General features: G+C 35.3%; 1 protein-coding gene and 1 pseudogene across 3 annotated transcripts; one reads left to right on the top strand and one right to left on the bottom strand.

Moving 5' to 3' along the window:
• Positions 1 to 5,261: 5,261 nt before the first annotated feature.
• Positions 5,262 to 228,093, top strand: SLC4A10 (solute carrier family 4 member 10). Of its 3 annotated transcripts, none has more exons than XM_060106607.1 (26): positions 5,262 to 5,342; positions 41,128 to 41,209; positions 66,165 to 66,311; positions 86,612 to 86,750; positions 100,264 to 100,424; positions 107,359 to 107,547; positions 117,496 to 117,587; positions 118,575 to 118,664; positions 123,598 to 123,755; positions 126,792 to 126,879; positions 131,049 to 131,195; positions 139,258 to 139,358; positions 142,330 to 142,504; positions 143,083 to 143,216; positions 143,618 to 143,863; positions 188,105 to 188,210; positions 193,468 to 193,629; positions 195,178 to 195,291; positions 196,313 to 196,474; positions 203,563 to 203,814; positions 205,230 to 205,298; positions 210,508 to 210,681; positions 211,462 to 211,584; positions 219,620 to 219,687; positions 222,207 to 222,323; positions 228,018 to 228,093. In XM_060106607.1, the coding sequence occupies exons 1-26, from the start codon at positions 5,262 to 5,264 to the stop codon at positions 228,082 to 228,084; spliced, it is 3,444 nt and encodes a 1,147-aa protein (XP_059962590.1). In that variant the 3' UTR covers positions 228,085 to 228,093. The 3 variants fall into 3 exon arrangements, with proteins under 3 accessions (XP_059962590.1, XP_059962591.1, XP_059962592.1); XM_060106608.1 differs by having other exon boundaries at positions 117,499 to 117,587; XM_060106609.1 differs by lacking the exon at positions 118,575 to 118,664.
• LOC132495393 (ribulose-phosphate 3-epimerase-like) lies at positions 167,637 to 168,306 on the bottom strand (annotated as a pseudogene).
• Positions 228,094 to 233,168: the final 5,075 nt, after the last annotated feature.

Raw genomic sequence — 233,168 nt, forward strand, 5'->3', positions numbered from 1 at the left:
GTTTTTGTGGGTTTTCCCATTTTTTTTCTTTATGATTGATTTCTAGTTTCATACCATTGTGATCAGAGAAGATGCTTGATATGATTTCAGTCTTCTTGAATTTATTGAGACTTATTCTGTGACCTAATATGTGATCTATCCTGGAGAATATTTCATGTGCACTTGAGAAGAATGTGTTTTGTGCTGCTTTTGGATAGAAAGTCTATTAAGTCTGTCTGGTCTAATGTGTTATTTAAGTCCAATATTTCCTTATTGATTTTCTACCCAGATGACCTATCCATTGATGTAGGTAAGATGTTAGAATTCCCTATTATTGTTGTATTGCTTTAAATTTCTCCCTTAAAGTCTGTTAATATTTGCTTTATATATCTTGGTCCTCCTCCATTGGGTGCATATATACTTATAAGTGTTATATCTTCTTGCTGGATTGACCCCTTTATCATTATGTAATGCCTTTCTTGTCTTTTATTTTTCTGTTTTAAAGTCTATTTTTCTGATATGAGGATAAATACTTCAGCTTTCTTTTCATTTCCATTTGCATGAAATATCTTTTTCCATTCCTTCACTTTCAGTCTCTGTGTGTCCTTTCTTCTGAAGTGAGTCTCTTGTAGGCAGCATATAGGGAATTTTGTTTTTTTATCTATTCAGCCACTCTATGTGGTGAAGTTTGATTGATGAATTTAGTCTATTTACACTTAAAGTAATTATTAATAGGTATGTACTTATTGCCATTTTGTTATTTGCTTTCTGGCTGTTTTGTAGTTCCTCTTTGTTTCTTACTTCTCTTTTTCTTGTCCCTTGTGTTTTGGTGGTTTTCTTTAGTGCTATGTTTAGATTCCTTTTGCAATTTCTTTTGTGTATTTACTGTAGGCTTTTCTTTGGTTACTGTGAGGTTCACATATAACATCTTATGTAAATAGTGACCTCTTTTAAGTTGGTAGTAACTTAAATTTGAACACATTCCAAAGCTTTATCTTTTTACTTACTCCCCCACTCAATATTTTATACTCTTTTTTTTTTTTTTTTCTTTTTGCGTTATGCGGGTCTCTCACTGTTGTGGCCTCTCCCGTTGCGGAGCACAGGCTCTGGATGAGCAGGCCTAGAGGCCATGGCTCACGGGCCCAGCCGCTCCGCGGCATATGGGATCCTCCCAGACCGGGGCATGAACCCGTATCCCCTGCATCGGCAGGCGGACTCTCAACCACTGTGCCACCAGGGAGGCCCAATATTTTATACTCTTGATGACACAGTTTACATCTTTTTTTTAATGCATGCTTTGACTAATTATTGTAACTTTAGTTAATTTTAATACTTTTACCTTTTAACCTTCATACTTGCTTTATACTTGACTCATCCACCACCTTTATTATATATTTACTTTTTCCAGTGGGATTTTTACTTTTATATGTTCTCTTATTATTAATTAATGCCATTTCTTTTCAGCTTATAGAAGTCCTTTTACCATTTCTTATAGAGCTGGTTTAGTGCTGATGAACTCCTTTAGCTTTTGGTTATCGGGAAAACTCTTGGTCTCTCCTTGAATTCTGAATGATAACCTTGCTGGGTAGAAATTCTTGTTTGGAAATTCTTTTTGTGCAGGTGCTGTGGCTACTGCTGCAGCACACTGGTGGGCAAGGCTTGTCTCGAGACCTGCTGTGGGGCCTGGCCATGTGATATAAGTTATCTTTAAATAAATATGAAAACAGAATGCTTTATGATAAAAACTATAATAAACAACTTTTGATTCTTATGGATATTTTTCTGAAATATTTACTATGTTTTTCAATCTAGCAAAAACATATGAAACTGTTAAAATGAAAGTTTTTTAATTACTGAAGAAAAAATATATTGTTACAAAGACAAAAGACATAGTGATTTATTATTTTTTCATTAAAAAATTTTTTTGGAGTATAGTTGATTTACAATATTGTGTTAGTTTCAGGTGTACAGAAAAGTGAATCAGTTATACATATACATATATCCATCCTTTTGTAGATTCCTTTGCCATATAGGCCATTACAGAGTACTGAGTAGAGTTGCCTGTGCTATACAGTAGGTCCTTATTAGTTATATATTTTATACATAGTAGTGTGTATATGTCAATCCCAATCTCCTAATTTATCTCTTCCCCACCCCCCACCTTACCCACTGGTAACCATAAGTTTGTTTTCTACATCTGTAACTCTATTTCTGTTTTGTAGATAAGTTCATTTGTACCCTTTTAAAATTCATTTATTTATTTTTTTATTGGAGTATAGTTGCTTTACAATGTTGTGTTAGTTTCTGCTGTGCAGCAAAGTGAATCAGTTATATGTATACGTATATCCACTCTTTTTTAGATTTCTTTCCCAATTAGGTCACCACAAAGCACTCAGTAGAGTTCTCTGTGAGTACCCTTTTTTTAGATTCCACACGTAGGTGATATCATATATTTGTCTTTCTCTGTCTGACTTACTTCACTCAGTGACATAGTGATTTATATTGGGGAAAACCTTGAAACTAGGAGACAAGAATTTTGAATTCTGGCCTTGGCTCTGCTACTAGCTGGTCTTAGACAAATCATTTAACTTCTCTAAATTTCAGTTACCTCATCTGTAAAATGAGGGCATTGGATTGCATAGTCCCTGAGACATAAAAAGTAAGCTAAATATGTGATAATTATTATAAAGCTCTTACTGTTTTTAAGATGCTGATACTTTATTATTCAGGATGGTCTGATGTTCAGCAAATAATTGAATAGACAGAGTTTTTCAAATTATTTGACCCTTTTAGTTATTTCCTCATTCAAACCAAAGGGTTCTTTTGCTATATTCTGGTTGTTCTTCATTGCTTTTAATCAAACCTTTGTTAGATAGACTTGTTAGGGAAAATGTAGAGGCATTGTGCCTTCCTCTTATGAGAGTACCTTAATAACATTGCTATGTGTAAGCATACTCTATGAATAAATACTTATTTTCATAGAGCAATAGTTTTCTAAAAAATAGGTGTCTATTAGTTTTAACTGGTTAGCCCAGGTTAAATTACTATTAATTGTTTATATATATATATATATATATATATTTGTGTGTGTGTGTGTGTGTGTGGTACACGGGCCTCTCACTGCTGTGGCCTCTCCCGTTGTGGAGCACAGGCTCTGGACGCACAGGCTCAGCAGCCATGGCTCACGGGCCTAGCCGCTCCGCGGCATGTGGGATCTTCCCAGACCGGGGCACAAACCTGTGTCCCCTACATCGGCAGGGAGACTCTCAACCACTGCGCCACCGGGGAAGCCCATGATGGCATATCTTATGTTGTCACAGATTTTCTAGCACATTATCTGACACATAGAAGATGTTTAATATTTTCTACATGAAGAAATAAATATAGAAAGGGAGATAGATGTTAAGATAGCTCTTTAAGAATGAGTACCTATTTTGTTTACAATAAGAGAGTAAATATTGCATATATAAATCATATTTGCCTACATATGATTTTCCATTCAGGTCTGTCATTGTATACATACAGCCAAAATACCAAACCCTTTGAACATGTGCAGTTAGAGGCAATAATTTCTCTAAGAGCATAAAGTGGATCAGGCTACTAAAGAAGACTAATTTCTTTCTACAAATAAAGATTGGATATGTTTAAAGTATACTAATTTCCCCTAGATTTATTGAGATATAATTGACATATACCATTGTGTAAGTTTAAGGTGTACAACATGTTAATTTGATACACTTATATATTGCAAAATAATTACCACCATCGTGTAACTTTTAAGTATATAATACAATATTATTAACTGTAATCACTATCCTGTTTAGATCTCTAGAACGTACTCATCTTATAACTGGAAGTTTGTACTTTTGACCAACATCTCCCTTATGCCCCTACCCCTCAGCCTCTAAAAGAAGCCCAATTTTTAAGACCCATTTTGACTAGTCTCCATGATAATACAAATTATGCTCATATGCTCATCAAATGTTGTGAGTGGAAATTTATACTGGTTCGTAATTAGTCTACACTTACCTGAAACATTTTCTGTATAGCACTTTAGCTATCATTAAATTTCATTTAGTTTATATCACAGGTATATAAATAAAGCATTCATAGGTATATAAAGAAACTATCCATTAATTCAGGCTATACATAATGTGAAGAGTGTTTTAGGGTAATATATTGTACTTGGTGTTCCAATTTTGCATTCAATTAAATATATTATAATTTTAGTCTTTGTTTTATTTCTAAAACATAATCTTTTATCACATGGTAAAGAGAAAGTATTTACATTTATAATTTTAGAGGATATTGGTTTTCTATTATCAGACTACTTTATTAATCTTAAAATTCCTTGATTCTACTCTTTTGTGGAAAAGAAAGCATTACAAGAACCTTGATGAACACAAATAAGATGCAATGAAAAATCACAATAAAAATGCCAATAATGTAGGTTTAATTCCTAGATTTAGATTTAACCATGCAGTTTTGGAATTTGATAATAGCATGTTTTCTTTTGCATATTAAACTCTGTAGGATATATTATACCTTTTATAATAGTGTAAAAGTTATTTTGATTTGAAGCATGTTCTGAAGAATATAAAATAAAAATCAAGTTCATGAGAATTAAAAAGGTGAATATGCATTTACCTATTTATCTATCTACTGTTATACACAATTATCAACGATTGCCAGAATAAAAACTCATCAATTTTAGGGACTTCTAATTTTGATGGGTTGGATGAGTGACGATACACATGGTTTGGAGGGAAGAGTCCTTTTTTAGAGTACAATTTTGCTTGTTAAATCATTAAAGCTTAGTTATATATGGAGAAAACTGCCTAATAATTATGAACTAACATTTTAACATGGCATTTGCAACAGATACATTAGACACTTAATTAAATAGAATGTTACTTATTTTTAAATGAATGACAAAAAAATCAAACTTTCCTTGGCATGTGAAATCTTTATATTATCAGAAGTGGGAAATCTGAAAGACGTGGTTCATTCTCTGTTTGGTTGATGCAGAATTGCTCTAAGCTGTAAGCTTACTGTTTTCAGACAGCATTAGCAGCTTCAGCAAATACAACTGTGTCATCCTCCCTTAATATGCAGTGCTTGTAACTGAAAAGGGAAGATGATAAACAGCATATGAGGTCTGATATCTTCATGATGACCTAAACAGATACTGATGGACAGATCTGCTGTTTGATGTTTTCTTCAGTAGCCCTGAAGATGCTGAGACATAGAGATGGCTGTGATTATCTTTTGTAAGACAGGAAATGCAATCTTTAGGGGTCTCTGGAAATAGAAAGGTTATGCAGTCTGGAACCTGTGAGCCTTTTCAATCTCTAAGTCATCAGGTATGATGTCATGAATTATGATTATACCATTAGATTGTAGAGTTATTGCTTTTTCTGGCTCTTAGGCATTTACAACATATTAATCAATATAATTGTTTATTATTAGATTTTCCTTAGGATATTTGAACAAGTAATATTTATAGTACTAGACACCAATTAAACAATATGAATTTTAGAAATGTGTGTGTGTTTAAGTTTGTGTTTACTGTAGCTTTTTATGGGGAAGTGGGAAGTAAGGAAATAGATTCTTTGTATGTGATTAAGGGCAAGGTTTAGGGCTCTACAGATTTTTCCAGATTAAACCTGAATACAGTCAAATTGCATCTTTTATTTCAAATGATGAAAATAGCATAAGTTGTTCAAACTTATAAGGATACACCATAGCTAGCTGCTTGTATATAGTGACATATTAAAAATGTTTATCTGGGATTACTTAAGCATAGAAATAGATGTTGCTACCATTGTACTGTGCAACCACACAGCAACCCAAGTGTGATGAGTAGAATCATGTTTATCAGCATCTGAGCTATTTTCCTGAAATTTGTATTTCAGTATCTAAACTGTTTTAGAAGGCATTACTTTTAATCATTTCTCAGATCTATTGAAATAATTATGCTCTTTGTCCTCCTAATGTAGAGATCTTCTAAGGTATTGTTTATAGATTAAAGTAGATGATAAATCTGTTTTTTGTTTTGTTTGGTTTTTTACACAGAAATCTGGTGACATATAAGCCTGTTTAATGTTTTTGACCCAGAGATATTCTATATTTGTTTACTTTCATTTTCACAATGAAAAGACTTGACTACATTAAACATGTTAACTACAAAGAGTAGAAAATCATCACAGCAAAGAATTTGGATTTATATATCTATTTCATGCTGAAACTCTGCTATTTATTTTAAACAATTTTTCCCTATCACGTTTAATTTTGTTTGTTATAGCATGTCCTCAGAATTACATGCTTGAGTAAGAAACTGTGCCTCTGTTTAACATTCAGATTTTACAGGAAATTTATTGTATGTTTTTATGTTATAATATTTCTGCCTCAGTATTAGGGGACTTGGCAGATACTTGACAAGGCATTCCATATTAAATGAGCAAAAAGAGAGAAAATGTTGCAGCATTTCTCAGCAGAAAGATAGTTTTGTCTCCGTGATTCCATAGCTTGATTAGAATTTAATGGCTCATCAGGGTAAAATGATGTATTAAATATGAATATGTTTATCAAAAGACTGAAGTGGAAGTCTGAAACAGTGATCTGATTCAGTTAAGGGGTCAGTTTCTCCTTTTTAATTAAAAACACACTAAAAATTATACCTACTGATATTGGCTATAATTTATATGTTATTCAGGCTACTTAGTCAGCTTAGATTCTTATTAGCAGGGAAGACTGCCATATTCTTAAGCTTGATTAGTTTGGGAATGATTTGAATATACCTTTTAGTTGCTACAAAACCTGTTTAATCTGTTAGAATTTATTTCCAGTATTTGCATGTATTAGTCACTATGAGTACATTCTGTTTCTTGGCATTGTTTTGGGATTCCTCTAGGTATTGGTTTCACAACATTCTGCTAGATTTTTCACTGTATTTGTGACCTTTCAAGAGAACCAAACCATAAAAATTCTTAGTTACCTTCTTCAGTGGCACTTAAATGAGGATATCTCAATAATTCTGTAAGGTGGAAAAAAATCACTGTCTTAGTTATTTCTTTTACAGAGTGGAGAAAAATTTCTCTCTGTTGCTATGTCAAAATATATAACATTAAAAAGTTAAGATTGATTAAAATGTCACAGACATTTAATGTAATGTCAACCTTTTTCCTGTACAGCAAGATGATCTTGACCTTTTGAATGGTGAAATTGATTGTACTTCTGCTCAGTAACAATTGGTCATCTTTTTGCAATGGTTGCCTCTATCTGTACCATTTTATACAAGCATTTCATTATATATTGTAAAGGTTTCTGAAGGTAAGCTGTCTGTAAACAAGTATTTGAATAATTGTTCAATTGTAAACAACTATTTGAGTAATTTGAGTAATTGTGAAATATGATCATTTGCACATGTATTTGGTGTGAGGAGAATACAGAAAAGAAATAGTTGTTGCCTGCTTTCAAGATTATGAGAAAAAGTACATAATGAGCTATGTTCACATTTTGAATGACTTTTCAAAAGTGGTATGCTACAGTCAGTTTTAATTTAATTTATAAATTGGTGACTCTTAGGATGAGTTACATATAATTCTTTTTTTCCTCATGTAAATCTCTTGATATTAGAGAAATAAAAGATTGGGTCAAACTGTATAATCAAGCATTTTGTAATTTTGATAACTGCATTAACTTCTTTTATAACACATTAAATTCTTTTTATTAGGGCATTGTAAACTGTGAATAAATAAAATAACATTATAAGTTTTATAAGCCATAGTTTTCAATTTGAGAGTGAAGGGAGATCTAGCCCATTGGCAGGAGGCAGAAGCAGGGACCCCAAGAATCAGCTCAATACAGGGATGTGACCAATCCAGTATAATTCCAGGCTAGGCATAGGTCATTATGTATTATGGAAGGGGGTTTTGATTTAGTAGGGATTAAACTTTGGAAATAAGGAGTAACTAGTTTTGAGTGTTTAATGCTAGGTAGGTCATTTATGGAGTACTTTGAATAAACTGGGGAGGATAGATTTCACCTTAGGCTCTGAGGAAGAGGACTGGGAGGAACTAGTGAGGAAGTAGACCTTAACCAGCTGGCTGTTAGACATCCAAGCACTACTCTCTTCTCTTTTGTATCAGTGTGCTGGCTGAAAGTAGCAGGGAGGTGGGTAGAGCAAATGCAAAAACCTTGTTTCCCTAGAATCCTAGACTGGCGCATGCTGCTCAATAGTGCCTGTTTTCTTGGATTAGAGCAATAGAAAATTGATTTACAAATTCTTCTGGTTTGTATAGTATGGTAGTTAAGCATCCAGACTGCCGTGTTCAGTAGGTTCAAATCTTAGCTACACCACTTACCAGCTGTATGATCATGGACAAGTTATTTAACCTTTCTGGGTATCAGTTTCCTCAGATGTGATATAGGGATAGTAAGGGTGCCTACCTCAAAGAGTTGTGAAGATCAAGCAAGTTAATGTATATAAAGTACCTCTAAGAGTACTGGTATATACTAAGCACATTACTGCCAACATCATTTATTGGCAGACATTATTATATACACTCGTAGAGCTAGGATGGGCTATTGGTAATTGTCGTCAGGAGTTTAATTTTGATCTGTCTCCCTCACTCTTCTTATCAAGTAATAAATTCAGTCAAAAACACGTGGTACACTGAAATAAAGATGGTTATAAAAATGCAAACAAGAAAAACATGCTACATCTGACTAAATTCTAACTGACTGATTATAAGAATTGTAACTTGATGAAAAATTTTGTTTAAAGTTTTTTTGCACCTGCTTACTAGCCTGATTTAAACTTCTATTAAGATCCTATGTGTATAGATCCTTTGCTTTCCTATATTTTACCAACTACTTCATTAGAGGAAAATTACTGGGTCTTTGGAAAAACTTAATGGCAATGTCAGGTCTTCTTTAGTAACAGTTGGAGATTAAAATTAAGGAGTAAAATCAAGGTTTAAATAAAATAATAAACAAGTTATGTAGCTTAGGTTTAATGATCTGAGTTATTTTTTAAATCATAAAAAATGTCTTCGACAGAAACTTCACTGAAAATTATACTCAGCTTGTTTTAGTAATTTTAAAAAATTATTTATTTATTTATTTATTTATGGCTGCGTTGGGTCTTCATTGCTGCACGTGGGCTTTTTCTAGTTGCCGTGAGCAGGGGCTACTCTTCGTTGCACTGCGCGGGCTTCTCATTGAGGTGGCTTCTCTTGTTGTGGAGCGCGGGCTCTAGAGCGCAGGCTCAGTAGTTGTGGCGCATGGGCTTAGTTGCTCCGTGGCACGTGGAATCTTCCCTGACCAGGGCTCAAATCCATGTCCCCTGCATTGGCAGGCAGATTCTTAACCACTGTGCCACCAGGAAAGTCCTTACTAGCTTTATTTGTTAATGAAAATTTTTATTCTAGATGAAAGACTAAAATGAAATATGCTATAAATACAATGCTGTATATGAATAAGACAATTCAAGTTCCTATTTGATAGAGTATAGTATTTTGAATTGCTGGTGTTATTTAATGTAAAAACATCAGTTTGCTTAAAAATTGCCAAGCTCCTAAGTACAAGTGTGTAATTTGATATTTGGATGAAATCTAAATCTAAATCTTAAAAAATCTTAAGTGTTACATTTTGTGACATTTTTGCATTTTAGTTCTCTTCTCTTGAGCAATTTTCTCAACGTGCAGCTATTTCCCCAAATTGGCACACAGTCAATCAAATCTCAGCACAATGCAATTTGTTAAAACAAACAAAAACCCAAACATACAAAACCCTACAGTGTTCCAGTAAACACAGTACTGGGCAAGGATATAAAGACCAATGGGTCCCTGCCTTCAGGAATTCATAGGTAATGAATTGTAAACACTAAATACAAGTAACTATAACAGAATGTGGAAAGCAGTGAGTGCCACAGAGATTCAAAAGAGATATGAAAGAAGCATAAATTATTCTGCTATGAGTTCAGTGGGCAGAATATTTCAAGCTAAGTGGGGAGAGAAGAAGAGAAGCTAGATGGGGAGTTGGGGAAGTATGGTAAGGTAGCATCTGAGTTAGACCTTGAAGAGTGGCCAAGATAGGGAAAAGGTCATTTTGGGCAGAGGAAACAACGAGTAAAAGTTGCGAGACAGAAAGCAAATAATATGTTTGAGTAGTACGGAACAGTTCATTTTGGCTTATAACCTGTTGGGACCGGATAATGCAGAATCTTGAGTGTTAGATTATGATTACTAAACTGAGAACATTTCTGTGCTGAACTACGTATTCTTGGGAGAAAATAAAATAAAAAACAAAAGAACAGTACCTATATTTTGCAGTCATTTTCAGAGCTCTAACTCTCTTGAGACTTTGAAAATGAAAATTACATTCCTGAGTAGATTTAGTAGTTAGTAGACAAGGTAGGGGGTAGAAGCAAAATGAAGGATTTTAATAAAATTCTCTATCAAAGTTGCACGTGAGGGCATTTCTCAGTCTATCCACAACCACTCAAAAGTCCTACATTTCAGATCCTAAGAGACCTCCTGCTTGTCCCTGATGTAAACTCTATTTTATTGGTAGGTAATCAGATTTAGCTTTGGCTTTATTTTTGACATTTCCTAGACCAAGGACAATCTAGAGGGATCATTTTAATACAATGAATATGCATGTCACTATGGTGAATATTTGGATAATAAGGACTTTGTCTCAGGAAAAATTGGAAGGAGAAATTGCTATTTATAACCATGGAAGTTAAAGGGATATTTAAGCTTTGCTCTTTGTTAATATAGCAATGATAAAGTAAACTGTCATTGCTAATACCTTTAATATCACCTTTAAATCTCCTACTCCACATACCAGAATTTAGTCAGTATTGTGTGAGGTTAGTAAAAAAGCTGGGTAACTTCCAAGAGCAGATTTCCTTTAGGTGTGACATCTGGGATGTGACTTTTGTTATCAGGAGGACGATATTTGTGCATGGGAATTGTGAAAAAATTGGAATTGAATCCTCTCATTTAGTACATCATCCATATAAAGTATGTCAGAAATAAACTAATGGAATTCCACAAGTGTGAGTAAAAATGAAACCAGACAGAATTGCTCTTCTGACCCTTTATTTAGAGCAATAGCAGATCCATATAATTGAGAGTACTCTGTTTCTTTCTGTAGAAGTCTGCATTATTTGAAAAACCCATTTTTCTAGAAGTTCTTGTGAAGTTGTTTTTATTAATCCTGTGACTTCACATTGCCTGGGAAATAGCCATACATATGGTAGGGGCCCAATAAGTTTACAATACTTATTTTAGAATCATAGATCCATTTCTGGGAGAAACTTTGGAGAACGTTGGGCTTTGGGTTGCTTTAAAACTTTTAAACACTTTTTACCTTAGAAGACAGATAAAAGACATTTACTGAAATGATCCTTTCCTTATCCCAATCCTTTTTTAAAAATGAATATAAGTAAGGAATATAAGTAAGTTTAAAAGGTAATTGAATATTCTTTTATCAAACTTCTCTTTATAAAAGGCAACAGAACCTAGTTTCAATGAAGTACATTGCAAAATGTGCTGCATATAAATGGATACCATCTATTTCTAGCCATTCCTTTCTTTCATATTTTATTCAAACTCATAATAATTTATTGAGTCTATTGTGTAGTACGGAGGGAGGCAGTAGAGCGCAGTAGTTAAGAGCTCAAGTTAATAGAGCTGGAATTGCTTCTTTAGACCCCATATCCTCCACTTACAGACAGTATTTATCTTAGTAATGTTACCTCACCTCTCTTTCGCAATACTGTCATCTGTAAAATGAGGGTACTAATATGCTAATCTCTAGGCTTGTAATGAAAATCAATTGAATTAATGAATTAATGTAAGTAAATTGCTTCAAACAGTGACTAGCTTAACAAATATTAGTTATTATAATTACTCCCCACTGGACTAGGTAAAGTTGAGGAGAAAGCTACAAAAGATAAACAAGATATAAAACAAATCCACCCCTTCAAGGAATTTATGTTATAGTATATGTAAAGTATCAACCGTATATGTATATAAATGTAAAATACATACACACACAAACACATACATATGTAGTACACACGTATGTATACATACACAAACATTATACTTTAATCATATATAGTATACTAAAAAGAAACTAAACAACTTGCCTAAGATCAAAATTGCCAGCAAAGGATAGGATGATATTGGGTTCAAACCAGGAGGTCTAGCTCTACAGCTCTTGCTCTTAACCACTGTGTTATACTGCTTAAGGTTATATACATTCAAATTAGATACTAGATAGCCTCGTATAAATTAGTATATTCTAAATACCAAATTGAGATGAGAGATGTCACGGTAAACTGAAAGTGCTGTGGAAGACTTCATGTAAGAGACGTGATGACTTTCATCTGACACATTCTTTTTGATTTCTCTTCCACTACAAATGACATGTATAAAGTCTTTAGCACAGTTTCTACCATAGGTAATAAATTATAGTTGTTGTTATTATTATCACAGTCTTTCTGATAATTGCTTCTAAATCTCCCCTAATTGGTGCAATGTACTGTTTGAAAGCCATAAATCTAATCTATGCTCATGACTTAAACTACGCATCAGTGCTTCTTAATTGTAATTATGCATCAAAATCAAATGTTTAGCTTTTTAAAAACATTGATGCCCCAGGCTTATTTCAGAAGTACTAAATAAAGTCTATGGATTTTTAGCCCAGGCTTCTATATTTACAAAAAGCTTTCCAAGTGAATCTGATGGGCTGCCAAAATTGAGAAATGCTGCTTTACATGGTGGTGAATTGCAAATCTATAGCTTAAATCTACATCTTAACCTCTATCTAGTGCTCCAGACTGCATCTCTGCTCATTTATCTCATCAATATCTCAAAGTTGGTATGCCCCAGGCAAAACATTATTTTATCTTCAAAACCTCTTTGTCTTTCCTAGCATGATGACCTAGTAATAATTTTCAACTTTTTAATCCAACCATAGGTCCAATTACTCACTAAGTTATGTAGATTCTTTCTTCCAAGTAATCCAAAATTTACCTTTTCTTTCCATTCCCCATTGTCTTGATCTCAATGGAAGTTCATGTTCATTTCTCACCTGGACTACTGTAGTCATTTCTTAATTGGTATTTCTTCTTTCTTCCCATTGCTCATTTCCAAAGCAACCTATTCCCTCCTCACCTACCAGAGTATTCTTTCTAAAATGGAAACCAAGAACAGGCATTTGCCTACTTAAACTCATTCTAAGGCTCCCCATTGCCTTCATGATAATTTTCAGAGATCAGATAAGTGAGAACATACAATATTTATCTTTCCCTGTGTGACATTTCATTTAGCATAATGTCCTCAAGGTCCATCCATGTTGTTGCAAATGGCAGGATTTTCTTCTTTCTCATGGCTAAATAATATTCCACTACATTTATTTTATTCATTCATCTATTGATGTACACTTAGGTCATTTCCATATTTTGGATATCGTCAATAATATGGCAATGAACATGGGGATGCAGACTTCTCTTTGAGATAGTTATTTTACTTCCTTCAAATACTTACCCAGAAGCGGTACTGCTAGATCATATGGTAGCTCTATTTTTAATTTTTTGAGGAATGAGGAAGTGACATTTAAACTTAGCCATTTTTAGTTAAACTTAGTCTAAATTCTACTAGTTAGAGAGAGACAGCCTCTCTCAAATCTTTTAAAATGCTGTTCTCTTTGCCTATAATGCCTTTGGTCCCTCATTTCTCTTGTTTTTGCCTGGCTCACTCTCTCTTATATCTCAAGATTTATTTAGATTAAGCATTACCTCCTTTTGAAACATCCCCTCATCTCTTCAGAGTGAATTAGGTGTTTTTTCTATATCTTCTTCTGGATCCTAGTATTTACCTTAAATGAAGCACAATACATGCTGTACTGAAGTCATTGATTTTCCTGTCTTGACTGTGAACTGCTTAAAGGCAAAGTTAGTGTCTTTTACTTTTTTCAAGCCAGCACTAATATTGTTCCTGGCACATTGTAACTACTTAATAAATTTTTGTTGAATATTAAAATGGGTAATGAGTATGAAATGTTCATGGAAACATATGGCCTAGGTCACTTTGGACATCATTAGGAATTCATAGTAGCTGAGGTGTATAAGCAGGGTTGGACCAGACTGTGAAGTGTTTAAAAGTTAAATTAAGGAATTTTAGATTTTATACTTAACTAATATAATATCGTTGCAGTATAACATATTGATTAAGAGTATTAACCTGCTGGGACTTCCCTGGTGACAGAGTGGTTAAGAATCACTTGCCAGTGCAGGGAACACGGGTTCGATCCCTGGTCTGGGAAGATCCCACATGCCGTGGAGCAACTAAGCCCGTGCGCCACCACTACTGAGCCTGTGCTCTAGAGCCCACAGGCCACAACTACTGAGTCTGTGTGCCACAACTACTGAAGCCCGTGCGCCTAGAGCCTGTGCTCGGCAACAAGAGAAGCCACCACAATGAGAAGCCCGCGCACCACAACGAAGAGTAGCCCCCGCTCGCCCCAACTAGAGAAAGCCCCCGCACAGCAACGAAGACCCAGTGCAGCCAAATATAAATAAATAAATAAATAAATACATACATAAATACATACATAAATATATATTTTTTAAATTTATTTATTTATTTATTTATTTATGGCTGTGTTGGGTCTTCGTTTCTGTGCAAGGGCTTTCTCTAGTTGCGGCAAGTGGGGGCCACCCTTCATCACGGTGCGCGGGCCTCTCACTATCGAAGCCTCTCTTGTTGCGGAGCACAGGCTCCAGACGCGCAGGCTCAGTAATCGTGGCTCACGGACTTAGCTGCTCCGCGGCACGTGGGATCTTCCCAGACCAGGGCTCGAGCTCGTGTCCCCTGCATTGGCAGGCAGATTCTCAACCACTGCGCCACCAGGGAAGCCCATACATAAATATTAAAAAAAGTATTGACCTGCCTTCAAACCCTGCCTCTGCCTCTTAATAGCTAAGGGTTCCTGGGAAAGTTTCTTAGCCTCTTTAAGTCTCAGAATACTCAACCGTTTTGAAGATTTTTAATGAGTAACAGTATGTAAAGTTCTAGCACTGTACCTGGCAGGTTGTAAGCCTTACAATGTTACTTATTATTATTATTGCAATTGTATGCAACATTGAGAAAAATCAGACAGCTAAGGGACTAACAGTTTCAGAATGTAGAGTTAAAATTATCCAATGATTGACCATTTAGCTGGCAATCAGAAAACCAAAATTTTAGTTCTCGTTCTATCTATGCTATTGGCTTACTCTAAAGCTTGAATGTATCTCAGTTTCCTCATACAGAAAAGTATGTGAATGCTTTTAATGTATGTTAATGCAAAAATAGTAGTGTTAATGCTTTCCTCACCAGGATGTTGTAAACATTTGAGATGTCTAAAGAAAATAAACTTAAATTATAAAGAGTGGGAACCTATATTCTTTGAAGTCGCTGATATCATCATGCTTTTGTACAAGCTGTGCCATCATTTGCCTGGAATGCTCTTCTTATTCACCTTGATAATCCTATTTTTCCTTTAAGACTCAGTTTAAGCATCAGTTATTGGGATTAGGTGGTCATTTATTGGGATTAGGTGCTATCCCTTAGAATGCTAAGCCTACTTCTGGTATAATATTTACCATGTATAACATTTGAAAAAACACCTACTTGTATGTCTTCTCCCATAGAATGTAAAATTCTAGAAGGCAAGTGTGTCTTATAATTCGGTATTCCCACTGCTAGTACAGACTCTGGCACATGTTAAATTATTAGTAAATATTAACTCAAAGAAAGGATTATGTTATATAAATTTAAGAATACTGAAGTATGTTTTAAAGCAGCACAAATGTTTCTGAAGCTCATTCAGAGGTTGTTTGCTGTGAACTGGAGAGTAGAAAATGTGGTAATAGTTACAATCAACTATAATAATAGCAGAATAAATATTAACAGTAGAATAATAGCAAGAGGAACATATTACCCTGGTAGATATTTTCTGAAAATATAGCAAAGATGAAGGAAAATCAGGAGACTTTAGGTATAACTACCAGGTAGAACACACCCAGCTACATTTCCTTTCTCACAAAATCCTATTAAAGAGACAATTAATGGTATTTCTAACCTTTTCTCTGTACCAAAACTAAATTAGGGTGGGGAAAATGGGAGAGGAAAAAAAACAGTGACAAAATTTTGTGAGCAAAAACGCAGAAGGAAAATGTCAAGTGACTTGGCTAACTGAGAAAACAGAATTGTAAACTAGCATTGGCAAAAGCTGAGTACCAACACAATTTATACTGAAGCATCCTGAAAGGCACCAGATACCTCTGAAAGAGAGAATCAAGCTACTAAAGTAAAAAGTATTGAATTAAAATTCAGCCACATTTCTGGATCATCTTTCTCCTTTACTTCAGTCAACTAGGCAAATATCCCACCTCTACTCCAGCAGTAGACTGGAGAGGGGAAGATAGAATCTCTTTGGACTGAGTAAGCCAGGAACAGATAAGTTCATAAAGCACCATATTAAAAACAACTTCAGTAAGAATACTGTGATCCCAACTCTCTTCCTCTATTTTGCTCCTAGAAAACTGGCAGCCAGGCGTTCATCTGCCATGCAGGATAATGGAAGATCCAACTGGACTCAACACGCTCAGGAGGAAGGTCCCAGACATATTGACATCAGGGTTTCCCAAAGAAACAGCCAAATCAAATCACTTTACAATATGCTCAAAGTTGACAAGCCCTATCCAAATACTCAGGGCTTCCAATTAGCTTTTTGGTTTCATACTTTTAAATATGAGCACAAAACCAAAAACCATAAAACCTCTGAGGAAATCTTCTAACATAAAAGATAGAGGCCAGGGTCTTCCCTGGTGGCGCAGTGGTTGGGAGTCCGCCTGCCGATGCAGGGGACGCGGGTTCGTGCCCCAGTCCAGGAAGATCCCACATGCCGCAGAGTGGCTGGGCCCGTGAGCCATGGCCACTGAGCCTGCATGTCCAGAGCCTGTGCTCCGCAACGGGAGAGGCCACAACAGTGAGAGGCCCGCGTACCGAGAAAAAAAAAAAAAAAGATAGAGGCCAATGTTTCTTTGGATTTGAAATCAAAAACAAAGGTAACAAAAGCAAAAATAAACAAGTGGAAGTACATCAAATTAAAAGGCTGCTTCATAGCAAAGGAAACCATCAACAAAATGAAGAGGCAACCTACTGAATGGGAGAAAATATTTGCATATCATATATCTGATAAGGGGTTAATATCTAAAATATGTAAAGAACTCATACAACTCAATAGCAAAAAGGCAATCCTATTAAAAAGTGGGCAGAGCACCTGAATAGACATTTTTTCCAAAGAAAATATGTGAACAGCCAACACGTACATAAAAAGATGCTCACTAATTATCAGGGAAATGCAGATGAAAACCACAATGAGACATCACATCACACCTGTTAGAATGGCTGATATCAAAAAGCCAAGAAATGACAAGCGTTTGAGAGGGTGTGGAGAAAAGGGAACCCCTATGCGCTGTTGGTGGGAATGTAAATTGGGACAGCCACTATGGAGACTCCTCAAAAAGAGAACTACCAAGTGATCCAGCAGTTACACTTCTGGGTATTTATCCAAAGAAAACAAAAGCACTAACTCAAAAATCTATCTATCTATCTATCTATCTCCATCCTAATGTTCATTGCAGTGTTATTTACAATAGCCAAGATATGGAAACAACCTAAGTGTTCACTGACAGATGAACAGATAAAGAAAATGTGGTGTATGTATTGTATAGGCAGTGGAATATTATTCAACCATAAAAAAAGAATGAAATGAACTCTTGCCATTTGCAATAACATGGGTGGAACTTGAAGGCATTATGCTAAGTGAAATAAGTCAGACAGAAAGACAAATACCATATGATTCAATAATGAATTAATTTTACATATATAATTATTTTTATTTACAATCCCTATTTTGCATATGAGGCACAAAGAACTTGCGCAAAGTCACGTGGCTAAGTAAGTAGTAAGTGCCATAACTGGATATGAACCCTGGAGGTCTGGTTTTAGAGATTTTCTTAGGCTCCACTCTGCTTCCTCTTATCTTAGTGCCTATTGGTAGCATGAATTTAATAAACGAGAGCTGTTTATAGTATAAGCCTAACTATAAATTAGTTTTGGCTGTTTCTTTTAGATACTAAGTAGAGGAGGAGATTAATCACATATATTTCTTTTTTTTAAATTGTGATACAACTTTTACATACTATTTTCAAACTTGCAAAATAATACACCATGTTTTCGTGGATTTTACATATGTGGTAAAAGTGTAAACACATACATGGAGATAACGTGCATACTGGCTATTTTTTTATGCATCTTTATTGGAATATAATTGCTTTACAATGTTGTGTTCATTTCTGCTGTACAACAAAGTGAATCAGCTATATGCATACATATATCCCCACATCCCCTCCCTCTTGAGCCTCGCTCCCACCCCCTCCTCCTTATCCCACCCCTCTAGGTTGTCACAGACACCAAGCTGATCTCCCTGTGCTATACAGCAGCTTCCCACTATCTATTTTACATTTGGTAGTGTATATATGTCAGTGCTACTCTCTCACTACGTCCCAGCCTCCGCTTCCTGCCCTGTGTCCTCAAGTCCGTTCTCAACACTGTCATCTTTATTCCTGCCTTACCACTAGGTTCATCAGTACCGTTTTTCTAGATTCCATATATATGCATTAGCATACGGTATTTGTTTTCCTCTTTCTGAATTATTTCACTCTGTATGACAGACTCTAGGTCCATCCACCTCACTACAAATAATTTCGTTCCCTTTTATGGCTGAGTAATATGCCATTGTATACATGTGCCACATCTTCTTTATCCATTCATCTGTCGATGGACATTTAGTTTGTTTCCATGTTCTGGCTATTGTAAATAGTGCTGCAATGAATATTGTGGTAAATGTATCTTTTTGAATTATGGTTTTCTTAGGGTATATGCCTGAGTAGTGGTATTGCTAGGTCATATGGTAGTTCTATTTTTAGTTTTTTAAGGAACCTCCATACTGTTCTCCATAGTGACTGTATCAATTTACATTCCCACCAACAGTGCAAGAGGGTTCCCTTTTCTTCACACCCTCTCCAGCATTTATTGTTTCTAGATTTTTTTTTTTTTTTTTTTTTGTGGTACGTGGGCCTCTCACTGTAGTGGCCTCTCCCATTGTGGAGCACAGGCTCTGGAAGCGCAGGCTCAATGGCCATGGCTCATGGTCCTAGCCACTCTGCGGCATGTGGGATCTTCCCAGACTGGGGCACAAACCTGTGTCCCCTGCATCAGCAGGTGGACTCTCAACCACTGCACCACCAGGGAAGCCCTGTTTCTAGATTTTTTGATGATGGCCATTCTGACCAGTGTGGGGTGATAGCTCAGAGTGGTTTTGATTTGTATTTCTCTGATGATTAATGTTGAGCATCTTTTTATGTGTCTGTTGGCCATCTGTATGCCTTCTTTGGAGAAATGTCTATTTAGGTCTTCCACACGTTTTTGGATTGGGTTGTTTGATTTTTTGATATTGAGCTGCATGAGTTGCTTGTATATTTTGGAGATTAATCCTTTGTCAGTTGCTTCATTTGCAAATATTTTCTCCCATTCTGAGTGTTGTCTTTTCGTCTTGTTTATGCTTACCTTTGCTGGGCAAAAGCCTTTAAGTTTCATTAGGTCCCATTTACTTAGTTTTGTTTTTATTTCCATTACTTTAGCAGGTGGGTCAAAAAGGATCTTGCTGTGATTTATGTCATAGAGTGTTCTGCCTATGTTTTCCTCTAAGAGTTTTATAATGTCTGGCCTTACATTTAGGTCTTTAACCCATATTGAGTTTATTTTTGTTTTGTATGGTGTTAGGTAGTGTTCTTTAATCCATATTGAGTTTATTTTTGTTTTGTATGGTGTTAGGAAGTGTTCTAATTTCATTCTTTTACATGTAGCTGTCCAGTTTTCTCAGCACCACTTTTTTTTTTTTTTTTTTTTGGTACACGGGCCTCTCACTGTTGTGGCCTCTCCAGTTGTGGAGCACAGGCTCTGGATGCACAAGCTCAGTGGCCATGGCTCATGGGCCCAGCTGCTCTGCGGCATGTGGGATCTTCCTGGACTGGGGCACGAACACATGTCCCCTGCATCAGCAGGCGGATTCTCAACCACTGCGCCACCAGGGAAGCCCAGCACCACTTATTGAAGAGGCTGTCTTTTCTCCATTGTATATTCTTGCCTCCTTTATCAAAGATAAGGTGACCATATGTGCATGGGTTTATTTCTGGGCTTTCTATCCTGTTCCATTGATCTATATTTCTATTTTTGTGCCATTACCATACTGTCGTGATTATTGCAGCTTTGTAGTATAGTCTGAAGTCCGGGAGCCTGATTCCTCCAGCTCCGTTTTTCTTTCTCAAGATTGCTTTGGCTATTTGGGGTCTTTTGTGTTTCCATACAGATTGTAAAATTTTTTGTTCTAGTTCTGTGGAAAATGCCATTGGTAATTTGATAGGGATTGCATTGAATCTGTAGATTGCTTTGGGGGACCTCATCATTTTCACAATGTTGATTCTTCCAATCCAAGAACATGGTATATCTCTCCATCTGTTTGTATAATCTGTAATTTCTTTCATCAGTGTCTTATAGTTTTCTGCATACAGGTCTTTTGCCTCCTTAGGCATGTTTATTCCTGGATATTTTTTCTTTTTGTTGCAATGGTATATGGGAGTGTTTCCTTAATTTCACTTTCTGATCTTTTGTTCTTAGTGTATAAGAAAGCAAGAGATTTCTGTGCATTCCTTTTATATCCTGCTACTTTACCAAATTCATTGATTAGCTCTAGTAGTTTTCTGGTGGCATCTTTAGGATTTTCTACATATAGTAAGTATCATGTTATCTGCAAACGGTGATAGTTTTACTTCTTCTTTTCCGATGTGGATTGCTTTTATTTCTTTTTCTTTGCTGATTGCCATGGCTAAAACTTCCAAAACTATGTTGAATAATAGTGGTGAGAATGGGCAACCTTGTCTTGTTCCTGATCTTAGAGGAAATGCTTTCAGTGTTTTACCATTCAGCATGATGTTGGCTGTGGGTTTGTCATATATGGCCTTTATTATGTTGAGGTAGGTTCCCTCCATGCCCACTTTCTGGAGAGTTTTTTTCATAAATGCATGTTAAGTTTTGTTAAAAGCTTTTTCTGCATCTATTGAAATTATCATATGGTTTTTATCCTTCAGTTTGTTAATATGGTGTATCACATTGATGGATTTGCATAAATTGAAGAATCCTTGCATTCCTGGGGTAAACCCCACTTGATCATAGTGTATGATCCTTTTAATATGCTGTTGGATTCTGTTTGCTCGTATTTTGTTCAGGACTTTTGCATCTATGTTCATCAGTGATATTGGCCTGTAATTTTCTTTTTTGTGACATCTTTGTCTGGTTTTGGTATCAGGGTGATGGCGGCCTCATAGAATGAGTTTGGGAGTGTTCCTCCCTCTGCTGTATTTTGGAAGAGTTTGAGAAGGATAAGTGTTAGTTCTTCTCTAAATTTCTGTTAAAATTCGCCTGTGAAGCCATCTGGCCCTGTGCTTTTGTTAGGTGGAAGATTTTAAATCAGAGCTTCAATTTCAGTCCTTCTGATTGGTCTGTTCATATTTTCTATTTCTTCCTGGTTCATCTTGGAAGGTTGTACTTTTCTAAGAATTTGTCCATTTCTTCCAGGTTGTCCATTTTATTGTCATATAGTTGCTTGTAGTAGTCTCTCATGATCCTTTGTATTTCTTAGGTATCAGTTGTTACTTCTCCTTTTGCTTTTCTAATTCTGTTGATTTGAGTCTTCTCCCTTTTTTTCTGCTGTGTCTGCCTAATGGTTTATCAATTTTGTTTATCTTCAAAAAGAACCAGCTTTTAGTTTTTTTGATATTTGCTATTTTTTCCTTCATTTCATTTTCATTTATTTCTCATCTGACCTTTATGATTTCTTTCCTTCTGCTAACTTTGGGGTGTTTTTTGTTGTTCTTCTTCTTTCTCTAATTGCTTTAGGTGTAAGGTTATGCTGTTTATTTGAGATTTTTCTTGTTTCTTGAGGTAGGATTGTATTGCTATAAACTTCCCTCTTCGAACTGCTTTTGCTGCATCCCAAAGGTTTGGGGTCTATGTGTTTTCATTGTCATTTGTTTCTAGGTATTTTTTGATTTCCTCTTTGATTTTTTCAGTGATCTCTTGGTTATTTAGTAGCATGTTGTTTAGCCTTCATGTGTTTGTAGTTTTTCCAGTTTTTTTTTTCTGTAATTGATATCTAGTCTCATAGCATTTTGGTCAGAAAAGATGCTTGATACAATTTCAGTTTACCTACGCGTAGTATGTGACCCAAGATGTGATCTATCCTGGAGAATGTTCCTCAAGAATGAGCACTTGAGAAGAAAGTGTATTCTGTTGTTCTTGGATGGAACGTCCTATAATTATCAATTAAGTCCATCTGGTCTACTGTGTCATTTAAAGCTTGTGTTTCCTTACTTATTTTGTTTGGATGTTCTGTCAATTTGTGTAAGTGGGGTGTTAAAGTCTCCTAATATTATTGTGTTACTGTCAATCTCCCCTTTTATTCCTGTTAGCATTTGCCTTATGTATAGTGGTGCTTGTATGTTGGATGCCTAAATATTTACAAGTGTTATATATTCTTCTTGGATTGATCCTTTGATCATTATGTAGTGTCCTTCCTTGTCTCTTATAAGAGTCTTTAATTTAAAGTCTATTTTGTCTGATATGAGTATTGCTACTCCAGCTTTCTTTTGATTTCCATTTGCATGGAGCATCTTTTTCCATCCCCTCACTTTCAGTCTGTATGTGTCCCTAGTTCTGAAGTGGGTCTCTTGTAGATAGCATATATAGGGGTCTTGTTTTTGTATCCATTCCGCCAGTTTGTGTCTTTTGTTTGGAGCATTTAGTCCATTCACGTTTAAGGTAATTATCAATATGTATGTTCCTGTTACCATTTTCTTAACTGCTTTGGGTTTGTTTTAATAGGTCCTTTGTTTCTCTTGTGTTTCCTGCCTAGAGAAGTTCCTTTAGCATGTGTTGTAGAGCTGGTTTCATGGTGCTGAATTCTCTTAACTTTTGCCTGTCTGTAATGCTTTTGATTTCTCTGTCAAATCTGAATGAGATCCTGCTGGGTAGAGTAATCTTGGTTGTAGGTTTTTTCCTTTCATCATTTTAAATATATCCTTCCACTCCCTTCTGGCCTGCCGAGTTTCTCCTGAAAAATCAGGTGATAAATTTATGGGCATTCCCTTGTATATTATCTGTTGCTTTTCCCTTGCTGCTTTTAATATTTTTTCTTTGTATTTAATTTTTGATAGTTTGATTAACATGTGTTTCAGTGTGTTTCTCCTTGGGTTTATCCTGTATGGGACTCTCTGCGCTTCCTGGACTTGATTGACTATTTCCTTTCCCATGTTATTGAAGTTTTCAACTATAATCTCTTCAAATATTTTCTCAGACCTTTTCTCTTTCTCTTCCTCTTCTGGGACGCCTATAATTCAACTGTTGGTGTGTTTAATTTTGTCCCAGAGGTCTCTGAGACTGTCTTCAATTCTTTTCTGTCTTTTTTCTTTATTCTTCTCCTTGGCAGTTATTTCCACCATTCTATCTCCCAGGTCATTTATTCGTTCTTCTGCCTCAGTTATTCTGCTATTGATTCCTTCTTGAGTATTTTTAATTTCAGTTATTGTGTTGTTCATCACTATTTGTTTGTTCTTTAGTTCATCTAGGCCCTTGTTAATTGCTTCTTGTATTTTCTCCATTCTATTTCTGAGATTTTGGATCACCTTTACTGTCATTACTCTGAATTCTTTTAATGGTAGACTGCCTATTTTCTCTTCATTTGTTTGGTCTAGTGGGTTTTTACCTTGCTCCTTCATCTGCTGCATATTTCTCTGTCTTCTCATTTTGTTTAACTTACTGTGTTTGGGGTCTCCTTTCTGCAGGCTGCAGGGTCATAGTTCCTCTACTTCTGTTGTGTGTCCCCAGTGGGTGAGGTTAGTCCAGTGGCTTGTGTAGGCTTCCTGGTGGAGGTGACTGATGCCTGTGTTCTGGCAGGTGGATTTGGATCTTGTCCCTCTGATGGGCAGGAATGCATCTGGTGGTGTATTTTGGAGTGTCTGTGAGCTTAGTATGACTTTAGGCAGCCTATCTGCTAATGGGTGGCATTGTGTTCCTGTCTTGCTAATTGTTTGGCATGAAACGTCTAGCACTTTAGCTTGCTGGCTGCTGGGTGGAGCCAAGTCTTAGTGTTGAGACAAAGACCTCTAGGAGAGCACTCACCAATTAATTTTCCACGGGGCCAGGAGTTCTTTGGTGGCCTGATGTCCTGGACTCGGCTCTCCCACCTTGGAGGCTCAGGCCGAACCCCCGGGCAGAGCACCAAGACCCTGCAAGCCACATGTCACAGAAAAAAAGGAAGCAGAAAAAACAAAACAAAAAACCCAAACAAATGAACAGACAAAACCCCAAGACAAATGGAAAAAGCAAAAATAAACAGACAAAATCACACAAAGAAACATACACACACGCACTCACAAAAAGAAAAGAAAAAAGAGAGAGAGAAAACAAAGAAGAAGAGAGCAGCCATACCAATAAACAAAGCTCAAAATGAAAACAAACACTAAACACTAAACTAACAGAAACAAATCAAATGCAGAATCACATATATTTCTAATAATTGGCATTTGGTTCTTCTAAGGAGTGGAAAAATTCTCACGTCTCAATTATACACAAATTTAATTCATATAATAGATAGCTTTTGGTTTTGTGAAGGGAATAAATAATTGAGGAAATTTAAGAAGTTATCCATCGAAAGTTTTATATATATTTTTACTCATTTTTCTTTTTTCCTCATTTTCCATTTCAAATCTAATTCCATTTTTCCATGTTTAAGATTTTTAATTTTCTTTCTCTATGTCCCTTGAATTTTGACATAATTAGAAAATTTAAGAGCACAGATTTTTTTTTTGGTTTGGTTTTGTCCTTTTTTAGATTTAAAGGGGAAAGTAAATAAAGTGGCCCTTCTCCTTTCCCTCTCCACATTTTTGACATGTGTATAATTAGGAAAATTGCTTTGCTTAGAGTTACTATTAAATGTAATAGAAGTTAATTTTTTTAGTAAATTGCATGACTACTCAGATTTCTACGACTTTACTAATGATATGATAAAATATATCACTAATAAACAATCACTGAGGCTAAAGAAAAATATTATAGAACTGCTTAGATTTGCTTACTTTACTTTTTATATTATTTAAACACTATACTTTTTGTAGCTTAAGCATGTACCTGAAGTATCTATTTTCACTGCTTGTTATCATTGAAGTTCATCTTCTAATGTTTTATTACTTACTCCTCAGAACAATTTTAGTTATGTAAAAATATCTTGAAATTTCCTTGTTTATTTAATCCATAATGCTTTACAAATATCATTTTATTATTCCTACTCTCTGACTTGATTTGTTTGATTTACTTATATTAGAAAACTCCTTTCTTTCTTAAGTTTGCAAATTATTGAATATTCAAGTCCAATTCACCTATAAATCATTAAAATACAGACATTTTGGGCTTATTTCAGTTTAAATAACTCATATAATTGACTATTGTGTATGTAGGCCAACTCAGAACTGTCCTAATTTGTGATGGGAAGGTTAAATACTTGTGCAGTACTCTAATTTTGTAGATTCTTACAAAGTTGAAAAGAACAAGCCTTTATTCACAATGGAAAGGTTAGAAATTGATAATTTTACTTAAAAATGTATCTGTATACATTTATCCCCTTCCTATAATTGATACTTATGTCTCCTACAAGTGCATAGTATCTCCGTAAAAATATCAGGAATGGAAAAGTGTATTAATATATGGAAGGATTATAAATGTTATTATAATTCATTTTTATAATGTAAGCTGAAGTACAGATAGGTATTTAATACAGACAAAAATGACCCTTACACTGAAGTAGAAAACAATTGAATATAAAAAAATTCAAGTATTGTACAACTGGAAAGGATCTTAGATATCATGAAGTAATGTTTAAATTCATCTTATTTTTTATTTTATTTTTATGTGTTTATGCCCTTCAGTTTCTTAGCTCAGGATTCCTTCTTGCATCCCATACATTGTTTCTGGGATCATTTTATTTCTTTCTGAAATATATACTTAGAAGATCCTTTAGAAAGGATGGCTTAGTGATAAATTCTCTCAGTTTCTGTTTGTCTGAAGTGCCTTTCTTGAATGATAGTTAGCTGGGTATCTACCTCTATATTAACAATTATTTTTTCTTAGTATCCTGAAGATATTATTTTACTGTCTTCTGGCTTCTATTTTTGTTAGTTTGTCATTCCTTTGTAGGTAATCTCTTTCTTTTTCTTTGCTGCTTTAAAAATGTGTCATTCTGCAGTTTCACATGATATGTCTATGTGTGAATTGTCTTTTAATTATACTGTTCGTGATTACTGAATCTGAGGATTCATGTCTTCTATCAATTCTGGAAAATTTTTCACCTATTATTTTCAAACAGTACTTCTCCCTCATTTTCTCTATTCTCATCTTCTAGAACTCCAATTATGTACATGTTAGACTTTATCATATTATCCTTCATTTAAAAATTATCTATTTCATATTTTTCACATTGTTATTCTGTGATATATTCTGTATAATTTTTCAGCTATTTTCCCCAGTTCCTTAATTCTTGTCTTTCCAGCCCACTGTTTTATCTGTTCATGTTCATGGAGTTTTAAATTTTAAGAATATTATCTATATAATTATTATTTCTCCACTTTCTAGAAATTCTACTTTTTGCACATCAGGATTTTTTATCCTGTCCCAGGTTTTAGGAGACGTTTTCTTTCTAGGCATTTGCATTGTAATGAGAACCAAATCAGTAGTCCTACTCTGGTCCTACTAATGTCTTTCTCCCTTATTCAGATAAATAGAGTTTTTTTCTTGATATTTATGCCCAAACTACCTCTTTGTCCCCTTGTCTGCCTTGAAAAGATACATTGATCTTTTAAAAATCAACTGAAGTGTCTCTTTTTTTTTTTTTTTTTTTGCGGTATGCGGGCCTCTCACTGTTGTGGCCTCCCCCGCTGCGGAGCACAGGCTCCGGACGCGCAGGCTCCGGACGCGCAGGCTCAGCGGCCATGGCTCACGGGCCCAGCCGCTCCGTGGCACATGGGATCCTCCCAGACCGGGGCACGAACCCGTATCCCCTGCATCGGCAGGCGGACTCTCAACCTCTTGCGCCACCAGGGAGGCCCTGAAGTGTCTCTTTTAATGGAGTTTTTACTGACTTTCTTGGAGAAAAATAATAATCTTTATGATTGAGTTTCACCTGTATGAATTTCTTTCATGATACCATTGTGCATTGTACCTAACATGAAGCCTATAAACTCTTTGAGGGAAGGAGCTTGGTCTTATTGATTTTTGTGGCTCTGATAGTACAAGTAATAATATAAATAACAATGTTATAATTAACATTTATTGAGAACTTAATACATGCTTGGAAAACTCAAGAATTTTACATGTATTAATAAATCACTCAAGATGCAGAGAAATTACATAAAATGATGAAGTCACACAGCTAGGAATTAATTGAAACAGGACTTAAATCCAGGAGGTATGTGGCCCCACATATGACCCCTCAGTGTTTATCCAATACTGCCTTTATGTTGACCTCCTAAAGGGAGCATCAGCAGTAGAGGGACAGGTTATACCACCAAAACTTGTACTTGAGCTCCAAACAAGATCATGGGGATGTGGCAGATGCTTAGGGAAGGACACAGCAGGACAAATAAGGAAAGCCTACAAAGACAGGTGGAGCCTTGTAGGGCATTTTACATGCAAGCAATGTGAACAGAGTAGAGACAGCATGAAGCATCAGTAGGAAATTTAGCAGCAGTTAGCATCATTTTTCTGGGTACAGAATTGGGTTTATCTGCAGAAATGAGGCTGTAAGAGGGCTCAACAACAAGGCAGGAGTCAAGTCCAGAATTCAAAACAAACAAATCTGGAGGGTAAGGTGGGCAAACAAGGCAGGAACTCAATTATGAAGGTATCACTGCCCATTAAAATATTTTTGGCTAATTGAAATTGTTCTTAACTTCTCAAACACTTTTTGTCCTTAAACCATCAGATGTTAGGCCCCCTCGAAGGCCTGACAGGAGAGACAATATTCTTGGATCACAGTGGCAGTAATAAGTATAGTACTATATGTTGTGATGAAATTAATCCTGAGCCAGAAATAGCTTAACATTGGAAGATTTTCACCACTGAGCTTTTCAGCATTTCAACATTTCACTATTTCAACCTGACTTTGGAGTACTTCATTTCAACAGATTAACACACCTGACATAAATGTGTAGCCCCCAACAGGTCTTTAATGTTTGCATGGGTGGAGTTTTCCAAGTAAATGAGATGAGAAAAATCTTAAAATTTTTACATGATGACTTAGTTTATGCCTTCTTATCCTTATTCCTATGACAGAGGGTTTTACTCTCCAATTCTTATTTTCAGTTCTATTTTTTCTTGTATGTGTAAAGATGAAATAACACATTTACTTTCCATAAGCAAATGAAACCTAATTGCCACCTCCCCAATTAGACACTTTAGAAGCAGACTCACTTCTTTTTTATGTACAAAAACACCAGAAAGGAGAAAGAGTGATTTATTGGACTACTTTAAATATGTTTCATATGAGTTAATTAATACAGTGTATAAAATAGATGGATTGAACTTGTATTACCATGAAATGGTATAGTCTATATTTTAAAGTAGATGTAAGATTTTCAATACCTAATTTCAAAATAATATGCTAGTAAAAATATATGGGTTCATTTATTGTATTAAACTATAATATACTAAGTGACACTCAAAGTTAGGCCTGACATATGCTTAGATTTCAGTTCAGCTAGTATGTATTGAACTCCTATGAAATGTTAATCTCTGAGCTGATGCTTTCACATCTATTGCCCTATGTAATACAGTATAATGCAATTACAAGTTAAACAGCCGACCTTTTTATATTTGTAAAATACTTTAGCTTACATGGAAAAATGAAAAAATAGGAGGCCTCCAGAGAAAATATAGATGCATATGATGAATATTAACATTGAATCCAAGTGTTAATGTTTAATTTTCTTATTTTCATTATTTAAAATAAAAAGTAATGAGGAGATGGGTACAACGAGTTAAAGTTCTGCATCTTTAATGAAACAGTAGCAACATATTATTAAAGAAAAGTATGAAAATAATGTGGTATGTGAGATGTTACCAGTTATTAACAGCATGTTTTAACATTACTGAAGTGAGTAAAATCAACCTTAATTTTCTGTGAAGTATTTTAACATTAATGAGAATTGACAAGTATGGAGCCTTTGGAAATAAACACTTAAGAAATGAACTCTCAGGTCATGTTTATAAAATACATGTGTCTATATGTTTCTACTACTTCTTAAGTCAATACTGGAAAATGTTTCATTAATGTTAAACAAGATATTAATCCATAGGTTGAGAGAGACCCTGTAAACTGAATAAAAGGTAATTTCTACATGGATCCTCATGGGTAGAAATATATACATATATTCCTTCAATTACAGGGAACATTCTTCACAAGAGTTTAATACTTATGTTTGATTAGTTACTCTTTTTCACTCTCTTATTACACATCCAGAAGTTTACTCTACACTCTACTTTTCATTTCTTTCAGAAATTAAACATTCTTTTTTAAAAAATAAATTTATTTTATTCATTTGTTTTTGGCTGCATTGGGTCTTCATTGCTGTGTGCGGGCTTTCTCTATTTGTGGTGAGCAGGGGCTACTCATCGTTGCGGTGCATGGGCTTCTCATTGTGGTGGCTTTTCTTGTTGTGGAGCACAGCCTCTAGGCATGTGGGCTTCAGTAGTTGTGGCATGCAGGCTCAGTAGTTGTGGCTCATGGGCTCTAGAGCACAGGCTCAGTAGTTGTGGTGCATGGGCTTAGTTGCTTGTGGCATGTGGGATCTTCTTGGACCAGGGCTCGAACCTGTGACCCCTGCATTGACAGGTGGATTGGTAAACTCTGTGCCACCAGGGAAGCCCAGAAATTAAGCAGTCTTGAGTTATTTATGCTATTGAGAACTCTTTGATGATTCAGTCTCTTTCCCACCATTTTGTCTTCTACTCTTTATTCAACAGTATCTTTTTTTGTTAATCATAACATTTTTGAATTGTATTTTATTCTTACAGATTGTATAGAGACTATATTTGTAAAAATACAGAGGTGGCTGTATTTATTTATTTAGGTTTTTTTTACTGAATTATACTTGATTTACAAAGTTACATTAGTTTCATGTGTACACAATGGTGATTCAACATTTTTATAGATAATACTCCTTCTAAAGTTATAACAAAATAATGGCTACATATCCCTGTGTTGTATAGTATATCCTTGTTTCTGATCTATTTTATTAAGTGAACTTGCTGTGTTTTTTTTTTTAATTTTTAAACATCTTTATTGGCCTATAATTGCTTTACAATGGAGTGCTACTTTCTGCTTTTTTTTTTTACATCTTTATTGGAGTATAATTGCTTTACAATGGTGTGTTAGTTTCTGCTTTATAACAGAGTGAACCAGTTATACATATACATATGTTCCCATATCTCTTCCCTCTTGCGTCTCCCTCCCTCCCACCCTCCCTATCCCAACCCTCTAAGTGGTCACAAAGCACTGAGCTGATCTCCCTGTGCTATGTGGCTGCTTCCCATTAGCTATCTTTTTTACGTTTGGTAGTCTATATATGTCCATGCCACTCTCCCACTTTGTCAAAGCTTATGCTTCCCCCTCCCCATATCCTCAAGTCCATTCTCTACTAGGTCTATGCCTTTATTCCTGTCTTACCCCTAGGTTCTTCATGACATTTTTTTTCTTAAATTACATATATATGTGTAGCATACGGTATTTGTCTTTCTGTTTCTGACTTACTTCACTCTGTATGACAGACTCTAGGTCCATCCACCTCATTACAAATAGCTCAATTTCATTTCTTTTCATGGCTAAGTAATATTCCATTGTATATATGTGCCACATCTTCTTTATCTATTCATCTGTAGAAGGACACTTAGGTTGTTTCCATCTCCTGGCTATTGTAAATAGAGCTGCAATGAACATTTTGGTACATGACTCTTTTTGAATTATAGTTTTCTCAGGGTATATGCCCAGTAGTGGGACTACTGGGTCATATGGTAGATCTATTTGTAGTATTTTAAGGAACCTCCATGCTGTTCTCCATAGTGGCCGTACCAATTCACATTCCCACCAGCAATACAAGAGGGTTCCCTTTTCTCCACAGCCTCTCCAGCATTTATTGTTTCTAGATGTTTTGATTATGGCCATTCTGACTGGTGTGAGATCATGTCTCATTGTAGTTTTGATTTGCATTTCTCTAATGATTAATGATGTTGAGCATTCTTTCATGTGTTTGTTGGCAGTCTGTATATCTTCTTTGGAGAAATGTCTATTAGGTCTTCTGCCCATTTTTGGATTGGGTTGTTTGTTTTTTTTTTGTTATTGAGCTGCATGAGCTGGTGGTAAATTTTGGAGATTAACCCTTTGTCAGTTGCTTCATTTGCAAATATTTTCTCCCATTCTGAGGGTTGTCTTTTCGTCTTGTTTATGGTTTTCTTTGCTGTGCAAAAGCTTTGCAGTTTCATTAGGTCCCATTTGATTATTTTTGTCTTTATTTCCATTCTCTAGGAGGTGGGTCAAAAAGTATCTTGCTGTGATTTATGTCATAGAGTGTTCTGCCTATGTTTTCCTCTAAGAGTTTGATAGTTTCTGGCCTTACATTTAGGTCTTTAATCCATTTTGAGCTTATTTTTGTGTATGGTTAGGGAGTGATCTAATCTCATACTTTTACATGTACCTGTCCAGTTTTCCCAGCACCACTTATTGAAAAGGCTGTCCTTTCTCCACTGTACATTCCTGCCTCCTTTATCAAAGATAAGGTGACCATATGTGCATGGGTTCATCTCTGGGCTTTCTATCCTGTTCTGTTGATCTATCTTTCTGTTTTTGTGCCAGTACCATACTGTCTTGATTACTGTAGCTTTGTAGCATAGCCTGAAGTCAGGGAGCCTGATTCCTCCAACTCCGTTTCTCGTTCTCAAGATTGCTTTGGCTATTCGTGGTCTTTTGTGTTTCTATACAAATTGTGAAATTTTTTGTTCTAGTTCTGTGAAAAATGCCATTGGTAGTTTGATAGGGATTGCAATGAATCTGTAGATTGCTTTGGGTACAATAGTCATTTTCACAATGTGGATTCATCCTATGCAACACCATGGTATATCTCTCCATCTCTTTGTACCATCTTTAATTTTTTCATCAGTGCCTTATAGTTTTCTGCATACAGTTCTTTTGTCGCCTTAGGTAGGTTTATTCCTAGGTATTTATTCTTTTTGTTGCAATGGTAAATGGGAGTGTTTCCTTAATTTCTCTTTCAGATTTTTCATCATTAGTGTATAGGAATGCCAGAGATTACTGTGCATTAATTTTGGATCCTGCTACATTACCAAATTCATTGATTAGCTCTAGTAGTTTTCTGGTAGCATCTTTAGGATTCTCTATGTATAGTATCATGTCATCTGCAAGCAGTGACAGCTTTACTTCTTCTTTTCTGATTAGGATTCCTTTTATTTCCTTTTCTTCTCTGATTGCTATGGCTAAAATTTCCAAAACTATGTTGAATAATAGTGGTGAGAGTGGGCAACCTTGTCTTGTTCCTGATTTTAGTGGAAATGATTTCAGTTTTTCACCATTGAGGACGATGTTGGCTGTGGGTTTGTCATATATGGTTTTATTATGTTGAGGAAAGTTCCCTCTATGCCTACTTTCTGGAAGGTTTTTATCATAAATGGGTGTTGAATTTTGTCAAAAGCTTTCTCTGCATCTATTGAGATGACCATATGGTTTTTCTCCTTCCATTTGTTAATATGGTGTATCACGTTGATTGATTTGCGTATATTGAAGACTCCTTGCATTCCTGGAATAAACCCCACTTGATCATGCTGTATGATCCTTTTAATGTGCTACTGCATTCTGTTTGCTAGTATTTTGTTGAGGATTTTTGCATCTATGTTCATCAGGGATATTGGCCTGTAGATTTCTTTCTTTGTGACATCCTTGTCTTGTTTGGTATCAGGGTGATGGTGGCCTCATAGAATGAGTTTGGGAGTGTTCCTTCCTCTGTTTTATTTTGGAAGAGTTTGAGAAGGATAGGTGTTAGCTCTTCTCTAAATGTTTGATAGAATTCCCCTGTGAAGCCATCTGATCCTGGGCTTTTGTTGTTGGAAGATTTTTAATCAATCACAGTTTGAGTTTCAGTGCTTGTGATTGGCCTGTTCATATTTTCTATTTCTTCCTGATTCATTCTTGGCACATTGTGCATTTCTAAGAATTTGTCCATTTCTTCCAGGTTGTCCATTTTATTGGCATAGAGTTGTCTGTATTAATCTCTCATGATCTTTTGTATTTCTGCAGTGTCAGTTGTTACTTCTCCTTTTTCATTTCTAATTCTGTTGATTTGAGTCTTCTCCCTTTTTTTCTTGATGAGTCTGGCTAATGGTTTATCAATTTTGTTTATCTCCTCAAAGAATCAACTTTTAGTTTTATTGATCTTTGCTATTGTTTCCTTCATTTCCTTTTCATTTATTTCTGATCTGATTTTTATGATTTCTTTCCTTCTGCTAACTTTGGGGGCTTTTTGTTCTTCTTTCTCTAATTGCTTTAGGTGCAAGGTCAGGTTGTTTACTTGAGATATTTTTTTAATTTTTTAAAAACTTAAAAATACCTTTAAAAAGGGTATTTTTTAATTTCCTCTTTGATTTCTTCAGTGATCACTTCGTTATTAAGTAGTGTATTGTTTAGCCTCCATGTGTTTGTATTTTTTACAGATCTTTTCCTGTAATTGATATCTAATCTCATAGCGTTGTGGTTGGAAAAGATACGTGGTACAATTTCAATTTTCTTAAATTTACCAAGGCTTGATTTGTGACCCAAGATATGATCTAACCTGGAGAATGTTCCATGAGCACTTGAGAAAAATTTGTATTCTGTTGTTTTTGGATGGAATGTTCTTTAAATATCAATTAAGTCCATCTTGTTTAATGTATCATTTAAACTTGTGTTTCCTTATTTATTTTCATTTTGGATGATCTGTCCATTGGTGAAAGTGGGGTGTTAAAGTCCCCTACTAGGATTGTGTTACTGTCGATTTCCTTTTTTATGGCTGTTAGTATTTGCTTTATGTATTGAGGTGCTCCTATGTTGGGTGCATAAATATTTCCAATTGTTATATCTTCTTTTTGGATCGATCCCTTGATCATTATGTAGTGTCCTTCTTTGTCTCTTCTAATAGTCTTTATTTTAAAGTCTATTTTGTCTAATATGAGAATTGCTACTCCAGCTTTCTTTTGATTTCCATTTGCATGGAATATCTTTTTCCATCCCCTTACTTTCAGTCTGTATGTGTCTCTAGGTCTGAAGTGGGTCTCTTGTAGACAGCATATATATGAGTCTTATTTTTGTATCCATTCAGCCAATCTGTGTCTTTTGCTGGGAGCATTTAGTCCATTTACATTTAAGGTAATTATTGATATGTATGTTCCTATTCCCATTTTCTTAATTATTTTGGGTTCGTTATTGTAGGTCTTTTCCTTCTGTTGTGTTTCTTTCCTAGAGAAGATCCTTTAGCATTTGTTGTAAAGCTGGTTTGGTGGTGCTGAACTCTCTCAGCTTTTGCTTGTCTGTAAACGTTTTAATTTCTCCATCAAATATGAATGAGATCCTTGCTGGGTAGAGTAATCTTGGTTGCAGGTTTTTCTCCTTCATCACTTTAAATATGTCCTGCGAGTCCCTTCTGGCTTGCAGAGTTTCTGCTGTAAGATCAGCTGTTAACCTTATGGGGATTCCCTTGTGTGTTATTTGTTGTTTTTCTCTTGCTGCTTTTAGTATGTTTTCTTTGTGTTTAATTTTTGACAGTTTGATTAATATGTGTCTTGGTGTATTTCTCCTTGGATTTATTCTGTATGGGACTCTCTGTGCCTCCTGGACTTGATTAACTATTTCCTTTCCCATATTAGGGAAGTTTTCAACTATAATCTCTTCAAATATTTTCTCAGTCCCTTTCTTTTTCTCTTCTTCTTCTGGAACCCCTATAATTCGAATGTTGGTGCATTTAATGTTGTCCCAGAGGTCTCTGAGACTGTCCTCAGTTCTTTTCATTCTTTTTTCTTTATTCTGCTCTGCAGCAGTTATTTCCACTATTTTATCTTCCAGGTCACTTATCCGTTCTTCTGCCTCAGTTATTCTCCTATTGATGCCATCTAGAGAATTTTTTTTTTTTCTGGTACGTGGGCCTGTCACTGTTGTGGCCTCTCCCGTTGCAGGGCACAGGCTCCGGACGCGCAGGCTCAGTGGCCATGGCTCATGGGCGTAGCCGCTCCGTGGCATGTGGGATCTTCCTGGACCGGGGCACAAACCTGTGTCCCCTGCATCAGCAGGAGGCCTCTCAACCACTGTGCCACCAGGGAAGCCCCCATCTAGAGTATTTTAAATTTCATTTATTCTGTTGCTCATCATTGCTTGATTCATCTTTAGTTCTTCTAGGTCCTTGTTAAATGTTTCTTGCATTTTGTCTATTCTCTTTCCAAGATTTTGGATCATCTTTACTATCATTATTCTGAATTCTTTTTCAGGTAGACTGCCTATTTCCTCTCATTTGTTAGGTCTAGTGGGTTTTTATCTTGCTCCTTCACCTGCTGTGTGTTTTTCTGTCTTCTCATTTTGCTTATCTTACTGTGTTTGTAGTCTCCTTTTTGCAGGTGCACATTCTTAGTTCCCATTGTTTTTGGTGTCTGTTCCCAGTGGCTAAGGTTGGTTCAGTGGGTTGTGTAGAATTCCTGGTGGAGGGGACTAGTGCGTGTGTTCTGGTGGATGAGGCTGGATCTTGTCTTTCTGGTGGGCAGGTCCACGTCTGGTGGTGTGTTTTGGGGTATCTGTGGACTTATTATGATTTTAGGCAGCCTCTCTGCTAATGGGTGGGGTTGTGTTCCTGTCTTGCTAGTTGTTTGGCACAGGGTGTCCTGCACTGTAGCTTGCTGGTCGTTGAGTGAAGCTGGGTGCTGGTGTTGAGATGGAGATCTCTGGGAGATTTTCGCCATTTGATATTATGTGGAGCTGGGAGGTCTCTTGTGGACCAGTGTCCTGAAGTTGGCTCTCCCACCTCAGAGGCACAGCACTGACTCCTGGCTGCAGCACCAAGAGCCTTTCATCCACACAGTTCAGAATAAAAGGGAGAAAAAGTAGAAAGAAAGAATTAGTAGAAGTAGAAAGAAAGAAAGAAGGAAAGAAAGGGAGGGAGGAAGGAGGGAAGATAGGAAAAAAGAAAGAGAGAAGATAGAGTAAAGTAGAATAAAGTATGATAAAACATAATAAAGTTATTAAAATAAAAAAGTATTAAGAAAAAAATTTAAAAAATAAAAACAAAGACAACAACAAAAAAACGGGCGGATAGAACCCTGGGACAAATGGTGGAAGCAAAGCTATACAGACAAAATCTCACACAGAAGCATACACATACACACTCACAAAAAGAGCAAAAGGGGAAAAAATCATAAATCTTGTTCTCAAAGTCCACCTCCTCAATTTGGGATGATTTGTTGTCTATTCATGTATTCCACAGATGCAGGGCTCATCAAGTTGATTGTGGAGCTTTAATCCGCTGCTTCTGAGGCTGCTGGGAGAGATTTCCCTTTCTCTTCTTTATTCTCACAGCTCCCGGGTCTCAGCTTTGGATTTGGCCCCGCTTCTGCGTGTAGATCGCCAGAGGGCGTCTGTTCTTCGCTCAGACAGGACGGGGTTAAAGGAGCAGCCGCTTCGGGGACTCTGGCTCACTCAGGCCGGGGGTAGGGAGGAGTGCGGGGCGGGGCGAGCCTGCGGCGGCAGAGGCCGGCGTGACGTTGCACCAGCGCGAGGCGCGCAGTGCGTTCTCCCAGGGAAGCCATCCCTGGATCTCGGGACCCTGGCAGTGGCGGGCTGCACAGGCTCCCCGGAAAGGGGCCGTGGATAGGGACCTGCGCTCGCACACAGGTCTCTTGGCGGTGGCAGCAGCAGCCCCAGCGTCCCACGCCCGTCTCTGGGGTCCGCCGTTTTAGCCGCGGCTCGCTCCCGTCTCTGGAGCTCCTTTAAGCAGTGCTCTTAATCCCCTCTCCTCGCACAGCATGAAACAAAGAGGCAAGAAAAAGTCTCTTGCCTCTTCGGCAGGTCCAGACTTCTTCCCGGACTCCCTCCCGGCCAGCTGTGGCACACTAACCCCTTCAGGCTGTGTTCACGCCGCCAAATAGTCCTCTCCCTGCGCTCCGACCGAAGCCCGAGCCTCAGCTCCCAGTCCCGCCTGCCCCGGCGGCTGAGCAGACAAACCTCTTGGGCTGGTGAGTGCCGGTCGGCACCGATCCTCTGTGCGTGATTCTCCCCGCTTTGCCCTCCGCACCCCTGTTGCTGTGCTCTCCTCCGCTACTCCGAAGCTTTCCCCCTCCGCCACCCGCAGTCTCTGCCCGCAAAGGGGCTTCCTAGTGTGTGGAAACCTTTCCTCCTTCACGGATCCCTCTCACTGGTGCAGGTCCCATCTCTTATCATTTTGTCTCTGTTTATTTTTTTTCCTTTTGCCCTACCCAGGTACGTGGGGAGTTTCTTGCCTTTTGGGAGGTCTGAGGTCTTCTGCCAGTGTTCAGTAGATGTTCTGTAGGAGTTGTTCCACGTGTAGATGAATTTATGGTATACCTGTGGGGAGGAAGGTGATCTCCGCGTCTTACTCTTCTGCCATCTTCCTATTTTCCCCTGCTAAAGCAATCTTGAGAAAAAAGAATAAAGAGAGTATACAGCACACAATACTACATACTAGACACACAATACTGTATACTATACAGCACACAATACTATACAGCACACAATACTATTCTAGTATCTAATACCTTAAAAAAAGGCAGAAAAAGTGGTTACTTTTTAAAAATGATATGATAAATAGTTCTAAGGAAGAAAGAATTCTGAATTGAAAATGAACTGCTTTTCCTCTATTCATTTTCAAACGAGATGAGAATTAAAAGGATATGAAAAAGTTTGAATTTTCTGCTCACAAGATTACTGTTAGATTTTGGTTTGTAAAACTAGAAAAGTTTATTTCATTGATGGCTGTGCTCAAGAGCTACGGTAAATCAGAGAAAGGTGATTTTTACATATTCATAGAGCTAATGATATTTACAAACATGTCTAGAAGAAATTTCTGTGTGAATTAGTTACTGTTAGTCTGTCCCAGGGCCATAGTCTATACCAATGTTTTTCAAATTGCATGTCACAAGCTATTTTTCGGTCCTGAAATAAATTTAATGGGAAGTGACTAGGACTTCTAAATGAAATAGTATACCATGTAACAGAAAATATCAGAGTGCATTTTTTATACTAAGAGTAAATACTGGTTTGTGAAACTTTTGATTACATATATATGAATATGTGACTGTGTTGGGATATATATTTCTCAATATGGGCAATGTTTTAAATTTGGGGGGCACGTTGCCCATATTGAGAAATATATATCCCAACACAATACTATTTACTGAACTCAATCATCTTATAAACATTTACCCAACAGTGTAGTAAGGGTGAATTGTATTGAAAGGCAATGTAATATATTTATGTGTTCTCTCCCTATACAGTGCTAAAATTTGTTCCTAGGTGAGTAAATACATATGGAAATTAGGGTGCATTAATATATTTGGTGTTCACCAATTCTAAATATAGTAACAGTTCAAAATGAAGTGAAAATGTATCTTATTGCTCTATTACTGCATAGACTGGCACCCAGTGCCATAAGTCCCTCTGCATTCCCATCATCACACCTCATATTTACTTGCTCTTGGTAATAAGGGGGAAGGGAAATATTCTGCTACAAAGTCTTGAATAATATTGAAGTGATCTTTTGAGCTATAGCCAAAGTAGAGGAATTTCAGTATATGTATTAACATTAATCTGTATCTTGGGAATTTTCAGCTGAAAATATGGAACATCCAGAGAGTATTTAAAGAGGATAATATGAAACTACAAAATGGGTCACTTACATTGAGTTATATTCATATTCTAGCTTCTAGTTCTTTTTCTTTTAAAGAAAAATTAAAATTAGGTCACTTTTCTTGTAACCTGCATAGTAATTAAATAATCAGCTGTTTCCTATTTAGATTCCATTTCTACTTCTGCTGCAAAATTTCATTTTCTCTCAATATCTCAACATTAGCGATTCAACAGAATTATCTTTTGTACGTGGAGAGTATACATGCTTTATATAAATAGGGGAAAAACATTTTGTATAAGCTGAAAATTATTTCAGGTCCTTGAAATCAAAATCAAATATTTATTGTATAGGGGGAAACATCTTGATGTATTCTATATAAGCTTTCCATTTTGCAGTTGTTTTCAGAGACTGCCATTTTGAGTTATATTGGAATAGTGTTCCTTCTGACCTTTGAACAAGGATGCATGACTTAGTTTTTGGCATTCTTCCTAACAACACCCCAGAGGGCAGAATTGTATTCTAGTGTGACATATATTTGAAAATGTCTTGTACAGAGGGTAAATTTGATTTGTAAATGTATCAAGAACAGATTCAAAATAGGCTGAAACTTGCATTTATCTGGTTCAGGAAAATTATAAAAGTCTCAACTTTAGTTTTTCTATTGCTATTATTGGTTGAACCAACAGATTTTCTTAAACTTTGCCAAACAGAAGAGCAATGGGTTCTGAAATCTATCTTCATTTTATTTTTTTCTCTCATTTTCTCTCATTTATAGTATAAGTTTATCTAACTCTGATTTCAAAGACTTTACCCTGACTTGTGTCAGTACAAGTTGTCAGAAAGACAACAGGACTATAGGCTATAAAACATGTCCTTCTGCTGCATATTGTGCTGCATTTGAAGCATATGAGAGCTGATCTTTTTAGGCTGAAATATGTCTATACTCCTGCAGTTGAAAGTACTGATTTGTCAAACATGGAGGACAAATCTTTATTAAGATTATGTTCAGGAATTAAAAAGCTTTCAAAGAAGAAACAAAAACCTTTTACTTTTCTGATAGTAATAAACTAGAATAGGCTTAGAAATAGATCTTGAAAGGTTTCATTCAACTTTAGTCTACCTTTTCATTTTTCCTTTTGTACTCGGTATTCACTTTTAAGGTAATTTTTACCTGGGTGTTCACAGATAAAAGTTGTAAATAATTTGTGTTTCACTTCATTCAGTATTTCATATTTTGTCCATTCCTGCATGGTCAAAATGGATTATGCTCACACCTCCCCCATTATTTTATTGAGTACCAAATCACTGAGTATACTATTTTGAGTTATGTGTACAGTGTTCAGAAGACAAAGCCTGTGCCCAGCCCTTCTAAATAGGTAAAAAAATTTATAGAAACTGAATGAAGGTTTAATGCACATGATTGTAATTTACAGTTTAGTTTGAATAAAACGCATTATACTGAAACAAAGTCATTAGAGTTTTAGTTTACCTAGTAATTGATACTAATTGCTTTCAAGAGATTAGTTCCCCCCAACCCCATTTATAATGGCAATGGAATTATTTCTCCCTGACATAGCATTAATGATTTTCATATTTTCCTTGTATAGTTCAAAATGTCATCTTGTTAACAAGAATTCTTTATCAGAGATAAAAATACATGTTACTAAATTGACAGGATAACTGTTTGTTTTCTAGTTTTCATCTCACTAACAAATGATGCCAACTGGAACGTTTGACTGCCTTCAATTTCATGGAAAATCAAATGACATTCCTTCTCTGAATGTGTGGTCAAATTAATCTTAGTCTTTTGTAAACTAACATTTGATAATCAAATAGAATAGTCATGTACAAGTAGGTTTATGTTACTGAATTAAACCCCTAAATTATTAGATCACATTAAAGTTTATTTGCTGAAATTAAGAGAATCTATGTACTATCATTTAATCTTATTTCTCTCTATTCTACAGAGAAATGATGAAGAGGCAGTTGTGGATAGAGGTGGAACTCGTTCTATTCTCAAAACACACTTTGAAAAAGAAGATTTAGAAGGTAAGACTATTTTGGTGGGGGGGATACCTATTGGTGTTTCAAAGAGAAATGTGAAGTTTGTTGCAATGTGGAGAACTGCAAAAGTTGATATCAGAGTAATAATGGTGGTGGTGGTGGGGTGGATATGACTGTTTTGGTGTACTCTGGAGTGCCAATAGTCAGTCCTGCAAACAATGAGAAGCATTAGTTCATTCAACAGACCTTTACTGAACCTCTCCTATATTCCTGTACTGTGTTGTGTGCCAGTCTTTCAATAATCCTTCCTTCAAGGAATTACAATTAATTGGGGAATGAAAAGAAAAAAATTATGACAGACCAGCATATTGGGTGTTATGTGACAGTGGAGGACAGGAGGGGCATCTAATTCACCCTATGTTATCAGAGTAGGCTGTCACTGGAAGGGAGTTAAGGACAATTGGTATTCTAGTTTTACTGAGATATATATGAGAGAGGGCTGGAGGCATTTGTGTGTGTTCTCTTCAGTAGGAAGAAGGTCAGATAATTCAACAGGGAGGTAGTATGGTCTAGCAGCTGGTAAAGTATAGAGGCTCTGAAACCAGACTGTACTGGATTCAAATATCACTTCTGTCCCTTATTTGTTATGGAAGCTTTAGCTAATTAGTTAACTTCTCTGCACCTGTTTTCTCTGTTGTTAAAATAAGGATAACAGTGGAATATATTTCCTAAATTTTTATGAGAAATAAGGGAGAAATACTTAGAATAGTACCTGGCCTAAGAGTTACATATGTATTGACAATTATTATTCCACTGCAATTTAATGTATACACGCCATTAGTTCATTTTAATTTTTAACAAGAAATTATTACTAGTGAGATACAAGGTATGTGGTGTTTTTCATCTTTTTGTTGAAAAGTGAAACCCAAATCATCTTAAGTAAAACTAATCAGAGATAGCTCCTAATAATCTACAGCAGCTGAAAAGTAAGTGTTCATTCCCCTTAAGAATTGTAGCCACTTAAATTATGGTTAAATTCATTATTATTGGGTCTTATATTTAGTTACAACAATTAAATAGCAGAAGAGTTAACATACTATTTAGAGACAACTTTCAACAACTATACCCACTCTGTGTTTGACATTTTGCTTGATGCACAGAAAGCACCCAAGGTCTGGAAAGGTTATACTTACTGGGCAGGCGTAGTATTTACATGCTATCCATATTCATTATACAAATTGAAGGAAGCAGAAACTTGAAAAATCTAACCCAGTAATGTCTAATATAAAGCAAATTTTTCTTTAGATTTGAAAAGCAGCATATTTACTGTTCTACTTATGTCATAACATGACTTAAGCTATGATTATATTCACTAAACTCACCCAAGAAAACCTAATAAATCAAGAATTTAGTGTAAAAATATACTCAATTCCAGTGAAACATCATCTTGGATTTAAAGATTGTGATTGATAATCCACACACAGATAATGAGCAGTTAACAGTAATTTATAAATAATTACAGTAAAATACTAAACGGTCCCTTTGAATGGAAAATACATAATACAAAAATAAGATTTAATAAAGTTACTTTAATTGTTGTATCAACATGTATTACATACGTTTCTTTTTACTGGGAATACACATAACAGTGTACAATGCTTCTTAGAACAGATTTCTGGTTGGCAAAACACAGTTGGATAAATCAGATTTTGTTCTGTTTGCTGATGTCTATAGTGGGCATTTTAATCCCAGAAGTGAATAACTGTGACTTAGTCACTGGTGATTGAAGTTAACATCATAGAATGCAAAGGCAACATTTTAGAATTTTGAAAGAAAATAAGAACCTTATTTATGTTGACTTTCTTAATCTTTGTCCTGCTCCCAGATCATATTAAGTAGATAAACGTTCCAGCATTTGAGGATGCCGTGGAGGATTCTGTTGTGATACATACAAAGAATTAATGGATCTATTAGTGGTTCCCAGATTGATTACCCTGAATCGGAAATGAGGGGCAATGAGGTGGATGTCATGGTTCAGGAAAAAATCAACTGGTAGCATATGATATAATATAACATGGGTAAGTGGGAGAGCACCAGAGAGAAAGGTGGCATTACTGAGGATAAGGGTGGTGGTAGCTTCTCCTTCTGTGTAATTAAAGAAAAAGACCAGGGCACCACTGTTTTTTTTTTCTTTCATAATTTCCAAAACTTGAAAGCAACCTTTAATGGATAAGTAAACTATGTGGTATGCCAATACAATGGAATATTATTCAGTGATAAAAAGAATTGAACTATTGACATTTCTCTAAGGAAGATACACAAATGGACAGCACTGTCATGAAAAGATATTCAACATCACAAACTATTAAGGAAATGCAAATCAAATCTGTAATGAGATATCACTTTGAACCCATTAGGATGGTTACTATTTAAAAAAAAAAAAACAGAAAATAACAGGTGTTGGTGAAGATGTGAAGAAATTGGAACCCTTGTGCCCTACTGGTGAGAAAGTAAAATAGTGCAACTGTTATGGAAAGCAGTGTGGAAGTTCCTCAAGAAATTAAAAATAAAATTACCATAAGGTACCACTTTTTAAGAGCTTCTTTAGTAACAGATAAAATATACCAATAGATATTTATTTTAAATGAACTAGAATTTGGAATTGCTACCCCAGAAATTACCTTCAGCTAAAGGGAGCTGCCTCTCCTGTGGCATCTGAATTCAATAAGTTATCAGAGAAGGAGTATAAAGGCCCAGAGTCTTGCCTCAATTTGGTACAATTCTGAAAGGCTGTCTCAGCTTCAGAGCCTCCTGTGGAGTCAACTGAGACCTTTATTGCAAATGTACCATAATTCAACTTCTTCTACCAAATGCTGCAGCCCACATTTCCTCACAGGTGTTACTGCTGATAGCTCTCTTCAACAAACCCCCTGAACACAAATTTCTGTCTCAGTGTCTGTTTCCCGAGGAATCTGAACCACTCATTGATCATTTTCCTGTTCCCTGAACCATGCCAATAGACCTACTTGGTAATTGATAGGACCATCACATTGGTTTCTTAGCCTGTGGGATTAAGAACTATTGTAGTGGGTGAGAAGGCTCTGAAAGTACTTGCCTTGGCGATGATATTAAATGAAAATCAGTATTGTATATGACAGGAAATAGCAGAGATTAGTGCCATCTTTAAAGATCTAAAGTATGTCCCAGTCTGGCCACTACAGAAACTTGTCAAAGTCTGGACAATGGTGGTGGACTACTGCAAACTCGGCCAAGTGGCAGCATCAATTGCAGCTACTGTTTCAGATGTAGAATCTTTTTAGAGCAGGTTAACATGACCACAGGTACATGGTATGCAGCTGTTGATTTGGCAAATGCATTTTTTTTCTATTACTACCAAGAAGGTGTACCAGAAGTAAACATTCTCTTGGTCTTATGGTCTTGCTCCGCGGCTGTGTTAACTCTCCTACCCTGTATTATAATAGATTCCAAAAGGGATTTGGACTGAGTGGGTGTTCTGCAGAGCATCATTTTTGTTCACTGTGTTGGCCAAATGAACATGAAGTGGCAAGTATGCAGAAGCCTTGATAAGACAGATGCATTCCAGAGTCTGCTTCTCAGTGAATCTGACTAAAGGATAACATTATAGAGTGTGCACACTGTACTGAGCCTGAAACTCCAGGGTGGATGGATGGATAGACGGGGTCAGTTTCCACATGGGCCTAATAAAAATAACCAAGTGCCTCTTCAGCTCTTTTTTTAAAAATTTTTTATTGAGCAGAGTTCCCTGTGCTATACAGTAGGTCCTTGTTGATTATCCATTTTAAATATAGCAGTGTGTACATGTCAATCCCAAACTCCCTTATCACTTATATGTGGGGAACCTAAAAAAATGATACAAATGAACTTATTTATAAAACAGAAACAGACTCACAGACTTAGGGAATGAATTTATGGTTACCAGGGCGAAGGGTGGGGGGCAGGGATAGTTAGGGAGTTCAGTTATACTTAAACACCTCCATTCTCTCTTCATTGTTCAGCCGTGTCCAGCTTTTCTCAGAATGCATGCCTGAACTTTTAAAAAATTTAATGAATATTTTATTTTTTCAGATATGACGATTGTTATATTTTCTGCAGGCATAAGAGCAAATTAATAAGTTGCTAAAAATAGTATGTCATTAATAATTAGATGATAACAAAGAGAAGAAAATTCAATAGCTGAAGACGATATTTTAGCCATTTTGACTGAACGGGTCGATTTCCAGTCAAGGCAATTCTGTCAAACAACTGGATTGCTTTTTTAAAAAAACTAAAAAAAATTCTTTTGTGGTAAAAAATTCATAACAAAATTTATCATCACAGCCAATTCTAAGTGTACAGTGCAATAGTGTTAAATATATTTACAATGTTGTGTAAGCAGTGTCAGAACTTTTTCATCTTGGAAAAAAACTGAAACTCTATAACAGCAACTCCCCATTTCCTTCTCCCCCTGGCAAACACCATTCTACCTTCTGTTTCTATGAATTTGACTATGCTAGATACCTCACAGAAGTGAAATCATGCAGTGTTTGTCCTTTTGTGACTGACTTATTTCACTTAGCATAATGTCATGAAGGTGTATCCATGCTGTAGTGTTAGAAATTACTTTCCTTTTTAAGGCTGAATGATATCCATTGTACGTATATACTACATTTTGTTTATCCATTCATCTATTGATGGACATGATTGCTTCCATCTTTTGGCTATTATGAAATAGTGCTGTGCTGTTTGGCTAGTGCTGTTATGAGCATGAGTGTGCAAATATTGCTTCAAGACCCTGCTTTCAATTCTTTTGAGTATATACCCATAAGTGGGATTGCTGGATCATAGGGTCATTCTATTTTAATTTTTAGAGAAACTGCCATACTGTTTTTCATAGAAGATGCACAATTTTACATTCCTACCAACACTGCTCAAGGGTTCCAATTTCTTTACATCCTCACTAACACTTGCAGTTTTCCAGGTTTTCTTGATAGTAGCCATCCTAATGGGTGTCAGGTTTTGATTTGCATTTTCCTAATAATTAGTGATATTGAACATTTTCTCATATGCATGTTGGCCATTTGTGTATCATCTTTGGAGAAATGTCTATTCAAGTCCTTTGTCATTGTTTAACTGGATTTTTTTATGTGTTGTTCAGTTGTAGGAGTTCTTTATGTATTCTAGATATTAACTCCTTATCAGGTATATGTGATTTGCAAATATTTTCTCCCATTCTGTAGGTTGCCTTTTTGCTCTGTTGACTGTGGTGTTTGATATGCAGAAAATTTTAATTTTTTGATATAGTCCAATTTGTCTAGTTTTACTTTTGTTGCCTAAGCTTTTGGTGTTATTTCCAGGAAATCCTTGCCAAATCCAATGTCATAAAGCTTTTCCCTATTTTTCTTTCTAATTTATAGTTTTGGGCCTTACATTTAGGTATCTGACCCATTTTGAGTTAATTTCTGTATATGGTGTAGAATGCCTGCAATTTTATCCTTCATATTCCTTTGTTGTCTAACTTTACACTTGTTGTAGCTTGCATTACTCCTTACAGGTTAAATTTTCCACCAAATCACTGATATATAAAGAACTTCTTTAGTGAGAGAGAGACTGTTTGTTTTGCATGCTTTTAGCACATATTTCTAAAATAATACCTGCTATTTTTCTACAGTCTGAGAACATGGAAGATGCAATAAAACCTCAAGAATATTATTAAAAATTTTGTGTTCAAAGCCTTTTTGTTGCTCCATACCAAACTGGTGCCTTCTCATCTTCTCCACAAAGAATAGAATGTCCATTCTGCCCATCCATTAGCGTTACCTGATCCCTCCTGGCAGAATAATTATCTTCCTCCTCCAGATCTCTCTTTCTGAATTTACATCATTTCTTATATTATTATTATTATGTATATATTTCTTATCATTCTTATTTGATTATAAGCTTGTTGAGGGACAAATCTTTGTCTTATACATATTTGCATTCTACCATGGTATCGGTCCAGCAGTTTTTCTTAAACTAGATAGGTACTAAAAAATGTGTTGCATTGAATCTCATTTATATATAATTCAATAATATATCACTAATCATGTAAGAAGTTAAGTTTATATACTGTAATTATGTGCATAATTAACACTTATCAAATATTGAATTAGCTTTCAAATATTTAACATGTAAATACAGGAGTTTTAAATTATGTTGCACTGTACTAAGATAAATAACTCTAGTTACATTTTAATCTGATATTCAGGAATTCATAAATTTAAAACTTTAATGGAAAAGTTAAACTAATATTTAAATCTTGGCTATGAATTAAATTAAAAAGACATTTTCTTTATTCTGTATTGCTTTTAGCAGAGAGTAAAATACTTTTAAGTCAGGAATTTAATAGAGAGAATTATACCTCTGTCTTGATATTTTTGCTCATTTTATTTGAGATAAAAAATTTTGGTTTACTAGTTTATTTCTTTTGGGGACCACTTAATATATCGTGGACCTAAAGTCCAGAGATACTGTAAGTAAAATACCTAGCACAAAGCTATCATATAACATAATTTTATTAATGATAATACCCTCCCACTTTCTTCATTTCACCCAATGCATTCCTGAGCTCTTAAGATTACTAAAATGCTTTTCTGATCATAATCATTGTAATGTCAAAAGTGTTTTTCACTAAAAAACAGAAGATAGTAAGTGCTGATCCTATAATTATGATGCACTATTTTGAAACCAAAGTAGAAAATAATTTGAAAAAATAAAGAAAAAGCCAAAAATTAGGCTTAGATCTTTTTTTTTCTGATCTTTTATCTCCAAAAATTGCCATTAGAAGGAAAAAATGAATTCTGCTGAGAGAAACAAAAGTTGGCTTCACAGAGACAGAGATGGACTTAGAAGGATGAATGAGAGTTCTGAAGGCAAAGAAGGAAGGATCCATTATATTCTGGGAATGGCAAATATGGTGTGGCTAACACATTGGGATTGTGTGCATGGGGGTAAAGAGTGACTAGAGATGAAGTTTAAACATTTACATGAAGTAGGTCAAATAATGGAGAATGAATTAATTTTTGAAGTTACTCAGTGAGGTAAGTACTATTATCATCTCCATCTTACAGATAAGGAAACTAAAGCACAAAAGATTGACTTGCCCAGGCCATGACTAGCAAGTGTAAGAGCAGGGATTCAAACCCACAAGGGTCTGGGCTTTTAACAACTATGTTATAGAAGTAAGCATAATGTGGAGCCTTGTTTTTTTAGGTGACTGAATGGGGCAAGATGTTTATTAACTGGAAGACTGGGGCATATTTACTCACTTAATCATGACTATTTTTAAAAAGTTGAGACTATCCTATGAAGCAATAATGAATTCGATAATTAGTACCCCTATTACAATAGTTTTCCAAATAATTTTGCAAAAATTTGAAATATTTTATAGTTAGTAAATTCCCATTAGACAGATTCATTTCCACAAAAGGAAAGGCCTGTCCCACTGGAGACTAGTTTTTTTTTTTTTTTTTTTTTTTTTTTTTTTTTTTTTTTTGCAGTACGCGGGCCTCTCACTGTTGTGGCCTCTCCCGTTGCGGAGCACAGGCTCCAGATGCGCAGGCTCAGCGGCCATGGCTCACGGGCCCAGCCGCTCCGCGGCACGTGGGATCCTCCCGAACCGGGGCACGAACCTGCGTCCCCTGCATCGGCAGGCGGACTCTCAACCAATGCGCCACCAGGGAAGCCCTGGAGACTAGTTTTAATAATAACCTCATGTTCTCTTATTTTAAATTCTTGTCTCTGCTGCACCACAGAATGAATAATCTTATTGTTTCCGTGTTCCAAATGTCTTTTTTTTTTTTTTTTTTCGGTATGCGGGCCTCCCACTGCCGTGGCCTCCCCCGTTGCGGAGCACAGGCTCCGGACGCGCAGGCTCCGGACGCGCAGGCCCAGCGGCCATGGCTCACAGGCCCAGCCGCTCCGCGGCATATGGGATCCTCCCAGACCGGGGCACGAACCCGTATCCCCTGCACCGGCAGGCGGACTCCCAACCACTTGCGCCACCAGGGAGGCCCCCAAATGTCTTTTATTTGAAAAAGAGAAGAACTGTTTTTCCTGCAATTTAGTATTGTTGATACGGGCTCAATGTCACTTGATACAGCAATTCTTTGGTAATAATTAGTGAAGTTAATTAATTACTTAGGATCCATTTAAAATTGTACGTTCTGCCTGCCAAATATTTTGGATATATTTGAGGATGGGAATTAGGCAGATAAACTAATACTGAAGATTCCAGAAAAAAATAGCCAGTAGTAAATTTTATTCCCTAATTGACTATCTTTGCCACCTATGCACATTTCATAATGAATTGTTCTATTTTTCTCCAGGGTATCCTAAAAATAAGAACCAAATAAGAGAATGTTTTTTAACAGTCTGTAATAATGGAATTACTTTTATTCCTAAAATTAACTCTCAGGTGAGCTATATATCATGTTCCATGTTTCTTCATATTAATTGTTTCACATGATTTTTGTATGTGACCCACATCAATTTATTTTGATATATAAATTTATTCATGATATTTTGTCTATTTAAAGTGAGTGGTAACTTGCTAGTTATTTACAGTCTGCTTTTAGAGTGTATTGTAAATTTAAAAGATCTAAAGTATTCTAAATTTGGTTTATTAGACCATTTGCAAGTAGTTATAGACATGTGTTTGCATGAGTATAGTAACAAATATTCTAATGTGTATATGTGGCTAAGAAATCCTGCAATGTATGGTTTCTTAATTTAGGGGTCCTCATTATATATTTTCCATCCCTAGTTTAGGATGTCTGTTTTTAGGCAGATGATTTTAGAATAAGAGCCCACATTCTTAATCTCCCTCATTGTTCCTTATAAATCTGGCTCTATTTACTACTACACTCTACCTATCAAAGGCACAGTACAGTATTTGAGGTATTTGCTATGTAATGTGACCTAAGACATATCCTTTGTGAATAAGGAGAACTTTATATTTGTGTGTATATGTAACATTTTCAATCAATTGTTATTTTAGAGACGTATTAGATGAAAAGAAATTCCTTTTCATTACATTAAATATAATCCTATAAATATTAAAAGAGGGTATTTTACAGCAAAGAATTTATTCCTTTAATCCTTCTATATTTTTCTTCAAAAATATTTAATACTTTGAAGACAAACCACAAATGGCCAAAGCTTCTTAATATGTACTCTGTAGGTTTATATTAACACTATACTTTTGTTTTGAGTTTTCTGGATGTCTGAGACTTAAGTGCGTTGATTATTTAGTTATACAGTTTAGTAGTATGGGAATCATACTATGAAGGTGACATTGTGAAGGAGATCAACTTAGTCTACTTCTTGATTAAATTCTTAAATCTCTATTTCAGCTGCTAATCTTTTCCCTAGAGGTATCCTACTTTAAAGCTCCTCGGCTGCATGTGATCATAGCCTCCACAGGTTATCTCCTCACGATAGAAGCAGGGGTGGGCTACCAGTCAATTAGAGCTTTTCTTGTGAAGTCATCATCATTCACCAATATTAATTAAGTGCTAATGTTGTATAAGCACTGAACAAAATTTGTTTTATATTCTTTATTCTCCAAAGTGGTTTACATACTGGTGCTGTCAATAGGGCACTTGAGTTCTAGACCTCCTTGGGAAAAAATAACAGTGGCCACCCAGCACATAAATGTTTATATTTAAATATCAATTGAGATAAATACTGATAATACTGAACAAGTTTTAAATAGTAGTTGAAAGAGGTGATATTCTTGATTTTCTGGATTACACACACCTATAATTTTATCAGTACTAGCATCACTGGAACCTTAATAGAACTAAGTCGATTTGGTGTACCGGTATTCTGAGGTTACTTTTTGGAATGCTCTCTTTTATATTTTCTCCCAGTGACATTGTTCACTACCCCATTCTATCCTCCCTCTTTCCTGGCTGCCTAGTCATCCCTACTGCTCTTAGTTTGTCAGAACTGCTGAAAGCACAATGAAAAAATCTAATTATTTTCCTTTCTTTCTCTATCATTTCTACCCCTAATGAGAGTTTCAGGTGGGAAGATGATATAGAAAAACAAAATGATTGAAATCATGATTAAAAGAAAGTAAATTTTTAATTTTCTGCTGGTAAATTAAGCTTTTGTCTTGTCTCTGCAGAAGGAACATTATGAATATCCTTTTTAAATTGAAGTATAGTTGGTTTACAGTATTAGTTTCAGGTGTATAAAACATATTGACTCAATATTTTTATAGATTATACTCCATTTAATGTTCTTACGAAATTGTGGCTATATTTCCCTGGGGTGTACAATGTATCATTCTTGTTTATCTATTTTATACATAGTGTTTGTATCTCTTAATCCTGTACCCCTATCTTGCCCCTCCCCTCTTCCCTCTCCTTGCTGGTAACCACTAGTTTGTCCTCTATACCTGTGAGTCTGCTTCTGTTTTGTTATATATATCCATTTGTTTTATTTTTTAGATTCCACACATAAGTGATAACATAGAGTGTTTGTCTTTCTCTCACTTATTTCATTAAGCAAAATGCTCTCTAGTTTCATCCATCCATGTTGCTACAGATGGCAGAACTTCATTCTTTTTTATGGCTGAGTAATATTTCATTATATATATTATACATTATATATATGTATATACATATATATATATACACACCATGTGTTCTTTATCCATTCATCTGTTGACGGACATTTAGATTGCTTCCATATCTTGACTATGAATATTCTTTTTTGACTACTTTCAAAACTGCTTCTAAATTACCTTTGGAACATCTGTGAAAAAAGTATTACAGTCTTATTAGAAAAAGGATTTCTAATATCTAGCTAAATTATTTAAAATTGTACCTATTCTTTCCTTTGTATAACTCAATTTTTTTCATGTAATGATAAATTGCTGTTTTGTAATTAGATGACAATATGGCAGAAAAGCATTTTATGATATCACAGTGATTAATACAAAAGTATAGTGTCTGCAACACCAATGCACTTAACAGTACTGATCATGAAAATGAAAGTCATGTTTACTAAGTTGAAATACTATTTCTCTCATGCTATCTAACTTTAATATTCTCTTAAGGTTTATTAATATGCATTCTATTTAAAAAGTGCTCTTAGGGCCTCCCTGGTGGCGCAGTGGTTGAGAGTCCGCCTGCCGATGCAGGGGATACGGGTTCGTGCCCCGGTCTGGGAGGATCCCATATGCCGCGGAGCGGCTGGGCCCGTGAGCCATGGCCGCTGGGCCTGCGCGTCCGGAGCCTGCGCGTCCGGAGCCTGTGCTCCGCAACGGGAGAGGCCACAGCAGTGAGAGGCCCGCATACCGAAAAAAAAAAAAAAAAAAAAAAAAAAGTGCTCTTAATTGCCTAGTGATCCCCTGTTGTCAGCCCTTTTGAAGTCTCAGTTGCTTTTAAAACTTTTGACTATACCTTTGTTTTTAGGTCTTCCTTCTCTTCTCTCATACCTCTCCCTTGGCTTCTCTTCTCAGGTAGTCTTCCTTGGTATTTTTTTTCTATTTTATCCACTGGCCCTTCCTACTCTGCCTGACATTTCTATGTTTTTTCCCAAAATTAAAATCATTTTATTGTTTTAAAACTATTTTAAAACAAAAAATTATTTTGAGTTAGAAAAATCCAAGAAATATAAAAAAGTATAAAGTGTAAAGAAAGCAAACAAAACAACCACCAAAACCTACTGTTTAGAAGAAATACAATTAATATTTCTGAACAGAATTACAGAATTAATATTATAAAAGAATATAATTTAATTATATATCATAAACAGATGTAATTATAACTAAATTACATATAAGTAAAATTATGGTACAATTTGTAATCTTTTCAACTACTCTCTTTTCATTAAAAAAATCAATATCATTCCACGTTGATATTGATATTGTCCATTTTAATTATACTTAGTATTTCATTGCATGATTGTACCGTGCTTTATTTAACCAATCCCTTATCAATGGACATTTTATTTCTCATTTATCTTTTAAACAAAGCTGCTATGAATTATCGTATATGTATTCTTGTGCACTTTACTGATATAATTCTCAGGAGGATTGCTGGGTCAAAAAGTTATAGAGTTAAAAATTTTGATCTATGTTTTATACTCCCATTGACATAATATGAGAAGTTCCATCTATTTCTTCAAATCTTTGACAATTCTCATCTATCTTTTAACTGTCGGTTTCTCTCTATATCTATCCTTGATTTATTTTTCCTCTTATTCTTCATTCTCTCTCTGGATGATTCACTTCCTGGAATGGTATTTCCACCTGTGAGTGCTGTAGGAGTCCATATGGATGTATCCAAAATGTTCCATATGTGTCTTGTGGACTTTCACACAATGAATAAACCTAAGGTAGACACACTGAAGAAGATGAATATGACTAAAGTAGAGGTCATCCTATACAAATATTAGTTGAGGAAAATGCTAAGGGAATATGTAGAAAGAACATGACTGCTAACTTAAGAGTATGTGAAAGATGGTTATATGGAAGATGAAATATACCATCATTTTATGTTATACAGAAATAGTAGAGTTTTGTATGAGGAAAATAAACTAAGTTGTTAAAATTTCCCTATTGGATATGACTACTTAGAAATGTTTAGTTTTAGAAATATTGGGATAACTTCTTCAACTACTGTTTATTTCACATGTGAAAATGAGAGGTCTCAATCAAGTGCTCTGTGAAGAATTTTCCAACTCTAAATTCTGTGATCTTTAAGTGAACTTCCAGAGTATGTTTTAAAATTTAAATTTCTTGTTAACTTTGCTTAATATTTAAATACCTTTAAGTTTTTCAGTTCTCTGACAAGAAAAGTTCATTAGTTTTGAATTTGAAAAGGACTGCTCGCTCTGTATAAATGGTTTAAAAAATGTCCTATTAATGATTCATGCCTCTTGAAAAGCACAGAAACTTATTCTTTACCTTTCTTGAGGAAGAAAGAAATTTGAAGTAGAGTAGGTGTGGCAAAAAAATATCACCAGATATAAATTTCTTAATGGAAAGGGTATGTCTGGCTTTATCATCTTGAGATATAAAGTTAAGTCATATTTGGTTAACATTGACAATATAATAACCCAGAGGAACCACCTGCCTGGATATTCTGAAAGTATGGCATTTCTCCTGGGGTTCTTCCTTCCAAGGTTCCATAGGGTTACTTAGACTAAATGGTTTAATCAGTCCTTAATATCTCTAACCTGTTGCCACCCTCAGTGAGAATTAACGGGACTTCAGATTCCTTAATTCATTCATTCCTCCAACTCTATTTAATGCCTATTATTAAATGTCAGACACTAACTCCAGGTACTAGTAATACTGCAGTGAAAAAAAAATGAGACAAAAATATGGACCTTACAAACTAGATATACCCCCTCATGGTTGATTTCAACAAGTGTTTAACCCTGGAGAGCTTAGCCTATTAGTTTCAGTATCTTCTACCACCAGTTAGAAGTCTGGTGGCATCCAGGGAGTTGGGATGATGCAAGTTGCACTGGAGTTTGTGACTACCCACTATCATTTGGTGCAAGGCCCTGTCCATTAAAGCTGTTGATCCTTCCTGGTTTATCTGTACACGTTTATCCAGTCAGCTACACAACCTCCTCCTCCACATACATACATACCAAAACCTGCCTTGAACCTTAAGTGTTATACTTCAAGTTTTTTATTTCCCTTATTGTAAGGGCACACATGCATCTCCTTTCCCCACTCAGAGTAAGCTCCTTAGTACCAAAGTGACTTTGTCAGAAAGGCCTTTAGCATAAGTCACATAATGGGCCATTAAAATCAGACACACACACAGACACACGCAGTAATCTAGTGGCTGCTGTTGAGTTTGGAAAAGGGTCCAGACCCTCCTCCCATCAATGGTGTTTCTTCTTAATGGGGAGTGGAAGTGGGGGGCTGTTATCCATTCCTGCTTGTCTTCATTTAGGGCACTATACTCCTTCAGAAATGATTTAATGGTTTTAAATCTCAAAGCAAAGGGATTTGAGTTCAGCTTCCCTTTTTCCTAAGAGGCTCTTAGGATTCTATGTAAATGAGAGGATGAAAATGGATGCCCCTTAATTTCACTTTTCAACATCATCTTAGCTCTGTGGTTTTGCATTGCCCCAAATAATTATTTTATCCTCTTTACTCAGAAGTGGGTACTTACTAAATATCCACGTAATTACAGAACTGCACAAGTGGATCTTTCTAGAAAGTGAAGTCAGGCTTATTAAGGTAAATTGGTCAGATTACTTATGGGTATATAAAATTGTCAACAACTTAAAAAAATAGGAAGTTCCATCTTTATGTACCCACCAGGCACCAGGCAGTGGTGTTCTGATAACCCTCCTTCCCTCTCTCCTCCCTGCTGCCTCCGTAGCCTTAATTTGTAGCATTTGCCAATTTTCATGGCTGCGTTCACACCGCTGAAGTGTTTTCACTGTACACAGAGTTAGGAAGAGATGTGCACAACTAACTCTGGCGAACTGATGTAAGCCAGTTCCAGCACACCACTGCTGTCAGGTAAAGTCATTGTCTTCGTCTAAAATTTCCTGTAAAATGTAAAAAGAATAAGAAAATTTCCTGTAAAATGTAAAAAAAAAAAAGAAACATTGTTTCTATAGCAGTCTAAATGCATGTTTATTCATGAGCAATGAATAAAGCATTGAATGAATAAAGCATTCATTAAACAATGGGTGTTTAAGGAAATAAAAATTCTGTTTACTTCCTGATAAAAACAAGGTACATATATCTCTGGACCCTCTGTGTGCCTGTGCCTCCCTGCACAAGGCATGCTATCTATTTTTCACTTGCCAGTACAAATCCTATCTTCCTCAAAGTTCTCTCTCCTTCTCTGAGCCAGTTTTTAAATTTTCCAGCCTACTCCAGCATAAAATGAGTAAAAAAGAGTTTGGATTTGTTGTCATTCATTTATTTATTCAACACTTATTGAGCTTTTAATATGCCAGGTACTGGGAATGTGAACATGATTAGACAGACCATATTACTGCCTATAGAGCCTATCATAGGCATTATTACCTGATTATACAATTAGCTATTTAATCACAATTTTGAAAAATTTTATAAGGAAATGTAAGGTGCTGAGAGAATATATACTGGCAATTGTATATGATAAAATTAGATAGATTTGATACATTTGATTACATGGTGGCACGAAAGTCCTGAGAAGCAGTAGAGGGGAGAACCAGGGCACAAGCTGTCTCTGCGTCTTTGTATCACATGAGCTAATGTCCCAAAGATCAAGCCGGGGTTCAAGGGTTAGAAGAATAGTTTCTACCATTTGATGGGAGAAGCTGCTAAAATTTTGTGGCCATTAAAAAAATCTGCAGCACTATTTATTATTTGTAAACATCTATGCAGAAATGCCGAGTATTTTCCATCTTCGCTTTCAGATGTTTTAATTGTTTCATTCCTTCAGTTTCACAGTTGAATTCCATCAACTGTCTTCATGGAAATCTGTTTTTCTCCTCAACAAGTCTTCAGCTTTTCCAAGCAACCCTTCTGTCCTTAATTACCAGTTCCCAGAATGAGCCACTTTCTATATGTGTCTTTCAGATTAATACAAGGCAAAACTAAATCTGGAAAATTTTACAGTTTAAAATTTTTGCTTATTTTCTACCTATTTCCCTGAAGCAAAGTGGCGGGGCTGTTCAGAAATCATAATTTAATTAAAATGAGGTTGAGGAGATGGGGAGTACCACGTTGTCTTTTGCATTCATTTTTTTAATAGTATCCCAGAACATATGTTGATGTCTTTTCTCCCTCTTCCTTGTAAAAACAACAAAACATAAATGTTTTAAAATAATAGTGAAATTGCAAGCTTTTGTGATTATAAAAATACATGCTCTATCTCACCTTATTTTTTCCCCTGCTCTAACATGCACCTCAGATTATCACCCAGAATTGTTCCTCTGTTTTTGTGCACGTTATCTTCTTTTTCTAGATTTCCCACTCCTCTGCTAATCCAAAACCTAATTGTTTAAGACTCAAGTCCTTCTCCCTGAAACCTTCCTTAATTGCCCAGGTTATCTTTGATTTCACTCTATTTATGAACTCCTACAGCATTTAATGCCTGATACAACACAAGAACATTAGCTTTAATGCAGATTGTTATTGTGTTCTGCTTCTCATTTGTATCATTTCGTGCTGTTTTCTTTGTTGAACTTGATTTTTGAGCAATTGAATGGCCATCTTAAGTGCAGGGATCATATCCTATAAGCATTTCTTATTATCCTGTTTCTTGACTAATTTGTATTAGCCTCCCTTTGAGCAGTGTAAACATCCAACATCGAGCTGTCTTACAGCCTATAAAAATGGGGAATTCTCCTGTCTTTTCTTTTTTTTCTTAGAAGATATATATTATTAGGATTCATTCATTTAATCAAGAAATGTTGAGGCTTATTGTGCTCTAAGATGAAAAATAACACTGCTATTGCAAGATACACAGTAATTTAGTTACTATGTTTTGCTCAAGATAGTGTTATAAACTTATAAGAAATAGTATTTTTTAAAATATGCCACAGTATCTTCTAAACTAGTAAATCTCAGAACTATGGTTCCTTTGATGAACAACTTTAGTACTTTTAAGACTTTTATTTTCCGTAAAGAATAGTCACAGTCATGTGGCCCTTTGTTTTGTAATAATTAAAAATGCGGCCCTAGGGTCAGGTGACTATGACCGCATTGGTGTGACTTTTTTATTCTTTCAGCAAAATAACACAAGAGACAACAGTGCAGTAAGTAGCCTAATAGTATCTCTTTGCAATGCACACATACGCTCACTTACACCCTCTAGGTCTCTTTTCTTTCTCTCCACTGCTGTCCCTCAGCAGAGAATTTCTCTTGGACTTAGAGTTCTTTGATATGTTATGATAAATGATGCCTTGTTGTGTTTTCTGACTCTGTTAGAGTCTCCATGGAATTAAAGATCACATGCTTATTTGGCTTAATGTACTTGACCTTTTCCCATGATTGACACGTCTAAATAAATGGCTGTAGCAACTCAGTAATTATGCACCAGCTGTGTATATTCATTTCACAGAAAAAACACACAGTTCTCTTCAAGAGTAGATAGCTTGACCCCTTCCCTGCCAGCTAAATAAAGGAGAGTAGTTAATTACTATTATTATTAATCATAGTAAGATTCCTTTCCATCCCCAAATGCATCTCTTTCCTCACTGAATTTTGTAAACAGTATATACTATGACCACAGCTACATGAAGTGTTGTTTCAGTACTGGTATTTCTTATACAATAAAAATATTTACAATAATTCTGGACCTACTCGCCAAGATAGTTCCACACAATTTGTGTCAAAAAATCCAGGATTTGTTAGCAAGATTTGTGTTCAGAAAGCAGTATTACCTTCAATGAACCCTTTGTTTTTCTAATGGGGAAACTGTATTTTCCTTCAACTGACATACAGGTAAATTCTGAATAAATTCTAGGGCTCCATGCTTATTTCAAAAAAATCTTTTCTCTTAACAGCACATTGTTCCATTCTCACTTATTCAAAATATGTTCATATCTAAATTATCTGTATTTTTATTAATTTGGGGTTTTTAAAAATATGATATAAAGTTAATTCTTGTTGACCACTTTGACTAATATAAGAAATGCTCATTTGAAAAGATTCCTTCTTTAAACTAAATTTTCGGTGTTTATTTACTATAAAATAAAAATTGTTCCCTATACAATCTGGAAAAATAATTCCAATTAGGTTTAATAATTGTCAATTCATTTCAGAACCATGACATTTATCATTGTTTCTTGAATTCTTTATGTTCTTAAGTGGTGTCTATTAAATTTTGGATATAATATTGTAGGTAAATTTTATGATAACCTTAACCTGGAAATGTTATTTGTATACTGTTTTCCACAGGATCTAAGGTGATTCTCTAATTCCTTAGGCCAGGGTTATTATAGTTGGGCTTAGAAAAGTTGGCAATGTATAGAAAAGCAGGAAGACAATGAAATAGGACAGGAAATTTTATTTTGCCTTCATTCTTCTTTAAGCCTGTGAAGGTGCGCAGCATGAAGGGGAAGGGAACTAACACAAGCGCGAGTGTCTATCATGTGACAGGCGCCATGTTCAATATTTTATACCAGTTATATTATCTCATATAATCTTTGTAGAAAATCTCCTAAACATATTGATAAATTTTAATACATATATTTATTTAATTTGTCCTAAAAGCAAGGATGAGGTTTCTGGATCAAAGGAGAACTGTTATTATTTCTTACGGCAATAACCACATTGCTTCTCCATGCCCCATTCCTCCCCTTCAGGGTAATGTGATGAGAACTAGGAGGTTATATGCACAGGAAGGGAGCCCCAGAATTATGAATCTGGGAATTTATATAGGAACTGCTATATAGCTGTCTCCTTTCCACCTTGAGAGGCAGGGAAATCTTTTCTCCCTTATGTAAACAAATAGCAGGGAAGACAAGGGGAAGGTCCCCAGTTAAACACTTTGGAATACAAACCGGTAGCTCTGGGGCTTTATTATCTTTTGAAATGTAAATGTATAATCTGGGTGGTAAGTATCTGTATCTCTTTGAAGGTCTCTATCTATTCAGTCAACCTTTAACTTCCAAAGCTTGTCCTTTAACCCAGGTTCCAGTTTTCTTTGCTTTATAAGTCTCTACCCGAACAGAAACATGAAAATATTTTCTCTGTAGTTTCATAGCCCTAAATTGTGGCAATTTCAGTATTGTTGCTATGAAATTTGTGGCCATTAGCTTTGTTTCCATTCTTAAGTCTCTTAGTGTATTTAGTAGCATAATGCATCATTACGTCTATTGTCTATGTATTTTACTTAAAGTATCATCTCTGTGTGAAAATTTATATGCACAATAAAAATTTATTAAGCACCAAGAACTATCAAGTACTGTTCTAGATACTTGGGATACATTGGTGAACAAGTTAAAAATCGCTGCTGTTCTGAAATTTAAAAACTTTTGGGAGAAGCTAGAAATTAAACACTAAGCATAATAAGTAAAAAAAAAACTTATTATGGGAAGTTCCTGAGTGGCAGTGGGAATGCCAAGGAAGCCAGTATGGCTAGAGTGCAGTGGAGTGATGGGGAGACCAGCAGGAGAGGAGATGGAAGAGATGACAGGAATGAGACATGCAGATCGCAGAGGACTTCATAGAGCATTAGGGAAACCTTGGCCTTTTCTTTGAGTGAAATAGGGTAACATTAGAAGGTTTAGCTGAGGAATGACATAATCTGATTTGTCTTTTCAGAGGGCCACACTGGCTGCTGTGTTTAGGACAGATTGTAGGGACTAAAGTAGACTCAAGAAGAACTGTCTGGAGGCTAATGCAGTAGTAATTCAGGTTGGGTGTCATATGGCCCTGACCAGAGAGGTGAAGTGAAATAATAAGCAGACAAATTTTGGATATATTTTGAAAGTTGTTCCAACAGAGTTTCTGATGGATTGGTTGTAGGCTTAAGAGAAAAAGAGAAGTCTAAAGTGATTCCAAGGTTTTTGTTCTGAGCAACTAGAAAAATGTTTTATCATCAATTGAGATGGACAAGATTGGGAGGGAGCAGTTTATTGGGGGGGGTTGGGCTGGGGAAGATTAGGAGTTTAGTCCTGAACTTGTTGATTTTGAGATGTCTTTTAGACATGCAGTGGAGGTGTCAGGTAAGCAGATGGGTATGCCAGTTCGGAGTTTGGGAAAGAGGTTTGAGCTGGAGATAGAAAACTGGGAGCTGCCCACACATAGGTCATATTAGGGACAGATTTAGGCTCTGTGGGGCCTGAAGCTTATGCAATTTTGAGGGTTCTCTAAGAGAAAGAATTCAAAATTTGAATTCAAATTATGTACAAAGGTGAATATTTATTTATAATGAGAAAAACCAAAACAAATACTTATTTGGAAACTGATAAATAGCACAAAATCATAACATTTGGAGAAATAGCATAATATTTTAAATAACTTCCTGACATACCTCTGTAATATAACTTTCTGACATACCTCTGTAATATTTCCCCCCTACATTATTGACCTTTAATGTCAAGGATTTTAAAATATTATTTTCTGTTGAGAATATGAAAAATTAATTCTGTATTTATCATGATTAATTAAATTATTTTTATTAATGATAGTCTAGAAAGTTTTTTTTCACCTTTACAACTTATTTACAACTTCATGAAAATTTTCAGAGTTGTCTTAAAATTTAAAACTTCTATCAAGCTTCTTGCATACACTACCTGAAAGATTTGGAAGAATTTTCCAAAGACTAACTCTGGCCCTATGCAATTGAAACCTTGCTTCTTTTCCACTGTCCACATATTTCCAATACTAGGCAAATTGTGATTCCTTTGCATATTGTCACACCGCTTCAGCCCTGAACATTTATGTCACAATGTCAGGTGACTTTATCACAGCGGGTACTAGACCACTGGAAACTATTTCTACTTTAGGATAGTCAGGATAGCTAACAATAATATACTCATATATGGAAGTGATTGTGAATCACATAAATATGTTCCTTTAAACCCAACCTAAATATATCTCCAACTCTGTTTCCTCTTAGTTTCCCAAAAATGTACACAGACACACAAGTGCCCCCACCACCATGAAGGTATCTTATATTTACAAATTTTCCTAAAATATATGACCATGAAAACACAGTTTTTTAAAAAATTAAAAGACTTTACTTTTTAGAGCAGTTTTAGGTTTGGGGAGATTGCACCGAAAGTACAGAGTTCCCATATGCTCCTTTTCCCCCCTGCACGTAGTTTCCCTATTATAAACATTTTGCATTAGTGTAGTACATTTGTTACCATTGATGAAACAATATTGATAGATTATTATTACTAAACTCCATAGTTGACATTTGGATTTACTCTTTGTTTTGTATTTCTATGGGTTTTGACAAATGTATAATATTTCATATCTACCATTACAGTATCATACAGCGTAGTGTCACTTCTCTTAAAATGCCCTGTGCTCCACCTATTCATCCCTAACCCCACTCCTTGAACCCTTAGAATCTCTGATATTTTTAATCGTCTCTATAGTTCTAACCTTTCCAGAATGTCATATACTGGTTAACATCTTAGAGTATGTAGCTTTTTTATTGACTTCTTTCACTTATCGATATGCATTTAAGGTTCCTCCATGTCTTTTTCGTTGTTGTTGATTAATACTCCATTGTATGGATGTACCACAGTTTGTTTATTCATTCACCTATTAAAGGACATCTTGGTCATTTCCCATTTTTTGACAATTATGAATAAAGCTGCTACAAACATCTGTATGCAGGTTTTTTGTGTGGGCATTAGTTTTCAACTCACTGGGACAAATGCCTAGTGAGGAAATTAATATTTAGATTAGGATCTAGACACAGATCTTACACCTTTCACAAAAATTAACTGAAAAGTAATCATTTACCTAAATGTAAAACAAAATTATACAACTTCTAGAAGATAACATAGGAGAAAATCTAGGTGACCTTGAGTTTGATGATGACTTTTTATATACAGCATCATACAGCACAATCCATGAAAGAAAAATTGATAAATTGGACTTCTTTAAAATTAAAACTTCTGCTCTGTGAAAGACACTGTTATAGGATTGAAAAGATAAGCCACAGACTGGGAGAATACTCTTGCAAAATATACCTAATGAAGGGCTGTTATCCAAAATACGCAAAGAACTCTTAAAATTCAACAAAAGAAAACAAATAATCCAATTACAAAATAGGAAAAGATCTGAACAGACATCGCAGCAAAGAAGATATACAGGTGGTAAATAAGCATATGAAAAGATGCTCAACATCATGTGTCATTAGGAAATTGCAAATAAAAACAATGAGATACCATTACACATCTATTAGAATGGCTAAAATCCAAAACATTGACATCACCAAATGTTGGCAAGGATGTGGTACAACAGGAACTCTCATTCTTCGCTCCTGGAATGCAAAATGGTGCAGCCACTTTGGAAGATAGTCTGATAGTTTCTAACAAAGGTAAGCATAATCTTACCATATAATCCAGCAATTATACTCATAGTATTTACCCAAATGAGTCTTTACTTTTTAAGCAGCTCTGCAAGTTTCTGCCTCAGGAAACTCCTTCAGGCTAGTCTTCGTTGCATTTAATGTTCTCAAGACATGAGTTCAGCTGTGTTGCTTGGCATCCTCTTCCTATCTGAATATATTTGGATATAGTTTCAGATTGTTTATTTTAACCTTGACTTGGCAACTTCTTAGGATGTTACTTCTGGCAATTGCCCATCAGATTCACATTCCACAAACAAAGGCAATATTCACTATTCCCAAGCAGACCCTCTGGACTTGCCAGCCTGGTGCATGGTGCTCCTTACCTTTGTCTGTCCAGGAATGGTTATCTTAATTAGTAATTGTTAGAAACCTCTGCAATCTTTAAAGTTTAGCTCTAGGAAATAGTCACTGTCTAAACTTCCTCAATTTTTATCCATTTCCTTATCCATTGAAACTGATCTCAAAAAGTTACAGATAAACATTAATTTATAACTGTAATGGCAAATGTTTAGTATTAATCTTGTCTGACTCCTTTATAGCATATAAACTGGTAACTGAACCCGTCTTAAAACTCTTTTCCTTTGGTTTCTTTAAAAAATTTTTAAATTATGAAATGAAGCATACATCCAGAAAAGTGCAGAAAGCTTATGTACAAAGTTTAATAAACATTTTTAAAGCAAAAATTTGTATTATGAAACAGAACATTTTTAGCACCCCAGAAGCTCCTCATGTGCCTCTCCCCAGTCACAACGCCTATTCTTCTTTGTGCTAGAAATAACAAATATTCTGACTTTTGTATTGAGTATGCATGCTGTGCATGCATCCTTGAACAACGTATTTTAGTTATTCTATTTTAAAATCTTTATAAAGGGAATTATATATTTTTTCTCAATATTATGTTTGTGAATATGTATGTATGTATGTGTATATATATATATATATATATATATATATATATGTATGTATCACATCTTTAGCCATTCATCTGTTTATGGACACTTAGGTTGCTTCCATATCTTGGCAATTGTCAATAATGCTGGTTATTTTTCTTTCAAGTTTTTCTGTATATATTTTAGATTTTCCAAGTTCTGTTAAAATAATGATGTTGGAAATTTGCAATTTTGTCGAATATATAGATTAATGTATGTCTGTTTGGGGAGAAAGGTTCACATCTTCTCGCTGATTCTAATACATATGTCTAGAGGACACCCAGAGCAATATATCACACTGTGAATGCCACTTTTTACATAAGTTGGAAAGGCTGAAACCTGCTGATTTTTAAGAATAAAATAATGTCTGATTCATATCTGTATCCCTGATACCCAGCACAGTACCACTCAATAAGTTGTTCATTTCAGTAAACATTTGTTAGGCATCTGCTGTATGCCAGACACTATGCAAAGTGCTAAAGATACAAAATGACTAACACATGGGCCTTCCCTAAGGAAGATTCATAAGAAGACTACTTGTAAGCAAACAACTACAATCAAGAGTTATTGTGCTTTGGTGTATATGATTAAGCACTAGAGGATCCTAAGCAGGAAAATGCTCATCTGTATTTAGACTGAGGAGGTATGCAAAATTTCATAGATTGCATAATCCTTGAACTGAGACTTGGGAGGTGAGTTAGGTATGCATCAGATAATCAGGAAAGTCAAAGATATTTCATACAGTTGGAAGAATAAGAGCAGCATTAAGTAAAAGAGAGACTTGAGAACACCTGGCAATTCAGGAATGAAAGGGCACACACTGGCTTATAGTATGTGTGGCAGAGTGGATTTAGAAGCCTGCCTGGAGAAATAGGTAGATGTCAGATATTGTTTGGCTTTATAGAGTAAAAAACTTTATCCTATAGGCAACAGAAAGCAATGAATGAGTTTAAAGCAGGGAAGTAATGTAGGCAGATTTGCATTTTGGAAAAAAAAGCCATCAATATTCAGGATGGATTAAGTGGGACAAGAATGGAATTAGAAAAGATAATGCTAGGGAGAATGTTCTAATAGTCCTGGTGAGACATGAGGGTCCAAATTAAGACAGCAGCACTAGGGATATTGAAGAGAGCATGGATTCAAGAGACTTAAAAGAGGACCTAGTGACAAATTGGATGTGCTTTGAGATGACTGGATAGATGATGCATTTACTGGGATAGATGATAGTTACTTGGGGGACAAAAAAAAGGATGAGTTCCATGGACATGTTGACTTTGATATGCCTGTGGGAAGGATGTTTAGGTAAATATGTCTAATAGGTGGATGGATGGATATATAAGTCTGTAGTCTAAGAAAAAGATCTAGTGTCAAGTCCTAGGGATCCCAATCTTGAATGAATAAATAGAAGAAAAGCCAGAAAAAGAAACAAATATGAGAAGAAAAAAAAAGGAGGAGGAGGAGGACCAAGAGAAATTTAAATCATAGAGAAAAGAATGGTCAATGGTATCAAGTGCCACAGAAAGAAACAATAGAGCTGAAAAAAACTCCCACGGGATTTGGCATTACTAGGACCTTAGTGAAATCTGTTTTATTAGAGATAGTGATTGTTTCACAGAGTTAACCGTGAAGGGAAGGGAACTGGTGAGATAACTAGTTAGTTGAGTGTAGGGAGAAAATAGAACAAAAAAAATGTTAATGAAAAAAGTATAATTATAAACTATGGGGAATAGACACAGAGAAATTATTATGATAGCTAATAAATTAATGGTGGTTGTAAAATATAGTATAACCAAATAATTAGTATTGTAGATGTTTATGATAGACCTGTGTACCAAAGTACAGTGCCAAGCCCCAAGTTTATCACATTATAAATACTCAAAAACTATTCCCTGAATTGAATTGGATTGGGTTTCCATTAACATGTAAATAATCATCTTTTGTGCCTTAGAATAATTTAGAGTTTAATTTGTGTATTTACTTCTGATGAAGGTCATCGGACACTATTTATTGGAGTTCACGTGCCCCTGGGAGGAAGAAAAAGCCATCGACGTCACAGGCATCGTGGTCATAAACACAGAAAGAGAGACAGAGAGAGAGATTCGGGACTAGAGGATGGCAGGGAGTCACCTTCCTTTGGTAAGAATGTCTCTTTGTTTTACTTAAATTTATGATTGTAATATTATACTTGCTTGTACAATGCATAATCAGCAGTAATACCTCACTCATGAAGTTGTTTATACCTTTGTAAAAGATTTGGGCAGATACCTCACTCATAAAGTTGTTTATAACTTTATAAAAGATTTGGGAAGATTGGGGAGAAGTGGGAGAGAGAATGTTTAATCTTTATTTTTCTCTTGTGCATCTGCTTTGTGAAGGTGAGGACTGGCTTAGTTTTGTGATGGAGGAAATACACTTAAGTAGTAGAACTTAGTTGTATTAACTCTTGATAATTTGTACAAATAATAGTCATTGCTCTAAGTAGTTTCAAAATCCAAGGGGAAATGCCTTTATTAAGTTCCCAGTTACACTATTGTTGATGCTCTCCAAATTTCACTCTTAGGATGTGAACTTTCTACTGTTTTGAATATTCTTCCTTTAAAAGTATACAATTGACCCTTGGACAACACAGGTTTGAGCTGGGAGGGTCTACTTATACATGAATTTTTTCAATAGTAAATACTACAGCACTACATTATCCGTGGTTGGTTGAATCCATGGATGTGAAACCAGATACAACGGACTATAAATTATACGTGGATTTTCAACTGTGAGGAGGGTCAGTGCCCCTATCCCCACATTGTTCAAGGGTCAACTATATATAGAATATCAAAGTATAGTGATAAGGAAGTTGTTAACAATTCCTGAGTGCCGTGAGAGCCTATGTACATGACATAATTAAGAACCTGACTTTCAGTTTCCTGACCTTCCCACGTCCTATGACCTCCTTCACTGCACCTTGTTTACTTATTCATTTTGCTCTCTGACCACAGCTTAACTCCTTAGTTGCTTGTTCAACAACTTGACCTCTCTACTTTTTTTTCTATCTATGTTATCTTTATTTCCTGATCCTAATCTGATTTCAAAGCCTGTAATCTTAGTAGTACTTTTGCTAATATTCTAAATACCTTAATTTCCCTGTTTTAGTTTTATTCATACCTTCACCCCCATTTTAAAAACCAGGTTTATGTTAGGTTCTTCCATGTCCCTACTTTCTCCCTGCCTTCCCAAGTAGGCATGCTCTGCAGGACATAGTCATTCAACAGGGAAGGTTGTAACCATTTAAATTCATTACTCAAGTAGGAATTCCCTGGTGGTCCAGTGGTTAGGACTCGGCATTTTCACTCCCAGGGCCGGGTTCGATCACTGGTCAGGGAACGAATATCCCTCAAGCCTCACGTTGTGGCCAAGAAAGAAAAAACAAAAGAACCCAAAAAGTAAATAAATAAATTCATTACTCAAGTGGACCTTCAGAACCTCCTCCCAGTTCTATTGAATGTTTCAATTTTTGAAATAAGTATTTTTCAATCTTCTTCACCATTCTCCAACACCCCCCTTTTCACAGTCACTTAGCAGATGCTTTCTACTTCAAAAGGAAAATATGTCACCAGAAAGAATTCACTCAACTTCCCTCCTGTTAAACATACAAACATAAACATATGCCTACATCTGCAACTGTTTTTTCTTCATAATGCAATAAGGAAGTTTGCTTTTCAATTATGTTTATCTCCTATTCCCTCCCACCTTGAAATGTACACAATTTGTAATCTAGTTGACTTCTTCTTCTCAACTGGATTATTCTCATCATCTCTCCTTCCAACTGCCTCAAACCCACATTTCCCCATTCAGTTGTATTCAGATATAAGGTAAGTTAACATATGAAGTTCGAGGGAACAATTTTACTTTTAATACTCTATAGACATTGCTTTATTTAATATCTGGTTTTGCTAAGTATTGAAGAGAAATTTGTAGTCTCTCTGTTTTTTCATTTTTTAAGGTTATGTCTTTTAAGCTTGAATGCTTATAGACAATTTTTTGTGTCCCTTTATTTAAGAAAACTTGCTACGATAGGCCTAATGGTAAGTATGTTAAAAAGCATTTCCAGTCTGCATACACTGATATTTTTCTGCTGAGAGAATATTTTCCTGTCTTATCTGATTCTGTTCCACTTACTTTGGTCTCTTCTTTGTGAATTATATCTGCATGTTGGGTTGATGATATCTGCTTGTTGTCCTTTTTTTGGTAGCTTAAAATTAGTCTCTCATTATTCATTTCATTATCTGTAGTATCGGTTCTGCATTTTACTACTTCTATTAGGGGTTTTGATTTTGCTGTTGCATCTTTAGTTTTAAGTTTCTTTCTTATCTCATCTGATTTTCTTTACATTTCCTCCTGTCCTTTCCTAATTAGTATTTGTTTTTCCTGCTTGATAGAGTCTTTGTTTTTAGTCTATTGATGATCCCCACTATTTCTGGACATTTTCTTTTGATTCTGAAGTAGATAATTTTCAGAGGTATCATCTTCTTTTGGGCCATCAAGATTATTTTAACTTTCCTTTGATTTATAGTATTTTTACAGGCTGCCAGTTTTTTTCTTTTTACTCACCGTTTTCCAAGGCAAAATATCTCCATACTATGTATGTCCAGCTATATCCTAAGGTGGCTTAGAGAGGCACTGCCATTAGTGTGCTCTTTGTCTCCATCGCTGTGTATAGTTATGGGCATCAAACTTCCCCAAATACCATGTACTTCTTCCAGAAGTAGAATGATTGATGGGAGTGTGTAAAGAAAAGTATCCTGGGTATCCTGCACCAGCATGATAGAAGGATGATCATCTCTGAGTCAGTGGGCAGAAGCGGAGGTGGGAAAGTGTCCCCCACGTTTTCAGGGTTTTTTGTTTCATGAAGTGGAGTCTGGGAGTATAAAAAAGATACAACTGGGTAGACTTCTCTTACTCCAGCTTCATCTGTTTATAGTTAGGAGAGACCCCCTCTTAGACTCTGGGAATGGAATATCTGTTGGAATAAGCTTTAATGGTTACTTTGAGTTTCTTAAATACTTCTAATATTTGACAAAATAAGCGGCATTCACATTAACTTAGAAATATTTAGTAAACAAACATAAGCTTGTTCCCCCTGCCTCTGTCATGTTATTCTTTTTTTCCATAGCTGGATACATTATGTCAATTTTTCTAGAACTGTGGTTCTCAACCTTGGCTGCACTGGGGGGGTTTAAAAAACATTTTAATGGCCAAATCCCATACCAGTCAAAATCTCTGTGGGTGGGACCCAAGCATAGGTATTTTAAAAAAATACCCCAGGTGATTCAAATGTGAAACCAAGGTTGAGATCCAGTGTTCTAGAAACTTTGCTATTAAAAGTGTGGACCATCACAATGCTATGAGACTAGGTATCTATTACAGGAAAAAAAAACTGTAAAAAATACAAACACATAGAGTCTAAACAATATGCTGCTAAATAGCCAAGAGATCACTGAAGAAATCAAAGAGGAAATAAAAAAAAAAACCTAGAAACAAATGACAATGAAAACACGATGACCCAAAACCTATGGGATGCAGCAAAAGCAGTTTAAGAGGGAAGTTTATAGCAATACAATCCTACCTCAAGAAACAAGAAACAAGATACATGAAACATCCCAAATAAACAACCTAACTGTACATCTAAAGCAGTTAGAGAAAGAACAACAAAAAACCCTAAAGTTAGCAGAAGGAAAGAAATCATAAAGATCAGATCAGAAATAAATGAAAAATATATGAAGGAATCAATAGCAAAGAACAATAAAAACTAAAAGCTGGGTCTTTGAGAAGATAAACAAAATCGATAAACCATTAGCCAGACTCATCAAGAAAAAAAGGGAGAAGACTCAAATCAACAGAATTAGAAAAGAAAAAGGAGAAGTAACAACTGACACTACAGAAATACAAAGGATCATGTGAGATTACTATAAGCAACTGTACACCAATAAAATGGACAACCTGGAAGAAACGGACAAATTCTTAGAAAAGTGCAACCTCCTGAGTCTGAAACAGGAGAAAATAGAAAATATAAACAGACCAATCACTAGCACTGAAATTGAAACTGTGATTGATTAAAAATCTTCCAACAAACAAAAGCCCAGGACCAGATGGCTTCACAGGCGAATTCTATCAAAAATTTACAGAAGAGCTAACACCTATCCTTCACAAACTCTTCCAAAGTATAGCAGAGGAAGGAACACTCCCAAACTCATTCTATGAGGCTACCGTCACCCTGATACCAAAACCAGACAAAAGAAAATTACAGGCCAATATCACTGATGAACACAGATGCAAAAATCCTCAACAAAATACTAGCAAACAGAATGCAACAGCACATTAAAAGGATCATACACCATGATCAAGTAGGGTTTACCCCAGGAATGCAAGGATTCTTCAATATATGCAAATCAATCAGTGTGATACACCATATTAACAAATTGAAGGATAAAAACCATATGATAATCTCAATAGATGCAGAAAAAGCTTTTGACAAAATTCAACACCCATTTATGGTAAAAACTCTCCAGGCATACAGGGAACCTACCTCAATATAATAAAGGCCATATATGACAAACCCACAGACAACGTTGTTCTCTATGGCGAAAAACTGAAACCATTTCCTCTAAGATCAGGAAAAAGACAAGGTTGCCCACTCTCACCACGATTATTCAACATAGTTTTGGAAGTTTTAGCCACAGCAGTCAGAGAAGAAAAAGAAACAAAAGGAATCCAAATCAGAAAAGAAGAAGTAAAGCTGTCACTGTTTGCAGATGACAAGATACTATACATAGAGAATCCTAAAGATGCTACCAGAAAACTACTAGAGCTAATCAATGAATTTGGTAAAGTAGCAGGATACAAAATTGATGCACAGAAATCTCTTGCATTCTTATACACTAATGACAAAAACTCTGAAAGAAAAATTAAGGAAACATTTCCCATTTACCACTACAACAAAAATAATAAAATACCTAGGAATAAACCTACCTAAGGAGGAAAAAGAACTGTATGCAGAAAACTATAAGACACTGATGAAAGAAATTAAAGGTGATACAAACAGATGGATAGATATACCATGTTCTTGGATTAGAAGAATGAACATTGTGAAAATGACGATACTACCCAAAGCAATCTACAGATTCAATACAATCCCTATCAAACTACCAATGGCATTTTTCACAGAACTAGAACAAAAATTTCACAATTTGTTTGGAAACACAAAAGACCCTGAATAGCCAAAGCAATCTTGAGAAAGAAAAACAGAGCAGGAGGAATCAGGCTCCCTGACTTCAGACTATACTATAAAGCTACAGTGATCAAGACAGTATGTTGATTTTGTGCCAGTAGGCACAAAACAGAAATATAGATCAATGGAACAGGGTAGAAAGCCCAGAGATAAACCCACACACATATGGTCACCTTATTTTTGATAAAGGGGACAAGAATATACAATGGAGAAAAGACAGCCTCTTCCATAAGTGGTGCTGGGAAAACTGGGCAGCTACATGTAAAAGAATGAAATTAGAACACTCCCTAACACCATACAGAAAAATAAACTCAAAATGGATTAAAGACCTAAATGTAAGGCCAGACACTATAAAACTCTTAGAGGAAAACGTAGCAAGAACGCTCTTTGACTAAATCACAGCAAGATCTTTTTTGATCCACCTCCTAGAGTAATGGAAATAAAAATGAAAATAGACAAATGGGACCTAGTGAAACTTAAAAGCTTTTGTACAGCAAAGGAAACCATAAACAAGATGAAAAGACAACCCTCAGAATGGGAGAAAATATTTGCAAACGAAGCAAATGACAAAGGATTAATATCCAAAATATACAAGCAGCTCATGCAGCTCAATATCAAAAAAACAAACAACCCAATCCAAAAATGAGCAGAAGACCTAAATAGACATTTCTCCAAAGAAGATATACAGATTGCCAACAAACACATGAAAGGATTCTCAACATCACTAATCATTAGAGAAATGCAAATCAAAACTGCAATGAGGTATCACCTCACACTAATCAGAATGGCCTTCATCAAAAAATCTACAAACAATAAATTGCTGGCAAGGGTGTGGAGAAAAGGGAACCCTCTTGTACTGTTGGTAGGAATGTAAATTGATACAGCCACTATGGAGAGCAGTATGGAGGTTCCTTAAAAAACTAAAAATAGAACTACCGTACGACCCAGCAATCCCACTACTCGGCATATACCCTGCGAAAACCATAATTCAAAAAGAGTCATGTACCACAATGTTCATTGCAGCTCTATTTACAATAGCCAGGACATGGAAGCAACCTATGCGTCCATCTACAGATGAATAGATAAAGAAGATGTGGCACATATATACAATGGAATATTACTAAGTCATTAAAAGAAACGAAATTGAGTTATTTGTAGTGAGGTGGATGGACCTAGAATCTGTTATACAAAGGGAAGTGAAAGAGAAAAACAAATACTGTATGCTAACATATATATGGATTCTAAAAAAAAAAGTGGTTCTGATGAACCTAGGGGCAGGACAGGAATAAAGATGCAGAAGTATAGAATGGACTTGAGGGCACGGGGAGGGGTTAGGGTAAGCTGGGATGAAGTGAGAGAATAGCATTGACATATATACACTACAAAATGTAAACTAGATAGCTAGTGGGAAGCAGCTGTATAGCACAGGGAGATCAGCTCGGTGCTCTGTGACCACCTAGAGGGGTGGGATAGGGAGCGTGGGAGGGAGACGCAAGAGTGTGGGGATATGGGGATATATATATACATATAGCTGATTCACTTTGTTATAAAGCAGAAGCTAACACAACATTGTAAGGCAATGATACTCCAATAAAGATGCTTAAAAAAAATGAAAGACACTGGAGCAGGAATAGCACAAATACCTATTATGGTTGGACTCAAGTAGCAGAGGTGGGAGAACTGACTGGACTAAAACAAAAGGGAGTGGTAAGGATGTGATGAATGAGGGTGCAAACTATGTAATGGCATTCATGGTCAAAAACATTTATACTACTGCTCTTTATAAAGAAAATAGGTCAGAGTCAGCTGAAAGGCTGGGACTCAATAACAAGGGATTAAGTAGAAGAAAAGAGAATTTTAAAATGTCCTTATCGAATAAAGAATGTTAAATATTAAAAAGAAAAGAAGTGTGGTCCATGAGCCAGCAATATTAGCATCACATTTGAGCTTGTTAGAAATGCAGAATCTCAGGCCCCATCCCAGACCTCTTGAATCAGAATCTGTGTATTAGCAATAACTTTTGGTAACTTATATGCACATTAAAATTGGACAAACTCTAGAATATTGCTTGTCAAATCTTGTTGCATGTTAGACTCATCTGAGGAGCTTTTAAAAAATATTGATGCTCAAAGGCTTTTATTTAATTAATCTTGGGTGTTTTCCTAGGTCATGGTTTTTTTTTGTTTTTTTACATCTTTATTGGAGTATAATTGCTTTACAATGGTGTGCTATTTTCTGCTTTATAACAAAGTGAATCAGTTATACATATACATATGTTCCCATATCTCTTCCCTCTTGTGTCTCCCTCCCTCCCACCCTCCCTATCCCACCCCTCCAGGTGGTCACAAAGCACCAAGCTGATCTCCTTGTGCTATGCGGCTGCTTCCCACTAGCTATCTATTTTACGTTTGGTAGAGTATATATGTCCATGCCACTTTCTCACTTCGTCCCAGCTTACCCTTCCCCCTCCCCATATCCTCAAGTCCATTCTCAAGTAGGTCTGTGTCTTTATTCCTGTCTTACCCCTAGGTTCTTCATGATATTTTTTTTTCTTAAATTACATATATATGTGTTAGCATACGGTATTTGTCTTTCTCTTTCTGTAGGTCACGGTATTTTTATTTTTTATTTTATTTTATTTTATTTTATTTTTATTTTATTTTATTTATTTATTTATTTATTTATTTATTTATTGCGTTACACGGGCCTCTCACTGTTGTGGCCTCTTCCGTTGCAGAGCACAGGCTCCGGACGCGCAGGCTCAGCGGCCATGGCCCACGGGCCCAGCCACTCCGCGGCATGTGGGATCCTCCCAGACCGGGGCACGAACCCGCGTCCCCTGCATCGGCAGGCAGACTCCCAACCACTGCGCCACCAGGGAGGCCCGGTCATGGTATTTTTAAAAAGTATCCCAGGTGATTTAATATCCAGCTAGGATCAAGAGCCATTGATCTATCTTAAGAAAGTCCTGCCTCTTTATTTGGGAAACTTGGCAATAAGCCAGGTAGCCCAGATTCTGCCACTGATGTGTCAGCCACTATTTTTGGATGCCACCTATTCCTTCCTCCACCAACCATCTGAGTATCTTTATTACCATTTAGACCTAAGATCTGTTTTATCAGGGACAAAGGTGTGGCACCCTAGTAGTTGCTAAGCAGTAGAACCTCCTACATTTCACTTTTTAAAGTTTCTTCAGGACTAATAATCTGCCTATGTTCCTATTCCACAGTCAGTTTAAGTGCCTTGATAATCAAGTACTCAGTTACATGCTGAGACTGAAACCATGTTATGAACACCATCCCACTTGATTTGGACTTTGATACTCAGCATAGTGTGAATATATGAGATTACTATGCTGAAGCCTTCGAAGAAAATTTCTGACTACTTAAGAAATACTTATTTTACTTGGAAAGATTTCAAAGAAAATCTTTGGAAGACATTCCTACAGGTGCTTTAAAATTATAAAGAATTCAACTTCAAAGAGGTATGAGATAGAGGAGATGATATGCAAGGAAGCATCAGTTTCCTCTGCTGGGATCCTGGGGCTTTTATATTGTAAATTGGAGTATGGGTTTATGAAGGCACGGAATAATTTGGACCCATATTTCTGGAGCAAGGATCAATTTAACAAAAAGATTTTAGTGTAAATGTTTGAATACTGGCACTCAAAAATGTTGTCATTCCAATATATTAGAAACATCCACAGAATCCCACTTTATTATATAACCCAATCACGTAAGGCGGTGTTGTTAGGAACCTGGTTGTATCAGTGCTGCATCCAGGGAAAACTGAACAGGCCTTACTGTAGCAGAGACATTATGCTCATGTCACAGGCCTGCAATGGCTGGGTCTAGTCCACCAGATCCCATGGTTGGAATGTGATTTCTAGGTGAGTCCAAAGACAGACCCAGCTTTTTTTTTTTTTTTTTTTTTTTTTGCGGTACGCGGGCCTCTCACTGCTGTGGCCTCTCCCGCTGCGGAACACAGGCTCCGGACGCGCAGGCTCAGCGGCCATGGCTCACGGGCCCAGCCGCTCCACGCATGCGGGACCCTCCCGGGCTGGGGCACGAACCCACGTCCCCCACATCGGCAGGCGGACTCTCAACCACTGCGCCACCAGGGAAGCCCAGACCCAGCTTTTTGACTGTGTCGTTATGGTGGTGGTGTTACTTTGATTATACAAAACTTTTGATGACTGCAAATAAGTTCAATCTACTTTTGTTACTGCACTTAACAAATTGTTTGTATAAGATTGTGATGATTAATTTTTCTTCCTACTGTAATCAATTCCCTGACAACAGAATACTGCTAAAACTTTTCATCTTGTTATTTTTAATATTGTCTTTCATTCACCTTATATAATTTAAAATTATATTTTCAACCAGGAACATGGTTGAGTTGTTTAAAAATAAGTTGGAAGCATTAGCTTGAAGTCAGTGAAAATATAAAAGATAATGAGAGAAATTCAGAACACTTTAATGTTACTTTGCTCCTCAGCGTCCCAACAAAGAATGTAACAGGAGAGATGACAACAGTATATAAATTATAATTAATCTATAAGCACTAGAAATAAAACTTAAAGACATCTACTTTACTAAATGCTTATTTAAAATATGGTACTCAAAGGTACTATATAAATTAGCACAACCCTTGAATTAGACCTGGTATTTTTCCATTCTTAGATGATAAATTGTGCACACATTTTAGGAAAAATGAAGCAAATACAGAAAACATAACTTCAAATCTGTTTATTGATGGCAATAGCTTCCTGTTCCTATTTAACTCCCAATTGGCTGATATATAAGAATATCAATGAGTTTTTTAAAAAATTATTTTATGTAAAGTGTAACACAGGTATTTATGAATGTTAAAACTTAGAAACATAAACGTACAACTCAATGATTTATGACAAAGAAACATCTGTGTAAATATTGTCTTGGCTAGCACTCCAGAAAGCCCCTTTGTCCTCCCTCCCAGTCGCTACTCTCTCCCTTCTCCCCAAAAGGATCTCTAGTCTGTCTTCTTACATTGGGTGTTTTGCCTGTTTTTGAACTTTTTATAAACGAAGTCATACAGGAGGTATTTGTGTCTCTGTTGTTCAACATTGTGTGTTTAGTGGGATTCACCAACGTTTTTAGCTGTAGCTTTGGTTTATTCATTTTCGTTATTGTACAGTGCTCATTTGTTTGTATATACCATGCATTCTACTATTAATGAAAATTTAGGTTATTTAATTTTTGGAGATACTATGAAGAACAGTGCTGTGAACATTTTTGTATATGTCTCTTGGTGCACATATGCATTTCTCATACCTAGGAATGAAATTATTTGTTGCTGAGTCACAGGATATGTGTATTTCAACTTTAGTAGGTAATGCCAAACAGTTTCCAAAATAGGGTATGTATTAACACTTTCACCAGCAACGTGTGAGAGCATATGTTGTTTTACATTCTAAGTACCACTTGACAATTTCATTCTATTAACATTAACTATCTAATGAGGGGCATAATGGTATGTCATTATCTTAATTTGCATTTCTTGATTACCAGTGAGGTTGTGTAACTTTGCATGTGCTTTTTTGGCCATTTGGATAGCGTCTTCTATGAGGTGCCTATTCAGATCTTATGCTTGTTTTTTTTTTTAATTGGATCATTTATTCTTTTTGATTTGTAGAAGTTCTTTATATATTATGGACATAAGTCTTTTGTTGGTTTTTCATGTTTCAATTATCTCACATTTGTGGCTTATCTTTTCACTCTTTTAATGGTGTCTTTTGATGTATCTACAAATTCCAGAAGAGGACACGAAGAGGCTGAGACCCTTATTCCCTAGTGCAGCTTTCTCCATGCTGTAATTTATTTCCATTATATATTTTACTAAATACATAAACAGAACCTTATCTTAATCTATCATAGTCTTAGCTACAGTTTGTATTACAATGATCTATGTTTTCAGTGGCTATCTTAAAAATAAATAAAATACCTATCAACATAGGAGAAATATTTATGCGTAGAAAAATTCTTTCTGATTGTGATATTACTATAATTTACATGATTTATGTCATACAATTTTAAGTTGCATAGATATTTAAAAAGTCATTGAATAACACATTTTGAATATTTGCTGTATTGAAACATAATTTGAGCCTTTCTTTAAGACATTAAAAGTACGTTGATGGGATGATCATAAAAAGACTTTTGTGAGCATAACCTAATAGCTATAAAATCATTTCTACTCTAAAGAATGAAAAGCCAGATACACAGAGTCATATGTTGTTTAAAACCCAAATAAAATACCTCTTGTCCATGAATAGATTATCCTATGTTAATAAATTATTATTTCCTATGCTGTTATCATTGTGTCTTCGAGAAGTCTTTTAAACCTATGATGCCCTACCTCAGACTTTCAAATCCTCTTTATTCATAACTATGAGGGTCTTATTTCCTCATGTTTATTTAATGACTATGTTGTGATGAGTGATCCTCATGCTTTATTAGGGGAAATACTATTAAGTCTTAAATGCAAGCTTCCTGCACATAGTACTTGAGTTTGGGGGGTTGGATGCAAGGTAAGTGTTATAGATACCCAGATTACTGATGCAGAGTAAACTGAAATAAGTCATTGAAAACAGTGATGAGAGAAATTGTTTCAAAAGCATGAGAAACATAATACCAATGTTGAGGCATGGCTACTCTGGGATTTGGTTTCTGACAAGTGAGTGAGTAGTTAGAATAGGCTGTCATGAAACACAAAACTGCTATGTCTGGTCACACTGAGTAGGTCTAATAGAAAAATTTAATTGATTTCTTAGTGTAACTCTAAAATTACAACTTAAGCTCTTTTTTACAGCTGTTTGAAGCACTGACTTTATTTAATTTTTAATTTTTTTTTTTTTTGGTCCAGAGAACCAGCCACAGAGGTAACAGGCTGTCAAGAAGCATTTCATTTGACTCTGATGTGATTGGGTTTAGTATATATTACTATCACCCAGATAGTATACTTTTAGGAAGAATATAATACTAGCTTCTTATTTCAGATAAATTAAATCATAAATGTATATGCCGCACTGTGATTTCCTTAAGTATATTTGATATTTATGGAAATCCATCAGTCTCATTTCAAAATCAACATTCATGTTACATCTAGGAAACTGGCATATTCTTTTGAAGAGGTTGTTAAGCAGGAGACTTGGCTATTGACTCAATTCTTATTCATTTTGCTATAAAATTTAGTTTGACAAATTTCTTAAAATATTTGGCAATAAACCATATCTCATATATTAACATTTTAAAAAGGAAATGCTTTACTAATGCCTGCAGCAAATATGCTATATAAAAGTAGTTTCTTTTTCCTTTCTTATAATTTCTTAAATATATGTAATCATATATAAGATATAGTACGGCACATTGGTGGGAACAATTTAACAATTTAAAAACTGAGATGCCCTGTATTTTAAGACTTTATATTTTGGCCCAGAGATAAACCCACGCACATGTGGTCAGCTTATCTTTGATAAAGGAGGCAAGAATATACAATGGAGAAAAGACAGCCTCTTCAATAAGTGGTGCTGGGAAAATTGGACAGCTACATGTAAAAGAATGAAATTAGAACACTCCCTAACACCATACACAAAAATAAACTCAAAGTGAATTAAAGACCTAAATGTTAAGGCCAGACACTATAAACCTCATAGAGGAAAACATAGGCAGAACACTCTATGACATAAATCACAGCAAGAGCCTTTTCCACCCACCTCCTAGAGAAATGGAAATAAAAACAAAAATAAACAAATGGGACCTAATGAAACTTAAAAGCTTTTACACAGCAAAAGAAATCATAAACAAGACGAAAAGACAACCCTCAGAATGGGAGAAAATATTTGCAAATGAAGCAACTGACAAAGGATTAATCCCCAAAATATACAAGCAGTTCATGCAGCTCAATATCAAAAAAACAAACAACCCAGTCCAAAAATGGGCAGAACACCTAAATAGACTTTTCTCCAAAGAAGATATACAGGTTGCCAACAAACACATTAAAGGATGCTCAACAACAGTACTCATTAGAGAAATGCAAACCGAAACTACAATGAGGTATTACCTCACACTGGTCAGAGTGGCCATCATCAAAAAATCTACAAACAAGAAATTCTGGTGGGGAGAAAAGGGAACCTTCTTGCACTGTTGGTAGGAATGCAAATTGATACAGCCAATATGGAGAACAGTATGGAGGTTCCTTAAAAAAGTAAAAATAGAACTAACATACAACCCAGCAATCCCACTACTGGGCATATACCCTGAGAAACCATAATTCAAAAAGAGTCATGTACCACAATGTTCATTGCAACTCTGTTTACAATAAGCAGGCCATGGAAGCAACCTAAGTGTCCATCATCAGATGAATGGATAAAGAAGATGTGGTACATATATACAATGGAATATCACTCAGCCATAAAAAGAAATGAAATTGAGTTATTTGTAGTGAGGCGGATGGACCTAGAGTCTGTCATACAGAGTGAAGTAAGTCAGAAGGAGAAAAACAAATACTGTATGCTAACACATATATATGGAATCTAAAAAAAGTGGTTCTGAAGAACCTAGGGGCAGGACAGGAATAAAGACACAGACCTACTAGAGAATGGACTTGAGGACACGGAGAGGGGGAAGGGTAAGCTGAGACAAAGTGAGAGAGTGGCATGGACATACATACACTACCAAATGTAAAATAGATAGCTAGTGGGAAGCAGCCGCATAGCACAGGGAGATCAGCTCGGTGCTCTGTGACCACCTAGAGGGGTGGGATAGGGAGGGTGGGAGGGAGATGCAAGAGGGAGGGGATATGGGGATATATGTATACGTATAGCTGATTCACTTTGTTATACAACAGAAACTAACACACCATTGTAAAGGAATTATACTCCAATAAAGATGTTAAAAAAAAGCCTTTATTTTTTAGAAGAGTTTTAGGTTTACATGAAAATTGACAGGAAAGTACAGAGGTTTCCCATATACTCCTTGGCTCTACACAGGTATAGCCACCCCCATTATTAACATCACTCAGAGTGGTACATTTTTTTTACCAAGGATGAACTTAAATGGACACATCATAATCATGCACAAAACCATATTTTACCTTAGGGCTCACTCTTGGTGTTGTATGTTCTATGGGTTTGGACAAATGTATAATGACATATCTGTCATTATAATATCATACAGAGTATTTAAAATCCTTTGTTCTCAGCCTATTCATTCCACTCCCACCCCCAGCAACCACTGATCTTTTTACTCTCTCCATAGTTCTCCAGAATGTCATATAGTTGAAATCATACAGTATGTAGCCCTTTTAAATCAGCTCCTTTCACTTACTAATATACATTTAAGATTTCTCCATGTCTTTTCATGGCTTACTATCTCATTTCTTTTTAGCATTGAATAATATTTTATTGTCTGTGTGAATCATAATAGATTTATCCATTCACCTACTGAAGGACATCTTGGCTTCTTCCAAGTTTTGGCAACTATGAATAAAGCTGCTATAAACATCTGTGTGCAGGGTCTTTTGGTGGGCATAAGTTTCAACTCCTTTTGGTAAATACCAAGGAGTGTAATGCTCTACCATAGAGTAAAAGTATGTTTAGTTTTGTAAGAGACTGCTAAGCTGTCTTCCAACGGAGTTATACCCTTTTGCATTCCCAACAGCAGTGAAAGAGAGTTCCTGTTGTTTCACATCCTTGCCAGCATTTGGTGTAGTTAGTGTTCTGGATTTGGGGCATTCTAATAGGTGCATAATGGTATCTCATTGTCTTAATCTGCATTTCCCTGGTAATATATGATGTGGAGCATCTTTTCATGTACTTATTTGTCATTCTCTGGTGAGTTGCCTGTTAAAATCTTTGGCCCAGTTTTTGATCAGGTTGTTAGTTTTGAGTTTGAAGGACTCATTTATGAATATGAAAGAACTATGATCATTTCTAGGATTCTTGTAACTTTTATATTGACTGAACACTACTTGTGGGGTTTAATTATAAAGTAACTCTATTCTGGCTTGTACCATCCCTTTGTATTTACTCAGTGGATCTAATTGTTATTCTGCTCCTGAATGAAAACTCTGATGGGTTCTCCAGCCTTTCTAGTCACTTGTAGGTAACTTGAAGGCCTCTAATAAGTAACTAAAATATGTAGTCTCATGTAATAGTGAAAACTTTGAACTTGCTTTAACTGTAAGGTCTTTTGCCTCCCTCTCTTGCCCAGGTGTGCTCCAGTTGAGAACAGAGAGTGTAGTTGCTTTTTTCCCCTCCTACCTTGAACTTCTCCTTCTTCCAGATGCTCCATCATCTTTCTAACACTAGTTTCTGATCCATTCAGATCTGGAACATAGGAAATGAAAAGAACTAAGTGGAATGGGGCAGGAAAGCTCTTACTTAGCTGGTAGTCTTACAAGCTGATGTCATACTCTCTAGGCTTAGCAAGAATTTAAATGGACTCATTTTTTTTTACCTGCACTCTTTTCTGCCTTATTACTTATTCTTCCTTATCCCCCAGATATTCGGCTATAGTGATAGATTCCCCCTGCTAAAGTCTTGTAATTGCTCCATGGCAGCCTCTTGGACAGCATCTAAGATGACCCCACATTCCACATTCTCTCTATCTTGCATATTCTCTCTCTCTGTCTGTCTCTCTGCTTCTCTCCGACTCTCTCTGTCTCATAGGTGCAGCCCATATATGATTCACAGAAAACATGCACACACTCATTGCCCTGGTAAATTCTGGAGTGCATGTTATTCACAGCAACAATCTCAGCCATCAGCAGCTAGGCAGACTTTGTTTCTCAGGGAGGAATCATACCCCAGTCCACTGTGGGGAGACATGTTAAATTCATGATGCCCTAGAGCACTACTCAGTTGTCTTGAGGGAGAGGCAGACAACCTACTCCCCTGCTTTTGTAAGGGAGTAAGGAAACTTGGGACTCACGTTACAGCTTTCTTTGAAGAAATTCTTTCCAGAATGTGTCTGCTATTTTCAACTTATGATCTTTTTATAGCCTTAGCATGGGTAAAGAGTTAGAGTTAAGTAACTAGGTTTTTAGGAACATAGTTTGTAAGTTCTGCATGTAGTTTCACGTCCCCTTTGGAGAGAAATGCCTGTTGGCTCTTGATGCTTCAGCTGAAATGTTCTTTTTATCAATCCATAACAAAATGAACTAATTAGCATTAATAGTAAATATATTATTTCAATTATGAAATGAATTAAAATAAAGGAATCCAAACGAATAGATTATATAGTACATTCAAATAATATGAGCAAAATTTTAAAGTTCAAATGAAGATGGAAAATAATACTGAGCTTCAAAGAGACTGGAGACATCAATTTGGAACAGAACCATTAAACTTGTCATCATTTCATGATTTCAGAAGATTATCTAAATATTGATTTATCTGAAATATAACAAGGATAAAGAAGAAGAAAAACACCTATAATTCAGAAATGCAAAATGGTAAACATCTAGTGAATCTGCTTTCTTGATCTAAATGTCATTGTGTATGAGGCCTGTGGTTTTCATGACAGTAAGATCATATATGTAAAAGGGAATTTTCCAATTCACTTCTGTCATTATGCTTGTTCTGTTTTTATAAGAAGTATATTTCTCAACATATTTTTGACCGTTCTCCAGAAAGGGCCTGAAAAATAGAGAACTTTTGGACAGGGCCTACAGAAAGGAGAGTGTTTTCACTGATTATTAGGAAAAATGTATTTAAGACCCTGGTTAATTAATATGTGAGTAATTAAAGCAGTAGGAGTAACATAGCTAACAATGAAAAGATGAAAGTTTGCAAAGGAACTTGCTTATTTCCAGTTATGATTCTATTAGTCGCTTTCCTCAGATAACTTTGTATGTTTGATTTTAACCATTTGTTGAAAATATGGTCTGTATGCCAAAAGAAATATTGATAGTTTGTTTATTTTTCTGATTGTAAAAGCAATATATGGTCTTTGGCATTCCAGTGCTATTGAACATTAAGCTGTCCAAATCCTGTTACACCTAGTTCTCCTCATTGATTCTACAGCATCTGACATTATTGACTTCTTATTCTTCTTGAAATCCTTTTCTACCTTGACCACTGTTGTACTACTTTCTCTATCAGATTTATAAGGGCAGAGGGTTTTTTTCTGTTTATATCTGTCTAATTCACCTGACCAATGGAAGGTGCTCATTATATATTTGTTTAATGTATAAATTCTTTTACATATCTACCTAATCCTCTTCTGATTTTTTTTTTTTTTTTTTTTTTTTTTTTTTTTTGTGGTACGTGGGCCTCTCACTGTTCTGGCCTCTCCCGTTGAGGAGCACAGGCTCCGGATGCTCAGGCTCAGCGGCCATGGCTCACAGGCCCAGCCGCTCCGCGGCCATGTGGGATCTTCCCGGACCGGGGCACGAACCTGTGTCCCCTGCATCGGCAGGCGGACTCTCAACCACTGCGCCACCAGGGAAGCCCCTCTTCTGATTTTTTTAAACTCTTCCTCATCCTAAATCTTAAACCTTATTATTCCCCTGATGCTGAGTCTTCTCTCTCTATTCTTTCATTTCTGAGTCCTCATCCATTGTAATCAAATGACTTCTCTAGTTAAATGCAACCCATGTCTTTACCTCTGACCCTGTCGGCTTTTCCAGAATCAAATATCCACCTTTCCTGTGACCATCTTTATATGTTTGAACCATAATCACCTGAAACTCAGCATATCTAAAAGATGCCTCTTGTGCTCTCAGCCTACAATACTGGCTCCTCATTCTGACAAGCCTTTTTTTTCCCGAGTTTTATTGAAAAATAATTGACATACCTCACTGTATAAGTTTAAGGTGTATGGCGTGATGGTTTGCTTTACATATGTTGTGAAATGACTACCATGATAGGTTTAGTTAACATCCATCATCTCATATAGATACAGTAAAAAGAAAAGAAAAAAATGTCTCCTTGAGATGAGTACTCTTAGGATCTACTCACAACTTTCCTATATATCATACAGCAGTGTTAACTATAGTCATCATGTTGTACATTACATCCCTAGTACTTACTTATCTTGTAACTGGAAGTTTATACGTTTTGACCATTTTCCTCCAGTTCCCCCACACCCCCAAAGCTGGTAAGCACAAATCTGATCCCTTTTTCCATGAGTTTGGTGTTTTTGTTTTGTTTTATTGTTTTGTTTCATCTTGTCTTTTTTTTTTTTTTTTAAGATTCCACATGTAAGTGAGGTCATATAGTAATTACCTTTTGCTGTCTTATTTCACTTAGTGCCTTCAAGGCTTACCCGTGTTACAACCCTCTTTTAATTAACGGCACTGTTATCTTCTCATTCTCCGCGCTTTAATTCTAAACCTCTCTATTTTGACAGGCCTATATTTTCGTTGTAACCATCCCCACTACCACTAGCTTCAGCATCAGTCATCATTAATAATATTTATATAATGCTTTATAATTTGAAAAGTATTTTTGAATGCATAATTTCTTCTTTAGGGACTAGATCCTATCTCCTTCTAAGAGACTAATTCTGGCAGCTGGAAATATTTTCTATTTAAAGTGTTTAATTTGTTATTGAACAGTAAATTTTAAATGACAATTGAGGTAAGTATAGCAAGGAGAAGTATAGAGTGCTATGAGTTAACAGGTGCCTGACTTAATTATTGCATATGAGTGTGCTTATATGTGTGTTTGTGTTTTATAAGGCTGATTAGGTAGGCTTGCTGAAGCATATTACAGTGAGGTAGATGCTGAAAGATATATGGGAGATCTAGAGGAAACAGTATGTGCGATGGCCCTGAAGTGGGAAGGAGCATGGTATTTTTAAAAATCTGAAAGGAGGCTAAGGTACCCAGAATGGAATTGCAAGGGAAAGAGAGGCAGAAGGTAAGGCTAATAATATAGGCAGAGGCTAGGGCCCCATCACAAACATGTATTGAACAGAAAGTATGACACTATATTATGTTTTATGTAATATGTATATTTTTCACTTTTGACTTCTGAAATCCTCAGTCATGACTTAATTATAACCTAATCCTTTAAGTTACTGATTAATTGGTTTATTTTCACAAAGTATTTAATATTATAGATTTCAGTAATCACTGTTGCTTGTTACTGATTTACTCATTCTTTAAAAAATGTTTGAAAATACCAGGTGTTTTACTGGAATAACATTGAATTTTTAAGATGGTTTTCCACTATTGGACTTTCCCATTAATATAAACTTACTCATTATTTAGGTCTACTTTTACATCATTCAATAAAGTTTTATAATTTTCACCACAAATGTATTGATTGAACAACACATTTACCAGGTAACCCAGCAATCCTACTCGTAGGTATTTGCCCTAGAGAATAAAAACTTATGTTCACACAAAAACCTGTACAAGAATACTTATAGCAATTCTATTCATAATTGAAAAAATTGTAAACTAAATACCTTTCAGTAAGTGAATGGATAAGAAAACTATGGTACATTCCTGCAATGGACTATTATTTAGCAATAAAAAGAAGGAATTACTGATACATTCAGTGACACAGATAAATCTCAAAGGCATTATGATAAGTGAATAACAACAGTCTCAAAAAACTATACATTGTATGTTTCCATTTATATGGCATTGTGGAAAAGGCAAAACTATAGCAGTAGGGACCAGATTAGTGGTTGCCAGGGGTTAGGAGACGGATAAGGTTGTGACTACAAAGAAGCATCACAAGGGAGTTCTTTGGTGAATTATATTCAGCACAGTTTTAGTATAAGTGAATTTTATCATAGTCTCCTCTTATGAATATTACCATAAAATGTAGCATATGTGATGAAAGAAAATGTGTGTGTGTATAAGAGAGATGTAGAAATAGTTTCCATGATGTTATATGTAATCCAAAATAATCATCACATTTGATTTTAACTTTGATAATATAGATACATTACATATTTACATTTTACATATTTATGATCCCGCATTACACTAGACTAAATATAATGCCAAATTTAGTCTTAATTTCCCAAGTCTACCCTGGCTGCGTGCTGCAGTGTGAGGGGCAGGGGAGATGTGAGTTTGGAGTGGTGTGAAGTCGGTGACCGGGATATTTCAAGCTCCAAGTCATGATAATGCATGTTCATGTCTCTGATTTAAATAGACACCCCATCACAGCGGGTACAGTTTATTCTTGGAACTGAGGATGATGATGAGGAACACATTCCTCATGACCTTTTTACGGAACTGGATGAGATTTGCTGGCGTGAAGGTGAGGATGCTGAATGGCGAGAAACAGCCAGGTGAGAATTTTTTTGTTGAAGGATGAAGGTATACTAAGGAATTTTTATGCTATTAGAAAGAGAGATATCTAATGCCACAATTTTGCAAACATCCATCAGTGCTGCTGATTTCTAAAATTGCTCATCTGGCCTGGGCATATCCTATAATGGTATATGGGTCAGGATGAAACCTGAAGGCTGTAATTATAGTAAACAGTGATGCAGAACCAGCAGCAGCCACAGTCTTAAACAGTAGCATAATTTGTGTGTCTTCAGGAAGACAGTAGATATCTAACAGTAATTTATTTCTATCTTTTCAACTGCTAGGTTGTGCCCCAACTGGTGATATTTTATGGGACTTTTTAAAAGAAAGGGCAAACATTATAAGAGACTTTAGTTGGAGTCCTGAATTTATGTACTATTTGTTGAGGGTAAAAAATATTTTGTAATGTGTTTCTAGGATATATATATATATATATATATATATATATATATATATATATATATATGTACATTTAAACAGTGTTTTTTAAAAATAATTTTTAAGAAATTACTTTTTCTGTCATTTGTAATTAATAATTCCATATTGCCATGTAATTGATGAATTGCTGTCATCCTTTCCTGCTTATTTACTCATTTATTTAACAAACACTTTTGGTCTATTGTGTGCCAGGTGCAATGCATATAGAACAACAACAAAAGTCTTAGGGAATTCCCTGGCAGTCCAGTGGCTAGGACTGTGCTTTCACTGTTGAGGGCCCGAGTTCAATCCCTGATTGAGGAACTAAGATCCCACAAGCCACACCAAAAACAAGAAAAAAAGAAAAAGAAAAAAAACACCTTAGATCTTGCTTTTAACAACCTCACCTCTAATGCAGGATTTAGATAAGTAAACAAAGTTGTAAGTACTGTGTAATGAATGCTGTGATACAGGTGTGCACTAGGAACTGCGGGCATGCCTAGGGTTGTCTTTTGCCTTCTGCTTCCGAAATTTTAATGTGAATACATATCACCAGGGATCTTGTTGAAATGTAGATTCAGTACACCTTAGGAATAGAGTCTCAGGTCTTGTATTTAATCATTGCCTTAACTCTAGCCAGAGGTAGTTGGAATTAAATGTTCCATCATGATAATATCATAAATAATACTGGCCTGGTTAATTCTTGTTTGATATAGTCTAAGTGGTCTTTGTAGCTCTCTTTTATTTAAAATATACTAATACTAACAGCCATAAAAGGGGAAATCGACAGTAACACAATCATAGTAGGGGACTTTAACACCCCACTTTCACCAATGGACAGATCATCCAAAATGAAAATAAATAAGGAAACACAAACTTTAAATGATACATTAAACAAGATGGACTTAGTTGATATTTATAGGACATTTCATCCAAAAACAACAGAATACACATTTTTCTCAAGTGCTCATGGAACATTTTCCAGGATAGATCATATCTTGGGTCACAAATCAAGCCTTGGTAAATTTAAGAAAATTGAAATTGTATCAAGTATCTTTTCCGACCACAATGCTATGAGACTAGACATCAATTACAGGAAAAGATCTGTAAACAATACAAACACATGGAGGCTAAACAATACACTACTCAATAACGAAGTGATCACTGAAGAATTCAAGAAGAAATTTAAAAATACCTAGAAACAAATGACAATGGAGACACGACGACCCAAAACCTATGGGAAGCAGCAAAAGCAGTTCTAAGGGGGAAGTTTATAGCAATACAATCCCACCTTAAGAAACAGGAAACATTTCGAGTAAACAACCTGACCATGCACCTAAAGCAATTAGAGAAAGAAGAACAAAAAACCCCCAAAGTTAGCAGAAGGAAAGAAATCATAAAGATCAGATCAGAAATAAATGAAAAAGAAATGAAGGAAATGATAGCAAAGATCAACCAAACTAAAAGCTGGTTCTTTGAGAAGATAAACAAAATTGACAAACCATTAGCCAGACTCATCAAGAAAAGAAGGGAGAAGACTCAAATCAATAGAATTAGAAATGAAAAAGGAGAAGTAACAACGGACACTGCAGAAATACAAAAGATCATGAGAGGTTACTATAAGCAACTCTATGCCAATAAAATGGACAACCTGGAAGAAATGGACAAATTCTTAGAAATGCACAACCTGCCAAGACTGACTCAGGAAGAAATAGAAAATATGAATAGACCAATCACAAGCACTGAAATTGAAACTGTGATTAAAAATCTTCCATCAAACAAAAGCCCAGGACCAGATGGCTTCACAGGCAAATTCTATCAAACATTTAGAGAAGAGCTAACACCCATCCTTCTCAAACTCTTCCAAACAATATCAGAGGAAGGAACACTCCCAAACTCATTCTACGAGGCCACCATCACCTTGATACCAAAACCAGGCAAGGATGTCACAAAGAAAGAAAACTACAGGCCAATATCACTGATGAACATAGATGCAAAAATCCTCAACAAAATACTAGCAAACAGAATCCAACAGCACATTAAAAGGATCATACACCATGATCAAGTGGGGTTTATCCCAGGAATGCAAGGATTCTTCAATATACGCAAGTCAATCAATGTGATACACCATATTAACAAGTTGAAGTAGAAAAACCATCTGATCATCTCAATGGATGCAGAGAAAGCTTTCGACAAAATTCAACACCCATTTATGATAAAAACCCTGCAGAAAGTAGGCATACAGGGAACTTTCCTCAACATGATAAAGGCCATATATGACAAACCCACAGCCAACATCGTCCTCAATGGTGAAAAACTGAAACCATTTCCACTAAGATCAGGAACAAGACAAGGTTGCCCACTCTCACCACTCTTATTCAACATAGTTTTGGAAGTTTTAGCCACAGCAATCAGAGAAGAAAAGGAAATAAAAGGAATCCAAATCGGAAAAGAAGAAGTAAAGCTGTCACTGTTTGCAGATGACATGATACTATACATAGAGAATCCTAAAGATGCTACCGAAAAACTACTAGAGCTAATCAATGAATTTGGTAAAGTAGCAGGATACAAAATTAATGTACAGAAATCTCTGGCATTCCTGTACACTAATGATGAAAAATCTGAAAATGAAATCAAGAAAACACTCCCATTTACCATTGCAACAAAAAGAATAAAATATCTAGGAATAAACCTACCTAAGGAGACAAAAGACCTGTATGCAGAAAATTATAAGACACTGATGAAAGAAATTAAAGATGATACAAATAGACGGAGAGATATACCATGCTCCTGGATTGGAAGAATCAATATTGTGAAAATGACTCTACTACCCAAAGCAATCTACAGATTCAATGCAATCCCTATCAAACTACCACTGGCATTTTTCACAGAACTAGAACAAAAAATTTCAAAATTTGTTTGGAAAAACAAAAGACCCCGAATAGCCAAAGCAATCTTGAGAACGAAAAACGGAGCTGGAGGAATCAGGCTCCCTGACTTCAGACTATACTACAAAGCTACAGTAATTAAGACAGTGTGGTACTGGCATAAAAACAGAAAGATAGATCAGTGGATCAGGATAGAAAGCCCAGAGATAAACCCACGCACATATGGCCAACTTATCTTTGATAAAGGAGGCAGTAATGTACAGTGGAGAAAGGACAGCCTCTTCAATAAGTGGTGCTGGGAAAACTGGACAGGGACATGTAAAAGTTTGAGATTAGATCATTCCCTAACACCATACACAAAAATAAGCTCAAAATGGATTAAACACTTAAATGTAAGGCCAGAAACTATCAAACTCTTAGAGGAAAACATAGGCAGAACACTCTATGACATAAATCACAGCAAGATCCTTTTGGACCCACCTCCTAGAGAAATGGAAATAAAAACAAAGATAAACAAATGGGACCTAATGAAACTTCAAAGCTTTTGCACAGCAAAGGAAACCATAAACAAGACCAAAAGACAACCCTCAGAATGGGAGAAAATATTTGCAAATGAAGCAACTGACAAAGGATTAATCTCCAAAATTTATAAACAGCTCATGCAGCTCAATAGCAAAAAAACAAACAACCCAATTCAAAAATGGGCAGAAGACTTAAATAGGCATTTCTCCAAAGAAGATATACAGACTGCCAACAAACACATGAAAGAATGCTCAACATCATTAATCATTAGAGAAATGCAAATCAAAACTACAATGAGATATCATCTCACACCAGTCAGAATGGCCATCATCAAGAAATCTAGAAACAATAAATGCTGGAGAGGGTGTGGAGAAAAGGGAACACTCTTGCACTGCTGGTGGGAATGTGAATTGGTACAGCCACTATGGAGAACAGTATGGAGGTTCCTTAAAAAACTAAAAATAGAACTACCATATGACCCAGCAATCCCACTACTAGGCATATACCCTGAGAAAACCATAATTCAAAAAGAGACATGTACCAAAATGTTCATTGCAGCTCTATTCACAATAGCCCAGAGCTGGAAGCAACCTAAGTGTCCATCATCAAATGAATGGATAAAGAAGATGTGGCACATATATACAATGGAATATTACTCAGCCATAAAAAGAAACGAAACTGAGCTATTTGTAATGAGGTGGATAGACCTAGAGTCTGTCATACAGAGTGAAATAAGAAAGAGAAAGACAAATACCGTATGCTAACACATATATACGGAATTAAAAAAAAATGTCATGAAGAACCTAGGGGTAAAACGGGAATAAAGACACAGACCTACTTGAGAATGGACTTGAGGATATGGGAAGGGGGAAGGGTAAGCTGTGACAAAGCGAAAGAGACACATGGACATATATACACTACCAAACGTAAGGTAGATAGATAGTGGGAAGCAGCCGCAGAGCACAGGGAGATCAGCTCGGTGCTTTGTGACCGCCTGGAGGGGTGGGATGGGGAGGGTGGGAGGGAGGGAGATGCATGAGGGAAGGGATGTGGGAACAGATGTATATGTATGACTGATTCTCTTTGTTATAAAGCAGAAACTAATAAAAAAAAAAAATAAAATAAAATAAAATATACTAAAAGTAAATAGAAGAAGATAAAAATGGCTTTCACCTAGTTCATCTCTGTTAACATTAATAAAATAAAACTAACTGCTAATATTTAAAATTCAAAAGTCATAGAAAGGTAAAAAAGCAAGAACATTGCTCTACTCTTGTTCATAGTACTTCTCCTCAAAGGTAATCACTATTAATTGCTTCTTGTACATCTTTTCATAAAAATTTTAATGCCTAGATATGCATGTAAATGTATGCCCTTTTTATATTACATAAGAGGTATTATATACTGCATTCATGCCTTGCTTTTTTCACTTAATATATTTGGATCATTTTCCATATTATCAATACAGATTACTCAATCTTTTTAATCTCTTTAATGACTGCATCACATTTAGTTATGGATGAACTTTCATTTATTTAGCCAGTCTTGATAGAGATTTAGGTTGCTTTTTTTTTTTTTGCTGTAAACATTGCTGCAATAATCATTTACACATATATTTTGGGATTATTTTGTAGATATTCATGTAGGGTGAGTTTTTAGCAGTGGAATTTATGTGTCAAAGAGAGCAGACTTTTTTTTACTTTTATAGATATTGCAAAATTGCCTTCATAAAATGTTTTGGTAATTTATACTTCCCTCAGCAATGTATGAGAATGCTTATTTCCCCCAAACCTTTGCCACACAAAATCATCAAACTTGTAAAAATTTTGGCTAATTTTATAGATGCAAAATAAATCTCAGTGTTTTAATTTGTATTTCTCTAATTATTAGTGAGATTGAACATTTTTTCATATGTTTTAATTTTTTTCCTGAGAACTAACTGTTCATTTCCTTTATCTGTTTTATTTCAAGTCATCCATTTTTTTACTTGTGTTTTTTAATGCCTTAAACTGGTGGCATGTTATTCTGTGTGAATTACCTTTTTTAATGAAAAAACTACATAAATTAAATTATTTCTGCTGCTATTATAATATTTTAAATATAGAACTAAGTTTGAAACCGTTTTTATATGACCTGGCAAATTTTGAGATTAAGAACCATCTACCTAATTTTTTTCTTCCAACTGCATCATAAAACTAAGTATTATTTTCAAGGACATAATATGTGTGCTCATCTTCTTTGATGACAGAAAAACAATATATGATAATATTCTCCACCAATTAGTGTTATACATTTTGCTCTTTCATGATTAAAGAGTTGTTGATAAGGAATTTGAAGTGCAAACCTCCCTGTTTAAGGCTAGAGGCATCCGTCTTCAGCTGGTTCTAAGAAACAGGTGTTCCTGGCTGACTTGAAGGAAGGAGATCTGGTGGTTATGATGACTATACAGCTCTGGTTAGAATCTCTTTAATCAATTGCTGAGAAGTACTTTTTGGAAGCATTTCTTTTATATTTCTTTCTTCACTCTCATCCCTCAGAATAGAGCTGAGAAGTAAGATTGGAATATGCGTTTTGACAGGAGTAACTCCCTTATTATTAAAATGGTTGGTGATTTTTCACCTTCCAGATCAAATGGTGATCTATTCCTTTTAAGCAGTAACTTTCTTGTAACTTTCCCACTCTCATCAAGCTGGGAGATAGCAGAGCAATGCTAGAATCTAACTCTTTTCTTGTCACAATTGAGCAGGTAGGATTTTATCATACTCTAATGGAGTAACTGGAACAACATGTTTATTCTAAGCCATCAAAATATGTTGCTGTTTATTTATAAAGAATGAGAGAGGTGACCCAGTTACTTATTAATATTCTCTGATGTTGTTAGATAGGACCTGTGTTCTTAGCCCTGCTTCTGGAACCTTATGCACAGTGCAGGTATTTGAGGTTTGGGAGACATCTGATGAACAATCAAAATAGTAACAGACATTGAAGAGGAGAGTAGATGAATTTTGGCTGAGACACAACACGTCAGGGAAGAACAGAACGTGTTTACTGAGGACTTAGAAATGGAGTAGGTTTTAAAGTGGTGGAAGTAATTTTGTTCTTGATGCCCTAGTTCATCTAACAAAACTAAATTTAGTTAATTCATGACTCCATCTGATTTTTCAAATGCAATTTAATTCTAATAAGTCATTACCATAACCATTTGAAGTACTTCTTTCTTTGATTAGTGTTCCAGGGGGATTAATAATTTTCTACCCTAATAGTAGAAATAAATAATTTTATCAGCACATTGCACCTGCCACATATCACATCTTGAATAATTCATGCCCACTGTTGTTGCCAAGTAAAACTTAAGCAAAGTTTTAGGTTTTGAAGCTAAATTTTTGAATAATAATTATTTAATAAATGTTTGTGAAAACCAGCTGTTCACTTTTAAAAAACCCTAGAGGAAGCCATCTGACAGAGCTAATGAAATCAACACAATTACAATGTCCTGCTTATAAATAACATATAATGTTATTAATAGAAAAATACCCAAAGATACCACAGCTGTGCAGTTGTGGAGACAACATGCTTGACTCACTGTGGTTGCCCTTGAAAAATGTTTCCCACAAATGAGCTCAGCAGAGGCAAAGAAAGGGATAGCATTTAGGCCTCTGATACATACATGGTGATGTGGGAAAAGATTATTACATCAAAACAATTTTATTGATGATGTGAAGGTATTTGATATTTAAAATTGGTAAAGGGTCAAGTCATCAGGATTTTTCAGTGCAATGTGAGGTGTGAAAATAATTTGAATTAAGAACAGCTAATGTCAATAAACTCTAAGTTTCGATATATTTTAATACCCCTTTCCTCTTGAAATAGGTACTTTATGATTACATATGTTAATCTCCAACCCCTACTCTAACCATGTTCCCCCTTCACCTTCCATATCCTTAACTCCACCCAAAAAGGATGTTTTCTCTTGAGAATTCATGACTTCCCCCAAGACGATCATTTTGGATGATATGGTAACTCCTTTACTCCCTTTTTGGGTAGAATCAGAGAATAAAAATTATTAGAAAAGTTAAACTAAATTAGTGAGAATAAAATAAACAGAAAGAGTTAAATTCTATAGAAATCATCTATCTCTAATTTGCAGAAGAATTTTATTTTGTAGATTTCTAATATGAGTATTGTAGAGGAGATTATCATCAACTTAATCCTCAAAGAATTCAGGAGACACCTATTTTATGTTGTTGCTGCTTAGTAGAAAGAGATTCCAGTGTGTTAATTATGGATGAAAACAGACACAGACATACTGAAGGAAATGAAAATAATCTCAACAGAGTTTAAATCCACCCCTCCCCCATAGAAAATGTCATGCAGTTGGCCTACAATTTCTTTTTTTTTTCATTGTCCGTCACATCTCATTCATGCCTGTGAGACTCTTGTTTGCTTTGGCTTGCTATTCAAACAAATGTTAGCTGAGTTTATTTGAAAACTGGAATAAATTGCAGCACTTTAGGTCATTAACTGCAACCAGGCATTTTGTAACTGACAGTATATTCAGTGACTACAAATCTTAAAACAGGATTTGGTGTGTTCTTAGACCTGCTAATTTCTATCTTTGGAGTATGAAATGGAATGAAAAACAGAAAAGAGAGATATACTTATGTATCTTTAAAATATATTCATTTAAATATCTTTTAAAGCTTTTGGCATCATTCTGGAGTTGGCATAAAACACTGAATCTTGAAATGTTTAGTAACTTGATATTTGTAACTTGTGGGTTCCTTTTTATGGAAAGTATCTTATGTTTCCTCCTGTAATACTCATAAAACCTATGCTTATATCAAACCATCCATGCATATAACTTATATTTGGCCATCCAAACTGCTTGGAACTCACAAGAGTCTCCATTCTTGGTCTAAAAGATCAAACCCCCAGTTTGAAAGAAATTATTCTAAAGGAAGGAGTTTTTGTTTTTAAAATGTCTTCTCAGATAGACATGTAGTTCAATGGAACAGAATAGAGAACTAAGAAAAACTAACCCAAGTACAGCTAACTGATTTTTGACAAAGGTGAAGGAAGAATTGTCTTTTCAACAAATGGTACTGAAACAATTAGAGATCTACATAGAGGTAAAAAATATTAACTTCAATCTAAACTTCACAGTGTATACAAAAATTAATTCAAAATTAATCATAAATCTAAATGTAAAACATAAAGCTATACAAATGTTAGAGAAAACATAAGAGAAAATCTTCAGGACCTAGGGCTAGAAGATGAGTTTTTAGGTATACCAAAAGCACAATCTTTTGAATAAAAGAAGAAAAGAAAATATTCTTAAATTGGACTTCACCAGAATTAAAAACTTTTTGCTGTGAAAAATCCTGTTAGAGGATGAAAACAAACTACAGACAGGGAGAAAATATTTGGAAATCATATATTTGACAAAAATATTATATCTAGAATATGTAAAGAACTCTAAATGTTCAACAGTATGAAAACAAATCAATTGGAAAAATGGGCAAAAAAACAGGCCTTTCAAAGAAGAGATACACATGGCACATAAACACATAAAATGGTGTTCAACATTAGTCATTAGGGAAATGTAAATTAAAACCACTATGAGATATCACTGCACACCTAATAGAATAAAGTAAAAAAAAAAGTCATAATAGCAAATGCTGGTGAAGATATAGAGACACTGGATCTCTCAGCTATTGCTGGTGTGAATGTAAAACGGTAGCACTGCTCTAGAAAACAGTTTGATAGTTTCTTATAAAACTAAACATGCATTAGTAAATGTGACTCAGCAATCACAGTCTTGGGCATTTATCCTAGAGAAATGAAAACTTATGTTCACACAAAACCTCTACATGAATGTTCATAGCAGCTTCATTTGTAATCCCAAAAACCTATAAACAACTCAAATATCCTTCAGTGGGTGAATGGTTAAGTAAACTTTTGTACATCCATACAGTGGAATACTTTTCAACAATAAAAAGGAACAAACTATTGATATATACAACAACTTGGATGGATCTCAAGGGCATTGTGTTTTAGTGAAAAAATATCTATCTCAAAAAGTTGCAAACTATATGATTCCATTTACATAACATCCTCAAAATGACAAAACTATAATGATGAAGAACAGATTAATGATTACCAGGGGAAAGAAACAGGGTGAAGATTGGGAATATAAAGGAAGCTCATTCGTGGTGATGGACATGAATCTTGAACACGAATTTTGTATCTTGATTATGCTGGTGGTTTTTACACACACACAAACACACGTACACCCCCCCCCATATTTTCTTAAGATTATTAATCTAAATATTCCCTTTCAAAGGAACCAAGATAAAATGATGTAGATGCTTCGTTACTTATTTAATTATTTTCACTGTTATCTGGAAGTAAAATTTAACTATAAATTCCCTTAGAAGAAGGGGTTGGATCATTTTGCATAGATCAAAAAGCCAGTGGATATTTAAAAATGAATTTATTATTAGCGTTATTATAACTTACAAACAATATTATTGTATGGATCAGTCTATAGATTTATACTTAAGTAATTAAGAAACAATATGGGTTTTTAGTAATGTATCAACACTCTTTTCAGGATTTCTTGAGTGAAAATTTTAAATACAACATTTTAGTAACAATTCTATATAGAAAGATGACAGAAAGTACCAGAGCTCCAGAAATGAGAAATCTATAGTCCCCCAAACAAAATTACACCCTTTTATTACCCTAATTCTTCTTTACTACACAACAGACTGGAAACTAGCTTTCAAATCTAACAAGGTTCTTCAGTCAAAATAACACCAGCATAAGTGATGCTGTAAAGACTCCCTTCTTTTATTCTTTTTGTCTGAAAAACCGTGTCATATGTGAGTAGTATATAAGGTGACAGAAGATTTAATAAAAGTTGTATCCACTCTCTTGGTACACCTTCTGTGGATAACAAAAGATGAGAGGGAGAGAACACAGAACATTTTTCAATTTGAGATTTGTTCCAGACAAGAACGAAAATTAAATGTTAAATCTGTTGTTTTCACTATAGGCTTTAACATAAGATATCTTAGCTAAAAAAGTCCATAAATCCAACTGAAGTAATTGTATTATGGTAGAAAATGGGCACAGACTCTGGAGAAAAATAAGAACAGTTGGAGTTGATCTGGTTTGACAAGGTTAGTGACTAGGTGATCCTGGAGAAGTTTTGAATGTGTTGACTTTGTCTCATCATTTTACAGATGAGAAAACTGTGGCCCAGAGAAGTTGAAAGACTTTCCCTTGGTCACACAGCAATTTAGATATAGAGTAGGGCCCAAAACCTAGATTTCTTTTTATTCCCAACTAGTCCAATACACTTTCCACAGTACTATCCCATTTCAAAATGTCTGTCAAGAGGTTGATCCTTGGAGATACTGACATTCACAATGTTACCATGTCTTTACTTTTATACCTGGCAAGAAATACTAGATTATTATATTTATCAAAAGTATATTCACTCTCACCATTAATTCTAATTAGGAACTTGATGCTGGTATGAATTGCTAAAATTTGTATCAGTTAGGATAGGCTAAATTATGCTAGAAAAAATATCCTGTAATTTCAAAAGCTTAAAATCACAAAGGGTTTATTTATGGTTCATGATACATGTCCATCATGAATCAGTGGAGACTCTGCACCACTGCACTAGTCGTTACTCAGAGACTCTGGATGATAGAACCGCCTACATCTTGAACATAGCTGGTGGCCACAGAGAGAAAAAGAGCTCCAGAGGGTCTCATCCTAGCAATGAAAAACTCCAGTCTGGTAGTGGCACAGATAATTTCTGCTCACAATTCTTTGTCAACGGTGGCCTCACCCAGTTCAGAGAAAGCCAGGTAGTGATATCCTACTCCTTACTAAGAAGAGAGGGAGAACTAGTTATAGTTGGTGAGCAGTATTAATGACCATCCCATGATCTGTGATGCATTATGGCCCTGTAAAGGGGTGAAAATCGTTAAGATTCACTAATATGAAAAAATTCCCTACTGTGTAGACAAAAAGACTCTATAAAATTGTCACCATTTGAAGAGATACTGTCAGCGATTTGTGCTTAAATATAAGTTTTTTCAACCTTCAAGCATTCTCTAAACTTATGATAGGCATAAATATATGCCTGTAAATTTTTGGCAGGCATAACTGTTCTTCCCTACTAGTTTCCTTTTTACTTTCTGACGTTTTCGTCCTTGAACTCTGAGGACAGATCCATAGCTGTCTTTATCTTTCTTGGAACTCTACACACTAATCTTTCTGACTAGCCCTTTTGGTTAGATTTTTTAGCTGACCGATACACTGGTTCTTAACTATACAAGATGTCCTCTGTCAGAGTTGGAGTTGGATCATCTGATTACACAAAACAGCGATAAAATATCGTATAGATAGGAAGTTTGAGTGATATTGCATGGAGAGAGGAAGTTAGTGCAAAAGTGACAAGGAGAGAAAAAATGAAGAAAATGGTGGGGGATGGAGAGAGGAGGGGCATTTAGGCTAGGCTTCATTAGAAATGGTGGAATTAATTTGGTTATCTACTAAGATTAAAAAGCAAGTCCCTAAAAGAATAAGAGATTTAGTGCTAGTGCCAGAGCAGTAAAATCATCGATTTCTCTTTATCCCTTCCATTTATCTTAGTGAGAAACAATCTCAGATATTACTACTCATTTCACTCCAAGAAGGCAGTGGTCTCCCATTTGGCACCATGTTATCAAGGTTCTTCTATTCTCTGGCCCTGGCAGGAACACTCAGGGAATGGGGGCTGAGCTCAGTTCTCATAGATTTAGTCCCTAGGAAGTGACTACAATCACTAGATTTCATTCAAACAGGCCTAATAAGTATTTTTACTACAGAATAGTCCCCCAATTATACTAGCTTCCCTAAAAATCAAAGGGCAAAGTTGTCAAGAGATTCAAATATTGTTTTAAGACCTCCCACTAAAAGAAGAATGAGTAGTATTTCATTTTCTTTTGCATTTTTTCAACCACCGTTATCTTTCCATGAAGTATACTCTCTTTATTAGTTCTACAACAGATTCCCTGTGACCACTGACTAAACATTTATATTGATATATTTTTTCAGTGCTAGAAAGATTAATTTAAAAAACTGAGTTTTTGTTTGTTTTAAACATATCTTTCAATGACAGAAAAAATGTTTGTTAAATGGAATTAAAATGAAATAAACCAGATGACTTGGGCTGGGTTTTACTTACTTCTGAAATCCTTGAAACCAAGAAGTAATGTGAATAGCTTTATACTTCTACCTTTTATTGTTGGAATAAAGGTTCATTCATCTACAATGTAATATTCAATGTGCTGATAATAATATTTATTTGTAACTTGGGAAAACTTCAAAATTAGGTTATTTAATGCCTGAAGGGAGATCTCTTAAAGTGAATGCAATGCATGTTTTATGGAAATATTTGTGCCATAAATATCAGTGTCTTTATGGTAGTAAAATCATTTGTTTTATGCTTATGGCTAAAATTCACCCCCCTTTCTTTTTTTTTCATCTTGGAATGACCCTCTTTTAATGTGCTTTGTTTTAAGAATAATTTTAAAGCAGGGTAATGGTTAAATAAAATCATGTTACAAATTTAAAAAAATTATAATAATATTTATTTGTATAGGTGGTTGAAGTTTGAAGAAGATGTGGAAGATGGAGGGGAAAGGTGGAGCAAGCCTTATGTGGCTACTCTTTCACTGCACAGCTTGTTTGAGTTGAGAAGTTGTATTCTGAATGGAACTGTGTTACTGGACATGCATGCCAACACTTTAGAAGAAATTGCAGGTACATCCTTTTTTCTCCTTAGTCTATTTCACACTTATGGGTACAGCTGATTTTTGTAATTCCCTTTTTCTTATAATTCTATACACGTGTGACTTTTAGGAAATTAATTCTCATGATCAGTGTATGAGACCTGAAAAATAACTTTGTTTTACCACCTCATTTAAGATAAAAGAAGTTGAATCTCAAAGAAATATGGTCTAACACGCCAGTGGCAAGTCTAGAACAAGACTCTATATACCTTGGTTTCCATTTGGCATATATCGTTTTTTACCATCATATGTAATTAGTCTGTCACCATTAGAAAATTGAAGGAAAAATCCATAAAGCTAGAGATTGATGTTTTTCAATACTCAAATACATGAAATAGCCAAATGAAAAAGTTTCAGTAATTAGGAAAAATGTTAGCTTAGAATAGAACAGAAAGGTATGGCCATTTATTTTAAACTGAATTAAAAATCTTGAATTCCAGAGGAAGCCAAGTGATGCAGTTTAGATTAGTTTATAATTGAAACTATGGCTTGCATCTGGGATGAATGATTTGTACTAGAAGTCTATTATGGCTATATCACACAAGCAGTTATATTTAGGAAGCATCTTATTGTTACTCTGCAAATAAGAGCAAAGAACTCCTATATCTTTTCAGCTGGAAGACAAACATTTTAGTAAAAACAAAATAATACAAAAAGACACAGAAATTAATTTTGAAAGAGTATAAATGAAATGGTTAATGGAGGTTTTTAAAAATAAAAACAAAGCTAGGACTCAGGCAGTTTTAAAAATTCCTAGTTCAGAAAAAAATAAAAGCAGTTCCATGTGGAATTTATTTGTGGAGTAGAAAGACTTCAGAGAAACTTCAGTGTCTTAATTATATTGTAGAGATGGGAAAAAAACCCAAAACACTCTGTGTGTTTTTGGATCACATAAATGAGAAAATATTGTATTAGAAAAATAATGTATCTAATTTAATCTTCAGAATAACCTCATAAAGTAAGTGCATTCCCATATTTCAATAAGAAAATAGAAATTCTGAAACTTTCATGGTTCAAGTTCCATTTAAGGGCCTCTGACTTTAAGCTCCATGTTCCTTCTATTACACTACAACTACTGTCTGAAGAAAGAGATGGCTTGAAATGGTTGTTGTTAATTCCTTTAAAATTATTTATTTGGTTGTTGGTGCTGATAGGCATACATACATTGCAATATGTGTGAAAAAAAAGTAAGCATGGAGAGAAATTTTGGCTCACAATATTAAGCACAAACAAAAATACACACACAAAAAACAGGAAAGATGAGCTTTCCTCCCCTCAGTTTCATACAACATCTATAAAGAGATTACACTTTAAAATACAGAACTAGAGGCTAAACGACGATATAAAGTTAAATCCAGTATACTTTTTGGAAGAACACAGGATACAGTAACAGGTCACACTAAATCAAGACTTAAAGAAATGACTAACATGGAAATTAGCAAACTTCCTGAGAATGCTGGTATAGTAGCCATCAAATTCAATCTCCTATCTTTACATTATGGGGTATTGCTGATACCCAATAAAAATTTTTATGTTTTAATTGTGAATGAAATGGCTGGGTTTTTCCTAGTACTTTGCAGTTTAGGAAGCTCTTTTTAGTAATTCTACAACTATCTTTTTGATATTCAAAACAAACTTGGGGCTTAGTATTATTATTGTTATCCTTCATAAATAAAGTGACTCAGAAGGTTAAAGGTCTTGCCCAAAGTAAGGAGTTTATTTCTGCTACTTATGTCAGTGATGGCATTACCTTTGAAAATGGATTAATTCAAATGAGTTTTGGATTGGCTGTATGTAATGAAGCTGTCAAATTCCTCAACCAGGCAAAATTAGCCTCAGAAAATTCTCTTCATAGTTTTACCAGGCTTTAAATTTCTTAAAACATGTAATTTCTAATGCTTTCTTTAGGAATTTATTTCTACCAGGAAATATTCTCCTGTTATAATTTGACTAAAACTCTGTTGTTTACCACCTTAGCTTGGTTTTGTTGTCTAAACTTATACTTCCTTTCCCTAAACCTGCCCTCTTCCCCAAGCTCAACTCTGTAGAATATGTAAAGGTTGTTACATTTTCTAAGTCTATTCTTACAAATGAAAGTAGTTCAGTGGAAGTCTCAATATCCCAAATAGGTTTTTAGTATTCTTTCTTCTCTTCTAATTAGTCTGTATTTTTCTGCCTCCAAAGTAGACCAACTTTTTTAATGTCCCATTTTCAGTGTACAACAGTATAAACTGCCATTCAGAAAAGGTCAGTAGTTTAGAGTTAACACCATGTAGAAAAATAGGATTACAAGTACCTGTGTTGATCGTTGTTTCCTTAGGTTCCTTTTCAATCATTAATGAGAAGAGATTCTCTCTCTTTGAGTAATTTTAATTTGGTGTATTTAATCCAAAAGTATTTATTTCTGCCCTCAATAAAATCTCATTAATACATTTTCTCTGATAGCTTGTAATTATTATTATTATTATTATTATTATTATTATTTTTTTTTTTTTTTTTTTGCCGTATGCGGGCCTCTCACTGCTGTGGCCTCCCCCGTTGCGGAGCACAGGCTCCGGACGCGCAGGCTCCGGACGCGCAGGCTCAGCGGCCATGGCTCACGGGCCCAGCCGCTCCGCGGCATATGGGATCCTCCCAGACCGGGGCACGAACCCGTATCCCCTGCATCGGCAGGCGGACTCTCAACCACTTGCGCCACCAGGGAGGCCCTGTTTGTAATTATTTTTATTGTTTACTTATTGATATTTTTACTTTGTGACAATTTAGCTGTGTAGTAAATGTTTTACATTTTGAAGACTTCTAACTTTGTATTTTCACATCCATTACTATATTTTATTATCACAGAAACCTTATGAGGTAGGGAGGAGACTTTCCTCCATTTTATAAACAGATAAATAGAAAGTGATACATTACAGTAACACTTGCAGAAATGGGAATAATTTCTTTTGATTAATCTATAATCATAAATTTTGTTTTATTCTATTTCATGATAATTTGGGACCATAGTGATTAACTTTAAGATTTGGAACTTTTTCTTCACCTCTTATTTATCATACTTTTCTATATGTTAGGCAGTTGCTAATGTATTAGTCACTAGTTTCTGTTTTGCAAAAGCTAGATATAATAGTTTATCTTTAAGGGCTCTAAGCCCTAGTACTTTGCAAATGCACAGGCTCTGCATCTTAGTGTTTTCTAGACATTTCCTAGTAGAGGAATATGACCCAGATATTGTTTTAGAATGGTCAAGGATTTTTATATCAATGTTCTGATATGTTTTTAATCGACTCAAATAATTCTTTAAAGAGATTTTTTGTAGACTTAGCAGGAGAAAATCCCATTTGTATCTGGCAGGTCTGTCAAGAATTTCTGGTGTAATTAAAGTAGGATTTTCTTTTGGATAAAGTTAATTTAAAACTGTCTATTTCCCAATGCTTTAAGGAACTCAGAATAAATTTAAACTTCTTCCTTCAAAATATTACTTAACTCTTCAAATCCAAAATTCTCCAGATATATTTCCTTATCCTGATTTATTCTGATATGGAGATTAATTGTATTAAAAATGCTTCTCAATTATATTCATATAAATTATAGGAAATTTTACGGTTTATGTTAATCTCTTTTAAATTCAGCACTGTAAGATTAATAATGGAAACATTACCTCTGTAGTGTGTCTACTTTAACCTATTGCTGTCAATGAGGGTAAGATATTAAAACCAAACCAAAGTTAGTACCATGGACAGATTAACAATCATAGTTCTCAACTCATTAAAACAACTCTTGCTGTTTAAAATCTTTCATCAAAGGAAAAATCCATAGTTTGCTCCACTGAATATAATCTGCAGATTTGGGAGTATGTTAATAGCCATATATATTTTTTTTAATGCCTATGCTATTACCATTCTTGGTCTGGAAAGTAAGTTTTCTTATGGTAGTTTACATTTTTATTACATACACTCCTGTTAGTAGTGTCAACCAAACTGTAAAATTTAGAACCCCCTATTGCCCACTTCTCCCCCAGCATCTTTGAAGACAATGGATTTTTAAGACAAAGCAATTATATGATCATCTTTAAAGAGGCAGAGATTTATATAGAGACTGTAAAATCTCATGGTCTCTAGAGGCTTTCATTCAATAGTCAAATGGATTGATCATGATAAAATAATTGCCTGATTAAGATGAAAAGTATTTTTTCACTTTCTGAGGTTTTTCTACACAAATGCTGCTAGTTTTCCTGGAGCCTGTTTAGTGCTAGAAGACTGTGACCGATTTATCCCTTTTCTTCTTGCTTCTTCTCTTATCATCCAGATCCTGGCATTGAGGTTTGGCAGGCTGGACTGTATTATTTAGGCATCATAGCCTGCTGAGATTGTTGGTCTTGACTCTGGGCCTAAAGCCATTATGGCCCATTATCCTTTCTTACGTTATCTCTGAAAAACTTTGAAGCTAGTGACTTATTTTTCATAGTGCTTAGGCCTGGAAAGATTGTGCTTTGGTAAGAATGAAAAACTGTAACCATGTGCATGTTTTATTGCATGATTAATTTTTATTCTGATTAGAATATTGAACTGGGGATACATATCATGGTTTACAGATGAAACTGCTGTATGATGATATCCTTTTGGTGTCTGAATAATCTACTTTACAACTCCTATTATGAAGGATATAATGCATATTTTATATACATTTTTCCATCTTAGCAAGGTTGCAGTGTAAAGTCATGTATGTTGACAATTTATCATTTCCTTTAGTTCAAATTAATCCAAGGGTTTCATAACTACTGATCTCAAAAAAACTGAGATATAAGTTTAAATATTCTATACTATCATACATTTTCAGAACTGGAAGAGACTTTGGAAGTAATTATAGTGGACATTATGGCTGATTCCCAGACATGCATTCTACCTCTTTCCATTGTAAACAGCCAAGTGATAGAACAAAGTTGGCAAATTATGCTCTATATGCAAATATGGCCACTGCCTGATTTTGTTAGGCATGTGAGCTAAGAATGGTTATTATATTTTATATGACTGAAAAATAATAAAAAGAAAATCAATATTTTGCAACATGAACATTATATGAAATTCAAAGTTTAGTATACATAAAAGTTTTATTGAAACACAATTATGGTAATTTGTGTACGTGTTGTCTATGGCTACTTTCATGCTATAAAAATGGAGTTGAGTAGTTGTGACAGAGAGACTGTGACAGAGGCCTGCAAAGCCTAAAATATTTATTATCTGGCCCATTACAGAAAAGGTTTGTCTACCTCTGGTTTAGGGAAATGACTCCACAGTGAAGGACAGTTCTTGATTAGTCTAAGCCAACTGGGGATCCCATCTTCTTTGTCAGTGATTGGCTCAGCATAGACAGGATTATGTCAGTTGAGCTTAGAATTGTTCCTGGGTAGGGGGAAAAGGACTTTTCTTTTAAGAAAAAGTCACAAAAAGGCAAAGAATCTCTGATATGAACAAGATGTGTATCTCCTTGTTGCTGCTGGCAGCCACCTTATGACCATAAGGAAAATAGCCTGAGGTTAAAGCTCACACCTCGAGGAGGGGGAAGCTGACAAAATCACAGAGAAATGGAGTTAAATCCAACCTAACTTTGATTTTTCTGTTATGTAAGCCAGTGAAATTTATTGTTTTAGATAGTTTGATTTGGGTTTTCTGTTATTGATAAATCCAACTTTGCCTCTGCTTGATATACTATTATAAAATACAGATAAATGATTTAAAACCAGCAAAAAATTTAAACCATGAACCCATAACCTACTTAAAGGAAATTGGAAAGAAAATCTTGTACTGGGAAATATTTACTGAGGGCCTCAATATTCCAATCAGTGCATTAGGTGCCTTATGTCCTGGCAACAATGCTCTTATGAGATAGCTATTACCTCTGTCTTAAAAATAAGGACACTGCGACTATTCAACTTTACAAGGCCACACAGCTGGAATGTGGGACAGTGATCCAAGTCTGTTTCCTCAGTCATTTCCTTTTCACACTGAAGGAAAACATTGTTTGGAAAGGAGGATTCTGCTAATTTTCAAATCTTCAGTGTACTCAGTGGGGCAGCGGGAGGCAATGCATTGTAATCTGCTTTACATAAGGATTTAGCACCTCAGAAAATAAAATAGAGTTAATATTTGATCATATGAAAGCAGATTAATTACATTGAGGTTTATTGAGGTGATCTTTGTATTACCAAGAACTCACCTACTCATTTTATATGCATTTCTGACACATATGGTAAATATCAATCTGCTTAGTTATAGCCTTCTGAAATCTCACCTTTTATTCTTTGTTTTATGGGTATAGAAGGTTTTCTAAAATATAAACACATTATCAAGGAAGGTTTGAGAGGACTGACTTTATATTAATGTGAAAGAATTGTTTACTCTCCAAATGCAACCAGCTAGGTAGTTGCCTAAGCCACCTTGCATCAGATTTTAACCGATGGACTTAAGGAAGAAACATGGAAATTATTCTCTACTAGAAAAAGGGAGGAAAACCATATTAAAATATATGTATGAGACTTTTTAATTTTAAACATGCTAATTATATTTATATTACTCCTGATACTATTCCCTCTCGTCAGTGTGAATAATGGAGAACATAAAGCACTTTGTTCTAGATACAACTATTCCAGTTTGAAAAATAAAACTCCATAACATCATTACATATTTAAAAATGAATGGTTTATTTCCCCAAATCTTTCTTGTGTAGCATTTCTACAAAGAAAGACAAACTTCTGTTTCTAAGACCATAATTAGAGAGTTTTTAAAGGAATTCATTCCTATTTTAAGAGGAATAATATTATCTAGGGTATGCATATTTGGACTCAGTGGTTCACTACTGGAACATTACAGGAAAGCTGTGCTCATTTTCTTTCTGCCTTCACTCTTCAGATATGGTCCTTGATCAACAAGTGAGCTCAGGTCAGCTCAATGATGATGTACGCCACAGGGTCCATGAGGCACTGATGAAACAGCATCACCACCAGAATCAGAAAAAACTCACCAATAGGATTCCCATTGTTCGTTCCTTTGCTGATATTGGCAAGAAACAATCAGAACCAAATTCCATGGATAAAAATGGTAAATATTTCTTTATGGTACTCTTATCATTTATTATAGTTGTCTGAAATATCAAAGTCCTTTAAAATATATCTTACTTGAAAATGATCTGTTGAAATTCAGATTGCTGTGGTAGAATTGTTTCTTTTCATATTCGTGTATTGTTTTATTATCAGGCATCAAATTGTAGAAATTTTATTAACAAAGATTTAAAGTTTCCTGAAAGGCTCATGAAAGAAAGCAAAGGAAATTTTATCTAATAAGAAGTTATACACTCAAATGTAGCAAACATAAACTGAGTGTCAATTGCATCACAAATAAGGCTCTAGTCTTTGTCTCATAGCTTGAGAATGTAATGCAATGCTTTGACGTAAGGTCTTTTAGTTAAAATGAATAATGATCAACATTTAGTGACTGTGGAAAAAAAGATATTGGCTTCATGTTGCTCATGGTCAACAAATCCCTTTCTAGATTACAGCTGAAAAGAGCAGCTAGTGCATTACTTGTGTCTCTACATATATTAAGCCTGATTTCTAGTTCATGGGCTCATTGCTCTTTGCAGTACTACATCATCAATGTCCATGGAGCCACCACACTTACCATCTTGGCTCACCAACATAGATGAGCCATAATGGTTGATAGTAAACAACCATTGATAGGAATTGACAGAAAACAACCATTGTTTTCTAGCAGTCATTCATGACTTACTTCTTGGCAATCATGAAGCAAAAACAGTGTTTCTGATTGTTTTATCCTTTCTTCTGTATTTTGTTCTCTCTTTGCATCCATTTGACCCTTCATCTTTTACATTAAGGAAGTTGCTTAGAAATCTCTTATCATTCATCCTTTCCATCAGTCTTGTGAAGGAAAATGAAGTTATCATGAGGATGATATGAATTGGTTAAACTTCCACTAGCTATAAAAGTTCCCAGTTTTAAAAGATACAAATTAATGAAAAGTAATTTCAAATGTTTTACTAGAAAGACTCCGATTTCCACAAATAGACTAAGCATGTGTATTGACAGCGTGGACTTTATGTAATTTCAGTCCTATTTTCAAAAGCTTCAGAGATGCTTTATATACAAATGCATGAAAATGAGGTTTTTTTCAGATTCTGCTTTATATGGGAATTTTTACCAGTTTTCATACTACTGAATCAAATATATACAAGTAGAAGAAATACTTTAATAAATCAATAAAGATGGTTAGATGTACTGTTGTTTCAGAACATAGAACTAGTTCTAAATGGCAAAATAATTTTTGAAATACTCATTTGATTTTTTAAAAAACCCTTCAATGACTGAATGTGTAAATCATTGTTATATTGAAGACTCTGTAGTTGTGCATATATTAAGCTCAATAAAAGTGTTATGAGTGCTTTATGGTATATACCAACTTGTATTTGTAGATCCCACAGATATTTTGAGGATTTATAACTTGCTTTAAATTACATCATATATTTAAAATATATTCATATTCTAAATCACAATTTGCTTTAAAATATGTTATATATGAAAATGATAAAATGAAGCTTTTATTTTCTGAAACTTATTATAAATATAGTACTTTTATTATGCTTACAATACTAGCATTTATTTGATATGATGATATTAAGAAAACAGATTAAGATATTTACTAATTTTTACTATGGACTTATGTCTATGTGATTCTAAAGACTTTATTAAAATATTCTCATTAACTAAATCTCTATGAATGCAAGCACATTTTATAAAAATAAACTTCTGCCTTTATTTCATTACCTTTACTGGAAATCAGACCATAAGATATATGTCTATGAGAATGTTATGTGTTTATTCAAAGAAGCAAGGATTTTCGGTTGTGAACTAGCTGTATATCTCAAATTTCACTGGGGATAACGTTTACTATCAAATGATTTTATTGCATTATGTTTTTGGAGGGAAGGGGGTACTGAATTCACTGGATGAATTATTTTTTGTAATGTCATATAGACCTGGACACACTGCTTGTTACAGCTCTAAACTTTCGTTAAACATAAGAAGAGGTGACAGAATTATAGCTTTAAATCGTAAAGTCCACATATAGATACATATAGATACAGAGTTTTTCTTTTTTTTTTTAATTTATTTATTTAATTTATTTTTGGCTGCACTGGGTCTTCGTTGCTGCGCGCGGGCTTTCTCTAGTTGTGGTGAGTGGGGGCTACTCTTCCTTGCGGTGCACGTGCTTCTCATTGCGGTGGCTTCTCCTGTTGCAGAGCACGGGCTCTAGGCGCGCGGGCCTCAGTAGTCGTGGCATGGGGCTCAGTAGTTGTGGCTTGCGGGCTCTAGAGCACAGGCTCAGTAGTTTTGGTGCACGGGCTTAGCTGCTCCACAGCATGTGGGATCTTCCCAGACCAGGGATTGAACCCGTGTACTCTGCATTGGCAGGCAGATTCTTAACCACTGCACTACCAGGGAAGTCCCCAGAGTCTTTCTGAGAGCCTACTTTTTGTCTTATTCAGGCAATTGCTTAGTTTTTCTGAAAACTAGAATATGAGTAGTTCTGAAGTGATTCTGTCACCATCTGTACAATCAGCCTTTATCTGAACACATACAGATCCTTTTGAGGCATACATTAGGGTAATAAAAACTTGGAAACATTTCTAATAAGAATCATATATCCAATTAAGTATTGTTGTACAGTATGCTGTCAGAAGTGGTTTCCTAAGCCTAGGCTTATAACACCTCCTTGTGACTCTGTTTTGCTTCCTCACACAGTTTGCATAATTATGTGTGTTAAGAATTCTGAAAATGTAAATAGACTTCACCAATTTAGAAATAAATCTCCTATCCAGAAGTGAAAAGAAGTGTGAAAGACGTTTATTACTAAGGTTCTCAATCTACTTATGAACTCTAACAACTGATAAACTCTAGATAAACAAACAAATCAAAATTCATAGCTGTAAATATAGATTTGACATTCTGCTTCAAAATGCAGTAGAGATTTAATTTTTTTGTGCAGTAGTACAGACAGATACAGAAGAATTTCAATACATCAAAAATGGTAAAAATAATATTCTCATTATTAAAAAAAAACTCTTCAGTAGAGTGTATCAGGCAAAAACTGACCTGTTTTTAAAATTAAGATTATAGGCTAGGAATTAAATAGAGTGAGTATCTTCTAGAGACTCGAAAACAGAAAACATTTTCCTTGCCAAGCATAAGGATGGAAATAAGCCCCCTCTTGTTTAATATACCTTTTACTTTAGAAATGAAACGATTGAAATTCCCTCAGAAAGCAAACTGATGCTTATATACAGAACTCTAAAAGAGTCATATAGAATAAAGTTTCTACTTCCTTAGTTGACCTGTTCCTTGAACATGCTACCTTGGTAGTAGTCCCAAGGGTTAAACATTCAGATATTTCAATCTGAAGACCAAATGGGGTTCTTTCCCATTTTATAGATTAGATTTACAAGATAGTGATTTTCTTGCTTCTCTCCTCCATCTGCACTATTTTGTTCATTACATTTTTAGTGATTTGTGATAATTTGTCAATCACTCCTCCAAATACGCTAGCTTAACTATTTTGTATAATTTTTTTCTTGGTGTACTGCACATTCTCTTAAGGGCTAAGATGCCGGGTGCTGTGGATTCACCAGGCATTTTTAATGCCACCATGCTGTGTTTAACTTTCACGTTTCATTAAGCATCAAAACTGTGAGAATTAAGTGTCTGATTCTGATGTTTTAATAAAAAGTGATAGCTACATTTGGCAAAGCAACAGAAAAAAATAATAGAAAAATCATATCTTCTTTAACATTAGAACTCTGAAAAGGATGTTGTGGAAACTACTTAAATATATCAAGAATATTTGAATAATTTCTTGAAACTAGAAGGACTTTCTAAAATAAAAATAAGACTTTTGTTTTTAATTATCTAGAAAGCAAAATATACCAGTATTTGTATTCATCATTTAGGTCATACATTCAATTGTATTTGAGACTTTGGCTTACAAGTCTACTCTAAAATATTATTATACTTTTGATAACCTTTACACTAAAAAAAATAACTTAAGACTCAGTTTCCTTAGGTGTAGGGTGTCTTCATTCCACTGTTTCCTTTACTAATAATTCTAACTCTATTTCTTTTCCTTCACATATCTTTTCTCTAACCTATTCTGAGTACTTTCCAGTTGTCCCTTTTATTTAGGATCTTCAAAGGAGTTACAGAGCAGGTCTCTGACTTACTTTCAAAACTATAGGTTACTGGAGAACATTTAGATTTGGAAGGATGGGATGACTTGACTCTTTAGGCCTGCATAGATTTTAACCCTTAAAGTAATGTACACTTCTGTATTGTGAATGATTTTTATTTATGGCTTTTGAAAATCAGTTTTATGGCTTAATAATTGCATCTTTTTACATATGCGGTACATTTTTATTTTCAGATGTACAATGTTTTATGTGTGTTTAGATATTTATATCCTGTCTTATTTTTTAAATACTGTGGTCTCATAAATAAGATATCAAGAGTTTAAAAAGTATTCCTTATAATGTTTTATCTTGAAGAAAAAAGTTCAAATAATAATTCTTAGAATTACTTGAAAGAAAACATTTTAAAACACATGTAGATGATAGAATTAAACATTATATAATAAAGGTGTTTTCCATTGTTCCAAAAAAAAATCAGGATGACATTGTTGACACAGCTGGTGGGTCTGTTAAGAGACTGTATTGTTGCTACTGAGTTTTGGAATCTCAAGACTAAGTCATAACAGCAAAAATATTTCTAGTATGATGTGTTTAAATTTGTTATTTCTTATCTTACATTAATTATTTTCAGGCATACCAGTTTTTCTCCAACTTTAATTGTGTGCATACTTTCATGTTTTTGAAGTATAGCTGACCTAATCAACATTTTCTAAATATTTAGCCTTTCTTTCTTCTTGTTTTCTATTCCCATGAATAAATGTATTGTTACACATGTATGTAACTTTGTCATTCATTTTTATATTTCTTTATTTTGCTCTGTCTTGTGTCTGTCTCTAACAGGCTCATCTCATCTCTGTACCTCCCTCATCTCCTACCCTTTGGGTACTCTAAATGCGTTGAAGGTTTCTGAGGTAGTGTAAACCAGCTTGGTCTTTAGGTTAATAGTAATGTAGCTCCATGTCTTCATCCCAGTTTCCTTCTATTACACATGATTTTCAGTGGATTAAGCAGTAGCAAATACTGATATACTTCAGTGGTATCTTATTCTCCTATTGATTTGAATTTGGCTAAATAGAAATTTAAAAGCTGCTGTTTTATAATACTTATATATGTAATTTATTTAAAGAGGAAGAAAACTATAAGTAAGGACTTGAACTAATGTAATTTTAATACATTTTTTGAGAACATATTTATGGTTGTCTTTCAATACTGAGATGCTTTAACGATACTGACACTACTTAAAGTAGAAAACAGTAATTCTGACATAGTCTCATGCTCTCCCCACAACTTTATGATGAGGGAAATGACTCTGCCAGTTTCGCAGTGGACTCAGTGAAAAATTTTTTGTGTAACAAGCGGAAAAGCAGAGCTTCCATTTTCTAGTTAGAGGTTGCTTGAATTACTCTCAGTTTTCTCCTGTGCTTGCCCAAATCTTTTATGATTTGCCTTGGAAAAGTACATGGCCTATAATAACTTTTTATCTAACTTATATATGATTCCTACATGGAGGTCCAGAGGAAAAAATGAATTCATGACTCAAAGGAAAATTAACTCAAGCAGTTGCTGATATGAATACTATATAATATGCACTTTAATTGATAAGATGTATAACAAATATTGGAATTTTGGATTTAAGATGATAAACTCTTTGAGTTTAAAAGGTTGGAAAAATTAAAATATATGGTAAATATATAAGGATGATGTTAGGTTTCTCAAATGTTTACATTCAAATAGTCATGAACATGTCTCAATTAATAATAGTGTCCAATTTTCATTAGTTTTTGAATAATTTACCCTGAATATAATAAAGCTTTAAGTTAATAAATGTCTCTTTTTGGATAATCATCTTAATGTCTCAAAGTTATTTAGATATTAACAGATGTGATTAAAAATTGCAATGACATTTACTTATAGAATATATTAGTATGGACAGTGATGAGTGGGCATAGTGAAGGTAATATAAAGAAATAGGCAAAAATATGTATGTTCAAAAGCATTGTGGCATATTGATTAGAAAAATTATCATAAAAAATAGCATTCATAAAACTTCCACACATATATGGGAATTCTAAATCCTAACTTTATACTATTTTGTCCTGGAGAGGGGAAAATCCTAGCAAATTCTTTGTTATCCTTTTAAGACACATATTCACTTTCTGGCTGAATGTAAAGTCCTGTACCTGAAAATTGTCTTCTATGAACTAGTATTGTTTTAGATATCAATGAGAAAATAAGAGATGCCCTTTCAAAACCTAAATTTACTGATTCTTCTTATGTAATAGTATTTGAGTTAATGTAAGTCATTTAGAAATCTAAGCCCGTCACCTTCTTCTGAAAGGCAGTGATAACTGGACTAAACTAAAGAAATCAGTGTTTAGACAGAAAAAGATTATAGTTGATAACAGAATTATAAAAATTATTTAATTAATGAAATTTCCAATAGTTAGACTATAATTCATGCACAGGCTTTAGATGGATAGGTAGGTAGGTAGGTAGGTAGGTAGGTAGATGGAGCAAATAAAATTTTAAGCTTTGTTTAAAGGCTTCAAGTTATTCAAAATAACCCAAACCGAACCTCTCAGTTTAATTTTTAAATAATAATACCTATGCATTTTTCAGGTTTTCAGTTACTGCCTTGGAAGTATACACATTTAATATGTGTTGTTTCATTTTAACAAATTAACATATGCATTGAGAAATAAGATTTGGAGTACTGGGCTTCCCTGGTGGCGCAGTGGTTGAGAGTCCACCTGCCGATGCGGGGGACGCGGGTTCGTGCCCCGGTCCGGAAAGATCCCACATGCCGCAGAGCGGCTGGGCCTGTGAGCCATGGCCGCTGAGCCTGTGCGCCCGGAGCCTGTGCTCCACAACGGGAGAGGCCACAACAGTGAGAGGCCCAATTAGCTAAAAAAAAAAAAAAAAAAAAAAAAAGATTTGGAGTACTTTTTAAACTTTGATGAGATTAAATGTATTTAACTACTAATATTTACTAATATTTAACTATTATCTCTGAAATATAAGAGATACCAAACTTGTGGTTTATATTCCTATGTCATAGGCTGGTAGTTTTTATGCTTTTTTCCTGCATTAGCATACATTCTATGCACATACCTAGAATCTAGAACTAGCAAGGAAATTTCTGTCATCTCGTATATCTCCTGCTAGTTAAATACTCTCCATTAGGTCATTATCCATGTCACTTAAAATAGTCATAGAAAATATTTTTCAAATCCATTCCTGATTATCAACTTTATGAGGTAATATTTTGTAAAATTTTCAGAACAAGAATAGGATTGAACAATAAATCTCAAATATATTAATACTTACAAGAGGAAATACAAGTGCCAATGTTTTAAACATATTTCATGAGCTGAAGGTAATTTATGAAATATTCTGCTTTTAAAGTATATATGTGAAAACATAGGCTATCCAATTTCTTCAAATCTTAAGTTACAGCATATTCTCTATCCAATGAAATCTCTTCAAAGTTGATGAGTTTGTACTGGGTTGACTATTTTTGTATGTTTGCTGATTGAGTTAAATAATTGTTCTTCCATGTAGTTTTATATCACTTGAAATAAGTTATTATAAGAAAGCAGATATATGTTTATTTAATTTAACCATGCCTTGAATTTCACTGTTCAATTTTACAGAACATTCAGTAAATTTAGGTTTAAATATATCTAATGTTCTAACTCATGAAAATATGGAGAAATGATGTGAAACTGGTGATTGAAGACATCTGTTAGTAGCACAAATGCACTATGTAAAAGGTTTTTTTTAAACTACAGTTATTATTTTGAGAATGATCAATTAAATGGCTGCTAATGAACAGTTCACAGTCGTAGCTGCACGCTGCAGTTAGAAATGGGAGAATGCAAATAACTGGTGCAGCTTAAGTCTGTCCCTTCTCTAAAGTTAATATATTTTTTGGAAATTCGCTGTAATCAGAATTTGTGTTGCAATTATACTCCAATAAAGATGTTAAAAAATTATAACTTTTATATACTTATAAAATTATACTTTATATTGATAGATGTGTCACTTTAGAAATTGTTTAGGATTGTATTACTCTCAGATGTTTATGTTCTAAATCTATGTCATTTATAGAAGTGCTGTATAATGTAGGGTCAATGATTAATTCTACTGAACTGAACTCCCTCTCATAGTCTAAGGTAAGACACCTCCCCTATAGGTCACAAAAGAGCAGAATATCCTAAAAAAAAAAAAAAAAAAAAAAAATTGTGTACATGATTTAAGGTGAATTTGCTTTTAAAATCATTTGAAAAATCTTCACCAAATGTATTACTTTACTTTGTTTAGTGAAAGCAATGAAATATTTAAATTTTAGAAGAATCTTAAGCCCATTACTCTCTGGCAATATAACAATTTTAAACCATAAAAAATTGTACCTATTAATAAATGACCCCTGCCTGAGAGTCTTAATAGTTCAAAAAACCAAATTATAGTAATATTTGAAAGTAAATTATCAGTGTTTTAAGTCACACTTAAATTCTAGTTAACAAAGAATAAGTGGATTTCAAGAGAATTTAAAGAATTTAAAGAAGAGGTATTTGTATATACACTAGCAGTTTAGAGAAATTCAGTAATTAGAGAAGATGAAACTAAAGGTAAACTTGGAATAAAGTTGGGATTCAGGCAGGTAGAGGGAAGAGCTAGGCAGAGAGAAGAGAAAATATTCCCATCTAAGACAGATGAGAATAAGAGCAGTATTTTTGAGTCACTGAGTTATGGTTATAAAATATGGTCAAGGCTTCAAAGCTGGGTTGTCATTACTTGTATCACAGTAAAAGTAACAAGTGAGGTTGGAGAGAGGTTAGGGAAAAGAGAGATACATGTGAAGTTAAGGAAGCATCGTTAATTTTTATAATTTAATTGCTAAATATGGACAGATTTCATATAAGTTGTGATTGAAAAGACTGTTTCATATTTAGTGAATAATGGCATGTAATTACCCTTGGTTAGCTGTTGTCACATTCTCAGCTCTACTGTCCACTTAACTAATATCATAATCTTTCTTATAATGGGGAAAAGACTACAAAATAATTAAGTTGCTGGTTAGTGCTAATGGAAAACAAATACAATTCAAATTTATTGATCTCTTGTCATGCAGACCAATATCAGTATGCTTACACAATTGAATAGTGAGAAGCATAATATCATATTCACAGTATTCATAGTGTGTGAGGTAAAGGTATTTCTAACTGAACCTCTCATATAGAAATCTCTAAAAGTTGTTGTCAAAGAATTTTTTCTCTTTGGTTTGTTTTTTCAGATGCAGTAGAAGCTATAAATATGCTATGTACTTTTCACATAAATATTCAGCCTTTAAAAAACAACATTACATTTAAAATTCTCCAGTCTGAGCTTAAATCAGAAGAGATGTCTATCTTGTCATATATACACATATGCATATACATATACATATACATATATATCCCAATAGTTTTAGATAAAATTTAGAAATCACTGATGTTTCAAAACCATGATTAGATTAAAATCTTTTTGTAGATGTTCTTTCTTCATAAAGAATAACTATTGAGTTATAGAGTCTTAATCTGAGAATTAGTTTACATTTTCTTGACTGAATTCTCCCGTTTCTATCTGTAACTGATAAATAAGAATATTTGTATTTATATATATCTATTTATATTGACCCTTCATGCTTACTTCATTAAGAAACCTGTGTTGGTTTAGTTTAATTCATATTTCACTCAATATGTCTAGAATTATGTAAGTAATTGTTTGTATTCTGTAATAACAATCTCTTTTAGCAGGTCAGGTTGTTTCTCCTCAGTCGGCTCCAGCCTGTGTTGAGAATAAGAATGATGTGAGCAGGGAAAACAGCACTGTTGACTTTAGCAAGGTAAGCTTTTCTCCCTTTCATTTAAGGAGGCCTCTGAATTATTACTAGAAATTATCAACCATTTTAAGAGGTGTTGACACAATTTTTTTTGCATGCACATTTGTTTTGTTTCTTATCCAAAGCTTGATATTGTTACAGGTAATGTTAGCATTTAAGTTCACATGTAATGTTCTGCCTATTCACAAAACCAAACGTTTAAGTTTTATGCATAGTCTTCAGGTTTCAGCCACTTGGTGTGATGCATCTCTTCCAGTAAAAAGGATAACTGGACTTCACAGAGAATTTAACAGAAATTTATTGTTTAAAATTTTTGCTAGGTTTTTTTTTTTCGAAATAATTTTTCCTCTATTTGTGGAAAAGCAAATCACACAACTTAAGGCTTCACTGTCGTGATTCAGAGAAAAGCATTAGTGTTAAGAAACACTAGAACATAGTAAGACTGAGCAGAGTTTTGAATAAAAACATAATAAAGACTGACTGTTGAGGGATCCATCTAATTGGAGACAATTCAGATGAAATCATTTATTTGAATGTATTCTACGAAAATAATGCATGTGAAAATAATGTGCTTTTCTCAGCAAATTCCTGACATCCTATATGTGCTATTGCATGCAGTGGCAAGCTAACACTTGATCAGGAAAGAAGAGTTTTAATATTGACCAAAAATAAAGAGAGTCAACACCTTTCTTTATCTGAGTGGCTGAAACAGTAATCACTCCGAGTAATTGGTTTTTCACAAGGTCCTTAGCACTCCCAAGGATTGTAACAGTGGGAGGAGGTGGGAATGGGAGGCAGTGTATAGGAAGTTGCCTGCATCAAGCTTCTGAAAAGATTAATAGCGATCAGCTCCTTGCTGCTGTTTCAGAATCCCTCTGCCAGTGCCAAAATGGTCTAGGTCCAGTCCTGTGCATGCTCTCCCTCTGGTGCCTGGTGGAGTCTCTGTGGGAGCATGGTGTACCAGCTTAAGTCTGTTAATTATGCGTGCAGGGGCTGGGAGGCCAACAAAAGGGGCATGCTAGTCCATGTGGGATGAAACAAAGGCACGAAAAAGGACCTCCACACCAGCAAGAGAGAGAGGTGAGGGCACACTCGGGCTCTGTTTCTACAGTGGTTCAAAGCTCATCTCACTGTATGGAGGCATGTGATTCAAATATTAAGCCTGTTCAAATGTATTCCATTTCCTCTCCAAAAAATATCTTTTTAAAGCATTACATCTTCATTCATCTGCAAGTTGGAATAAAATTGTTGCAAACTGCCATACATTTAATTTCTGATGTTCTTCATTTGAAATAGGATCTTGAAAGCAATGACATAAGTTTCTTACTTATTTGCGCAGGCATTAACAGTATAACAAGGGCACAGTGAACATTCTCAAAAACAGTGATAATAAATCACATCCTTTCAAATAATTAGCTTTTACCTTTTTTAAAGGATATAACCCTTTGACACTGAATTTTATATCTCTATATCATTTTGCTTTTAGTTGTCTGACCTAGTTTTGCAGCCTTCAAAAATACTTCAATACATTTGAGAGAAAATGAATATAGCCAATTGGAGACTAGTCTTATTTTCAGGGCCCTTAGAACAATTTGAACTATAGAAGAATGAAAAATAGATTTTCTTTTCTTTAATCCTTTTCATTCTTATTGCATTTCAAATCACTGGACTGCTCCAGTTTTTAATGAGAAAGTTAAATTTCTACAGCCCTCTACACAGTGCCAACCATCTATATTTCTTAGTCTCCTGTCCATAGCATGGCACGTTGGAAAGAACATGCTTTTGAGAAAGAGCATGGGATCCTAACTCTAGCATTTGTAAGCTATCTAATCTTGGAGGAGTTCTCTGACTTCATCTTTCTCATTTGTAAAATCAGAATAATATCTATTTATAATTTTGGGGGGAAGATTAAGTGAGAAAATAGAGAGAGAGAGCCTGGCAGAGTGTTGGGCTTATAGCAGGTGTTCAATAAAATGTGGCTACTATTATTATTGCTGTTGTTGTTGATATCAGTGGGAACAGCAGTGTCAGAAGTAAACACTAGACCAGGATTTAATACGTTTTGGCCCCCATTGGCTCTCCAGTGCCTTGAACAGTGTTTGGGATGTACATGTTGAAAGAATCCTATGAGGTTCAATATAATTTAAGCCTTCAGCTCTGGATTTTTGGGTTTTTTTTTTGAAAAACAAAGTAATACTTCTTACCTTGTACCCTGGAAGGACAGAGTAGTAGGATTTGGAAAGAACAAATGTAATGCATCATTATGGAAACAAACTTTAGTGCTAGATTTTGCAGGTACATGAGTTAAGGGTTTTTAGCCTAATGATTTCAGTTTGGTAGTAAATTTATCAAAGTGAATCTATCAGTTAGTCTACAGATTACTTTGTTTATTTAAATGTTTTAAGTTTTAATATGTAGATTCCAAACCCCAGTAGAATTTTGAGATGTTAAGGGAAAAAAGTCCTTTTTCATTTCATGTGACTTGATCCTGTGTTCTGTCTACATTCAAACTATATATTTTTAACCCTTCCAGTGGTTAGGCCCATCAAACTTATTCGTTTAAGGAATGTTTGAAAACATGATCTGAACTGTCAGGTTTTTTGATTCCTATAATGCTTTTGAAAAGCAGATGTGTTATGTTTTTAAACTGACAGGTAGAAGATGGCTATTTTATTATTTCCCAAAAGTTGGCGATTTCTTTTATTTCAAATGACTTAAAGAAACTTCCACATTATTTTCTGTGTAGAAAGAACTCTCTTCTGCATCAATCTTTAGTATGTGAAATATGAAGAGTTGCATTATTAAATCCTAGAATTGTAGGAAACCTTAGAAATCTCATTTAGAAAGTGAGAAAGCGGGCTTCCCTGGTGGCGCAGTGGTTGAGAGTCCGCCTGCTGATGCAAGGGACACGGGTTCGTGCCCTGGTCCGGGAAGATCCCACATGCCGCGGAGCGGCTGGGCCCGTGAGCCATGGCCGCTGAGCCTGCACGTCTGGAGCCTGTGCTCCGCAACGGGAGAGGCCACAACAGTGAGAGGCCCGCGTACCACACACACACACAAAATAAATAAATAAATAAATAAAGTAAAGGTGTAGAAAGTGAGAAAGCTGAATCCCAGATTAAGAGAGCTGCTCAAGATCACTGGTTGGTTAGTGTCACAAGACCATTTCTCCCCAGGGAATTTCTATTACTTTTCTTGTACTTTCTATAATGAGCTTAAGACTTAAGCTTTCTGCCTAAAGACCCATCTGTATTTCTTTCACATCTCAGCGTGTAGCTTGTCCAGACACTTCCAGTTCCACCATGATCTTCTGTCTAAACTTGTTCCCTAGAATATAATTGTTTCTCATCCACAACTTAAGTATCAAATAACCAGAATAAAGCATCTTTTCCTCCTTAGCATAAAGGTCTGGAGACCCCAGAAGCATGAGTATACATCCAGATCCATAAGAGTATAGCTTGATTTCTTCAAGATTCTGTTCAGAGGACCAGAAAAATTTCCTTATGTTTATTCCATATTTGAGTCCGCCTGAAGACTGTCTTAAGGCCATAGGTCAACCTAATTCCTCAGAGCTGTTTTTGATACTTGTAGTTTTATAAAAGGTTAAACTGTGGTCCTTAAATGTGATCTTTTGTTATATTAAAAGTTAGGTTGCCAAATAAGGTTCTTTATGAATCGTATGTTAACACAAATACAAATATACAAGGCTATCCCAGGAATAATGTAACATATAATTGTATAATATAATAATATAATTAGATAATATGTTATATAATCTATTACCCCCAAATATATGACTACTCCAAGAATAATATAATGTAATGAGTATAATATAATGACTACTCTAGATATATATTATTTAACTATAATTTATTACATTTTAAATCAAGATAAATTTGCTAATCCTGAAATTAAATTCAGTATATTTAAAGCATTTTTTCAGTAACAGATATCAATCAATGATATATTAGGTATTGTATAATGCAAAAAATAATATGTAAGGACCATGTATTTTCTTTTATAAAATTAAGCTATTTTAGCATACTGGTACTCCTTGATTTAATTAAATTGAATCTTAAAGCAGTCATGTGTACAATTGCCACCTGCCTGAGGTACAGACGCTAATAGTTAAGCATTTGTGGCATTTGTCAGAATATGGCATTTGTCAGAAATAAATGAATTCACAGAAAGTTTTCCAGGTTGAAGTTAAACTTCTCATTAGAGTTATGACAAGTGTTACCAATATGACTCACACTGATTATCAATTATAGGTTTTCTTAAAAAACTATTTTCTCATTTTAAATTTTGTTCCAGCGTATTAACATTGTATAATTGTTATTTCTATTGGGAGGAAAAAATAGTTTACTTTTTTAGACTCTGAGAGACTTATCTCCATAAGTCTTTATTATGTTTTTCTCACAGGGCTAATAGTGTATAGGTATTACGAGCTTACAGATTTGTATTTGGAAGCAAAGTTTTAGGTTAAAAACTTCGGAACTTATAATATTTTTCTTTTTCTTTAAATAGAACATTGCTTCTATTTGATATTTTTAGTGAAGTACTGTGGATTATTTTTATATTTAATCCTTGTGGTAGAATGTATACTTCATATAATGGGTTTCATGTTTTGTGGCTCCCTTATCTTACAGAAAATTAAGTAGTTATAAACCTTCTAAATATCTGTGCTGTGGTCTTGATTTCAGAAAACAACAAATTTAATGTAGTCTCTAAAGTCTGGCTATGGACATTCTAAGGTATTCCTCCTAAAAGTTTTAATTTTTCTGTCATTTTAAACTGCTTGGAAAAATATTCTCAAATCATTAAATTTGCAGAAGAAATATCTGACCGAAAAAAAAGTCTTGTTGGCCTCATTGTATTTGCCAGAGCTCTTCTCTCTCTCCCTCTCTCCTCTTCTTCCTCCTGTTAATTTTCCTCTCCCTTCCCCTCCACTTCCTCCTCATCCCCTCATCCCCCTCTCTCTCCCTCTTTCTCCTTCTCCTTCTTTTCCTTCTCTCTGTCTCTCTCTCCTCTTCCCACTTTGATGTTTGGTCCCCATTTCATTAACATGAGAGCATAAAAACAATTATTACAGCAGTTAAACTATTATTCTCCCTGCAAACAGGTTTCCATTAAAAGCAACTCAAATGAATTAGAAATAAGAAATAGCCCTTGTAAAATTGACTTTAAAATCACTGCTTGCTTTTCACTGAGGCTCTCTGTATGAAAATTGATATTTATGCTTAAGAATATTTTACATTCATTTTCAGACTTCACCCTTTACTCCAAGCATTTCTTTTTGTTAATGATGCTTTTGTTTTGTGTGCATTCATTTCAGTCACAGACATTTCATATCAGAAATTCAACAATGGCTCTTCAGCAACTCCAAATGTTAATATTTTTATTCTTGTTTCCTTTGCTCTGCCATATCTAAATTCTCTGATGAGAAATTACAATTGAAGATTGATCAAGCCAAGTACAGAATGTGAAGGATATAGAACAATTAAAGTTGAAGACTAAAGTCATAATTTATACTATAAGGAGAATCATGATTATATTTCTTTTGAAATAGGCATATTTTGAATATCAATTAATTGAAATGTGCACAAAATTAAGATAATGTACTATGCAGATATTTAAATCTATTGACAAATGCTAGTTAAATTAAGATTAAAGTATATTCATTTAATTGAACATATACTCCTTTCTCCCTGAAAATTTCAAGATTACTGATGCTGAAAAAGAATCTTTTAAAAATATTGAATAGAGAAACTAGAGTATTCAACGTATTAATGACAAATTAGAAAAATACGAGGTAAAAGAAAAAAGTTTTTTTTTAAAGGGCAAGTAAGATGTTTAACTATTTTTAAATTTATTTAAACTATATTTGTATAAGCAATATTTATTTAAACTATATTTATTGATGGATTACCATGTGTGAAATACTGTGCTAGGATATGATTTAACAAATTTTTCCAATTTTGATTTACCTTATTTTACTTTGTGGTGATCTCAGGTTGATCTGCATTTTATGAAGAAGATTCCTCCAGGTGCTGAAGCTTCAAACATCTTAGTTGGGGAATTGGAGTTTTTGGATCGAACTGTAGTTGCGTTTGTCAGGTTGTCTCCAGCTGTATTGCTTCAAGGACTGGCTGAAGTCCCAATCCCAACCAGGTACAAAGTATAAGAGCACCTTTTGCACTTTTCTTAAGTCATTTATTTGTGGGTAAAAAAGGTGTAAATATAGTTTCCTCTGAGAGTTTTTTCTAGAAACTAAAGTGTAATCGACAAAACTATTGTTTCTTCTTGTTTGTGGAGGAGGGCAAAAAGTTTTTAAAAAATTATTCAGTCCTTTCCTCCTTCCTCTCAAATTTCTATGTTTTCTTTTAGGCATGCTCCTCATCTCTGACTACCCTGGTCTATATCACCATATAAATCCTTTCTTACAATTTTGGTGAAAAGTGATAAAGTATTAGGCTTTTCTCAAAGATTGCATTAGACTGTGGGATCCTGTATATGAGTGTGATCGTACTTAAAAAGATCAAAGTTTTCAAGGCCTGCCTTATGCTTGACTGAGTAGGCCCTCAGAGTACATGTAAGTGCCATCATTAGGATACTACCTGCTGTATCTAATGTACTATAAGATTCAATCTTAGGCATAGTATACTTCACATACATAGAGTCTTAAGAATCATTGGTAGTAGCATCATGGTACTGTGGTTGAATCTGAATCAAAAGTACAAATTTAATTTGATTACCTGAACTTGTTTTTCATTCAGCTGTACATAAAAACTAACAACTTTACCACAATACAAACTGAATTTTGTTGTTTATTATTTATCTCTATGTTATAGAGATAAGACTGTCCATGGGCAAATTGAAAAAAGAATATTGTCTACAGAACATTAGGTTCCTAGCAATTCCTCCAGGGGACCTTGTTTTCTTTCCTTCTCCCTCCATCAAATGCGATTCCTGTATATAGACAGCCTTTCACTCTGATCCTGTTCCCATAGCAAAACATATCTATGTAGGGCCCCATTTCCTACGTGACTGCTGCCCTTTGTTTGATGCTATAATTATTTCAGATGCTGTTAATATGCCTCCTCGTCCAAACACTGAATGCCTTAGCCAAGTTAAATTGATGAAAAGTTCAGGTGCTGTGGAAACTGGGTTTGTAGAATGTTTCTTCTATGGACCTTTGGCCTTAAAACATAGCAGATTACATCACTCTGTGTTTTGATTGTGCTTAAGATATTCCAAAAATATGGAATAGTTTAGTCAGGAGAGGCCTCATTTTATTAGAGCTCAGCTGACTGGAAGGGGATTCAGTGTTTGAGTGCCTCTTCCTGAATCTGTGGAAGAACAGATTTGAGGCAGGTAGCTAGTTACCAGTTCAGGTTATAGAGAGAAGTGTCTGTTCATCCTGTTGGAGGGCTACTGAGACTTCTGATACATACCAACTTTTATTAAAAAAGGGGAAGGATGAACTGGGCACATTAAGGTGGCCTCTGACTGTATGATTAAGGCTGCATTTTTCTATTTACACCCTGTAATCTATTCAGAGTTTCTGGGTATTTGGGATTCAGATTTAAGATGTGAAACTTACTAACCATAGAGGTATTACTTTAGTAGATTAAAATTTTTTTGCATCTTCCAAGCAGTGCATTCTTGTTCTACCACTTAGGAAGGTATCCGATGAACTCTGAGTAAATGATGGATATTTATGACAATGATAGCTCTTGTGTTTCAAAGGAAAGAAAAGGAAAATTCCCAGGAGTAGAGAAAAGCCATAATGGGGTTATATACCCTCACTTTGAAAAGTGTAAAGGTTTAGGTGACCTCGTTTCATACTGACATAGCAAAATGCGTCTACAGAACAATGGAGGAAAAATTAGGAGCACAGTAGAGCCACTGTATGAGGAGAGATTTAAGACTAGACTAGTTTGGAAAGGTGAAAAATAGAAGAAGATTAGTTAGACAAATAAAATAAACAAAGCCATTCGAGGTTCCTAATTATCCTTTCTTAGGAAGTCAAAAGGGCACACCGTGTATATAACAGTAACACATAGTAAAAATGTCAGAAAATAATTTTAGGACTTTATAAATAGCCCATGGAATAGAAACCTGAAAAGTAGCAGGATGTACATAGGTTAGGAAATTTCTTGAAAGTACTATACTTGATAAAGCATCTGCCACCACACTAAATTATTCCTGTTTTAAATGTATAGTAGACATTTCTGTATAGCAGAAGTTGACTTGGATTCAGTAACATCTGACACAAAAAATTAATGTCACATCCTCTAAGACTGTGTAATATATGCATCATGTAAAACATGTACAATCTCTAAAGTTTATAACTAAATGAAAGGTAGAATTGTAGTACTTATTTTAGCACACTTTAAAAAGCCATTAGTTTTCACACTTAAGAGCAAGAACCATTTAACAAATGAATACTGTAGAGTTATATTACAGAATATAGGTCATCTTAAAATTCTCACAATTTCCCTGTAGCATTGACCTTTTCAGAGATAAGACGATTACTGGTCCTCCAAAGTTAAAACACATGTTGATTTCTTCAAAAGTTCCAGTTGTGATGATGTATTTGCTAGACTTTCAACCTAATTGAGATGGAATATCACAGTTCAGCTGCTACTTTTATTCCTGCAGCATTGGAATTAATAGTTTTTTTTATCCTAACTGATCTTTGATTCCTAGCAATCATTTTTCCTATTTAATGTAAATTTACGTACACCTACTGTTTTTTTGACCCTATGTTCTTTCATTGTTTATACTACTGTATTACTTTTTTCCCCTTCTACCTAATTCTACAATTTACATATCAGTGAGTTCTCTTTCTTACAATTCAGAAAGGTTTAATCAGATTTTACTTTTCTCAACTTTCTCCTCTAAGGATTATAGAATCCTAAAAATTCACACTAACAACTGTGTGGGCACAATAGGTAACTAAATGAAGGAAACAGAGCAAAATAACCACGATTCCAATTGTACAAGGATCTCAAGCATGAGTCATTTTGAAACATCATAAAAAAATTTCAATACCTGTAATAATAACCTGTGGAAAAATATGGAACTATTTTACATCAAAATCCCTATCTTCAGTAATTCCTTTGAGATGAGTGATTCTGTACTACTAAAATTATTTTTTATTTCTACCTTGAAACATTTGTGTTTTTTTCTTCTTAATTACAGATTTTTGTTCATTCTTCTGGGACCCCTGGGAAAGGGGCAACAGTACCATGAGATTGGCAGATCCATTGCAACCCTAATGACAGATGAGGTATTTATTCAAGTTCATTGCGAACATTTCCCTTTACTAGGTACACCTAACTTTTGGAGTTCTGTATTCATGACAGTTTGCTGTGAATCAGATTTCTCTGTATTGAATTCCCCTTCTTTTAAATGCTTGTACTATAAAATTTCCTTTGGAAAAATTTGTTCAAAAGGGATAATAAATTCACACACATGAACATTTTAAAACCTCATACTCTAAAGAAAATTTGTTATTTAGTGACATTTAGAATGTATTCATTAATATTCCCCTTGTAGCATATGTGTTGCCAAAGTGATCACCATTGTAAATATCACTGCAGGTCTTGTTTGGGGCAAAATAATTTTAAGGTCTCAAAAAAAAAACAAACACAAAAACAATGTCAGTTTATCTGAATAGTATACATGACACCAAAAGCCATGCAACGTCTATCAACTCTCTTTATAATTGCCTAAATGTAGATGTTTTTAACCTGGGAGTTTTTTAACCATTAGAGGAACTGAAGATTTCTAGAGGCCTGTGATCTCTGATACAGCCCACAAATTTTTCTATGTACAAAAATTTGTGTGTAGTTTTCTTGGACTGGAAAAAGCTTTCATCAGCTTCTCAAATAGATATATGTCTCAAAAATGTAAGATCATAAAAATAAACATAAAAAGTAGTATATAACTGGTTTCTTGGATTCTACAGCACGTTATGAAAACCTGTTTTTATTATTTTATTGTTTTTATTGTAAAAGAAGAGCATATGCAAAAATCACAGACGGGACATAAATTCAAAAGTCAGTAGTAAATAACAAAGAGATTATGCATTTCTAGAATATCATCCAAATAATTTAATAATTTATTTATTGAAATACATGGCTTCTGATACTTGAAATCTTTGAAAAGAGTTCATTAGTATTACATATAACTTTTCCTAGTTTTATGAAATCTGAAAATTTGAACTTGTGTTTGGGGTTCAATATAAATTCTTCTATTATATCTGTTCAAATTATGTTTATTGGTTTTATATGAATTAGTTATTGATATTTACACATAGGAAACCAAAAGCTAGAAGAAAAACATTTTTTTCATCTGTTTCAGAAAGAACCAACTTAATGAGTGTATTAGTTTCCTATGCATAAAAAATTACCACAAACTGGGTAATTAAAACAAAAGTAATTTATTTTTTCATATTTTGGGGGGCCAGAAGTCTGAAGTCAAAATGTCAGCAGGGCTACATTCTCTCTGGAGCCTCTAGGGGAAAGTCTTTCCCTGTCTCTCCAGCTTCTGGTGGCTCCTGTCATTCCATGGCTTGTGGCAGCAAAATTCCCGTCTCTGCCTTTGTCTTCACATGGCCTTCTCCCCTGTGTTTCTGTATGTCTTCTCCTTTTCTGTCTCTTATGTCTCTTATAAGGACACATGTCATTAGATGTAGGGCCCACCCTAATCCAGGATGACCTCATCTTGAGATCCTTAATTACATCTGCGAAGACGCTTATTCCAAAGAAGATCACTTTCTGAAGTTCAGGTGGACATATATTTTGAGAAGACACTACTTAGCCTACTATAAAGAGTAACATATTCTGTTGAGGAAATCTGGGAGAAGACAGGAGAGTGACAAAAGGGCTTCATGAGTTCCACAAACCTGTTCTAGTAGAACTCTCTATGAGAAGGCACTGACAGTATCTTTACTTTTAGTGTTTCCATGTTGATTAATATTTTGCAATTTTTACAGTATTGAAAAATAAATGACACTGTGTCATAATTTAACTACTGTCACTTTCATGCACATATGTTTCATGGTATATTATGTTTCCACATCTAAGACATTAAGATATTACATTGAGATATCTCTGGGGCATGGGACATCTTATGTGGTGAGAGGAGCATACTATGCATAAATACTCAAGTTATCTCTCTTCCTTATACTTCCTTTCCCCAGTTAGGAGTCAAGATTTTCTCTAAAGAAAAAAGTCAATTCCAAAGTTTTTGACTAATCAAGTAGACATAGAACAACAGAGAAGCATGCATGGTTTTAAAATTTTAGATTTAGAATGAGAGCAGAGAAAGGACCTCCATCTATTTCCTTGGTAAATGAGAACTACCTAATTTGAGAACAAGCATCAGCTCTTGAATGAAGGCTCAAACATGAAACCTTTAGACTTGAAAGTTTAAAACTTAGCTTTGGGGCAATTTGTTTAACTCTCTGTGAGCAGTAGGATAGAGAAGCAGAAACTCAGCCAGAAAGTTACTCCAAAAATGAGAGCTGTTAATTATAATAGAACATTTAAATTATGATAGTACATTCATTGAATATTTTTTAAAAATGTTTAAATACTTTTAAAAGAGAAAAAAGTTTTTATTGTTCAAAGCCCAGGTGGAGAAAATGTTCTGCTTATATAACTGCTTTGAAATACATTGAACAATTATACTCATTAAGAATAAAATTCAATATGTTGATTCTTACAGTTTACTTTAGTTAAGAAAATGGAATTGTATTGCCCTATTAAGCTGTAAATTCCATGAGAGCAGTTACCACTTAATATTCATTTTTGTTCCCTGATTTTGTCAGGTGCTCAAATAAATATTTGTTGACTAAGCTCTGTTTGTTCTTTTCTTCTCTGTACCAGGAACTTCTTGTAGGTAGACTGTCTTTTCCTTTTGTATCTTCAAACTTAACGTAGTGTCTGGCCCTCAGTCAGGGTTCAGTCATTTTTTTTTAAATGAATTAATGACTGAATGTTCTAGTCATCCTAGCAACACCTTATCTTAGTCAGTGTAATCTATTTTCTTCCTTCCTGTTGAGCATTACTAGAAATAAATCATATGATTTTGTTTATTGGCACTACTACCAATTTATTAATCCTTTTATAGTCTTAAAAATTATTAAGCATTCCAAAGAACTTTTGTTTTCATGGATAAGTATGCTGATATTTATCATAAGAGAACTGAAAACTGAGAATTTTAAAAAGTGTATTTGTGAATTTATTTTAAAATAACAATAGTAAAGTCATTGTATATTAACATAAATAACATAGTTTTATAAAAACAAAGGCGAAAGCAAAAACAAAAAAAAGGGATTATTTTTCTTTTTCTTGTTTTGGATTTTTGCACCAACGATTTTCTCTATCACCTAGCTCTTAAGTCAACACTGACTTGTTCTGTTCAATTAACAAACATGCCCAACATATAGTAGCTACTTAAGAAATACATACGAAATAAAAGTCCAGGTTTTTCCCATCCTTAAAATTTCTTACTCCTTAACATAGCATGTACCACTGAAATGTTTGAATGAATCTGAATCTCAAGAGTTTTGAAAGACTGATCTCTACTTGGTTCTGAATATCATAACTTCATTTATCTCAGTGTGTTACGGTATGAGTTTTGTCACTACCACTCTACTGAAACTGCTTTCTGTAAGGTCACCATTTACGCAATATACTATCCTGTGTTCAGTACTCATGTCACTTGATCTCTTACTGGCATTTGACATTATTGAACACCTCTTTTTTTTTTTCCCCCTTGAAGAACAGCAAAAATTATGTGCTTTGTTTTGACACTAAATGCTTGAGGTTTGTATTATTGCTTACCCTGAGGTAATAAATATATCCTTCTATATTCTGTCCAATGAGTTTAATACTTTAACTCTCATATTTAAGTTTTTAATACCTAGAATTGCTTTTTGTGTGGGATGTGGGTAAAGATCCAATTTCACTTTTATATAGTTACTTGGCTTATTATCATTTATTGATTAGTCCATCATTTATTCAGTGGTTAGCGTTAGTTTATGCCACGGTATAAATATTGTTAAAATTTCTAATATATTCTATAAATGTTTATCTCTATTTTAAAGCAAAGGCTTCTTACAGGAAGTTTGATTTACACATATTTAAACAATGTTTGCCAAACTTGAATCATTAATTCTAGTTTAATGAGCTTCCTTCTATCCTCCTTTCCCTTCTCTTACTCTTGCCACCAGAAATTTCAACATTCACTTACATTCTAAGAAAAAATAAGTGTGTGCAATCATAGAATAAACTAAGCTATAATATTTCACACTAAAAACTTCTTTAGTTAGAGCTTCTTATTCAAATTGTTATAATCACATGTGAGATAACTGGGAGATGAAAACAAAGAACACATTAAGATTTTATAATTGTTTTTTATCTATAAATGATTATTTTCCTTCTATAGGTATTTCATGATGTTGCTTACAAAGCTAAAGATCGTAACGACTTGGTATCAGGAATTGATGAATTTCTGGATCAGGTTACTGTTCTCCCTCCTGGAGAATGGGATCCAAGCATTCGAATAGAGCCTCCCAAAAATGTTCCTTCCCAGGTATGTATATACGAAAATACTCTTAAGACTACCATCATTTTGTTGTGTATATGTACTAAAATAGTATAACCAATTCAAAGATTCAAATGATTTAAATTATAACTTCCGTGATACTGTGATTTATAATATGAAACATATATCTGGTCTTTGTCCCTATTTCTGACACAGAGCTCCTGAAATGCTTGGAATTTTCTAAGTGATGAAACAACAGAGATGTCTTTTGTTACGTTAATGAGGTTACTCCCTGGAGGTTACCTCCAGGGAGGTGAGAGGGGCTAGAGTTTGAGTTCAATCACCAATGGCCATTGGTTTAATCAATCATGCCTGTGTAATGAAGCCTCCACAAAACCCCAAAGGGACAGGGTTCAGAGAGCTTCTGGGTTGGTGAATACATGGAGATTGGGAAGATAGGTGTGCCTGGAGAGGGTATGGAAGTTCCTTGACCTTTCCCCATGCCTTGTCCTATGCATCTCTTCCATCTGGCTGTTCCTGAGTTATATCCTTTTATAATAAAACTGGTGATCAAGTAAATAAAATGTTTCTCTGACTTCCATGAGCCACTCTAGCAAATTAGTTGAACCTGAGAAGGGGTTCATGGGAACCCTCAGATTTATAGCCAGTTGATCGGAAGCACCATCAACAACCTGAAATGGGGTCTGATTGGTGGACAGTCTTGCAGGACTCGACCTGTGGAATCCGATGCTATCTCTGGGTAAATAGTGTCAGAAATGAGTTAAATTTCCCACCACATTTGAATGGGTACCAGAACCTAATACATCTCTAAAAAGGCAGGGATATGAAGTTGTAAAATCTTCCTTCTTCCTATTCAACACAGATTTGGTGTATTGATGATATTCTACTAAATGACAGTCCCATATGCCTGGAAAGATTTTAGACCCACCTTAAAACATACTATACTGGAGGAAAATTGAAATTTTAATAAAAATAGAAAATATGCTTGAGAAAAAGCTCATTACTGTCTTTCCATATTCTGATACATTACTTTGAAATTGGCAAGTGTTAGGAAAATTCAAAGGCATGGTTTAGTGATATTGCATGGAAAACTCCCTGTTTCTGCTAATCACATTTATGATTTGAAGAATTTTTTAAAATAATTCTTTTGTTTCTATTACTTTTGTGTGGGCATATGGTGTGAAAATTGTAAAAATTCTCCCTATGAAAATCTAATGTTCATTTTACTTGTTATACAATGCAGAAAGATAGAAATAAAGACCATTGCTGTTGTTTGGGGTGAGATTCTTATTGCAGGCATGTCTTTGTTGAGAGTGGTGGCCAAATGTCTTAAGCCCACTCATATTGCCATCTCTATTCCTATTGAATCTGCCTCCTCCAACTCTCTCTGCTGTCATCTACCCAAGCCTTGCCTTTGGCTCTTGTCCCTGTGGAGTCCAGCTGCCTTAGTAGGAAGTGCTGCCTTAGTTGAAGTAACAGATGGCCTAACTGACCCAGCTCTAGACATAGAAGCTTTTCTGGTTAGCCAGAGGTGGGTAAATGAGCAGGTGTACTACTTAACCATTTCAGCTGATCTACTACTAAAATAAAGTAAGTTGCTTAAAGAGTAATTTTAAGGGTTTAGATGGTCTTATTTTTGTACTTGCATACATCTTTGCACTTACAGTATTAGCAAAGGCAGTATAATGCTTCTTGAAGTAATAAGAAAGAATCTCTTTAATTGATGTTATTCAGAAAAATTTAGTGAAAATACTAATATGTTGAATATGAGACCTTAAAAGTCACTTGTTAACACCAATTTGCTTTTCAAACATTAAAACTAAAGTCAAGCATTAAAAAAAAAATTATTTATTTTATTTTTGGCTGCGTTGGGTCTTCATTGCTGTGGGCGGGCTTTCTCTAGTTGTGGTGAGCAGGGGCTACTCTTCATTGCGGTGCGCCAGCTTCTCATTGCAGTGGCTTCTCTTGTTGCGGGGCATGGGCTCTAGACACACGGACTTCAGTATTTGTGGCACATGGGCTCAGTAGTTGTGGCTCGCAGGCTTAGTGGTTGTGGCACACGGGCTTAGTAGCTCTGCAGCATGTGGGATCTTCCCAGACCAGGGCTTGAACCCCTGTCCCCTGCATTGGCAGGTGGATTCTTTACCACCGCACCACCAGGGAAGCCCTAAAGTCAAGCATTTTTGAAAGCACCTTCCCTTTGAGAAATGATGTTTCTGAGGCAAGTGGAGGCATGGGAGCTTTGTATTTTCAAAATTAATTTTATGAGACTTTAAAACCAGGATTAATTGTTGGATTCTGGGTATTGAGAGGCAGTAGTAGAAAGAACATTGAACTAAGAATCAAGGCACCTGGGTTCTGCTATTATCTATTTGTATGATCTTAAACAGATGCCATAACCTTTCTGTACTGGTTCTATATCAGTGTGTCCAACAGAACTTTCTGAAATGATAGAAATGTTCTATATCTATGCTGTCTAATAAGCCAAGCCACTACTGAGCACTAGAAATTTGGCTACTGCAACTGAGGAACTGAATTTTTTATTTTAATTAACTTAAATTTAAATAGCCACATGTAGTTAGTTACTATAATGTTAAGCAACACAATTTTATATGAGTTTGAATTAGATACACTCTGTGTTTCTTTACAACATTAGTATTTTTTAAATGTATGTTGGAATTGAATAATAGATACTATGAAACTATGTTTTCTTTGATTAAAATGAATTGAAATAAATTAAGCACTCTGACTTCCTATTCATTCAAATAATATTTTCCTCCATGGGATAATCTCCATGGTTTTTATTCTTCCAGAATGTGCAAATCACAGTATTTTTTAATACTTTTTACTTTCAGTTAAGAGAAGAATAAACAGTCACCTCAAGGGATACCCTTGAAAATACTGTTAGAACATTGTGTCAGTCATTATAATCACTCCCCTGTGTATACCCTCAACTTCCTTGCTTTTCTCTCATGCCATTTACTTGCTTGTCAAAACCACAACACTGTGTGAATTCAGTTCTTTGGTCTATACCTCCATTGATGCAGCTGAGAGTGGCTGAAGGAAAATATACAACTACATTGACTAATCTCATATAATTCATGACCACATACCTCAGGTAGGCCCTTTATATTACAAGTTCATTATACTCTACTTCCCAAGTTCAATCCATTCTCTACATGACTATCTCACACCTGTTTTCTCTCCTCAAACTTTTAGCACATGCTTTCTGACTTTCAGATGTTGACTTGCTTCCTATTTCCCTAAGAAAATTAAAATAATCAAAAGAGAACTTCTGTAGATTCCCCAAACCATATTTATCTACTGCCAGCACCTACATTCTCTGCCTTCCCATATATTACTATTGATGAATTATCCAAAGTCAGCCTTCTATCTGTGCAGTAGATCCCATCTCTTCATACCTACTCAAAAAACATTACTCCCCAAGCCTCCTCTTTCTCCCCTATATCATCAGGTCTTTTGTTCTGTATTATATCATTTTTATTAGCAAACAACATTGTTAATTTGTAAATCTTAAAAAAAGAATTCTCAATGCCACTATCACTGCCAGCTACTCATCCATTTCTTTGTTCCCTTCTATAACCCAATGCAACAGAAGAGTTCTCTGTACTATCTGCCTCCCATTCCTCTCCTCCAATTCTCTCATTTTTTAATTGAAATATAGTTGAAGTACAATATTATATTAGTTTCAGGCATACAATGTAGTGATTCGATATTTAAATATGTTACGAAGTGATCACCACAGTAAGTCTAATAACTATGTGTCCCCATATAAAATTATTACAGTATTATTGACAACATTCTTATGCTGTGTAATACATCCCCATGACCTGTTTACTTTCTAACTAAAAGTTTGTACCTCTTAATTCCCTTCACCTATTTCACCCATCCCCACACCTCCTCCCCTCTGGCAACCACCCATTTGTTCTCTGCATCTATGCCTGTTTTTGTTTTGTTTGTTTGTTTTCTTTGTTTTCTAGATTCCACATATCAATGAGATTGTATGAGTATTTGTCTTTGTGTGACTTATTTCACTTACCATAATATCCTCTAGGTCCATCCATGTTGTTGCAAATGGCAAGATTTCATTCTTTTTTATCCTTCAATTCTCTCTTAAACCTACCTCCATAAGGCATTTGCCCCCATCACTTTACTAAAATTTACTTACATGAAGGTCGCCAAAGACCTCCACAATGCTAAATTCCAAGGTCAATTTTCAGTCTATATTTTATTTAGCCTATCAATCAGCAGCCTTTGACAGAATTGATGACTCCCTTTTCCTTGATATATTTTCTTTTCTTTGGCTCCCGAAACCCCACACTCTTGGTTTTCTTTATACCTCACTGGTCACTCCTCAGTTTTATTAGCTGGTTCCCCCTCTCCTCTCTGATTTCTTTATATTGAAGTGATGCAGGGCTCAGTCCTTAGTGGTCTTCTCTCCTCTACACTCATTCTCTTGGTAATATCATCCAATCTTATAGCTTTAAATCCTCTCCCAAATTTATTTTTCACCTTGCACTTGCAAGTTACTTATCCAAATGCCTATCTTGTGTCTCTACTTGGGTGTCTTTTAGATATCTAAAATTCAACATGCCAAAGTTGGAACTGAATTATAGATTGTATAATTTCTGTACCTATATACATCTTTGCATTTATATTATAAAAGGCAATATCATGTTTCCTGAAGAATATAAGAAACTCTGATCTTTTCTCAAAATCTGTTCCATCTGTACCTTCCCATCTCAATAAGTGTTAACTCCATACTTACAATTGACCAAGCCAGAAACTTTTATTCTTCTCTCTTATACCTGACTTCAGTTCTGCCAGGAAATACTCTTGGCATTGCCTTCAATATTCATCCAGAATTATACGATTTCTCGCTGTTGCCACTGCCACCCCCCTAGTTCAAGCTACCATAATCTTTCTTCTGGATTACTGAAATAGCCTCCTAACCAGCCCCCTTGTTTCTACCCTTGGCCCCTAGAATCTGTTCTCAACACAGCAGCCAGAGTGTTAGGTCATGCTACTCCTTTCCTTAAAATCCTGCAAAAGCGCCTCATTTCACTGAGAATAAAAGCCAAATACTTACCACATTCTACTAAACCTATAGAATCTGGCTTCCCTTCACCTCTCAGTTGTCTCCTGTCTCTTTCTTGCTCACTCCTCTCCTTGGCCTCCCACCTCCTTGTTCTTCAAACCCTGCAGCCACACTCCTGCCTTAAGTCTATCCCACTGGCTGTTCTTTGCCTGGATGTTCCCCAGTTATTCTATGGCTAATTCTCTTGACTCCCTCAAGTTTTTCTCAAAAGACACTCCGTTTGTAATTGCCAGTTCCTCCTCCCTATACGTCACCCCCCCTTAGTCTGCTCTTAAATTTTTACTTTTCCATAGTTTTTCTTTATTTTTTCTTTATTATATATTCTGCATGTGAAAAAAACCATTTGATATCATATTTCTCTCTAGAATCTGGCATGTACATAATGCTACATAAATATGGACATCTCAGGGATCTTATTAAATCCACCAAACCTCTCTCAATCCCCAAAAGGAAGAAGCAGATCTGTTCAACGTTTCTTTCTAATAATTCAGGTTGGAGATATCAGAAGAAACTTGGAAACAAATTTTATTCATTTACTTACTTATTTATTAAAAAAAAATTTTAAAGACATCTTTTTAAAAAATTTATTTATGTTTTATTTATTTTTGGCTGCGTTGGGTCTTTGTTGCTGCACTCAGGCTTTCTCTTGTTGCGGTGCGCAGGCTTCACATTGTGGTGGCTTCTCTTGTTGCAGAGCACGGGCTCTAGGCACGTGGGCTTCAGTAGTTGTGGCTCGAGGGCCCTAGAGCGCAGGCTCAGTAGTTGTGGTGCACAGGCTTAATTGCTCCGCGGCATATAGGATCTTCCAGGACCAGGGCTCGAAACTGTGTCCCCTGCATTGGCAGGCGGATTTTTAACCACTGCACCACCAGGGAAACCCTATTTTAAATTTTTATTGAAATATAGTTGATTTCAAACTTGTGTTAATTTCAGATGTATAACAAAGTGATTCAGTTATTTATATATATATATACACACACATATATATATTCTTTTTTAGATTCTTTTCCATTATAGGTCATTAAAAGATATTGAGTATAGTTTCCTGTGCTATACAGTGGGTCCTTGTTGGTTATCCATTTTATATATAGTAGTGTGTATATTTTAATCCCAAACTCTCCCTGGTTTTTAATCGTTTTAACACACTATAGAATTAATTTACTTACATGTTTATTTGTTTACTGTTTGCCTTCCCCATTAGAACATAAGCTGCATAGGCCTGCTTTGTCCCCAGGTGTACAGTGGTGCAGCCTAGAACCTGACACAAATTGGCTCCTAATAAGTGTTTGTTGACTGAATTAATAAATTGTTTAATTTGCCTTGTCACATATCTACTCACCTATTGATTTTACTTAAAATGTCTGGGGAATTCCCTGGCAGTCCAGTGGTTAGGACTCGGCGCATTCACTGCCATGGCCCGGGTTCGATCCCTGGTCAGTGAACTAAGATGCTTCAGGCTGAGCCTCTTGGCCAAAAAAAAAAAAAAAAAGTCTGAAAAACAAACAAAAATTTCCTGTATTTTCCCCGGAATATTCATTGGTACTATACATACACAATTATTTTTTCAAAACCCTTTTTGCCTTACTAGAAGATGACCACTCCTTGAGAAAATTGTTACTTTTAATGACAAGTATCTTTCATGGCTTATGACTTGCCTTATCAGTGTATAGCTCTTCCGATTGTAAAACAATGAATTAATTTATGCAGTCAGGGATAATTCCCCAGAAGAACAAATATCACTTGCCTTCTGAGGCTTGCTAAGGAATCTTTCCCTAGGTGATTATTGGGTATTGAGGGTACTGAGGGCCACTATTACAGCCCTTTACTGATATATGATAGTTAATTTACCTGTAAAGGCAGTTCCTTCATTGGTTGACAGACATACTCTCTTTTATCTTTGAACTTCAGTTCACTGTATCTATTTATATACCCAGGAAATTGTAAAATATTAAGCAACGAACTTTCCTATATTTTGTGCATTTCAAAATGTATTTTTTGTCATGTTTTAAATCTGTACCATTTTATCTAAATGTCCCATTGTAATAAGATCATTTGATAATTCACACTTGTTCATGTTTACATTAAACACAAAGAACATGTTTACATGTTTACACTATTTTGGAATGGCAGTCAAGTAAAAAGTTTAATTTCACCATTAAAAATTTTTTTATTGTCCTTTTAAGCACTTTTGAACACATTGGTGTGCTCCAAGATCACCAGTAGGTAGGATTTTCTGATTTTTTAAACTCTCTGTCATTGACAAAAGTGGGCGGAATAGACCTATGGGGAAACAGCACTTACGTAACCTCAGTTAATTTGTCATTGGCTCAATTAGAAGCTTCCTTCTGCAATAGTCTTTTGGATCGCTTTGTGTTGGAAAGAAGCTTGGGTAGGAAGATCTGAGCCAGGATCAGAGAGGGAAATATATTTTAAAAATAGCTAATGATAACAGTTAATGCTTATTGAACAGTTGAACTAGGTCAGGGATATAACACCACTAACACCTCTTCACCTCGACCTACCTTAAACCTGGTCTCGCTCTGTCTCCTTCCCTTACTTTATTTTCTTTGTATGTCTATCTCTACCTGACACTCTAGGTTTATTGTTTGTCTCCACTAACAGAATGCTTTTTCTTGCTCACCTTTACATCTATAGCATCCCATAAAAATGAATGGCACACACTAAGCACTCAATAAATATTAGTTGAAAGAATGAATTAATGTTCATCAGTTTATTTCATTCTCTCAACCACACTGATAGGTACTGTTATTATCACCAGTAAAATGAGGAGGGAACTTAGGCTTTAGGTGGCTAGATAACTTTCTAGAGGTCATATAACAAACAAGAAACAGAGCCTGGTTTCTTAGCCACTCTGCATATTGCCTCAAGGGAAAAAAAATTTTTTTTTGTTATTTACAACTAACACCTGAAATTCAAAAACAAAAACAAAACAAAAAAAACTTCCCGCAGGAGAAGAGAAAGATTCCTGCTGTACCAAATGGAACAGCAGCTCATGGGGAAGCCGAGCCCCACGGCGGACATAGTGGACCTGAACTCCAGCGAACTGGAAGGTTAGTGAAAAGCCCTTGTATGGGATTTCAAAGGCCAAATGATATATACCTTTTTTGTGTGTTGGGAATTGCTGTTTTGAGAACTAACTTGTTTTTATACTTTGGATACCTACTCTTTGGGGGATGAATATGCCAATTAATTTGATTTCTCTGTAGTTACTAATGATTGTCATTATTATTAAACCAGAACAGTGAATACACCATTCCATTTTAATATATACCTAGTCTTTCATATTGCTATGCATTAAAACACATTCACAGATTCTTAGAATGAATAAGAAAACTGTCAGTTGCCCTTTCCAAAAGAGCCTGTTGAAAACTTCAAGCCCAAGATGGAAATGAAAATAAATTCCAAGAACTCAGTCTTATAGACACTCTCTCATTACATGCAAGTAGGAGGTATATAATAGTATTTTTTATTTTTACGGTAGTAATTTGAAAGAGTTATTTATTTTTCTAATCACACATCTTTGAAGAGATGAAAGCTTCAATTTATTTCTTAAAATGATTCTTTGTGGTTTTTTGACAGCTTGTCTCTCTCCAAGAAACGTGTGAGCAGAAAATCAGAAACCTTTGGGTGGGTCTCTCTTCAGGGAATGTGTGCACACAGCCTCCATTATAATTGAAGGCAATTGCAAAGGCTTTGCAGGATTGGCACTCCTCTCCCCTCAGGGCCATTTCCTGTACTGCTTTCACTGTGTCCTCTAAGATGACTTTCCAGTTCCTGACAACTCTGTGCATTTTAATTCTCCTGTGTTCTTTCCCTTTATCTATGTTTTGTCTCTGAGGAAATGTCTTCCTCAGGCTCCGTACCTAATTTGAGATGGTTCAAACAATTTTTTCCTTTTCCCTTTACTAGAAACATTGTTACTCCTTCTGTTTACTTTCATATTTTCAAATGCTATCCTTTTATTTTTGTTGTTTTTTTTTCTCTCTCTCTCTCTCAGGTGTAACATGCCACATAGTTTAGATTTTTTTCAAAGTTCACTTTTCCTTACTGCTTCCTAAATCCTCCCAGGTCACCAATATCCGGTATCTTTGCTCCTCCAGAGTTCTTCCACAGATTCTGTCGCTGACATGACTTGAAGTATCCATTACTCGTCTGCTCTCCTGGAGTTGCTGGTGCACATCTGGGCTGCTCTTGCACTGTTCTCTGCAATGACCTCCCACTTCCGGATTTAGATTTATGCTGCTAAAAGCACGTTTATGACACAGTAATATAACAGCTATTTAGACTAATGTGTACCCTAATAAGTAATTAATTAGAAAAGAGTGGTCTAATAGAAAGTACTATCAAACCTATAAATATTAACTACTAAGTAATAGTTCATAACCACCTCAAATTCTTTTGGGGATTAGGTGGGGTATAAATCATAACTGAATGAATAAATAGACTCATAGATTAAATCTGTTCTGAATTGTGACTTTGGCAAGTTAACAAATCATTCAGAAATGATCCCCCAAATAAAAATCATGTATGTGTTTTACTAAACACAGGTAAGGGAACCTAACCTAAGGTGATCTTTGTGTGTGTGAATTTAACAGGTTCTTTGCAAGCTTCTCTGAATTTTAAATGTCCTTTTTTTTCAATTGAAATTTCATTCTTCTCAACCTCTCCTACTCCACATCCCTCTGATGAAAACAATCACTAGAAAAACATAATGGTTCTATCACTCACATAACAGTAAGATAGTTACTAATATGTTACTATTGTGCCTATATTAGGGCAATTAAAAATAATAGAATTTATTCTGAAGAGGTACATTTTTCAAGGAAAATCAGAATTCATTTCTCAAGAGAACAGTCATTTTTGAGGTGATTCTTAGATTGCCAGATTATATTCCTATTTAGAAAATAAATAACAAAACTTTAATATTTTTCCATAAACCAAGTATATTTAGCATACTGGCAGTATGTTGAACATAATAGGTTTTTTTTAACCTCCATGTAGGAACTTAATCACAGCCTTATTCATTTTAATATGACATCTTTATCCCATAGAACACAATGAGCTTTTGGTAGTCAAATGTTAAATCTGCATATTGTTATTAAATGTTCAAAGAATGAGAATAGCTCTTTAATGCTCTCATTCCTAACAGATTAAAAGGTTCCAGTCCTCAGATTTTAGGCAATATTTCACAATTTAATGCTTCTCTCTTCCCCACCCCCCCCCCCCAACAAAAATCACCCTTCAAATGCTTTAATGTGGCTTTTGGATATATTTAGAATATATGCATTTATCCCAAATAAGGTCATTATTGTCTTGTGAATGATAGATGTTTGAATATGTTTAGACAATAGTGGATCAAAAGTACATTTATCTAGGTTGCTTATTGTAAGGTCCCTGTCTTAGTTTTCTAAAAATGAAAACAACTCTGGAACTTACCTCTCTCTACTAAGTATTATTGTCATCCATAAGGTCATTTAAGTGCCTGTCTGGAATATTATTTGGCAAGGGTTTTTTTTCACAAAGAGAGTGGGTAACTGGAGCCATGGTTACATGCCACTTTTTCTCTCTAAGTTGATGTATTGGACTGTACAAAAATCAGTTTACCTTCCCTCCTTCACTTTCTGCTACGCTAAATGGAATGTTAACAATTAGAAAATATTGCCAATGATTGAGGATGGTAGGCCTGATTTTAAGAATAGGTTGTTGTAAAATGGCACAGAGATTAGAGTAATCCTTAACTCTCATTATTTGAATTTGGATTGACGAACAGCTGTGAACCTTGTTTGAGAGAACCTAGGATTTTTTTGGCTGTTGACACAATATTTGGTTAGGGATTGAAGTGACATAGTGGTACAAAGCCATTCCTGTAGATCATCATAGTAAAACCTAGCATGTTAATATGGGCCTCATCTCTGCTGATGGAAAACCTGTACTGTGACCTGGCCACAAAGCAAATGAGCATTTTGATTTATGTGATTTTTATATTTGTATGTCACTATTGTGTTTTCCCCCCTGTCTTAGGATTTTTGGGGGACTTATTTTAGATATCAAAAGAAAAGCTCCATACTTCTGGAGTGACTTCAGAGATGCTTTCAGCTTGCAGTGCTTAGCATCTTTTCTGTTTCTCTACTGCGCCTGTATGTCTCCTGTCATCACATTTGGAGGACTGCTAGGAGAAGCAACTGAAGGGCGAATAGTATGTATTATGCTTTTCTCTGAACTTTGAAACTTAATCAGCTTTTAAGATTCATAGTTAGATGAGTCTGCATTTAATTTTGGTTTCCTTTATGAGGAGAGATTTGATGTACGGTCTGGCAGATAAAGTTCATACGAATTTCCTAGATGACTAGTGGAACTGGTAATCAGGGAGTGGAATATCTCAGAACAACTAATTCTTAGGTTCTGATCTCATCCCTGGCCCCCAAGTCCTAGGCTAGCTTTAGCCTCTGGTTCTTGCCTCATAAGAGGTCCATTTTCCTATTTATATAGGCCATGCTTCTGCCAGACATTTATTATGAATACATGTAAACTTTTAGTAAGCAAAAGAAAAGTGAGATAAGAAAGGGGGAGAGGACATATCCCTGTCCACTACCATTCATAGTCTGCTGACTGCCTGCCGCCTTTTTTATATCCCCCTACCCCACCTCCTGCCCAAGGTTGCTAGGCTCTTCATAGCAAAGGGAAAATAGACCCATGTATTTTACATATTTTCTCCCCAGTTATAATTGCAGCCTGTACAGCTTAGATAATGGAATCATTTATATCTCTACACAGAGTGCAATCGAATCTCTCTTTGGAGCGTCCATGACTGGGATAGCCTATTCTCTGTTTGGTGGACAGCCTCTTACCATATTAGGCAGTACAGGACCAGTTTTGGTGTTTGAAAAGATTTTGTTTAAATTTTGCAAGTAAGTGTTATATACTTTTGGCCCTCAGCCCCTTTCTATTTCTCTACCGTATTTAATCTTCTTCCAGCATCACATTTGGAGATCTGCTGGGAGAGATAGAAGTTGCTGATTTGATTCAGTTTGCCATTTTTGTCTCTCCATGGAAATAAAGGAGCAGTAAAATATTGATGTATATTGTTATGTAATACTTATAAAAAATTATATTCAGCTCTAAGCACTGAGAAAACTCTTTGAGTTTTGTACCCTTAGGTGTTCCCTTTAGACCAAGTCTTGAGTTTAGATACTCATGGGATGTGAAGCTTATTTACTTTCACTTCCTGAATTAGACTTACTTCCATCTACTTAAAATGGTGGCAAGCTGTTAAATGACCTTCTTTCCACTGTTCTTTTCCCCCTCCTAGAGAATATGGGCTGTCATACCTATCTTTAAGAGCTAGTATTGGACTTTGGACTGCAACCCTGTGTATCATACTTGTGGCCACTGATGCAAGCTCCCTTGTCTGCTATATCACCCGGTTTACTGAAGAAGCTTTTGCTTCTCTTATTTGCATCATTTTCATTTATGAGGCCCTGGAGAAGTTGTTTGAACTCAGTGAAGCATATCCAATCAACATGCATAATGATTTGGAACTGCTGACACAATATTCGTAAGTACCATTTCCCCTGTTGGCTGTGGGGCTTTTCTTTCTACCAAAATTGCTATTGTTATAAGAAATATGAGGAACTTACTCAGCAGATAGAGTTCCTTAAATTGATTCATGACCTAAATCCTGGTCTCTCAGAGTTGAACACGATTTTAAGAGTCATCTAATCAGCTGCTCATCTGAATACTTGAGTTTTCATTATAACATCTTTGCCAAGAATAACTTTTTGAAGTTTTATTTGTCGAGCATTCCCTATTAAGTAGATAATTAACCAAGATCAATTTTACTACACAGAGATTTTTTTTTCAAAATATTTTTGATTTTGGTCTCCCTTTAGGACCTTTTCCATGTAATGTAATCCAAAGAACACAGTAGTGAAAGATAAGATTTCAGATTTAAAGCAGTGAGATAAAAGAGACTCATTGGGTCTAAATTGCATAGTTTGATGTTTGAAAATATGATAAAGTCTTAAACAAAATATCACTGAATTGAAATGTATTTTTGCTTTTGGAACCTATGACATTTATGATAAAAGTACTCACATATTGCCTGTTGAGGGTGATATTACAGTTTAGGATTAAAGATGGGATTGTACCTATTACACTTTCTAGCTTTGTATGCCAGCAGTTTGGGATTTCTCTAAGGCTGTATTTGCAGAGTATATGTGAACATTACGTTACTCTTCTCTGATTTAATTTTAGGATTTTTTGGTTGTAATTATATATACATTTTAAACAGTGAATATTTGAAACAATATGTTCTTTACCAGGCATCAACCTGGCATTATAAACTCTGCATTAACTACCAATGCCCTTCTTATAAACTGCTCAGATAGGCCCTCAAAATCTTCCTTTGAAGATTTATCATCTTTATTTACTATTAGAAGTTGAAATTGTTGAAATTAGGCCAAAACAGTGCAATATTATAGTCTTGTTAAGAATGATGTAATGATATAGAGTTGAAAATAAGATGACTTTTAGTACTTTTAATTTTTCTCGGTAATTAGAGATATGTTTAACAGTACATCTCTGTTTTAGAACAAAAAAAAAATCAGAGTGAGATATACAATAACTTCCCCAATAAAAGTAAATGGTGAGGGTGTTGTGAACAGGATTCAAATGCAGATGAAGGAGGTGTCAGGGACACTCAGAAAGCAGGCAGATGGGAAGAACAATTTGATCAGAATGAGATGTAACATTGATACATGCCTTTTCATTTATCTTTAGTTGAAAAGAGAACAGTGTCACCTAATTTGGGTATCTTTGCAAGGATATGCAATTACCTCTGCTTGAATTTTCAAACCTACTACACGCCAGGCACTGTGCTCGGTGCTAGGGAAATCATGAACAATATTCTGTTCTCAGTGAGCTTCCAGTTTAGTAGGAAATGTAGACAAACAGACAACACAGTGGAATAAGTGCTGTGTTAAAGGATTGGTCCAGAATACTATGGTACTACATCAGAAGAGCACCTAACCCAGATTTCAGGTTCAGAGAAGACTTCCTGGAGGAAGTGACGTAGAGGACCAAAAAATCAGTAGGAATTAGGTGCTGAGGAATAGAGGTGGAAAGTGGTTTAGATGGAGGGAATGACACAGACTTGGACGTAAGAAATTTATTAATGCTTTGAAATATTTGTCCAAAGTTATATAGATAGTGGTGAAACAAGAAATTAGACTCAGGCTTTATGACCCTGATGTAATTTTCAGTGACTGAAGTTACTGCTGTAATTTTAAAATTTCTTTAAAGTACTGTTTCTCAGCCACTGATACATATACAATCAGAGAAAAGCAGACAAAGCTTAAATAAGCAGGAGGGTTTTCATAATCAAGTATTCACCAGAAAGTATTCTTCCAAAAATTCCACTGGATCTTTATATCCTTAAAACCCATTATAAATGAAAAAGATGGTGAATAATAAATGCATGTAGGTCTAATAAATAACTATAAAAAGTGCTGAATGATTGCTCTAGCAACTATCTAGCAATTTCAGTCTCTAAACATCAGTTAAAATAAGTTCACTAAAGTTTTAATTTTTAAAATTAAAGTTTTAATTCCAAGGAATATAACAATTTTTCTTTTCAAAGTCCTTTTATAGTCACTTTATATTTAATGAAATCCTATGGAGCAGATAAGATTTATTTTATAGAACAAGTTAATGATTTATAACTTACCAGTAATCAAATAAAGCATAATGAAGAGTAGAACCCACTTTTCTTAATGTTATGTTTTCTTTATTAGAGGGTGTGACTTTGTTCTGCCACTCAACTTTATCTCACCTTTTGGGCACATTGCCATGAATTCTTTATCAGATTAGTGTAATGTCAGTGTTGGCACTTTGTATATGATAATTTTACTCAGAGTATCTGCCACTTCTGTTAGGAAATTTTAAGCAAATTATTCTCGTTCATGTAAACTATTGCTACGTTCATTATTCATTCATTCATTCATTTCTACTTTGCTAGGTATTTTAAGTGTCACCACTACATACTTTATAGTATTAGTCATGCTAAATAAATGCTTAGAGACATTGCTGATAACTTGTTTTGGAGAAAGAAGCACTTCCCTTTAACTATGGAAATTAATATGCTAATTGTTCTGAACACTATTCCTCCTAGATATTTGTAGAACTAGTAAAATTCAGTTAGCTTAGCATATTTTTCTATTTATAAATGCAATTCTTGATAATATAAGGTGTTCAGCTTATGCACTTTACATTTATTATTTAACAAATAAGAAAAGATCGAGAAAAGAATATATACAACTCTGGGGAAAGAAGTTTACTTCATAAAAACATTCCTTAGTTAGAGCTCTCAGTTGCAGGCAAAATAGTTTTTATACACCACCCAAAAAAACCCTGTTTTTATAAATAAGTACTGTGCAAATATTATGTGAAGGGTAAGAAAATATGTTCTCATAAATGAATGCTCATTGCTGGTCTCAGTGAAGTCTGTGTCCAGCTTCCACTCATTCCTCTGTGTAGCTCATCTCTTCTTTACATGGGTACCTGGGGTCTTTTCGATATATCAAAACTTGTTCTAAAGATGATTAGTGGGAAGCTAATTTTATTTCTTCAAGAATTTTCATTTTGATATCTAAAAGAAGGAAGGCAGAATTTTTTTCAATTATAAAAGCAGGTTTTTAGGGAATAAGAGAGATGGTCCTACTCATTCTGAAATCATATCCCTGGGTGTTGTGGGCTGAACTGTGTTCAAAATTTCCCACACGCCAGATTTCTGAGCAAATCTAATGGCTCTCTATATAGAATTTGAACACTTTTTAGCACCCTCTCTACCTCTGTAATCTCTTGTCTAAATTATGACCATTGCCTTCCAAATGGTGTCCCTGATTCTACTACCCTTCCCTTCCACAGACTGTTTTCTATGAAGCAGCCAGAATTATTCTCTTAAAACCCAAGTCAGATCTTGTCACTCTGCTTCGCAAAGCCCACTGATGACTTCCCATTACCTTCAAAGATGTTGTATGAGCTGTTCCTCACTTCCTGTCTTATCTTGTCTTCTACTTCCTCCTCTGCTCCACCCATGCTAATCTCCTTGCCCTTCAGCCTTCATACTTGCTGTTCTTTTTGCCTAGAATGCCCTTCTCCAGATATCTAGAGATATCTTCAAAATCACCTGCTTGAGGACTTCCCATCTAAAATTTCAACTCTCTTCTCTCTCTTCCTTTTTTTTAATCTAAAATATTATATAATTTATTTATCTTTTAAAAAGTAAGATTTATTGAAGTATTATTTACATACAATAAAATATGCCTCTTTTAAGTGTACCCTTAAATGAGTTTCAACAAATGAATAACACTATAATTGGAATATACAATATTTCCCAAAGTATTTCCTCATGGCCCTTCATAGTCTCTCTCTCACCCCAACCCCCAACCCCTGACAATCACTGATGTGAATTCTGTCTCTAAAGTTTTGCCTTTTTTAGAATGTCACATAAATGGAATCATAGAGTATATAGCCTTTGGTGTCTGGCTTCTTTCACTTATCATATGCTTTTGAGATTTACTCATTTTGTTGCATGCATCAATTTATTCCTTTTTATTGTTGGTCAGTGTTCCACTGTATGGATGTACCACAAATTGTCTGTCCAACCACAAGTTGATAGATGTTTGGGTTGTTGCTACTTTGGAGCTATATTGCTTCACATGCAGGTCTTTACTTGGCCTATGTTTTCATTTTCTCTTGGGTAAATACCTAGAAACAGGATTGCTGGGTTATATGAAAAGTCTATATTTTAACTTTATAAGAAAATTCCAACATGGTTGTACCATTTTGCACTCCCACCAACAATGAATGAGTGTTCCTATTGCTCTGCATCCTCATCAGCACATGGTATTGTGCTTATGTAGAGTGATACCTCTATTAGTCTAATTTATTGTGTGTTCCCCTCCTAGAGTGACTTCATGAGGGAAAGGGATTTAGTCTGTTTTGATCACTGCTTGCCCAGTGTTCAGATCAGTTTCTGGCACAAAATAGATAGATGTTCAGTGAAAATTTGTTGAAAAAAAAAATAAATATTGAATGAATATCACCTCTATCTAGAATTTGCACTAAGGCTCAGAAGGGTTTATGGCTTACCCAAGTAGAAGAACTAGAGCTAAAACCCAACACATCTAACATTTAGTCAAATACTTTTGACAATGTACCACATTATAGGCCACTGGTTTGACCAAATTAATTTCTATTATTAATATTTAGAATATGAGGGAACTTGGATAAATTTTATTTAAGTCTCTTAGATATTATCTTCAAGCAGTTTAAAATTTATCACAGGAAATTAAAAATATAAAAATAGAGGGATTTAAAACAAATATTTGAATAATATTAACATATACAGTAAAATGGCTTCTTATTTTAGAGCATAAAAGTGCTTATTTTGATTATAATGATTCCCTGTAAATAGGTATTTGACAAGAAGGGAAAATAAATCTTGGCTAGAGATGAATTTTGTATCACACTGAAGCCCACTTCACCTTATTTTTAAGAAACTTGGTAATAATTTGGATTAAAAGATAGGAATCTATACCAATATCCTAGTTAGTTGCTTTGGGTAAGCCCCTAAGAGAAGCCTTCTAGAGACAACATCTTAACCCTCAAAAATACACAGGAAGTACATGTGAAAATGTAGGGAATAAGAGCTCTGGGAGGATACCTACCAAACTTATAATACTTTGGGGACAGAAGAAAAGACTGAAAAAAAAAGGCTTGTTCTCTTTGTATATTTTGGAGTGTTCAACTGGCATTGTGTGGATACATTATTTTGTAATTTCTTTCTAAGAATAAGTTTTATGAGAAGCAGACCCATGGATACAGAGAACAAACTAGTGGTTACCAGTGGGGAAAGGGAAGGGGGGAGTAGCAATAAAGGAGAAAAGGGTAAAAGGGGTTATTATAGGATTATATGAAATCATGTGTGTGAAACTTTTGAAAACTGTAAAGCACTATAGAATTTAAACAATCTTTCATTCAATTTTTTAAAAAGTTTTATTATGGGAAATTAAAGTCTTTTGACAAGCCATAGAATGAGGTAATTAGGGCCAGATGGTGCTCATCAAATCAGTTCCTGTGTAAACAAATTTATTTTCCATTTCAGGAAAATAGCAACTTACAAAACTCAAAGGAAGAATAGAGCAAAATGTTTAAGGTATAATAAGTAGATTTGCCATTCTGTTCTTAAATTCTCTTATTAGGCTCATTCTTTCAATATCTGTTGCTTTTCTCTGAATTGTGTTAACATTGATAGTGTGAAAATGAATATGGTCTCCACTCTAAAGGAGCTCAGTTATTAATAAGAAGACACTAGAGATGTGCTTTGTACATAGTGGCTGCACACAGAGAATTTGTTGAATCAATAAATGAGGAGGGAGCTAGAGGCAATGCATAGTCAAATCATTGCAACCTGGCATGGTAAGTATTTATACTAGACATATGTTTAATGGTACAGGAGAAGAAGTAAAAAACTACCTTAATTTATCACTCCATCTCTGTTGTACCTGTAACTTGAGTTTCTTATATATGGCGTATCTGTTTTTCTCTCTCTTCATTATCTCTGCATGAGCAGGTCATAATTAGAGTTGAGGGCACCAAAGTAGATAGATGAAATCCTGGGACCAGTTGGCAGAGAGTCTTAAAAATTGTAATGAGTTTTATTGTAAAAGATCATTGGGGGTAATGACAAAGCTCTGGGAATAATTATGTGATAATAGATTAGAAGGTGATCATAGGAAGCGGAGCAAAGAGCAATAACCTTGGTATGGAATGTTTAAGTCCTGATTATTGACTGAGACAATGGTAATGAGAAGAAAATAAACGAACTGGGGAAAAAAAGAAAGAAAAGCAAAAATTGGCAAGGCTGTATTCATTCATTCAACAAGTAATTATGGAATGCCTTATAATTTATATGAGCAATAGCAAAAATTTGCATACATGGCTTTATTTAAGCCTCACAATAATCTATGGTATAAGTATTACCCCTCAGATGATCAATCTGTGGCTCCAATGAGTTAATTAATTTGCTCAATATCCCAGAACCAGTGAATGGTAAATGAGAGTCAAGCTCAGGTATACTTTGTTTTTATTAAAATGTAGTTGTTTTACAATATTATATTAGTTTCAGGTGTGCAGCATAGTGATCTATAATCTTATAGATTATAATCCATTTAAAGTCATTATAAAATAATGGCTATATTCTCTGGTGCTGTACAACATATACTTGTTGCTTTTTGTTTTTCTTTTTAATTTTTGAATTTCATTTTATTTACTTTTTTATACAGCAGTTTCTTATTAGTCGTCAATTTTATACACATCAGTGTATATATATCAATCCCAATCGCCCAATTCATCACACCACCACCTCCACCCCCCCACGGCTTTCCCCCCTTGGTGTCCATACGTTTGTTCTCTACTTCTGTGTCTCAATTTCTGCCCTGCAAACCAGTTCATCTGTACCATTTTTCTAGGTTCCACATATATGCGTTAATATACGATATTTGTTTTTCTCTTTCTGACTTACTACACTCTGTATGACAGTCTGTAGATCCATCAACGTCTCAACAAATGACCCAATTTCGTTCCTTTTTATGGCTGAGTAATATTCCATTGTATATATGTGCCACATCTTTATCCATTAATCTGTCGATGGGCATTTAGGTTGCTTCCATCACCTAGCTATTGTAAATAGTGCTGCAATGAACATGGGTGCATGTGTTTTTTTGAATTATGGTTTTCTCTGGGTATGTGCCCAGTAGTGGGATTGCTGGATCACATGGTAATTCTATTTCTAGTTTTTTAAGGAACCTCCATACTGTTCTCCATAGTGGCTGTATCAATTTACATTCCTACCAACAGTGCAAGAGGGTTCCCTTTTCTCCACACCCTCGCCAGCATTTGTTGTTTGTAGATTTTCTGATGATGCCCATTCTAACTGGTGTGAGGTGATATCTCATTGTAGTTTTGATTTACATTTCTCTAATAACTAGTGATGTTGAGCAGCTTTTCATGTGCTTCTTGGCCATCTGTATGTCTTCTTTGGAGAAATGTCTATTTAGGTCTTCTGCCCATTTTTGGATTGTGTTGTTTGTTTTTTTAATATTGAGCTGCATGAGCTGTTCATATATTTTGGAGGTTAATCCTTTGTCCATTGATTCATTTGCAAATATTTTCTCCCATTCTGAGGGTTGTCTTTTTGTCTTGTTTATGGTTTCCTTTGCTGTGCAAAAGCTTTTAAGTTTCATTAGGTCCCATGTGTTTATTTTTGTCTTTATTTCCATTTCTCTAGGAGGTGGGTCAAAAAGGATCTTGCTGTGATTTATGTCATAGAGTGTTCTGCCTATGTTTTCTTATGAGAATTTTATAGTGTCCGGTCTTACATTTAGGTCTCTAATCCGTTTTGAGTTTCTTTTTGTGTATGGTGTTAGGGAGTGTTCTAATTTCATCCGTTTATATGTAGCTGTCCAGTTTTCCCAGCACCACTTATTGAAGGGACTGTCTTTTCTCCATTATATATCCTTGCCTCCTTTGTCATAGATTAGTTGACCATAGGTGCATGGGTTTACCTCTGGGCTTTCTATCGTGTTCCCTTGATCTATGTTTCTGTTTTTGTGCAAGTACCATATTGTCTTGATTACTGTAGCTTTGTAGTATAGTCTGAAGTCAGGGAGTCTGATTCCTCCAGCTCCGTTTTTTTCCCTCAAGACTGCTTTGGCTATTCGGGGTCTTTTGTGTCTCCATACAAATTTTAAGATATTTTGTTCTAGTTCCATAAAAAATGCCATTGGTAATTTGATAGGGTTTGCATTGAATCTGTAGGTTTATACTGGGTAGTATAGTCATTTTCATAATATTCATTCTTCCAATCCAAGATCATGGTATATCTCTCCATCTGTTGGCATCATCTTTAATTTCTTTCATCAGTGTCTTATAGTTTTCTGCCAACAGGTCTTTTGTCTCCCTAGGTAAGTTTCTTCTTAGGTATTTTATTCTTTTTGTTGCAATGGTAAATGGGAGTGTTTCCATAATTTCTCTTTCAGATTTTTCATCATTAGTGTATAGGAATGCCAGAGATTTCTGTGTATTAATTTTGCATCCTGCTACTTTACCAAATTCATTGATTAGCTCTAGTAGTTTTCTGGTGGCCTCTTTAGAATTCTCTATGTATAGTATTGTGTCATCTGCAAACAGTGACAGTTTTACTTCTTCCTTTTCAATTTCTTTCTTTTTATTTCTTTTTCTCCTCTGATTGCCGTGGCTAGGACTTCCAAAACTATGTTGAAAAATAGTGGTAAGAGTGGACATCTTGTCTTGTTCCTGATATTAGAGGAAATGCTTTCAGTTTTTCACCATAGAGAATGATGTTTGCTGTGGGTTTGTTGTATATGCCCTTTATTATGTTCAGGTAGCTTCCCTCTATGCCCACTTTCTGGAGAGTTTTTATCATAAATCGGTGTTGAATTTTATCAAAAGCTTTTTCTGCATCTATTGAGATGATCATATCGTTTTTATTCTTCAATTTGTTAATATGATGTATCACATTGATTGATTTGCATATACTGAAAAATCCTTTCATCCCTGGGATAAATCCCACTTGATCATGGCTTATGATCCTTTTAATGTGTTTTTGGATTCTGTTTCCTAGTATTTTGTTGAGGATTTTTGCATCTATATTCATCAGTGATATTGGTCTGTAATTTTCTTTTTTGTAGTACCTTTGCCTGGTTTTGGTATCAAGGTGATGGTGGCCTCATAGAATGAGTTTGGGAGGGTTCTTTCCTCCGCAATATTTTGGAAGAGTTTGAGAAGGATAGGTGTTAGCTCTTCTCTAAATGTTTGATAGAATTCACCTGTGAAGCCATCTGGTCCTGGACTTTTGCTTGTTGGAAGATTTTTTTTTTTTTTTTTTTTTTTTTTTTGTGGTACGCGGGCCTCTCACTGTTCTGGCCTCTCCCATTGCGGAGCACAGGCTCCGGATGTGCAGGCTCTGCGGCCATGGCTCACGGGCCCAGCCACTCCGCAGCATGTGAGATCTTCCCAGACCGAGGAATGAATCCGCGTCCCCTGCATCGGCAGGCAGACTCTCAACCACTATGCCACCAGGGAAGCCCTTGTTGGAAGATTTTTAATCACTGTTTCAATTTCATTACTTGTGATTGGTCTGTTCATATTTTCTATTTCTTCCTGGTTCACTCTTGGAAGGTTATACCTTTCTAAGGATCTGTCCATTTCTTCCAGGTTGTCCATTTTGTTGGTATAGAGGTGCTTTTAGTAGTCTCTTAGGATGCTTTGTATTTCTGCAGTGTCTGTTGTAACTTCTCCTTTTTCATTTCTAATTTTATTGATTTGAGTCCTCTCCCTCTTTTCCTTGATGAGTCTGGCTAATGGTTTATCAATTTTGTTTATCTTCTCAAAGAACCAGCTTTTAGTTTTATTGATCTTTGCTATTGTTTTCTTTGTTTCTATTTCATTTATTTCTGCTCTGATCTTTATGGTTTCTTTCCTTCTGCTAACTTTGGGTTTTGTTTGTTCTTCTTTCTCTAGTTCCTTTAGGTGTAAGGTTAGATTGTTTATTTGAGATTTTTCTTGTTTCTTGAGGTAGGATTGTATAGCTATAAAATTCCCTCTTAGAACTGCTTTTGCTGCATCCCATAGGCTTTGGATCATCGTGTTTTCATTGTCATTTGTCTCTAGGTATTTTTTTGATTTCCTCTTTGATTTCTTGAGTGATCTCTTGGTTATTTAGTAATGTATTGTTTAGCCTCCATGTGTTTGTATTTTTTACAGTTTTTTTCCCTGTAATTCATTTCTAATCTCATAGTGTTGTGGTCAGAAAAGATACTTGTATGATTTCAATTTTCTTGAATTTACTGAGGCTTGATTTGTGAGCCAAGATGTGATCTATCCTGGAGAATGTTCCATGCACACTTGAGAAGAAAGTGTAATCTGCTGCTTTTGGATGGAATGACCTATAAATATCAATTAAAGCTCTCTGGTCTATTGTGTCATTTAAAGCTTCTGTTTCCTTATTTATATTCATTTTGGATGATCTGTCCATTGGTATAAGTGAGGTGTTAAAGTCCCCCACTATTATTGTGTTACTGTCGATTTTCTCTTTTATAGCTGGTAGCATTTGCCTTATGTATTGAGGTGCTCCTATGTTGGGTGCCTATATGTTTATAATTGTTATATCTTCTTCTTAGATTGATCACTTGATCATTATGTAGTGTCCTTCCTTGTCTCTTGTAACATTATTTATTTAAAAGTCTATTTTACCTGATATGAGTATTGTTATTCCAGCTTTCTTTTGATTTCTATTTGCATGGAATATCTTTTTCCATCCCCTCACTTTCTGTCTGTATGTGTCCCTAGGTCTGAAGTGGGTCTCTTATAGACAGCGTATATATGGGTCTTGTTTTTGTATCCATTCAGCAAGTCTGTGTCTTTTGGTTGGAGCATTTAATCCCTTCACGTTTAAGGTGATTATCGATATGTATGTTCCCATTACCATTTTCCTAATTGTTTTGGGTTTGTTTTTGTAGGTCCTTTTCTTCTCTGTGTTTCCCACTTAAAGAAATTCCTTTATCATTTGTTGTAGAGCTGGTTTGGTGGTGCTGAATTCTCTTAGCTTTTGCTTGTCTGTAAAGCTTTTGTTTTCTCCATCGAATCTGAATGAGATCCTTGCTGGGTAGAGTAATCTTGGTTGTAGGTTTTTCCCTTTCATCACTTTAAGCATATCATGCCACTCCCTTCTGGCTTGTAGAGTTTCTGCTGAGAAATCAGCTGTTAACCTTATGGGAGTTCCCTTGTATGTTATTTGTCACTTTTCCCTTGCTGTTTTCAATAATTTTTCTTTGTCTTTAATTTTTGCCTGTTTGATTAGTATGTGTCTTGGTGTGTTTCTCCCTGGGTTTATCCTGTATGGGACTCGCTGTACTTCCTGGACTTGGTGGCTACTTCATTTTCCATGTTAGGGAAGTTTTCGACTATAGTCTCTTCAAATATTTTCTCGGGTCCTTTCTTTCTCTCTTTTCCTTCTGGGACCCATATAATGTGAATGTTGCTGCGTTTAATGTTGTCCCAGAAATCTCTTAGGCTGTCTTCATTTCTTTTCATTTGTTTTTCTTTATTCTGTTCCACAGCAGTGAATTCCACCATTCTGTCTACCAGGTCACCTAACCTTCTTCTGCCTGAGTTATTCTGCTATTGATTCCTTCTAGTGTAGTTTTCATTTCAGTTATTGTATTATTCATCTCTGTTTGTTTGTTCTTTAATTTTTCTAGGTCTTTGTTAAGCTTTTCTTGTATCTTCTTGATCTTTGCCTCCATTTTTCTTCTGAGGTCCTGGATCATCTTCCCTATCATTATTCTGAATTCTTTTTCTGGATGGTTCCCTGTCTCCACTTCATTTAGTTGTTTATCTGGGGTTTTTTCTTGTTCCTTCATCTGGTACATAGCCCTCTGCCTTTTCATCTTTTCTATCTTTCTGTGAAAGTTTTTGTTCCACAGGCTGCAGGATTGTAGTCTTGCTTCTGCTGTCTGCCCTCTTGTGCCCTTGTTGCTTACTTATTTTTACATAGTAGTTTGTACCTCTTAATCCCCTAGGCCTATCTTTCCCCTCCCCACTTCACTCTCCCCACTGGTTATCCACTAGTTTGTTCTCTATATCTAGCAGTCTGTTTCTGTTTTGTTATATTCATTCGTTTTAGTTTTTAGATTCTACATATAAATGAAAACATAGAGTATTTGTTTTTCTGTGTCTGACTTATTTCAGTAAGCATAATACCCTTTAGGTCCATCCATGCTGCTGCAAATGTCAGAATTTCATTCTTTTTTTATGGCTAAGTGATATTCCTTTTTATATGTATATATATATATATATATATATATATATATATATATATAAGTGATATTCCTTTTTATATGTATATATATATATATATATATATATATATATGTATGTATATATCTCACTTTTTTATCCATTCCTCTGTTGATGAACACTTAGGTTGCTCATATCTTGGCTATTGTAAAGAATGCTACTATGGATATTGGGTTTGTGTATATTTTCAAATTAGCGTTTTTGTTTTTTTTAGATATATACCCAGGAGTGTGACTGCTGGATCATATGGTAGTTCTATTTTTAGATTTTTGAGGAACTCCATACTGTTTTCCACAGTGGCTGTACCAATTTACATTCCCACCAACAGTGCAGGAGGGTTCCCTTTTTTCCACACCCATGCTAACATTTGTTATTTGTAGGCTTTTTGATGCGATCCGTTTTGACAGGTGCGGGTGATATCTCATTATGGTTTTGATTTGTATTTCTCTGGTAATTAGTGATGTTAAACATCTTTTCGTGTGCCTGTTGGCCATCTGAATATCTTCTTTAGAAAAATGTCTATTCAAGTTTTCTGCCCATTTTTTAACCAGGCTGTGTGTGTGTGTGTGCGCGCGCGTGTTTTTTGATATTGAGTTGTATATATAAACAGTTGAACTGTATATATTTTGGATATTAACCCTTTATATATATATCATTTGCAAATATCTTCTCTCATTCAGTGGGTTGTTTTTTCGTTGTGTAGGTTCATTTGGTTTTAAAGCCCATGAACTTTTTTTCTATGATAAAAAATAAAAATGATAGTAAAACTTCAATTTTATTATAACTCCTTAAAGGCAGTAACTGTCATATGTTTCTATGTATTCCCCATAGCACTTAGCATAATACTCTGTACAAAATAATTTTAACCTGTTAAATCATTGAATGAACAAAGAAGACTACATGCTATGTTCCAGATACTTGGGTGTAAAAGTAGCACTATAGATGGGACTCTACCCCAATCGAGCATATTATCTATTGAAAGGCTTAGACGTTAAATATTACACAAATAATTACTTAATTATACTTGACATAAATGCTATCTCATAATGGTACAGAATGCCATGAGAGTGAGAAATACTTCCAATGTTATTTGTATTTGGAGGCCAAGGAGAGCCTATAGGTATTTGAATGGAGATAAAATTCTGATGAGAAAAAGTTTAAGAAAGATTTCATGGAGAAAGTATTTATGTTTTAAGTTTTAGCTAGTAGTGGTGGTGTTTTTCAAAGTTATTTTGCACATTTTTGTAAAGCTATTTTCTTCATAATATGTCATAGCTATAAGTTTAAATAATTTATTAGAGAGAAAAGTATTAAGTACTTACAGAATCTCTTCTATGAATAAAATCTGAAACATGGAAATAGATGTATTCATAAGAAACTGTATTATTTAAATAGTCATCTTAATAGAAACAAATTAAAGGTTTAGTAATAGAAGAATGAGTAAACTATGTCACATCCATTAAAAATGATGGTTATGAAGAGTAATGAGCAAACAGAAAGTACTTACATTATAGTTCTATATAAAAGAGATTAGAAATGCTCATATGCTCATAAAAATGTTGAAAATATACATAAGAATTACTGAAAGATATATACCAAAAATTACAGTTATTGGTGGAAAGATTTTGAGGGATTTCTTTTTCATTTTTATTTTTTAAATATTCTGTAGTGTGGTTTTATTATTTTTGAAATTCAAAATACTTTATGAAAAAGAAAAATGAATAAGCATAAAAACATGTTTGGCTTCTATAGATACATCATAACTCTCTGATTTTATGCCTTATGTTAATACCTAACTTGCTACACAGCACTCTTAAGGTGATTTAATCAATAAAGAGACTTAAAAAAAAAAAAAAGAATCACAAATCATTACTGTTCAGCTCTCACAGAAAGGTACTAATAATAACTACAAAAGCAAAAGCAGAACATCTGCAACCTAGGGACTAAAATTAGTAATAATGTTGAAGGGAGTTCTACCAAATTATGTTTTCTAGAAGGCAGCCATAGGCTCTTCTTGTGTAAGGAAGACTGATCACCTCCATTAGCCTTGAAACAAAAGCAAAGACTTCTGGATGCAGGCATTTAATTATAATGTTTATCTAATCATTCTGTAGCCATTTATATAATTAAGATGGCTTAGAGCATACTTTTCTTTGGGCAGTAAAGGGTAGTAGAGGTTGTGTTTGGTGAAGAGTATATTTTAAGCCAAACAGTCCAACACTAATTATGGCATTTTATACTGGTGTTTCAAAAAATGTAGAAAAAGTGCAGATACTGCCCATTCTTTTGCCTTTGGATTGTTGAACTTCCCAATCTATGAGCTGGTGGTAGCCACAATTGTAATAACCACCACAACAATGATAATACCTAACACCTAATTAGTAGTTACTTATGCTAGACCCTGTTCTAGGTGCTTTTACCTATATTAACTTATTTTTACCCTCATAATAACCCTATGAGGTTGATTGCTGTCACTATCCCAACTTTAAAAATACTAAAATATAGAGATGCTAAGTAACTTGTCTAAGGTCACTCAGTTAAGTGCTTGGATTTGACTGATACAGGAACTCTGGCTGGAGAGTCCAAAGTCCAATCATAGGCACCAGGCTATTTTATGCACCTAAAGATTTTTTTTTTGCATTAATATTTCCATCTTATGGCCAGAGTCACTAAACATTATTTTGGAGATGTAAGTAACAGAAGAGCTTATTCCAAAAGCTTATTTCTTTCTCTAGTTTTTTTTTTTTTTCTTTTCTTTTTTGTAGTTTTAGATGAAAAATATTTGGACTAAGTTCATCAGTATAGGTAAAAAGAGGAAAGTGGGATTTTTCTCATTTTATCTTGACTTATTTATTTAGAATATCTGGTTTTGACATTTTAAGGACATAAAATCTCAGCCAAAGCCCTCTTTGATCTACCAAGGGTTGGTACAGAGATCTTTTTCAAACTTCCTGTACAAGTGTGCAGCCTCTGAGGACTATCTGCTGAGATTTCAAATATTAGAGGTGTGGACTCAGGAAAGAATGATGATTTGGTTGGCTATACATGATATCTATGATATATAAATCTTTTAGGTAAAAAACCTATTTTTCCTCCTTGGAATTGATTTATGGCAGAGGAATATTATCAACCAGAGATAGGCCTGACAAGGAGGCATAGGTAACTAATGTCCACTTACAGACTTAACTCTCCAAAAAAAATATCTCCCCTATGAGCTTGACATTTTTATCCCAAATTTCTTAATACTTTTGGAAAGTCACTGTTGAAATGTAAATACACTCCCAGGAATGGAGTAACACATTACGCCATTGTCCTCACTAACACAGTGCCAGCACATAGGAAAACAGAGACCATAGCCCTGAGAGAATTGTGCACACAGCAAGCAAAGTGAATGGAGAAGTGATACTAGCCCGGTGGCCAGGTTTACGTGAGGCTATGAGAAAATAGGAACCTGGAAGTTGGGCAAGGGAGGTGGTGGTGGTGTAGTTGTCATGATGTGAAGGCAGGGCTGCAGGATGTTTTGGGGGGAGTATCTTAAAGGAGAGGGGTCCTGAAAGGGGAAGCTGAGAAGACCATACACTAATGGTATATTACTTAATTTATTCTGGAGCCATCTCACTCTTCTGGCTATGCTAATGGAAATGACACAGTTATATCTAGATGAAACATATTATAGAGAAAAAGGCAGAAGTTTCAGGGTTGAGAAGACCTGGATCCAAATCTAATCACTATGACCTTGGATGAGTTATCAAACACTTAGTTTCCTCCATCTATAAAATGTAGAAATCAAACTACTAAACTAGAAAACAAAGTGCCTTCTGCCATGCATATGGTAGCTGTATGCATATCATATCTATATGCATAAATATACAGTAGCTAAAGAAAGCATATATATATATGTATACACACACATACATTTATACGTAGATGTATTCATGCATCTACTATAGTGCTATGTTTCTCCCTTGTTATGTTACTTCTGCAAGAAACTTGTCATATCGTCTCTATTTTACATTTTAGTTTCCTTTTATCATATGTAAATTTACTTTCACCTAATTTTCAGAATATTCAAATAATTTTCTATTAAACTATGGTGTTGGGTCTTTTTTTTCTGAGGTAAATTAGCAAAATGACCAACTTGAAGAATTTTTTTTTAATTTTATTTATTTAACTAATTTATTTTTGGCTGTGTTGGGTCTTTGTTGCTGTGCATGGGCTTTCTCTAATTGCAGAGAGCAGGGGCTACTCTTCGTTGTGGTGCACGGGCTTCTCATTGCGGTGGCTTCTCTTGTTGCGGAGCATGGGCTCTAGGCACACGAGCTTCAGTAGTTGCAGCATGTAGGCTCAGTAGTTGTGGCGCCTGGGCTTAGTTGCTCAGCTGCATGTGGGATCTTCCCAGACCAGGGCTCGAACCCGTGTCCCCTGCATTAGCAGGCGATTCTCAACCACTGCACCACCAGGGAAGCCTAACTTGGAGAATTTTGATCATTAGCTACCTGAAAAGTATTGGTGCTTGATACAGCAGATTCAGGCAATATATTACTAATCTACTTTAACAAGAAAGAGACTATTCCTTCTAATGAATGATATTAACTGTTTTCTTTTCGGCAGCATTACTGCCAAATAGCTAACTATGCTATCTATGGCAATAGCTAACTATGCTATCATTATTTGAATTCATGACAAGGCTGGGTAACGAGTTGAGGCAGTTATTCTGTATGATCAGATGATTTAAGCCTGAACAGAACATAAATGTATATACCTATGCAACTATCTAAAATAATTATTCTGATCTCTGTAGCAGTTTGAATACTTGTTATGATTCTAAAAAGGGGACTTTAGGGAGCATATGCCAGTTTCAAAAACCAGGCACATGTTCACACGGCTGTAAGTTAGGGATCCCTGACCAATGAATTGGACACCATCTGTCAGCAGGACCTTGAAGTTTTAGCTGGCAGATCTTGGAGCAGCTTTCCAAGCCGTTTGCTGCTTCCTCACTCCCGCATGCTTAGTTAGCTGGGATTCCCAGTTGGGAAGCGAAGGCAGGTAGCATTTTGACCCTCCCCTCACCACCTTCAGTATACTTTATTCTCAGAACCATCCCCAGAGATTTAAAAGCATCGGGAATATAAAAAATATCTCTTCCTCACAAGGTTGGAGGCCTTGGACCTTACATTGAAAAGATTTATTTTTACATTTTTTCAAATTATGACAACTTATGTAGAAAAATATGGCAGATACCTGTTCTTTAGAAAAAAATTTTTTTTTGCAATATTTGTTTCATAACAAGAGTGTAAGAATAAAGTGCTTGATATGTATTTGTTTTCTGATTATAATTTGGAACACAGGTATAAATGCCTTGGTTTATGGACTAAATCTGTACCCTGTCATCTCCTAACCTACTAGATCTTTTTTGGAATAATAAAATGCATATCATTGGGACCAGTATCCACAGTTCTAGAATATTCTTAGCCATCTGGTTCTGTTACAGAGTAAAGTTAGACTGGAAATAAGACAATGTTAGTAAAGGAAGCTTCCTTTGCCCACCCCACCTTCCATGGGCTCCATTTTTTGGTGTGCACAACATAGTGATTTAATGATATATATGTATATTGTAAAATGATCATCACAATAAGTTTAATAATAACATCCATCACCACACATAGTTAATATTTTTCTTGTGATGAGAACTTTTAAGATCTACTCTCTTAGCAACTTTCAAATATACAATATAGTGTTGTTGACAATAGTCACCATGTGGTCCATTACACCCCCAGAACTTATTTATCTTAGAACTAGAAGTTTGTACCTTTTGATCACCTTCACCCTTTCACCTTTATTCTTGATGAATATTTGACTAGTTATAGAATTCTGGATTTCCAAGTGTTTTCTTTTAGCCCGTTAATGACCTCATTCCATTGGTTTCAATTTTAACTCAGGAGAAGTCATTGTCAATCCTACTGTTGCTCTTTAAAAGCAATGTCTTTTTCCCTAGATGTTGTTAAGATTTTCTCTTTATCTTTGGCTTTCTTCAGTTTCAGTATATTTAGGCATATCCTTTTTTTTTCTTCTAGTTTAATTGAGATATCATTGACATATAGCACTGTATAAGTTTAAGGTATACAGCATGGTGGTTTGACTTATATACATAATGAAATGATTACCACAATGACTTAATGAACATTCATCATCCTGTATAGATACCAAATTAAAGAAATAGAACAAAAGTTTTTTTCCTTGTGATGAGAACTCTTAGGATTTACTCTCTTAACTTTCATATATGATATACAACAGTGTTAATTATATTTATCATGTTGTACATTAAATCTGTGGTATTTATTTATCTTACAGCTGGAATTTTGTACCTTTTGACTGCCTTCATCATCCCCACCCCCTGCCTCTGGTAACCACAAATCTGATCTCTTTTTCATGAGTTTGTTTGTTTGTTTTGAAGTATAATTGACCTACAATGCTATATTAGTTCTTGGTACAAAACATAGTGATTCAGTATTTCTATACATTTCAAAATGATCATCATGATAATCTAGTCACCATCTGTCCTCATACAAAGATATTATGTAATTATTGACTATATTCCCCACACTGTACATTTCATACCTGTGACTCATTTATTTTGTAACTGAATGTTTGTACCTCTTCATCTCCCTCACCTATTTCTCTCCTCCACTCACTCCTCTCCCTTCTTGGCAACAACCTGTGTGTTCTCTGTATCTATGACTCTGTTTCTGTTTTGTTATGTTTGTTCATTTGTTTTATTTTTTAGATTCAACATATAAATGAAATCATACAGTATTTGTCTTTCTCTGTCTAACCTATTTCACTTAGCATAATACCCTCTGGATCCATTCATATTGTCACAAATGGCAAGATTTCATTCTTTTGTATGGTTAATATTCCATTGTGTGTGGTGTGTGTGTGTGTGTGTGTGTGTGTGTGTGTATACACACACACATTATCCATTCATTTATTAATCACCACTTAGGTTGCTTCCATATCTATTCACCTATTAATTGCCACTTAGGTTGCTTCCATATCTTGGCTATTGTAAATAATACTGCAGTGAATACGGGGGTGCATTTTTTTAAAATTAGTGTTTTCATTTTCTTTGAATACATACCCAGAAGTAGAATTGCTGGATCATATTGTAGTTCTATTTTTTTCCATCTCATTACTTTAATCATTTTGTCAAAATAATCTGAACATGCATAAATACTTGACTTGACTTGTTATAAGAATGTGTAGCATAAAAGTCCCTGAGACACATCCAAGAATGACTTGAAATGTATTCAGTGCAATTATTCATCATACTAATTGCCAAGGACTTGGCTCCCTTCCTTGATATTTAAGGTATGTGACTAAAAAAAGATATTTAATATATATTATATAATATTCATAATTATACATTATATATAAATATATGTATGTTTATTAATGCTAAATCAGAGTCTCCCTCTCCAATGCCTGGTTTTTCTGCCAGTTTACTGATGCTATATATGAAGTCATTTCCAGACTGTAAGGAATGTACTTACCGAGGTAAATTAGTTCTTTAAGCCTTAGGGTGCCAGTTAGTAGAATGATGGCAGTGGAACTAGAAGGTCCCAAGAGAAGATGTTGTCCAATGCCCTCATTTTGCAGTTCAAGTGACAGAGGCTCAAAAGGTTTGCAACTTGCACAAGCATGGCTGGTTCTGCCACTATTACTGTAACCTTAGACAAGTCCTTAACTGGGTCTAGACTTCTGCTCCCTCCTCGGTAAAATGGATTGGTGATTGTCACAGCTAATTTTCCAGGTGCTTCCTGTGTGCCTGACACTGTCCTGAGTACTTTAAGTGTCTTTTCTAATTCTCCCAACACCTCCATAAATTATATATGATTACCTTCAATTAGAGATGAGAAGATCAAAGCACAGACATCTTAAATAATTTGCCCGAGATAAGACAATTAGGAAATGTTACAAAGCTGGTCTAGTAACCCAGGGATAACTGCCTCCAAAATTCTCAAATTCCAATTCTTAAATCCCTTCTAAGAAAACCCCGTCAGATAGGTTCTCAAATTCCTTTTATCTCTAAAAGTCTAGAGCAGAGTTACAAACTATGGCTCATGGGCCAAATCCAGGCACCACCTTTGCTTATACAGAAGTAGTTCTATTTCTAACTTTTTGAGGAATCTCTATATTGTTTTCCATAGTGGCTGTATTTACATTCCTGTCAATAGAGCATGTGGATTTCCTTTTCTCCACATTCTCACCAATGCTTGTTATTTGTTGTGTTTTTGATAATAGCCCTTCTGACAGATGTGAGGTGATATCTCACTGTGGTTTTAATTTGCATGACTCTGGTGATGTTGAGCATCTTTTCATGTGTCTGCTGGCCATCTGTACATCTTCTTTGAAAAAATATCTATTCATGTGCTCTGCCTATTTTTTAGTTGGGTTGTTTGTTTATTTGATGTTGAGTTATATGAGTTCCTTGTATATTTTGGATATTAATCCCTTATTGGATATATCATTTGCAAATATCTTTTCCCATTCAGTAGGTGGCCTTTTCATTTTGTTGATAGTTCCTTTGCTGTGCAAAAGTTTTTTTAGTTTGATGTAGTCCCATTTGTTTATTTTTGTTTTCGTTTCCCTTGCCTGAGGAGACAGATCCAAAAAATTTGTTAAGACCAATATCTAAGAGTGTAATACCTAAGTTTTCATCTAGAATTGTTATGGTTTCAGGTCTTACATGTAAGTCTTTAATCCATTTTTAGTTTATTTTTTATATGGTGTCAGAAACCAGCTCGGTTTGATTCCTTTGTATGTAGCTATCCAGTTTTCCCAACACCATTATTGAAGAGGCTGTCTTTTCCCCATTGCATATTCTTGCCTCCTTTGTAATAGATTAATATAAATGTGGGTTAATTTCTGGGCTCTCTACTCTGTTCCATTGATCTATGTTTCTGTTTTTGTGCCAGTACCATACCATTTTGATTATTGTAGCTTTGTAGTATAGTTTGAAATCAGGAAGCATGATAGCTCTAGTTTTGTTGTTCTTTCTTAAGACTGTTTTAGCTATTCAGGGTCTTTTGGGTTTCCATACAAATTTTAGAATTATTTGTTCTAGTTCTGTGGGAAATTCCATTGGTATTTTGAGAACGATTGCATTAAATCTGTAGATTGCCTTGGGTAGTATGGTCATTTTAACAGTATTACTTTTTCCAGTCCCTAAACCTGGTACATATTTTCATCTTTTTTGTGTTGTCTTAAATTTCTTTATTCAGTGTCTTATAGTTTTCTGAGCATACGTCTTTTACCTCCTCAGTTTGATTTATTCCCAGGTATTTTATTTTTTGATGCAATTGTAAATGAGATTACTTTCTTAATTTCTCTTTCTGATAGTTCTCATTGTTAGTTTATAGAAATGCAACGATTTCTGTATATTAATTTTGTATCCTGCAACTTTCTAAATTCATTGATGAGTTCTAGTAGTTTCTTCGTGGTGTCTTTAGAATGTTCTATGTATAGTATCATGTCATCTGCAAACAGTTACAGTTTAATTTGTTCCTTTCCAATTTGGATTCCTTTTATTTTTTTTCCTGTCTGGTTGCTCTGGCTAGAACTTCTAATACTATGTTGAATGAAAGTGGCAAGAGTGGGCAATCTTTTTTTTTTTATCGAAGTATAAATGTTGCTTTACAATGTTGTGTTAGTTTCAACTGCACAGCAAAGTGAATCAGCTATACGTATACATATATCCCCTCTTTTTGGATTTCCTTCCCATTTAGGTCACCACAGAGCATTGAGTAGAGTTCCCTGTGCTATACAGTAGGTTCTCATTAGTTATCTATTTTATAGTTTACATAGTATCAATAGTCTATATATGTCAATCCCAATCTCCCAATTCATCCCATCCCCTCCCTTCCTCCTTGGTATCCATACATTTGTTCTCTACGTCTACATCTCTATTTCTGCTTTGTAAATAAGATTGTCTCTACCATTTTTTTCAGATTCCACATATATGTGTTAATATATGATATTTGTTTTTCTCTTTCTGACTTACTTCAAGGAGTGGGCATTCTTGTTTTATTCCTGATCTTAGAGGAAATGCTTTTAACTTTTCATCATTGAATATGATGTTAGCTGTGGGCTTGTCACATAGTCTTTATTTTGTTAGGGTGTGTTCCCTATGGGCTGCATTTTAAAAACAGTACAGACCAGAAATCCTATGCCTACTAGAGACTTTCCATGGTACCAGCCTGCTACTGAGCTTTACTTTCTTATTTTTAAATGGGAAGAAAAATACCTGTCCTAGCAGTCATAAGAATGATTTGTAAATTTAATGCGATTATATCAAAGTACTTTATAACTCATTACATAAACTTATATACTGTATTAAGCATCTACTAAATTCTAGGAATAGTACTGGAAACTTTGCATATATTATGGTGCCTCTTTTAAGGCTCAACAGGATCCTGTACAATTGTTATAATTACATTTGATGTATAATGAGTTAATAGAAGCTCAAAGAAGTTGTGTGATTTTTCAGAGGTCAAATAGGCCTAAAGGGGCAGAGTCAAGATTCAGCTCAATATTACTTCCAAATAGAGACTTTACTTTTCCTTGTACTCAGAACTAAAGCAACAGCATTATTTAATGTCCTTAAGAATGGTAGGTGGCATTAAGAAAGGAGGACAAATCACTGAATAATCTACCCCTTAAGCAAAGCCGGCAAAGAAAACATCCTGATAAAATCAATGCCTATATTTTAGAGCAGACCACCTGAAAACCCCTGGGCTTCAGACATTTTGAAAATAGTTTTTATGTATTTGACTGTAAAGTAAAAAAGGGAAAATATAGATGTTTTAGATGCAAAAGGAATATGGTATGCCCTCCCAACCAGATTCAAGCTTGTATTTTTCATGAGTTTTATTCTGCTCATATTATCAAATCACAAATGATGAAACAGGAAAAACATAAGGGCTTCATTTGCTTTTGGATAACAGATGGGAAACAACAGAAAATTCTTTTCAGAAATGCAGAAAAATAATTTTCTTCATAATAGCTAATATGCCTTCTTTAGGCATTAAGATACATTTCTGTTTATAATCTTAAGACAGCTATATTTTTACTCTTTATAAAAATCAAATCTCCCAATAATAAACAGGGTATTTCAGTACCCTAATATTTAAATGCCATCATTAAAAATGTAGATATGCACCCCAGTTTCTAACCTCTTAGAACGTTTTGCACAATAGGTTTTAGTCCTGGGAATGAATAATTGCTCAGGAAAGCAGCACCACTTCATGCAATATGATTTGGTAGTCAACATTCTTGTTTTCCAATAAAAGGGAAATTTCATGAATAGAACCATTGGGCTCCTTGAGATTTCACCAATGAAGAGTTTGTTTCTGAGTAGCTTCTGAGCAAATATATCTTAACAGGTTGGTCACAGATCTGGAGTCTTCATTCCTTATAATAGCACTACCAGACACAATCATGTTAGCCACTGTGTTTGCACAGTTATGGAGAGTGTCATGATCTACACTTCACCATTAACCTCTCTGCCAAAAGACAGAAATTGGACCCTCGACTGATGAAACTTTGGCATCATATCTTGCATAAATTTCTGCCCTCCAAACCCAGGTTCAACTGGTGTAACCAAGGCCATATCTATCTGATTAGCCCATGGTGCCAAATACTCAACTGTCATTCCTAGTTTGATGGCAAGTCCAACCTTTGTCTCATTCTCCCAAATGTCTTTAATTAAGGCCCCTGGGTTCTCATATATATGGATTGACTCCTACTGCAGCCATTGGCTTTACCAACTGTTCCAGCCTAGAAACGATCCTGTGCATTTCAAAGAAAGGATCCTGTCATAGCTGCTTTTGGAGACTCTACCATAGGGTGACCAAAAGTGATGCTGTGAGCAAAATACCCATCTGTTGTATCCAGGTGCAGATAATTGGCCCCAGAGACCAGTGTCTAGAAGTACTCAGCCCCTGAATTGGCCAGGTTGCTGTTGAAGATGGATGGGCCAATCTTACATCTGGACACCATGGTACTGGTTTCCAAGAGCCAAGTTACATGAGTCCTCCAGCAAGATGAAGGGTTTATCCTGATTTCTTCTTCTTCTTTTTAAAAATGTGTTAGTACTTTAATCTTTGAGCAGTGACTAAATTTTCATTTGAAATAATTATTAATTTTCCCAAGTGTAAATCAAAGTAAAGGCATGAGTTATAGCTTTAAAGAATTTATTTTACAATAAGTTAGGTCTTAAGTTTACTTGCCTATTATTCAGATGAGTCAGAAATAGCAGTTTGCTTGGGTTTTGTTGCTTGGTTTTTGTTGCTTGAGTGGAGTAAGTTAACAGAAGAGCTGGCTAATTTAGTGATTTTGCTAAAATATACAGATAAATAACTTCAAATATCCATTGATGTGCCCTTTGTTAGGAATATAAATGGGATCAAATGGCTAATAAATGTTTTTGTTCCCAACTTTCTTTCAAATAAAATTCTGTTATTTCAAATAAAATTCTTCCTTTTAAATAACATTCTGTTATATGTATGCATATATATATTTATGTTAGATGTATGCTTAATGTATGCTTAACTGTAAGGCAGTTCACTAGTAAGGGGCAGTGTATTCCCATGATGGGAAATTCCTCCAAATGAATCTTTCTGTTACTTTAACTCAAAAAAAAAAAAAAAAAAAAAAGGCCTAACACCATAGGAGCTTGAAGGGAAAACATTTGGGAAAATATTTTTATATTCTGAAAATTTGGTAAATGTATTGATGACAAAAGGAAACTAAAATGCAAAACAAAGAAAATATGCCAAATTTCTCACAGGAGTAATATAATAAGAGAAAACTAGCATTATAGTAGATGGAATTTAGCTCACTTTCTACTCCCACCTCCAACCTTTCTTCTTGCTCTATCTCTCCTTCCAAAATAATTATACCATATCCTAAGTTTCAACATTCCCATAACCTTTGTACATAAATAAACAAATAACCACAAGTAACGTATATAAACCTCTATTTCTTGTTCCACGAGTTGTAGATAATTCTCTTTACTTTCTACTTTGTGTTGACCTAAAACAAATAGACTGCCAGTTATTTCTCTAGCAAAAATGGGTTTATTCAGGGTCAGTAAAGAATTGAAATTTGGGATCTGCAACCATGGCAAGCCACGTGCAAGCCCCCTGCAAAAATGAGAGAACTCTTTTATAGAGGGGAAAAGGAAATTGGGAGGGCTGTAGTAACCAAATAGTCCATCGTTTTCTATTGGCTGAGTTGTGACAATCTCATTGGATGAGTTCTTGCCAGGAAAGGAGAAGAAGTCTTTCTTCTCCCTATTGGGCTCTGCTATTGTCATAGGGCATGAGAGCTTCCCCTCCTGACTCTTATTTAGTTGAAGTTTCTGTTTATCAATTTTTTACATTTTCCCCTTTTGATCAAGATCTTTCTCTGAAAGCACTGCTGGTCAAGAGTCAGCTTTTCTGGTTTCAGTGGCTTTTTGGAAGCCTTTTGGTCCTCCTTTCAAGGAAGGACCTTACCTGAGTATAGTGTCCCACGTTGGAAGGAAAGTGCATGAATTTGAAACCTACTGAGGTCACATTTGAGTAACAGGGAGATGTAGGAGGAAGAACTCTCAGACACTTTTTATCTAAAGTCCATGTTATCATGATCACAGACATTGGAGATCATCTGAAGCATATGTCATCATCAAAGTTTTGGTGACAGACATCCAATAGACCTGGTTTAGATATCTTGGAAAAGATGTCTCATCAGATGTCATCTGCTTCAATTCTGGGAAATCTTTACTTTGAGGTCAACAGATAATGTGCAAGTCCAATTAGGATTTGGTGCTTTCTTTAGGTGTGTCACATGAACTCGAGTCTATTCCCTGGAGTTTGGTGGCACAAGGGTCAGTTAGCAACACCTGATAGGTGTTCAACCTTTCCAGCAAGGTTGATGAGAGTCCTTCTGGATGTGTCTTTTCCAATAGACAAAATCTTCAGATTGCAAGGTGTGAGGCTCAAGGTCTTTGTCTCTTGAGAGTGCACTATGAAAAGATTGCTCTACTAAAATATTTTTTATTTTTCATAGAAGTAATTAGGCCTTTGCAGTATTGGAATATCTCTCCTTTTATCAGCTGTAGGTCAAAAGAGTTAGGAGCCACATGCATTGGGCATCCAGTGACTATCTCAAAGAGTGAGAGTTTATGAATTCCAAAAGAGGTGGATCTGAGATTTAAAAAGACCAACAGCAATGCTTTTGGCCAAGGTATTTGGAGGGATTCTACAAGTTTTGCCAACTGAGTCTTAATAATGCCATTCATGTATTCAACTAAACCAGAGGATTGAGGGTGATAAGCACAGTGAAAGTGTTGTAAAACCAGCCAAACAGCACAGACTTGTTGAAGTACCTGACTAGTGAAATGGGATGGCTATGAAGTTCAAGAGTTCTCTTACTGGGGATAATCTTTTTCAAAAGAACTTTAGTCATGGAGAGGCAGTAGCTCATCTGCAAGGGAAAGCTTCAGTCCAGTGTGAAAGCATGCAGACTATGACTAAAACATACTTATATTCATGAGACAGAGGAAATTGTGTGACGCCATTTGCCAGACCTCGAATGGTCCAGTAGGCAGTTTAAAATGTCCAGGAGCAGTAAAAGCAGACTTCCCTGGGTTGTATTTCAGACAAGCAGGACAAGTAAAGTAGGCACTTTTTGTGGCTTTGTTAGTGTTTCCCTACCAATATTGATTCACGAAGGCTATCATTTTGTCAGTAGACCAAAGATTTAATGCATGTACAGTGGTGAGGAGTGGGAATTTGTTTTAGTGAGGGCTAGGTTGTTATTTGGTCCAAACCAGAACTTTCTCTTTTTATCAAACCAACAATTCTTGAATTTCTAATCTTGTTTTTCCTTTTCTGAGGTCAATTGTTGGGCTTCTTTAGCCAGTTTTTCTAAGTTATCATTTGGAGAAATATCCCTTTGGACCATGAAAAGGGTTGGCTGCTGTTGGTTCCTTTAAGGGCAGCATTCCTTGTGAAAATGTAAGCAAGGTAATTTTCCTTAGCTTTCAGAGAGTCCAGTTTAGAATGACCCAGAATATTGATAATAGCTAAAGTGTCAGATAAAAATAATGCATCCAATAATCCCTGAACATAGGGGCCATTTTAAACTTTATTTCCACTGGAAGCAAGGAAGCCATATTGTTCCATAATATTAAAAAATCATGAGCTACTCTGAAAGCATATCTACTATGAGTATAAATATTGGCAGTTTTGCTCTTGGTTAAAGTACAAACCTATGTAGGAGTGTATAATTCAGCCTTTTGGACTAAAGTAGCCAGAGGAAAAGATACTCCCTCAACACTATCAAAGGCAGTTGCAGTAACATAACCAGCACAATATTTGCCATTTTTACCTTTAAAATAAGAACCATCAGTGAACCATGAGAATTCAGCATTACCAAAATGAATTTCTTGCAGATCATCACGAGGAGTCAGGAGGTGATTCATCAGCATTAAGCAGTTGTGAAAGACTTCATCAATGACAGAGGAGAAAAGAGTAGCAGGGTTAAGGTTATTAGAACATAAAAGAGGAGGAGTTAACAGAAGGACTTCATAGGAGATGAGGTAGCCAACTGAGAAATGTTGAGTGGATTGAGAAGTCAGGAGGGCTTCTACTGCATGAGCTACAAAAGTTGTTAAAGGCACTCCCACAACATTTTTCTCAGTGGCCTTAACCAAAAGAGTGGTGTTAGTAATGGCTCTAAGGCAAGGGAGGTTGTCCTCTGGCCACAGGATCCAGTTACTAGCTAAAGTACCCAAGGGGTCAATGGTGGTCCCATTGACCTGTTTTTATTTTTATTTTTATTTTTTTTTTTGCATTACGTGGGCTTCTCACTGCTGTGGCCTCTCCCGTTGCGGAGCACGGGCTCTGGACGCGCAGGCCCAGCAGCCATGGCTCACGGGCCTAGCCGCTCCGCGGCATGTGGGATCCTCCCGGACCGGGGCACGAACCCGTGTCCCCTGCATCGGCAGGCGGACTCTCAACCGCTGTGCCACCAGGGAAGCCCGACCTGTTTTTAGATGAGTACCCTAAAGTCATTCCCTTCCCTTTCACATACACAAAGGAAAAGGGAATCTGAGAATAGGGATGCCCAAGGGCAGGTGGGTTTATCAAACTCTCCTTTAAGTACTAGAATATTGTATCATCTTATTCTTCCCATAAAATTGGGTCAGGGTTGTTATTTATCCAAAAATACAGAGGTTTGGCCATAAGAGAGAAATTGGAATCCAATTTCAGCAGTAACCAGCTAGCCGGAAAAAACCTTGCAGTTGGTCCTTAGTTTTGGGTTTTGGGAAACTTAGGACACCATGAAGCCTCTCTAAATTTAGGTGTAACCCTTGTTCTGATATCAGAAGCCCCAAATATCAAACCTAGGCTTGGGAAAACTGCAATTTTCCTTGGCAACCTAATGTCCATTTAAGGCTAAAAGCTTTAGCAAATGGATGCTGTCTTCCTGTGAGTAGGCTTGAGACAGAGAGCAAAGAAGCAAGTTATCCATATATTACAACAAAGCAGAACCCCCAGGGAACTTTATGTCAACCAGATCAGCCATCAGAATTTGTGAGAAATAAAAAGGACTCTCAGTAAAACCCTGAGGCATTACTGTCCAAGTAAAGGCAAAAAGGTATTGGCTAGCTTCAACTGGAATACCAAAGAATGCACCACATAAATCAATTAGAGTAAAGAATTTATTTCCAACGGGAATGGATGTTAGCATCATATGAGGGTTAGAAATGACAGGTTGTCAGGGGATAACAATATTGTTTATTGCTTGGAGGTCTAGACAAACCTCCACCTTTTTTTTTTTTTTTTTTTTTTGCAGAGCACAGGCTCCAGATGCACAGGCTCAGCGGCCATGGCTCACGGGCCTAGCCGCTCCACAACATGTGGGATCTTCTCGGACCGGGGCACGAACCCGTGTCCCCTGCATTGGCAGGCGGACTCTCAACCACTGCGCCACCAGGGAAGCCCAAACCTCCACCCTTTTTACCAAAGGGAGTTATTGGTGTAATTTTGTGTAAAACTTGTCTTTCCCCTTGCCTCAACCCTTTTTTCTTTTGTTGAGGAATAAACTCTCAACCCCCACCCCCCAAAATAGGAGTATTATAGGACCTAATACAAGGGATAATGCAGCCTTGAGCCTTGTAAGCTTTTATTATGGGCTTTATAACTTGAAGGACTTCTTTACTTATAGGCTATTGATTAATTCCAGGAAGAAGTTTTGAAGGATGTGTTTGAATCTTGATGAAAGTTGTGCTATGAATTTTGCCAATATTAGCTGGAGGTTTTCTCCACGAGGAGGGTGATAGCTGATTCAACAGAGAAAAATGATCAGTGTTTCCTGAATTCAACTCTAGTACCATCAGAGACAAAGCAAATAAAAGATGTCAAAGGGTGGGCTTCCCTGGTGGTGCAGTGGTTGAGAGTCCGCTGCTGATGCAGGGAACACAGGTTCGCGCCCCCGTCCGGGAAGATCCCACCTGCCACGGAGCGGTTGGGCCCGTGAGCCGTGGCCGCTGAACCTGTGCGTCCGGAGCCTGTGCTCTGCAACGGGAGTGACCACCGCAGTGAGAGGCCCGTGTACTGCAAAAAAAAAAAAAAAAAAGATGTCAAAGGGTCATTTAATTCACCTGGTTGGCTGCTTTAATGACTACTGAAGTATTTACTCCTTTTGGGAGAAAGAAATTGTGGCATGATACTTCTCTAAGAAGCCTCAGCCTAACAAATGCTTAGAGGTAGAAGAACTAAGGAGAAAAGGGTGTGTATCTCTCAAAGAGCCTAAACTAAAAGGAATAGGTTTAGAGACAGGAACCTCTTGAGGTTCATTAGAGATCCCCACTATTTGGACTGTTTTAGTACATCGAGGCAGGGGCCACTTTGTTGTAGTGGGCTGAGCACCAAGAGTGTGGCTCTGTTGTCAGTTAGGACTGGAAGAATTTCATCCCCCATCTGGAGAAATGTTTCTCTAAGCCAGTTAAGAAGAAGATTGCGAAGAGCCCCTGTAGTTCTTTGGAGCCATGCCATTGAGAATTGAGAGGACATTGAAAAGCCATGTCATTGAGAATTGAGAGGACATTGGTTAGAGGGCTGAAGGTACATTTGTACCAATCTCCTTTCTGATGTTCTGGCTCTTTGTAATAATAGCAGAAACTAGGAAGGTTTTGGTTTCATTTAGGGGGCTTAATTCTGGAGTTGAAGATTAAGAATTTTAGTGGTCTCCCTTTTAGGTGACTCCTCTAGAGTGTGAGAGAGCTGGTTTTGCCAGATTAACTAAATCTAGAGTGAACACAATTTCCCATTGCATCCTATTTAGTGGGCTGATCCAGGTTCAACCTACTAAAATACATAGAGTTAAAAGCTACCTTGGTGAAACAACATCTGAAGGAAGACCAGAATTTTCTTAAAAAATAATCTGGGGCTTCCCTGGTGGCGCAGTGGTTGAGAGTCCACCTGCTGATGCAGGGGACACGGGTTCGTGCCCTGGTCCGGGAAGATCCCACATGCCGCGGAGCGGCTGGGCCCGTGAGCCATGGCCGCTGAGCCTGAGCATCCAGAGCCTGTGCTCCTCAACGGGAGAGGCCACAACAGTGAGAGGCCCACGTACCGCAAAAAAAAAAAAAAAAAAAAAAAAAAAAAAATCTGAAGTCGGTTGTAATAGTAATGAACAGATTTATCAGAATTTTGTGTATAAGCCTGAATTTTGTTCCAATCAACAGGCTTTGGAAAAGCCCTAGGAATTGCCCTATGAAGACACCTAGCAATTTCCTGAGCCTGATCATATAATAAGTTAATGGGTGGGTCTCTGGTTGTAATTCTAGAGATCTTTTAAGATTTTCCCAATTAGCATTTTTCATCCAATGCTGAACCTGACCTTCACTGACAAGTATATGAACTAGCTGATACGTCAGAGAAACCCATTTGATAAATTTGACTGACTATATTAAATTCCTCAGCAAATCTGTGAGAATCTTCATTTACTCTGGGAAAATCTTTGACTATGACTGGCAGTTCACCTTTAATCCAGGGAGTGTAAGAAATTAAGGGTTTAGCCTCTGGATCCTCAAAAGGCTTAATTTTAAGGGACAAGTTCAGAGGAAAAGGGAGTGGGGAGTTTCAGAGAAAAAGGGAACTTCAGCGAGAGAATTAGTATGGGGGAACTGAGGGTATAGAGGAGCTGTATATGGCATAGAAGGAAAGGAGGACGATAGCACCAGAGGCACAGCCTGAGATAAAGAAGCCAAAGAAGAAGAGCATGAGGCTTAGGAAGACATTTTATCTTTCTTTCTTTGTTTGCCTCAGTAAAACTTAAAGTCCCGTTTTGCAGAGAGGCAGTTTTAGGCTCTTGATAACATGTGGAAGCCTCAAATTACCAATTGAAATATGCATTCCATTCAGTTTTAGAAATTTTAGAGCTATGGTTGTCCAATTCAGCTTTAAGAAAAGTTAAGTTTGGGTATATCAAAAGTTCCTTATAATGGCCATTGATACTGTAAATTGCCTTTGATTGGGTCGATCCATTTAGTTAGAAATGTGCCTGAGGAAGAATCGTGGTTTTCAAACAAAAATTGGCCAGGGTCCCTGTAAGAGGGGTACCCTCAAAATATTTAGATAACTGGGATTCCATTTCTTGGAGGGTTTTCTCTAGAGTAAGAGAATAATTTTCAAGCAGCTCAAATACCTGAAATAGCTTAAACAGCCCAAATAACCTGCAGGCCTAATACCAGCCAGTTCTAAGGGAACAGTCTGGTCCCAGAGGAGCCAGGCCAAAAGCTGCTCAGCACAGTTCCAATAGAACAGCCCCTATTCGAAATGGAATTGGGCCAAAGGCTGAACCGGCACAGTTCCAAGGAAACATCCCCTGTTCCTGAAGAAATGGGCCAAAGGCTAGCCAGTTCCAGGAGGAACAGCTCCTGTTCCAAAAGGAATGGGCCGAAGGCTAGCCAGTTCCAGCTGGAACGGTCTGATTTCAAAATCATACCAAAATGCCAAATGAATACTCGCATACAGAACAAGGCCTTAACCAGAAAGGAAGAAACCTTAAAATAGATCCTGAATAAAACCTGGAGAGCTTCAAAATGCAAAGTGGATGGAAGCTCATATCCAGGAGAAAGACTAACCCTCAAAATCCAGGGTTGATGAGAAAAGCAGTGAGCAACAAGGGCTCAATGTTGGTTCTACACCTGTTTGCTCACCAGCCTCAGAGTTGTTGGGGGTTTTCTGGGGATCCTCATAAGGGCCATCAAATTGTTGACCTAAAACAAATAGACTGCCAGTTATTTCTCTAGCAAAACAAAACAAAACAAGGGGGGTTGTTATTCAGGATCTACAAAGAATTTCAATTTGGGATCAGCAAGCATAACAACGTGCAAGCCCCCTGCAAAAATGGAGAGAAGAACTCTTCTAGAGGGGGAAAGGGAGTTGGGAGGGCCATAGTAACCAAACAGTCCATGGCTTTTCATTGGCTGAATTGTGAAAGCCTCTCACTGGATGAGCTCTTGACAGGAAAGAAGAGGAAGTCTTTCTTCTTCCTACTGGGCTCTGCTATTGTCTTGGGACATGTGGTTCCCCGATCTGGTCTCCCAACTCTATTTACATGAGGTTTCTGTTTATTAATTTTTTATACTTTAAGAAGAGATAAATAATTCTACCTTTCCTTCCAATTCTCTGTTCTTCCTTCTATCTCCCTACCCCTGATTCTATTGTAGTGGTTGTTAACATATCTTTTATTCTCTAACCATAGTTAAGTGTTAAACAATTTGCCTAAAGATTGATTCTAAAAAACTTTTTTAAAACCACATTTTAAAAACCTTTACATAGTTATAGCTATTTAAATATTTCTCACTCTAGAGCCAAGTAGTGTGCATAGGTTACATTTTCTTCTCTATGGCTCTAGTATCATGACTCCTATGGCATTCAGAAAACAACATTCTTCCAGAATGGTAGCATAAGGAACTCTAAGGACCCTCTCGCTGGTGAAACAACTTTACTGGTGAAAATCATTTTAGAAAGCAATAATAGAAAGTCTCTGGAAGTTGTTTTAGGAGCAGATAACACTTATATGTGGAATCTAAAAAAAAAGGTACAATGAACATATTTACAAAACAGAAACAGACTCACAGACTTTGAAAACATACTTATGGGGACTTCCCTGGTGATGCAGTGGTTAAGACTCTGTGCGCCCAGTGTGGGGGGCCTGGGTTTGATCCCTAGTCCAGGAACTAGATCCCACACGCATGCTGCAACTAGGAGTTCTCATGCAGCAACTAAGAGCTGGTGAGCCACAACTAAGGAGCCCATGTGCCACAACTAAGAAGTCAGCGAGCCGCAACTAAGGGGTCCGTGAGCTGCAACTAAGGAACCCACCTGCCACAACTAAGACCCAATGCAACAAATTAATTAATTAATTAATTTAAAAAAATCTCCCTGACCTACCTCACACCTGAAGTTCCTTTAATAGGAAACTACTTTAAAAAAAAAAAAGAAGAAGAAAGAAAACAAACTTATGGTTACCAAAGGGAAAGGTGGGGGGGAGGGATAAATTAGGAGTTTGGAATTAACATATACACACTACTGTATGTAAAATAATCAACAAGGACCTATTGTATAGCACAGGGAACTCTACTCAATCCAGTATTCTGTAATAGCCTATATGGGAAAAGAATCTGAAAAAGAAGGGATATATATATATATGTATAACGAAATCACTTTGCTGTACACCTGAAACTAACACAACATTGTAAATCAACTATACTCCCATATAAAATAAAAATTAAACTAAATTTAAAAAAATAATGGAAGTTTTGGTGAAAAGCAATTAAGAGGAGGTAGGTAGCTTTATGAGAGACACAGGCTAAACCATAGGCCAACTACTATACCAGAGAGAACCAGGAAAAGAGACAGCTAAGGAGAGTCCTCTTGGGGCCAGAAGAACCTCAAACAATGACCTCAACTGCAAAGGAGCTAGAGTTTAATTGCATCATACCACCAGAGCATTTTATGCCCCAGGTTTCTGTCAAAAACAATAGCGCAATCAGCGAGCAATTAATGGAGGCTAATAACTGAATGTATGTGGTAAGCTGTACAGAAACCACTAAGAAAATAACTTAAAAAATATATAGTGAAGAATAAAAGCCCAACAGTGTTCTTAACATCATGGTAAAATGAATTTTCTTTTTCAACATTTCATGAGCTGGTCAAATCATTATATATTTCAGTTTTCTTCCTCTTTGGAACATGTCTTTCTTGTAAAGCCTTTTATTTTTCCTGGAATTGCTGACTGCCTTCTTTTGCTCTGGGCTTCTGTGCTTGAATGTCCTCAAGCTTCCCCAAGAATTCAGTAATTCTATCCTGTTAACTCTTTATTAAAAGTTTAAGTGTAGAGTACAACAGATGTTGCACAGCAGGTCTCCAGAACTTTTTCATAGTGCATAACTAAAACTCTATACCCATTGAACAGCAACTCACCATTTCTCTCTTCCCATCCCTGGAAACCACAATTCTACTTTCTGTTTCTATAAGTTTTACTATTTTAGATACCTCATATAAGTGGAATCATGGAGTATTTGTCCTTCTATTTCACTTTGCACAATATCCTTAATGTTCATCCATGTTGTAGCAGATGACAGAATTTCCTTCTTTTTTTTAAATGGCTGAATAATATTCCATTGTACGTATATATTATACTTTTTTAAAATTCATTCATCTGTTGATGGACATTTAGATTGTTTCCACTTCTTGGCTCATTGTAAACAATACTGAAATGAAAGTGGGAATGCAATATCTCTTCAAGATCCAGTTCTCTTTGGATCCAGAAATGGGATTGCTGGATCATGTAGTAGCTCTATTTTTTTTTTTTTTTTGGAGGAACCTATAGAGTGTTTTCCATAGTGGCTGCACCATTTTACATTTCTAACAACCGTGCACAAGGGTTCCAGTTTCTCCACATTCTCACCAACACTTCTTATTTTCTGTTGTTTTGTTTTGTTTCATTTATAGGTCATCCTAACAGGTGTGAGATGATACTTCATTGTAGTTTCAATTTGCACTTCCCTGATATTAGTGATGTCAAAAATCTTTTCATATACTTGTTGGCCATTTGTAGATCTTCTTCGGAGAAATGTCTATTTAGGTCCTTTGTCCATTTTTATTTTTATTTATTTATATTTTTTATTTTTCTTTGTCCGTTTTTAAATTGAGTGATTTGTTTTATTGCTATTGAGTTGTAGGAACTCTTATATATTTTGGATATTAATGTCTTATCAGATATAGTTTGCATATATTTCCTCCCATTCCACAGGTTGCCTTTACACTCTGCTTATTGTTTCCTTGGCTATGTAGAAGCTTTTTAGTTTAATGTAGTCCCACTGTCTATTTTTGCATTTATTACCTGTGTTTTGGTGTCATATCCAAGAAATCATTGCTAAGACCAATGTAATAAAGCTTTCCCCCTGTTTTCTTCTAGAAATTTTATAGATTTAGGTCTAATGTTTAAGTCTTTTATTTACTTTGAATTGATTTCTGTGTATGGTGTCAGATAAGGGTTCAATTTTATTCTTTTGCTTGTGGATATCTGATTTTCCCAGCATCATTTGTTGAAGAGACTTCAACATTTCCCCATTGTGTAGCTTTGCCATTCTTGTTGAAGGTCTTTTGACTGCATAGGTGAGGGTTTATTTCTGGGCTCTCTATTCTGTTCTATTGGTCTATATATCTGTCTTTGTTCTAGTACCATACTGTTTTTATTACTCTAGCTTTGTAATATATTTTGAAATTAGGAAATGTGAGGCTTCCAACTTCATTCTTTTTTTCTCAAGATTGTTTTGACTATTCAGGATCCTTCATGGTTCCATATGAATTTTAGGATTATTTTTTCTGTGTCTATAAAAAATGTCATTGGGATTTTGGTAGCGATTGCCCTGAATTTGTAGATCACTTCAGGTAATATGGGTGTTTTTAACAATATTAAGTCTTCCAATTCATGAACACATTTATATCTTTCCATTTATTTGTGTCCTCTAATTTCTTTCAGCAATGTTTTATAGTTTTAAGTGTAAAAGACTTTCACATCTTTGGTTAAGTTTATTTCTAAGTATTTTATTCTTATTGATGCTATTGTAAATGGGGTTGTTTCCTTAATTTCCTTTTTAGATTGCACATTGCTAGTTTATAGAAACTCAACTGAGTTTTTTAATGTTGATTTTTATCCTGCAACTTTGTTGAATTCATTTATTACTTCTAAATATTTTTATGTATGGAATTTTTAGAGTTTTCTTTGTATTAGATATGTCATCTGCAAGCAGAGATAATTTTACTTCTTCCTTTCCAATTTGGATGCTTTTTTTTCTTACCTAATTTCTCTAGTAGGACTTCCAGTACTATTTTGAATTGAAATGGCAGGAGTGAGAATCCTTGTCTTGTTCTTTATCTTAGAGGAAAAGCTTCTGGTTTTTCCCCAGTGATTCTGATGTTAGCTGTGGGCTTGTCATATATGACTTTTACTATGTTGAGATAATTCCCTTCTATTCCTAGTGTAATGAGTGTTTTTATCATGAAATGGTGTTGAATTTGTCAAATGCTTTTTGTGCATCTATTGAGATGATCATGTGATTGTATCCTTTGTTCCATTAATGTGGTGTATCACAATGATATTTGCTTGTTGAACCATTCTTGTGTTCCACGGATAAATCCTGCTTGATTATGATGTATGATCCTTTTAATGTATTGTTGAATTTAGTTTGTTATTATTTCGTTGAGGAGTTTTGCATCTATATTCATTAGGAATATTGTTTTTTAGTTTTCTTTTGATGTCTTTTTCTGGTTTTGGTATCAGGGTAATTCTGGCTTCATAAAATGAGTTTGGAAGTGTTCCCTCCTCTTCAATTTTTTGGAAGAGTTTTAGAAGGATTGGCATCAGTTCTTTAAATGTGTGGTAGAATTCGCCAGTGAAACCATCTGGTCATGGGCTTTTCTTTGTTGGGAAGTTTTTGATTACTGATTCAAACTCCTTACTAGCTATGGGTCTGTTCAGAATTTCTATTTCTTCATGATTCATTCTTGATAAATTGCATGTTTCTAGGAATTTATCCATTTCTTCCAGGCTATCCAATTTGTTGGCTTGGAATTGCTCATAGTAATCTCTTATAATCCTTTTAATTTCTGTGACATTAGTTGTAACATCTCCTCTTTCATTTATAATTTTGAGTCTTTATTTTTTTTCTTAGTCTAGCTAAAAGTTTGTCAATTTGTGGGTTTTTTTTAAAAAAACCAACTCAGTTTCATTGATCTCTGCTGTTGTTTTTCTAGTCTCTATTTCACTTATTTATGCTCTAATGATTATTATTTCCTTCCTTCTGCTAACTTTGGGCTTTGTTTTTCTTTTTTGAGTTCTTTGTGCTTTAAAGTTAGGTTGTTTATTTGAGAATTTTCATCTTTTTAATATAGGCAGTTATTGCTATAAAATTCCCTCTTAGTACTGCTTTTGCTGCATCCTATAAGTTTTAGTATGTTGTTTTTGTTTTCATTTGTCTTAAGATATTTTCTAATTTCTCTTTTGATATCTTCTTTGGTCCATTGGTTGTTCAAGGATATGTTGCTTAATTTCCATGCATTTGTGAATTTTTTAGTTTTCCTTCTGTTATTGATTTCTAGTTTCATTGCACTGTGGTTGGAAAGTATACTCAGTATGATTTCAGTCTTCTTACATCTGTTAAGACTAGTTTTGTGACCTAACGTGATCTCTTGTGGAGAATGTTTTGTGTGTGTTTGGGAACGCTATGTATTCTGCTGCTGGTGGGTGAAATGTTCTGTATATGCTATTAGGTTCATTTGGTCTATAGTGTTGTTCAAGTCCTCTATTTCCTTATTCATCTTCTATCTGGATTCTATCCATTATTTAAAGTGAGGTATTGAAATATCCTAATATAATTGTGTTACTATCTATCTTTCTCTTCACTTCTGTCAATGTTTCCTTCATATATTTGGGTGCTCTGCTGTTAGGTGCATATATCTTTTTAATTGTTATATCTTCCTGGTTAATTGACCCTTTTAGCCTTATATAATGTCCTTTTTAATTGTTATATCTTCCTGGTTAATTGACCCTTTTAGCCTTATATAATGTCCTTCCTTGTCTCTTTTGACAGTTTTTGACTTAAAGTCTATTTGTCTGATATGATTATGGCCCACCCTGACACCTGCTCTCTTTTGGTTACTGTTTGCATGTAATATTTTTTCCTATACGTTAACTTTCACTCTATGTGTGTTCCTAAATCAAAAGTCTCTTCTAGACAGCATATAGTTAGATCTTTTTTTAAATCCATTTAGTCATTGTATGTCTTTTGATTGGGGAGTAAAATCCACTTACATTTAAGTACTTAGTTATAGAGAAGAACTTACTATTGCCATTTTATTAGTTGTTTTCTGTCTGTCTTGTAACATTTTTGTCACCCGCCCTCTTTCCTCTCTTTTTACTTCCTCTGTGTTTTGTTGATTTTGGTTTTTTTTTGGTAGTGATATGTTTTGATTCCTTTCTTATTTTCTTTTGTGGATGTTCTACATGAAAAGGTATTTTCTTTTTGGTTACCATGGGGCTTACATAAAACATCTTATATTTACAACAATCTATTTTAAGCTGATAAAACTTAACTTCAATTGCATACCAACACTCTTCACTTTTACTCCCCCCTCGTTACACTTTTTAAGTTATTGATGTCAAAAATTGCATCCTTTTATATTGTGTATCCATTAACATTTTTATAGTAATAGTGTCTAAAAATACTTTTGTCCTTCAACTTCTATACCAGAATTAAAAGTGATTTATGTACCACCATTACAGTATTTTGTATTTGTCTATATACTTACCTTCATTAGCAAGCTTTATACTTTCATATGTTTTTGTGTTGCTGTTCAGTGTCCTTTTGTTTGAACTTGAAAGATTCCCTTTAACATTTCTTGTAAGGCAGATATAGTGGTGATGAACTCCTTCAGCTTTATTTTTAAAACCTGGGAAGGTTTTATTTCTCCTTCATTTTTCAAGTCCCCCATTTTTTACCAGATATAGTATTCTTGGTTGGAAGTTTTCCCTTTCAGCACTTTGAATATGTCATACTACTGCCTTCTGGTCTGTAGAGTTCCTGCTGAAAAATCCACTGGTAGTATTATGGAACTTCTCTTGCACATGGTGATTAACTTTTCTCTTGCTGCTGTTGAAATTTTCTCTGTTTCTGACTTTAACAGTTTGATTATAATGTGTCTTAGTGTGGATTTCTTTGGATTCACAATGGTTGGAATTCATTGGGTTTCTTAAATATGGATGTAATTTCCTTCCCTATTTTTGGGAAGTTTTGGGGCGCTATTTCTTTAAATAAGCTTTCTGTCCCTTATCCTCTTTCTTCTTCTTCTGAGGCTCCCATGATGCATATATTGATTTGCTTATGATATCCCATGTGTTCCTCAGGCTTTCTTCACTCTTTTTCATTCTTTTTTCATTTTGTTCTTCTGACTGAATAATTTCAAGTGACCTGTCCTCAAGTTCACTGATTCTTTCTTCTGCTTAATTGAGTCTGATGTTGAACCCCTCTACTGAATTTTTTAGTTCAATTATTGTATTCTTTAGCTCCAAAATTTCTATTTTGTTCTTTTTTAATATTTTCTATCTTTTTGTTGATATTTTCATTTTGTTTATGCATCATTTTCTTGATCTCATAGAGTATCATTATAATGGTTATTTTAATTCTTTCAGGTAATTTATATACCTCTATTTCTTTAAGATAAATTTCTGATTTATTTTATTCCTTTGTATGGACCATGTTGCCCTGTTTCTTCATGTGTCCCATAACTTTGTTTTAGGATTGGCACATTTGAAATAACAGCCACCTTTCATAGCATTTAGGGACTTTCTCTTTGTGCAGAAGACTCTTATTAATCAGCTTGACTAGAGATTCTGGAGGCCTCTGTAACCCTTTCTTGGAGGGAAGGGGATGCAAATTCTCTGAGCCTCTGTGTGCAATTTCTCAATTAGTATTGCTGGTTTCTTTTTCCAGGGGCTTATAATCTTTTGCTCCCTCTGAGAACAAGGGATAGCAGAGAATCTTGCTACTGCAAGTTCTGTGGCTTTACAGTAGCAAGATTCTCTGCTATCCCTTGTTCTCAGAGGCCTCCAGATATCTACCATATGATGAGTCCCCATCAGCATCCCAGGTTAGGTGAGACAGATACCAGTCCCTTGGGCACTCTTCCAAAAAGCTTGAACATCAGAAATATGCTTCTTTCACTTCGTTCAGAGGGAAAAGCTTCAAGTTGTTCACCTGCCCCTAATTGCACTGAGCCATCCTATTCCCTGAAAGCCATTTTATCCACTCGTCTTTGTTCTCAGTGGCACTGGGGCGTCCAAACTACAATGGTTCTGTCAGTGCTCTGAATTAGACAAGACAGATACCAGTCCCTCAGGAGCCCTCTGAAGAGCTGGAATGTCAGATGCAGCCTCTATTTTCTCTTCACCCCCAGTGTAAAAAGTGTAAGCCAGGGTATTCTCTACCACTGCTGAGCTGTGCCAGCTTAGAGGAGGGGCTGATGCAGTTAAAGTGAAATTGCTCTTCTTACCTGTTTGAATATGGCTGTTCACAACTTTTCACTCAGGTACTGCAACATCTTAACTGGATTCTGGAATTCTCGTCACAGTATTTTGGTCCATATATTGTTGTTAAATTGAAGTTTCTACAGGGGAAGGAGCACTGGGACTTTCCATTCAGCTATCTTGTGATGTCACTACTTCCCTGGTTCACTCTTGGGCTCTACCATACATTTGTCATTCTGAGAGTTCTTTCACTGCTTTCTTAGGTTGGAAAACACTCTTTCCTTCATCCCAACATCTTCTCTTAGTTCAGACCCTTTGTGGGATTCTACTCGGCAGGCCAGGTCCTTCCTTTACTGCAGTTGGAAGGATATATATATATATATATATATATATATATCCTATATAAATTTATAAATTTTATATGGATATATAAATATGTATATATATTTATGTTTCTATGTAAATATTTCTATTTTTTTAGATTACTCATTAGGAGTGGACTGCCTAGGTTTAAATTCTGGCTCTGATGTTTCTAGCTGTGTAACCTTGGCCACATCACTCATGCCTTGATATTATCATGTGATTAATACTACCAATTTTAAGGATTAAATATAAAAATACTATTATTGTTAGTATTACTCTTCTGTTCTGCTTTTACAAACATCCTGCTTTCATATGCTTTTCATATTCCATTTGTTTACATCTCTCTTTTGTTGATATTTCCCCTCATGTTTCTTTTTATATTATTTCTTTGCTTAATGAATTCTAGGTAATGAGAAAATAAACATGTATGTTCAGCCCTCTTTCTTAAGCTAGCAGCCAAATCTGATTTTTAATTTTAGAAAATATTCAGTGATTTAATGGTTTTAGTGTTATTTTTTAATAATTTAAGATATTTTTAAGTGAAATTATTCTCTCTCTTCATATATTATCTTTACTGTATCTGCCTAGTGATCTAATGACCTAGAGTCAAAATTAAACAGGAATTTTCTTTCTTTTGATAGATTCTTAGTGATAGTAGCAAAACTGTTTTAATGTTGGTCAGAATTTAATTCTCTTTAAAGCACTGGACACAAAATAAAGAGTATCAGCATGTTAGAGAAAAGCCTAGTGGTTTTTTTGTATTACATCAATTGAAAGTTAACAGTTTTATTACATCTTATGAAAAACTGAAAAATGAACCAGAAAATAATGATGAGAACCATGATGATGATGGCAGCTACAATTTCAAAACTGCATAAATGTATACCAGGCACTTAATATATATCATGTTACTTATTCTTCATAATAGCTCTACAAGGTAAGCATTTCAGTCTGCATTTTATTTATGAGGAAACCAAGATTTAGAGTGCTTAAATAATTTGCCCCTGGCCACACAGCCAGTAAAGGACAAAGGCCTTCCTGACACATAATGCTGTGCTCTGGGATTATGTACAACTAATCTGGGACTTGAGAACCTATAGATTTGAATAAATTGCATTAATGAATGATTATTACTGCATCTCAGGGGACTGTTTCCCTTTTGCTGTGTTTCCTCCCTCTGATACCATGGTGGTCACTGTAGCTGCTCATAGTAGCTAATACTTCCATGTCTCATTCCCTTAAAATCCTCATCAACAACTTTCTCATTGGAATCCTCTGCTTTTTTAGAGGCCCAGCCCCATGTGAGCCCAGGTGGGGAATACTCTAACATCTCTTAGTGAGAGCAGGAACATACCTGTCTGTATTGCCCAAGTCAAGGAGAGTTTCTTGTAATAATAGACACTCAGTACACTTTGAAAAATGAATGAGTGGTGGTAAAAAAAAAAAAAAACAGACTAAAATCAAGGAGAGTTTCTTGTAATAATAGACACTCAGTACACTTTGAAAAATGAATGAGTGGTGGTAAAAAGAAAGAACAGACTAAAATTCCTGATGTAAAAGACAGAAGAGAGGGCTTCCCTGGTGGCGCAGTGGTTGAGAGTCCGCCTGCCGATGCAGGGGACACGGGTTCGTACCCCAGTCCGGGAAGATTCCACATGCCGTGGAGTGGCTAGGCCCGTGAACCATGGCCGCTGAGCCTGCGTGTCCAGAGCCTGTGCTGCTCCACAACGGGAGAGGCCACAACAGTAAGAGGCCCGCGTACCGCAAAAAAAAAAAAAAAAAAAAAAGAAGAGAGACTGTTGCTTAGGCAGAGGAATTTATCAAGTAGAGACTGTAATATATTTTCCTATAGAAATAATGGCAGTTGGGTTCTACAGTTCAATTAATATCACTAAAACAGCAATCCAACTAATATTCAAGTTATGTAGTATATATGTGGCTTAATCTGGGAGCCCAACCACTATTTTTATAAAACGCTTCTATAATAAAATGCTCTCTGAAGGGCAATAATAGACTTATGAATGAATTTTTGAAACAAACAATTTGTAAATTGAAGTTCACATATAAGACAATTAACTTGTTGATAATCTTTGCTTTTGTCTTCTCATTTACTTACAAAGTTATAAAGAACATGAGATCAAAAGCTGTTTTTTTATTACCTAACAGTACCACTTTGCCCAGCTTTTACTTATTCTCTCTGCTCTTACCCCACCCAGCATTCATCATGTTACCTTATATGTAGTAGCTACTCAAAAATCTTTTGCATAATGATTGTTTGATTTTAAATAGAACTATCACTCATCACAAAGAAAGTATATCCTGAGATACCTAGGGTTTTTGCTTCAACCTAGCTTTAATTTTAAATTACATTGCAAAATTCTAAATGTTCTCTAAAATATGAATTATAAAATCCAATTTTAATGGATATAGTTATACAGTATTAATAAAAATAAGTAAATTAAAATAATACATTTGAATGTTTATCATTTTTCCCACTTGACTTATAATTTAGAGGCAAATGGTTGTTGTAAGGTCTAGAAAGCATCTTGGTTTAAAAGGCCTCAAAAGCCCTGTGTTCTAACCTACACTTTAAAAAATTTCCTCTGATGGGGACAGAGAGGGAATGACCTCTCATTCCAGGAAACATTAGAAGTGATCTAATGTCCTAGCAATATATCTATCCTCTGTCTGAAAATAGTGTGTTTTGGAGTTTAGGATGACCTACCTACTTATTTCTCAGATGGAGGAAGGCTGTGACTGGGGAAGAAGGACCCATCACACATTTGTTTTAAGTATGGTGACAAAAAGATACTTCACAAAAGACACTGTTTTGCCTTTGCAGGTGTAACTGTGTGGAACCACATAATCCTAGCAATGATACATTGAAGGAATGGAGGGAGTCCAATATTTCTGCCTCTGACATAATTTGGGAGAACCTAACTGTGTCGGTAAGTGAAACACTGAAAAATAAGTCATGGACTTCCCTGGTGGCACAGTGGTTAAGAATCCGCCTGCCAATGCAGGGGACATGGGTTTGAGCCCTGGTCCGGGAAGATCCCACATGCCACGGAGCAACTAAGCCCATGTGCTACAACTACTGAGCCTGTGCTCTAGAGCTCACAAGCCACAACTACTGAGCCCGCACGCATAGAGTCCATGCTCTGCAACAAGAGAAGCCAGTGCAATGAGAAGCCCGCACACCACAACCCGCTCGCTGCAACTAGAGAAAGCCTGCATGCAGCAACAAAGACCCAACGCAGCCATAAATTAATTAATTAATTAATAATTAATTAATTAAAAAAGAAAAATAAGTCATACCTTGAATCTTATTACTATAAGGGCTTTTATTGACTTTTTGAATGAATTATTGCCACTAAGTTAAGTGTTTTAAACAAATATTATTATAAAAGTGATGGTTTTGATTTCATTCATTTCAAGTATGCATAAGTATACTGAGGTTTTCTTTCATTATTAAGTTTTTCCAGTAGTTATTAAGTCTGAGTTACTCTGAAAGCACACATATATGGCATAATGTGACTAGATTAACTGAAAGCACATTAAATAAGAGTAGTGTTGACCTAAATGAAACCGTATGGCAGAACTAAGTCAGCCTTCTGTGTAAAGAACCCAGAATGCTTTTACTTTACTCTGTAATGCTGCTCCAGCTGTTCAGAATATGTTAAGGGGGAGGGGATGTTTGTTAATATTTTAGTGTAAATATTGAACTTTTTGGGAAAACAAAAGTCACTTTTCGTAATAAAATTCTGGCACCTCCCTCAGGAAGATTTTCTTACTTCCATTTTCTCTTTATCCTCCATTCAAAAAAGAGAATGGCAACATATTTTTCACCTATCAAAGTTAAATCTTATACCTTTAAAAATATTTTTGGCTTTCCTCTTTTTTTGTGGTATCTTTTTTCCCCCTCATAGCTGAATTTCTCAATTCTTCTTAATCTCTTGCAATATTTGTGCACCTCTTTTTCCATCTACATTTTTATCCTTTACTTCTGGTCAATCAAATCTCATAATTGGAAAAATCGAAAGTGTTCTGGTTTTAATAAGTATTAAAATCTGAGTCATTCTAGTTTCTTCTCTATTCTTCCCAGTTACAAACATTACAATCCAAAGCTTCTGCCACTTTATCTACCCATATAAGCTCAAATCCCATTATAACCATGGGCATAAAACTATATAAATTCTAGTTCATTTTATGAAAAATATATCATTTAGTAAGTGAGCCAGTTAGTGACACATAGAAATCTTTTTTGTTGTACAAATATTATAAAACTCTAAACATGATTCTTGTAAGAGAACTTGACCTATTGCCTATTTTCTCAATTTTCCTCATTAAATATTTTCTTTCAGAATCAAAATCAAATTACTTACTTTCTGTTTAAAATTCTATCTTGACCTATATTTTACTACCTTTCCTCTTATGCTAGTCATTTGCTCTAAAATAAGCCTTCACTTACTTTTGTTGTTTTCTTCTGTTATAGTTCACATTTATTCTGTCCTATTTTTTCTTAGAAAAAATAACATTACCAAACTGTTTCCTTTCAGAGAGCCATTTAAATTGATCAATAAAAGAAATGATGAGCTGAACAAGAAAGAATGCTACAGTTATTCAGAATTTAGACATGGGATTGTGGTTGATCCATTCATCAGTGCATCTTCCATTTATATTTCCCTTTTGTAAACTATAAAGATATTATGTCTTGAGTCCCTTGCTTTTGTCCCTCATCTTGGTGTCCCCTACAATACAGTAACCCAATAATCTCATCTCTAAATTATTTAACATGATAATTTACTCTGTGTTTTATAGTCTTGAATAATTTAATATTAAATAATAATATTCATTCCATGTAGTAGCAAACCCTGAATTATAACTTTCAAAGAGACTCATAGCACAATTGATCTAGGTAGCCATGAGTTAATTTTAAATATTAGAAGTTTTAGGGTCAAGCAGAGTACAGTGAAAAATATTTTGCAATCAAAGCAAATCTAGCACTGTGGTTTTTTTCTTTAAGTTCTGTACTAGGAGTCAACATTCTGGCAGAAATTTTCATATTATTTTTCATTAGTTAAAAGCAGTTTTTGCAATAGGTAATTGCTAACCTTGACCAAAATAGCATTTATCACCAAAGGGAATGCTACATAATGAAAAAATCTTACAATTTTTAAGTCAATGAGGGCCATAAAATTGTTTTGTCTTAATTGTTATTCTGGGATTTCTTTTCTCAGTATAACCATTAGTATCAGCAAAAACATTGTATTAATAAAGCACTGTGCTAATGGCTATTATAACTAGTTTTGTAAAAATAATCATGTAATATTTACTTTGTATATTATTCATGTGATAATTTTTAATTGAATTGTTACATATCTCATGAATTGTAATTTATACCTTGTGTATATTTAAGGTATACAATATGATGTTTCGGTGTATGTATATGACGTAAATGATTACCACAATCAAGCTAATTAACGTATCCATCACCTCAAATAGTTACCTTTTTTTTTTTTTTTGGTGAAAACAGTTAAGATCTACTCTCTCAACAAATTTCAATTATTTAATGCAATATTATTAACCATAGTCACCGTGTTATACATTAGATCTTCATAATTTATTCATCCTGCATAACTGAAGCTTTGTACCCTTCGGCCCATATTTCCCGATTTTTCCCCTCTCCCCAGCCATTAGTAACCATCATTCTACTCTCTGCTTCTGAGTTTGACTTTTTTAGATTCCACATGTAAGTTAAATCATACAGTGTCTGTCTTTCTGTGTCTGGCTTATATCAGTCAGCATAATGTCCTCCAGATTCATCCATGTTGCAATGGCAGGATTTCCTTCCTTTTTAAGGGAATGATATTCCGTTATATATTTATACTACATTTTCTTAATCCATTCATCCATTGACAGACATCTAGGTTATTTCCATATCTTGGCTATTGTGAATAATGCCTAATTCAAGTGTTTTATAGCAAGCTAGAACACTTAGGTTTCTATGTTTATATATATTTTTAGCAGTATCTCAAAATCTGTCATTATAAAGGAATTCCTAGGCGAGGTTTAAAATATTCACAAGCAATTAACTAGCAATTGGTTAAGAATTGTTTTAGTGCCAGAATTACATATTTAGCTTATATATAAGTAAGGGGCAGGACACTAATGCCAAATTTAATTTCTTATTTTATCAAACTTAATTTTTACCAACTTATAACACTGCTGAAACTTAGAACGTGTTGAAGAATAATTAGTAGAAATGAGTTTGTCAACAAGCAGTTTTTCATTTTTGTAAGTGAAACCATATGTGAGACTCAAAATAAGAGAACAGGATTTGGATTTAGTTTTCTCTTCCAAATCTCAGTACTTGTTTTGTGTGTGTGTGTGTGTGTGTGTGTGTGTGTGTGTGTGTTAAAGGTACAGTTAGTATAAACCAGAAAATAAATGTAGAATTTAGTAGTTCACAATTTTTCCTTTTTAAATAGCATACTGTCCCCCTAAAAGGAAGAAAAAATAAATACGCTTTTCAAATTTGCTTTGAATTAAAGTAACTAGGCAAGCTATTGGCAATGTATTATAGATTATAAGACAGTTAAATGATCCTTTAAATGGTGTCTATGTTCCTAAGATTTGAGAACAAGACCCAGCCAAGTCCAAGACTTGGAGGACTTTTATATCTGCACAAAAGACTGCTCACAAATATTTAGATAATGTGTTTACAACAGAGCTTCTAGCTCCTCTTTATATTTATCCATTCTCTTAACCATTACTTAGCTTAGTAATTGCTATACTAGTATCTCTGGACAAGGGGCAAGAGACGGGACTAAAAAATTCAAGGATTCATTTTTGCTACTTTATCTATTTTAACAGGGTTTTGAGAGAAGGAAAATTAAAGCTATAATTAAGGCCTGGGGGATTTTTCTTTGGTTTTTCAATTAGCCAAGTCATTTTGCTCTATATTAACTTAACATAGATAATTGGAATTCAACTTTAGCTAGCAAAGAATGTAGCATTTGCAGTTAGATTAGAAAAGGGAATGGAATTGTCTTAGATAATTATAAAGTATACAAACAATATTTCTCAAGAATCCTAGCCTTAGGGGTAGCTGCCCCAAGTAGATTTTACTAGTTTATTTTTGGATAACCATGTAACAATCTGTGATTTAGTCTAGAATCTTTTGAAGGTATTTGTTTTCTGCTATACAAGACTCCAGGGCCTGAAGCTTTGTTCATTGGACAGTCTCTGTTGGTGATCAGTCCGTCAGTCCATATTTTTCTCTAAGATCTTTAAGTATATGGCACAATTCACTTTCTGTTCAGGTCCAGATATCTCAAGTACTAACAAGGTCACTGGATCACTTAAACCATTCTTTTCTCTGTTTTGAAATAAAAAATTAAAATTTAGTGTTCTAATCTTTAAATTAAAATAGTAAAAAGCAAAACGTTTTTAAAAAGTTTTAATTTCAAAATATTAATGTTTAAAATGCTGTTTTTTCTCCAAGAAAGGAAATTTTTTTGACTTTGCTGCCACCTCATGGCTAAGGCAGCAATTAGAAATGATCCTTCAGAGGCTTATAAAATATATACCAGGAAAAAAAAAAAAAGACCATGAAGAAGTCATAGTAAATATGAACTTTGCATTGCTCCTATACTAACTTTTTCTTTTTTGTTCTATAATTTAAATTTGAGCCCCATCTTTGACTTTCAGTTTCACTCCAATAGTAACGTATCATAGTTTTTTGTTGCTTTTCTCACCTTTCTTCGGAGCTTTTGGACTAGATAATTCTACAGAATCATTGTTCTTCTTTAATAATATTCCCACCAAAGGAGTATCATGTTTGTATCACAACTCTGCTGCAACCCAGCAGCGGTGAGCCCATAGCCAATTACTTAACTTCTCTACACCTCAGTTTCCTCAGACATGAAATAGAAATAATAACAACTACCTATTTTACAGGGTTGATGTGAAAATTCATTAAGATGGTGATTTATAAATCAGTTAGTTTTATAGATTTAAACTTAATTTGAAAAGGCAAGAATTTCAGAAGTGGTTCATATTGCTCACTACCTATCCAAATAGGAGCCATAACTGAACAACTTCAGCAACTCAACTGCAAGTGATCTTAAGATGTTAGTTTTCTGAAAGAAACGTGTCCACTTTTTTTCTTAATAGCTCCATTTGTTTTACTTCCTCTGGCAGGAATGCAAATCATTGCATGGGGAGTACGTTGGACGAGCTTGTGGCCACGAGCACCCATATGTTCCAGATGTTCTATTTTGGTCAGTGATCCTGTTCTTTTCCACAGTTACTCTGTCAGCCACACTGAAGCAGTTCAAGACTAGCCGCTATTTTCCAACCAAGGTACTTAGACTACAATTTTTCTGATCAAAATGTGAACCAACATAAAGCATGTATGGAGTCATGTGTGTTTTAGGACAAAAGAAAGAGCTATTGCTGTCGTTAAAGGAGCCACTAAAAGGTTTTTGTGTGATTGAGCTGCCAGATTAGGAGTGGGCATGGTGAGGGAGGTAAGAGAAAGCATTTTGTGATACAGTGCTAGGAGTACGCATTCCCTCCAGGCTTATCTCCTAACTTCAAATCCCAGAGATAAACTCCCACTTTCCCACTTTCATTTTTGGAACTCAAAAGCACACACTGCATTACTGATTGTCACTTTCTTGCCCAGTGAACAGTGGGAACTATTCCAGCCTGACAGACACCTCATAGGAGCCACTGTTACATTCTGTAATTGGGAAAGCCCCTGCAAGACTCATTGGAACACTATCCTCTTTTTCATTTTTAAAGTGTCAGTCCCTCCGCCTAACCCACCACGTTTGCATCTGCATATTTGGAAAGGAAAGTAAACAGAGAAACAGCGTAGTTCAATATTTAACACTGCAAAGTAACACCTATAAGGTCTGACTCAGCCAAAAAAGAAGGAAGGAAGGGAGGGAGGGAGGGAGGAAGGAAGGAAGGAAGGAGAAAAGAAAAAGAAAGAAAAGAAACAAGAAAACAAGCTTTTTAGGGATGAGCTAAAAATTGTGATGAAAATTCTACTCTGGGAAAATGTTTTAAGAACTGCTGTTTGAGAGAAACTTCTGTTTTTCTTACATCTTCCTTCCATAAGGCGGAAGATTCATTTCTTTCCCCCCAAAGCTTAATTTGATTAATATAGAATTTTTTTTTGTATCAAACTCCTGCATTTTGTATGTGTTTGTGTGTGTGTCATAGAGGCAGCCTAATAAAAGGCAGATCTTGTTGATTATTGTTTAAGAATTTTTCTCAGTGAAGGCTTTATAAAAGAGAAATGCCTTTAAAAACTGGCTTACATAGAATAATTTTTAAATTTGCTTACTCTGTTGTGCAAATTACCTGCTGCCATACTTGTAGCTCAGATGAACTAAAATATTATTTCTTCAATAAAAATAGATAATTTTACTTTATGGTATTTCAGGTTTATCATATTAAAATGTTACCTACGTGAGAAAGAGTACTAAAATATAGTGAAATTCTAGCCATGCAACCTTATTCTGTGAAATAAATATTCACATACTGGAATTCATAATAAACTTAGATTTTTATCAGCACTGCTGATGTAGTGGTATTGTATCACACAAGATTCCCATAATAAACTTAGATTTTAAATAAATACTGAAAACAGCACAATCACCATTGTAGCTATTCCATAATGCCTCATTTTGAAAATGTTGAGTGTGTATTCATCTTAATGACAGAGATACATAAATATAAATATGACAAGAGTTAGTAGTAATATTATAGTATGCATAAAGTATAATATTATGATATTATGTCATAAAGTGTTTATAAAGTGTGATTCTAGATTATGTTCCTGAGTATTCTTCACTATTTATAGTTCCTTCAAGTGACAAGTGTTTTCATTATGTTTAGGTTCGATCCATAGTGAGCGACTTTGCTGTCTTTCTTACGATTCTGTGTATGGTTTTAATTGACTATACCATTGGGATCCCATCTCCAAAACTACAAGTACCAAGTGTTTTCAAGGTGAAGTTATCATAGGATTTACTATCATCTCTCCATCTCTGTAGGTCTAATTTTTATTCAGATGATGGCTATAACCCTAGTACTTGGGATTTTCATGAAAATATAAAGAATATAGATTAATATAACAGTAAATAAAATGCCCACAGCATGACTAAAATTTTGGCCTAATATTAAAAAAATAGAAATCACAGAAATGGAAAACCTAGAGGCAGCTTGAAAAAATTTTCTGTCAGTTATTCCAGTGGGAATATCTATATTCTTAAAAGATAAGGAAGCATTTTGAAAGTAAGGGTAATGCACAGTGGATAGGGCTTGAAAACAGATAAAATTAGGTCTGGAATAGAGTTCAGACCATGTTACTAACTATGCAACCTTGGGCCAGTTACTTTACCTCTCTGAACCTGTTTTCTCACCTATCAAAAAGAGCTAGGGACTTCCTCAAAGAATTGTCAAAATGATTTCCTTTGGGACTCATCTCAGGCACCAGCCATGTTTGAACCTTTCCCTGAGCCCCATGATGTGACCAAACATCTTTTTGACATTTTTACATAGTGACCTGGATACACATCTAAAATAAGAGTTATACACAGTGGTCAATGTGATATTTGTAAATGTAAATAAATTTGCCAATCATAAATGATAAATATTAATATGATTTTATTTAATATAGGTATTGATTGAGAACACAAATTTGTGAGTCAGTCTGTCAGAGTTGAAATCCTATCTCCACCACTTACTAGCTTTGGGACCTTGAAAAATTTACTGAACCTCTCTATGCCTCCGTTTCCTTATCTGTATCTTCTTTAGACTGTTGTGAAGAAAAAATGAGTTAAAATATTTAAAGCACTTAGAATAGTGTCTGGTACCTTATAAATGCTTTGTGAATATTATTATTATTAAATATATAATTCACTTGGCATATCAGTTTATAATTAGGGCTTTCCTAGTATTGTCTGTAAGACAATTTGATTAGGTATTCATTAATCCAGTTAATAACTGTGCATTCTTTAATTTTTCACAGCCCACAAGAGATGATCGTGGCTGGTTTGTTACACCTTTAGGTCCAAATCCATGGTGGACAGTAATAGCTGCTATTATTCCAGCTTTACTTTGTACTATTCTAATTTTTATGGACCAACAGATTACAGCCGTCATCATCAACAGAAAAGAGCATAAGCTAAAGGTATATTTCAACATCCATTTTAATGTAAATCATTGATTCAACTGATGTCAATTATACTTTATACTGATGTTTATTATATTTTGTATTCTATAGTCATTTGCATAGTGAAATATTAAAATATTTTCAGATTCATAATTTTATTTTCTATATTCATGGTACTTTGTCTTATGATAAGTTTTAAATTAATTAATTATTAATTAATTAATTAATTTATAGCACTTGGCTGAGCTCTGAACTCTGGAACCCTACCTCCAGGACTTAAAATTTAAAAACATTGCCAAAGTTCTAGCTTTCTTTACCATGGTTAACACATTGTAATGAAATAATCTATTTTGGTGAAGTTTAGCTTTACCAATTTGTCTTACGTCTGGGGTTCTTCTATTTCTCTATTTGACCCTAAGTATGTCTATTAGATTGCATTCATTTTGGAACAAATTACATCTTCAAATAATTCTCATTTTCTTTAGTCGTTCCTCCATCTATAATGTCTATGACATCAAACCCAGTCATAAATGTTATAGTTTGTGACATCTTTGTTGAGTTTTAGTGCGGATTTTAATGACTTTCTTTTACAAAAAATAAATATGAATGTATCTTATTTATTATATTCTGACCCTGCCATTTTGCAACTGTGAAAAACTAGCTGTTCACTGGTGTGCAAGTTGCCTGAGATGTGTAATGTGAGCACTATCATTTATAGGAATATGTTAAATAAAATCAAAAACATCATTGAATGGTTAAAAGTACTCTGAATCAAACCTTACAAAAACAGAACAAGCACAATCTTGTTTTTTCTGGTATCATGGGATAATTGTCAGCTATCTTCACATACTCTTTAAACTCTAGGAAAAATTTCATCGTCAGAGCAACAGAAATCATACTTTATAGAATTTTTAAGTATGTTTGTTAGAAAGATTTAAAAATCAGATTGATTGAACTATTTGATGGGAAGTAGTAATGACATAAGTATAAGAAAGCACAGTTATTTGTAATAAATCTTACTGAAAAGGAATTTTGTCTATTATATTGGGGAGAGTGTGTGTCTCTCTTAAAATAAAGAGCATTCTTTATTCTCTTTGTAGAAAGTAACTTAAGCATGTTCAAAACCTTTTTTTAAATGAGTTCATATTCACTTCTTGTTTTTGTCAAAAAAATTTTTGATTATTAAAGATGTATTCTACCAAAATATCACATGAAGCCTTAGGAAATAGACCAGTGATGTGCTGGTACATGTTTAACAACCAGTCCTCTGTGTATAAAAAGAAATACCCTGATTTATAATGTTTGCCGATTTTCATGATATGAATACTCCCATCGTGGCCCATTTCAAGCTACTAAAGTGACATCAATAGTCAGGAAAAATATGAAAATTAAACAATTGGTTCTTATAAGTCTGTATGAGCTGGCTCCAAAATACTGCTGAACTACATTATTCAATATTAGAAACTTTAAATCATTTAAAGCTCTCAAAACAAGAAATTCAGATTTCCAAATTAATAGTCAACTTATTTAATATCAATCATTCAAAAATATTATTTGCTTTTAAAATATCAGCCTTCTGCAAAAGCAAATACCACCACAACTTAATTATTAAAGTTAGGTAGTTGATTAAGTAGATCTATAAAACCGGTGTTAAGAACTTAATGTTGAATGCTGTTAGTCTGCTACTCTCTAAGAAGTAGGAAAACATTTTTCCTAGACACCAGTTTATTTTTTAAAACTGAAGACATTTCTATTTTTCCCATTTCTGTTTTTATTATATACCAAAATATGTATTTTCATACTACATATGTTGCTTGTTGTTTTTATATAAGAGCATTATAATGGTAATTATCCAATGCCAACAATATAAATATAAATCTACATTATCATTTTTAATGGCAGTATATATATTTCCTTGTATGGCACATGTTTTAAAATGATCTAAAAGACTCCTGTTTTAGAAAGAAAGTAAGCTATGTAATCATTGTTTCCCTTTCAAAGGAAGTTGGTTTTTTGTTTTTTTTTTTGGCTTTTATAATTAGACAGAAATATCACTGATTTAACTGAGAAATTTTCCTTGTAAAATTTTTTTCTAAATATTAGTGGAATCATTAAAACAGAATGTGGAAGTAAATGAAGAATTGCCAAGGGTGATGTTACCTTTTTTGGCTGTCCTGTATGCTTGCTGTTTCCAGATCTCTCCACCTTATAAATCACATATTGCTTGCTCCTTGTTCTTCATGAGCCCATGGTAGGCCCTTGACATTCACAGACTTTCCAAAACTCCAGATCAACAAATATACTATATTTACCTTCCCTTTACATATCGTATAGAAGAGCTAAAATATAATAAAGCATTCTTTAAGTGGTCCTTTCAAGTATCTGCATTTATAAAATTAAATGTAGAACTAAAACATTTAATATTTTTGTCACTGAAACAAACTTGAGACTATATTATTAAACTATATTACATTATTTGTACATTACTTTTTATTGTACAAATGGCTATGTAATCAAAAGATTCATATTTTACCTCTTAATAGCCTGAATTTAGTAAACAGCAAATCCGGCTTAATCATAAACCTTGCTACATTGCCACAAGCAGAAGAGTTAGTCTTTTCTTGGCCACTATGAGGCTGAACACCCCATTCTCCTCCTTGGATATGGATATTTGCAAAGTAAGTTCCTTCCAGTGAAGACATATTTTATCTACACTGAACACTTTTTTTTTTTTGGCCTTTAACCCTTGTCTTCTCTATGCTTCACTACAGTGTGGTCTGCTGCTACTGATTTTCCTGTTAATAACAGCAAAAAATCACTTTCTCAGAATGTTCTTTACTCAGAGCAATGGTTTGTTCCATAGCCGCTCTCCCGCCTGTTGCTTCCCTGAAGTGTTTGCACAGTCTCTGGCTTTAACTTGAACCACATTGTCACAAAAAGACACATGTTTCTTGAATATATCCCCAGACCACAAGTTAACCACATTTTCAGCTTTTACTTATTTTCTTTTCTCCCTTGAAAACCCATTTTTACCTTGGTTGGAGCATTCCCTGAGATAGTTTAATGAATGATGATTTCTACCTTCTGTATCAAGCACCTGGTAGAGGCCACATCATGTATCTAAGTCTACATCACATATCCGAGTCACCTAGAAATTCATCATTTCATTCTTTATCTCTCCCAAACTTATATTTTAGATCTTTTCACTTTCTCTTCACTTCCATTACCAAATCCAGTAGTTGGTTTTCTTTTAGAGGATTTTTTCCTGCCATTAAAAATCTCTTTATCATTTTGTAATACTGCATACGTAATAAAGCTGTGTTGAGCTGAAGAGTCTAGCCCCAACTCAGGCTAAGTGACTAACTCCTCCCTCAGAATGAAGAATTTCAAGATTAGCAAAACTCTAACTCACTGCACCTCATGATCCTTTGGGTCATTCAAAAGTATCAGAAGTTGCAAATGTAAAAACTTGAGAATACAGATTTCATCTATATTGTATATAGATGTAAATTCATACTCTCTCTAGCATTTCTCATTTGTTTGTTTCTTCCCTAGAGAAGTGGAATAAGCATTGGTTAACTGAATCCCTTTGAAAAGCATTAAAAATATCCACTTTTTAAAAAAAAGTACATTCTCTAAAAGTGGATAGATAGATATTATCTTTCAGAAAAGAAAGTTTCTGTTAAGATACAACCGTGGGCTTTTCTACATGTTTCTGTAGACAGTTCAGGCTTCTTTTGACATCATTTTTAATAAACAGCAATACAATTCCAGATCACTTGAGTAAATGGATGCATTTGCAACATTCATTTGGCACTACATTCTCTTGATGATTATGGCGTTTGATATGTTCTTTTTTGCCCTCTTTGTCAGCCTGGTTCTTCATGTCAATCTATAGTCTTTTATGTGGTTAACTTGACAGATGCAGGAAATTGCTGCCAAGCTTTGAGACGAATTTTTTCAGCAGTGGCATCTGGGTATCAGATGGTCCTCTTGGCTGGCCTCTTGTCTTGCTGCATGTTGGTTTTAGTGGGGTCTGGTGCAGCATCACCTGTTGCTATGCTCCCTTTTCCTCCCATATGTCCATTTCCTGTGATTCATGGATGAATGTGAGAATAGAAGCTCTGGTTCTGTCTTTATTTCAGAAAAAAAATCTACAGAAATATGTTAGAAGGTGCACAGTTCTCTCTCTGACAAAGGGATACTTCCCTTTGGCTGGCATGCCTATCAGCTAATAATATGGTTACAAAGACCATGTTTTTAAAGACATTTTAAATGAAAGGCAAGAAGAAGGATAATGATTAATTAGTGGAAGTGCCAGAACTGCTTTATTTCCTTTGATTCACATTAAATTAAGATGCTCCCATTGTTGTATAACATAATCAGGGGGAAATTGTATTTTTGTTTTTATTATCTACTTGGACTTTACAAAGCTTGCTTTCTAAATTTAAAAAGGAAATTCTTCCCTCGGAAAGCATTATTTTGTCTGCTTCCTGCAATCTAGAATCCCACTGTTTACGTTTGTATCATATTTTTAAAACAATAAGACAAGAGCTGTAGGAAATCACTCTCATGAAGAAGGCCTTCCTCATATTATTAAGCCATAGGGAGCATGGAGCCTGGGAGAGTCCAGGGTGTGCTAAACGCACAAGCCTGACTCTCAAGGCCCCATGTCCTTTGCCCTCCTCTAATGTTTACCTCTCAGCTACTTGCACCTCTTCCATTCTCTCTTAGCAGTACCAAGACTTTGCAAAACCACCCAGAGGGCACCATTCACATTGTATTGCCTCAGCGGTGGAAGCTTAAGGATCAGGTCCTTCGCTGTTCTATATTCTTCACACTCCAGAGTTCCTAGGACAAAACACTCCTCTAACTGGTTAAGATGTGGTCCTTTAATAGGACTTAAATTTGAGTTCTATGCAACTACATTTGCCAAAATGCAAAAGGACCAGGGGACCAGAGTATGGCCCTAGTGAAGCTAGTTACAACTTTTTGGTCATGCTGACACCAGGGTGTTTCTCTTCCCACCCTCCATCTCTTAATAATGAAAACCTCTCCCGAGTTACTAGCAAAAAAAGTTTCTAGAGTCATATTCACAAGGGAAATTGAGTTTAGGCATTTGGGTGAACTGGAGCATTGCCCCAGCTAAGCTGACCCAAGGAGGGGTGCCACGGAATTGGTGACAGTACAGGAGGAAAAGGTCCTTATGTGGTATCTCTCATTTTCTCCTCGCTGTCATCTCCTACACTTTTATAATTTGTCAGGGATAAGCAGAAAGGGAAGGAAGTACAACCGATTTTAAGGGTGTTTTTCTTAATAAAACAACAAAATAAAATAGCAGAAAGAAAACACTGCCATGACAAATACACATCAAATACTCAGTATGTTTCACCCTCCAGGCTATAATAGCTTTCAGATTAACTAGAAACTGCTTGCAGCTTGGTAAAACTGCCTGTAAGAAAAGCCAAAATTATTCCTCTAGAATAATGGGTAATTTTTGCTCGTGTTCATAATAATAAATTTAACAGCTATATTTATTTTAAAATTATACCTGTTTGATTCTATAAACTGTTTCAGTAATGCATATTTCCTTTTTAAAAAGTCAATCCGTAACTTTTTGATTGTTTATTGTATGTCAATGATTGCACTAAAAACTGAGATATACTGAGAAATTGTATGACAAGTTTACCTGCCCTTAAGAAACATTTATATATTTTTATTGAGGATCCTTGAAACAAGTGAATACAAAAGAAAAGTGTATTGTTCAACTGCTAGAATATAATAGCCCCTAACATTTAGTGGGTACTTACTAATATATCAGACATTGTTCTAAATGATGTGCAAAATCATTTGCAAATTATTTAATTCTCACAATAACCCAGCAAGATGTCTCCTGTTATCATCACCATTTTTCAGATAGGGAAACAGAGGCACAAGAAGTTAAATGATTTGCCCAAGATCATTGGTTGAGCCAGCATTTGATTCCAGGCCACCTGTCTCCAGAACTTATACCCTTAAGCACTTTATTACACTACCTCTCATGAAGTAGTCATTAAGAGTTGGAATGTAAAGTAGCATTTGCTGCCTCTGAGGCTTTACACTGTCAATTTCCTACCGGGGGATGGAGGAAGAGGGTAACTTGGTTCTTCCCCATTCTTCAATTTGTCTCCTCAGAGAACTCTTAGCTAATCACCCTCCGCAAGGGAGCAGTCTCCAGGTCCCCACACCTCCACATTTCCCTTGCACCCATTTTTCCTCATTTACATTTCTTGCCTGGTTCAAGAAAGCTCCGAAGTTTGCAACATCTGGAGGCCAGTGATAGCACAGGAGGATCATAGAGGAGACAGAAAACACAAAAATTATCACTTTAAGGAGAGGCCAAATTTTTCCAGTGCTGAAACTGAAACAGATGAGAACAAGATGCAGTAGTAATATATTAAGATAAAAATGAGTATATATGGAAGTTTAGGTTCTATGATATTATTTTTCCCAGTAAAAGTCAGCCATTGAGACAAAACAGGGCAATTGGAAACTGAGGGTTTAAGAAGAGTTTTTCTTTAGGAGATATTAACAGAAAGGCTTCTTGGGTATTGTCAGGAAGTGGTTTCTAGTCACAACCAAGCCATTCTTAGCTCTGCTGTGAACACAGCCCATACTTTGTTTTCTCAGCCTGATGCCTGGTATATAATTGGTGCTCAATATTTTTCATATGAATTAATGATGAAAGACTAGACATATGAATTGCAAATTAACCTGCCCATTTAAGGAACCAAAGTGAAGTGACTGTATTTGATAATGACTTTATCTATTCAATAGAAATAGAATGGAAACTAATGTACAATTAAGCCAGAATTACACTAAACCTATTAAAATATGTAGAAGCCACTATAATCATAATTGCAGTAGGAACACCTGCAACTTTTCTTTAAGTGGATTATATATTTTGAGACTGTTATCTTTTTAATTTATTTTGCATTTTAGAATCAGTTATGCAAGATTCAAGATAGTATTTCTTTTCTATTCTTTACTATTCCATGGTGGTGGTGTCATTGGTCTCTATGCCAAATTCAGGTAGTATGAGAATCCTCTTTTCTTTCTCTTAACAGAAAGGTTGTGGGTACCATCTGGATCTATTAATGGTGGCTGTCATGCTTGGTGTGTGCTCCATCATGGGCCTGCCGTGGTTTGTGGCTGCCACTGTCCTCTCCATCACTCATGTCAACAGCCTAAAACTGGAATCAGAATGTTCAGCTCCAGGAGAACAACCCAAATTTCTTGGCATTCGGGAGCAAAGGGTTACTGGGCTTATGATTTTTATTCTTATGGGTTCGTCAGTCTTTATGACCAGTATTCTGAAGGTAATGAAATCTGCCTTTATGAATTTGCGAGAAGGCAGAATATATTTATTATTGTTTAAGAAATTTCATTTGAATCTAAGCCATCAATTTGTAAATATTGTATGGCATGTGATGAAAGTGATGAATTTTTTTTACCATGTTTATATAGCTTCTTAACAAGGGAAATTATGTGCTATATTTTAGAATCCTTAAATACATAAAAAATTTAATCTGGCAGAGTAAAATTTGATGTGGAAATTATTATTGTAATTTTGAAATGAAAATCAGGTTATGGGAAAGAGTCACTCATCTCTGACTGACCTGTGACCTGAGTTTACTGTAGGCCTACACAAAATAAAGTTTCTATTTTCTTGTCAGTGGACAGATATATTTGCAATTAATATTACTTAATATAAGGTGGAGGTGCAGAGATAAGCAATGTCATGGTCACGGCCACATATGCAGTTTTGTATTTTAAATGTTTCATAAAACTACTACATGAAAATCATTATTATACATACTTATTTTTTTATGTTTCAAGTAGTTGAATCCTGAACTTACTGAATATATTTGGGTTTATTAAACCCCATCATAATTTTACTAACAGCTATTTTTCTGTGTATAAAATTAATCTCAATTTATGAAATAAAGTATGTCTCACTTCTATCCTTAAAAAATAAAATAAAATAAAATAAAATAGTTGAATCCATTTTAAAGAGCATTAAAGAGTAATTGTTTTGTCATATAATTTTGACAGGTACTTCAAAGGTGTGTTAATTGTATTTTAAATTATAACTCATTTTAGTTGTCCATAATTTGAAAATTCTAATTGAATTATTTAATAATTTATACAAGTTTACATTTATTTAATAATTTACACAATTTGCAAGAACTAATTTCTATGTTATATAAGTAATTACAGAGAATAAAATGATGCTGAGGTATTCCAATAAAAAGAGAAAAATTGAACGATCCACGTGTTTACAAGTATCTGGTATAATGTAGGAAAAATGTCTAAATGTTAGCTCCATTCTTCACCTTTAATCTAAATATCTTACCATTGTGAAACAAAATTCAAATTTCCCTAAAGCAGCATAATAATAATAGCTAATATTTATTGTTTATTACGTATCATATGTGTTTTTATTGGTTTTGACCTATTAAATACTTATAACAGACCTATTATTACCCCTTTTTAGATATTGGGAAACTAATATTGGGAAACTAAGGCACAGAGAGCTTAGGTAACTTACCTAAGGTTATGCAGCTAAAAAGTGCTTAGAGCTGGGATTTTAACCCATGTCTTCTGGCTCTGCCCTATACTGTTTCTAAAATATTTATTTATTTTTCTGTGTTTTTCTTTGGAAGTGCAGAATATATTGGCCACATTATATTTGAAAATAACTTGTGCCTTTTATCTAATTGTTCTTTTACAGTTTATTCCTATGCCAGTGCTATATGGAGTGTTCCTTTATATGGGTGCTTCATCGCTAAAAGGAATTCAGGTAAATTACAGTAATACAAGCACATCTGTGATGACTTATCTTCAGGTCTGTTGATGTTAAGTCATGTGGTAGCTAAAAACATGCCATTATCTGAGGAGCAGCTTTCAAACTACAATTAAATTTCTTCAAACTGGTTCATAATCTGAGGGTACTTTTGTTTACTATGAGTATATTAAAACTGTAAAAGGTTTAGACTTTATAATCCTTTTAGAAAAAGATAGCAGTACATTTAAAAATATATCCAAATACTTTTGATCTTTGATACTGTGATCATGTATGTGGACATCTATCTATGAAAACAGAAAAAAAATTTTGCACAAAGATGTTCCTTGTAACACATATTATCAAAATATTGGAAACAACCCAATTATTCAACAGCAGTAAAATAATTAAGCTATCTAAGGTACATTAATTTAAAATTGATAACTATGATGACTATAAAAATAACACAGTAAAAATGCTTATGACAAGGTGAAATGCAAAGTGAAAAAGTGGAAAAATGAGTTGTAGCTATGATAGGTTTATAAAACTGTGAGTGTGGGTGGATTAAGAAGGAAGGTAGAGAAATAAAGACAATTTATTAAGGTAATGAGCTCCTGGGTGATATTTTTTCCTTTTATGTTTGTTTTCCTGTTGTTATTACAATTGTCTTTATAGAATTATTTTGTAAGTAAATAAGGAAAACCTTATTAATTGTTTAAGTATTGGTTAAATAAATATAGTTTTTGTATTAATTTCTCATTGCTACATTACAAATTGCTATAAAACGTAGTGGCTTAAAACAGTAAACATTTATTATCTTACAGTTTCTGTGGGTCATGAATTTGGGAACCTATTAGCTGGGTGATTCTGGCTCAAGATGTCTCATGTGGTTGCTATCAAGATGTGGACAAGAGCTGCAGTCATTTGAAGGCTTGAATAGGACTAGAAGGTGGATGTCCAAGACGGCTTATCATATAGCTGAGGGCAAGAGACATTAGTTCCTCTCTGGCTATTGGTAGGAGGCCTCTCCATCAGACACTTAAATGTCCTCACACTAGAGAAACTAACTTCCATCCCAGTGAACAATACGAGAGAGAATGAGGGCAAAGTCACTGTGCCTATTGACAATCTCCAATGTCACACATGGTCACTTCCACTTTTTTCTATTTGTTAGAAGCAAGTCATTGTGTCCAGTTTGCATGCACAGGGAGGGAAATTAGAGTCCATCTCTTGAAGAGAATAATACCAAAGAATTTGTGGACACATTTCAAAAGTACCACAAGATTATTCTAAATTTTTATGGAGGCTGTTGACAAATTATTCCTGCTTATGTTACTGTAGTGGGTTGAATAGTGCCTCTTCCCCCCATTCATATCCACCTGGAATCTCAGAATGTGACCTTATTTGGAAATAGAGTCTTTGCAGATGTAATTAGTTATGGATTTCAAAATGAGCTTACCCTGGATTTAGGGTGAACCCTAAATCCAATGACTGGGGTCCTTATAAGAAGAGGAGAGGACACAGAGAGACATAGGGAAGAAAGCCACATAAAGGTGGAGGCAGAGATTGGAATTTTGCCACCACAAGCCAGGGTACATCAGGAACCAACAGAAGCTGGAAGAGGCAAGGAAATTTTCTTCCCTACTGCCTTCAGAGGGAGCATGGCCCACCAACACTCTGATTTTGGAATTCTGGCCTCCACACTGTGAGAAAATAAATTTCTATTGTTTAAGCCACCAAGTTGTAATTTGTCACAGCAGCACTAGGGAACTAACACAGGTTTCGACTTAAATTTGCCTTTGAATAATCTTGTTTTATAACAACATTATTGTGCCAAAACACTTAAATTTTCTTGAAAAAGAGACTACTTTTGAGGATTATTTATTGTAAAGTATAGTTTGTTTTTGTTGGCTAAAAGTCAATATAAAGTATCACGTTTTCTTTGACAAGCCAGACTCACTGCCATTCAGAGACCTACAGAGGAAAAGTCATCTGAATAAGTGCTATGAATTTGTCAAATTAACACTTTTTAAGTGGAGCACAGGGTGCTGGATGGTGAACTGCGGTGCAACAGCAGACCACAAGAGAAACTGAAATAGAGAAGTTTATCACTCACAGGTCTACACAGGAAGTACCTGGCCTTGAGGGGCCACATGGGGAGGTCCAGACAAAGTGAAGACAGAGAGAGGGAGACAGGATCTGGGGCACATGCTTTTATTAAGGTCAGTGGGTGGAGTGCTTTGGGGTTCCTGGGCTAAGGCCGAATTGGACTCTTCAAATCAAAAGAGCAGGGTTTTGGTAAGCTTTGTGGGAGTCTTATCTGAGGAGTGTATAAGGAGAAGGCAGTGGGGGGCAGGGGAGGTTGCTGATCACAAGGGCCATTGGAGAAGCTACATCAGGAACTTATATCTATTTGCGACTCTACAGGCAGCTGTCTAAGGCGTACACTTGCATGAGGGGTTAGGGTAGTTTAAGGTCACCTCAGGTTGCTTGATCAAACAAAATGGATGATGAAGCAGCAACACTGTGGAATAGCTTAGCTAAACTCTCAACACTGAAGGTCAGGCAGCACAGGAACTCTTTTCCTGAATAAACAACTAACCAGCTTCTGCCTTTGGGAGAAGGAAAACCTCTTCAGCCTTAGGATACTACTGAATGTCAGAACCGAGACAAAACTTTAATATGAAGTTACTGTAAGATCACTGAACACCCAAAGTAGATAGCATGACTCTGTTCCTCCTGCCACTGGGTAAAATTAACTTGGGAGAAGGAGATGGTTGAGAAGTGTTATGCATTTAATTTTACTCAAACTACATTTAATTTGCTCAGCTGTAACTTCATGTATGAAAAGTATATTTTAAAAGAATTGGTTTGGTAAGGCAGATAGGGAAGAGTATTAAAAAGGTTTTGTTTAGCTGGGGTTTTGGGGGGTTTTTTTGCCTTTGGTAGAGGTTCCATGGGTACTAATTTCAACCGTAAGTGAAAAGTATTTACTATTAGGCCTCGGGCTCACATCAATACAGCAGCAGAAGTTTAAGAAACAAAGTAAAATCATTTTGATAGGCTGCAACAGATTTCTCCCCCTAATTCCACTCACATGATTTTATACCCATGAGGTTTGGAACTAAACAAGAATGTCAAATTTTGGAATTATTTGGGGTGTGAATCTTTCAAATGAAAATTGAGGAAAACATTATCAAAGGCCCATGAGAAAAGTGTAATGAGTTCTAAATAACACCAATGAAACAGCAAATAGGGTTTCACACTGAGAAACAGAGTTAATGAAAATTTAAGTGAGCCCAAAACTCAGGGAGTTGAAATTCCTATTTGGTATTTTGTTTTTAACTGGATGGGGAAACGGGATACTGATATTAGGACAAGATCAAAGGCAAATGCAAAACTCAGAATACGTTTAGCATGATTATCATTACTTGAGTAATAATACTTAAAAATGTGCTGAATATCAACAGTTCAAGAAGCATGTCCATTTGTTACCCTGTTTGTTGGAGGGCTCTATACATTACCTGTTCTGTAATATTAAGAAACTTATCTAGGCTTCTCACTGTGCAACATGGCAGAAAAAACAGATTAGTGTTCTCATGAATGCTGTTTCTGTACTCTGATATATAACCACATTTATATTCGCTCCAGCACTTCAGGAATCCAAAGTAAAGCAAATGTGCCATTTAAGCAATAACAAGTGAAGCACTCACACACTGAAGTACATTTATGCAATAACATAACTTCACAAATGGAGAAATGGTGGCTGGGAAAAATTAGTTCTATAGAAATTGAAACATTCGGTTATAACCCCAAGGATTTTATTTTATTTCTTCCCTATTGCCACCTCCACCACGCAGAGTTTTATTTATTTAATGACATGTAATTTTAAGAGATATTTAGGTGGTAGAAATAAAAAGACCCAGTGAAATATTTGTGGACAATATAGACAGGGATAAACCAGAAACTAATTCAGCACTTAGTACTCTGCATAGAAGGTTTTCAACAAATTTTTTGGAATGTATAAATGAATATGAATAAATAAATGAACAGTGGATGGGCTAAACTATGTATGATTCTGGTTTAGATGCCTGAGGGCAGGTCATGCTGCACTGTAAGACAGGGCACACAGAAGGAAAGATGGGTTTATGTTGAATTTGGGATATGAGGAGGCTTTGGTAAAACATGATTTTTTTTTAACATCTTTATTGGACAAACATGATGTTTTGCCACTAACACTTACTTGACTTCATGGGCATTTGTTCCTTGGCATATTAGAGTAATTTTGGAATATTTGATGAGAATTGCTTACAATTTTCTTATATAAAGTAGCTAAGAACTAAATCTAATATTACTCTTAAAATGCATAGGAGATATTCCTGTAGAAATGGTATGATATAGAACTGACAGTGATTGAAACTGTCATTTTCTAAATCATCGCTTCTTGTTGGAAATATTGAAAACTGCAAAATTTGGCCTGAGAAAAATTAAACAAAATGATCCACATAAAATAAAGCTAACATGCTGTACAGTTTGTTAATAAGTAAAATGTGATTGAAGATTACATTTGATCAAGAAATTAAACGGAGTTAAAATTTGCTCTGAAAAATAGTTTATTAACAATAATTCATCTAGGTTAAATCTTTATGGCCAAGATGTTTGTATTTTTAGAAACAGCACCAAAACCTTGCTGGGGATCAAAATGGCAAGGCCAAACAGCAGAGTCAAACTAAGGAGGTCAAAACATCCTACTCAGCAGCTGGATATGGGTCTAGAGCTGAAGACAGACAGAGCTGAAGTAGAATTGAGGTCTGAGAGTCTTTAGCAAGTATGTGAAAGTTGAAACAATGGGTACGGATGAGCTATTCAGGAAAGAAGAGTCCAGGAAACCCTAGTGCTTAAGGGGCAGATAAAAGAAGAAATTGTGCTGTGATGATGAAGAGGATGATGATAATGTTTTCTTTCAAGGCTATACTCTCTGAGGGAGCAACATTTAGCATTGGCTTTAATGTTATTAAACTTTTAAATTATAACATGTGTCCATATTCAAGAAAATGTGGCATATTATAAAACTGAAACTGTATTATTTCAGAGTGTACGCTTAACAATAGTATTGTCCTGATGTCAAATTAAGTGTGATCTACCATATATTGGACCATATTATACATTTACTTGTCCTACTTCTATTGCTGTCTGTAAAAAGCAATTTAGTCTGTTTATCTTCTAGTTCTTCGACAGAATAAAGCTCTTCTGGATGCCTGCAAAACATCAACCAGATTTTATATATCTAAGGCATGTACCACTTCGAAAAGTCCATCTCTTCACAGTTATTCAGATGAGTTGCCTTGGCCTTTTGTGGATAATCAAAGTTTCAAGAGCTGCTATTGTCTTTCCCATGATGGTATGAAACTTCTAACTCAACTCTTTTTCTCCTCCTCTGATTTTCTGCTCTCAGTGAAAATCCATGAACAAACTGGATCAATAGAATAATTTTGAACAATTTTTGGAAATCTTGGTATAAACTTTAGTCACTAAAACTAGTAACTAAGATTGGGTTTCAGATTATACATGAATTTCAGTGATTCATACTAGCTTCATCTCTATCATTCTGAATATTAGCAGTAGTATGAATTAATTGAAGTTGGGTGGAAAATGTAAACTTTCAAAATTTAACTTTAAAGATATACTAGCAAATTTGAAAATGTAAGGGGAGTTTTGAAATTAAATTTTTTTAACATCTTTATTGGAGTATATAAAATCAAATTTTATTAACTATTTTAAACCAGTTTCAAATACTTCAAAAATAAAGTGAATTTGAATTACTATAAGTAATTTAAAATATCATCAGCATAGGTAATAATGGTTTAATGTTCATTTAAAATAATGTAAACTATTAACTATGTGTATTTAAGGAAACAGTCAAATATATAGTTTTTTTCATTGCTTCTTTAAATGACTCGTATAATGGGTAAAATGATAGCCATTATTCTGGAGATGTGGTAAGAAAAGGAAGTGAAGGAAGCAAAAGTACACTCAATATCTTTTATATGCACATATCTTCAGATTTCACTTTAATGTCAGCCCTAATTGAAGTTGACTTGTTTGTACCAAAAACCAAACAAATCTAAACCTCCCATTTATATTTTTTCCCGGTTTTAAACTGTTTTATTATTTACTTCAGGTGTTAGCTCTGGTATTTGTAAGAAAGTTGATGGACTTTCTGTTTACCAAACGGGAACTCAGCTGGTTGGATGATTTAATGCCTGAGAGTAAGAAAAAGAAACTAGAAGATGCTGAAAAAGAAGTAAGTCAGAGCAAAATCAGTATCTTATAAAGGAAAGAAAAAGGAACACTTGTGCAGTAATAGCTCTTTGCAAAGCTAAATTTTTGTGTTTAGCTTTAGATAGTGACTACTAACAAACACAGGTGGACTATTTTGGAAGATTGATGTTTAAAATCATCAAGCTGGAACTTGAACAGAGAGAGGACATATCTTACATGAGTAAACCAAACCCTAATGAAATATGCAAATACTTTGTCCTTCACTATCCTTATAACTGCAAAGTTTATTTTTCTGATTCCTCCAGGATTTCAGAAACTCATTGATGCTTAAATGTTTCCAAATTATAATCATGCAATGATTGCTTTTTGGTTGAATATGTGAGAAGAAATTTAAAAAAGACATTATTACTGTTGGTATTTTCCTAGGGAACAAAGTTTTAATAAAAAGATTCTAATTCTAATTAAAAGATTAAATTAGTTATTCTTGAAATAGATGAAATGCTTAAGAGGAAAACACGTTGATCTGATTTGCTTTCAAAGTGCTTTGAGTAAATGTTGTTAGAGAAACTTTGGGTATTTAATTACTTTCACAGACTGCTGATTTATCCTATTGTGTTTCATAAGTTAAAACAATTGGTTTTAAGTTTTATGACATTTAAATTCATGTATAAGCTTGGGTCTATTTTGAAGGCTAGTAATCATAATATTTTTTAAAGTATGTAAAAACTACAAAGAGTAAAAATGAAAAAAATGACAAGTTCATCATTTAGCAGAATGATCAGGTCCATAGATTGTAAAATATAAGAATAAAATTTTCATGTAACTGGAAATGAATATGAAAGAAAATACTTGGTGAGACTTACGCATTATTCTTTCCATTTTTTCTTCTCCTATACGGCAGTCAGTAAATGTATTCAGTTTCCTACCTGTGGTGTATTTTCTCAAACCATAGGTATATTCCTCTTTCCTTTGGGGAATTTGTTTGCAAACATTTCAATGGTCTTAGGTTTTACTTAGCCATTAGATGAGTCCAGATTAGGCCACAGAGTCTAATGGATTACAGATAAGTCTACATAATATGTGACTGTCTGGCATTTCTTCACTTTTCCATGTTGTCCTATTTCCGACAACGGATTCCACATTTAAAGATTGATCGTAATGATATATCTTAATTCTATATGACTATTTCAATTTTCCCAAATGTTGTAGAAGTCATACTTAGTATCATACTCCTAGCAATACTTATATAATGTTAAAAATGTCATTATAAAATTATCATGTTTCTTTATTTTTGTAAGTTTGATATATTCTTAAGTATGAGAATTTTTTAAAAATAGTGCTTTAACTATTTTTCCAAGTTGATATATTCTCATTTAAGTATGAGAGGTTTTTTTTTTTTTTAATAGTGCTTTAACTAGGATATTTGGATAATTTCTGTTTGTTTTTAGGACTTTAGTAAAGGCTTGCTCTCATCCTCAGATACTGTTCAAGAAGAATATGACAGAATTTGGTATAAAATAAATGTAAATAAATAGACACAAGAATATAAAAACAATAAAGCCTTAAAGTATCCATGCTTGACATAATTAAAATTTATTCAGGTTGAAAAAAATTTCTAAGAAGGTTTAAATTCCAAGGAAGACAACTTTGAATACAAAACTCATTGACCACAAACTTCTGCCTAGTCTTTCTGATAATGAGAATATTAAGTATTCTGATGCAGTAACTTACAAATGTAATTTTGCTTTATTTTCCTGCTTTGACTTCCTGTCAAATGTCTCAACTACTTCTGTAGGAATAAGCTAGCAACAGCCCCAGGCATACAATCATTCCTTTTACAGCATTCTCCTTAGGCCATATCCGTACCATGGAACATTCTTGCCCTTCTAAAACTTTGTAAAAAGAAAAATAATATGTATATATAATATATTATGCTTAATATTCTTCCCTTTTTTCATTCAAAGAAAATTTCAGATTCTTTCTTTATATGTCTGTGAAATAGGAGAGGACAAATTTGACAGTAATCATAAATGTATTAGAATCTGCCGTTTCCAATGCCCAGAACCATTCACATAGCTACATATGTATGGTACTTATATGTACGTGTGCCATATGTCCATTTTGGAATTTATTAACTTCAGATAGGCAGAGATGCTATGTAATGAGCTTCTAACCTTTTTATATTATAAACTCATTGTATGCCAATGGGGTGTTGACTGTTTTCTGATTATATAAAGATTTTAGAAGTAATTAAATATTACTAAAATTCCTAGAACTCAAGTTTTCTAAAAGGATTCAAAAAGAGATTAAAGATTTATTGAGGCAAAGTTACAGCTGTATCCTTCGGTTCGGAGTATGAGAAAAAGTAAGGGAAAATGCCTTGTAATACACTAATCAGGCAGGTTTACAGACCTTTAAATTCTCAAATAGATTAATATGATGATACTTTAATGTGATCCTCAGTACATGGAAAGAAACAAGTAAGCAAATAATACAGTCAAGAAATAATCCATAATTGAACATTAAAATATAGTTCTGACCAGTGCAAAGAAAGATAATTCTCCATCTGACAAGTGGAGAGAAGTTAAATTAAAGATATTAACTTTCTAACTTGGAATTAGTATTAAAAGAATATGATCAGTATAGAGAGTAGGAAGATTTAAGAAGGCTTACACTAAAACTTGAATTCTGGTTGAATTTCTACTTGGTCACCCAGATCTTGGTATTCCATTTGCTTGAGGCTATGGACTCCACTGAAGGATGTGATCTTCTTACTTGGCATCTTATACCAAGGCCCAGTCTTCCAAGAGATTGTACATTAACGTGGTAAATGAACAAGTTCTCCAAAAAATGTTGTATTTCTGCAATTGCTCAAATTAATTGCATAACTTTGATTGTGATCTGGAAAGATGGTAAAGAGCAGAAATGTCTCAGCTCCCTGAGACTTGAATTTAAAATAGTCTCACCTCTTGTCCTTTTGATGATAGTTACAAGCTTGTACCTTTATCATCCAAGGTTTTACTATCAGTAGCCCACTTCTGGTCTTATGGCACTGAGAAAACATTAGTTTGACCTTAAAATTCAATAATGAGTTAAGCAGAATAAATAGCTACACAGGCCAGTCCAAGGTCGCAGAGCTTCTGTTCCAAATTTTCATGTACTTCATGCATATGCATATGCATATGCTTCAGTTTTTAGAAAGAAAGGATTATAATCAGGATAGAAATGAATATTGGAACCCTGACATTTTGCACATTGCTCTGTGTAAAGGGAAGACTGCAGAATCAAATTCTGGATGTCCAAATGTGCTCAGAGTACCAACACGCTTTCCTTCCCACTTCAGTATTCTCTAGGACATTGTACACATTTGACAAAAGGGCTGCTGTTAAAGCAGTAAGCCCCAGCAGAATGTTTGCTCCTCGGTGAGGGAGAAGGAGGTTAACGTTAGATAAATTCTGGAAATTCAACTCTGTGCAGTGATCATGATATTGACACCTCTTGGTTTGTGGGAGGTTCACGCTAACATATATGCTATAGGGAAAAAAAGGAGGGGGGCAAGTGGGACTTGTGATCTGTATGAAGCAGTCTCATGAGCAAGGCCAAGAAGATGGAAAAGCAATCTAAAAGCAAGTGCAATTAAACAAATTAGAGAGCATGTCTTACTGCTCAGAAAGATCAGAATTGGTTGTGGATTTGGGAAGCATGGCCTAATTATTGCACAGGCAAATGTTATTTCTAATTGAATCTTAGAGCAAGGCAAGCATATTCTTCTTCCTCAAGCAGTGGTTTTCAAAGTGTAGTCCCATGACCTCTGATGTATCAGCCAACACCTGTCAACTTGTTACAATCTGAATTCTAAGCCTACTGAGTCAAAACTCTAGAGATAGGGCCAGATTTTGTGTTAACTAGACCTCTAGGTGATTCTGATGTGTGTAAAATTTAAGGCAAGACCTTTCCTAAACCCACAGACTTTACATCAACAGAATATAGTCTTCTAAATCTGAGAATTACTGTATTTTATAATAATTTAGATAAGTCAATTAGAGAAACTAAATCAAATATTCTGATGAAAAAACATGTTGCATCCATCTATATGAATTCTATATAGACTACTCCTCCTCCCCATTTTTTCTTTTCAGTTTTCATTGTTAAAGTGAGTTGTTGTATGTATTGGCCCTTCTACGTATTGGAAATTTTAAGGAATACCTCTTATAAATATAACATTTTATGGTTTACAAATTATTATAAGTGTGTATGTATATGTGTATGTGTGTGTGTGTGTGTGTGTGTGTGTGTGTGTGTGTGTGATGCTTGTAGCATTATCCGTTCTATTAGTAATTGGGGAAGGAAATGATCAAACACTCCTTAGGTTCTGTAGGCCCTGTTGTCTTCTTGGGTAAAATAAAGGGGTTCAACTTGATTTCTGAAGTCCCTTCCATTTTTTAAGATCTATGAATTCTAAAACTGCTGAATGTTTTCTCTCTCTAATACGATAGACATCTTTATGAACATTGGCTCTGTGCTGCTGTTGTTTGTACTTTGACCTATTTGAGGGCTCCTACATAGATACAAATACAGACTTTACATGAGAAATGGATACAGTAACAAATGTTACCTGTTTCACTAGGTAGAGCATTTGTTAGGTATCATAATATATGAATTGTATTTTTTACACTATAATCACAAACTATAATTCAGATTCATGATGTAATTTTATATATAAGATCTTATTCATCAAAACACACCACGATTTAACCCTGATTTTATTTTCCTTTTCTACTCAGCACAAGCCTTTGGCCCCAGCCAGGCTAGTTGTTCATTGTCGTGCAAACATGTCCTATTTATTCCTACCTTTTATCCTTGACCCATATTGTTTCTTCCCACCTAAATTTCTTCCTTTCTATTACCAAACTGATCAGATAAGACTGGCCCAGATACCACTGCCTCTGGTCCTATACTTTTTACAGTGATCCTTCTCATCCTCTGAGAGTAGGGTTCATGGCTTTCTTTTCATTGTTGTATACCCAGTACCTAGCAGATTACCTGTCTTGAAGATCATGCTTAATACGTATTTGCTGAATGGATTCATGAATAGCTCCTGGATTATTATTTTTGTTCCCTGTGTGCCTAGCACATAATACATACTCAGTAAATATTTGAGTGCTATTGAATAGATTTGTTTTTAAGCCTCTATTTTTCTGCCTTTTACTGGATATAGCATTAATTGTCCTTCACTTATTTAGTATCCGAACAATGCTTTGGCTATCTTAATTAAAAGATGGTGTTCAAATCAGAATATGAACATTCCTCTAGTCAAATTGGCAAAACCCCCCAGGTGCTCTTGGGTAAATTTTGATCATCATCCTTTGTAAAATCTCCATGTTGTAGAGCTCAGCATATTTTTTGATGGACACTGTGTAAATGAAATGCTGAATGGAACTCATTTTAGGATACTTCAGACTTATAAAGTGAAGGATACCCAGTAAGCTTTTTTGCTTTCTCTCTCTTTTCCTGTATGATTGAGATAAACTAGGTTGTGATTGTCATGACGGCTGGTGCCTGGTTTGACTGCTCCTCCCCAGAAAGTCTCAATTTTTGGCTTCCTCGCAGTGCTGCCTAGGATGCAGCCGGCCCTCTATCCCCGAGCTCTGGGGCCCACCCAGCTTCCTTCTGGCACTGAAGGCAGCGGCTGCTCTGCCACCCTTCTCTTCAGATAAGCATGGCTTGGAAATGCTATCTTTAGAGGTGATGAGTTTTTGTTTGGATAGAATTATGACTAGTATAAAGCCCACACATGCTAACAAGCCACAGAGTGCAAAATAATTATTGAAAGCAATTTGAGAGAAAAGTGGAAAATCATCTGAGGAAAAAACCAAAATTGTTCCCAAAGCTTTGGTCCAATTTTTTGCTGTTAGATTGAATCTCGAGCCTTAGTTTTCTGCTGCCAGGTAACCTAAGCACTGATGGCACCATTCTTTTCTTCAGCTTTTTTTGAATTTTACTTTTTATTAAACCTTTTCTACCTGACTTCTTGACATTTTATTCCAAGTTGGTCAGAAAAGATACTACATACCAAGCTTACCTTTCAGTGGACAACCAAGGAAAGAATTACATTTTGTTTGTATTTGGTTTTACTTAAATAGCGTTTGGGGTTGCTGAATATTTTCTCTTTATGTTCCTCCATGTGCATTAAGATAACCTTTTCTTCCTGAAAGGATACATATGTTCTGCCCATGGCCTCAATGATGCAAGGCATACATCATTTTAGACTACAGATTAGCTCTGCTCAAATGCTTAAACGTGTAATTTCAAACCAATGATACTGTCTACTCACCATGAATTAGTACTAATGGTATCTCCAAATAACATGGGGAATAGGCATAATACCTAAGAAATAATGTACATCTGAGAGGTCTTAAAAGAAAAATTTTCCTTGAAAAGTAACAGGGAAAGAGAATAGAATGAATTCCTGTAATGCAAAGGGGTAACAGACACATGCCCATAGTACCACAGAGTACCACAGAGTATACATATAACATTGTGTTTGGGCGGGGGGGTGTAGTTTATAAGCAGAGAAGTAGCAGATCTCATACAGTCCCCTGGCCTCTCCATTATTCACAGCATAGGCTGAGCATACATATTCTGTATGCAGCATGGCTAAGGTTCCAGCAGAGGGGAGCCTGCCTTAGTCACAGGTTGGATGTGTAGGGAGAGCACTTCAAGAGTAAAAACGAGACCTGCCCACACATTACGTTATATATTCATAGGTTAGCTGAAGAGACTGTAGAAAACACTGTATCTTTAAGTAACAAGAAATATGGCAATGGTTCTTTAGACTAGGCAGCATGCAAGTTGAGGACCCTAGGAACAGTCTTGCATGCCAGGAATTATGACATCAGCCAAAGGTCATGTGTTTCTGGAACCTGATTTAGACCAGCCAAGCTACTGCTAAGCTACTGAAAGAGGGAAAGCAATGAGGCTCCAGGGCCTTCCCTGTTTTCTGTCTTCAGTTTCCATTTGGTCAGGAAAGTCACCTAGCTCTTCATCTCTACACAACTTAAAATTCCAGTTCTGGAATTAGAGCCAATGATTCTAACATTTTTAAATGGCCCCAAATAGTTCTCTAAACTTGAACATTCCTAATTGACCCACTTGAAAATAAATGCATTAAATAGGAGCTATAATCTGGAGATAACTATATTTATTTTTTGGTACATGGAAAAAGGTTAACTATAACATTATTGAAAACTAAACCAGGACATTTCAGTGCTACATAAGATTATCTTCATCCCAAAGATATACTCTTAAAACATTAGATATGAAGAAATGAATGTATGAAGCATTACCATCCTTTGGGGAAGGGTGGAATATTGTCATTGTAAGAAGAAATCTGAGGCCTAAAACAAAAGCTTACGATGAGTCTAAGTGGAAAACACTCCTGTGTTTTGGTCCATAGAGGAAGATATCTTCTACTGTCTATTTCCAAGTCTCAAAGTATTGTCTTCAGACCAGCATAATCAGCATCACCTGGAAACTTGTTAGATGTGTTACTTAGGCCCTGCTCCAAACCGACTGAATCAGACTCTGGAGGTGCGGCCCAGTAATCTGTATTTTTAATAACCCCTCCAGGTGATTCTGTTATAAACTAAAGTTTGAAAACCACTGCCCTAAATACATCTCTCATTCCTTCCTAACAGCATTCTGGGAATGTAATTTCAACAATGAAAACGATTACATTACCCATATGTTTGTCCTTGTAAAATTTAGATTATTTAAAAAAAAAATCTTCTTGGAAAATAACCATGTTTTACATTGAGTGACATGAAGGAGGTTATTGTTAGCATTTAAATTACTTTGTGGTATAAGACTCATTAATTACTTATGTTCTTGGTAGCTGATGCTTTATTGAAAAGACCTGTGCTAACATTAATAAATGCAAACAAAGTGGAAGGTTCTGAGGTTAATGAGATAGTGAAACATTAATCTCTGTTTCTTCTTTAATGTAAAGTGGAGACTCATCAGGTTCACTTTTGTATATTTTACATTTATCTTGCCAGGAAGAACAAAGTATGCTAGCTATGGAAGATGAGGGCACAGTACAACTCCCATTGGAAGGGCACTATAGGTAAGATATAAATGTAAAAACACACCAATATGAGTAATGGAATGTGTTGTTATACACTCTACTTAAGAATTTCGTATGTGTGGATTACTATAGAGGTTTGTTGACATTATGTTAGAGTAGAAAGAGCTGAAACTAGGTGTTAGATTACCCTGTCCCAGTACTAAGTTCTGCCGCTAGACGCTGACTATAGCCAAGTTGCTTAAAATGAAGCGAGGCAGGGAGCTGTTGTCCGATGTCTTCTCCTATTTTATAATGAATATGAAAGCTCTCTTTCATATTCTGTGAAAGTAGTACCTGAAGTCAGGTCAAGATTCAATTCTGGGATAAATGAGCTAGGTATTTACTGAATTCATCACATGTAAATGAACTCTGGGAAAAACAGCGTTTACCGCTTCAAAAAGACACTTCCAAAGAGATAAGCCATTTCCTGAATTGAAGGATTCAGTTCTACCAGTAGTTTTAGGAAATATTTATGTAACTCTCCATAAAGAAGATTGTGCTAATCTTCTTTATGCACAAAGAGCAAAAAAAGAAAAAAAGCAGACTCCTCTAAGTTATAATAAAACTTCTGAAAGTATTTGGCAAAAAATTATGTATATGAGCTCAAAGTGCTTAAGGGTAATATAGAGCCATACCAGTAAAAAAACATAGAAGATGTTTGTCTGAGGAGGAGATTTTTCATAGTGTTAAAAAATAGGAGTGGATCTTCAGGGTCTGACTGTAAGACCATATTCCCTAGATTAAAAAAATATAATTATCATCTACCACTTAAGAGTGAGCACAAGTCTAGAAGGCATTTTTCCTTTCTTTCTCTCTCTTTCTTGTTTTTTTTTTTACAATATTTAAATTTTAAAATCCTGTTGATTGTTTAGTTGAATCAGCATATTCCCAACTGTATTCTATAGAAATCTACCTAGTCTCTTGTGGTACCCCTCTTAAAAGGATTTTCTGGTTTAATTAGCCTGAAAAATGTTCCATACCACATTTTAATTTAGAGATTCACAATGCACATTGGCATATTAAAGACTCTAGTACTTGCATTTAAAAAAAAAGTTTAACTTTGTTGTATCCAGCATTTTCTAAACTTTTGCTCACAAGACTCTTTTTCACATAATATCATGAAAAACTTATATTCTACATGACGCTCTTTTGGAAACTAGCTGATCTCATGCTTTGAGTTACCAAGGGCTGGATGAATTAGATGTATTAAAGAACACATGTCCAGATTGGGCAAGGAAGGAGCCTGTGAGACCTGTTTTGCTTCAGACTCTCAGTGTTCCTCTTAAAAATTGAATTTGTTGCCCTCTTGAGAATGTCCACAATGAGGGGCATGTGAGGTCAGCTTAGAATTTCTGTAGAACATGACTTTTTCCGCAGCAGAGAATCTTTTTTTACGTGTGGTAAGAAGAGCGCTGATTTCTCACCCAATGAAACTTTCTTTGACTTGTCCTGTGTTTTATCTCTGTTGATATTTGGTTGTCTTTCTAGCCCTGGGAATCTTTTAGAGAGTTCTAAATGGCACCTATAATTGGTGCAGTTTTAATATGTAAAAACTGCATGCAGCATAGTACAGGCCCTGATATTACAGGCTCTCCCAGTCATTTGGGAAAACCTCTGTCAAATACACAGGCTGCCTTCATTTATTCAATGGATATTTACTGAGTGGATACCAAGTGCCAGGCTCTGTCTAGGTCTTGGGGGAACAGCAGTGGACCAATGGGCAAGAATCCTTGTTCTCATGAAGCTTATATTCAAGTAGAGTAGAGGTTGGGGGGGGAGACAGGAAATAAACAAATGAACAAGTCATGTAGTACTGTATTTCAAATGGTGAAAAGTGCAACAAAAACATAAAGCAAAAAAGAGGGATGAGGTTGCTATGAGGCGATGGAAACAGAAATTTTAAATGGAGCAGTCAGCAAAGGCCTGTCTGAGCAGGTGACATTTGAACTAAGGAAGGAAGGGGTTATACCACGTAAAGGAACGTTATAGGCAGAGGGAAGAGAAAGTACAAGGCCCTGAGGGAGCAGAAAGCCTGTAGTGTCCCAGGACAGTCAGGAGGCCATTGCATTGTGGCTGGAGAGGAAGGAGCCAGGGGTGTAATAGCAGAAGGTGAAGTTAGAGGGTACGGGTAGGGACAGGGCCTTACAGCCCATCCACTGGGCTTTTACTTTGAGTGGGTGGGAGCCACTGTGGAGTCTGAGGGGAGGGGTGAAGAGCTCTGCTGGGCTATGAATGTAGAGGCAAGAGGCCCAGCAATGCACGTGCAGAAGCTAAACTCTGTCATTTGAAATGGATTAGGAAAACTGTACCCCAAACCAGTTTCTATATAACTTAGAATCTTTCATTTAGATTTTTATTCTTCATAGTTTTTTGGGAGAGAACTATTTAATACTTAATTTTTAATTATCAAAAATACTGTACAGAGGCATAAGACTGTCCTATATTTAGTGTCTATTGCTAGATAACTGCAGTTTCTTATTTACTGCTTATTATTTCATTTTGGGTAAACTCCTATCTAGAGATGATCCATCTGTGATCAATATTTCTGATGAAATGTCAAAGACTGCCTTGTGGAGGAACCTTCTGATTACTGCCGATAACTCAAAAGATAAGGAGTCAAGCTTTCCTTCTAAAAGGTTTGAATTCTAAAATAATGTGAATTTATAATGATCCCAGTCATTTAATGACATGAATCTGTTAAAAGAATAGCATTGGTTTCCATTGGACTTAGATCTAAAATCTTTCAGAAAATTATTTTAAAAAGTGGATAGAAATCGCAATGATCACATTTGTTGGTATGTTTTCAACATCTCCCTTTCAAATTAAAAGCTCACCCCAAAACTATGACAGTGGGGAGAAATGGTGCTATAAAGGAGTCCCAATGCAGGACATTTTTGGACATTCATTTTGGCATACTCTTTTGCAGTAGGATTTTAGTGTATTCCCTCATCACCCACTTCTAAGGACCCTCTTAGATGTCTGACCACGTTTTTCATTCTCCTGTTGCCTTTTTAAAACCTATATGGCACATGCAATGGTAATTTTGTATTTAGATTATTTCCAGTCCCTTATTCCAACCCTCTGAAAAACCTTCCCTAAACTTTTTACGCCAAAACTTTCAGTTCCAGAAAGTTTTATCCATTTTTTCTTCTCTGTATGCAAACATTAGAAACAACTCCTGCAGTTGTGGATGATAGTTTTAAATGCATGAGGTGGGAAGAGTGTGTCCTTAAATATCAAGAGTCATCACAGGATTCCCAACTGCATTTTCCAGAATGTATAAATAAGAGTTCAAACCATCCAGTCTTCTTAGATGTTGATCTGAAGAAAAATCTCTGTATTATGCCGATATTCCTTCTTATTAAAGAGTGATTGAGGGATTTGGGACAGTGTTTAATTATTAATTTCCTTTATTTTCATGACCTTAAATTAACTTTTTCTACTTAATTTTTATATTACATTTTTGTCATAAGCTCCCCTTCCTAATCACTCTAGAAGCTGATTCCCCAAAGGTAAGACCCTTTCCCTCAAACCTATTCCTTGGTTGCATTTCCTTTTGTTAAATGGTGTCTTCTAGAAACCTGGTCAGCCTATGTTCTTTGTGTGAGTTTTGGGGAGGCAAAAGGCGTGGAGAGTCTTGGGTTTAGATCCAGGGTCACATTGAGTGTTTACGGTGTTCCTATAACGACTCAGCTCTTTAAGAGGGTTTGAAACTTGAGTAAACTTTTTTCCCCACATGACTTATACAAGTGCATCATATATAAATCAACAAACCTCTTAGAACTGTATTTAATAATAACATCAAATTTCTATATTTGAAAAAGAAAATGTATCCCTTGAATTAAGAAATTGCAAAGCTGGGAACTTCATTTACGTACCACCATGCTTCCAAAACTGCAAGCTTTATCTTCATGAGAACTATCTGGAAACATGGGTTAGAAAAAGAGGTGAGATTAGACTTAGAGGATATCTCTTATTGATGGTTTTTGTCACCCCAAAATGGCATGCTGCTTCAGTGTCATATCTATCTTAAACAGCATAAACAACACCAGCAGTGGATGTACAGAGAGTCTAGGAGTCTTCACCCCATAAAGCTGGGGGATTACTTCATGTTCTCTCCTTCTCTCCTTCTCCCCCCTTCCTCTCTTTCTCTCCTTCAAATACCTCCACCACTTGCTCCAAAAGGAGGTTAATGTAAGTTACTCAACAGGCTCTCTCAAAGACTTTTGGTTGATATTTTCTGTCTTTTAACAAGCCTTTAAAATCTTCATGTATTTCTTTGCTTGGCTCAAGCAGAAGTAATGTTTTATTCTAAAACATGCTTTGTCTCCTTTTCCCAAAGATCCCTGCCACAGTCTGATAGGGTCATCCTCACAGTAGCTCTGATTTGCTAGACGTCTTGGAAGAAAATCAGTCATGAGAAGGGCAGTTTCTCAAACCTATTGAAATATATGCTTGTGGACCCTTTCTCATTAATAATATGGCATTTCTCTGATTTTTAAAAATGTGAACTCCAGGTTTACGAACTCAAAATAAAATGCCAGCCATGGGAATATGTGAAGAATTTGAGACAATCAGACTTAGAGATTGCTTTTCTTCTTGTACTCTACAGATCCGTAGTGAAAACTCTTTCTCTATTTTTCTTTGGTTCAAGCAACAGTTTTATGTCATGATATTTTAGGTACTCCTTAAAGTAAATAAGTCAAGTGATGCTTTTCACCAGAAAAACTCAATTGTTTAAAATATGTGTCAGATTACTTCTCACAGTAGACTAATTCTAGTGAACAATGTAGTGTACCTAAAAACAGATGCAATTTTAAATAGATCACCCTTTATATTTTCATATAACCACTTTTTTCTTATTCTTTGAACCTATGTTCCCACTAACATGAGATTCAAAACTATTGTGGAATGAAAGTTTACCCAGTTTTCTTTACTTTTAAATGTGATAAAGTCTGTAGCTTTCCACATGAAAAATATCTCTCAGTTAGTTATTAATGTCTTTCTTCTTCATAACAGAGGAAACTGGCAGAAAGAATGTGGCTTCCAGAAATCCTAAAACCACCAGTACTAACAACAGCAATACTCTCCCCAAGCCACCACTTTATCTTGGTATCTGTTGAAGGCATTGAAGTGTGATGACCAGGAACTGTAAAAATGCTATACCTGCTAGCGTATCCATTGGCAAAAAACGCCCTAAAGACCAGGTTCTCAGGGTCTCTCTCTCGAGACCTCAGCTGGCTTCCCAGCAGTCTCTGACACACCACCCCTAGGTGTTTTCATCCTATCCCCCACTATAGGCCCTAATGCCTATCAGAGAAGCCTAAATACCTTTTCTGAGTGCAATTTGGAATAGCAGTTATATTTTCTCCATTATTTCATTCCCTTTATGTTGTCCAAAAAAATTTACCCAGCTTAACTGAAAGAAGGATCTAAGAACTGAATGCAGGTTCTACCACATCTGCAGGATGTCTAATTTGATCCTAGTTCAACAGCACTATACACGCATGGGACAAGCTCCTCCACAGCTTATTTAAATGAATTGACAGAAATAGGTCACATTAAAAACCACATCGCATCGGAATAGGTGAGCAACTGCTGTGATATGCTGACACCCAAGACCAGCATTTCTTGGGCAGGTACCTGGCAGCACTTGGCTTTGCCTTGGTGGCAGAGGCTAGGGTCTAGGGACACTGCCCCTGCTCTCCTGTCCCCACACCCCCGCCCCCTTCCATGCTGGATGCTTCTTTGCTCTAATTTCCTAGGCCTCAGCCCTCTCATGACTGCTTGGTAAATGTTGTGTATATCAACTACTATGCTGTCATTGACAAATAACAGTTTCGTAGAGTGCCTGGCAGCATGAAGGTAGTGGGTCACATTTTGCCCTCTCTTGAAATATTACTTCCTTATGTTTTGTCTCATCCATCTTGTGTCCCTTGGTCCTTACAAAGTACCTGGTATATAATAGATATGCAATATGTGTTTATTGTAGTAGCATGTAATAGATATATACATTTAATAAATATATATTGATATAATATATTGATTACAATGGAAGTTTAGAATTGATTGGCATCCTGAAAATGAATGTAACAGGGAATAAAGAGAGTACTAGCCATGCACTAAGAAGATTCAAGTCAATAATATTTTTTCATTGAAGTCTTGAGCTGGTTATAAAATTTCTGCTTCATTGCTGCAATCTGATCTGATACCAGAACCACTGGTTTTAAAGAGGGGGAAAAAAAGCCCAATCATTTAATTGGTTATTGTTTTGTAACTAAACAACCAGTTTGACCAAAGCAGAACATCAGGAGGAAGCATGTCTGTGAATGATATTGACTTTCTGAATCGTTTTTTTTTTTTTCACTGCCTGGTGGCTAATAGTGCCACTGGGAATTTGCTCACTTATTGAAAGGTTATGGAGCATTGTGCACACAGGAACTGTGCATGTGTAGAGACCAGTACGTCTCCGTCCCCACAGTCTCCTACAGATAGAATGTGCTTTTCTATCCTTCAAAAGTTAGAGCTCATTGGAATTGAGACTACTAGCCTCAGAATTCTGACATTCAAGCTACAAGAAAATTTAGAGGCCATTTAGTCCAAAACTAATGTACAGATGAGGAAACCAAGTCCCAGAGAAATTAAACAACTAGTCCAGGGTCACACAGCTCATTCTTAGCTTCCTGAAACTGAATGTCATCTTCCGACTCCAAGCCCAGGGCTTCCTCCACCTGCCCCCGCTGCCTTTTCTCATTGGCTTTGTTTGGCAGAAGACACTGGGAGCCAGGTAGCACCCAGGGAAAAGTTAATTTGGAAAGTAGTGTAGCAGACACTTGTCATCTGAAAGGAACTTAAAGTAGAAGAAAGTGAGTCATGCAGATAGAGGAGTTAAAAATACAGTTAAGCCCCTCAACACATCATGTGCACACTGTCATCTCTTCTCATGGAAGGAGAACAGAAAAGAGGAAAAGTCGCTTTGCTCTGACCTGTAAGTACTGTGTGCTGAGAAGTGTGGCAGGCACAAACCCGGGTGCCGTCGACACCCGCTCACACCAGCTCTCAGCGCTGGCGGCGCGCCAGGGATGGCAGAAGCTCCGGCACTTCTTACCTGATGGCGCCGGGTGGTGGTGACAACTGAGAAGGGCTGTTTCTAGCCTGAATTGGAGGAAAAACAATTTAAAAAACACACTCTTAGAATGTGTCTAAGTTATTGACCACTACGAAAGCTGCACAGGAGGTCCTGTAGGAAAAAGGGGACTTTAACTGTCCCTTTCCTACTTGGAGAAGAGTTATATAAAACCAAGGGTTTCCCCACCATCAACTATTTCATAGTTATATTAAGAGCCAAAGTTAACAGTAAAAATGTGTGGGTTCTTGCAGCTCAGGGCCCCAGCGGCCGGGTGTGGGCTGCCCTCGAGTCAGCAGCAGCAGGGGCCCAGGAAGGGCCTCAGCGTTCAGGTTGGCCCGTGCCAGACGTGGCCGGGACGGAGCAGATCTGCCCCTCGGGAGCATGCATGTACTGTTGGTGTGAGCTTCATGCGTGTCAGCCCATTATTTGAATTTCGCGTGAAAATTGTCAACTTGAGAGTAGGAAAAGTGAACATCGGAAAAATATTTTTAAAAAAATGATAGAGTCACATTACCAGTTTGCCCACTGATAAAGTTAATTGGAGAACAGTTAAAACAGAAGCCACTTGGGAATGAGTTTATTCTGGAAGGAGTGAGGTGAAACACGCTTCCTCTGATGGACAGGAGGAGGGTCTGTCTGTGAAGAGACGGCACAGGTGTTTGGAGGGCAGTGTGCGGGGTGACCGGGTCCTCCCGACCAGCAGAGGCATGTCTGTCCTCTGGACGACAACGCAGTTCTCACCAAAGATCAGAATCCAGTCTGTGCACAAAGCATGCGCCACTTGCAGCAGGGCCCAGAAATACCTACTGCGACATCCATCCTGTTCATGTCATTCATAGTGTCAGTGCTATCTTAAGACAGGGGCATGAATGGCATTTTCAACAATCATCAGTGATTTATTTGCACAAATGAGGACCATGGTATTAATCTTGCATGCTTTGGGTACTGTTTTTAAACTGTCTGGTTTTTGTTTTTTAGTTTTTGTTTTTTGGATTTCCCTTTTTCTGCAGTTCTTGGTTTCTGTCTCACTGAGTGCAGAGGATTTGAATTGCTGCTATCTATCTATGCTTTGCAGCATGAAAGAGCAATGCCTAAGGGCCCTTGTGGTGCTTTGGGGTTGATGGGTTTTGTGTCTGAACCAGCAGACCTCCTAGTAGCCATGCTGGATTGAAATAATACATTTCTCCTTTTTCCCCTGTAGCATTGAAAGCCGAAAAGAGAAGAAAGCTGACTCAGGGAAAGGTGTTGACAGGGAGACTTGTCTATGACTTGATCTTCAATTTATTTTTTACATATATATGAGAGGAGTGCCACAATTATTCATAAAACTGCTTTGATCATGTATTATAAATTCTGTCTTTCATCCCAAATCCACCTTCATACTGTAAGTAGTGCAATACTCGTTTCATTTCTGTGTTTAAACTTCTGAACAGTGAGACACCCTTGTGAGCATATACAATAGCTAATGCAAGAATCTCTGTGTTCCTTGCTGTATTTTAGACATTTGTAAACACTAGATTCTCATTGTCAGTTTTACGAGAGCAATAGCTTTCTTAAAGAGATAAGTCATATCACCTAGTTTGTATTTTCCTACTTAGAGACCTGAAGATACCTGATAATTTCATTTAGAAGAATTTTGAAAGGTAGTCTTACTTCTTTTTATTTTTTATAGCTTAGCATTAGTGACTTATTTCAAAAGACCCAAATCGAAAAGTTAGTTTGAACGCATTTTTTAATAATTGTATTTATGCATTTCCTTGATTTAATATGATACATTTAATACTTAAGAATTTATATGTAACTAAAACTTAAAGTCATTTTGAAAAATATATATGGAAACCTATTCACAACTTGTTTAAACGAATCAGATACTAATGCAAAGAGTCAAGTAGTATTTGCTTAATATTCAGGTTGTGATTACATGATCAAATACTAGGCTTGTATGAAATGCTTTAGGAAAACTTTGTAGGGTTTGTGAGATTTTCAATATAAACCTTTATCAGAAATATACTGTTAAATTTACAACAAGTGTTTTCCAAATAAACCTATTATATACATACTTGTGGAATGCCACATGGTGAGTTATTGTACATGAAGTTCCACTCCTGTACAGTTATTCCACTGCTAAAGGTCATGGACTGCTTAATGCTGCTTCTGAATCATGTTCTAATGTTAGACTGATAGGTCTCCAATTGTCATTTTTTCTTCTGCAGAGCTCTTCTCCACGTTTTAATTAAATGCATGCTGTAGAAAAATAATCTTTTAAATGAAAATTTCAGATTCTATTTGAGAAGCTTCTGTAGATATTTCAGTCTATATGAAATAATCCATCTTTACTAAGTTTATACAAGAGGAAGGAAAATTAAGAATTTTTGAGCATTACTAAAAATACAGTATTTTATTTCACTTCAAATGAATGTGAATTAATAAAGATGAAATCTCATAGTGCTCTTGTTTCCTAAGAATTACCAATGATCATCAACCTTATAATCTTCAGTGTCCAGTTTTACAATAATTCAGAGCCCTGTGGCTTTTCCAAACTATGAATTAATATTCTGAGTATAAGTGTACATGAAAAGTGAAAAAAAACCCAAAACAAATCCTCTTGTGATTAAGCTTATGAAGGAAATAAACAACAAAGCCTCCACTGGGTTCAACATTTTGATGACTTCTGTAAAATTCCCCTCACAATCTTTCAAGGAGCCATTTCGTTTATGGAACATAAGCCTAAAAAATATAAGAAGAGTTGGTAGTTAATAAAGTCTGTGTTTATAAATGCCAAGGAAAAATACAGAAACTTTACATTCCAAATGCATTGCCTTTGTGTATTTTATAATACAGATACTACATGTAACCATTCCCATTGTTTTATGAGTTAGACTAGCTGTACATGCCAGTCAGTCCCAAAAGCAGCCTCCTAGTGTTTTAATATATTAATAATTGTTCTGTTTAAAATGATCATAGTGAATTAAAACCTTCACATGATCACCTATTTGAATAAGCACTCATATCCAATGAAATTCTGTATTTCTGAGTATTTTTATAGTCATTTTGTTCTTGTGTGAATTTTAATGCTATCCCTATGTTAATCTTAATATTTTGAAATCATATAAAATATAAGAAAAATGTAGTGTTATATATTTCCTCCTAATTTCAGATTCCTGGTCAAAATTACTGAATATCTTGAATGTAATTTATTGCAAAGTTTAAGTAATGTGTAAATGTGACTAGGATATTGTGTTTTTCACAACTAAGAAATGTTATGTGGAAATAAATATTTATCCTAACTAATTTCCTTGCAAATTTTAAATTGTGATGCAAAGTGTTTTGTCTTTTTTTCCTTATCAATGTAGAACATTTTGATTGAACATAATATTTAAATTTAGACACACTCCTGATGTTAAGCAAACTTGGTGATGTACACGTTTCAAGAGTATTCAAACAATTTGAACTTTATGAACAAACTATGATGAGAGCTATATTAGGATGTACCTCTTCATTTTCCCGGAGAGCAGTGAGTTAGATACAGATGACATTGTACCCATGACTAGTAAAAGCTTCTAAGATCCTTAGTAGGATTTCCCATTATTAGAACTCCTTAGGCTTCGGTTTTTACCCCTTTTGGGAAAAGCATTTTCTAAAATTTGTCTCCTCCCTCTTTGTTACAGTAGATCAGATGGGAACAGTATTCTTTTGTAGCTATCTAGCAATATGTTATGGAGGTAACTGCATTCAGAACTGTAATGTACTGGTTAGTATTTTCCTCTTGACTCATGAGCTTACTTTGTAATTGTTATCACTTAGCAGCCTTCAATATTGGGAAGTTTCTCCTAAATATAATTTGAGTATCTCCTTGGTGTAGTTTAGCCTTATAGAAACTCTCCACTGATGATTCACTAGCAACTTGTATTTCAATACAATCCCTAAATCTTTTAGGATTTTTCTTGGCTTTTAAAAGTGTGGCTCATTATTTTTTTAACCTACACTGATCTACCTCTGTTTCTATTGAACTTTAGCCTCTTTGCTTCTAGGTGTGGGACTATTTTACTATCATTGCAATATTGCTCTCCACATTTTCCAATAGATCTCTCTTGTATATTCATACAGTGAAATGAGATTACAACCGTTTGAAAATTTTATGAGAGTAATTTGGGTAACATGATGATTCTCTAACTATCTACTTTGAAAGTCTGCTTGTAATCAGTCCCCTTGGAGAAGCCCAATATTCAAGGATTACTCGTAATAATTGTAGAGAGCTCTTTCGGTGTTTTCCTTAGAAAACTGTAGCTCACGGACACAGCTGTCACTTCATTACAGTTTTTATTGGTGTAATGGCCACTACTTTTTGTGCTGGAGCTTTGAAAATAGGACTGTGAGCCTCTCTTCTTAGGGCAGGGTAGACACATACCTGTAACATAATGTGATGTGTACTGAGTTGGTTGTATAATGAAACTGAGTAACTCAAGGATGGAATTTTGAGTAGGGCTAAGTTTGAAGAAAATGTTATATAAGAGGTAGCGTATGAATTAGGATGGATATGGGGAAGGAAACCTACTCCAAGAACTGCAAAGATCTCAAACATGTCAGTATTGAAAATATAAAATAGAAAGTAAATATATATGGTATAACAGGAGCCTGACATATGTGATGTATGACATATTTGAAATCCAGCAGACAGCCCAATATGGTGGAGTGTTAGGAGTGTGGTTGGGACCTGTATGAAAAGGTAAGAATACAAGTTGGAGACATTATAAATGATGTTAAATTTTATGTTAGTATATTTCAACTTTATCCATTAAGAGTTTTTTTTTTTTTTTTCTTTTTGCGGTATGTGGGCCTCTCACTGTTGTGGCCTCTCCCGTTGCGGAGCACAGGCTCCGGATGCGCAGGCCCAGCGGCCATGGCTCACGGGCCCAGCCGCTCCGCGGCATATGGGATCCTCCCAGACCGGGGCACGAACCCGTATCCCCTGCATCGGCAGGCGGACTCTTAACCACTTGCGCCACCAGGGAGGCCCCCATTAAGAGTTTTGAGTAATGGAGAGGCATGCATTTTGGGAAAGATTAGTCTGGCAGCATGGTAGAAGACATAGTGCGGGAAAAGTGAAATTATTTCCTTAGGGATCCTGTACTCAGGATGACTCTCAGAGACTCAAACCAAACTCTCATTGGGTGGTCTATAAACTTTTATTATGATTGAAACAAAACAGGCTCAAGCATATTCTGTATGTACTTAATAAGTAACTACAGGCACAAGAACTTTATGATAAATCCTTTCACATAGAGCATTCCTTTATATAATGTTTTGGGTTGTATTTTTCAAAAATGTTCAGAAAAACATGGTATCAGCAGTAATCCTGAGACGATTAAAGAAATCTAAGTGTAGTACAAAATTCAGCCAATGGCTGGCTCATATGAGTCCAGAAACCACCGTCCCCCTGCTCACCTTTTCATCCCACTTATCTCATCCATCCATAGACTTAGCTTTAGATCTAGGAACTTTTACCTTCAAGCGTGTGTAGAGTCATAGCTTTCTTCCATTTGTTTATAAGCTCCTTAAAGGTAAGGATAGTGTTTTATCCCTTCTTTGTAACTCTCCGGAGCCTAGTTCTTTCTGTGCTTTGCTGTTTATTCAGCCAGCAAAGGCTGTAGACAGAATCGTAAGTAAAATATATCGAAGATGTGGCCTCTCAGTTTATTAAGAATCATTAAGGGTCCAGAGAGGATTCTCACTGACATGGCAGCATTGGAACAAAAGCAAAAGCTTACTGAGCACCTTCGTATGCCCAAAACGCGCAGACACAAGACGCCTAAGGGGAGAACTGGTGTAACCCATGGAATCAAACCAGGCATGGTGTATAAACCTCCACAGCAATGCAACAGGTATGGGAGGTAGGTATTTTGGTATCTCTTTCAAATGAAGTAACTGGAGTTCGAAGAGGCTGAACAATGTTATTTAAAATGTTCCTCACTGTGAGTGTCGATGCTGAGATTCTAACCCACGTCCTCCTAGCCTCGGCTGCAGTGCACTGACTGTCCAGCAGGAGGCAAGATGTGGCCGCCTTCCTCCTTAAACAGGCAGTCATTCTGGCTCATGCAACCAGAATTGGGTTGAGTAATATTTCTTCTCAGTATGTTACATTTTCTTTGTCACTCATCCTTCTGTGATTAACACTAGAAACCAAACCTACTCAATGAAATACTATTTTTGCTCACAAGTCACAAATACCATGACTTTGGATAGGAAAAACTAATTGGAACAATTAGAGTTTTTGTTGTTTGATGGGTCACACTTTTCACCATACATGCATTTTAAATAATCTGACAAACTTGGGGGTGACTGTTCAGATGAA

This window comes from Mesoplodon densirostris, chromosome 8 (assembly GCF_025265405.1).
Source record: "Mesoplodon densirostris isolate mMesDen1 chromosome 8, mMesDen1 primary haplotype, whole genome shotgun sequence".
Classification (NCBI taxonomy): Eukaryota; Metazoa; Chordata; class Mammalia; order Artiodactyla; family Ziphiidae; genus Mesoplodon; species Mesoplodon densirostris.

Bases quoted from the DNA above. Each gene is read 5' to 3' on its own strand.
- SLC4A10 (XM_060106607.1), top strand. From the start codon at position 5,262: ATGCAATCTTTAGGGGTCTCTGGAAATAGAAAGGTTATGCAGTCTGGA. The intron at 123,756-126,791 runs GTACAAAGTATA...TCTTAATTACAG, and splicing joins GAAGTCCCAATCCCAACCAG to ATTTTTGTTCATTCTTCTGG. The intron at 142,505-143,082 runs GTATGTATTATG...ATCTCTACACAG, and splicing joins AAGCAACTGAAGGGCGAATA to AGTGCAATCGAATCTCTCTT.